General features: G+C 48.9%; 4 protein-coding genes across 10 annotated transcripts in view; 2 read left to right on the forward strand and 2 right to left on the reverse strand.

Moving 5' to 3' along the window:
* The window catches only part of STK11 (serine/threonine kinase 11), a 67,088-nt gene extending 27,768 nt beyond the window's left edge, over positions 1-39,320 (reverse strand). Inside the window, exons 1-7 of one of the 2 annotated variants that reach the window (XM_035118028.2) lie at positions 36,119-39,320; positions 18,925-19,008; positions 17,137-17,226; positions 15,111-15,243; positions 12,862-12,998; positions 7,137-7,264; positions 401-458 (exon numbers count right to left, since the gene is read on the reverse strand). In XM_035118028.2, coding sequence (XP_034973919.1) covers positions 401-458; positions 7,137-7,264; positions 12,862-12,998; positions 15,111-15,243; positions 17,137-17,226; positions 18,925-19,008; positions 36,119-36,402 — 914 coding nt within the window. In that variant the 5' untranslated portion in view covers positions 36,403-39,320. Of the gene's footprint in view, positions 1-400; positions 459-7,136; positions 7,265-12,861; positions 12,999-15,110; positions 15,244-17,136; positions 17,227-18,924; positions 19,009-34,701; positions 34,954-36,118 lie in introns of those variants that run through there. The other variant, XM_060275327.1, reaches the window with a different exon arrangement.
* A 7,735-nt stretch (positions 39,321-47,055) lies between these two features.
* On the forward strand, positions 47,056-156,732 carry SBNO2 (strawberry notch homolog 2). 6 transcript variants are annotated; one of them, XM_060275329.1, is made up of 32 exons: positions 47,056-47,149; positions 77,948-78,197; positions 80,680-80,765; positions 89,471-89,570; positions 106,508-106,666; positions 109,615-109,713; positions 111,838-111,934; positions 114,006-114,166; positions 115,110-115,243; positions 116,002-116,092; positions 116,605-116,748; positions 117,769-117,886; positions 119,154-119,259; positions 119,888-120,041; positions 120,532-120,708; positions 122,842-122,939; positions 124,359-124,441; positions 126,636-126,824; positions 127,698-127,873; positions 128,887-129,018; positions 130,174-130,309; positions 131,380-131,492; positions 131,844-131,915; positions 133,261-133,369; positions 141,537-141,611; positions 142,945-143,088; positions 144,366-144,460; positions 145,009-145,101; positions 146,918-147,049; positions 149,193-149,269; positions 150,766-150,956; positions 152,475-156,732. In XM_060275329.1, exons 2-32 carry the CDS (start codon positions 78,069-78,071, stop codon positions 153,062-153,064), a joined length of 4,260 nt encoding a protein of 1,419 aa, XP_060131312.1. In that variant the 5' UTR covers positions 47,056-47,149; positions 77,948-78,068; the 3' UTR covers positions 153,065-156,732. The 6 variants fall into 6 exon arrangements, with proteins under 6 accessions (XP_060131312.1, XP_060131311.1, XP_060131314.1 ...); XM_060275328.1 differs by lacking the exon at positions 47,056-47,149 and adding an exon at positions 51,634-51,845; XM_060275330.1 differs by lacking the exon at positions 47,056-47,149 and adding an exon at positions 55,837-57,105.
* Positions 156,733-157,097: 365 nt separating this feature from the next.
* On the reverse strand, positions 157,098-172,805 carry GPX4 (glutathione peroxidase 4). Its single transcript, XM_035120341.2, has 7 exons — positions 172,650-172,805; positions 164,379-164,473; positions 163,290-163,434; positions 163,000-163,151; positions 162,548-162,572; positions 160,809-160,868; positions 157,098-157,369 (listed from the first exon to the last, which is right to left on the reverse strand). Exons 1-7 carry the CDS (start codon positions 172,722-172,724, stop codon positions 157,337-157,339), a joined length of 585 nt encoding a protein of 194 aa, XP_034976232.1. The 5' UTR covers positions 172,725-172,805; the 3' UTR covers positions 157,098-157,336.
* A 3,480-nt stretch (positions 172,806-176,285) lies between these two features.
* POLRMT (RNA polymerase mitochondrial) lies at positions 176,286-225,372 on the forward strand. The gene is made up of 21 exons (XM_060275334.1): positions 176,286-176,390; positions 178,459-178,554; positions 179,993-180,717; positions 182,995-183,125; positions 183,957-184,143; positions 185,200-185,349; positions 187,217-187,378; positions 188,875-189,045; positions 190,095-190,334; positions 191,159-191,941; positions 194,974-195,096; positions 195,777-195,899; positions 196,810-196,989; positions 198,703-198,789; positions 199,689-199,802; positions 204,799-204,851; positions 207,065-207,163; positions 211,389-211,461; positions 213,786-213,877; positions 214,818-214,891; positions 222,454-225,372. The coding sequence occupies exons 1-21, from the start codon at positions 176,345-176,347 to the stop codon at positions 222,501-222,503; spliced, it is 3,759 nt and encodes a 1,252-aa protein (XP_060131317.1). The 5' UTR covers positions 176,286-176,344; the 3' UTR covers positions 222,504-225,372.
* Positions 225,373-238,356: the final 12,984 nt, after the last annotated feature.

Genomic DNA, 238,356 nt, shown 5'->3' on the forward strand with positions numbered 1-238,356 from the left:
GATCCACACTCAGAACATCGAGTTCTCTATTAGTACACAGGATACCACCCACCGACAGTTTTATTGGGGAATTCCATACCTGCTGTGGTTTTTACTAGGGCAACACAGCCTTTCCTCCGAAGCAACTGCATACTTTTTATCGATCTGCGAGCGAGCTTTGAAAGCTTCCCCGAAGGCTTTTTAAAGAACCAAATGGGATGCTTTTCTTTTTCTTTTCTTTTTTAAGGGTTGTAAATCACCCAGCGCTGCTCCCCTCTTGACTCTCTTTTATCCTTTCTTCCTGCTGCCTCCGAGCAAAGCAGCAAAAAAGTGCTTCATGCCCAACCACCACACACACAAAAATCCCATCACAATCAGATAGAAGGAAGCAGCAGCAGAAGAAGAAACCTCAAGCACTCACTTGTGGTGTCTTATCTGTTGTATTGAAAATCTCTTGGCTGGTTCGTATTCAAGCATTCCTGGAAAAGAAAGGGGAGGCAGAGAGAAACATTTAAGTTAGGGGTCAAATACAAGGGCAGCTGGTGAAAAAGGGGGTTCAGATTTGTTGTCCCCCACCCCCATTATTATTATTATTAATTAAATTTGTTTGCCACCCAAAACCCGTAGATCCCAGGGCGGTTCACAACATAAAACTATGGTATGAAAACACAAAACACATAATTCAGGGAGCATTTCCATGCTCTCTGCAGTGGCAAGAGAGAGGAAGGGCCCCTCCAGAGGCAGCCAACTGGACACTCTTTGGGGTGCTGCTGGATTCCAACTCCCATCTGCCCCAGCCTATGGTTAGGGACAGAGGAATCGGAAACAACTGCAGGGGCCCACGCTGGCTCCTTGCTCAGTCTGAAGTGCTCTGTAAAACTCGGAAGGGTTTTCTAGGAGACAGCGGGGCTTTGCTTCGCCGCTTTTCTAACACATATGCACCTCCATCTCCTAATAAACTGGCGCACAAAACAGAGCCATTTTTGTTTCGAGCATATTGGAGGGTGGGGAGAGAATCACAACACGGCCAGGTCTTGCCAATGTGGCGTCGGCACCTTCCCACAGGCCAATTTGGCCAGGGAGGAGCGCTTTTTGATCTTGCTCAGCCTCCACTCAACACACCTTGTAACGCTGTTGTTTGCACTGCCCAAGGGCCTTGGGGGGGGGGAGAGAGAGAGAGAGAGAGAGAGAGACGCTCTCTGTGGCTTCCTCTCTCTGGCTCCAGGCCCAAGCGATGGGAGGGCCCTGGACGGGACTGAGAGAAGCCGGCAAGGAGCCACCCCGGCACGAAATGTGGTGTCGTGTGGCGATGCCCTCCCGTTGTACAAAGCAAGCTCCTGAGACCCTGCCGGCTGCCTAAAAGTGTGTTGGGGTGCCTGAAGCGAATAAAAAAACACTCTTTTGACATCCTCCCTGCTCCGACAGGGAACCCTGCTGTCTCACTGATAATGACTGCAGGATCAGGCCAATCCTGTTCTCACTGTGGCCAGATGTCAGGGACTGGCTGGACGAGAAGAAATGGTAGAGGGGCTCCGAGCCAGGGGAGTGGTGGTGGGGGTACAGACGACAGGCCAGAGCAGTAGCATGTGGTGAAATTTCTTTGCAGAGGAACCGTCAGGGCCAGTGGGGGCGAGCTTGGGAGGGGGCAACATCACGCACATCAGCAGAACTTTCCCAGACTTTGAGATGGAGGACCAGGATGCTCTGGGAAAGTGGCAGGAGGGCTCCTGTACCTGTCAGAGCATCGTGCCTCCTTCCCTGAGCCGAGGAGAAGCTTCCTGGACTTTGGGAATGAGGCGCCAGGCTTTAATACTTTAACACCCTAATTTACAGGGAAGATTTAGGTAACTACCCTAGTGCCCTAATTCACTGACCACACACTACAGGGTCAGAGGGTGAAGGGGGGGCAGAATGGTCAGATGTCAAACAAGCAACAGGCTTGAGTGAGAGAGAGGAAGAAGAGACAGAAAGCGCTGCAGATGTGGGACAGGCTGGAGACTTTTGCATTTGGCAGAACAAAGAGCACAGGCAGCGCCACCAACAGAGTTTAAGACTGCAGGGAAAGGATGGGGAAGAGACTTAGGGGGACCCCCAGATCAGGGATCGGCAACCTAAGGCCCATGGGCCAAAAGCTGCCCCCGAACCAAGGTGCCCGCTCAGCGAGTCCCCACGTGCTGCGCCAAACCAGCGCAGCGCGAGGACTCGCTTCCGCGGTGCCAGAAATCTCGTCTGTGAATGCAGAGACCCCAGAAATTGCGTGTGCGATCTGGTCCACAGATGGATCTCCGTTGGAGTGAACCGGCCCAGGCGAGGTAACCCTGCCGATCCCTGGCCCAGATCGTCAGTTTTATCAACTGCTTTTACTGGGGGGTGTGTGTGTGTCAGTCTCGCCATAGGTTTCCCTGTTTGCATTCTGTTTCCTCGAATAAAGAATCAACTTCACTGCTTGTTCTTGGGTCTCCATGGGAAGTCTCCAAAACTGCGGGGGGGGGGGGACACCTGGCGGAAACGAATCACTGTGCTCACTAGGCCTGACACCCCTGTTTCTGCTCATAAAGAGTTGACACCAATTTGCCTGGCGGGGTTTTCTGCTTGTTCGCAGGGTCTCGCACAGAGCTGCGGCAGGAAGTCTCCTGAGTTTTTTTAACTGCCACATCGCACAGTGTCCTGGGAATTTAAAGGGTCCAAAGGGGGGGGGACGGAGTCTGTCAGGTTGAAACCCACACGCAGCTGCGAAACTCGCTGGGCGATCTTGGGCCAGTCGTTATCTCTCGGCCCTGACCCACCTCACAGGATTGTTTTGAGCATAAGGGGGGGGAGGGAACACTGAACATTTTCTTTAGCTCCTTTTTACTGCAACCATTAAAAAAAAAATCTCATAACTGCTTGTTCCACAATGCTCCATTTAGGAATGGTGATTATTATTATTAAACCAAGCAACAGAAGACAATTCTTGAGGAGGAATCGTGTGGTTCATGGCACCACCCAACGCAGAGAATTTGCAAGCTGGCCCACCCCCCAAATTGGTGGGAACTTGCTCCGGAGACACACCCAACGCTCGGGGAGCAAAGCCGTTCTTGTCTGGGCTGGCTTTTAATGGAGAGAAACCCAACTCGGTTTATGGGGCTCTTTTAAATCTATTTTGGCACGCATCATCCCGTCAGGAGCGTTGGGGGGGAGGCAGAGACACAGGCCCTTGCAAATGCATTGCGTGTGTTTCAACATGCCGTTGCAGCCCTTCAGACAAAGTCTGTAGCGGGAGAAACAGGACCAGCTGTTTGGAGAACAGTTCTGAGATGGGCCTTATGTAACGGCGCTCTGAAGAGATGCGGGAGCCTTATACCAGAGTGATAACCGTCGCAAAAAAAAAAGGAAAATCAAAATCAAAATAGCCATGCAGATGGCATTGGCTGCAACGGGGAGAGAGGTTAGTCAGGCACATGGGGAGGGGGAGAGGCAGGAGCAAAGAAAATGATTGCAAGTCTTATTTGAAGCAGGGAGATTTCTGAAACACAGAAAAATAACCCGTGCATGCAGCGCCACCTGCCGGAGCCTCTCAGAAACTGCAGCCTTCTGAAGCAGTGGTGGTGGGGAGAACCAACAGTGTATTTATAGAATCGTAGAGTCGGAAGGGACCACAAGGGTCATCTAGCCCAACCACCTGCAAAATGCAAGACTCTTTTGCCCAGTGTGGGGATCAAACCCACAACCCTGAGATTAAGAATCTTGAGCTCTGCTGGCGGAGCTGTCCCTCTGGCAGATAAATAAGAGGATGGCTAAGAGGATGCCAACCTAGCAGTTCGAAAGCATGTCAAAGTGTAAGTAGAAAAATAGGTACCGCTCCGGCGGGAAGGTAAACGGCGTTTCCGTTCACTGCTCTGGTTTGCCAGAAGCTGCTTAGTCATGCTGGCCACATGACCTGGAAGCTGTACGCCGGCTCCCTCACCCAGTAAAACGAGATGAGCGCCGCAACCCCAGAGGTGGTCACGACTGGACCTAACGGTCAGGGGTCCCTTTACCTTTCAGAGTGACGCACGAAGATTCCCTACTAGTTCCTCCTCCCCAATCAGGATGCGTGCCTATCTTTCACTTGCACTCTGAATTCTCCAATGAACAGAGCTGCTTTCCTCCTCTCTCTTTATTTAAAGCTGCCAAGCTTCTAGTGCTCGTCAAAGCTGTGAGAGAGGCCCAGGAGGCCCTTTTGCTTCTGCCAGAAGCTGATCCTCAGCCCTGCTGCCTTCCCCCCGCTCTTCTGTAAAATTTTAGAGCTGGAAAAGGATCCTGGAGGTCATCCAGGCTGACCCCGCAAGAGTCTTGCAAAGGCAGAGTCCTCAGCCACTGGTCAGCCCATGCTGGAAATCCCTCCAGTAAGAGGGTAGCTCCCCGACATCTCCTTCACTGGCCAGCTTGCGCCACCGCCGAGCCATTAGGAAGCTCAGCCAAGATCTGCTCCCCTGCTGTTTCCAGGCTTGGGGGCATAGCCCTGCTCTCAGGAGCAACAGAGAACAAAATTTTGCTTTGCATTCTGTGGGAGACCCCTTCCCCCTATATATATTTATATTTGGGGGGGGGAGAACTGTTTGGGGCAACAACTCACATAAGCAGACTGGAAAATATGTAACACCCCCCCCCCCCCCGGCAAAAAGCAGGTTCATTTCCCAAGAAGCACTGAAATACATTTCCCTTGCTAGAGAGAGTCTCTTTCGAAACCTGTTGGAAACGAATTCACTTAAAAGGCCCCCACCGTTAAATATTTACTGAGCTGTACCATAATGGCTGTTAGATAAGGAATCAAGTGTTTCAAGTGCTCTTGGAACGCTTTATCTTGCCGCAAACAAAAAGCAATAGAGCATCCTGGCTTTTTCGTTTGAAAAAAAAACCACAATAAAACAGAGGAGGCCCCCCACAGTCCCCTTGCTAACCTTGCCCGTGGATGTGGGGCAGAAAATGTTTCATTGGCTGCTTGGGTCTGCAAGAGCTGGGCTGGTTGACATTTGTTTTGCTTCTCCTGTAACTGATGTCTCGATTTTCCATTTCTATGGTTGTCCTATTAGGTTGCGAGGGAAGGGCAGAGGGGAAATTGGTGGACCGCAAGATGAGGTCCAAAGCCTAGAGTGTCAGACTACAAGGTCCCAGGAGAGTCCAGGGTTCAAATCTCCACTCAGCTGTGAAGCTCACTGGGCAACTTTGGGGGGCTAGCCAAGGCCTCTCTGCCCTAACCTACCTCGCAGGGTTGTAGTGTGGATTAAAGGAGGAAGGGGAGAACCATGCACGGCAGACAGAGCTGCTTGGGAGGATGCAAAATGCAATTAAATAAATGGGTTGCAGTACACCACACAGTCAGTTTACCTTCAGACTTTGCTAACTAGCAGCGAGGAAGCTACAGACTTAAGAGCACCTGAAAGTGACAACTATTGGGGAACATCTGGAACTGTTTAGGATTATAAGAATTTTAAGGTCTCAAATATAGAATATATATTCCATATCTGCACACATATCTAAATATATGAACCATGTGTCTGAAATAGTATGGGAGAGCAATCCTGAAGCCATTTTGACTCTCCCAATGACCTCAAATATTCCTCTGCAGTAAGGGAGGCAAATGGGGAAAGCCTTCCCATTGTCTATTTGCTTACAAATCCCGTCTTAAGGGCATATTTGTGTATGAGTAGGGTGAGGACAGATCGTGAAGCTGAGGCTCCAATACTTTGGCCACCTCATGAGAAGAGAAGACTCCCTGGAAAAGACCCTGATGTTGGGAAAGATTGAGGGCTCAAGGAGAAGGGGACAACAGAGGACGAGGTGGTTGGACAGTGTTCTCGAAGCTACGAACATGAGTTTGACCAAACTGCGGGAGGCAGTGCAAGACAGGAGTGCCTGGCGTGCTATGGTCCATGGGGTCACGAAGAGTCAGACACGACTAAACAACTAAACAACAACAACAAGGGTGAGCTTGTGACCTGGACTCGGGAATTAAAGTATTAACCATCACAAAAGAATGGCCAGGCTGCCCAGGCAATGCAACCAGTGACCATTATCAGGTATCCTGGCAGACAGAATTTCTGCTCTAGACTGCCTCCTTCTGTGATGTATAATAATAATAATAATAATAATAATAATAATAATAATAATAATAATTTATTATTTATACCCCGCCCATCTGGCTGGGTTTCCCCAGCCACTCTGGGCAGCTTACAACAGAAAAATGAAATAAAATAATTAAACATTAAAAGCCTCCCTAAACAGGGCTGCCTTCAGATGTCTTCTAAAAATCTGGTAGCTGTTTTTCTCTTTGACATCTGATGGGAGGGCGTTCCACAGGGCAGGCGCCACCACAGAGAAGGTCCTCTGCCTGGTTCCCTGCAACTTGGCTTCTCGCAATGAGGGAACCGTCAGAAGGCCCTCGGTACTGGACCTCAGTGTCTGGGCAGAACGATGGGGGTGGAGACGCTCCTTCAGGTATACTTCGCTGTCGCTACCGCCACTTGGTAGGCTCGACATTGAGCTCTAACCCGTGTCCGGTCAGCTTCAGAATGGGTTATCCGCCACCGGTGCTCTAGCTGTCTCAGCGATTGTTTCATTGCCCTCAGATCCATGGAAAACCACGGGGCTGTCCGGGCTCCATGCAATCGGAGAGGGCGCTTCGGAGCTGCTAATTTGCCCCCCCCCCCAACTGTAATTCAAGCCTTCCGTTTCCGACTGCGTATTCTAGGGTGTTATTTGGAGCTTATATTTGGTGCTTTTGTTTTTGCTATTTATTTTGCATTTTTTGTTTTGAGGCTTTTTCAGTTAATTTGTTTTTGTGACTGTGTGGATCCCAGTTCAGCTACTGATTGATTGTGTGACTGCGGAAAGGGATAAAAGCCCCACATCCAAACAATGACTATCATCAGTGTAGGTAAGAATTTTTTTAAAATTTTAATCATCTACAATACTGCTTTATTTATTTTATAGTACAGTACATTGATTATTGCTTCCATTTTATGGATCAATGATCTCGTTAGATAGTAAAATTCTTGTTAAATTGCTGTTTTAGGGGTTGCTCTGGAATGGATCAATCCGTTTTGCATTACTTTCTATGGGAAAGTGTGCTTTGGTTTTGGAAACAGATTAAGTTTGAGAACCAAGGTACCACTGCAATAATAATAGACACTCACCTCTAAGCAGATCTGAAAGCAAGGGGCCGCAATCCTCAGGAATGGTGTACTCCCCTTTCCCAATGTTTTCAAATAACTTATAAATATTATCGCCCTCGAAGGGATAAAGGCCGGTCGTAATGTTGTATCTGCAAACAGACAAAAGGCACAGGTGTGATCGGGGCGGGGGGGGGGAGGGAGGGTTGGATCTGCAAAGAGGAGGCTCAGCTTCCCGCTCTGGCTCCTTCGCACATCACAACCTTGCTTGAAGTGGCCGGGGGGGGGGTGTTGAGGAGAGGGGTAAGCCCCAACTCTCAGCTTCATCTCCTTGCCAACCCCACCAGCCCCCTTCATTTCGCTTATTCGTTTGTTGGCGGTACTTATATGTCAACCCTGTAACGCGAGAAGTTCCCTGGGTCACTTAACGATAAAAGAGGGATTTGGAAGGGAAAAAGAGAGAACAATTTAAATAAATTAAATAAAGCACAAATGCACGCGGCCGGACTCCTCCGTGTTGGGGTGCATCTCAGTCTGCAGAAGAGGGGTTTTGCAAATCAGACAATTCCTAGCAGGACTGACCATGCCTACCTTAACCGAGGAAGAACAGGAATTCATGGACAGCCCTATCACCCCAGAAGAAATAGACACAGTCCTCAAAAACCTGAAACCACACAAAGCCCCAGGTCCAGACGGCTTCACAACAGAATTCTATAAGAAATTCAAAGAACCCCTAATGCCGTACATGACACGCCTATTTAACGACATCATGAAAGGAAAATCCATCCCCCAAACCTGGACACACTCCAAAATAATCTCCATCCCAAAACCCCTGAAGGACAGCCTCAAAGCAGAATCATACCGCCCGATCTCACTAATAAACCAAGACTACAAGATATTCACATCAATCTTGGCCAACCGCCTAAAAACATTCCTATCCAAACTAATAGCCCCAGACCAGACTGGCTTCGTCCCCGGTCGCAACATTACAGACCCTATCAGGAAACTACTGAACCTGATTGAACATAGCAAGGCAACTAAACTCCCACTAACAATCATGTCACTAGACATCCTCAAAGCGTTCGACTGCTTAGAGTGGAAATACCTACTAGAAGTACTAAATAGCATGAGATTCGGCCCCAATTTCCTACAAACTCTAAAGCAAATATACTCCCAAGCCTCAGCAAAATGCAGAATCAATAACATGGACTCAAATACCATAGTAATCCAAAGAGGCACAAAGCAAGGATGCCCACTGTCACCTTTCCTCTTTATCCTGGCTCTGGAACCCCTAGCAATACGTATTCGAGCAGCCCCAGACATCAAGGGAATGGAAATAAAAGGCAGAACCTACAAACTAGGGCTATTCGCTGACGACCTAATGGTCACAACACCAGATCCCTTAAACACTGCAACTTCCCTAATCAGAGAACTCAACACTTTCGCAACAGTGTCGGGACTACGAGTAAACTTTACAAAATCAGAAGCCATGTGCTTCAACACCCCCCCACACATTCAAAGAAAACTCACCAACACCACCAAGATAAAACTCTGTCATACCAAATTTAGATATCTAGGGGTACAAATAACCAAAAACCTCAACAAATTATACCTACACAACTACAAACCCCTGTGGCAACAAATAAACAAAGACCTAAAGAGATGGAGCAGCATGAACTTCACCCTCTCAGACAAGATAGCCACGATCAAAATGATCACCCTCCCGAAACTAACCTACCTATTCCAAACCCTCCCAATCTGGATACCCCCAACCCAGCTTCAAAGATGGCAACGAAAACTACACTCCTTTATCTTCTCACACAAAAAACCAAGAGTAAGCACCAAATACCTGCACCTCCCCACCTCAGAAGGAGGTTGGGGGATCCCCAACATACAAGCATATTACAGTGCCAACCAAATACGACATATAATCCCATATATACTAGAAGATGAGACAAAACAATGGACACACCTTGAGAGGGAGACAATCGAAAATATCAGCACCACGGCATACCCACTCCTCCCAAACAAAATAAGGAAAATCCCCACAAAGCTTACCAGGTACACACAAACCATGTTCAGAGCATGGAAAACAGAAATAGGCAAACTGTGCCCAACCCCGTCCCCACTAATTCCCCTGACCTACCACCCAGTATTCCACCATGCAGCACAAAACCTCCAAATAAAAACCTGGCAAACCAAAGGCCTATATCGCCTAACCGACTTCTATAAAAACAACAAACCCCTGTCAGCACAAGAAATACAAACCAAACTAGAAGACACCCAAATACCCTGGTTGGCACAAAACCAAATCCATACACTCCTAAACAATCCAGCAATAAAATCAGCGGCAACCAGACCCCCTACAACATTTGAAAACCTCCTACTAACGACAAAGGGACACGGCAAAGGACTGGTATCCGCAATATACAAAATACTACTCAAAAGCCCCACGAACCCCCTAAACGCTATCAAACAACAATGGGAGGATGACATAGGATATGAAATAAACCCCACCCAGTGGACCAAAATGTGGTCTAAACCCCCCTTCAAATCCATATCAACAAAAAGAAAAGAACTCTCCATGAAACTAACCTACAGGTGGTACCTAACCCCAAGAAAACTAGCACTAATACACCCAGGAACCCCACCAAAATGCTGGAGAGGGTGCACCTCCACAGGAACATACCTCCACATGTGGTGGGAATGCCCCAAAATCCAATCATTCTGGACAATAACCATAAGAGAAATTTGTAAGATAACCAAGCAAGTACTAGAAATCACCCCAGAACTGGCCTTATTAAACATCTTTCAAGACAACAACGCCCACGCAGATTACAAAGAACTCATAACCCACCTATTGTCAGCAACCAGAAACATCATAACCAGACACTGGAAAGACCTGTCAGGAGCAAACATGGACCAATGGTATCAAGTAGTATGGGAAACGGCCCTACTAGAAAAACTAACCAGTAAGCTGAAACTAGCACGGGGACAAACAGAAGAAGACACATTCACCCCAGTATGGTTCCCCTTCATCACTTACACAGCCCAACAGGATAATGACAAAAATCCACCGTCAGCATTCAAATCAATATGGTTAAACTAACCAAAACACCCACCCAACCCACTCACACAAGAAACCAAAGACCACCACAGCCATCCAAAAATGAACAACCACACCCTACGCCAACCCCCATCCTCTCTCGGCAACAAAGGAGTACAAGCGAACAACAGAGAACCCGCACAAACAACGCTGACACTGAACGCCTACATATATCTAGGAAAACAGAAACATAGGCATCCCACCCCACCCACCTCTACCCCCTTCCTCCTAATGTCTCAACAAGCAAGATTGATGTATAACAATGGAAAAAAAAATATGAGACTGCATTACCTTTGTAAACCAAGAAAATCCTCAATAAAAACTTTTAAAAAAAAAAAAAAGAAGAGGGGTTTTGCACAGGGGCTAAGATAGTTAGGGACCTACAAATTCCCAGACCACTCCTGTACCTCCCTGTTACAAACACTGATAGGTCTGAGGTTGCAGCCTGTTTTACAATTTCCTTCTCCTATGCTAACTCGCTTTTGGACCTCAAGATGGAAGAAGCACGGCTGCCTTTCTCTTCTCTAGACTAGCCAGAGTAGAATGAGAAACTTTTCCGGCCATGTTATATATTCCCTACAATGCGCAACTTTAATATTTGCTTACCTGCAAGCACCCGTTGGGTTTGTGTGACTGCAAGCAAGGAAAGGCTTCACCAGCTGCTATCTCATCACCCACAAGCCCAATGTTTATCACAGAGAGAGATTTTAAAATGGCCCAGCCTACATGAGCTATTCAAGAACCGCCCTGGTGGTTATGGTCAGAGCAGGGTCTCCAAACAGGACCCTGAGGTCTGTGGAGGGGGCAAGCTGTGGTGAGTGGCAGTGTTGCATAGTGGTTAGTGTTGCACTAGGACCTGGCAGAGACCAGGGCTCAAATAATAATAATAATAATAATAATAATAATAATAATAATAACAACAACAACAATAATTATACAACTGTGTATACTTGCCCTCTCATCCGTAGATCTCAGGGCAGTTCACACCATAAAATTACAATATTAAAAAGGACAAAATACATAATAAGAATAACAGCAAACCAATAATCTGCTCCCCTCCCGTGACACATTTAAAAGGGCATTGAATGTCAATCAGCCGAAGGCCTGGTTAAAGAGGAACATTTTCGCCTGGCACCTAAAGGAATGGCAAGAGTAAATTGCTGGACTGTGCGAGATGGCAAGGATGACCTGGAAAAATAAGAAATCAGGAAGACCAAAACTTAAATGAAGATTGGGAGAAATTTACATTATATTTGAAAGACCCCTGTAAACATTTAAAACTCTTTAGCAGGTTTAAAACAACTCTTGAAAGGGAACAAAGACTTTGGATATAATGGATAACTGGAAAATCGGAGTGACGTATAGTATGAAGCAGAAAAGGTTAAACAAATAACCCTTGGAGGGGTGGAGGGATCCCTAAGGATTCGGAAGAATCTTTTTTATTTGATTTTTTTTATCTATGATTGTGACTAGAAACATTAATTTGTAAAATCCAAAAAGGAAGCAAGCAAGCAAGAAAGAAAGAAAGAAAATGAAGGCGCCAGGGGAACTGCTACAGAAAAGGCGCTGCCACCCTCTAGAGCAGGCATCCCCAAACTTCGGCCCTCCAGATGTTTTGGACTACAATTCCCATCTTCCCCAACCACTGGTCCTGTTAGCTAGGGATCATGGGAGTTGTAGGCCAAAACATCTGGAGGGCCACAGTTTGGGGATGCCTGCTCTAGAGGAAGCACACAAAGAAGGGCCTCCGGTGATGATTTGAGGGTCCAGGTCAGTTCATATGGGGAAGAGGCGGTCCTGGAGGTATTGCGGTCCTGAGCCATTTACAAAACATGGCAGTAATCTAACCTAAAAAAGGTAAAGGGACCCCTGACCATTAGGTCCAGTTGCGGACAACTCTGGGGTTGTGGCGCTCATCTCGCTTTACTGGCCGAGGGAGCCGGTGTACAGCTTCCGGGTCATGTGGCCAGCATGTCTAAACCGCTTCTGGCGAACCAGAGCAGCACACGGAAACGCCGTTTACCTTTCCGCTTGGAGCGGTACCTATTTATCTACTTGCACTTTGACGTGCTTCCGAACTGCTAGGTTGGCAGGAGCAGGGACCGAGCAACGGGAGCTCACCCCGTCACGGGGATTTGAACCGCCGACCTTCAGATCGGCAAGCCCTAGGCCCACAGCGCCACCTGCATCCCTAATCTAACCTTTTTGACTACCCCCACTTTTGACTACAAAACTCATCAGGCGGCCTTGGGGAGGGTCTCTCTCAGCCTAACCTACCTTAAAGGGGCGTTGTGGAGATTAACAGAGGACGGGGAGAACCCATAAACACAAGGAGGTGAGCTCCTTGAAGGAGAAAAGGGTGGGATAGGAATGCAACAAATAAATAAGATGGTACCCCTCGTCCCTTTCTGAATTCATGGGTGGGGAAGGCTGGCTTAGAAAGCTGGAGAAGGAGGGGGAAGCTGTGGCCGTGCATTCCCAATGAGTGCTGGGGCACAGTATGGAATTAAAAGCCCGGAGCTCATCTGAGAAAGAGGGTCCAAGGCAGTGGGGTGGGGGGCTCGGCAGCTGCCCAGGAATGCTGCCTGCAGAGGCCAAGGCTGCCCTGAATTTGTGAGTGTTGCTTGACGGTTTTGTGCTTACAGCGTGACGCCTGCCGACCAGATGTCCACTTTGAACCCGGAGAAGGTGTCCAGGCCGTTGGCGATTTCCGGGGGCTGAAAAGCCGGCGACCCCTGGCTCGTTCGGCACATGTCGTCCTCTGCAAATGGGTGCAACGCCTGCGGGAGGGAAATAAGCAAGAGAGGCGTGGGGGGAGAGGGAGAGGAAGGGGAGGCGACGGGTGAATCCCAGGTCGAAAGCACTTCAGATGGAAAACAAAGAATCCCACTTATCAGCTCGCACATTCTGAAGAAACAGAGGAACGCCCTCCAGTCTCCCATGGACCAAACCCAAGGTGGGTCCTGGGGTTTTGGAAGCAGGGCACTTCTGAGCATTGAAAATTAGTACCGGTAGGGGACGCAAGCAGCTGTTCCCGTGTTATTTAATGGGAGATCCTGAAGGCACAACAGCTCCTAGCACAGTCCCATCAATTGGCTGTGAGCCACACGTCACAATAGAGCGTGGAATAAATGAGAGATGGACTCCCATCGGACGACTTGAGAGCCGTGAGGAGGCGTCTCTGAAGGCTGCACCTATGATGCAAACCACATCTGGAATACCGTGCCACCTCCAGGATAACGTGGAGTTGGGAAAGTTTTCAGAAAGGGGCAACCAAACGGCGGTGGGGGGGAGGGCTCCCTTATTAGGAAAGGCTGCAGGGTTTGGAACTTTTCAGTTTAGAGAAAAGGCGAGGAGGTTACAGCATGATAAAGGTAAAGATAAAGGGACCCCTGACCATTAGGTCCAGTCCTGACCGACTCTGGGGTTGTGGCGCTCATCTCCCTTTATTGGACAAGGGAGCCAGTGTACAGCTTCCAGGTCATGTGGCCAGCATGACTAAGCCACTTCTGGCGAACCAGACCAGCACACGGAAACGCCGTTTACCTTCCCGTCGGAGCGGTACCTATTTATCTACTTGCACTTTGACGTGCTTACGAACTGCTAGGTTGGCAGGAGCAGGGACCGAGCAACAGGAGCTCACCCCGTCACAGGCATTCAAACCACAGACCTTCTGATCGGCAATCCCTAGGCCCTGTGGTTTAACCCATAGTGCCACCCGCGTCCCTGCGGCATGATAGAAGTGTTTAAAATTATGCCTGGGATTGAGAAACTGGGCAGAAACTAGGGTGGTGTTAGTGGTTTCCAGTAAAAAAAAATCCTGTTTTATGAGCTGCTTGGCAGTGGAACAAACTCCCACGAGAGGTGGTGGACTCTCCTCCCTTGGAGGTTTCTAGGCAGAGGTTGGGTGGCCATCTGTCATGGATGCTTTAGTTGAGATTCCTACATTGCAGGGGGTTGGATGGATGACCCTTGGGGTCCCTTCCAACTCTAAGATTCTGGTTTTTTCCCTGCCTTACACACGCCATAGGAATGTATTTTGCTTTGTGCCCAGCGACAGGTTCCCATCATTTGTTGTTTGGACTGTTCCATGTCATTCTTAATAAATGCTTTTGTTTAAAAAATGCTTTCAAGCTGATGCGAAGTGAAGCAAACAGGCTTCGCTCACGGCTGTGCCCCAACGAGTGGCATTTGTGGTGCCACTGAACAGGGAGGTGGCATGAAACTGCCATAACCTGCAGCTAACAAATGAGTTTGATCCAATCCCCTTTCAAAGGCTTGGATAGCTCAGTCGGACAGCTGGGATAGCTCATTTGGTAGAGGACAGGACTCTTAAGTCTCAGGGTTGTGGGTTCGAGTCCCACATTGGGCGAAAAGATTCCTGGGTTGGATTGGATGACCCTTGTGCTTCCTTCCAACTCTACAATTCTATTAACTTAGCAGCTGTCACCTCTACAGTCACAAACATGTATAGGGGCCCTTGAGAGATAGGCCTTACCTCTTATATACCCCAAAGCTCACTGTACTCTGTAGATTTTCTTCTTTAGGTTCTAAAAATACCAGAGGCCTGCTCCATAGTAACCAGGGAACAGGACCTTTTGAGTGTGGCTGCCCCTCTTCCGTGGGTCAACCACTATCCACACTTCTGGAAAAGCTTCATGAAACAATGACATCTTCATTCAGTTAACAAAGACATTGTTGTTTCAAGAAGCTCTTCCAGCCAGATGAGAAGTTCTATTGCCTCGGACATTCCTTCTGTATTGCTTCCAAAAAAATCTCTCTTTTGTTATTTGTGTTACTTTCTTTTTAGTGGTTTATGTCCTATGCTTGTAAACTGCCTTGGTGCATATCAAGAGGGATACATGCATAAGTATGGGAGCTCAAAAACGTACCTCTGCCACGCCCAGATCCGAAATCTTCAGCGTCCCATTGGTCGTGAGCAGGAGGTTTCCTGGTTTGATATCCTTGTGGACAATCCCTTGGCTGTGCAGGTATTCTAAGCCGTCGATAAGCTGGCAGAAGTACCTGCGTGTGAAGAGGGGAGGCGGAGAGGGAAAAACCTGGATTTAAAAAGGACGCAAAAACAAATTCATTGAGATTCAAGTAATCATACTGCTCTATTCTGCCTTGGTCAGGCAACACCTGGAGTCCTGCATCCAGTTCTGGGCACCACAATTTAAGAAAGATATGTGCAAGCTGGAAGGTGTGCAGAGGAGGGCAACCAAGATGATCAAGGGTCTGGAAATCAAGCCTGATGAGAAGCGGTTGAAGGAGCTAGGTTTATCCTGGAAAAGAGGAAATTTGATTGCCATCTTCAAATATCTCAAGGACTGTCACACGGAAGAGGGAACAGGCTTGTTTTCTCCTACTCCGGAGGGTATAACCCGAACCAATGGCTTCAAGTTACAAGAAAGAGGATTCTGACTAAACATCAGGAAGAACTTTCTGAGGATAAGAGCTGTTTGACAGTGGAACAGCCTCCCTCGGAAGGTGGCGGACTCTTTCTTCCTTGGAGGTTTTTAAGCAGAGGTTGGAATGTAGTTAAAGATTCCTTTAAACATGGACATCAAAGAGAAGGAATCTCATTAGCGGCTGGAAACTTGTCAAGAAACTTCTGAGTTATGACGCAGTTATAATTTAGATTCCGCCATATTGGAGACAAAGCCAGCTACGATATTAGTCAAAGGGGAAGAGAGCCATAAATAAGACATTAGATGTGTGTTTATAGTTCTGACCTTGCAAAATCTCCCCTGAAAAGGCTATATTGAGTAGCGATCTGGAGAAATCATCACAGAGGCTTAAAGATTTCATTTAGGGGGACTGCTTGAAGATGGCAGCTGCTGGCTGTAAGGATTTTTGGATTTCTGGACGAACTTGGCAAGATACCAGCGTGCGAAGAGACAGTGCTAATTTACAGAGGAATCATAGGCATAAATTCACACAGAAACATATACGGTTTGGTCAAACTTGCTTGCTCGAATAACTCAGTGGCTTGAAAGAAGATAGGATTTTAATATATTATTGGATAAGATCTGGACTATATTGATTAGAAATGCAGTGACTATAAGAGGACTAGGCTTTCTGAATCTGATGCATGGGAAGTCAAATTTAAATTTGTATAGTTTGGCAGAAGATTTGGATTAATTGTTTAATTGATATTTGTATAATTTGAAAATGGATTAGATATTTAAATTGGAAAATCTAATAAAAATGTTTATTTAAAAAAAGAAGGATGCCAACGCCTTCCTTGTGTGTATGGTGTGTGCACGTGTTTGGCGACAAAAGGCATCTGCGCTTGCTCCAAAACATCAGTAGCATAATGATTCTGTGGCAACAGGAGCCCCGGAGAAGGGGAGACAAAAGGTTTTCAGGAGTCAATGTAAACAGGAGTGAGGATGCCAAGGTGATCTTGCAATAATATCAGGAGGAGAGAGCAAGGGAAAACACAAACCCTTGGCCCAGTAGACATCTATTGACACCTTTGGTCTTAATAATAATAATAAATAAATTATTATTTATACCCCGCCCATCTGGCCAGTCCTCCCCAGCCACTCTGGGTGGCTTCCAACAGGATATTAAAAACATAGTAAAATATCAAACATTAAAAGCTTCCCCAAACAGGGCTGCCTTCAGATGTCTTCTAAATGTCAGGTAGTTGTTTATTTCCTTGACATCTGATCGGAAAGCATTCCAAAGGGCAGGCGCCACCACTGAGAAGGCCCTCTGAGTTGGCCTCAGTGTGCGGGCTGAACAATGGGGGTGGAGACGCCCCTTCAGGTCTACAAAATTATTATTATTATTATTATTATTATTATTATTATTATTATTATTATTATTATTCAGTTTCCACTAGCACCAAAGCCAGGACTGCTCAGACAGGGCAGGCACATGAAATGGCACCCGCCTTGCTTAACTTACCCATGCGCTTGAAAGACGGGAAACTTTTTGTCAGGGACGCTGTCCAACATCTCCTGCATCCCACACACGCAGTATTCCATCACCATATACGTGAGAGGATGAGTTAAGGAAGCAGCAGCCAGGCAGGGTTAGAAAAAAAAATCAGATATATAAGCTGATCGTCAAATGGCGCCTGAAACCTAGGTCGACGAAACACCTAGTCGCCATTCTCCCTCCCCCACCTCCCAGGAATGAAATTTATTATTGTTATTGTCAGGGGGCCTCCCTACAGGGAGCCTCCCCCCCCCCCATCATCCTGACCAGCACTTCGCCCAGTGAAAGTGGCAATAACGGGTCAGGGGGAGGAAATGAGGATGGGAGCGGAGTGGAGGAGGCACGGCTCAGCCATCTATCAGAGCCCCTGCACCACTCCAGCCAACAAGTAGGAGAGGGAGCACAGCCGCTTCCGGTGCCCAAATTGAGGCACGCGCCCAAACGCAAGGTTAGAGGGAGGCGTTTCGGGGTGCCCAAGCTTTTATGCTGGCCCCAGAGCAGAAGGGCGCCATTGCTGGATTCTGCGAGTGACTAGGCGGTCATGTTTTCTGCTATCTCTGCACTGTAAATAGTATGCACAATAAACCATTAAAGACAGAACGGACTGGAGCGTCTTTACTTGGGAGCAGCCGCAACAATCCCCTGAAGAAGTGTGCATGCACACGAAAGCTCATACCAAAATAAAAACTTAGTTGGTCTTTAAGGTGCTACTGAAGGAATTTTTTTATTTTAATCCCCTGACAGTTATTATTGTTCATTTCACTTCTATACCACTTCGTATTTTAAAAGGAGGGGGAATCTCAAAGTGGTTTATGACGCATTAAAACATTAAAAAAAATAATCCCGAACAATAGAAATTCAAACTTCAAAGAAAATATTTCAGATCCTTCTCTAACGGACATGTTGCTTCCCCCCCCTATTTATCTGCCTACATAATTTATAGATCTGCCCCATAGCAGACGTGCTCTAGGAAGCCAGTGGGGTACAGTGGTTAGAGTGTCAAACGAGGACCTGGGAGATCAGGGTTTGAATCCCCACTCTGTCATGAAGCTCATGGGCTGACCTTGGAGTCAATCACAGCCTCTTAAACAGTGATGGCCAAACTTGGCCCTCCAGTTTTTTGGAGATTACAACTCTCATCATCCCTAGCTAACAGGACCAGTGGTCAGGGATGATGGGAATTGTAGTCCCAAAACAGCTGGAGGGCCAAGTCTGGCCAGGCCTGCTCTTAACCTACCTCGCAGGTTCGTTGTAGGGAGCGTGAACCATGTACTCCTTGGAGAAAAAAGGTGGGAGATAAAGGCAAGGAATAAGCTCTTTTGCTTTCCTGCTTATGAAAGCTGGTGGGGCTAGCCAGACGGAGATGTCACTTGCCAACCTGGCACCCAGAAATCTCTACGTGGTCACAATTGGACCCATGCCAGCCGCAAAATGCGCCTGGTGAATTTCGAACAGTGTAGCCAGGCCAAGGATTTAACAGAGGGATCAGCAGGGGGGTAAGGCCAGGGCTATTGGTCTACCTTGCTCTGATGGGCAGGAGTTTTAGGTAGCGAAATGTGTCTCCCGTCAACTGCCACCTGATTCTTTTAACTGAAGATGACAAAGACTGAACCCGAGATCTTCTGCACACCATGAAACGGGCGAATTCACTCCTTGGGTACCAAGGAGCGAAGAGGCTTAGATTAATCCACGAGGCTCGCGAGAGAGGGGAAACAGACAAAGCCTGAAGCCGTACACGCCCCGGAGAAAGGATATATCTTCTGCTTCTCTTCGTTGTACAAGACGTCAACCAGCTGGATGACGTTCTTGTGCCGCAGCCGCCGTAGGAGCTGGATTTCCCTGGAAGGAAAGAGAAAGAGGAAAATCTATACATGCAGGTGACCAAAGCAACCTCCTCTTTGCAGAGGGAGTCAAGGGAGGACGCTCCCTTCACTCTAAGAATGAATTCTGTTCCTGTTGCTGCATGGGCAGAGAATGGAGGCTCAGAGGCTGTTCCTTGTTGCAGGCATTGCCGCAGGTTGCTCTCTGAACCCACCCACCTCTAAGAACATCAGAAGAGCCAGCATTCTGTTCTCACAGTGGCCAACCAGATGAGTGTATTATTCTATATCCCAACGGGAAACCTACAAGCAGGATTCGAGCACAAGGGCACTCTCCCCCCCTGTGATTTCCGGCAACTGGAATTCAGAAGCAGAGCACAGCCATCCTGCCTGGTAGTACGGTAGCCATTGATAGTCCTCTACTCCTCCACATAGCACTCAGCACTTGTGGGTCCATGCGTTTGGGGGATAAAGCACACATATGCAACCTAAGGACAGCAGAAGAGCCTGCCAGATCAGGCATGTACAACTCCTGAGAGACTGTGATCTACTCCCAATATAAAAAAAACTGGCAGTGATCTACTCATTGTCATTGGAGGGAGGAGGAGCGTGCGTGGGGTGGGTGGATTGCCCAGAGTTGCTGAGCTTTTATTTTTTGCAGAGGAGTGTCCAGAGTTGTTGAGCCCAGAGTTGTTGAGCTTTTTTGGGAGTAGGATTGCCCAGAGTTCTTCAGCTTTTATTTGTGTTAACTTTCGGTAAAATTTAATCCCACGATCTAATCCTGCATCCTGTTCTCACAGTGGTTAGCCAACGTAAGAGCAACACTCTCTCTTCCTGAGATTTCCAGCAACCAAAATTCGGGAGGATTGTTGCCTCCAACTGTGGAGACCAGAGAACAGCCATCCCAGCTAGTAGCCACCAATAGCTCTCTCCTCTTTTAAAGCCGTTCTGGTCAGCCCTCTCCCCTCAGGCCACCACCACCACCACCCCGAGCTGCTCAAGGCAGGGGAACTACCAAGAAGGCACCCTCTGCTGATCTTAACTCACAAGTGGATCTGTAGGGAAGGCTACCTGTCAGCTATTGGGGGACCGGGTCTTTGAAGGCTTTAAACACGAACGTGAGCACCTTGAATCAGGCCCGGAAATGAACCGGCAACCTAGATATGGTACCCTATGGCTAAGTGATGTGGGAAGAGAGCCCTGTAGCAGTTGGCGGCAGAGGGAGCTGGTGGCGTATTTGACTTCTTCCAGAGGATACAACCAGAGGCACCTTGGAATACGGACACTTCAGCAGCAGAGTGGGGGGGAAAGAGTATAAAGCACGGGTCGGCAAACTAAGGCCCACAGGCCAGATCATACCCAATTGTCTTCTAAATCCGGCCCATGGACAGTCTGGGAATCGTTGTGTGGGTCGCCAGCACATGCGTTCTTTCCCTCTCTCTCACATGATGATGATGGCGCCGGCGGCGCCTCCTCCCTCCCTCCTCCTGGCTTCTCCCTGCCCTGCCTAAAGGAGGAAGGGGGCTGGGCTTTGTCGGTGCCAGCCCCTCTCCGGAGCCCTTTCACGTGCCGCTCATTTTCCCTCTGCCGCTGCCCCCAGCCCCTGCCACTCACAAGACACAAGAGCCGCGGTTGGCTGAGCGCCCCTCTCGAGCAGCCGCCATTTAAAGCAGCCCCTCTCCAGAGCCCTTTCGCGTGCCGCTCAACATCCCTCATTCACACACCCCCAAAAAATATAGACCAGCCCCCCACAAGGTCTGAGGGACAGTGAACCGGCCCCCTGCTGAAAAAGTTTGAGGACCCCTGGTATAAGGCAAGGAACAGGACAACAGGTTTAAAAGCTCACTTGGGCAGGAGGTTCACTGGATGAGCTGCTGGCAGTCTTCAGTGTTTGAAACTCAGTAATGTAAGATTGAGCTGGGAAAGATAATCCCCTGCCTGACGGCCAGACAATACTGAGCTAGACAATACTGAGCTATACGGATGGGACCGTTGACTTGACTCGGTATGAAGCAGGTCCCTATGCCACAAGCTTTATTGCTTGCAAGTCCTTCTCCGCGGCCTCGAGCTTCCCCTTCTTTGCAGGAACGGCATGTTGGGAGAATCCTGGCTGGCACTGTCTTGTTGCGAGGGCTTGCGCAAAGTGTTTTGCAAAGCAGCTGCAAGGCTAAACTAGGGACGCAAAGGGGCGCTTTGATTTCTAGAGAAACCGCCCCCTCCCTCCCTCCCACCCTGCGCCTGGCCTTCCTCTGCGGTTCAGGCTGCCCGTTCTTGGCAACCTCTGTTGCTTCATTCTCACACCCAAAAGCTCGAAAACAGGAAGAGCGACTCAGCTCTGTGTCAAGCTTTGGGGAAAGGGAACAGCTGATTGGCAGCAGAAAGGGAGAGAGAGAAAGGCGGCTCGTGAGGAGGCCCCGTCTGCAAAGCAGAGGATGCCGCACTTGTACAAGGGGACAGACTGTTCCTTCCTGCAGTTTTGGGCCATGTCTGCCCACCCCCCACCCTTCGGAGCAAGGCCCTGTGCGCTTCCTGGCTCACTCCCAAGGTAGATGTTGTGGACAGCTGCAGTATTCTGACAGTGCAAAGTGCAGGACACCCTATAAAGGAAGCTGTAGCCGGTCACTGCTGCTATCTCTGTGTGGCTGCAGCTTGGACAGACACCTTGGGTTGAGCTGCTAGCCCAGGGGTAGGCAACCTAAGGCCTGCTGCAGGAGAAAAGCGCATCAAGGGTGCCCGGGACAAGGTAACTATTGCAAGCAAGCCAAGCCACACACACAAACACACCAGGAGAAAACACACACACAGAGTCTGGCCTGCATCCCTTTCGGGAAGGGCTGTAGCTCAGTGGCAAAGCATCTAGAAAGTCCCAAGAGTTCAACTTCCAGGTAGGAATGTGCTCCTGCCTGAAACCATGAAGAGCCGTTGCTGGACCAGTATTCTTCAACCTTGGGTCCCCCCCCGATGTGGATGGACTGCAGCTCCCATCATCCCTGACCATTGGGCTAAGCTGGCAGTGGATGATGGGCATGGTAGTCTACCCGCATCTGGGGATCCAAGGTTGGAGAACATCGGCGTAGACCAGGCTTCCTCAAACTCAGCCCTCCAGATGTTTTTGGCCTGCAACTCCCACAATCCCTAGCTGGCAGGACCAGTGGTCAGGGATGATGGGAACTGTAGTCTCAAAACATCTGGAGGGCCAAGTTTGAGGAATCCTGGTGTAGACAATATGGACCCCCAATGATCCGACTTGGTTGAAGGCAGCTTCCCATGTTCCTTCGCATGCAGCAGTCAAATTCCCACAAGTGAGTGAAAACTCACCTCTCAGTTCACCAAAATGTGCCCAAATCATTTCTGGGAGTGAGGAAGAGAGAAAAGACCAGTATCACGTACCGGGGATGTGGGGTGGGGGGGAGAGAAGCTTATGTTTGCAAGCCCCTCTACAATCTAAGGCACAGCTGAGGAAATTTTCTTGGCCCTGGGGGCCACAATTCTCTGCTGAGCCATCTCCAGGGGCCGCATTCCCGCAGGGCCAGAGGCAAAAATTGGACACAGTAACACATGTAAATGTTATCCATCTACAGTAGGCTACCTTTCTACTCGTGGCCCCTTTTTTGCATCCTCCATCCAGCCAAAAGAGGGGCATCCGAGTTCGAAGGCATGTGCCATCTGGACAAAAAAACCCCAAGGAGGTTGCAAAGCAGAGGCCAGTGAGGGGCGTGGCCTGGGGAGCGTTCCAAGGGCCAGACAGAAAGGCCTGGAGGGCCACAGTTTTTGCTCTTGGGCATACAAGTTCCCCCATACAGAGCCTAGAGGTTTCAGGGTACTTAGACTCATAGAGCAGAATCATAAAATTGCAGAGTTGGAAGGAACCCTGAGGGCCATCTAGCCCAACCCCCTGAGACTCAGGGATCTCAACGAAAGCATCCATGACAGATGGCAATCCGATACTTCCAGGCCGCAGAGGGGCAACATGTTGGGCAAAGGTTTCAAAGGATTTGGAACTCTCCCAGGTCCTACCACTATACCACCCTGCTTTCCCAGAGTAGAGTTGTACCTTGAAAGTCAAATGCCTCGCAAGACAAATGTTTTGGCTCCCAAACGCCACAAATCCGGAAGTAATTGTTTCAGTTTGCGATCGTTCTTTGCAACCCGAACATCCATTGCAGCTTCCGATTGTCTGCAGGAGCTTCCTGCAGCCAATCAGAAGCCATGCCTTGGTTCCCGAACGTTTTGGAAGTCGAATGGACTTCCGGAATGGATTCTGCTGAACTTCCAAGGTACGACTGTACTTCTTTGATGGGGCAGCTCTATAAATTAAGTAGGTAAATGAATAAATAGGCGGAAAGCCAATTGTCTGAAATATTTTCCTTGAAGCTTGAATTTGTTTTTTTCTGGATCGTTTTATTTGATGCTTGAATATGTTGCAAACCACTCTGAGATTCCCCTCCCCTTTAAAATAAAAAGTGGTATAGAAATAAAATTAACAACAACAATAATAATAATCTCATTCAAAGAAAGGCGCCTAAACATTCTGTTGTGACGACTGTAACCCAGGCTTGAGGGGCTATTTGGCAATTAGCCTTATATATATATTGGAGTTTCTAACACTGGCTTTGTAACCCAGGGAGAAGAATCCACTGCATTCAAAAATCACATCCCTGCTGAAACATCTGTAGAGCCCCAGGTGGGTTAAGGCTGGGCCGAGGCTTCCCCACAGACTGTCTACCTCCCAAACACTTTCCTTAGGACTTCTTCTCTGGGCCCGCCTTCAAAGCTCCGGCCAGCATTGCCCTAGCAACGAGTTCTTTAATAGGACAAGAAGTCCGCCACGCAGCCGACAGGTTCACGCAAGGATCTCCCTCTCTGTTTACCGTCACCATGACAAGGCAGGATGTCGGAATCTGGCCGGTAGCCAAAGGCAGCCAGATGGCCAAATCAGCAAGCGAAAACCAGCGGCAGTGGGAGAGAGAGGAGGGGAGAAGAGAAAAATAACTCTCCCCTGGCGTGATCGAGAAGCTTCTCCTAGAGAGCCAGAGAGGGACGTTTGTCCCCAGCCATTAATTCTGGTGCGCTGTTCTACAGTATTGCATGGCAGGGTACAGGAACTCAAAGCAGATAACTCTTTTCACTCTGAGAGCCACATTTCCTCCCAGAGGCCACAGACTGGCAGTGTGAGGGGCCAGGGGCAAAAGTGGGTGGAGCAATATGATGTTTTACCTTTGTACAATAGGTTAGTTGCTACACACATGCTGAAACAAGCAAGCAACATGATTGAAGTTCAAGGACTTATTTCTAGGCAAAACCACCTTAGGAGGGTGTGAAACAGGGCAGGGGGTGGCTCAGGCCCCCGGGGCCTTCCCTAACCTGACCTGGAGATGTCAGGGCTTGAATCTGGGACCATCAGAGGGTTGGATTAGATGACCCTTGGTGTCTATTCCAGCTCTACAATTCTATGATCTTATAGCCATTCCCACTATGGTACATCACTTAAAAAACAAAACCCTTGTGGACCAATTAAGGGCACCTATCCACCTATCTGTTGTTGTTCTTAAACCCAAAGCATCTTGATTAACCGACTAAAACCAATATGGTGGGCCGTCCAAATAAGCCCACAAAAATTTCCACACCCGTATGTTATCTCATTACTGATAGCCATCCTGCAAAATCACAGAATTGTAGAGTTGGAAAAGGACCACGAGCGTCATCTAGTTCAGCCTCCTGCAATGCAGGACACTTTTGCCCCATGTGGGGCTCGAACCCACAACCTTGAAATTAAGAGTCTTGTGCTCCAGGACTGAGCTATCCCAGGAATGATGGGGGTGGGTGGGAACCCTTTCCAGATTGCAAAAGTTTCCTTAACAGCTGCCTAGAGGAGATCTTGTTCACCATGGGAGAGCCATTAAGGCTGGGCCACTGCAAACACACACACACACACGCACACAGAGTAAAGTCATACATCCACATTCCCAAGAACTCCCTGGGAAGACGGACGGACTGCTAAACCACTCTGAAAATTGTAGCTCAGTGAGGTGGATAGGGGTCTGCTAACAACACTCAGTATCTTTAACAAACCACAGCTCCCAGGATTGTTTAAAGTGACAAGGCACTGTTTTAAACGTCCAGTGTAAAAGGGGGCCTAGGATAGACACAGAATACCATACAGCAATGACCCCCAAAACAGGAATTTTGCACTGCTGTGCTTTATGCTTTGGAACGTAACGGCTATTTGCACACAGCTTAAGACATACCAGTACACACACACACACACACACACACACACACACACACACACAGAGCCCTTTAGAAAAATGCTCAAACGTAAACAAACAAGCCGCTCCCCTCTCTTCGAATACTCTGGGACACCCAAGGAAGCTGGACAGACAAAAGTAACTCCTCCTTCACAGAGCACATGGTCAAATGATGACATTCCCATGAGAGGCCAACAACTCTGAAGACTCTAAATGGGGATTAGACCAATTCACTGAGAAAGAGGAGGCTAGGAGGAGGCTATCAATCTCTAGTGATGGAGGAAGCTGCTGTGAATTGCGCCCCCCCCCCCCCGACCTGATCCAGCAACCAGACCCTTTCAATGTTCTTAATTGCTAACATCCAATACTGAGATGAGGGGTGCGGGTGGCGCTGTGGTCTAAACCACAGAGCCTAGCACAGGGGTCCCCAAACTAAAGCCCGGGGCCCGGATGCGGCCCAATCGCCTTCTAAATCTGGCCCGCGGACAGTCCGGGAATCAGCATGTTTTTACATGAGTAGAATGTGTTATTTTATTTAAAATGCATCTCTGGGTTATTTGTGGGGCTGCCTGGTGTTTTTACATGAGTAGAATGTGTCCTTATATTTAAAATGCATCTCTGGGTTATTTGTGGGGCACAGGAATTCATTCATTTCCCCCCCCAAAATATAGTCCGCCCCCCCACAAGGTCTGAGGGACAGTGAACCGGCCCCCTGCTGAAAAAGTTTGCTGACCTCTGGCCTAGGACTTGCCGATCAGAAGGCAGGCGTTTTGAAGGACGGGGTGAGCTCCCGTTATTCAGTCCCAGCTCCTGAAGACAAACGCTGGCTCCCTCGGCCTATAGAGCGAGATGAGCGCCGCAACCCCAGAGTCCTCCACGACTGGACCTAATGGTCAGGGATCCCTTTACCTTTAATACCGAGATGAAGGTCTACCAGGCTTGTGTGTTGAGCACGCTGCTTTATGGAAGTGAGTCATGGGCAACCTACACCCACCATGAGAGATGCCTCGAAGCCTTCCACATGTGCTGCATCAGGAAGATTTGGGGTATCTTGTGCCAGGACAGAATTCTGCACAAAGATGTGTTCTCCTGAGCCACATTCCCAGCGCTTTCCCACTCCTGTCTCAGCGACGTCACGTCCACAGAATGGAAGACGACAGGATCCCCCAAGGACATGCTCTATGGGGAGCTGGCTTCCAGCCCCAGGCCTACCGGCACGTGGCATGAAAACTGGCAATGCCAACCCTGCTGTGGGGGAACCCCTTGCAAACGACCGCTGTGTCTGGAGACAGGAGTCAGGTTGTGCATCCACAGCAGTGACCAGAGGAGGAACAACCTCTTGGGGGAGCAAAAAGAGAAGAAACACCCTTGTGCATCTGCAGCAGCACAACCAGACGCCTTCATCTGCCCTGGCTGCAACAAAACATGTCTATCCTGCATTGGTCTCTAAAGCCGCAGCAACCTTCCAACAGCTTGGCGAACTCCCGAGACAGACGGATGCCAACAAATTCCAATGCTGCCTTCAAGCTGGTCTTGGCCAGGTTTGACTGGGGTTGACACGAGCAGGGGAAAGAGAAGGGGAATGGAAAGAATGAAATCCTGCCCTACGCTGAGCTGCAAAACCCGACCTCAGAGGAACTAGGCGCACCAAAGCTAAAAAGGAACTGGAAAGGCAGTGGATGTCCAGGAAGAGCTTCTCGCAACGTAGCAAAGGCCAACAGCTGTTGCTTACAGTGCCGCAAGATGGGCCGCAACAGATGCAGGGGCCTAAACTTAGCAAGGGACTCTCAATTCTTCCACCTTCACTGGGAACTCTTCATTATGCTCACAGGGGTAGAAAGCATGCTGCCCTCCAGGTGATCTCGGACTCCAACTCCCATCAGCCCCAGGAGCCAGCTGGGTTAAAGGTCAGGGGTGATGGGAGTTTTCGTTCAACAACCTTTGGAAGGCACAGCCACTCAGGCTTGTCTACACTTTCCTAAAGCTGTTTTGTTTTTGTTTTGCATTGAGAAGCTTTTCCAGCTGGATGAGAAGCACTCCCATTTCAGGTGTTGGAATCGCGGCATCTAGTCCAACCCCCTGCGATGTTCATGCTGTGTCACTTTTAAACCTATACCCAGTTGTCCTTGCAATGCCTGCAACTTTATTTCTCCTGTTTTTAAGGGTGTGCCTGCAAATCTCCCTGGGACGATATACGTGGAAGGTGATGTCACAAATTAATAAATAACAACAAGAAGAAGAAGCAGGGTCTTAAACAGAGGCACTGACTTCACGGGCAAAAGCCCGGAGGTAATTGCTGGGGTAGCTGCCTGCCAGGCTTAGTCATGTAAGCCCTGGTAAGGGAGCAGGCAGAATCACAAAACCACAGCATTGCAGAGTTGGAAGGGACCCTAAGGGTCGTCTAGTCCAAACCCCTGCATTGCAGGGATCTTCTGCCCAATGTGGGGCTCGAACCCATGACCCTGAAATTAAAGATTCTCATGCTCCACCAACTGAGCAAGGCAAAAAAAGAGAAGAGTTATGGAGGAGGGTACTTGAAAAGCACACAGCTCAGAAATAACACAACACGCAAATAAAATGAGGACTTTAACCTTGCAGGCGTTTCCATTCTCTGTTGTGAAACTTAACACATGCAACTTATACAATGGTACCTCAGTTACAGACCCTTCAGGTTACAGACTCTGCTAACCCAGAAATAGTACCTTAGGTTAAGAACTTTGTTTCAGGATGAGATCAGAAATTGCGCGGCGGCAGCGTGGCAGGCCCCATTAGCTAAAGTGGTACCTCAGGTTAAGAACAGTTTTAGATTAAGAACAGACCTCCAGAACAAATTAAGTTCTTAACACGAGGTACCACTGTACAGGGTGAGTCTTTTAAAAGAGGCCCGTGGAACATGTGTACTCTGTATCCACAGGGCCTCTTTTAAAGGACTCACCCTGTATTTCTAGGCCTTATAGCTTTGCCAAAGCTAGCTGTGGGCTCTAGAATTATCCAGAAGAGGATAAACGACCCTGGAGGTTAAGTCCAGTCAAAGGCGACTAAGGGGTTGCGACGCTCATCTTGCTTTCAGGCCGAGGAAGCCAGCGTTTGTCCACAGACAGCTTTTTGGGTCATGCGGCAAGCAGGACTAAACCATTTCTGACACAATGGGACACCGTGACGGAAACCAGAGCGCATGGAAATGCTGTTTACCTTCCCGCCAGAGCAGTACCTATTTATCTACCTGCACTGGTGTGCTTTTGAACTGCTACCGGTAGGTTGGCAGGAGCTGGGACAGAGCAACAGGAGCTCACACCGTCACACAGATTCGAACCACCGACCTTCCAATCGGCAAGCCCAAGTGGCTTAGTGGCTTAGGCCACAGCACCACTCGCGTCCCTAGAAGAGGATAATGCTCTACATGGAAACTTTCATTGTCAACAGCTAGGGTGAAGCTCTTCTGTATTTAAGCTGGTATATCCAGAACGCTGGAGGTAGTGGGGAGGGGGTGCAGGATCCACAAAAGGAGAACTATGCACAGTAATCCGACATCAGAAATAGCACATTATCCAGAAACCAGAACACGAACATTTCAGTCCACCAGGTCACTCTGTTCCTGATCTTATCTGAAGGCATCTGCCCCAGAACAAGAGAACTTTGGCATAAGGGTGCTGAGTCAAAACCTCTATTTCCCCCCATTTGTGTCAGAAAAAAAGACAATGGCTTTCTGCCTTGCTATGAGGGTTAATTTACTTAGCAATACTACTCGAGATGCATTATTACCTATGAATGCTGCTGCAAAGGGCCGTTTTGCCTCTATTTATGCTCTAACTGAACTGTCACAGAGTGTAACTTTTGCATTCCATTGCCAGCTAACTCCAACCTTTACATTAGTGTTAGAAACGCAGATATATGAGCTATTCTCTGCATGGTTTTTGAATAGAAATGAAGTTTGTTTCAATCTTTTTCTACTAGCCTAATGTCTATCACTTAAAATTTATGGTTGCCTTGGTTTAAGAACAGCTTAGTTTATGAACAACTTGGATTAAGAACGCTGCAAACCTGGAAGTAGGTGTTTTGGTTTGTAAACTTTGCCTTGGAAGCAGAACATGTTTTGCTTCCTGTTGAGTGTGTTCCATATGTAAACCGAGTCCCCCACTGCTATGGGAAAGCATGCCTTGGTTTAAGAGGGTGGGGTATAAATAATAAATTATTATTATTATTAAGAATGCTTTGGTTTAAGAACGGACTTCCAGAATGGATTAAGTTCGTAAACCAAGGTACCATTGTATATACCACCCTATACTAGGGTTGCCGTATTTCAAAAAGTGAAAATCTGTACACAATTCGTTTTGCCCAAATTTGTTGAGCTTTTTCTTTTGCAAAATCTCAAAAGAAATTGAAGCAATGACCGGGAGATTAGACGTATGGCAACCCTATCTCTGCATGTCACAGGGCAGGGTAAAATCAGAATATAAAACCACAAAATACATAATCAATATAAGAACAAAAACAACCCAATAACACCCCCCCCCACTTCCTGCCTATCTGGAATGTAAAGCATGTGTGAACACTTGCAAATCATCCCTAATGCTTTTGGCCTGTGGTTCATGCAAAGGAGAGAGATCCCTGGAACTAAACTGGCCTGGGAGGGAGATACACCCCCAGGATGTGAGGAAGTGGCAGCCTGTCTCTCCTTCCTTCTGATTAAATTGCATTTGCCAAAGAGGGACATTCTGAGTAAACAGCACTTGCAAAAGAGAGGTGAGAGAGAAGAGAAACAGAGAGGGGTGGAGATGGAGGACCACAGCATGCTTGGAGTTCAATTCCCATCATCGCAAAGGGGCTGATGAGAGCTTCAGCTGAAACATCAGGAAGGTGCCAGGGTGGCACAGAACCACCTTCTCAGCCTCCTGCACACATGAAACCTCAAAGGGCGATGCAGATATGCTGGATTTTTTTAGGGTAGTTTAAATCCCCCGCCCCCCAAATCTCATTTTTTCCAGAAGCGGAAAGGAAACCTGGTTCTGAAGGCCTGTCTGAAGAAGTAATAACAGAGTGAAGCTGATTCAAAGGCGGCAGTGCTTACAGCCTCCCCCCCCCCCCAAAGATGAGCCAGGCGCAAAAAGATGAACAGGGGAGGCGAACGTCTCCATCCAGGCGTTTATCCAAGATTGCCTAAAGAGGCAGAAAAACCCCACGGGGCTGATGCTCAGCAGATGCCGGAACAAGCTGGGTGGATGCTGGCTTTGAAAGAGGCATCCAGCTTGGTTGGGGGGGGGGGCAGGGGTTGGCACTGTGGCAGTATTTTCAGATACCAATACCTGGGTTGTTTTTCGGGGGGGGGGGTTGATATGGTGGACCCTCGTATTTCAAAGGCCTGGGAGAACTGCATAGGCACATGGAGGAAGGAAAATGAAGGCAGGCAGGTCAGGATGCACCAGCCCAGGGGGGCAAATACTAGCTGGATTAGACTCCCCCAGTAATATGCAAAACTGACACAGAAATGCAGGGACCTGTCTTATACCGAGTCAGACCCGTTGTTCCATCTAGTTCAGTGCTGGTCTCTACCTGCTTTTGTACTACAACTCCCATCATCCCTAGCTAGCAGGGCCAGCGATCATGGATGATGGGAACTGTAGTCCAAAAGCAGCCGGAGACCACGTTGGGGAAAGACATCAGCGGTGGGCCAACCGAGCCTACCGATGGTGAAATCAATTATTTTAACAAAGCCAGCATCAAAATTAAAACCATGAAGAGCTATAAAAAGGAGGGTAAACACACAGTCTCAGTCTCTAGCAGCCTCCCACAACCTGAGCCCCTCTACATGTTTTAAATCAGGCTGGTGGGAGTTGTGGCCCAAAATGTCGGCTAGCGCTCATGGAAGTTAAAGATGTAGAGCAGGGGTCGGCAACCTGCAGCCCACGGGGGTTGCTTAAACAGCCCATGAGCCGCTCCCGAACCGAGCCGCCTGCTCAGCGAGCCCCAGCGCGCTGAGCTAAACCAGCACAGGGTGGAGCAGGGACTTCTATGGCGCCAGAAATCGATCCAGCACACGGAGCGATCTCTGTGGACGTGAACCGGCCCAGGCAAGGTAAACCTTGCAGACCCCTGATCTAGAAGTTGGGGGAAGGCTGGTCTATGTAGAACAGCAGTTGGAATCGTGCTCGGTGTGCCTGCCTGTAAGCATGTCTCACTGGCCTCTAAAGAACCTTCCCCCACAAATGAGGATAGCGAGCAATAGGAATTTAGAATCGTAGAATTGTAGAGCTGGAAGGGACCTCTGAGGGTCATCTAGTCTAACCCCCTGCAATGTAGGAGTCACAGCCCAAAAAACTTCCCCAGCTCCCTCCACTGTTCCTCATAAGGCTTGGTTTCCAGACCCTTGGTAATCTTGGTCTATCTCCTCTGCCTGCCTTCCAGCTTGTTAAGAATGCTGTCCAGAACTGGGAAAGTGGGTCTGACCAATGCAGAATAGAGTAGTACCATCACTTCCCTTGATCTCTGGACACTAGATTACTGTTGATGCAGCCAAGAACTGCATTAGCTTTTTTTGCTGCTGCAACACACTGTTGAGTCAAAGATAGACAGACAGACAGACAGACAGACACACACACACACAGAGAGAGAGAGAGTGAGGCAGGGATGAAGACCCTCGGGTCCTCCAACTCACACCCAGTGCTCAAAACCCCTCAGAGGCCAGGCGTGTTTTGTGACTTGTGTGGGTCCAATTGCGTCCACATGGAGATCTCTGGGTGCCAGGCTGGTGACTGACATCTCCATCTGGCTGGCCCATCCAGCTTTCTTAAGCAGGTCAGCAGAAGAGCTTATTTACTGCATTTCTCTCCATCCTTTTTCTCCAAGGAGTACATGGTTTACGCCAGGCATCCCCAAACTGCGACCCTCCAGATGTTTTGGCCTACAACTCCCATGAACCTAGCTAACAGGACCAGTGGTCAGGAATGATGGGAACTGTAGTCCAAAACATCTGGAGGGCCGAAGTTTGGGGATGCCTGGTTTACGCCCCCCTCCGTTAATTCCTATGACGACCCCGTAAGGTAAGTTAAGAGGCTGTGACAGATTCCAAGGTCACACCGTGAGATTCCTGATGGGAGTGGGGATTCGAACCCTGATCTCCCAGGTCCTCGTCCAACACTCTATCCACTGTACCCCACTGGCTTCCTAGAGCACTTCTGCTATGGGGCAGCTCTATAAATTAAGTAGGCAAATAAACACAGTGGTACCTCTGGTTACGGACGGGATCCGTTCCAGAGCTCTGGTCGGATTCCAAGGTTTCCACAACCGGAGATTTCTGTTCTGCGCATGCGCGAGCAGCAAAACCTGGAAAAATACTTCCGGGATTGCTGCTTTCGCAACCAGAAGTTTATGTTACCCGAGGGTAATGTAAGCTGAGGTTCTACTGTATGGGAAAAGAAAAAATGTCACTTTCAGAAGTACAGTATCTGAAATATTTTCCTTGAAGCTTGCATTTGTTTTAGTCTGGATTTTTTTATTTAATGGTTTAACATGCTTGTGATGTTTTTCTTTAATATATAAAGTGTTATTGAAATGAAATGAATAATAAAAAAATAGATTCCACAGCAAGAAAGAAAAGAAATGTGCCTAGACATTCCATTGTGGCGACCGCAACCCAGGTTTAAGGTGCCATTTGGCAATTAGCTTACATACCTGAGTTTCTATCATTGCTAGCAACGTCTGAAGGGCCACAGGCGCCTGATAAGGAAACATGGGTTGCCTCTACTGGCTGCAAAGTTCTCGGCCCAGGCAAGTCTCAACAGCACTGCACTGTTTTCCTAGGCTGGCAAGGACGTGGCAAGGCTTGTTCGCCAGCAGGTCCCAGGACAAGTTACAACAATTAAAAAACCAGTATTAAACACAGGCAGATCAGACTGCAGGTACAAGCATAGGGTGCATCCTGGAAAAGGACACGCGACGTGTCAAAAGGCCAGGGTAAAGAGGTGCCCCATCGGTCTTTGCTGAAAGCTGTCCAGTGAAGGTGCCAGGTGCAGCTCTGTGGGGAAGGAGTTCCACACCTCAGCCTGCACAAGTGAGGTTATCTTGGTTAAGCAAAGCAGGAGGAGATGCCGCTGGAGTTTACACCTGCACAACCAATCCAGAGGGTTCATGCTGCCTGGCCAATTGCAGAGGCAGATATTGCACAAAGGGAGGGAGGGGGGCACTCTTTGGCCCTCCAGAAGCTGCTGGAATACAACTCCCATCATGTCCAACCACTGACTGGGGCAGATGGGAGTTGTAGTCCCAGAAACATCTGGAGGGCACCCAAGTTAATCACCCTTGTTCTTGAGCAGGGGGCAGCAAACCTTTTCAGCTGTGGGCCGGTCCACTGTCCCTCAAACCTTGTGGGGAGCCGGACTATTTTTTTGGGGGGGGGAGAGAATGAAAGAATTCCTATGCCCCACAAATAACCCAGAGATGCATTTTAAATAAAAGCACACATTCTACTCATGTAAAAACACAAGGCAGGCCCCGCGAATAACCCAGAGATACATTTTAAATAGAAGGACACATTCTACTCATGTAAAAACACACTGATTCCTGGACCGTCCGCAGGCCGGATTTAGAAGGCAATTGGGCCAGATCCGGCCCTTAGTTTGCCTACCCATGTTCTTGAGGATACCTGCCCAATACTACAGTCAAACCTCTACTTACCACTACCTCTTCTTACAGTTGTTCCAAGTTGCGACTGCGGCAAACCCGGAAGTAACCGGCGGGTTTGCTGCCGTTTGCGCATGCGCAATTGCCGTTCACACATGCGCAGAAGTGGACAATCACCGCCCGCGCCTGCCCACAACAGCACCTCTCCCAGCGACCCGTTTCGACCTCTGGACGAACCTCCGGAACAGATTATGGTAGCAAATAGAGGTTCCACTGTACTGGGGAGAAACTGCTGCCCAGGAGGCCACTTTGAACAACCCACGAGCACAACAATATCAAACCACGCAGGATGCCTCCAGCAGATGCCGTCGCATTTTCTATAACTTGCAAGCCAGTGGGTTTGTCTAGCTCCGATCTATATTCCAGCTCTCATTTATTTTTGCCAATTCTGGTTATTCCCTGGGAGGTGATTTGCTCAAGTGCACCCCACCACTGAAAAGTGCCAGAAAGTGAAGCTGGGAAGACACTGGCAGGGAGATGCCCCTCCACCATCACAGATCGAGACTTCCCTGGCACAGACAAGGCACAAAAAGAAACCTAGAGAGACTCACAAGTGAATAGGGTACAGGAGCAGGGGCCCCCTAACTGTTTCTGCCTGGGCTGTCGCCCAAAGCACCTTCTGACAGCCCTGAGAGGGAATCCATAACTGTTCCTCCTGCCTGAGGAAACAACTCCGACAGACAATTGGCACCAATCACCACCCAGCAAGTACACATCCGAACACGGGAGTTGAGCCAGCCAGTAGCAGACCATAGTACAGTATTTGCAAATCGCCCCAACCCCCTTACCTCCAACTGCTGTCCCGTGGGACCCCCATAGTCAATCCTGGAGCTCCAACTTTTACGACAGAAACGCCAGCAGGTGGCTGTTTTCTCTGCTTCACAATCACACATTTTTCGAAAGTACAAACCATTTTCCTTTCGAAGGCCACATAACCTTAGGGGAAGGGGGAAGGGGAATCCGCTGTAGGCCGGAGCCGAGCAGTGAGAGGGGGCTGGGCCGAATGCAGGCATGGCCAAATATGGCCCTCTAGCTGTTTTGGGACTACAACTCCCATCATCCCTAGCTAACAGGACCGGAGGTCAGGGATGATGGGAATTGTAGTCCCCAAACTACATGGAGGGCCATGTTTGGCCATGCCTGGCCTAATGTGTGCACCCATCCCTTCCTGCAACCACTTCTCCCACCTCTTTGCTATTAGGCAGAGGGCAGCATATATCCTCCTAGGCCAGAGGTTCCCAACACTTGCTGTAGGAAGAACATAACAGCCTGCCTGCTAGATCAGGCCAAAGGGGGGGGGGCATCGAGACCGGCATCCTCTTCTCACATTGGCCAAGCAGACGGCCCCATGGGAAGCCCATAAGCACGACCTGAGTGCAAGAGCAACTTTCCCCCCTTCTGAGTTCCAGCAATGGAAAATTCCCTCCAATGCAGGAGGCAAAACACAGCCACCGGACAAAACCCATCGATAGCATCCTCCTCCTCCTTCAATTTATCTAATCCTCTTTCAAAGACATCCAAGTTGGCAGCCATCACTACGTCTTGTGGGAATGAATTCTGCAGTAAAAGGTAAAGGACCCATGGAAAGTCAAAGGCAATTCTGGGGTTGCGGCACTCATCTCACTTTTCAAGCCGAGGGAGCTGGTGTTTGCCCGCAGACAGCTTTCCGGGTCCGTGTGGTCAGCAGCACTAAACCACTTCTAGTGCAACGGAACACCGTGACAGAAACCAGAGCAGCGCACGGAAACGCCCTTTACCTTCCTGCCACAGCGGCACCTATTTATCTACTTGCACTGGCATGCTTTCAAACTGCTAGGTTGGCAGGAGCTGGGAGATCACTCTGTTGTGGGGATTCGAACTGCCGACCTTCTGATCGGCAAGCCCAAGAGGCTCAGTGATTTAGACCACAGTGCCACCCGCGTCCCTGGCATTTCCGTGCGCTCTGGTTTCCATCATGGCATTCCACTGCGCCAGAAGTGGTTTAGTCTTGCTGGCCACATGACTTGGAAAGCTGTCTGCGGACCACCACCAGCTCCCTCAGACTGGAAGCGAGATGAGCGCCACAACCCCATAGCCGCCTTAACCGTCCAGGGGTCCTTTACCTTATTCTGCAGTGACGTGCTACGAAGACATACCTACTCATTTTTTGTAGGTATGGACCCACCCTCCCCCCCAAACCCTCCCCCCCCAAACCCCAACACTCACTTTTTAACATTGGCCTCCCCGTTGGGGATCCTCCGCAGCTTCTTCTTTTTCAGGATCTTGACTGCTCTCCTACAGAGGGTTTCGGAGTCCAGCATCTCCTTGACCTTGCCGTAGGATCCTTCCCCAAGCAGGTCCCCCATCAGGTACTTCCCTATGAGCTTTGCCCTTTTCCGGCGGGGCTGGTAGATCACTTCCGTAGAGTCTATGCGGTGGATGAAAGTATCCATGCCCACCGAGATCAGTTCGCTTTCGACAAACATCCCCAACTGCTGGGAATCCTCCATCGCGAATCAAAATGACCCAAGCCTGTTTGTGTTCTACGACGACGAAAACAAGTGTGCGTGTGTGCCAAAGTTTAAAAATCCACTTTCCTGGTGTATCGGATGCTCCCTTTTTACTCCCAGTTTTTTTGGGGTGGGGTGGGTGTGGAAGAAGGATGTTCAGCGAAGGTAAATAGGGATTCCCAAAAAGATTGTACAAACGTTTTAACTTCCAAATGAAAAATAAAAGCCTATGAGAACTTTTCTCTCGAGCCCAGGAGGGCCCTACAGAGATCCAGCACCTCGTTCCAATACTTATAGAGCTTCTCTTAAACAATATGTGGAGGATGGGGGAAAGCAACAAAGTTGATTTACAGTCAGCAAAAATCTTGTTTTTGCTCCTCCAAGTCTTTCACATCAGGTAATGTTCTCCTGAAGAAGTCCAAGGTGTTTCCCCCCTTCCTTGAGGACCTAAATCATCTTCAAGAATACTTCCTGCGTTCAGAAACAGAAAGCTAGTCTCTCGGAGGGTGTTCCATTGCTAGCAAGGCATGGCAGCTCCTGTTTCCAAACTGTGAGGTGAAGAATCAAGGTGCCCAAACCCACCCCTCGGCTTTGACCACTCTCACCACCCAGCTACAACCTCCGATGAGAGTCCTCTCAGCCGTTCGGAAGCTGGAACCAAGTCTTTTTAAAGGAATTTTCAATACTGATTTCAACTGCTTCTCTTCCACACTTGACAAAGGTTCGAGGCCTTCCGTGTCTAGTAGGTACTACCAGGGGCATCCTTCAACCACTTGGGGTCTACCTGACACATGATGTGTCACCCCACTGCTTCAGGTATTAAGGCAGGCAGGCAGGCAGCGCAAACCCTATTCAAGTCTCCCAGAACTAAGCACCCACAAAAAGAGAGAGAATGGGATGGTGCTTGAGCAAGCTCTCCTGAGGCAAGTTTAAGCTTACACAATTCATCTAGCTTAAGCAACTGTCTTGAAAAAAGAGGGGAAGCCTCTAAACATCCTGCTCTTGGGGAACCCCCTCTACCTTCAAGCTATACTGCAGCAACTCCAGGCTTTTGAAGGCATCACTCAGAACAGATTGATCCCATTAGTGCCAGACTCCTGACCGATCTTGCTGAGTAATTAAGTCCCTTTCTGAATGGACACGCACACAGTTCTGTTTATGTGGCCTTCCGATCTAAATAAGGAAATGCAATGTGATGTTCACAAGCCCAGAGAGTCAAGAGAAAGTTATCCTTGGCACATGAGTGGGGAAAAGAAAAAAGAAGGAATTGAGAGATTTTCCCTTGACAGGTAATTGTACCGTTCCCACAAGAGACCAAGATGCCTGTCAAACAGGTGGGGAGAATATTTACTTGGGGGGGGAGAGAAAGTTGGCTCTTTCCTCCCAAATCCCTAATGGGGCTCTTCTTTCTTTTGAAAAGCTTCAATAATCCCCAAGTATCTTCCTCTTGACAAGATTGGCACCCACAAAATTAGGGAATCCTTATGTGGAGCTTCCTCCCTCTACAGGAGGGGCGGAAGGGAAATCTGTAGTATGGGAGATGCCTCAGAGGGGAAAAAATGTTAAGGGACAGAAAGTACCTGGTCCCTTCTCAGCCAGAGAGAACTTAAGAGCTAAAAGGAAAACAAGTGCCAGTTGGGATTGGGGGTGGGAGGCAGCTATAACACTTCTCTCAAATGGTGGCAATTAATGAGGGCTACACAAGGGTGACAGCTCTCTGCAAAGGCAAGTGGGGTGAGGAAGAGAAAATCTGACCCTAATAGAAGGGGCAACAGAAGCGAAAAAATAACACCACCACAAGGGAAGAAGAGGTAAGGGTCTTCCCTTCTCAGAAGAATTTCTAAATTGGAAAAAGGGGAGGGGGAAGAGGGAAGTCGGTTAACGGAAACACCTCTGCTTAACGTAATACTCTTTGACTTAATTCCCCGTCACAATTTCTAACAGGAGGAATCACTAACCCGTCCACAAAAAAAGAGGCAAGTATCCTTTCAACTCAGGATCACTCCTCCCCAATGAAAAAGGGGGTTCAATTCCTCATGAGATTCAACTTAAAAAATAGGGTGGGGAGAAGGATCTTTCCTCAAGAAGGGTCACTGGCTGTCACCCAAGAGTTCCCTACAATTTCTTCCCCAATCTCCCCCTTTTACGAATGGGGTGGGAGAAAATAAATGTCACTAATTGGCACACACACACACACACCCAAAAAAAAGAAAGAAAAAGAAAGGGTTGGGAACTGGGATTAACTAATGGACTTTCACGAATAAAAATTGGGGAAGAAACTTTCCTCCGTAAGGGGAGGGAGGGGAAGAAGGGCCCTGAATTGCCAGAGCAGTCAATTAACAGAACTATCAGTAGATTTGCCTTCCCTAAAGGACAGGCTACCAATCTCCACCCCACAAAACCCCAACACCAAGTGTGTGTCAATATATATATATTTACACATACACACACACTTTTCTCTATTTAAATAAAAAATATAAATTATATAAAAATAGCTTATTCCACCACCCTCCCGTCCACAAACACACAGATCCTCTCCCCTCCGCCTCCCCCCTGCAAAGAGAGCCCCCCCCCAAACTTCCTTCTCACACACACACGGCTTAAAATGAATATGGGGAGTCTGCTGCTTATGAGGGGGAGCCTTCCCCACCCACCCCAGGAAAAAAAATAACTAGGCCCAAGCCCTGCGCTCAAGTAGCAGGGGGGGTGAGTGAGAGTCCTTTTGGGACCCCTCCCCCCTCGAGCCTGACGGGGAATAGGTGGGTGGGATGGGGGGGGCTCTGCCGCTCCCCAAGGGGCGGCTATGTGGGGGGCTGGCTGGCCGGCTGCTCCCCTCCCCTGACTACGTCAAAGCCGCCTCGCCCCTCTCCTTGCCTTCCTGCCGCCGCAGCTAACACGCCGCCGCCATTTTGTTTACCTCCCCCCTCCTCCGAGCATGCGCAATCCGCGCGCTCTAGTACTGGCTAGGGCCAAAAAAACCACAAAAATGATGCCCCGCCCCACCGCAGCGTCCTCTCGCTGTCATAGGTCATTTCCCCTCGTCGTTCTCGCCCGATTGGCTAAGCGGCCTCTGCCTCGCCTCGCGGGAGGTGGAGGAGGAGATTGGTGATTGGGTGATTGGGGGCGCGGGGCGGGGGGGAGCGGGGTTGCCATGGGGACGCGTAAGGGGAGGCCGGCTTGGGCCTGCTCGACGCCTAAGAGGTGAGTACGCGCGCTGGCGCCAGCCAATGGGGTTTGACCCGCCTGACGCTGCCGGACTACAACTCCCACAATCCCCGGCACGTCGCCTAGTCAGGCCGGGGCTGATGGGGGTTGTAGTTCGAGATGTCTGAAGGGAATAAAAGAGGAAGGAAAGGACACGGTTGAATATGAGCCAACTCCTAGGGGCTATGGCCCCCACAAAGTTAACGGCCATTCCCATTCAAATGACGTGTGTGCGATCAATAATGTGTGGCAAGACTTACTTGGGCTCCCCCCCCCCCGATATTATATTCAAGTTGGCACCCCTGAATGGTTGGCATCAGTCTGTCTCAAGAGGCAGCGCAGGAATGTGCCATTGGGAGTGAAGTCAAACTACTGTACTGGGGACTGGCAGCGGCCGATTATTGGTCCTTCCAAATTTCAGCAGTGCCTTGCGCGACAGCAAATTTCGGTGTCCTCTCTCACCACCTGTTCTCATTCACTACGTAGGAACCGCTACAGCGGGAAGGTAAACGGCGTTTCCATGTGCTGCTCTGGTTTGCCAGAAGTGGCTTTGTCATGCTGGCCACATGACCTGGAAGCTATACGCCGGCTCCCTCGGCCAATAATGCGAGATGAGCGCGCAACCCCAGAGTCGGTCACGACTGGACCTAATGGTCAGGGGTCCCTTTACCTTTACCTATGTACAGGTAGGTAGCCGTGTTGGTCTGAGTCGAAGCAAAATAAAAAAATTCCTTCAGTAGCACCTTAAAGACCAACTAAGTTTATATTTTGGTATGAGCTTTCGTGTGTGCATGCACACTTCTTCAGAGTTCTGAAGAACTCTGGTCTTAGTTGGTCTTTAAGGTGCTACTGAAGGAATTTTTTTTATTTTGCTACGTTATATGTAGTTTACAAATGCTCATTTACAAAGCTATTGCACTACCAAGTTTACTGTACACTTGTGAAACATGGGCTGCTTGTAAATACCATCTCCAACTCCTTGGAAGATTCCATCAACGGCGTCTCCGAAATAGCTTACACATCACTTGGGAAGAAAGGCGAACTAATGCCAGTGCATTGGAAGAAGCAAAGATCCCCAGTGTCGAAGCAATGATTCTGAAACATCAACTTCGTTGGACTGGTCATGTTGTTCGGATGCCTGATGATCGTCTTCCAAAGCAACTCCTCTATTCCGAACTTGAAAATGGAAAGCGTCATGCTGGTGGTCAACAAAAGAGGTTGAAAGATTCTCTCAAGGCAAACAAACAAACAAAAAAATGTAGTATAAACACCGGCAACTGGGAAACACTGGCCTGCGTGCGCTCCAGTTGGAGAACAGCCTTTGCCAAAGGTGTCGTGGGCTTTGAAGATACTCAAACTCAGGGCACAAGGGATAAACGTGCTAAGAGGAAGGCACACTTGGCAAATCCACACTGTGATCAACTCCTGCCCGGAAACCTATGTCCCCACTGTGGAAGGACGTGCGGATCCGGAATTGGCCTCCACAGTCACTTACAGACTCACTGTTAAGACCATGTTTATGGAAGACAATCTTACTCGGCTATGAGGGATTGCCAAATAAGAAGCAGCATTGTGGCACCTTGCAGCTCAGCGCCCAGTGCAGTGGAACTCTGCACTGTGGCTGGAGAGACTGATAGGGGAGAGACATATTTCGTTGCAGCCGGGGCAGGTGAAGGTGTCCAGCTGTGCTGCTGCAGATGCACCATGGCGTTTTTTTCCTCCTCCTCCTTCTCTGCGCTGCAACTAAGTGAGTTAGTCTCTATTTCCCAGGATCGGGTCCTTACTGGGGCAACCCAGCAAGATGTGTGGGATATAAATAGTAAAATTATCATTATGCAATGTGATGTCTCTGTTTTTATCGGATAAATGTTGGAGGGTATGATAAATGCAATGGCAAGAGTGCCTCTTGGCATGTGAAGGGGGCCTTGACACTAGCCTGGCATGTGTGAGCAGCATAGCTGCCAAGTTATCCCCTTTTTTAAGGGATTTTCCCTTATGCTGAATAGGCTTCCTCGCGAGAAAAGGGAAAACTTGGCAGCTATGGTGAGCAGAGATGGAAGCCAGAGACACAGAGACATGCTCGCCCCAAAGCTGTGATTTATGGAGAAGTGAGATCTTCCTGGGTGTTAATGTTGTGAGCCCCACCAATCTCTTCTCAGGTTGTAGATACGTGCAAATAAAATCATATGCTGCATCCTAATATCACCCAAAGGCTCCGCTGACCTTAATTCCACGGAAGCCGAACTCTGGGCATGCTCTGGAACCCCTGGCACCTGTCTAAACCCAGACAAGCTTCCTGGGTTCCTGTCGGTGAGCGCCACTCTGCAAAAGAATACGGCAGGCTGATTGAGTGTTGTGCATTTCAGGTAGTGGTTTCAAGCCGCTTGCCGGAGGAGTCAAAAGAAACTTGATCGGATTCCTGCTACCTTAGCAGCTGAGACTTTGGTGCTTGAGGCAGGACAGAGGTCAGCTCAGGTTGCGGTGGGTTCAGCCATTGGGGGCAAGACAAACTGGCATGCCTATGATTTAAGGGGGCAAACTTCTTTTCCAGATCTTTATTTAACTCCTTCCTTTTTGCCTATAAGTGTGCATAACTTCTTTTATCTTCATCATTAATATATTGATTTTCCTGTGTCCCAATTTCTTCCTCTAACTTTTTCACCTCTTCTTCTTGTTTTTTCCCCCAATTGACTGGATTCCCTAATACTAATTCCCCTCATCACTGCTTTAATTGTATTCCATATTATTGCTTGAGTACCGGTACTTTGCCCCTTCTAATTAATCTCCCATATTCTTTCCCTATCTTATTTACTGTTTGACTGTTATTGAAGATCCTCGTATCTAACCTTCAACTTCTGGCTTCCTAATAATGTTTCTTTATTTTTAATACCGTATTAACCAATGCATGGTCGGTTACCTTTATTATTCCACGGGGAGAACTTCTTAGGGCTTGGAAGAGCTGTTTGAAAAACCCACAGGCACCATGTTAAAGTGGAAGTCGGGAGCAATAGTTCACCAGGCGTCAAATAAGCTCTTTATTCAAAGAAATGGAACAGCTCAGGCCTAGTGAGCGCAGCGTTCCTGTCAAGGTAAAGCCATACCCTCCAACATTTTCCCGATGAAAATAGGGACATCCCATTCCATAATGATAATTTTACTATTTATACCCCACACATCTTACTGGATTGCCCCAGCCACTCTGGGCAGCTTCCAACACATATAACAACATAATAAAACTTTTTTTAAAAGAACTTCCCTATATGGCAGAGGATATCAACCTTTTTGAGTCCACGAATCCCTTGACCAACTACATTCTTTCTACGGCTCCCCTGTGGGGCTCAGGAGCCCAGTTATGCCACCCCTTGCCGGCAGAGCTTGCAGCCCCTCACCGTTTTTCGAACAGGCTCCCTTGTGGAGTGTCTCCTCAGCTTCCTCTCTTCTCCCTTCTTGGGGGTCCTCTGGTCAGTTGCAGGTGTTGCCCCTGGTATCTGAGTTCCCCCCACCCCCGCCCCAGAGAGAGGTGCCTCCTCACAAAGGCCCCATGGCCCCATGCAACAAACAGCTGTGCAAGCCTTTGGGAGGCAGAAACACCAGAGGGCATCAGAGGAGGGAGGGGGGGAAAGAGGGACAGAGGCCAGTATTGCCCACGGCACCCCTGTCCATCATTCAAGGCACCCCAGGGTGCCACGGCACACAGGTTGAAAACCACTATTCTACAGGATTGCTTTCAGGTGGCTTGGGGGTCGGATAACTCTATACCCTCCCAACATTTCTCCAATGAAAATGGGGAAGTCCTGAGGAAAAGCGGGACATTCCGGGGTCAAATCAGAAACTGGGGCGGCTTCTCTAAATCAGGGACGTCCCTGGAAAACAAGGACACTTGGAGGGTCTGAAATCTCCTCACTGCTGAAGAGGTCAATGTGACTTCCTTTCTGAGGGAAGCTTGCCCCCGCACCAGGCTGGACGGTTCTGCAAGCAGATCCCCTGTTTGTGCATTGTAGGATGCTTCGCGCCGGCTAAATTTAGTACCTTTGCTACAGATCAGGAAAGCCAGGCTTTGAGCAAGATAGAGAGGGGTTAGGTTATGCCTGGAAACTAAAAGAAAGCTGCTAGCAAGTCCATTCAGGGCGAAGGGTGGGGAATCTCAGGCCTTGGGGGCCCAAATGCAGACTTCCAAGCCGACCTGACCTTCCGAGTTCTTGCTGTAACACATTGTTTGTTGTTGTTTAGTCGTTTAGTCGTGTCCGACTCTTCATGACCCCATGGACCAGAGCATGCCAGGCACTCCTGTCTTGCACTGCCTCCCGCAGTTTGGTCAAACTCAGGTTCGTAGCCTCGAGAACACTGTCCAACCATCTCGTCCTCTGTCGTCCCCTTCTCCTAGTGCCCTCAATCTTTCCCAACATCAGGGTCTTTTCCAGGGAGTCTTCTCTTCTCATGAGGTGGTCAAAGTATTAGCGCCTCAGCTTCAGGATCTGTCCTTCCAGTGAGCACTCAGGGCTGATTTCCTTAAGAATGGATAGGTTTGATCTTCTTGCAGTCCATGGGACTCTCAAGAGTCTCCTCCAGCACCATAATTCACATACCACACCCCTTATCTGAAGCGACACCCCCTCAATCCAGGCCACACCCCTCACCAGCCCTGCTTTGCACATTCCTCAAGTGTTTTTGCCTGACCAAACTGTGTCCTGGCGCAGCTCTGATAACGCCTCTCGCCTGTTAGGATGGCAGATGGAGAAGGGTGATTATAAGAAAAATACAGGCCATATGTGGAGATATGAAAGCCATCTTCAAATCTCTAAAGCAGAGCTTTCCAAACATTGGCGCACTTTTTATACATGAATCATTTCGCGTCGCCGTAATTCAGTTTTACCGGCAAACCTTTCCAGCCCTGGGAGGAGCGCAGGGAGCGTTCGTGTGACTGCGGCTACACACTGCAGCCGACACACTAGCGTGTTGTATGTTTATGTTGTGAACGGCCCTGCTATCCTCGGATGAAAGGTGGTATAAAACATTAAATAATAATAACAACTCTGCATGCAAAGCAGAAGCTCTCACCTGCGGGTTGCAGTCTTTATCACTGCCACCATCATCCCTGTGGACTGACTCAGTTCCCTTTGGCAAATTGAGGAACCCTAGACTTGGCAGAGACCCTGAGGGCCATCTAGTCAAACCCTCTGCAGTGCAGGAATCTTTTCCCCCCAAAGTAGCCCACGGCCCTGAGTTTAAGAGATTCACGCTGTACCAACAAAGCTACCCTGCAGGCAATTTTCCCCTGCACGATCCCTGGAAGGAGGAACGGCTCCTCACCTTTCCTGCACATGTCTGGGTCGCTCCACTAGGAAGCAGTAGAGGCATGCAGAACCGGAGCTGCTAATGTAAATGACATATCTCAGCGTTTAGGAGAGGCAAAGGCAGGGGAGAAAGTGGTTGCGTTTAGAAAGACCTTTGTCCCATCTCCCTGGCGTTTCCTCAGCAGCTAACTTCCCTAAGAGCGAGCCTGTTGGATGAGGCCAACAACAACCCACCCAGCCCAGCATCCTGTTCTCACAGCGGCTGACCAATTCAACAGGACCTGAGCACCTCTCTGGCCGTTCCCAACAATTGATACTCGCCTCCCTATTATTGCTATTTTATCCTCACTACAACCCTGCAGGGCAGCTCAATCTGAGGGAGACTGGTCCCTCCACAAGCTTCTCTCGTGGCTGAGGATCCCAACCCTGCTCTCTTTCTTTCGGATCCCAAGCCGGCACCGGCTTGCTACTCTATGCACACCACCACTGACTCTCCCTCTCACTGCTTGTGAGTGGTGCAACCACCCATTTTATTTATTTATTTTTTTGCAGTGAATGTTGGCCTCCAGTTTGAGAATCCTGGAAAGGGCCCACACAGCTACTGGAAGGGGAAGCCGGTTCCCAGAAGGGGGTGGGGGAGGCTGGATCGATTGAGCAGGGCCTGCAGCGCAGGAGAAACCTGAGCGCTCAAGAGTCGGTGCTGGTGGTGAGAGCCTCTGCTGAGGCTGCTCCTGGGTTGGTTTGCATCTGCTGCAGCCAGCCAAATCTCCCTTTCCTCCTCTCAAGAGCCAGCCTGTCTGTCTCTCGCAAGAGGACGCCGTGTCCTGCAGAAAACATTTGACAGACAGCAGCTGCCCTGGCAGAACTGAAGGCTAGCAAGCTCAGAAGTAGCCTCCCCATATAGATTTTGGAGAACACTTTGAGAGAAGCAGTGACGTTCCTATCACCAAGAGGGCCATAGCTACCCAGGGCCGGGGGTGCCATGCGGCGTGCATGGCCCTGGCACTGAAATTTGTGGGTGCCCAGGCCCCAGGGAGTTGCGGATCCTCCAAGTGCCCCTATTTTCCAGGGGTGTCCCTGATTTAGAGAAGCCCTCCCGGTTTCCCATTTGATCCCGGAATGTCCGAGCGAAGTAAAGGTCCTTGGAAATCCAGCTTGCAGCTTCTGCTGTTCACGGAGGGAGAAGGAAGGACAGCAACCTGCTGGTTCGGATAATGCGGGGAATTTCCAAAGGCGTAGGGAGAAGGGGAAGAAAACAAAACAATCTGGGAAGTGGCTTCCCGTATGCCAATCCCTCATTCCACGACCTTAGGTCCAGTCTAATCAAACAGTGAACTGTGAAACAGACTGACTTGTACATTGCTTATGAGTATTCCAGAGTATTCCCCCTCCCTTGCTTATGAATATTCCAAACCCCTTGCCCTTTAATGTTCAGCTTCCATTAAAACCAGAGGAGCAAGTTTCTAGTCCCCATTACTTGCGGAGATGTAAGGACGGACCCTCCAAGTGTCCCTCTTTTCCTGTGACAAATTCTGGATTTACAGAAGCCGTCCCAGTTTCTGATTTTATCCCAGAATGTCCCGCTTTTCCTTAGGATGTCCCTATTTTCATCAGAGAAATGTTGGAGGGTCTGGAGTTATGTGACCCCCCCCTTCCCCCGAGCCAAGGAGATAAGTAACTATACAACCTTTAGAAGACATCTGAAGGTAGCCCAGTATAGGGAAGTAAAAAAAAAAGTTTAATGATTTATTATGTTGGAATAATAATAATTATTATGGAACAGGACGTCTCTATTTTCATTGGAAAAATGTTGGAGCATATGTAAGGAGAAGTGTGCCAGTAGGGTTCTGGCCCACACTCTCAACTGAGAGCGACAGCCTCAGAGAACCACACAGACAAAAGTCCCATGCATTATAGAATCACAGAATTGGAGAGTTGGAATGGGACCACGAGGGTCATCTCGTTCAACTCCCTGTAATGAAGAAATCTTTTGCCCAACATTTACAAAAGAGGGGATTCTAAATATTCAAATAAACAAAATAAAATAATGTCAACGATAATAAAAAAGACTATTGTTTCCTTTTGTAGGGTGAACGCTTCTGCCACTTCCTTCTGCAGCTTCAGGGCTGACAAAGGAGAAAGTGAAACTAGATATTCTGGTGAAGAAGTCTGACTTTGTGTGGAGAGTGAACGAATCCTTCTGGATCCTCAGTGCGGAAGGAGCAAGTCAGAGAAGCCCGGCTTCCCAGGTAAGGGCAGAGATCAGATTGGGGATGGTTTAAGACCCCCTAAGATGGGAAGTAGATGGGGATCTACTGAGAGGTCTCTGGAGGATCATAGTTCAGTGGCAGGACACCAGCCTGGAATGCAGAAGGATTCAGGCAGAAGGACCCGGGCATGCTTAATTTATGCAGACTCATTGTTTTTTAATATCTCTTTCAGTATGCACAACACTTTAACAACCTATTGTATAATGAAATAGATAAATAGCAGATTATAAATAATAATAAAATAGCAAATAAATAATCCATCAACAGGTTAATTTTATTTATTTCTATTCAATACTTATGGCCCACGCTTCAGTGGATGTTTTTAATCCCAGACTTGGGAAGTAATAAAAATAAATAGAGAAAAACAACAATGGTTACAAAATTTCACAAAACCACACAGACAGGTCCATTAACTGACAAATTAACCATTCTGTCCTAAGGAAAACTACAAGCATAAAAATTTAAATGTCCAATTAAACCTGGGTGAAAGACAAGCACAAGACAACGTTAAAATTCAAAAAGATTAAACAGCCAATGGCAACAATTTTAAACATATGGTTTTAAACTTATGGCAACAACATGCCTACTGCAGTTGTTATATGAATAATAATAATAATAATAATAATAATAATAATGTCAATTAATCAGTTGGAATGAATTAATCAGAATGAAATGATCAATGAACTAAGGTTTGTTTAACTATGTGGCAAGCCTGGGAAAAATTGGATGTTGATGTTGTTGTTGTTGCTGCTGTTGTAGTTTTTCTTCCTTTCTATACATTTTAAAGAACAGGCAAGCTGCGATAATCAAAACACAACTTTAATATTAAAACACAATTAAATTAAAAACAGGTTAAGGCAATTTAAAATTACAAAGTGTATTATCATTACTGACTGCTGTTGCTGTCTAGATCAAAACAATTAATAAAAAATCTCTGCACGTGTTCCTTAAGCTTCATTACGAGCTCTGTGGCCCCGCCCACTCCCCTCGACTCTGCCCCATTCAGCTTAGCTAGCTAGATAAGGGTAAGAATGATGAAACACGTCCGGATTCCATTCGACAGCCGCCACATCCCGGGTCGGGAGCTCCCTATTCTCTACGTCACTCTCCACAACAGTCGGTTATTCGTGAGACCCTGGCGTGAGACCCTGAATCGCAGGGTCGTGGGTTCGAGTCCCACGTTGGATAAAAAAAAAAGATTCCTGCTATTGGATTACTGTACAGTATTAGATTCCTGTTATTAGGTGATCTTTGGGATCTCTTTTGCAATTCTGTGACACCGCCTAAGCACCTCCCATCTGAAGCCCCGCCCCCAAGTCTATTGCCAAAGGGGCCTCTCCAACTATAGAGATGGTACGTGGTGGATCGCTGCCTAATTTTTGCGCGTCCCCGTCGGATACCGGAAGTCGTGCGTAGTCCACAGGGGGTCGTCGGGGCGGGAGGAAAAATGGCGGCCATCCTTAACTTCAGTTACCATAAGGCCTCGCAAACGGGCCTTCTGGCCGGGGCTGATGGGAGTTGGAGTTCAGCCTGCGGGCTTTTCCATGTACAGTATACAGTTGTTTGTTGTTTAGTCGTGTCCGACTCTTCGTGACCCCAAGGACTATAGCACGCTAGGCACTACTGTCTTCCACTGCCTCCCGCAGTTTGGTCAAACTAATGTTCGTAGCTTCGAGAACAGTATACAATACAGTACTTGAGTGTTATCATATAATCAGGCTTCCTCAAACTCGGCCCTCCAGATGGGTTTTTGGCCTACAACTCCCATGATCCCTAAGCTAGCAGGACCAGTGGTCAGGGATGATGGGAATTGTAGTCTCAAAAACATCTGGAGGGCTGAGTTTGAGGAAGACTGTATATAATAATGTAGAACATATTATGTCACCAGATGTCAAAGAAATAAAAAACTACTGTACAGTATCTGACTTTTAGAAGACATCTGAAGGCAGCCCTGTTTAGGGAAGCTTTTAATATTTGATGAATTATTGTATTTTAATATTTTGCTGGAGAGTGGCTAGGGAAACCCAGGCAGATGGGCAGGGTATACATAAAATATTAATATTACTACTATTATTATAGCACACGAATCTACAAAAGAGATAACACAGATATACATAACATACAAATGTAGATGAATTTTGTATCCTATCCTATATAATAATGTCCAAGATGTCCCTGCGTCCAGTTGTCCCGTGTGTCCCTGAGGTACTGCGCATGTACCCCAGATACACAGGGATTGGACAGCAGAGACTGCCCGCGCGCACTCTCCCCCCCCCTCTGCCTCCTCCAACCGCCGCTCCCGCCGGACAACGCCTCACTGCAGGGCACGTCAGGGAAGCGAGGGTGGAGGCCGGCGAAGGCCTCCTCACAACCCTCCCTGGCCCGTGAGGAGCGGCGGTTGGAGGAGGCGGGGGGGGAGAGTGCGCGCGTCCTTCCTGTCGGCGGCTGGGGGAGAGGAAGGAAGGAGAAAGCGCTCCTCCGTTCCTGTCCCCCTGCCGCCGACAGCAAGGACGGGTCCCAGGGTTCGGAGAAGCGCTGCGCACGTGCTTCTCCGAACCCTGGGAGGAGGTCTTGCTGTCGGCGGCTGCGGGAGAGGAACGGAGGAGGAGAAAGCAGCGCTTTCTCCTCCTCCGTTCCTGTCCCCCTGCCGCCGACAGCAATGACAGGTCCCAGGGTTCGGAGAAGCTCTGCGCAAGCGCTTCTCCGAACCCTGGGAGGAGGTCTTGCTGTCGGCGGCTGCGGGAGAGGAACGGAGGAGGAGAAAGCAGCTGTCCCCCTGCCGCCGACAGCAATGACAGGTCCCAGGGTTCGGAGAAGCTCTGCGCAAGCGCTTCTCCGAACCCTGGGAGGTCTCCTTGCTGTCGGCGGCTCCTTGCTGTCGGTGGTGGCAGGGGGACAGGAACAGAGGAGGAGAAAGCGCTGCTTTCTCCTCCTCCGTTCCTCTCCCCTTGCTGCCGACGCAAGCGCTTCTCCGAACCCTGGGATGTCTCCTTGCTGTCGGCGGCTGCGGGAGAGGAACGGAGGAGGAGAAAGCAGCGCTTTCTCCTCCTCTGTTCCTGTCCCCCTGCCACCGACAGCAAGGAGAGGTCCCAGGGTTCGGAGAAGCGCTGCTCAAGCGCTTCTCCGAACCCCAGGATTCTAGCGCCCGTTATTAAACGGGCTGAAAACCACTAGTATAATAATGTCCAAGATGTCCCTGCGTCCAGTTGTCCCGTGTGTCCCTGAGGTACTGCGCATGTACCCCAGATACACAGGGATTGGACAGCAGAGACTGCCCGCGCGCACTCTCCCCCCCCTCTGCCTCCTCCAACCGCCGCTCCCGCCGGACAACGCCTCACTGCAGGGCACGTCAGGGAAGCGAGGGTGGAGGCCGGCGAAGGCCTCCTCACAACCCTCCCTGGCCCGTGAGGAGCGGCGGTTGGAGGAGGCGGGGGGGGAGAGTGCGCGCGTCCTTCCTGTCGGCGGCTGGGGGAGAGGAAGGAAGGAGAAAGCGCTCCTCCGTTCCTGTCCCCCTGCCGCCGACAGCAAGGACGGGTCCCAGGGTTCGGAGAAGCGCTGCGCACGTGCTTCTCCGAACCCTGGGAGGAGGTCTTGCTGTCGGCGGCTGCGGGAGAGGAACGGAGGAGGAGAAAGCAGCGCTTTCTCCTCCTCCGTTCCTGTCCCCCTGCCGCCGACAGCAATGACAGGTCCCAGGGTTCGGAGAAGCTCTGCGCAAGCGCTTCTCCGAACCCTGGGAGGAGGTCTTGCTGTCGGCGGCTGCGGGAGAGGAACGGAGGAGGAGAAAGCAGCTGTCCCCCTGCCGCCGACAGCAATGACAGGTCCCAGGGTTCGGAGAAGCTCTGCGCAAGCGCTTCTCCGAACCCTGGGAGGTCTCCTTGCTGTCGGCGGCTCCTTGCTGTCGGTGGTGGCAGGGGGACAGGAACAGAGGAGGAGAAAGCGCTGCTTTCTCCTCCTCCGTTCCTCTCCCCTTGCTGCCGACGCAAGCGCTTCTCCGAACCCTGGGATGTCTCCTTGCTGTCGGCGGCTGCGGGAGAGGAACGGAGGAGGAGAAAGCAGCGCTTTCTCCTCCTCTGTTCCTGTCCCCCTGCCACCGACAGCAAGGAGAGGTCCCAGGGTTCGGAGAAGCGCTGCTCAAGCGCTTCTCCGAACCCCAGGATTCTAGCGCCCGTTATTAAACGGGCTGAAAACCACTAGTATATTATAAAAGGTAATAATGTAGATAAATGATATAATACAATATATATTGAAAGCGTATTGTAAAAATATCCCTGCGCGATTTTATCATTTCATATTTATTTATTTAAAAACAAAAAACAAAACAAAAAACCACAGCCCCTCCCGCCTCCTCCTAAGCAGGAGACGCAACAGCATGTCCTGAAAAGGGAGGGAGGAGTTGTTGACACGAAGCCGGAAGTGTCGTCACAGCTCGACGGCCGCTCCCTTCGCCCCATCCCTCCCGCTCCCTTTTCCGGAACGGAAGTCCGCGCCCGCCTCCTCCAAGATGGCGAACCCGGAAGTCGGCGAGAGCCCGAGCCAGCAAGCCGAGGGGAGCCGGGAACCCTGAGCTCGGGCTGAAGCGGCGGCTGCCGCCTGGCCTCGCTCCTCGCCTCCGTCCCTCCCTCCTCGCCCGCCGGACTTCACGCGTGTTAGTCGGGAGGAGGAGGGCGAAGTCAAGGTGAGAGCGACCCCCTCCCCTCCCCCTCGGCCCCTCCCCTCCAGTGACGTCAACAACGCCCCTCAACCCAGCCCCCCACCTTCCCGCTCCCTGCTCCCCTTCTATCTGCTCCCCTTTCCCTCCCTCCCAAGCCCCTCCCCTTCCTTGACGTCACTATACCCCCCTAGTTCAGCCTCCTCAACTCCCAACTTTTATCGGGTAGGGGGTGTCTGTCTTCCCCTACTTGGCCCCCCTTTCCCCAAACTCTGGTCCTCTTTGAGTGCCCATGGGGAGGCGGTTGATTGGCAGCTGGAAGGTAGCCCCCCTCTTCGTTTCCCTTCCCCCCCAAAAAACTCGTCTTATTTTGTGGGGGGAAGGTTATTCCAAGAAGTTCCAAGGAGGGAGCAATTTGGGGGTTGTGTTTTTTTGGGGGGTGGGTGGGGATATAGGGAAGCCCAAGGAGACTCCCTCTCCTCCCGCTCTTAAAGGTGGATTGGTTTTGGGTTGGTGGGGGCCTTCCTCCTAAGGCTTTCTGCTTTCTCCTAAGGCTTTCATCCTACAAAGGAGGGTGTGTGTGAGAGAGACACCCCCCCCTTTCCACTGTAACTTAATTGTCCAGGGGTCCTTTACCTTTTACCTGCCTCTTATAAAACAATCCATCCCACTTTAAACAGCCACTGCTTCCCTGCTTCCTCCCCCAAGAGAGTCGGGAACAGTAGTTTGATAAGGGTGCTGAGAGTTGTTAGACCCACTCCCCCCCCCGCGGTTCTACTTTTTCCAAAGGTCCCCGAGAAGAGGGGTGGATTGTTAAACCTTTGTAGTTTTGTGGGGGAGAGGGTCTCCTAATGGTCGTGAACTAGAGCTCCCAGAAGCTCCCTGTGGAGGAAGCTGGGACGGTTTACAGTGAAATGATACCGCTTCCATGGTTCTGGCCAGTAGATGGTGTTGTGGTGGCGGGAGGGTCAAGCAGGAGAAGTTTTATTCTGACTCTCCACAAATTTTCACTTGTTTCTGTTCACTAACCCAGTGCCCCCATGTGTTTCATTTGTGTGTGTGTTCCTTCCTGCTTCCCCTTGAGGTTCACTCCGTTTCCTCTTGCTTCTCCACAAATTGGGGGGGGGGGAGGAAGGAACAACGACTATTTGGTGATCGAGGGACCTCTGTGGAGGACTTGGGGGATAAAGCTGCTTCTTTGGAAACTGAATACCGTCGGTGCGCATTGTTACATCATATATATGTATTTTAAAAAAGCAAAGAACTCTGCTTCTACAGAGGGGTCGGGAAGCAAAAGCTTAACTAGTCTTAACTAGTCAACAACCCCTCCAGTAATTGGAATGGGAGGGGGCAACAGGCTTCCTTCAAAGAATCCTAGAATTGTAGAGTTGGAAGGGACCCCAGGGGTCATCTAATTCAACCCCCCTGGAATGCAGGAATCTGAACTTACTTCCTCCCCTCCACCCCATTTCTTTCTCCCTACTCATCCTCCAACCCCTCCTTAGACTTATTGGTCAGCGGCTGGACAGAGAGACCTTACGCACATCTTTTCTCTGAGCCCTTCCTGCCTGCGCCTCATTTTTCCCCTCCCCAGACTCCTTTATAGGGGGTCTCCTGCAGAAGGACAGAGCACCCTCTTCTCTAATGGTTCTGTCACCCTCTGCATCCTGACCTCCCTTGTCCATGCTGTGAACAAGGAGGGGGCAGATTCCCTTGGCTTCCCAGAGACTTATCGCTTCCTCTTGTTCCCAGATCGCAAGAAGTAGCCTGGGGATTTGCAGGAGAAGATAGACTTCTCTCTTCTCTTCCATGTGACTCATCCTCTTACAGTGTTCCTGTAAGCAGACCTCATAGGCCGTACTGACCCTGTCCTGGTTATCTCTGTCCTGAAGGAAGCAGTCTTGGTGCTTGGTTCCTCCTGCCCCCCCCCCATTGAGTGGTTTCTCAGCAGGGGTGTGTTCTTTATGAGGGTGGAGCAAATGCCCAAATGTCCCTTTTCCGTATGCTGGGACAGAGACCTCTCAAAATACAAGCCGTTCCTTTTTTAAATAAAAAAATCCTTGTTAAGCTTTCAATCCTCAGGCCAAAGGGTTGGAGGGGGCAGCACTTTTGCCTTTCGGGTCTTGAGGCCTGAACTGGTTAGAGATCTGAACAAGTCTCTCCCCCCCCCCCACTCCTCTGCTGAGCAGAGTTCTCACTGGGGCAGGTTCTCCTTAATGACGGCCAGCTTTCTTGGCCCCACAGAAATGGGTCTCACTGTTGGCCCGTACTTGGCCTGGCCCCGAGTTTTTGGAAGCCGGCTGGACAGGGGAAGGAGTTTGTGTTGCCCTCAAAGACTTCTGCACATGGGGCTGGCCTGCTGACTCCGAGCAGGGGAGTCCCCCTTCCGCCTGTCGCGAAGACACCACTTCTCCTTCCTTAAAGAAACACACGGCTCTTCTTTCTTGCAGCCATTCCTTCCCCTCGTCTACTTCCTTCTCCAAGAGAAGGCTGTAGCTCTCCAGCAGAGCACCTGCACTGCATGTAGAAGACAGGGCTGCCTGAAGCTGACTTAGCTCGGTGTCCTCTGCACTGATCAGCTGTGGCTTTCCAGGATTTCAGCTCAGGAGCCTTTCCCCGGCCCTCCCTGGAGATGCTGGGGATGCGAACCTGGGACCACCTTCGAGCAAAGCTCATGCTCTCCCACTCAACTGCACCTCTTGCCTCCACCTCGATAAGAGTTAGATTTTCCAGGAGGGTTTGCTCCCTGCTGTACATAGTTTTTCCTGTCATTTCTCCCCTGCCCCATGGCTCCTCATTTGAGATCCTTTTTTGTTTCTTCCCCCTTTTTTGAAAGGTGCGGTGATTAATTGGTTGGAAATCTCCAATGAATTAGCACCCCTGTAGTAAGCCCAGCTGTTTCATTTCCTGGAGCGCCTTCCTTAAAAGGAGCCCACAACACCCCCTCAGGGCCAAGGGTGTGGCCAAGCCCAGTTAGCAGCCTGGTGCCCTGAAGGCAGCTGGCTCGGGTGTGGCAGGTCAGCTCTTTCAAACACTGGTTTGCTGTGCCAGGGACACCAGGCGTGCCACAAACTCCTGACCTCTTCTCGGGCTGTTGCGACATGCTTTGGCATCTGCGTGGCCCAGATTTTGAAACGGGGGCCCACTGACATTCCTGTGTTGCAGGGGTCCCTTCCAATGCTTTGATTCTGTGACGCTGCCCCGGTTTTGCCTTCCAGCCTGGAAGGCTTAAGCTTGCTCTGCTCCCTTACAGCCAAGCCGTGCGGACAGCATTAGGAGGCACAGGAATATAGAAAGCTACAGATGAATTGTAAACAGGTTATAACGTTGGCAGGATTATTGTAATAACCTATGAATAAATGAACAAACTAAATTAATTTGGATATTAATTTGGATATTGGGTATTAAGTAAATTGTGGCAGTGAGTCCCTTAAGCTAATTATGTTTAGTCTGAAGATGTACTTTTGCCTCTTCTTGTTCACCGAGCCTCTTTCCTGGAACGTTTTCTTTCCTTCTGAGTTGCCTTGTATATATTGTTCTTCCTCTATTTTAGGGGGTTGGACTAGAATAGAATCATAGAATCATAGAGTTGGAAGAGACCACAAGGGCCATCCAGTCCAACCCCCTGCCAAGCAGGAAACACCTTCAAAGCATTCCTGACATATGGCCATCAAGCCTCTGCTTAAAGACCTCCAAAGAAGGAGACTCCACCACACTCCTTGGCAGCAAATTCCACTGCCAAACAGCTCTTACTGTCAGGAAGTTCTTCCTGATGTTTAGGTGGAATCTTCTTTCTTGTAGTTTGAATCCATTGCTCCTTGATGACCCTTGATACCCCTTTCCAGCTCTGCAATTCTATCATTCTGTGAGGTCAGGTTCTGTGAGGTGCATGGTTCTCCGTTTACAATCCATGCACGGGGGAGACACCAAAGGGGGCTGTCCCTTTGGAGGTGGAAGCCAGCCCACATTATAGTCTTAATGGGGATGGTGTTATAACGGGGGTGGAGTGGGTATTGTTTATTTGGGGTGGGGGTGTTTTAAATTGTTCTTAAGTGTTACTACAGTCATACCTTGGTTTTTGAACAACTTAGTTCTCGAAGGTTTTCGCTCCCAAATGCTGCAAACCTCCCAGAAGTGAGTGTTCCGGTTTGCGAACGTTCTTTGGAACCTGAATGTCCGGCGGGGCTTCCGCAGCTTCCGATTGGCTGCAGGATGTTCCTGCAGCCAATCAGAAGCCGTGCTTTGGTTTCCTAACGTTTTGGAAGTCGAGCGGACTTCCGGAATGGATTCCGTTCGACTTCCGAGGTACGACTGTATTTTGCATTTTTTTGGTTCTCTAAGACTATACTACTACATCCTACTACTACATATACTACATCCTTTTAAATGTGTTTGTGGGAGGGGGTTTGTTGTTGTTTTTCGTTTTGACCATTTGCTTGTGTTTCGAACCACTCAGAGGTCTTGTGATGAAGGGTAGTAAATAAATCTTAATAATATCCTCCAAACAACCCTGCGAGGTAGGTTAGGCCGAGCGTAGGAAGTTGACCAAGGATTGCCCAGTGAGCAGAGTGGGATTGGAACTTGGGACCTCTGGGGCTATCATAAATGCTGGTGGGTGTTTCTGAGCCTGCGCCCTTGCTTCGACATGAAGGAACTTGCAGTCAGCCTCCACGTAGCCAGGATTAGGCGCTGGGGTCCCTGTGGCTTCTCGTCAGGCTTGAACCCATCGTGCGTCGTCTTTAGAAAATCAAGTCATCACCTCTTATCTGACTCTTCTCCCTGCGAGGGTTTTACGTCACTGTCAGCAAAACCAGCAAATCTGGCTCTGTTCAGCCCTAGGGCAGGGCACGGAGAAACCCTGGATTTTTCAGCAAACGAGGCATGCCTTTTTTCTCTTGCCGGAGGGAGGCCTTCTCTGCACGACACGGGAACTGAGTTTACTTTAGGTTTCTTTTCTTCATGGCACAGGGAGCCGAGTGCCTAGCTGCTGACATCTCCCCCGGAAGGTTTTGTTGCAAAGGAATAATTGAGGCTCGGGAGGTGTGCGGAGGGGGACTACTTTGAAGGCGGGTCAGGTGTGTTGAATGTTGACTTTGGCAAGGAGGCCCCGATACGCTTGGGAGAAGCTCTGAGCTGCCTGTCCCAACAGAAAATCAGGTTCCAGGAGGAGCGGCACGCGGGAAGGGATCCCTTGCGCCGTCGGGGCTCGCGGATCTGGGCGGCTGCGGGGATGTTTGGGCTCGGCGCGGCTTTCGTGAAACGGCCGGAGCAACCTAGGAAACAGACGGTATGCAGTTTTCTTTCAGATCCTGGCATGGTTTAGGACTACCTGGTGGCAGGTTCTGGGTGTTCATCGCCAGCTTTCAGAATGTGGGGGACTCACCTGGGAACCTTTTCCGATGGGAACATAGGATGCCACTTGCTGTCAAGCCAGAGCCGTTTGGTCCATTTAGTTCAGTATTGCCTGCCCTGACTGGCAGCGGCTCGCCAGGGCTTTATGCAGCAGGTTCCCCCCCCCCCAGCCCTCCCGGGAAATTGAACCCTGGACTTTCTGCATTCAAAGCAGGTGGCCTGCCACAGAGCTATAGAACGAAGCCAGACTCCAGTCCTTGTGGCTTTGAATGAAATAAATAGGAATGTAGGAGACTGTCCTATCTCCCAAAGGAGAATCATAGAATTGTGGCGCTGGGAGGGGCCCCAGGGGTCATCCACTCCAACCCCCTGCAATGCAGGAATCTTTTGCTCAACATGGAGCTCGAACCCAGGGCCCTGGGATTAAGAATCTCATGTTCTTAATCTCATGGTACATCCAGCTCAGAAACATCTGTACTGACGGGATGCGACTCTCCATGGTTTCAGGCTAGGGACCTGCATTTATATATGTGTTACATCCTGTTGGCATCTGTCAGTCTCAAGAGACAATGGTGCACACCTCCGGGGGTGAAGTCAAACAGCTGTGCTAGCAGCAATGACATGACCTCCCTGTATTAATTGCACGCTGCCCACCTGACTCTGTCGTGGATACTTTAGTTGAGATTCCTGCATTGCAGGATGTTCGACCAGACGAACCTCGGGGTTCCCTTCCAACTCCACAATTCTATGGTTCTGTGATTCTCATTCTCTGGCTTCATCCTGCTCCGGTTGCTGCAGCGACAGTATTTGCAACCGGAGCTCGAACGATGGAAAAGTCGAGGAAGGGGTGGCGTGACAAAAGTCTGCAGAGTCATGTAGGGCAGAGCTCGCCGCCATCCAGTGAAGCTGAGTGTTGGGTGATTCAAGATGGGATATAAAAAGAAGTCTTCTTCATGCAGCACGGAATTAAATTCTGGAACGCTCTCCTGCGGGAGGCAGCTGATGACCACCAACCAGGATGGCTTTAAAAGAAGATTAGACAAAAAGAACGCCAAACCTGAGGGAGCATGGTCCTGATAGTCCTTTTTTTGGATTTCAGATATTGCATGATTTCTCCCCCACCCCATAATCACAATGAAGGTAAATGAAGGTACCAGCGTTCCAGTGTTAGAAACTCAGATATATAATGCAATTGCCAAATGACACCTTAAACCTGTGTTAAGGTCACACAACACAACAGAATGTCTAGGCACCGGGTTGGCTTTTTGTGTGTGTGTGTGCAATTAAGTTTGTTGCTGTTTATTTCCTTTCTATATGTTTCAAAGAACAAATTGCAATAAATCCAATCCAAGCATCAAGGAAAATACTTCAGATCAGGGATGTTTGGCTTCCCCCATTCACCAACCTGGAATCCAGAAATCTCCCATGTGGTCACAATTGGACCCGCCAGTCACAAAACATGCCTGGCGCCTGGCTGATTTCTAACAGTGCACTGGTCTGGTGTTGGTCCTCCTCTCTGATAATTTGAACCCGTGTTGAGGCATCCAGCCTTCCGTCTTGGGGGAAGCATCTTCACTCTGGAACTCCCTGCCTATCGACAAGTGCCATTCCTGTTTTGGGCACTTGCTAAACCCCAGACATGCAGAACGTCGATGGCGTTTTATAATCTTGGCTTGTCGTTGATTCTATCTTTTCATTGTCTTTTTTGCAAACCACTTTGAGGTTTTCTGGTTGTTGTTTTTTTAAAAAGCCATCAAGCAGCGTGTGAACTGTGTGAAATAAATTTGCTTGCACAGAAAGTGTTGACGTCCTGGGCATTGACCCTCGCAAACCCACCGCCTTCTGTAGCGATTCCATTGTGGGCCGAAGAAACCCAAAGTGTCTGTCTTATGCCTCTCCGGTCTGGTGCATGGGAAATGAGTTTTGTGTGGAGCTTGGCGTGAGAACTTAAGTGATAAAACTTAAGTGCCCTGTCTTTGGATGAAGCTCACCCCCCTGTGACTTTTAGCACCCGGTGTATTGATGTTTAAAAGTGCAGGGAGGCATCTTGGATTCACGCTGCAGCTAAAAGGCATGGAGTCTTGGGCTTGGGTGCTCTTCCCTGCAGATGGGAATCCTGACAAGGAAGCGATGCCTGTGGACTTGGTCTGCTTGTTACGTAGGAATCAGGGTGGATAAAAATCAATGTTGTTGTTTTTAAATAAAAAAATCGGATTTTTAAAATTTTAAATTGGATTTTTTTTATTTAAATCAGATATTTAAAAATTTAAATCTGATTTTTAAAATAAAATGCTTTTTGGAGAAAAATATTTCTAAAGATAGTTTTCTATTTAAGTTACATTAAACTCAAAAGGCTATTCATCAGGAAATAAGGATTTCAAAAAAGTTTCTCCATGTGTGCCAAAACTTAGCCTTAATGTTTGGTTTTTTAATTGCTTAACCACATCAGTTAACAAAACATGGATACATATGCTATAATGTTATTGTTTTAGTTAAATAAATTGTTTAAATTGTTATTAAGGAAATGATTATTTTTCTCCTTCCAATAAAGCACAGCAGAAATGTTGTCCAAATATAAACAGTTAACTTATTAAACCTCATAATAGTTTCATAATTATCTGTCTATGTGTTTTTAATAGTATATAACCAAATCAGTAATTTTTGATATAACTGTAAAAACTACTCTGAAAAATTATTTTTCCAAAAATGAAACCTTCATCTGGCCTGGCTGTAAATATTAAGATTATATACCAGCAAGAATGAGTCGTTCTGTTTAAAAAAATAAAAATTAAATCAGGTCTTACTGTAGTGATTTAAATCGTAATTTAAATCAGTTTGATTTAAATCAAATCCACCCTGGTAGGAATCCTCTAGGTGTGAACCTTGCATCGACTGCTAACTGATGTAGGGCATTTGTAGGGCGCAGGGAAGCAGCTTTTGCTCTGGGCGTTCTGCTTTGTGTTTGCGCAACCGAAACGGAGAGAAAGGACTAGATAAGCAAAGGTGATCGGGTGCTCAATGGGAAACACCAGATGGGGTGTGGTCCGGCAGGGACTGACTCACTGGAAATGAATTCTCCTCCCGCCATGGCATAATCCTGGAAAGTTGCAGGCACCTCTTGATGTGGTTGATTGGCAGCGAGATCAGGGCAGGCAGGAGGAAGTGTGCTTTTAAAATAACCAGCAATTAACAGACGGGGTTGGCTGCCAGGGCATGTTTGTGATTGTCGCTACCTTAGATGAGTTTTCTCAAATAGCGAGAGAGAAGAAGAAGAAGAAGAGTTTGGATTTGATATCCCGCTTTATCACTACCCGAAGGAGTCTCAAAGCGGCTAACAATCTCCTTTCCCTTCCTCCCCCACAACAGACACCCTGTGAGGTGGGTAGGGTTGAGAGACTTCAGAGAAGTGTGACTAGCCCAAGGCCACCCAGCAGCTGCATGTGGAGGAGTGGAGAAGCGAACCCGGTTCCCCAGATTACGAGTCTACTGCTCTTAACCACTACACCACACTGGCTCTCAAGCGAAAGGAGCAGGCTGATTCGTGGTGGTCTCCGGGCAGTTCGGTCTCCTCTGGTGCCATTGGCGGTTTTAGAAACTCAGGTATACGAGCTAGGTGCCAAATGGCTCCTTAAAACAGGGTTGCGGTCACCAAAATGGAATGTCTAGTTGCATCAAGTAAAACAAGGGTCTTGTTTTTCAAAGGATGGACTGACTGTGATCGATTCTCAGTTAAACATCCGGTTTAACTGCCTCCCAGCTCCTGCCAACCTAGCAGTTTGAAAGTATGCCAGTGCAAGTAGATAAAGAGTTACCGCTGTGGCAGGAAGGTAAACGGTGTTTCCATGTGCTCTGGTTTCCGTCACGATGTCCCGTTGCACCAGAAGCGGTTTCGTCATGCTGGCCACATGGGCCCAGAAAGCTGTCTGTGGACAAACACCGGCTCCCTCAGCCTGAAAGCGAGATGAGCGCTGCAACCCCATAGTCCCCTTTGACTGTACTTAACTATCCAGGGGATCTTTACCTTTAAACAAGCAAGGAGTATTGTTAGAGGTCAAGGACCACATTTCAGATACCCCCTTGGAAAGAGTTCTACAGGCCAGTTGGAGAAGCTGCCTTTGGTCCCTGAGCCATAGTTTACAGCAGTGGACAGAATCTGAGGGGATGCTCATCAAATCTGCAGGTGACACGAAACTGGGAGGGGAAGCTAATTCTGCAGAAGACAGAATCAGAATTCCAAATGACCTTAACAGATTGGAGAACTGGGAGCAAGCTAACAACATGAATTTCAATAGGGACAAATGTAAGGTGCTGCATTTAGGCAGGAAGAACCAGATGCACAAATATAGGATGGGGGGGGGGGCTTCTGGCTTACTAGCAGTGCATGTGAAAAGGATGGACCACAAACTTAACGTGAGTCAACAGGGTGATGCAGCAGCAAAAAAAGTTCATGCTTTTGCCTCAAAGAAGTCTAGTGTCCAGATTGAGGAAGGGAATAGTGCCACTCTCTTCTGCCTTGGTCAGACCACACCTGGAATCCTGTGTCCAGTTCTGGGCGCCACAATTTAAGGAGATTGACAAGCTGGATTGTGTGCAGAGGAGGGCGACCAAGATGATCAAGGGCCTGGAAACAGAGCCTGATGTGGAACGTTTGAAGGAGTTGGGTATATTTAGCCTGGAAAAGAGGAGACTGAGAAGAGATATGACAGCCACCTTCAAATATCTCAAGGGCTGCCGCATGGAAGAGGAGCCAGCTTGTTTTCTCCTGCTCTGGAGGGTAGGACTCGGAACCAATGGCTTCAAGTTACAAGTAAGGAGATTCCGGCTAAACCTTCAGAAAAACTTTCTGGCAGTAAGAGCTCTTAGGCAGTGGAATGGTCTCCCCTTCCTTGGAGGCTTTTCAGCAGAGGTTGGACAGCCATCTGCCATGGATGCTTTAGCTGAGATTCCTGCATTGCAGGGGGTTGGACTAGATGACCCTGGGGGTACCTTCTAACTATGATTCTGTGATCATCGGTCTTGCAGCTTCCTCTGTCTAATAACACTGAGTGGCTGGAGCTTCTGTTCAGGGGCAGCCTATGTCTGAATGTCAGTTCCTGGGCATCAGTAACAGGGAAGACCGGGTGTGTGTTAACTTTGTGCTCTTGAATTTCGCAGAGCAGACCTTCCCTGCTTTTGGACTACAACCCCCATCAGCCCCAGCATGGTCCCCTCGGTGTTTAGGAATTATGGGAGTCGGAGTCCAGACAGCTTCTGGGGACCCGAGGTGGGCCTCAGCTCGAAAAGGATGTTGTAGAGTTGGAAAAGGTCTGGGAAAGCAAAACGATCAAGGGGTTGGAGCGACCCTGCTAAGGTTGCAATATTTTGGGGCTAACGCAAGTAAGAGGCAACATGATAGACACTTACAAAAGGATGCACGGGTAGTGCAAAGGTTTTTATCCCTCTCCTGATGCTGGCACTCACAGGCAACTATCGATGTTTGGAAATCCAGGACAAAAGGGCGCCTTCATGCAGCACAGAGTTAAACTCTGGAACTCATTGCTGCAAGAGGCAGTTGGAGGCTGCCAGTTTGGATGTCTTTAAAAGAGATTTAGGCAAATTCAGGGAGGAGGAGAGGGCAGATGACCCCCCTGGGCCTCTGGTCTGATCCAGCACATTCTCTCTCCTTTCGAAACACTTTCTTCCCCCTTTATTTTTGCTTGTCAGCTGGTGGGAAGGGAGTAGCAAGTAGTGGGTTTACACAGTTGAGGAAGTGGTTTTTCATTCGGAGCAGCTGGGCGAGAGGGCAGATCTTTTGGCTTAGCGCTGCTCGCATGTTAAGAAGGAGTGTTTTCCTCTCCGCTTCCGGCGCACCTGCGTCTGTGGGAAGCGCCGCGGGTTCCCCGGGCTCCGCAAGACGGGCGAAGCCGGCCTCGGGGCGGTTCAGCACCATGGCGGTGCTTGGCCACCAGTGCCTGCTTCGAAAGCCAAGGGCCCTCTGATTCCATCTCAAGCTAAGCATGGAAAGGGGACAGATTTCTCTCTGCCTGAGGCCCTAGAGAGAGTTAAACTGCGGAACTCCCTCCCACAGGAGGCAATGGTGGCTGCCAACTTGGATGGCTTTAAAAGAAGATTGGGCAAATTCATGGAGGAGAAGAGGGCTATCGAGGGCTACTTGCCACTCTGACTGTGCTGTGTCTCTGCCCTCAAGAGTGGTTCTGGTTCCCAGTTGCCGGAAACCGCAGGAGAGGAGAGAGTCGCTCTCGTGCCCGGATCCTGCTTGTTGGTTTCCCCAAAATGACATCAAAGCTCGCCGAGTCCAGCTGTGCTGCCTGATGCAGGAAATCAGCTGGCGCAGTATTCTTGATCAGGAGCCATTCAGCTAGGGACTATTTTTAAAGAGAGCTGGGATTTCCAGGAAGTCAGATCTCATCGCCCAGCAACGCATTCTGCGGGTTTTCTGTCCTGACATGGAATCGGTAGTCACAGCCAGTCAGAGATGTGTGGCTACAACATCCCAGATAAGATCTGACTGCGGGCCGTAGTTATCAGCCAGTGGAAATCTTCCCGGAGGCTCTGTGTCATCCAAGCTGGGCTGTGAAGTTTGCAAGTGCCATTTTGCATCTTTGTGGGACCTCTGGTAGAAACTCATGAAAGAGCAAAAAGCTCACCGTTGAGCAGTCAGCCTGGAATTGAGCTGCGGCAAGCCAGCAAGCCTTGCCCTTTTCGGCTACTGGTAAAAAAAGAGTGCTCCTTCATTCCCATTTCGCTCCTCTGCAAATGGAGAAGTTGCCTTGAGGAAGCCAAAGGCTTGTCGTGTTTGAATGTTGCTTGCCTGCTTGACTTCTTGTTTGTCATCTTCTAGCATTTTTGGAGGTTCGAGAGGCATCCTCTGTGGTTTTTCCTCTGCAGTCAAATTTTGAGTGGAAATCTTGCTGCTGATCTCCTGGCTGGTTGGCTTAAAAACTATACAACTGGTCCTAGCGTCCAGATCAGGGGAAGCAATAGTACCACTTTATTCTGCCTTGGTCAGACACCCCCTTTCCCACCTGGAGTCAGCGCCGTCTTAATCGCCCCCGGAGCCGTGGTGCGCTGGATCCCTCTGGCGCCCTCCCGCCCCGTTTCCCAGCGCGGTGGGTGGGTGGGCGCCGCACGGGTGCAACAGGCGCTGCTGCGCGGCGGACTGGTCGGCCAGCGGGTGGGCGCAGCTCGCGGCGCCCTCCTGGCGGGCTGGCGCCATGGTGCCCTGTGCCACCCAGCCTGCACGTAGGGCCGGCTCTACCTGGAGTCCTGCATCCAGTTCTGGGTGCCACAGTTTAAGAAGGATACAGTGGTACCTTGATTCTCAAACATCTTTGTACTCAAACAACTTGGAACCCAAACACTGCAAACCCGGAAGTAAGTGTTCTGGTTTGCAAACATTTTTCGGAAGCCAAACATGCTCCGTTTTGAGTGTTACACTGAGGTCTGTCTGTTTTTGCTATTTATTTTGCGTTTTTGCTATTTATTTTGCGTTTTTGTTTTTGCAGCTCTTTTTTGTTTTGTTTTTGTGACTGTGTGGAACCCAGTTCAGCTACTGATGTATTGATTGTGTGACTGCAGTATGTACATTGTTTCTTGCTTTTCATTTTATGGATTAGTGGTCTCATTAGATCATTAGATCAGGGGTCAGCAAACTTTTTCAGCAGGGGGCCGATCCACTGTCCCTCAGAAGTGGTCAGAGCAGAGTCGGAAGCACTGTGGAGCCACAACACCTTGCTGAGCTATGCTAGAAACAGGCTGGATAAAAATCAATGATTAAAAAATATATTTAAAAAATCAAATTTTCTAAAATTTAAATTGGATTTTTTTTTAATTTAAATTGGATTTTAAAAACAAAATGCTTTTGGAGGAAAAAGCTTTCTAAAGATTGTTTTCTGTTTAAGTTACATCATAGTCCAAAGGCTATTCATCAGGAAATAAGGAAACTGAAATTGACCTATTCTATGAAGATTTACAACACCTTCTAGAACTGACACCGAAGAAGGATGTTCTTCTCATTATAAGGGATTGGAATGATAAAGTAGGGAATCAAGAGATAAAAGGAACAACTGGCAAGTTTGGCCTTGGAGTTCAAAACGAAGCAGGGCAAAGGCTAATAGAGTTCTGTCAAGAGAACAAGCTGGTCATCACAAACACTCTTTTCCAACAACACAAGAGACGACTATGCATGGATATTACCAGAAGGGCAGCATCTAAACTAGAGATGTAAAATTTCTGGAAATTTTGAAGCTTGGAAAACAATAGAATAGGGAAAACCAGAGATCTGTTCAAGAAAATTGGAGATATGAAAGGAACATTTCGTACAAAGATTACCATAAGAGTGGTAAGGACCTAACAGAAGCAGAAGACATCAAGAAGAGGTGGCAAGAATACGCAGAGGAATTATACTTCTGCTTCATTGACTATGCAAAAGCCTTTGACTGTGTCAACCACAGCAAACTATGGCAAGTTCTTAAAGAAATGGGAGTGCCTGATCACCTCATCTGTCTCCTGAGAAATCTCTATGTGGGACAAGAAGCTACAGTTAGAACTGGATAGGGAACAACTGATTGGTTCAAAATTGGGAAAGGAGTACGACAAGGCTGTATATTGTCTCCCTGCTTATTTAACTTATATGCAGAATTCATAATGTGAAAGGCTGGGCTGGATGAATCCCAAACCGGAATTAAGATTGCTGGAAAAAATATCAACAACCTCAGATATGCTGATGACACAACCTTGATGGCAGAAAGTGAGGAGGAATTAAAGAACCTTTTAATTAGGCTGAAAGAGGAAAGCGCAAAATATGGTTTGAAGCTCAACATCAAAAAAACTAAGATCATGACCACTGGTCCCATCACCTCCTGGCAAATAGTGTAGAAGGGGAAGAAATGGAGGCAGTGAGAGATTTTACCTTATTGGGCTACATGATCACTGCAGATGATGGTAGCAGTCACAAAATTAAAAGACTCCTGCTTCTTGGGAGAAAAGCAATGACAAACCTAGACAGCATTTTAAAAAGCAGAGACATCACCTTGCCGACAAAGGTCCATATAGTTAAAGCTATGGTTTTCCTAGTAGTGATGTATGGAAGTGAGAGCTGGACAATAAAGAAGGCTGATCACCAAATAATTGATGCTTTTGAATTATGGTGCTGGAGGAGATTCTTGAGAGTCCCATGGACTGCAAGAAGATCAAACCTCTCCATTCTGAAGGAAATCAGCCCTGAGTGCTCACTTGAAGGACAGATCCTGAAGCTGAGGCGCTAATACTTTGACCACCTCATGAGAAGAGAAGACTCCCTGGAAATGACCCTGATGTTGGGAAAGATGGAGGGCACAAGGAGAAGGGGACGACAGAGGATGAGATGGTTGGACAGTGTTCTCGAAGCCACCAACATGAGTCTGACCAAACTGTGGGAGGCAGTGGAAGACAGGAGTGCCTGGCGTGCTCTGGTCCATGGGGTCACAAAGAGTCGGACATGACTAAACGACTAAACAACAACAACAACAACAAAACAACAACAAACTCAGTTTTTTTAAAAAAAACACCCCACACCGTTTAACCATATAAGTTAACAAACATGAATACATATTCTATAATGTTACTGTTTTAGTTAAATAAATTGTTATTAAGGAAATGATTATTTTTCTCCTTCCAATAAAGCAGAAAGGTTGCCCAAATATAAACAGTTAACTTATTAAACCTCACAATGATTTCATAATTATCTGCCTATGTATTTCTAATAGTATAACCAAATCAGTAATTTTTTAAATATAACTGCAAAATCTACTCTGAAAATTTATTATTCCCAAAATGAAACCTTCATCTGGTTGTAAATATTAAGATTCTACCAGCAAGAATGAGTCTTTCTGTAAAAAAAAAGTGATTTAAATCAAGTCTTACTGACTAGTTATTTAAATCGATTTAATTTAAATCAAAGCCACCCTAGCTAGAAAGTCATCTCCGGGAACACGTGTATATTGAAGATTATTGGGTTGGGGGCGGGCGATTCTCCTAGGTTCCTCTGCCAACCGGGCCAGAGAGATGGAGGCCCAGAGACCTTTTTCTGAAGCTGATTTCTCAGCAAAACGAGCGACTGGTATGAGCTTGTAGCAGATGAGGACATCGTTGGCAGTGCTTGTAGGCTTGGGCACCGGTGGGTGACGTGTAAAAGCCACATTGCCAGCTGAGGTTGTTCCTCTGCCCTTTGTGCGGGATTTGGAAAAGGGGGCACCCTCCTCATAGAATCACGGGATCGTAGCATTGGAAGGGGGTCCCCGAGGGTCATCCAGTCCTACCCCCTGCAAGGCAGGGATCCCAGCAAAAGGACAGGCGGCCACGCAGCCTCTGCTTGCAATCCTTTGAGGGCATCCGTTCCGCCGCCGAGCAGCCTTTGCCACCTGAAAGTTCTTCTTATCGTTTATCCTTATATCCTGACCTATGAATTCTTAGCTTCCCCTCCCTGCAGATGCAATTCTTAGCTGCAACGTATTATGCTTTTATTGAGTCTGTTTCATGGTTTATTGATTGTTCCCCTCCCCTTTCTTAAAAGTGTATTTTTAGTTGATGCAACCGCCCTGAGACTTAAGGTTGCACCAGAAGTAAAACGATTTGGGTCTGCAAGACTTACCTCAGTGGAGACAGGAAGCTGCCTTCTCCCGGGTCAGATCAATGGCCCATCTAGCTCGATATTGTCTGCACCAACTGGCAGCAGCAGCTTCCAGGTTTGTGGGGGCGGGGTGTGTTTCACAGCCTTACCTGGGATTGAGCTACTGCGGATTGAACCCTGGGGCCTTCTGCATGCCAAGCAGATGTTCCGCCACTGAGCAACGCTCCTTTCCCTAAAAACAAAGCAAGACCCTAGTCCTCATTACTTGGAATAAAGCACTGCTTTAAATAGGTACACAGGAAGATGCCTTATATCAAGTCAGAACTGGAGATGCCAGGGGTTTTGAACCCGGGGCTTTCTGTGTACGAAGCAGTGCTCTGTCACTGAGCCACGGCCCCTTCTACGTAGCAGTGCATGTGTGAACGCTCCCCCCTTCTTCCCATGTCCCCTCAGTGGGCCTAACAAGCCTCTCCCAGATGGAAGCTAGAATAGTTCACTTGGGATTCCTACATGGTGGGGGTGGGGTGTTAGACTACATGACCCTCTTTGTTGGCTTGGATGGAGAGGGTTGTGTGTTTAGAAACTAGCCTTCTGTACAAAAGTGAGTAGTGCCTTCATTGCACTACTTGCCCCTCTGGCCCTGCCAGCCACTGGTATGTGCCCCCCCGGTGGGGAATGCAGCCCTCAGCCTGAGAAAAAGCCCCCCCCAACCCTTCTGTACGCCCTGGCCTACCTCACAGGGTTGTTGCGAGGAGGCAAGCAGGGGCAGGACTGTGTGTGACACCCCTTGTGGAGGAAGGTTGGGGTATAAAAGAAGAAGATATAAAGAGATGAGCCCACCTGTCTTGGATGCTTTAGTTGAGGTTCCTGCATTGGAAGGGGTGGGACTGGATGACCTTTGGGGGTCCCTGCCTGTGCCGCGTACTGCCGGCGAAGCACTAAAACTTCTGTTTCCCGCCAACCACGTTCTCTGAAACGGCACGGCCCTTGGGGGAACAGTTGTACCACGTGCATTTTCAGAACGTATAAATCACTACTCCTCACCCTGACCCTTCGGTTTGCAGCATGTTTTTTTTTTTTTACTGTTGCTCTGCCCGTGGTCCCATCTATCAGAGCCGGCTGAGAGCTTATCAGCTCGGATAATTAAACGCTGCCTCTTTGAAAGCTGCTGGGCACCCCTATAAATGCGCACTGGGCAATCGGATATTGCCCCGGAGGGATCATATTTCGGTGTGCTGGTTAGGGAACGCTGGCTCAGCAAGAGTCTCGCCGTTCGCACAGCTGGAGAAACATTTCAGGTGTCCAGGAAGTGTCCCTGCGATCGTTCAGGGTGGCTAAAGCAAAAAGAGATTGCAGAGAGCCTCTCCAAGCTGAGCAAAATGGCCAGAGGTTTTCAACCTTTTTGAGTCCACGGCTCCCTTGACCAAATACATTCTTTTTCTGCGGCACCCCTGTGCGCCTCAGGAGTCCAGTTATGTCCCCCCTTCTCTGCAGAGCTGGGAGCCCCTCACCCTTTTCCAAACACCCTCCCTTGTGGAGTGTTCCCTCAGCCTCCTCTCCCCTCTCCTTGGGAGTCCTCTGGGCAGCACTCAGTTCCCAGGCAGGCCTCACACACAGCAAGCACAAGAAATGCCAGCGTGGTGCCTGCCTGGCCTCCCACTTGTCTGCCCATTCCTAACAGCAAGGACTGGCGGGCTGGCTGGGCTCCCTCGCCCCCTTGCTTTCTTACTCCGAGGCCACTTCAGCCCCTGGCACCCAGCACCCCTTGGCCAGCCCCAGACACACCATTCGCCTGCGGAGCTTGCAGCCAGGGCTGCTGCAACAAACAGCCATGCAAGCCTTTGGGAGGCAGAGACACGAGAGGGCAGCAGTGGAGGGAGGGAAGGAAAGAGGGATGGAGGCCAGTGTTGCCCTCCGCACCCCTGACCTTCATTCTAGGCACTCCAGGGTGCCACGGCACAACGGTTGAAAGACACTGGCCTACACGGTTCAGAGTGATAGAATCATAGAATCATAGAGTTGGAAGAAACCACAAGGGCCATCCAGTCCAACCCCCTGCCAAGCAGGAAACACCATCAAAGCATTCTTAACATATGGCTGTCAAGCCTCTGCTTAAAGACCTCCAAAGAAGGAGATTCCACCACACTTCTTGGCAGCAAATTCCACTGTCGAACAGCTCTTACTGTCAGGAAGTTCTTCCTAATGTTGAGGTGGAATCTTCTTTCTTGTAGTTTGAATCCATTGCTCCGTGTCCGCTTCTCTGGAGCAGCAGCAGAAAACAACGTTTCTCCCTCCTCTATACGACATCCTTTTATATATTTGAACATGGCTATCATATCACCCCTTAACCTTCTCTTCTCCAGGCTAAACATACCCAGTTCCCTAAGCCATTCCTCATAAGGCATCGTTTCCAGGCCTTTGACCATTTTGGTTGCCCTTTTCTGGACACGTTCCAGCTTGTCAGTATCCTTCTTGAACTGTGGTGCCCAGAACTGGACACAGTACTCCAGGTGAGGTCTGACCAGAGCAGAATACAGTGGTACTATTACTTCCCTTGATCTAGACTCCTATTGATGCAGCCCAGAATTGCATTGGCTTTTTTAGCTGTGATGTTGGTTTCGTTTGTGTGTGTTTGTGTGTGTCTCTGTGTGTGTCTCTGCTAGTGGTGGCTGACCCAGGAGCCTTGGATTGATGAAGGTTTCCGCCCAGTGTGTGGCAGCTGCAAAAAAAAAAAAAAAGCAAATTCCACGCTAGAGATCGTTAGGAAAGGAACTGAAAGTAAAAGCGCTGATGTCATTAATGCCCTTATACAAGCTTGTGGCGCGCAACCGTGTTTGGAATGTTGCAGGCCGTTCTGGTCACCTCTCCTCAAAAGGGATATTGTAGAGTCGGAAAAGGTTGCGAAAAGGGCAACCGAGGTTGCAGCGTTTGGGGCTTTGTAGTTTTGCGGGAGGGCAAGGAAGACGTTTGTAAAATTATAAAGGGCATCGATTTATCGGGACAGAGTGCAGAGTTAAACTGTGGAACTCCCTCCTGCAGGAGGCAGCGGCGACTGTCAACCTGAATGGCTTTAAAAGAGAATTGGGCAAATTCGTGGGGGAGAGAATTATTCAAAATGCATTTGGAGCGCAGAAGGAAGTGATGGTTCTGTGCTTCTTCAACTCCCCTGTACCCCATCCTGTGAACGCCTGGAAGCTCCTGTGGCGAGCGAGACCTTTTCTAACACCACTGTGGTGGGGCTCATTTCTGGGGGGGGGGGGGATGAGTCCGCCTATCGGGACGAGGTGGAGTGGCTCTATGGTTGGTGTGGAGATAATAATCTGGCCAAGACCAAGGAACTGGCGGTGGACTACAGGAAGAAAAAGGCGGGCATTCAGCCCCTGTATACTGGCAGAGACCAGGTGGAGAGGGTGGCTGTATTTTAAGTTCCTGGGTGTTACTATCGAGCACAGTATGACCTGGAGGGCGAATACCACTGCTCTGGTGAAGAAGGCCCAGCAGAGAATATATTTCCTCAGACTTTTAAAAAAGAACAAGCTGAGTGAGAGACTGCTGGTGTCCTTCTATCTACCGAGGCTCCATAGAGAGCATTCTTGCATAGTGTATCTGTGCTTGGTTTTCCAGCTGCACAGTCATGGACAGGAAAGTGCTCCAGAAGGTCATAACCACAGCCCAAAAGATTATCAGTCATCCTCTCCCATCTCTGGAAGAACTATACAACTCCCGTTGCCTTAAAAAAGCAAGTAATATTTTACAGGATTCATCTCATCCTGGATATAGTCTTTTTGCACCGTTGCCTTTGGGCAAGAGATACAGAACAATTAAATCAAGAACGAATAGATTAAAAAACAGTTTCCATCCGAGAGCTATAACCATCTTAAATGCTGTAACTAAATAATACCGTATGATCCCGGGAGTTGTGATGGGTGTGTGTGTGGCTGTAATTGTGTTTTTATATTGTTTTTTATGGGATGGCATGCAATTTCGTTGTACTATGTACAATGGCAATAAAGTATCTATTCTATTCTATTCTATTCTCCAAGTGACCAGGCCTAGGGGATTAAGACAATGGGTTCTTTTCTTTTTATTCTCTTTCCCTTCTGCCCCGGCAGTGGGCAGTGGAATTTGCTACCAAGGAGTGTGGTGGAGTCTCCTTCTTTGGAGGCCTGCAAGCAGAGGCTTGACAGGCATATGTCAAGAATGCTTTGATGGTGTTTCCTGCTCGACAGGGGGTTGGACTGGATGGCCCTTGTGGTCTCTTCCAACTCTATGATTCTAGGAATGTTGACATGCTGCACACAGGAGCAAGCTAGCTAATGTCTCCTGTTGTCTTTAGCAAAGGTAGAATAAATTGCACGGATTTGCTTGGCTTGCTTAAGCTGTGCAGGTCAAAGCAAAATCCCAATGGCCTCAGCTTCAGAAACTTGGTCTACCATAAGATTCTGACATTTCCCCCTGGGTTTTGCTGATAATATACTTTCTCGGTTCCCTTTCCAGCTTGAGGGCTAGAAACTTGAAATGGAATTTTTATTTCCCGTCCGCACATCCCTGGCTGCTGTTTTGGAATTTCTCTGCTCCGCTCGCCTTCAGTATAACCAGGCAAACTTTCTCTTTCTCAACCGGAGCAAGTTTTCTCCGTTGAAGGAAGGTTCACCTGCCTAAATTGAAAATCTTAAGTGTTCCAGGAGCGGGTGGCAAAGCAGATAATACAGGGAGGTCTCTTTTTCCTCTCTCTCTCTCTCTCCCCTCCTCTGCGCTATTGATTTTATACTCTTCATAATAAGTTACCCTTCGTAAAACGTAAGTAAAGGAAGCCCGGCTGAAGCTGCTCTTACGGGAATCGCCGGCTGCAGATTTCCTATCAAAAGCTCTTGCAAAGTTGGGAAAAGGAGGGGGGAGGGGGAGGAGGAGCGAACCCGTATTAAAAAGTAGAAGTAGTGGCTAAAAAAAAAAAAAGACTCCGTTGCAGGTGTAGAAATAAAGAATTGCAAGGACGGGACCAAGAATCTGACTCGTTTCACTTTTCTGACCATCTCAAGCTGCTGAGAAATTCACAAATACAAAAAGTAACAGGCCTACCTTGTTCGCCTTTTGCACCTGCCCTTTTCAGGTACGCTGCCATGGAACACGGAAGCTCCATTGGATCGGCACGGTTCTGTGGCAGAACATCTGCTATGTGTGCAGAAGGCCCCAGCTTCAATCCTTGGCCTCTCCAGGCAGGGCTGGGAAAAACTCCCGGTCCTCAAGAGAAGAGAGTCCCTGCTGACCGTTTTCACAGTATTGGCCTCAATGGACATGGGTGGCGCTGTGCTCTAAACCACTGAACGTCTTGGGCTTGCCGATTGGAAGGTTGGCGGTTCGAATCCCCATGACGGAGTGAGCTCCCGTTGCTCTGTCCCAGCTCCTGCCAACCTAGCCGTTCAAAAGCACACTAGTGCTAGTAGATAAATAGGTACCACTGTGGCGGGAAGGTAAACACCGTTTCCGTGCGCTCTGGTTTCCATCACGGTGTCCTGTTGCGCCAGAAGCAGTTTAGTACTGCTGGCCACACGACCTGGAAAGCTTTCTGCAGACAAACGCTGCCTCCCTTGGCCTGAAAGCGAGATGAGCTCCGCAACCCCATTGTCGCCTTTGACTGGACTTAACCGTTCAGGAGTCCCTTACCCTTTACTGTTACCTTTTTACAATGGAGCAATAAGCCTGGTTCCTGCATTTATAGAGCTGCCCCCCCCCCCAGCAGAAGGAATCTAGGAAGCCAGGGGAGACTCATTTAGTGTTTTGGCCTGTCTGGAACGTGTTTTTGAACTCTTTGTGGGCTTGGATGAAGGATAGAGAAGTTTGTGTGTTTAGAAACAAGCCTACCGTACAAAAGTGAGTAGTGCCTTCATTGCACTACTTGCCCCTCTGGCCCTGCCAGCCACTGGTATGTGGTTCCCCCCCCCCCGGTGGGGAATGCCACCCTCAGCCTGAGAAAAAGCTCCCCAACCCTGCTGTACGCCCTGGCCTACCTCGCAGGGTTGTTGCGAGGAGGCAAGCAGGGGCAGGACCGTGTATGACACACCTTGTGGAGGAAGGTTGGGGTATAAAAGAAGAAGAGATGCTTGTCTTTACCTGTCTTGGGTGCTTCAGTTGAGGTTCCTGCATTGGAAAGGAAGTTGGACTGGATGACCTTTGGGGGTCCCTTCCAGCTTGACAGCTCTGTGATTCTATAAAAGACACCACCTTCTGGCCGCCTTTGAGAGCGGGGGAATCTACCGTAAGTCTGAGTTCACCTTTCTCGAACCCCTGTCTGTACAGAGAGAGATTTCTCTCTCCGCTTCTTCATCCTGCTTGAATTATGCAGAACGATTGCCTTTATACGGTGGTTTTGCATAATCTATTCAAAGGGTGGCTCTGCTCCTGGGAACCGGGAACGCCGTTTTCAAAATAAGAAAAGAGAAAAAAGAACGGGCCTCCTCTTTTGTGAGATTCCACGCCACAGGTATGTTGTCCCAGCTGCCTGAGGGCTAGAAACTTGAGCATTTAAAAAAAATGCTCAGATTTCCCCCCTCCCCCGCCCATCCAACAATGCCGAATTCTACCTTCATTCTACCTTCTACGCCTTAGCATCTCCAGATTTTTTTTAATCTTTAAAGGGGACTGCAGAGCAGTTGACAGGAAAGACCCCACGATTCTGGGAGAGCTGCTGCCAGTCAGAGCAGGTGACAATTGGGGAGGGACATTCTGCCGCCCTCCTCAAGGGCCTCTTTCCTTGCTGCCGCGGAAGGGAACACAGAGAATAGCATATGGACCCTTTCAGTTCTTATAAGGTGTCAATATCACTCAGTCTGCAGAGCATGAGGCTCTTGATCTCAGGGTCGTGGGTTCGAGTCCTACGCAGGGCGAAAGATTCCTGCATCGCAGGGGGTCAGAATAGAGGACCGTACAAGTTTCATGGTTCTAAAGTAATGAGAAAGGACATCAGCAGTCCCAGAGCTGGGAACACCTGGACGTCTTTCAAGAGCACAGACTGGCACCTTTTAAACAGCTAGTATTTTTTAGCTACGTTCTTTTAACGGCGTCGTAAAAAGGAGATGGCTTTGCTCGTAAAGGACAAGCCATGTGTCGCTTGCTTAGGAAGAAAGCCAAGCGAGAGATTTAAAGCTTCCCATTCCTTAAATTATTCGGCGTCCTCCTCCTCTTCCCCCCCCCCACCATATGCTTTCCCAGCTCCAATTCCAGTCTGGTAGAGCACGAGACACTCATTCTCGGGGTCGTGGGTTTGAGCCCCTTGTTAGGCAAAAGTTTGCGGCTTCTGCAAACTTCCTAGATTTTGTTTGCAGGGCGCCTCGAAGTGGGAAACGTTGAGCGTTGGCAAAGGACTCTGGGCACAGTGCTAAGCTGGGGGTGCCTGTGGTTCACAGCAGTGAGCGGGGGGGGGGGGGGCGGGACACGGGGCAGTGACTTCCAGGTGGCCTTCTTTAGTGTAGGAACCATGGCACAAGAGAAATAATCACTTTCCTACACAGGTGAGAGGAGTGGACTTGTAGAAAATCAGGCTAGCTGGCTCTCAGGAAGGCTTGTCTTGTTGAGCAAAGCTGGAAGGCGTATTCCCTCCTGGGGGCCACAACCTGTTAGCAGTGATCTGTCGGGGGCCGCATGCCATGGGGATGAAACCACTTAGTGGGGAAGAGGCCAAAGGTTGTGACATGAACCCCCTCTCTCTGTCTGTCTTTGACACCTCATCTTTTCAGTATTAGAAACTCAGATGTATAAGCTAATCACCAAATGGCGCCGTTTCTTTTTTACAATGAGATTTCTTATTACTATTCATTTCATTTCTATACCGCTTTATAGTTTAAAGAAAGCAGCTGACAACACATTAAGACACCAAATAAAACAATCCAGAATGAAACAAATTCAGGCTTCAATTAATTGTTTCAGATCCTTCTCTAAGTGACATTTTGCTTTCTTCCCTATTTATTTACCTACTTCAGTGATGGCGAACCTATGACACGCGTGTCAGATGTGACATGCAGAGCCCTCACTGCTGGCACACGCCCCATCGGCCCATTCACGCTGTTGTTGTTGTTTTTCCCCCCATTTGTTCTCCCACTCCTCCTATTGCTTGTCTCCGCTACAGCTTGTCTCCGCTGTTAAAACCTGGATCCTTTGTTGTTGTTGTTGCTGGTAGCCAGAGATTGGTTGTTTAACCCTTTCTGCTTTGGCAGACAATGATTATAACAGTGTTCATTTTTTAACCTGTTCTGTGCTGGGTTTTTTTGGTGCTTTGGCAGACTATGTCGGTGCTGCGTGTTAGTTCCAGCGAAGGTATTATTCGTCGTTTATTTCTGTTCTCTTTCCCCCCAAAAAAAGTGCAGCGGCATTGGGGCATCCCCCCCCAAAAGCAAAGCAACTTTTGCACTCCCCCAAAAAACCTCCATAACTTTGGTCAGCAGCTCCCCCCAAAAAGCTCAACAACTCTAGGCACTTTGTGATAAATAAGGGGTTTTTGGTTTGGTTTGGTTAAATAATTAGTTTTTGGTTTATTAAACACAGTTATATATTACAATTATACATTTTTGTTATTTAAACTATAAATATCGCGAAATTATGGTTTTTTTCTCGAAGTGACACACCACCCGAGTTATGCTCGGTTTTTTGGCGAATTTTGACACACCAAGTCAAAAAGGTTGCCCATCACTGACCTACTTTGTTTATAGAGCTGCCCCATAGCAGAAGGACTCTAGGAAGGCAGTGAGGTGTAGTGGTTAGAGGGTCAGACTAGGACCTGGGAGATGAGGGTTGAAATCTCCACTCCGTCAGGAAGCTCACGGGGTGCTCTTAGAGTCAGTTGCAACCTCTTGACCTACCTCGCAGGGTCGTTTTAGGGATTAACTGAGGGGGGGGGAGGGTGAACCATGGACTCCTTGGGGAAAAATGTGGGATATAAATGCAGTGAATATGCTCTTCTGCTGAGCTGCTTAAGAAAGCTGGAGGGGCCAGCCAGAAGGAGATTCTTCACAGGGATGCAATTGGACCTACGCCACTTGCAAAACGCGCCTGGGAGATTTCGAACACTGTAGTCCAATGACAGCTGGGGACCCAAGTTTGCGAAACACCCTCAGCAGCATCTCGTTGTCCACTGTGACGACCGGGTGCTTGACTTGGTCTCATGTCCTCTAGCTTGGCCTTTTTAAAGGTGAGCCGTTTGTCTGGAATGGAAGTTGTTAACGGTGAAAGTTCACAGCAGAGTTCCTGCAAATCTTTGGCTGCCCTCGCGCAGCTGATTTCTCCTTTCGTGTGTCACAGACAGAAGGGGAAACCCTGCTTGCGAAATCAGCCCCGACGTAGCTTTGTCGCTTTCCAAGGAATGCCAGGCATTTTAGACCTCAAGATAGAGGTGGCAGCGGCAGCCGATCTGCAAAACCGGCTGTCCCCCCAGGCCACAGACTTTTGCCTTGGAGCTCTGGTGCATCATGCGGAGTTGTTCCCAGGCCCTGTGGTGCAAGACCCTTATCTGAACATCAGGAGAGCCGGTAGCTCCGACCAGGGGCCTGTGACATGTTCGCGCAGCAGCCAAACTTTGGGGGGGGGGAACGGGCAGGAGGGGGACCTCACCGCCGTCGCAACAGGGCTCTCCCGACTGGGGATCCCCAGCGTTCAGCCTCCAGCGATGGAGGTTGAGGGTAGCCACTGTGGCTGTGGATTCTGCTTGTCCATTTGTGGGTTCTCCGCGAAATCGGAGGGATTGTGAAGTACGGGGAGGGGGTTGCCTTCGCACTCTCTGCTGGAGCGCCACTACAGTCTCCCTCGGGAGGCGGGGGACTCTCCTTCCTTGGATGTTTTTAAGCAGAGTTTGGATGCCCACCTGCCATGGATGCTGTGGCTGAGATTCCTGCAATGCAGGGGGTCAGACTGGTTGACCCTTGGGGTCCCTTCCCACTCCACGATTCTAACACACAGCCCAGGGTTGGGAGAACCTGCAAGCCCTTCAGGTGTCTCAACCCCAACACACATCAAATCAGCTTTCTCCACCCATACTGGCTGAATGGAATTGTAGAATGTAAGATCAGACGGTTTGCAAGACGGAGCTCAAATCTTACACCAGAGGACTCATGTTACGAGACAATAAAGCGTCTTTAATGCCTGCCTTTCTTCCTCCCTCCCCCTCTTTTCGCTCCTTTAGGGCATGTTGCAGCAAGGAGGGTGCCGGTGAAGCCTCTCGCTCTCCTTTCCTCCTCCACCGCACAGCAACCGGGACCCCTCGTTTCATCCCGGGCTTCCTCCATGAGGCGGCAAGAAGCCTGATGCCCTCTTCGGCCCTCACCATGGATGGCGGGAAGAGCTTCCACCCGCCTTGCACACACCAGCAGTCAGTCAACATGTTTTGTGGGGTGCCCACCCTGCCGGCCCAACTAAGCATGCCCACCCTAGAGGTGAGTAATAATAATAATAATAATAATAATAATAATAATAATAATAATAATATAAATTATTTATATCCTGCCCATCTGGTTGGGCTTCCCCAGCCACTCTGGGTGGCTCCCATCAGAAAATCATAAAACATCAAACATTTAAAACTTCCCTAAACAGGGCTGCCTTCAGATGTCTTCTAAAGGTCAGATAGTGTTTATTTCCTTGACATCTTATGGGAGGGCGTTCCACAGGGCAGGCGCCACCACCGAGAAGGCCCTCTGCCTGGTTCCCTGTAACCTCAGTTCTTGCAGGGAGGGAACTGCCAGAATGCCCACGGAGCTGGATCTCAGTGTCCGGGCTGGACGATGGTGGTGGAGACGCTTCTTCAGGTATACTGGACCGAGGCCGTTTAGGGCTTTAAACGTCAGCACCAACACTTTGAATTGCGCTCGGAAGCATACTGGGAGTCAATGTAGGTCTTTCAGGACCGGTGTTATGTGGTCTCGGCAACCACTCCGAGTGACGCCTAGTCCCTTTTGGGGCACCGCAGGAAAGGCCTCCCTAAGGTGGTGCATGTGAAATTGGGTTAGTTGGTTTGAGTCTGTGCATGTGTCTCTCTCTTCTTTTTGTAAAGTTTCTAAATCTCTTTTTAAAACAGCAGAGGAAAAATGAAAGATGGCAAACGGAACAGGCACATGGAACAAGTAAAGTTGCACACGGGTTAAGATGGCAAAGTCCAAGTAATAATACCAGTAACAACAGCAACAGCAACAGCAACAGCAACAGCAACAGCAACAACAACAACTTATTACTTATACCCCGCCCATCTGGCTGGGTTTCCCCAGCCACTCTGGTCAGCTCCCAATAGAATATTAAAAACACGATAAAACTTCCCTAAACAGGGCTGCCTTCAGATGTCTTCTAAAAGTCAGATAGTTGTTTATCTCCTTGACATCTGATGTCAAGTAAAGAACATCAGCATGAATCTTATTATCAGGTCTAGTCCCAGGTTTGCCTGGCTTGTTGTCTTGGAAAGGATGGCTCTGCTGCATATGTGTATAATAAAGGAATGCCAGCTCATCTAAAAAGAGTCTGGAGGTTGTAAGTCCCGGTTGAAATCTTGAAGTACGCCTGATTTTTCTCCATTGCAGTAAGCCCGCAACTTAACGTGCATTTGATTAGAGTGCATTCAGCTCTATATGCTTGGCGAATACTTTTTGAGATTTAGAGATTTAGAAATCCCGCCGGCCATTGCACCCAATGTGTTTTGACTATACAGTGGTACCTTGGTTTAAGAACAGCTTAGTTTATGAACAACTTGGATTAGGAACGCTGCAAACCTGGAAGGAGGTGTTTTGGTTTGTGAACTTTGCCTTGGAATAAGAACGTGTTTCGCTTCCTGATGAGTGTGTTCCATTTGTAAATCGAGTCCCCTGCTGCTATTGGAAAGCACGCCTTGGTTTAGGAATGCTTTGGGTTAAGAACTGACTTCTGGAATGGATTAAGTTCGTAAACCAAGGTACCACTGTAGCTTGAGGGTTTTACTGCTTTGCTCCAGAGTAATTGGTACCAGGAGCTGATGGCATCTTCTCTGTTTGTCACACAGGGGTCCCCCCAATTTCGCAGGGGTTGTGTTCCGGGCTCCCCACACGCATAGGTGAAATCGCATAAGGTGGGGAGCCCCCTCTAAGCACCCTTTAAACGCCCTCTCTTCCACCCTCTCTTCAATCCGTGCCAAAAATAATGTACCCCAAAATATCCACAGCTAGAATCAAAGCTCTGGGGCTTCCTATGTCCTCTCCGGGCTCTGGGAAGGGTCTCCTCATGAGCGATCAGGACTCTCTCCCGCTACATCTGGATTTCAATCCACAGTTGTACCTTGGATCCCGAATGCCTTGGAACTCAGACGTTTTGGCTCCTGAACGCCGCAAACCCGGAAGTGACTGTTCTGGTTTGCGAACCACCTTCTGTAACCCAAACGTCCGGCGGGGCTTCTGATTGGCTGCAGGCGCTTTCTGCAGCCAATCGGAAGCCACGATTTGGTTTCCAAACATTTTGGAAGTTGAGCAGACTTCCAGAACAGATACCGTCTGATTTCCGAGATACGACTGTATTTATTTTTTTGGGGGGGGGGCAGTGGCCGCCTGTATAAACATTGAGTGAGGGGTCGCCAGGGTTGGAGACCTCAGGCCTGGGTCCAAACACAACTCTCCATGCCTCTTATCAGGCTCTCTGAACTCTCACCCCAAAATGTGCACCTCGGTGGCCTTGCCTTCCACCCTCCTTGAGTGTTTTCGCATCTGCGTCAGGGCTGCATCCAACGGAGTTCTACTTGTGAGTAGGCCCACTAAAACGACAGGGGGGACCCGAGTTAGTCACGCCCATCAATTTCAACATCTCTGACATGGGTACAGCCCCCAGGGACTGCTGCTAACTACGCGTTATGTGTTATGAGTTGTCCTCGTCCTGAGTGACCCGTTACCGAATCTGCCTCATTTGTAGTTTCAGAATTCTGCTTCCAGTTGGTGGACTCAAGCGCCCTATTCGTCAGCTTCGTACTCGGCACCATCTTTCCTGAGCGACAACCAGTAAGTGCTACACTACGGGAGAGGTACTGGGTAACGCGATTTTATTGGAGACGTTTCGGTGCGCAGAATAAAACAGTTCAGCCGCAGGATCCGCCTAGATATCAGCTCTTTTAAACTGCATTTGTATTACGCTATAGAAAGTAGAAAAAGGCAGCAGTTCCTTCATTTGTCCTTGGCAAACTCTTTTAAAAAGGAAAAGGAACATAAATGGTTTAGCAAAACAGAATCAGAGCTGTAGCGTTGGAAGGGACCCCGATTTATTGAAGAACGGCTACTCGGGAAGAAATTCTTGTTGGCGAGAGCCGTTTGACGGTGGAATGGACCTCCTGGGAAGGTGGCACGTTTGCAGAAAGAGCTTGGGGGGCCCAGCTGCCTGAGGTTCCGGCATCGCATGGGGTTGGGCTGGATGACCTTTGGGGACCCCTTCTATTCCATTCTATTCCATTCCATTCTATTCCATTCTATTCTATTCTATTCTATTATTCCAGTCCTATAGCTCCATGATCTTGTATGTGTGTGTGTGCGTTCCCATCTCCCCGATACGTTTCTGCGATCACATGCAGGTTACACTGCCTTGCCAGGCAGAGAGTACATTTTTATGGAGCAGGGGTGAGCGACCCTGTCTGACCTCCACCTTCCTGCCTTGATATTTGCGAGCTGGCGGTTGCTTCCCTTTTAAATTCTCGACCTTGCTTAATGGAGTTCATGAAGCGCTGGCTGGGGCGGGCTGAGCCGGTGTATATCATTTGGATGTCATTTTCCCTGCGCTGTCCCCCCTCTTCTGCGGCACCAACATCACTGCCTGGTTCACCACATACAGAGGAAGCATCCTTACTCGTATCAGGATACACCTCCCCATTTAACTCACTAGAGTCTACTTGGGCAGTGGATCTCAAGGGTCTCAGGCATTCCCTTCCCTGGTGTATTCTAAGCAGACATTGGGAGGACCTTGCGGGGGCTTACAGCCCCGTTTACCTGCCTGCAGACTGTCTCACCAGAGTGGTGCATGCTGTGGTTATCTCCTGCTTGAACTACTGCAATGCGCTCGATGTGGGGCTGCCTTTGAAGGTGACCTGGAAACTACAACTAATCCAGAATGCGGCAGCTAGACGGGACTGGGAGCGGCTGCTGAGACCACATAACACCGGTCCCGAGAGACCTGCATTGGCTCCCAGTATGCTTCCGAGCGCAATTCAAAGTGTTGGTGCTGACCTTGAAAGCCTTAAACGGCCCAGTATACCCGAAGGATCGTCTCTACCCCCATCGTTCAGCCTGAACACTGAGATCCAGCTCCGAAGGCCTTCTCGGTGGTGGCCCCTGCCCTGTGGAACACCCTCCCATCAGATGTCAAGGAAATAAACAACTATCTGACTTTAGAAGACATCTGAAGGCAGCCCTGTTTAGGGAAGTTTTAAATGTTTGATGTTTTATTCTGTTTTTAATCTGTTTGGAGCCTTCCAGAGTGGCTGGGAAAACCCAGCCGGATGGGTGGGGTACGAATAAATAATAATAATAATAATAATAATAATAATAATAATTATAATTATAATTATAATTATTATTACAGTGGGACCTCGGCTTACAAATTTAATCCGTTCCGAATGCACACTCGTAGGTTGAAAACTTCGTAAGTCGAGTTTCCCATGGGAAAAGCGGTTTCCCATAGGAATGCATTGGAAGCGGAACAATTCGTAAGCCGAGGAAACCGCATCTAAAAATTCGTAAGTTGAGGAAACCGCATCTAGCCGCGAACGGGTTTTCCGTTCAGATGTCGACAAAATCGTAAGCGCGCAGCCACCTTTTCCGCTCGTAAGTCGAAAACGTCAGGTGTTGAGTAGCTCATAAGTCGAGGTCCCACTGTATTATTATTATTATTATTAATATTAATATTATTACTGTGCCGGTGCCTGGCATCCCTCCCGGCTGCACGCCAGGGTTTGAAACTCCCAGCTCTTAAAAACATAGAAGCACATAATTGTAGAGCTGGAAGGGACCCCCAAGAACCATCTAGTCCAGCCCCCCGCAATGTAGGAACCGCAGCTAAAGAATCTGTGGCAGAATGATGGTCTTCTTTAAAATGTCCAACGAGCCCACCACTTTCCGAAGGAGCTGTTTCTGCTGCCCAACAGCTCTAGCCCTCAGAAAGATCTTCCTCATGCTGAGTTGGGAGGCTTCTCTTGACATTTTAATCTGTCAGTTTGACACTCACCTTTTGGAATGGCAGAAAACAAGTTTGCTCCACCTTAGTCCTTCAGATGCTGGGTACGGCAATCATATCAAAATCCGGCCAGCAGAGCTGAAATGAAGACCTGGTCAAATTTTAACCTTTTAATACAGTGGTACATCGGAAGTCAAACGGAATCCGTTCCGGAAGTCTTTTCGGCTTTCAAAACGTTCGGAAACCAAGGCGCGGCTTCCGATTGGCTGCAGGAAGCTCCTGTAGCCAATTGGAACCCGCGGAACCCGAGTCGGATGTTCGGGTTCCAAAGAACATTCGCAAACCGGAACACTCACTTCCGGGTTTGCGGCGTTCAGGAGCCAAAACGTCCGAGTACCAAGGCATTCAGGATCCAAGGTACGACTGTAGGGAAAAACTGCAACAACCTGTATTTCTCCTTTTCTCTTTAATATGAAAACTACTGTCACTGGCACAAAATAGAACAAGTTTTTTTATTTATTAAAAAAAACACACAAGTGAGCAGCGAAGAAGTTGAAAGAGGAACGTTTAGCACAAGGCCAGCCATTGCAAGACCCCCCCCCCCCGGCCGCAATGTGTAATTAAAAGTATTGGGGATCCACCCAGAATATTTTCCCGATTTTGCTGCAAAGTGCCCAAGCAACTAGGTTCGCAATCCATACCTTTGACAAGCTATGTACCAGGGCATAACTCAGCCCCATAACCCTGGGCTTCAATCTACCACAGTGTTTTGGAAAGAGCCCCCCTTGTCTGCGGCAGCGATGCCAGGGCACTCGGGTAGGGGGGGGGAAGAAGAAGAAGAAGAAGAAGAAGAAGAAGAAGAAGAAGAAGAAGAAGAAGAAGAAGAAGAAGAGGAGGAGGAGGAGGAGGTGCCCAAGCTGGCACCCCTTTTTCAACAGCCGTTTGCGCTGCCAATTCTGCTGTGGACGACGCCCCTGCTTGGAAATGGGTGTGCTTTTTCTTTCATTCTCCTTTCGAGAGTATTCCTGTAAATTCTACTTTCTGAACCCTCCTGGGAGGTGTTAACAGAAGTTATTCTCCCCCCCCCCCCCCCGCTGCATATTGAATCGCAGGTTGTAGACGGTGATCGATTGCAGCCCTCCCCTTCTTCTCTCCCTGCGGCCGTTCTCACCCAGCTTTGCTCGAATCCGCATGACGGTGGACCCCCCCTTTCTTAAAAGTACTGTAAAAAGATAAGATAAGATACCTTTATTGTCATTGTCCCCTTGCTGGAACAACGAAATTACTCAGTTGCTACATCCACTCAGATAAAGCATTCTGCATAATCCAAAATTACAAGTAACAAATGAAATAAGATGACTTCAAAGTCCAGGCTTTCCATTTAAGGCCAAAATCGCTCTAGAGAAGAAACTGCTCCTGAGATGGCTCGTTCTTGCTGTTTGTTGAGTTTTCAGAAATAACCATATCCGAACGAAATAAACAGGGCAGATAAAAGAAAGCCCTTTTTCATGCAGTTCCTAGTATGAGAGGGCTCACATCCTGAATTCTGGCTGTCCACTGTTTAAAGAGGATGCAAGACTAGTTGGGCCATTGGCCTGATCTGGCAAGGCTCCCCTTAACATTCTCGAAGCTGAGATAGCTCAGTCAGCAGAGCGCAAGACTCTGAGTCTCAGGGTCGTGGGTTTGAGTCCCATGTTGGGCTCGTTCGACCCTCACGGTCCTACAGTTCTATACATCTGCGATCCTTCCGAGCGCCGCAAGCCTGCCAGATTAGTCGCCCGTCTTGGCTAGCGCTGCACGCTCTGGCTGGCAGCGTCTCCCCAGAACATCCTCGGAAGGGACGGGGCTTTCCTGGATCGGCCTCCCTTTCCTCCTAATCTGAAGGTGTCATCAGTGGGTGGAAGCTGGGGGCTGCCAAACAGTGTCCCTGCCAAGCAGATGTCAGTCGGCCGGGGATCCCCCATGCTTTTCCATAGGGGTGTTCTTTGCTGGTTCTCGAGAACTTAAAATATTAATATCTCTCTCTGGTCACTTTTCAAATCTACAGCTGCTTCTTACTGGAAGGATGGTGAAGCAACGGGGCTGGGGGGGGGGGAGAAAAGAGGTTGGGGAGGAGGGTTCTTCCCTGGGGTGGTAGTGCGGACTTTGCAATAGTAAAACCGAAACAGATGATGTGCTCAGAGCAGCAAGGGCGGCAGAGACGGGAGGCCGCTGTGGCTTATCATGATTTTTTTTTGACCTGCCGTTTCCAGAGGTCAGAGAGCTGGTATTTGCAGCCACCTGCACAGGGCCGGATTTAGGTTTGATGAGGCCCTAAGCTACTGAAGGTAATGAGGCCTGTAAGGGGGAGGGATTACAGAGAACCCCCCCCCCTCATCAGAAGCAGCCCGTCTCCAAGCAGTCATGAGAGCGAGGGGTCTGAAGGGGTGAGTCAGGAAACGGAGAGGGAGTGCCAGACCTCTGACAACATCCAAGAGCCCCTGCTCCACAGGCAGGAAGAGAGAGAGGCGGAAAGAGTGGACAGGAATAGGGCAGACCGCAGACCCTTCCCCTCCGACACCGGAATTGAGGAGGAGGAGAAAAGGGAGGAGATTCACTGTCCCGAGGCTTTTATGTTGGTCCAAATCGCGGAAGGGGGCAGTGCCGGATTCTGATTCGGAATGAGACATGAAACCAGTAGCTCGCTACACTGTCAATAATGTGCACTAATAAAGACTTCTGAAAGACAAGCATGTGGAAGGTCGTTACTCAGGTGTAGTCACAACAACCCTGACAAGGCCCTTTATATGTCCAGCTGTCCTTTGTCAACAACAAATTGTCGGTGGTTTTTTTGTGTGTGTCGAATATATGCTATATGGTAATTTATGGACCTAATAGGTATCTAAAGCCATTTGCACATCACAAAATATGTATTTTATTGTTGAACTGAAATACAATTAAGAAGAAGTATATTAACAGTGAAATACAATTAAGAATAAGTATATTAATAGTGAAATAATTATTAAGCTCTAACTTAAGATGATTTTTGATTCATAACAAACTTAATAATGCAAACACATTGGCATTTGGCAATAACAAAAGTTCCTTTAGAAACACAATTCACAAAGACTCATAATCTAGTCTCTAGAAACTTGCTCTAACATGAAATAATTAGAGGTGTAAATATATGATGCAAACTACTAATAATTATAAATAGCAGAATGTCGGCACCCTATATATAGAAAGGAGCAAACCAGTGATATTTTAGGGCGCAGGCTAGCAGACATATATCATAGGAGCCTACACAACACAAAACACTGTTGCTGTATTTAGGTTTTATTTTATTTGTTTTTTATTTTTTATTTTGGAAATGTACATCCATTTTTCCCCCCTTTAGATTTTTTGGGGGGACCTCCAAGAGAGTGGGGCCCTAAGCCACGGGTGTCAAACACAAGGCCCGGGGGCCTAATCCGGCCCGCCAGACCTCATCATGTGGCCCGCGTAGCCGCTGCCGACAGTAGCCGCTGACAGTAGTTCTGGAGCCTGCGATTGGCCGAGGGTCAAAACCGGGGGCGGGGCTGCAGGTGGAGGCCGGGGCCCTGGAGCCGCGCTGACGGCCTTGGCCAGGGAATTTCAATTTCGAATGAGGCTGAGGGAGGCGGTGGCACAGTGGCCAGACGGGGAAGTGAGATGCAGGAGGAGGAAGCCCGCCGAGGAGGTAGGAAAGCCCTACAGGCGCCGCCGGCAAAGTTGGTGCCGGGACAGAGCAGCGCTGGATTTTTTTTTTGGCGGGCTTTGCTGTTGTCTCTGAGAGCGAGTGAGGCGGCACTGGGGAGCCGCCGCCCGCCGCTTTCCTTCCTCTCCTCGGCTGCATCCGGGAGGTGGGCGAGCGAGCGGGCGAAAGGGACGCGGAGTGAGCCTGAGGGGGAAGTAGGCGAAGCGCAACAGCCGCTCTCTTGATGGAGCCGGGTTTCTCTTCCCTCTTCCTCCATTTTCTCCTCATAGACACTCAGGAGGGTGCCTGGCTTTTGCTCTGCCCCCCACCCCCGAGCCGCCCTTTGGCTTCTCAGTTCCGGCGGAGCTGCTCCCCGGGGGGCGGCCGGGAGGGAGGCGGCGACGACGGTACGGGTTCCTGCTCTTCCCGCTCTGCTGCCGCCTCCTCTCAGCCCCTCGTGATGTAGGGCTCCAGATGGAGTCGCCATGCAGTTTGAGTAGGTGGGAGGGGAATTTTTTTTTGGGGGGGGGAGGTTTTCAAGCCTCCTCTGCTTGCAGTCCCGGTAGGGAGAGGCGGCGGCAAAGACGACAACAGCGCAGGTGGGGGGAAGAGCAGCTCTGAGGTGAAGATGCACATCCGCTGGGGCTGCCGCCACCTTCCTCCTCGGGGAATCCGCTGCCCTCCCTCAGCGCGAGGGGAAGGGACTCTGGCGCTGAGGAGGGAGGATGCAAAAGCAAAGCATAGAGTTGGCGCTGCACCGCATGTTCCTGCCCCTCTCCAAAGCATGGGGTGGGTTGCAGCGTGTGGCATCCTGCCTAGCGGGGTTTGGGTGTGCGCAGGGCGGGAGAGGGAAGCCCTCTTTCCATCCGCAGGTTTTCAATCCCAGCAGTGGCTTTCTCCTTCCTGCCGAAGGTTTAGTTGAGCCCCCCCCCCCAAGCCGTCGATCCCCACCTTTTGTTCAAATTTCCCTCGTTTACATCCCCTCCCACACATGCGCCACGACGCAGGAATCCGCGTGGGGGTGGGAATGAGCTTACATTATTTCAAAAAACAGTAATAATTGAATGCAGTGACAATAATTTATGATAATAAAGAGTGGACACATAGTCCTACAGACGCAACCGGCCCTTTGAGGGTGACCAAACTGCTGATGCGGCCCCCGGTGAATTTGAGTTTGACACCCCTGAAGCTATAGCTTGTTTAGTTTATACATAAATCCAGTACAGCACGTTCAGCACACAGACTCACTCTCCGATCTGGTCTGATTGTTCGACTCGAGAGCTCAAGATGAGTTTGCCTGTTCAGACCAAATGTCTCACCTGGATAGCTCAGCTGGTTAGAGCGTGGTGCTGATAACGCCACAGTTGCAGGTTCGATTCCCCGTAAGGGTGCAGCTTCCTATTCCTGCATTGCTGGGGGTTGGACTAGAGGACACTCAGGGTCCCTTCCAACTTTGCAATTCCTTCTGGTGCAGAAACTCTCTGCTCCTAGTGAGCTGCCAGAGTTGAACCAGGTCTAAGTGACAGTGTTCAGCTGAAAAGCCCACATAATGCAAGATTTGGGGTGGACCCAAGGTTGGGGGGTGGTGGGAAAAGCCCCTGCTGTGCATGCAGGAGGTGCCGGGTTCGATTCCTGCAACCTCAACCAAGGTGTCTTGTGGTGCAGTGGTTACAGCAGTCCCTGTCCAACTTTTTCAGGCTACTTCACTGCTCCCCTGTGTTCATAAACACAGAGGCCTTGCCTGATGGAGAGACTCCATCAGGCAAGGCCTCTTTCCACCTGCCTTGCCTCGCCCCCTCCAGCCCTGGGACTCCTCATAAGGAAGCTGTGCCTGGAGGAAGAACTGTGAGGGGAGAGACTCCATCAGGCAAGGCCTCTTTCCACCTGCCTTGCCCCATCCCCTCCAGCCCTGGGACTCCTCATAAGGAAGCTGTGCCTGGAGGAAGAACTGTGAGGGGAGAGACTCCATCAGGCAAGGCCTCTTTCCACCTGCCTTGCCTCACCCTCCAGTCTCTATTTTTCAATTTGTATTGTATTGTTTTATGCACTGTGGCTTGCTGTTGTTTTATTGATTATTGTTTTGAAATTATTTATTGTAAATGTTAAGAGTGGGTTTCTGTTTAACTTTCATATGCTGATGTAATGATTGTTGAACGTTACATTATTTGATTGCTTATTTTAAAGCTATGTTTTATTATCATATTTTTGTATTGCATTAGATAGTTATAAGGTTGTTTTGTATTTCATGAGATTCTGTTTCTTCAGCTTGTAAACCGCTTTGAGTATTGTATGATAGAAAGGCGGTATACAAATTAAAAGTGATGATGATGATGATGATCCTCGCCGCCTCCCCTAATTTACAAAAAAGCAATATTCGGAATAGCAATTTGCACGACCCGCTATTCAGCATGTGATCAAAGCTCATTTAATCGATCAACAGAATTGATCAGCTTGTCAAAGTCGGGTAGCCGTTTGCGCCGCCAGCACCCCCTTGCAGCCCCATCGCCTTGTTTGGGAGCCGCTGGCTTTGGGCGTCCAGCTAGCACTCGGCAGACTTGGGTTCAAATCCTCGCTCAGCCATGAAATTCACCGGGTGACCTGCGGGTGGCGGGAGCTGCTCTTCTCTCAGCTCAGCCTACCTCACAGGGCTGTTGTGGAAATGGGAAGAGTCGAGCGGGGAGAAGCGCGTGCCTGATGCCCCTTGTAGGCAAAATATGCCAGTAATGAACCATTGAAAGAGCCATCTAGCTGGTCGGTTTCAGGGGAAATGGTACTGGGTTAGACGAGCCTCATCCAGCGAGACAGTCGTATCACAACCTTCCACAAATTCACCATTCCCTCTTTCCCTTCCAGGCAATATTTTGATTTCTACTCTGGCGGGCAGCCGTTCTCTGAAGCCAACTATGCAACTCCAGGCCTCGCCGATTTCTTGAAGAACGGCGACTTTCCTCAGGTAAGCCTCGGCACGCACCTGCTCCTTTGACCATCAGGTCTGTTTTCTCTGTTGGGATTAGGCCAGCAGAAAATAACAACCTCTGCTTTCTTGCTTTCATTCTGGACAAGTTCAGGAAAAGGGTTTATGGCGAAGGCAGATGGGCAACGACCACCTGCCGTGTGATTTGATTGCAGCAAGTTTGGAGGTGATTGAGTGTTGGGCTGTTGGCCTAATTCAGCAGGCCCTTATTACGCTCTTAGGTTGTTTTGTGTGTGTTTTGAAACTGGTAAAAGTCCCATTCAGAGATGGGATTTCCCCATAATCTTTCTTTCTCTCATTTCTTTGTTGTTGTTGTTGCTGCTGTTGTTGTTATATTCTATTTTATTTTATTTATATACTGCCCTTCGTTTAAAGATCTCAGGGCGATTTGCAGGACAAAAATACATCATAAAAGCACAATAAATAGCCAGCGTGAAAGCAAAAGAAAACAATGAAACAATTTTCGTCCAAAGAAGTCAGTCCTGCTTCTAAATGCTGCTGCTTTTTCAACATGAGCAAAGTATTGCAAGGCATTGCCTTTGAGTTTATTGGTATCGAGAAATCCGGTCAGCCTCTTTCATGGAGGCCTAAAAGTTGAAGCGTTAGGAGAAGCTGAAATTTGTCAGGAGAATTTGGAGAAAGGCAGCGTTCCTTTATCTCAGGGGTGTCCAGCAGGTCGATTGGGATCAACTGGTCGATCCCCGGGAGGCAGCAGTCAATCGCTGGCTCCTTTTCCTTTGCTTTTGTCCGGCCCCCCCTCCCCTCCCTGCATTTTATCCTGAAGAATGGAGTTTTTGCAGCGATATGTTGTTGAGGGCATAATCCCCTTGCCCCTGAATGTTAGGCGGCCTCCCCAAATGAAGTTTTTACCCTGCTTTTTACTCTCTAAAAAAGCTCAACAAGTTTGACCTGAACCCCAATAAAACGGGGGTAGATCACCTCCAGTTTATAACTCTGCAAGTAGATCGCAGTCTCCTGGAAGTTGGCTACCCCTACTTTATCGGATTCCCCTCTAACAAAGGAAAGCAACGTTATTCCACCGAAACTCGTGGTGATTTAGGGATGACTCTTATTGGCTGATGGTATTACTTTTGTTCCTTCCTTAAGATCAGCAGTTTCCTCTATGCAGTTTCCCTCTTTCTTGTCTTGATAATAGCACTGTATTGTGATACTCATTTCATTGTAACTTGCCTGTAATCTGGATTTGCTCTATTGTTGATGTTGCTGATATTTATTAAATTTGTATACCGTCCTACGCCCGCAGGTCTCAAGATGGTAATATATAATAATACTGTAATGATTATTACTGATTATATTTAGAGCCTTTGTACAGGCATCCCCAAACTTCGGCCCTCCAGATGTTTTAGACTACAATTCCCATCTTCCCCGACCACTGGTCCTGTTAGCTAGGGATCATGGGAGTTGTAGGCCAAAACATCTGGAGGGCCGCAGTTTGGGGATGCCTGCCTTTGTACAACGCTCTGCGAGCAAACAGGCTCCCTGAGAGGATGGCATACCATCCATTAACCTATGGTCAATTAAACAAGGCAGCCCCTGCCCCTACAGGCTTACAGTCTAAACACACACACACACACGACATGCTGGATAGCTCGGTTGGTTAGAGCACGGTGCTGAAGATGCCAAGGTTGCAGGTTCAAACCCCGTGAGGAACAGCTGCATATTCCTGCATTGCAGGGGGTTGGACTAGAGAACCCTCGGGGGTCCCTTCCAAGTCTACGATTCTACGCAACAGGAAAAGGAGAGGGAGGGAAGAGAAGAATCGGAACTCGAGCACTTATCTGGCACAGCTCAAACCAAAGATGACAGAGAGAGCTCTGCTTCCCCATCTCTCGCAGTGACATTACGTACGTTTGTTATAAAACCTTGCAAATGTAATTGAGAAGAATTGAAGCTTCTTCTTGTTGTTGTCAGCATCAGTGTGACTCGAGACACAATGGAGTGCACCTCCGAGGGTGAAATAAAACCGCTTTTAGCAGCACCGACGTGACCTCCTTTGGGGCACCAGCCTGGGCCGTGTGTCTGGAGGTCCTGGGCTGCCCAGACGACGTCAGGAAGTTATTCATGATGTTGAGTCAGAATCTCCCTTTCTTGTCACTTGAAGCTTCTCGGTCCAAGTCCTGCCTTCCAGAGTGGAAGAAAACAAGCCTGCTCCCTCTTCCACGTGAAAGCCCTTGAGATATTTGAAGATGGCTATCCTATCTCCTCTCAGTCTCCTCTTTTGCAGGCTAAACATAGCCAGTATAAAACCGTTCTTGGTTTCCAGACCCTTGATCATCTTGGTTGCCCTCCTCTGCAAACCTTCCAGCTTGCCAACATCCTTCTAAAATTGTGGTGCCCAGAACTGTGGTGTCCAGAAGGAAGAATAGTGGGACTATGACTTCCCTTGATCTGGACACTAGACTTCTGCTGATGAAGCCTAGAATAGCGTCTGCTTTTTTTGCTGCTGCATCACACTGTGGGCCTGTGTTCAGCTTGCGGTCCACTAAGACCCCTAGACCCTGTATAAGGCAATCAGATACAGGAGGTGCCGAGATCCCATGTCACCCGCGGTTTAATAGCCTAGGATGTGAAAAGGTGTTTTTATTTTATCGCTCCCCACCCTCCCTAGTTGCAAATGTAATCAGCTGACCCGACTGCACCTTGAGGCGGTTGAAGGCAAGCCTTACCTGCAAGGCACTTGTTTTCCTTGGAAGGGTGCCAAGCGCAGTAACTTTAAATTAAACCAGGCTTTAAATCACTACCAAGTAATTGGATGCACCCCATCAAATCCGCCCACATCTCGCCTGCCAGTTCCAGGACCAAAAGGAGGTGGAATAAAGCCAGATTCCATACGACACGATGCCGTGCCCTAAATCAAAATACCAGAACACGAGAGGTGCTTTTCATCTATTGATAGCTGCTCCTTAGCTTGCCGGAGGGGGGCTTGTCAGCAGCTGTTCACCTGGGGCGAGTTTAGAATGGGGTCTAGGTGAGTCTCCCTCCCACCATTGCCTTTTATCACAGAGGACCTAAAGTATTTAAGCGAGGCTATAAACAAACTTCTTGTTGTTGTTGTTGTTGTTGTTGTTGTTGTTGTTGTTGTTGTTGTAATAATTCGTTACCCGCCCTTCACCCTCCCAGGCTGGGTTGCAGCAATTAGAATGCAACGTTAATAATAAAGTGCAATATTGCACAATTAATATTATTTTTAAAAAAGAAAAATTTAATTAAAGCAACACATCCCCAAGGACACCTTGTGGAATCTTATCGGTGGTACAGTCATACCTCGGTTTAAGTACGCCTCGGTTTGAGTATTTTCAGTTTAAGTACTCCGCGGACCTGTCTGGAACGGATTAATCCACTTTCCATTACTTTCAATGGGAAAGTTTGCTTCAGGTTAAGTACGCTTCAGGTTAAGTACGGACTTCTGGAACCAATTACACTCATACCTCGGGTTAAGTACGCTTCAGGTTGAGTACTCCGCGGCCCCGCCTGGAACAGATTAATCCACTTTCCATTACTTTCAATGGGAAAGTTCGCTTCAGGTTAAGTAAGCTTCAGTTTAAGTACTCCACGGACCGTCTGGAACGGATTAATCCACTTTCCATTACTTTCAATGGGAAAGTTCGCTTCAGGTTAAGTACGCTTCAGTTAAGTACAGACTTCCGGAACCAATTGTGTTTGTAAACCGAGGTACCACTGTATTTCATCGACAATCGGAATGAATTTCAGGCACCAAAAAGTCATCCCTTTGGAGCCGTCTGGCCCCCAAATGATAGCTGTAACCTTGGTTTAAGGAGCAATTTGGCGTATGGTTTATATATCTTGAGTTTCTAACCCTGCTTCTGTAAAGGTTCAGTCAGCTGAAGTTTTAGTTGCCGGCTCAACTCCTGTTTGCAAGGAGAAAAGCCTGAGGAAATGAGTCTAACCTAATATAACGGTTATTCACAAACCCATAAGGAAAGCGACCTTATACTGAGTCAGATTGAACTGGCAGCAGCACTCCAGTCTTGCCTGGAAAGGTTTATTTCCCCCAGTTTTCTTAATTTTTTATTTAAAAGATTGTTAGTCTTTTAAAACAAAACCCCTGCGTTGACCCTGAGCTGCCATGTTCCCCTTTAGAAATGACAGCGCAAGATTTGTAAAGAAAGTTCTGTTTTTACAATAAACTTTTATGGAAAGTTTTTCTGAGTAAGATGCAATAAAAATCACACTGATCTAAGAAAGAAAAATAGGAAGAAAGAAAAGAAAGTGGAGGAAAGGAAGAGAATAAAGAAGAAAAGAAAAAAGAGGAAAAGAGGAAAAGGAAGTGACAAAGTCCTCTATCAAAATTAAGTTCTGATTTAAACAGGAGGTGGCCCTTATGCAGAGTCAAATCGTTTTTTCCATCTAGCCGGTTTGCAGTGGCTCTCCAGGATTTCAGCAGGGAATTCTTTGGTCGCCAACCTGGCACCCAGAGATCTCCACGTGGTCACAATTCAAAAAAGCGCACCTGGGGGATTTCTAGCACTGGTACCTGCAGATGCCGCCGGGGACGGAACCTGGCTCCTTCAGCATGCCAAGCATGTCCTCTGCCCCATAGGTGTAGCACCAGGAAGCTGGCACGCGGCAAGGAACATTCGGCGTTTAACTGGTGATGCTTTTTTCCCCTTAAATGCTGTTTTGTTTTATTTTTAAACCCGTGCCTCTTCTAATTGCAAGCCGAGGGCAACTTTTGACCTGTGCAAACAGCAGGCCCCGATCCTTCTCGTGACATCCCATTCTCTTGCAAGAGTACAAAAGCGTAGGTGTTCGTCATGCGTACAGTATTTTTTTAAAAAAACAATCAACCCACTATCCTTCCAGAAATTGCTTCTTGCATGTTCATGATTCATTCTGGCTTGCGTCCGTTCAAAATACCACTTCCACAGGCCGCGTGAACCAGTAGCGTGACACTTTTTTTCTTTCTTTCTAAGGACCTCATTTTCTGGTGCATATTGGGAAAGGTGCTTTTTGCAGGCTCTGTTATGGCTTTTTTTGGGGGGTGGGGGAACCGCAACAAGGATCAGTTCCTGTTAGGCTCTGCTTCCCAGAGGTCGGCATGGACAGCGTGGCGAGAGTTGTTATTCCTGTTGTTTAATATTATTATTATTAATAATAACAACAACAGGACGATGCCACCCTGATAGCAGCTGTTTGGGGCTGGAACGGAAGCTTCTAAAGTTCCCTTTTCAAGCCAGCCTTTGGCGGCAACACCCCAGGGGCCCGCCTTCTAAATTTAGCCTTTATTATTTGGTTTGCTCTTTTCCCAGGCGGTGGGGGGTGGTTGTCGGCAGGGAGGGGAAAACACAACTTTTAAAACTAACACGGGCCCGAGCGGGCTTGGGGATGGAGCGCTGGGGAGAGAAGCGAGTCTCGCTTTTGGGCCCCCGAACCCAGCCCGGCCCCAAACCCCGTTCTGTATCCTTTTGTTTACAGTGGCTCTGTGGTTTAAATTACACGACATACAGTAATTCTGCTGTCATTGCCAGTAATTTCACTGACTTACCAGGCAGCCTTCATTTCCTGAAAGTCAGCCGGGCTGGACTTAGAGGAAGACAGCACCCTCCTCTCCTTGACTAAGCCAATCCGATCGCAGTGGGGGTGGGAGGGTGGGGTGGGGTGGGGTGGGGGGAAGAGACCGGCTTTTTCTGCCAGGCTGTCTTCATCAGACAAGCCTCTTCTTCCTCCTCCTCTTCTTTTTTTTTTTGCACCCTCCCTTTCTGTAATTCCGTGCCAATTCTTTAAGACAATTTAAAAACAAAAAACCCCAACCTTCCAATGCTCCTCTCCTGACAAGCCGGCTGTCATGAGGCAAGACTCGTCGCCCTTGGGTGCCGAGAAAGTCCGCTTCTCCTCTTTGCCAGGGAGCAACTCGCCTCGCCCTGCCTTCCATGCTGGCTTAATATGTCCCAGATGCAGTTCTGGCTCAAGTTTGCGTCGCTCTTCAAGGTAACTTTTTGAAAAACATTTTTTTTAAAAAAAAACAAATAAATAAATTGTGTTGACATTTTTTACAAACATACACACCTTTTTCTGTTTGCAGTGGGAGCCACGCTTTGCATTCTTGCCATTTCAGAGTCGCGGGCACTTTGAATGTTGTGTTGTCTTAAATTTCAGGGGTTTCCCTCCCTCTCCAGGGTGCTTTGCTTGTTGTGTGGGGGGGGGGGCAGAAGAGAATCTGCCAAACAGCGGCAATTGATCAGATGGTTGCAAAGTCTGCGAAACTTTTTATGGAAAGATCGGTGGAAGTCTCTCTCTCTCTCTCTCTCTCTGTGTGTGTGTCTGTGTGTGTGTGTCTGTGTGTTTGTTCTGTGCCACGGGCAGTGTTCAAGGAAGCAAGAACGGGATATTTTATGGAGAAAACCATTTGTCAGGGTGAGGTCTGGAGAGACGGTCAGGAAGCGGGGGCTTCTGTAGCAAGCAAAAGTGCACAGGGGTGGGTCTGCGCAGCTTTGACAACCGGCTCTCCAAAGAGCCCGCGCTTTGAGAAAAAGTTTTTCAGCCCCCAGAGCGGAGAGGGGAGCAGCTGCCGGCCTCGATGTTTTTCACTCCTTCCCTGGCTTCCGACATCCAGCCGCCAACAGCCCTACTTGACTGCCACTGTGGTGTTCGTACAATTACAATGCACCCCCCCCCAATATCGCTTGCTTTCTCTCGACTTGCAAGACTTTAGAGCCTTAACTTTCAGGGGTCTTGACAATGGGTACAGCCGGGAAACAGGGGCAGGGTTAATACAAGGTTAGGGGGACCTGGAAAAGAAATACCTCTTGATTTGGGTGTTCAGTCATCTTCCAAGAGTCTGCAACCTGTCTTTTATCTGGATGGGGTGTGTGTGTGTGTGAGTGTGTGAGTGTGTGTTTTAAACTGGTCTCCAAACATTGCCTTCTGGCGCCTTACTGTAATTCATTTCTCAATTAAGTTTGCTTCCTGCTATTCCTCCCGTTTCTGGGAAGCGCCGTTTGTGAGGATTCCCCCCCCCCAGCCTATTATTATTATTATTATTATTATTATTATTATTATTATTATTAGTCTTGTGAGATTTGGTAGCCTTGCTGGTTGTACGTGTTTTGGGGGTTCCAGAGTCCTGCAAGCAGGATATGAAATGTAGAGAGCCCTGTTAAAACCTAACACAGCCTTTCTCAAACTCAGTTCCCTGGCTGTTGTTGGACTACAACTCCCATCCCACACAGCTACAAGGACCAGTCAGGGGTGATGGGAGTTGTAGTCTGACAGCATCTGGCGACCCAAGTTGGAGAGAGGCTGCTAATAGCTTGGATCCAGACCCTGGCGTGCTTAGAGGAGACCTTTTGTAACTAATGGGGCTCAGGTTACTCGTGAACTAACTAAGTCCTATTGATGTCACACTTTGAAAGTGCTAGACTAGGATAGTGGCAATGGTCAGGAGTCCAGGTTGGGCCATTGGCCTGATCCAGCAGGCTCTTCTGGTGGGTTCGAATCCTGGGCTCATTGCTTCCTCTTTGCCTGACTCAGAGGGCAGTTGCAAGGGTGAAGTGCTTTGTGTCCCTTAGGAGGACGCAGGAACGTTTGCGGTGAGGCTGAGAGTATTCCCGCCAGTGAGGTGCAACTCTCGACGAAATCAAGCAAAGAAGTCTGTTTCTATTAGTTATTACCAAACTTTTTTTTCCGTATCCTGTTAGGTGCCCAACACAGCTTGACTGGAAGTGAACAAAAAACTAATTGGGACAAACTATGGCTTAAAATGCAAATTAGACTCACTTCTGAGTGGGGGGTGCCAGTGATTCAGTTTTTGAAACTACACCAGTCTCTTCAGGCAGCAAACGAGGTGTTCTGTTTGACCTAGAGGCTGCCATAGCCCCCCACATCCCAGAATGGCAGCTTCTGCTTTTAGCGTTCCCCTATTTTGGCTTTCTCTATGCTGGTTGTGTGTGAAGTTCCTGGTCCCCCCCCCCCCACAACGTAGCGCAGTTATGGAAAGCTGAATTTTGAATGTGGACATGGGCACATTTTCATCCCAACACCCCTCAGAGCAGTTTTTGCGCTCGATCGACACCGACTAGTGTCCGGGACCGGGAGGAAATGCGCTTAATAAGCTTGCCTCTCATCTCCACGAAGTACCGTAATTCCACCCCGTTCCTTGGACAGATCGCAAATGCATTTCCTGGATGAAAGTCCACATTCATGCAGGGGATATCTAAACCATGGATCTTGCTTGCAAAAGATGCCAACTTGAAAAGCTTTAAAAGAGGATTAGGCAAATTCATGGAGGGGGGGGGGCTGTCAATAGCTACTAACCCTCACAGTTGTGCTCTCTGCCTAGGGGCAGATCCCCAGTTGCTAGAAACCACAGGAGGTGAGAGTTGAAAGTTGCTCCTGTGCTCGAATCATAGAATTGTAGAGTTGGAAGGGACCCCGTGGATCATCCAGTCCAACCCCCTGCAATGCAGGGGTGTCAGGTAAAGCATCCCTGACAGGTGGCCATCCAACCTCTGCTTAGAAACCTCCAGGGAAGGAGAGGCCACCACCTCTCTTTGGAGTCTGTTCCAGTGCCGAACAGCTCTGACTGCCAGAAAGTTTTTCTGGATGTTGAGCTGGAATCTCCTTCCTTGTAATTTGAAGCCATGGGTTTGAGTCCAACCCTCCAGAGCAGGAGAAAGCAAGATTGCTCCGTCTTCCATGTGACAACCCTTCAGATATTTGAAGACGGCTGACATGTCTCCTCTCAGTCTCCTCTTTTCCAGGCTAAACATACCCAGCGCCTTCAAATATTCCTCATCAGGCTTGGTTTCCAGACCCTTGATCGTCTCGGTCGCCCTCCTCTGCCCACCTTCCAGCTTGTCAACATCCTTCTTAAATTGTGGTGCCCAGAAATGGACCCAGTGTGGTCTGAGCAAGGCAGAATAAATTGGGACTGTGACTTCCCTTGATCTGGACACTAGACTTCTGTTGATGCAGCCTAGAATAGCATTACCTTTTTTTCTGATGCTGCATCATCACACCGTTGGCTCATGTTAAGCTTGTGGTCCACCAAGACCCCTATATCCTTTTTGCATGTACCACTTGCGGATTTCCTACGAGGAGCATCTGGCTGGTCACTGTGAGAACAGGATGCTGGACAGGGGGGGGGGCACACTGCCCCAATCCAGCAGGGTCTTATTCGGTTATGTTCTTCGGTTTGCTTTTGGTGGAGATGTGGCAGGAGAATTCGTTGGGCTGAAAACTGCTCGATCCCTGCCCCGTGCATCTTTTCCCCATCCTAATGGTCATCTTGAACTTTTGTCCACTGCGGCAAAGCCTCTCCTCTTTCGCCAGCCTTCTGCTTTTCCCGCAGTCTCTCTTGCTCAAGGTGCAGAATATCAGGGCATTTTTGCCTTGCGTGGAAAGCACACAGGAAAGGTTTTTTTAACAACTTCTGCTGCCCGACCCCGCCGCCTGAATCCTCTTCACAGGGTTAGGTTGCAGGTGTTGTTTGGGCTCTTGACGCCCAGCAGCCAGCAGGCCCAGTGGTCAAGGATGTTGGGAACTGGACTCCCAGGCTTTAGAAACTCAGATATATATGTTAATCACTCAAAGGCATTTTAAACCTAAGTTAAAGTTGCCACCATGGAATGTCTAGATGCCCCCCCTTCTCATTTTAATAAAATTTTCTGTTTTGCAATTTAGAATACTTATTTAAACATCCTTAAAATATTGATGACTTCCCTTCTTCCCTTTCCATGGTTCATTTTGCATATCATAAATCCCTGCATATTTTGCATAAACTAAACCATTCAGTATTCCATTATTGCATACGTCAAAACTTAATTTACACTGCTGAATTTATCTTAATGCCGCCAATGTTTTCAAGTGTACACAATTCTCCCCCCCCATACATTCAATAAACGTTTTCTAATCTTCTCTAAATGTATTTTCTTCTTGTTCTCTTATCCTATATGTTAAGTCTGCAAGCTGCGCATATTCCATCATCTTAAGTTGCCATCCTTTGGTTGGGACCTCTCTTGTTTTCCATTCTAGATGCCTTTTTTAAACCATGAAATTTATTATTATTGTTATTCATTTCATCTCTATACTGCTTTATATTTCAAAGAAGAAATCGCAGAGCCATTTGCAACACATTCAAAGATCAAATCAAACAATCCAGAATAAAACCGATTTCAAGCTTCACATGAATTATTTCAGATTCTTCTCTAAGGGACATTTTGCTTTCCCCCTATAATTATTTACCTCCTTAATTCATAGAGCTCCCCCATAGCAGAATGACTCTAGGGAGCCAGTGGGGTGTAGTGGTTAGAGTGTTGGATGAGGACCTGGGAGATCAGGGTTTGAATCCCCACTCCGTCAGGAATCTCATGGGGTGACCTTGGAATCAGTCACGGCCTCTTCACCTACCCCGCAGGGTCGTAAGGATTAACGGAGATGGGGGGAGAACCATGGAGTCCTTGGAGAATCCTGGGGGATTTCATACACTGGCTGTGAGCACTTAAATGGCTCAGGACCCCAATACCTCAAGGACCGCCTCTTCCCATATGAACCTACCCAGACCCCGAGATCACCTTCTGAGGCCCTCCTTCATGTGCCTCCTCCTCGAGAGGTCCGGAGGGTGGCAACACGAGAACAGGGCCTTCTCTGCAGTGGCTCTCTGTCTGTGGAATGCTCTCCCCAGGGAAGTTCGCCTGGCCTTTGCCTGACTTGATCTACGTCCTATAACCTGTCTAAAAATGCTGGCTCTTTGGGTTTTATTTTATTTTATTTGGTTTCTGGTTTTGTTTTGATTTTATGTGTTTTATATTTTATGTGAACCGCCCTGAGACCTTCAGGTATAGGGCGGTATAGGAATTAAATAAATAATAATAATTCCTTCTCCCCACCCCGGCCCAACTCCCTGCAGATCATTCTCGCCGCAGTTTGGTCCACCTGAGCCCAGAGTGGCTGTAGCAGAATGTCTGTCATCTGCAGGCAGAGCAGAGTAAGATCACAGAAAGCTCTCTGCCAGTCTGTGTAGACCAGCTTACTTTAACCTTGGGCGGGGGGGAGTCCCCAGATGCGGGCAAGACTACAAGTCCCATCACCCACAGCCAGCTTTGTCGAGGATGATGGGCTTCGTAGTCTGCCCGCTTCTGGAGACCCTTCAGTTTGAAGAACGCTGGTGAGCAGGACAGATCCAGGACAGGTCTGACTCGGTGTAAAGCGACTCGTGGTTCTTTTATGGCCCACGGGGCTAGAATATTGCTCTGTTTCTGGGCGAAGGCTGGATGCCCAGGATAGCTTGCCAGCTTCCTGTGTTTCATCTCCCACCTCCCACCTGTTAGGCTGCTCCTGAAACGTTCCTTCAAGCACTCAGTGAGGCTACTCGAGGGTAAGCAGGGTAGCTCCAACATCCCAGAACCAGGCCAGTTGGACAGGAATACCCGGTAAAATGGGTGTGTTCGGGAATGAGTGTTTTTTTATTGTTCCTCTTCTGATTTCCCACATTCCTGGGGTGGTTTTTTATCTTATGAAATGATGCCTTCTGATTCCTTTGTACCTGGGCAAAGTCCCCTTGTTTTTTAACCTGTTCCAGGGGACTTGCCCAGACAGTACAATGTGCTTGGTTTTGTGTGTGTGTGTGTGTGAGTGAGTGAGAGAGAACGATATCTAGCACAACACAACTAGGAGGGTTGCGATAACATGCCAAGCAATTTATATTTCTATCCTGCCTTTCAGGACTCTAGGCAGCTTGCAGAGATTAAAACGACGCAGGCAAAATACCCAAAGCTAAAAACGGACGGAAGGCAATGGTTAAAAAAAGCAAATGAAGCTCTTAACTAGAATTAAAGCAATTTAAACAAACCCAACTACATTAAAATGCAGATAATAAAAACACCACTATTGAAAGCCCTTTCCTGAAGAAGGAAAAAAGTAGTAGTCTTGTTGGAACAGAACTGGAAGGGGCAACAAGGAAGGACCCAGTTTTGCTTCTCTACGAAGGGAGTTCAGATAGGCAAATTCACTTGTCGGTCTTGTGGGGAAAGCCATTATCAAGCATGTCAACCTGCCGAAACCTCTTAAGTTTCCAATAAAGGCAGCAAGGGTTCTGTCCCACCTTACAAGGTGACGCTGTGGTCTGAGCCTCTTGGGCTTGCCGACCGGAAGGTTGGCGGTTCGAATCCCCGTGACGGAGTGCGCTCTCATTGCTCTGTCCCAGCTCCTGCCAATCTAGCAGTTCGAAAGCACGCTGCTGCAAATTGATAAATAGGTACCGCTGCAGCGGGAAGGTAAATGGCATTTCCATGCGCTCTGGTTTCCGTCACAGTGTCCCGTTGCGCCAGAAGCGGTTTAGTCCTGCTGCCCACACAACCTGGAAAGCTTTCTGCAGACAAACGCCGGCTCCCTTGGCCTGAAAGCGAGATGAGCAGCGCACCCCCATAGTCGCCTTTGACTGGACTTGAACCGTCCCGGGGTCCTTTACCTTGACCTTGCTGGGGAGCGTGTGTGTGTGTGTGTGTGTGTGTGTGTGTGTGTGTGTGTTTGCAGTCAGGGCTTTGCTCGCTCCGACAAAAAACACCGCTAAGCACTTTGCTGATTTAATCACTCCTGCGAATCGGTTAGCATTTGCTGATCTAGTTGGCTCCAGGACTTGATTTTTCTTTTGTTTTCTTTGTTGTTTCCTTCTGTTCTGTTGGATAAAAACAGTGGTGACCACCCCCCTTTTGTAATAGCATCTTAAAGGGGATGGCCAGGATTTACGCAGGTCTTCCATGAATTTTTTTTTTATTTTTTATTTTACCAAAACACTCTGGGTGGTCACAGCTATGGAATTCCTAGGGCTGTCATACATCTGGGTTTAATAATAATAATAATAATAATAATAATAATAATAATAATAATTTATACCCCGCCCATCTGGCTGGGTCTCCCCAGCCACTCTGGGCAGCCCCCAAAAGAATAAAAAAGCGCTAAAACATCAAACATTAAAAACTTCCCTAAACCAGGCTGCCTTTAGATATCTTTTAAAAGTCAGGTAGTTGTTTATTTCCTTTACATCTGATGGGAGGGTGTTCCACAGGGTGGGTATCACCACCGAGAAGGCCCTTGTCCGGGAATCGGGCAGGAAATGGCTCCTGGGCAGATTTTTGCCGAATCGGCAAAATGTATGGGAAAACTCAGGTGTATGTCAAGTAGGGTGATTAAAAAATAAAATAAAAAGCGCCCCCCCCCATTTTTTTGGTGGGTGAAAGAGACCCCCCAAAAGCTTAACTTTGATCTATTTATCACTTTTGGGAATACGGCAACTCGAGGAATTCCTGCGGCAATAAAAGCGATGGCACATTTTAGAAAGGTCAGCAGGGTCCGGGATGGTTTCTGATTGGACGGGGGACCTCATGTTGAGATTTCCTGCATTGCAGGGGGTTGGACTAGATGGCCCTCGGGGGGTCCCTCCCAAGTCCCAGAAAGAAGCAGGATGTGGCTGTGCTTCAGTGGTGGATCCTGTGCTTTGCAGGTTGAAGTCTGGCAGGTTCATTCACAAGCATCCACCGTCAAAGAAGTTCTCTGTTTTGGTGATGGGTTGTTTTTCTTTTAAAGATCGTCTCTGGATTAATATTTTGAAAGAGAGGGGTGTGCATGTGTAATTCTGGAAAGCTCCTCCTTTTCTCTCTGTGTGTGTGTGTATATATATATATATATATATATGTGTGTGTGTGTGTGTGTGTGTGTGTGTGTGTGTGTGTCTGTGTCTTGTGAGGGTTGCTGCTGCTGGCTTTTTGCATCTTCATTTCAGGTCTTGTGATTTATGTGGAAATCGTTCAGCTTGGTTGCGTGCTTTTCAGCGCTTCCTTTGTTGTTCATGGCTGATTTGGCCATGTTGCCGTTGTGCGCTTTTTCATGTTGTAAGCTGCCTTGAGCATGGTTTGAAACTCTGGAAAGGTGACATGCAAATGAAATGGTGTCTCTGTGTGTCTGTACAATCACACACCAGACTTCAGACTCGTGAATTCCCCCCTCTCCCCTTAAATTACTAAGGTCTTCCATCTGCAGCCAGGAGCAAACCAGGCAGTGTTTGAAATGCCCCCTGTTCTAGGCGCATTTTGCGACAGGGAATTCCATTAGCATGAGCAGTTCTGAGCTCTGGATGCAGTACCGCGCCTAAGATTTCAGATTAAAACTGCAGAGTTGGAAGGAAAGGAGAACCTTTTTTTTTGCCTCCCCACTTCCAGCTACTCTCTGAAGACTGGAGAAAAGACCCTCTCGAGAATATTAGGGGGGTGGGCAGGGGTAGGACTAGACCGTGTGAAAAACGAACATAATATTTTAGCTGCAGTTCCTTCATTTTCAGCTTTGTATTCTTGTTATAAAAAACGTGTGCCAGCCCTAGACATTCCATTGTTGTGCCCATACCCTAGGTTTAAGGTGTCATTTAGCTCCTAACACTGAAAACAGGTGTGTATGAGTTGTCCAATATCCATCAACTTAAGAGTCAGGTTGCCCCCGTGCAGCCGAGAACCAAGCCCTTTTTGCGCTGACGCACAACAGGGCCTTTTTTGGTGGTGGCTCCCCAAAGGTGGCATGCCCTCTCTAGCGAGATGTGCCTGCCTCCATCATTATTAACTCTCGGAGGTCCATTGAAAACTTTCCTGTTTAACCCATGCATTTCCTGGCAGCTCGGTGATCATTGCAAGGAAGAACACTTTCAGCTGAAAACCTGTGCTTTTGTTCTTCTGATTTTTTTGTTGTAAAAAATTGTGTATCGGTTTGCCTCCCTGTGCTCCTTGGGGAGAGGTGGAAATTTTATAAGCTAATGAATTTCCATACAATAAATCTGGGGTCCCCCCCCATTTCTAGGCCCCAAGGTCTTTGGAAAGGAGGAGGCCCTTCTCTCAGTCCCACGCTTGGTGGGGATGCGGGAAAGGGTCTTCTTGGTGGCTGCTCCTAGGCAACTTTGGAACTCCCTGCTTAGGGAAGCCAGATTGGCTGCCGCCTTGCATGTCCTCCTGCTAGCAGGGGAAGACGGACTGCTTTTAATAAAAGGGCTTTGAATGAAAGGGCGACCAAGTGAAGATGCCTGGGCGCCAGGATGGAATCCGTCGCAGGAGGGCCAGCTTGGCCCCGCGACCGTGGGTGCCATGCAACATGCATAGCCCTGGCACCAGAATTTGTGGGTCCCCATCTGCTTCGTGGGGAATTTTGTGGGTGCTCTGGCACCCAGGGCCCGCGCGGAGTTGGCACCTGTGGTCTGACATCTCCACCTCCTGGAGGTACATTCCTTAGATCTTGACTGTTTCCTCATTTTAGCAACACATCTTGTAGAATCTTATCAGTGGTATTTCATCTGCACAATCAGAATGAATTTCAGGAACCAAAGAGTCATCCCTTTGGAGCCGCCTGGCCCCCAAATGGCAGCTGTAACCTTGGTTTAAGGAGCAATTTGGCGCATGGTTTATATGTCTGAGTTTCTAACCCTGCTTCTGTAAAGGTTTGCAATGAGAAAAGCCTGAGGAAGAGAGTCTAACCTTATACCTTGGATCCCAAACGCCTTGCGAGTCTAATGTTTAGGCTCCCAAACGATCAAAACTCAGAAGTGAGTGTTCCGGTTTGCGAACATTCTTTGGAACTCAAACGTCCAACTGGGCTTCCGCGGCTTCCTGCAGCCAATCAGAAGCCGTGCTTTGGTTTCTAAATGTTTTGGAAGTCGAACGTACTTCTGGAACGGATTCTGTTTGACTTCCAAGGTACAACTGTATACAGGTTGTTCACAAACCCAAACCCATAAGTGAATACAGGAAATCTACCTTATACTGAGTCAGACTGAACTGGCAGTAGTTCTCCAGCCTTGTCTGGAAAGGTTTATTTCCCCCTGTTTTCTTAATTTTTTTTATTTAAAAGATAGATAGTCTTTTAAAACAAAAACCTCTGGATTGAACCTGAGCTGCTGTGTTCCCCTTTAGAGACGACAGTGCAAGATTCAAAACGAAAGTTCCTCTCTTTTTTTTACAATAAACTTTTATTGAAAGTTTTCCACGTGAGATACAGTAAAAACCACACTGATCTAAGAAAGGAAAACAGAAAGAAAGAGGAGGAAAGGAAGAGAATAAAGAAGAAGAAAAAGAAAGAAAAAAGAGGAGAAGGAAATGACAAAGGCCTCTATCAAAATTGAAGTTCTGATTTAAACAGGAGGTGGCCCTTATACAGAGTCAAATATTTGGTCCATCTCTAGCCTATGCCGGTTTGCAGTGGCTCTCCATGATTTCAGGCAGGGAATTGTTCGGATGCCACTGGGGATGGAACCTGGCTCATTCTGCATGCCAAGCAGGCCCTCTCTCCCATAGGTGTAGCACCAGGAAGCGGGCACGCGACGAGGAACAACCAGAATACCCGGCGTTTAACTGGTGACGCTTTTTTCTTTCTTAGTTGCGGTTTAGTTTTAGTTTTAAACCCGTGCCTCTTCTAATTGCAAGCCGAGGGCAGCTTTTGACTTGTGAAAACAGCAGGCCCCAATCTTTCTCATGACACCCCCTTCTCTTGCAAATATAGAGCCTCCGACACGCCCAGCGCCTCCCATTGAATTCTATCGGCTGGATGTTGCTGTTGCTGTTATTTATTAAATTTATATACTGCTCTCCATCTGTAGATTTCAGGGTGGTTCACAACATTTGGGGTGGGGGTGGGGAATCACGGAATAATTAGCAAGATGATCAGTAAAAGTATCTCTGAAAACACGATTAACAAACCAACAGTCCTTCTCGGGTGGTTTTTAAGCAGAGGTTGGGTGGCTGTCGAGGAGTCTTGAGTTGCGGTTCATGCATTGCTGGGGTTGGGCTAGATGAGCTCTGGCAACCCCTCTCAACACTTCAAGTAGTCTGTGATTCAGTGTTCTGGTGGGTTCCAGGGTGGCACAGCTGTATTTCACAATTCCCCCCCCCCCCGCTCTCTCCCTCCAGGATTCTACGTTCCCCACTGATCTCTCCAGCAACTCCCTCTTCTCCTCCCCGGCCGACTCCCTCTCGGACATCGCCGACGCTCAGGAATTCCTCCCCGCCGACAGCCTCAGCCGCGTGCCGACGATATGGGACATCACCCCACAGCAGAACCAAATAGAGGTCCGTCCCTGGCCTTCCCACCCTTTGCTCTGTCGCAATGCCTTCCCGTAAACTTCACACAACCTCCTGCAATCATTGGCAGCTGTGCTCCTAACTTCCTTTCCACTGCCCCGTCTGGTGAAACCAGGCACTTTCAGACTTGTCTGTACGAGCGGCACCGATCGGTGGGCCAATTAAATCAGCCTCCGCTGGCGACGATAGGAACAAAACCGGCAGCTACCTGCAGGCTTGACGCGGCTGGGCTTTGAAACACGCAAAACTTCCCCTACTTTTCTCTCCAACTTCCTGTTGGTAATTGTGACTCAGGCTTCCAGTAATGGAAGAGGCTTTAAAAAAGAAAGAAAGCAAGAAAGCAAGCAAGCAAGCAAGAAAGAAAACCACCCTTTTAAAAAAGGGAAATAATTACAGTGTGTTTGTGCCTGCCTGATCTTCCCATATATCACTTCTGCTTCAGGAATGCCTCGCAAACCTCTCTTGTCTCAAAGCCGTTTTATAGCCATTTGGCTTCCGTAAAGTCTAAGGAAGAGGCACTTCGGTCTGGAATATTTGTAGTTGTTATGGGTGTGTTTGTATGTCTAGGGAGGGCTTGGAATATGAAAATTCCCTGGGTGACTTTGATTACCCAAAGCCCAAGGGTGAAGGAGCGCAGTTAGGTTGGTCACATTCTTTCGGACTAGAAACCAGATACCGTGTTTCTCATATTTTAAGTCATCCCTACAAAATAAGCCATGGCAGGATTTTCCTGAGTTGAAGAAATATAAGACATACCCCAAAAATAAGCCGTAGTGGTGGGAGCAGGTCTGGATGGCGCCATGGAAGAGGAAGATGCCTGTAAGCGCCCGGAATCGGCTGCTGCTGCCCCTCCAAAATGTCCAGCAGCATGCACCGCGCCAAGCGCTGACCCGGCGGCGGGACGCAGCAAGAGCCGCAGCGCGTGCTGCTCCGAGCCCCGACCCGGCGGCGAGACCCGGCAAGAGCCTCAGCGCGCGCCGCGTGGAGCCCCGACCCGGCGGGACCCAGCAGCGTGCCCTGCTGAAGCGCCGACAACGCGCGCAGCAGCCGCCAGCTCCGGGCGCCGAGCCGCGACAGGAAGAGGAGGGACGCAGCGGGACGCAGCTACAACGACAAAAAACACCCGGCCGAGCCTTCATTGGCCGCCGCGGCTGCCACTCGCTGGTCCCTCCTCTTCCTGTCGCGCGCGCTGCAGGTCCCGCCGGTCCCGCTGCTGGGTTGGCGCTTGGCGCTGGCGCTGCTCCGAGCCGGGATCCGGCAAGAGCCTCAGCGCGCGCCGCGTGAAGCCCCGACCGGGCAGGACCCAGCAGCGTGCCCTGCTGAAGCGCCGACAACGCGCCCAGCAGCGCAGCAGCAGCCAGTTCCGGGCGCCGGACAGGGGAGGTACCATACTGTAATTTTTTAAAAAAATAATAAGACACCCCCGGAAAATAAGCCATAGGCTTATTTTCTTGAGAATAAAAGATTATAAGACATGACTTATAATATGAGAAACACGGTAGATGCACAATCTCTCTCTTTACGACGCAATTACAACTGGCCCAGAAATGTTGGGAGTCGTAAGGTGATGAGGAAGGAAGAATTGGGGTTTAAGAATAATCAGTCATCATTACAGTGGTACCTTGGTAGTCGAACGGCTTGGCTCTCAAACAAATCGGCTCCCAAACGCTGCAAACCTGGAAGTGAGTGTTCCGGTTGGCGAATGTTTTTTGGAAGCCGAACGTCCGACACGGCTTCCGATTGAGCGCAGGAAGCTCCTGCAGCCAATTGGAAGCCACGCCTTGGTTTTTGAACCGTTTCAGGAGTCGAACGGACTCCCAGAATGGATTAAGTTCGAGAACCAAGGTACCACTGTATTAGTAATAATAAATAATAATCGAAATAAATGCAATGGGAAAGGAAGAGAACTAGTGAAGTGTGGGGTTCATTATTTATAGCTTGATTTATTTTACACGATATCCTTATTTTATTGCTCGCCCTTCATCCTAAGTAAGGTTGAGGCAATTGCAAAATAATAAATAATAATAATAATAATAATTTATTTATACCCGCCCATCTGGCTGGGTTTCCCCAGCCACTCTAGGCAGCTCCCAGCAGACTATTAAAAACATCATAAAACATCAAACATTAAAACCTTCCCTTAACAGGGCTGCCTTCAGATGTCTTCTCAAAGTCAGATAGAAGAGTTTGGATTTGATATCCCGCTTTATCACTACCCTAAGGAGTCTCAAAGCGGCTAACATTCTCCTATCCCTTCCTCCCCCACAACAAACACTCTGTGAGGTGAGTGAGGCTGGGAGACTTCAAAGAAGTGTGACCAGTCCAAGGTCGCCCAGCAGCTGCATGTGGAGGAGCGGAGACGCGAACCCAGTTCACCAGATTACGAGTCTACTGCTCTTAACCACTACACCACACTGGCTAGTTGTTTATTTCCCTGACATCGGACAGGAGGGCGTTCCACAGGGTGGGCGCCACCACCGAGAAGGCCCTCTGCCTGGTTCCTTGTAACTTCGCTTCTCGCAGCGAGGGAACTGCCAGAAGGCCCTCAGAGCTGGACCTCAGCACACTCCTCTGTTGTTCCCTGAGACGGACGAATGCCGACCGGCATCTCCATCTGGCCGGCCCCTCCAGCTTCCTTAAGCAGGTCAGCGGAAGAGCTCATTTATTGCATTTATCTCCCACAGCAACAGCAAAAATCTTTCAATATAGGACAACGAGAAAACATCTGTTTTAAAGAAGCACTATCCCTATTGCATCTCCAACAGATCGGTACCTTAGATAGCCCTTTTTAAAGCAAACGTAATGGGGTCCAGTATATTCTAAATATTATTTTTTTGTTGTATGAGCCTCAGTTTAAGTCTGGGGACACCCTTGTAATAGCAGCTCAAACAGCCTCTGTCTTTATTCTTCTCCTGTCTTTCCCCTTTCCTCCTCAGCGATTGCCTCCAGATTTGGAAGGCTTAGAAGGGCTACAGGGCATGGACAGTCACCTTGCAGCCGCTCCTGAAGATACCTCTCTTCTTTCCACCGTTCAGGTGAGAGGGGCGGTTTTCTGCAGGGTCTCGGAGACTCATTTCAAGTCACGGTTGTCTTTTCTAGAACCATTGAATGCCATAATAGACTCTGTAGCCCGTTCTGATGCCACATTTTAGAACAGAACCTACACACAGCCATATATTCGTACCATTCCCATTACAGTGGTACCTCTACTTACAAATTTAATGCGTTCCGAACACGCATTTGTAAGTCGAAAAAAATTGTAAGTCGAATCCCATAGGAATGCATTGGGAGAAAAAATTCGTAAGTCGAAGCAACCCTATCTAAAAATTTGTAAGTAGAAAAAATCCTATCTAAACCGCATCCAAGATGGCGGACGGAGCTCCGTTCGTAAGTAGAAACATTCGTAAGTAGAGTTATTTGTAAGTAGAGGTACCACTGTACTTTGCTTTCCCATTCCTGGGGACTTTGGTAATACTTCCTTGAGCAGGAATCCGTTTAACTTTTTGCATTAATATAAAGAAATACAAAACCAACATACCAAAATGAAGATAATTTCTAGAGGCGGATAACAGGCAAGTCATATCTAATTCATGACCATCATTTTATACATACAAAAGATGCACAAAGCAGTAAAAAAACCTCCAAGCCTCTATCCAGTAAGGCAGTGTTTCCCAACCTTGAGTCTCCAGCTGTTCTCAGACTACAATTCCCATCATCCCTGACCACTGGTCCTGCTAGCTAGGGATTATGGGAGTTGTAGTCCAAAAACAGCTGGAGCCCCAAGGCTGGGAAACACTGCAGTAAGGAGACCTTACAGGGATTTATGAAATACTATCTAAAATAGAGGCAGTGACGCTTGAAGAGGCTGGCTGGCTGATGACTGTTTTAAAGGCTTCCTTTCGATTTGGGGACTACAAAGTGTTATGCAGAAGACTAAACATTCATATTGTTAGTGGTGAACAAGGCAGCAATCCTGCACACCTACCTGGGAGTAAGCCCGGTTTAACTTTGGGGCTTACTTCCCAGTAGACAGGCATATGATTGCAGTGTAAGTGACCCACGTGCTGAGAAGAGAGTTTCCAGCGTATCAAACAAAATAATTTAGGGCAGAGCATGTATACTAACAACCGCAGGTGAAGCAGGCCACCCCCCAAATTACTTTGATAAATGGGCTTGAAAATGGGAGAGGTTAACAGGCACACTAATACCCGGTCCTCTTGGAGGTTTGCATGGGTGCCTTTCATTATTTCCTCTTTGCAAACAATGCGAGGTTTTACTGAGCTTAAAAGTATTTTCACCCTGCGGAGATCGACAGCGAGACCGTCTCCGTACAAGAGATGGCACAAAAGGAAAAAGGGGTTGGGTTTGGAGGAGGAGGGGTGGGGAGCAAGCTCAGGTGCTTGTCTCTGATTTCAGAGTTGTCTTTTAACAACCATTGATGGATTTGGTCTGTTGTGTTTCTAGGCTGCTTTTCATTCAGATGAATCTCAAAAGCGGCTCACAAAAAATTAATAAGGATAACATAGTAAAACAGAATGGCTCAGTCGGTAGAGCGTGAGACTCTTGATCTCAGGGTCGTGAGTTTGAGCCCCACATTGGGCAAAAGATTCCTGCATTGCAGGGGGCTGGACCAGATAACCCTTCCAGCTCTACAGTTCTAGGATTCTATGAAATACCGAATAAATCACATGATATAATTAACGTCACCGATAAAACGATTACAATATACAAAAAGCTGTGAATGAAACAGGAACTAAGTAATAAATTACAGCGAAACCCCATGTTACATGACTGACAGATCAATACGGCATTTATATTCTGTGAAACGGTATAAACAACATGAACAAAACAGCAGTTAAGAAAAACTGAGCTAAGCACCGCTAGGTTGATCGGTGGCTGCTAGCCACAATGGAGGCACAGTCGGAGGCAGCGATGCTTCCGAATCCCAGTTGCTGGAAACTGCAAGAGGGGGAGAGTTGCTCTTGGGTTCGAATCCTGATCACGGGGGTTTCCCATCAGAGCATCTGGTCGGCTGCCGTGAGAGCTGGGTGCCAGGGTGAGATGGGCTCCTCTTAATGCTCCTCCTGGCTTGCATTCCTTGGAAGGTGCCTGCCTAACATGTTTGTGACTCTCCCATTTCCCCCCTCTTTCCGTTCCAGTCCCAAACTCAGGTAGAGGAGGAGGAAGAAGGGGACGACGAAGAAGCGGAGGAGCTGGGCCACGCGGAGACGTATGCCGACTACGTCCCTTCCAAATGTAAGAGGGGCGCGAGGCCCTTTCCTTGATAAATGGTTTTTTAATAAAATAATAATAATAATAATAATAATAATAATAATAATAATAATAATAATTTATTTATTTATTTATACTCCGCCCTCCCCGGCCAGGGCTGGGCTCAGGGTGGTTAACACCAAATATAAATTAAAATAAAACATAAAAGAAAAACAACAAAAACAAACAAACAGTTAATTAAAATACGGCTTAAAATACAGCTTAAAATGCAGCCTCATTTTAGTAGTAGCCCATAAATCAAGACCACAAAGGGAGGAAACATCAGATATTCACCCGAGCCAGCTATCCATGCTGGTCCTACATGGGCCAGCAAAAAAAGCCAAGGGAAAATTTCTATACCAAATCCCATATAAGGGGTCAGAGTGAGTCTAGCCGAAGGCCAGGCGGAACAGCTCCATCTTGCAGGCCCTGCGGAAATATGTCAAATCCCGCAGGGCCCTAGTCTCTTGTGACAGGGCTGAAAAGGCCATGGCCCTAGATGAAACCAATCTAACCTCCTTGAGGCTCAGGACCTCCAAAGTGTTGTTATTTATGGACCTTAAGGTCCTCTGCAGGGCATAGCAGGAGAGGCGGTCCCGTGGGTACGGTTTCTATTTCTTTATTCCAGCCAAACAGGTTCCCAGAAGTAGCTCATGTAATATCAGAGTTGTGGCACAGCTAGCACATTTTATTATTACTACTACTACTACTACTACTACTGTGGTACCTTGGTTCTCAAACTTAATCCGTTCCAGGAGTCCGTTCCAAAACCAAAGCACTTCCAAAGCCAAGGCGCATTTTCCCATAGAAAGTGATGCAAAACAGATTAATCCGTTCCAGACTTTTAAAAACAACCCCTAAAACATCAATTTAACATGAATTTTACTATCTAACGAGACCACTGATCCATAAAATGAAAGCAATAATCAATATACTGTACTGTACTATAAAATAAATAAGACCGTATTGTAAATGATAAAAAAAAAAATTAAAAATATTTCCTACCTGCACTGATGATAGTCCTTGTTTGGATGGGTTTTTTTTATCCATTTCCGCAGTCACACAATCAGTCAATTAATCAGCTGAACTGGGTTCCACACAGTCACAAAAACAAATGAACTGAAAAAGCCTCAAAAACAATAAATGCAAAAGAAATAGCAAAAACAAAAGCGCCAAACTTATTCCGTTCCGGAAGTCTATTTGACTTCTGAAATGTTCAGAAACCAAGGTGCTACTTCTGATTGGTGCAGGCACCCCAGAAACAATAGCCGACAGCCGCATTGGATGTTTGACTTCTGAAAAACATTCAAAAATCGGAACACTTACCGTATGTTCTGGCGTACAAGACGACTGGGCGTATAAGAAGACCCCCCAACATTCCCATTTAAATATAGAGTTTGAGATATACAGTGGTACCTCTACTTACGAATAACTCTACTTACGAATGGAGCTCCGCCCGCCATCTTGGATGCGGTTTAGATAGGAGTTTTTCTACTTACAAATTTTTAGATAGGGGTGCTTATACTTACGCATTTTTTCTCCCAATGCATTCCTATGGGATTCGACTTACAATTTTTTTCGACTTACAAATGTGTGTTCGGAACGCATTAAATTCGTAAGTAGAGGTACCACTGTATTCGCCGTATAAGACTACCCCTCTTCCTACCGCGGGCGTCCCGGACGCCTGCAGCTTGCTCTTCACCAGCTTGCCCTTCACCAAAATGTCCGCAGTGCCAGAAATCACTTCTGCGGCTGCTCAGGAGCGATTTCTGGTGCCGCTCGGCGAGCCCCACCGAATAAGACTACCCCCAACTTTTGAGAAGATTTTCCTGGGTTAAAAAGTTGTCTTGTATGCCGGAAAATAGGGTACTTGTGGGTTTTCACTGTTTGGGAATCAAGATGTTTGAGAACCACTGTATTATTATAGTATTATTATTATTAATCACCCTCCCTTATGCAAGTTGGAGAAGGCCGTGATTAATCGCAAAAACACTGCAGGGAGCAGGGGTGAGAAATGTCAAAACAGCTGATAATTCCCCCCCCTTCACCTTTCCAGCCAAGCTGGGGAAGCAGCACCCCGACCGCGTGGTGGAGACAAGCACCCTCTCCAGCGTCCCCCCTCCGGACGTCACCTACACCCTCTCCCTCCCCGGCTCAACCGCTGACAACGGATTACTCTCTGCACTACAGCTGGAAGCGATTACCTATGCCTGCCAGGTATGCGGGAAGTGATTATTTAGGCCTGCCAGGTATACAGGAGGCAGTTACTTAACGCCTGCCAGGTTTGCAGGAAGCCATACCAGAGCTGGCCAGCTCTGCACTGTCAAGTTCCAGTTAGGTTTGTAATAGCAACATAGGAAGCTGCGTTCACAGTTGTCTGTGGTGACCAACACTGCTTTAGCCTGTTTAGATTTTTTTTTTAAATCGGGCACCCTTAAGTGGTGATTTAATGTCAGACGCTTTGGGCCACTTTGCGAGAGGAAGCGAATGACAAATATAAATAAATGAACTGCAGCAGTATTCTATGCTTCGTGCAGGAGGTGGAAGAATTCATCTGTTTAGAAGAGGCATTCTCTCCTGAGAGCAAGGAATGCCTCACCTTCGATCAGGAGGATCAGGAACTTGTATCCCCCCAGATATAATTAGAGGAATTTAGGAGAGGCGTTTTCTCCTGAGACCGAGAAATGCCTCTCCTTCAATCAGGGATGGGGAAACTTGTATCCCCCCCAGATATAATTAGAGGAATTTAGGAGAGACATTCTCTCCTTAGAGCGAGAAAAGACTCTCTTTCGATCAGGGACGGGGAAACTTAACATCCTCCAGATATAATTAGAGGAATTTAGGAGAGACATTCTCTCCTTAGAGCGAGAAAAGACTCTCTTTCGATCAGGGACGGGGAAACTTAACATCCTCCAGATATAATTAGAGGAATTTAGGAGAGACATTCTCTCCTGAGAGCGAGGAATGCTGTTCCTTCAATCAGGGATGGGGAAACTTATAACCCCTCCCCCCAAGATAGAGGCATTTAGAAGAGGCATTCTCTCCTGAGCCACTGACTGCCTCTGGCTCCACAACTTCTACAAGGCTGTGCCCCCACCCCTGCAGTATGTCGCCACCCCTCCCCTCCTAAACCCCCCCTTTCCCTTTCCCGGATCTGCAGCAACACGAAGTCCTGCTCCCCAACGGACAGAGAGCTGGCTTCCTCATCGGGGACGGCGCTGGCGTTGGGAAAGGCCGGACGGTCGCAGGGATCATCTTCGAAAACTACCTGAAGGGGAGGAAAAAGTCCCTGTGGTGAGTGTGCAAGGCGTGTTTCGAAGGTTCGGGCATTCAACCAGGATCTCTCTCGGCGCTCTGGAGGGTCAATGAGGCCGTTGCGCCTGCAGGAATTGCATCGTGGTGTTTATCTTCTCAGCAGCCATTTTTGTGTGTGTGTTTTTTTGGGGAAGAACAGATGGTGGTGTCTTAATATGCCGCGAAGCGGGACAGTCCCTTTTCTCACCACCATATTATCCCTCCCAACAAGGCTCGCCGAGGCTTGCATTGTATTAAGCAGAGGGTGGGGAGACTGGGAACCTTTTATTTTATTTATTGCATTTCTGTACCACCTTTTCTATTCCCAAGTAGCTCAAGGTGGTGTACATGGTTCTGCTCCTCCACATTTCATCCTCACAACAACCCTGCGAGGGAGGGATTCGAACCCAGGTCTCCCCAGGACATAGTCTTAATACTATTACACCGCAGAGGCTCGCTCTCTGTGTGAAAACAAGTATATTATACAGTATAGGGGAAATTTATTGCAGTGTTCAGAGTGCTGGACTATCCCTGGGGAGAGACCAGGGTTCAAATTGGCCATGAAGCTCACTGAGTGACCTGGAGGGGACCGCCCCTGTCTCTCAGCCTAGCCTGCTTCGCAGGGTTGTTGTGAGGATAAAAAGGGAGAAGGGCTGTGTTTTCTTCCTGGCAGCCTCTCAGGAGGCAGGGCCAGAGACAAAAGCAAGCGGGTTTTTTTTTTACCTGAGTACTTCAAGTTCCCCGCTCTTGTTTGTCAGGTTCAGCGCCTCAAACGATCTCAAGTACGATGCCGAGAGGGACCTGAAGGATATCGACGCACCTGACATTCCTGTGCATGCTTTAAACAAGGTATGGAGCCATCTCTCTCTCTCTCTCTCTCTCTCTCTCTCGTTCTTATTAGATTTTACAAATTCCTTGACACTCAGCATCACAAGTAATAAAAGTCACACAAGGTTCTTCCGAATCTCAGGACTTCCCTCCTCCCCTCTGTGGGTCTTTTAGGTAACTTTTCCAACTGCGTATTATGAGTCGCATCTAATTTGCAATCCTCCGCTGTATCTAAAATCAATGTATCATTGCAAGAGTTAATTTAAAACGCTGCCAAAGAGTTCAAGTGTTTGCGGAAGCATTATCCCTATTGCATCTCCCAACAGTTACATACCTTTATAGATGCAATTATATGCAGGTTGTTCATATGTTGAGAGCTTGTATAAGTCTTCAGTCAGGTCGGAGAAGGGAGCTGCATTCTTATTTTTCCACCCCATTCTTGCCGAAATGCTGCCAAGCCAGAGATCCTATCATTTCCACACACCCCACCCCCAATTAATTTCTTCTCTCTCTTTCCCCCCTCCTGACCATAGATTAAATATGGTGACACAGCTACCTCGGAAGGAGTCTTATTTGCCACTTACTCTGCCCTCATCGGCGAAAGCCAAGCCGGTGGCCAGCACAGGACCCGCTTGAAGCAGATTCTGGATTGGTGCAAGGAAGATTTTGATGGTGTTGTATCCTAAGAGAAATAAATCGGGCTCTGTGCGTGTTGTTTGTGCATGTCTTTCTGATGGTGCAACACTCCAAGCCTCTCGTTTAGGGAAGCCCTGTTTAAGGAAGCTTTTAATCTTTAAGAAATTAGTGTATTTTAATATTTCTGTTGGAAATTATTATTATTTCGTTATAGCTCCGAAGGGCCTTCCATTGCATATTTCCCTGCAGGGCAGCTGGGGGGGGGGGAATAACTTTAAATATCTGCTGCTGTGTAATTTTATTTTTTATTTGAAATATTTTTATTGGTTTTGTAAAATAAATTGCACAATTAAATTTTGAAATAGAACAAGATTTTTCCGAATCTTAGAGGACTTCGCTCCCCTACTCTGTGGGTCCTTTTAAGCATCTTAATCGACTGCATATTATAGGTCATCTGGATTATAGTCCTCCAATGTTTCCAAAGCCTTTGTAACGTTGCAAGAGTTATTCAGAGCATGCCAACGAGTTCAAGTGTTTACAGTGTTCTTTCAAATAATGTATTGGCCGGAATATAAGCCGCACCTTTAAAATTGGAGATGGGGGAGGGGGAGGGAAAAAAAGTAAAAATAGCCGAATATAAGCCACTCCATTCCTCGCTGCTCCGGGAGGGGGGAGGGCTTTCCCCTTCCTCACTCTCCCTTCCCGGCCTTGGGAGAGAGGAAGGGGGACAGCGCAGAGAGCTAGCGCCGCTTTCCCGCAATCCTGGCGCTGTTTGGCCCGCAATCCTGGCTGCATACCGTAAGGTCATGAATATAAGCCACACTTTAACTTTCACAGTTGGAATTTGGGGGGGGGGGAGTGAGGCTTATATTCAGGCCAATATGGTACAATCGATATTTATCCCATTCTCTGTTGAAGTTTCGGTCTTCTCGATTCCTGATTTTCCCAGTCAATCTGGCCACCTCTGCACTGTCAAGTAGTTTCACTTGCCAGTCCAGCTACGTAATTTGACTAGCTTACTTGCATTCCCCCTTCTATCCTTAACGAATGCTCACTTCCAGATTGTGTTTGACGAATGCCACAAAGCCAAAAATGCCAGCTCTACCAAGATGGGCAAAGCAGTATTGGACCTGCAGAACAAGCTGCCTCTCGCAAGGGTGGTTTATGCCAGTGCCACAGGTGAGTTTGCGGCGGGCGGGCGGCTGCTTTGAGAACCTATAAGTGGGGGGGGGAGGGTATGCCCATCATGGGTTGCTATCATGAGAGCATACCGGTCAGTAATCACACAGCTCAAAGTCGGAGCTGACTCTCGTAGCAAAAACACAACCTGCACAGACTTGGCTGAATGTCACGCCTAATGAGCAGAGCGGCTCCTTCCTTTTGGCGGTTGCTCGATCCTCCCAGGTCAAACATGTCTGTCCTTCAAATAAGGGGGCAGCAAATAATAATAATATAATAATAACAATTTATTACTCATACCCTGTCCATCTGGCTGGGTTTCTCCAGCCACTCTGGGCGGCTCCCAGAATATTAAAAACATCATAAAACATCAAACATTAAAAACTTCCCTAAACAGGGCTGCCTTCAGATGTCTTTTAAAAATAGGATAGCTGCTTATTTCCTTGACATCTGATGGAAGGGCGTTCCACGGGGCGGGCGCCACTACCGAGAAGGCCCTCTGCCTGGTTCCCTGCAACCTCACTTCTCGCAGGGAGGGAACCGCCATGAGGCCCTCTGAGCTGGACCTCAGTGTCTGGGCTGAACAATGGGGGTGGAGACGCTTCTTCAGGTATACTGTGCCGAGGCCATTTAGGGCTTTCAAGGTCAGCACCAACACTATGAATTGCACTCGGAAACATACTGGGAGCCAATGAAGGTCTTTCAGGACCGATGTTATATGGTCCCGGTGGCCACTCCCAGTCCCCAGTCTAGCTGCCGCATTCTGGATTAGTTGTAGTTTCCGGGTCACCTTCAAAGGCTGCCCCACAGAGAGCGCATTGCAGTAGTCCAAGCGGGAGATAACCAGAGCATTCACCACTCTGGCGAGGCAGTCTGCGGGCAGGGGGGGTCTCCGCCTGCGTACCAGATGGACCTCGCAGACAGCTGCCCTGGATACAGAATCGACCTGTGCCTCCATGGACACCTGTGAGTCCAAAAAGACCCCCAGGCTGCGCACCTGGTCCTTCAGGGGCACAGTGACCCCATTCAGGACCAGGGAGTCCCCCACACCTGCCCGTCCCCCCAAAAACAGTACCTCTGTCTTGTCGGGATTCAACCTTAAAGTAAACATGAGTCACAAGATTGCATGGGAGGAGTCAGCAGTGATGTCAAACATGGAAGCAGGAGAAAACGGGTGAATTTGGTGGAGGGGTATTGGAGGTAGTGATTAGTATTAGAGGTTGCATCAAACTTTTCCTGACCTCTAAGCATCTTGTGCTCTTGACAGGTGCCTCCGAGCCAAAGAACATGATTTACATGAGCCGGCTGGGTATTTGGGGAGACGGGACGCCTTTCCGATCATTTGAAGACTTCCTATCGGCCATTGAGAAGCGGTATGTTTGGGGAAGCGGCGGTGATTTCCCGTCTCCTTCATTTCTTCCCCGTCACTATTAGAATTTTGAATTATACAAGTGAAGAGACTCACAATTTTAAAGCCCAACCTGAACTACAGACTTGACATATTCCCCCGCCTCCCTTACCAACAAAGTTATTTTGGTTTGTGGTTAGTTTGGCCGAGGACAAACTGTGCTTGGTTCACGTGAAAGTTTATGGAAGGAAGTTGAGATCAACCTGTGGTTTCTCTACCAAGGTAGTTGTTTCTATAAACCGTGGTTTGCGTAACCACGGTTTCTGGCTCGCACGTAGCAACAAGTTGCAGTTAGATGAAGCCAGGAAGCACGTAGGAAACTGCCTTCAAATTTTATTTTGCTTCAGGCTGTTTGGGGCTGCGGAGCGTTGTATCTTCCTTTTCCACTGCACAATTTTTTTCACATGAATTTTGCGAGCATTTTGAACACCCTCACATAGAAAAAGTGAGTTCCAAACTATCGGAAGCAAACCAACGTCGCCTTTTGAGCCGTGATGGTTTGATGGGCATTGAGAGAGGCGGGCGGGGGAGTCGTGTTCCGAAGTTCCGCCGTCTTTCTTCTTCCTCAACGACGGCTTTGGTCTCCCACGCAGGGGTGTTGGTGCAATGGAGATTGTTGCCATGGACATGAAAGTGAGCGGGATGTACATCGCTCGGCAGCTCAGCTTTTCGGGGGTCACCTTCAGGATAGAAGAAATCCCACTGGACCCAGAGTACAAGCTTGTTTACAACAAGGCAGCTCAGCTGGTAAGCAGGGAATTTAAAGGTAAAGGTACCCCTGACCATTAGGTCCAGTTGCGGACGACTCTGGGGTTGTGGTGCTCATCTCGCTCTATAGGCCGAGGGAGCCGCCGTTTGTCTGCAGACAGCTTCCAGGCCATGTGGCCAGCATGACTAAGCTGCTTCTGGCGAACCAGAGCAGCGCACGGAAACACCGTTTACCTTCTCGCCGGAGCATTACCTATTTATCTACTTGCACTTGACATGCTTTCGAACTGCTAGGTTGGCAGGAGCAGGGAGTGAGCAACGGGAGCTCACTATGTCACGGGGATTTGAACCGCCGACCTTCTGAGGGGCAAGCAAGCAGGGAGTTTACACGAGGGTTAAAATTTCTGGAGCATTCAATGCTTCCTGCAGCCAATCAGAAGCCGCGCCTTGGTACCACTGTACTTTAATTGGTAAAACAGAAAAATTAATATATATTTCTCTCTCTCTCTCGTTCTCGTTTTCTCTCTAGTGGGCAGAAGCCCTGGGGGTTTTCCAGAAAGCTGCCGACCTGATTGGTTTAGAGTCCCGGAAATCTTTGTGGGGTCAGTTCTGGTCCGCCCACCAGCGCTTCTTCAAGTACCTCTGCATTGCTGCAAAGGTCCGGCGTCTTGTCGAGTTGGCGAAGGAGGAACTGAACAAGGGCAAGGTGAGACAGAGAGAGAATTTCCCTAAAGGCTTTGATGAGGTGGATGTTTGCTGGAGGTTCTGAGAGACCACACGGGGGGTAGGAAATCCTTCTAAAGGAACTATTGTTTGTTGCCCCACGTTAACGCCGCTGGATATTTTTGACGATAACCAGTTTTGCCAAAAGAATAGTCTGGCTATATGATTCTGGAAGCTCAAATAGTAATTGCAACTCGGCCGAAAATTAGACCCTTTGTTGTTGTTGTTTAGTCGTTTAGTTGTGTCTAACTCTTCGTGACCCCATGGACCAGAGCACGCCAGGCACTCCTGTCTTCCACTGCCTCCCGCAGTTTGGTCAGACTCATGTTGGTAGCTTCGAGAACACTGTCCAACCATCTCGTCCTCTGTCGTCCCCTTCTCCTTGTGCCCTCCATCTTTTCCAACATCAGGGTCTTTTCCAGGGAGTCTTCTCTTCTCATGAGGTGGCCAAAGTATTGGAGCCTCAGCTTCAGGATCTGTCCTTCCTGAGGTTGGATCTTCTTGCAGTCCATGGGACTCTCAAGAGTCTCCTCCAGCACCATAATTCAAAAGCATCCATTCTTCGGCGATCAGCCTTCTTTATTAGTACCACTCATTCTGGAAGGTAGCTGTAATGGAAGAAAATGCTCATCATTTGAGATTTCGACCAGGGCTAGAACCTCCAGATTCTTATATGATTTGGCACTTCTTTGTTGCATATACAGCGGAGGCATCATTTTCAAGACGACCCACGCTAGGTAAATCTGGAACTAGACTTGACAATCAGATAATTCCCATATTCTATACTTGGGCTTTGTTATTTTGATCCACGTGCAACGGCATTGTTATTACTTTGCTGAATTTTTATACCACCTTTCATCCAAGGATCACAGCGTGGTTTACAGTATAAAGCCACAAAAATACCTAGCATAGTAGCTGTCAGGGAGTTGTTGCGGCTACTCCCGAGTAAAGACGCTCCAGTCCGTTGTGTCTTTAAAGGTTTTATTGTTCATACTATTTACAGTGCAGAGATAGCAGGAAACATGACCGCCTAGTCACTCTCAGAACCTGGCAATGGCGCCCGTCGGCTTCAGGGCCAGCATAATAGCCTAGGGACCCTGAAACACCGCCCCCTAGCCCTACATTTGGGCACGCACCTCAATTTGGGCGCCGGAAGGAGCAGTGCCCCTTCTTCCCCTCGCTGGCAGTGCCTGGGCTCCGATGCCTCCCTGAGCCGTCCCTCCTCCCCTAGATGGTCAGAGTGGTGCAGGGGCTCCGATACGTCACTGAGCCCTTCCTCCACCGTCTGTTCCCCAGAGTGTTGCCAGGGCTCTGATTCCTCGCTGAGCCTTCCCTCCTCCATACTGCTTCCCCGACCCGCTGCTAGCGCTGTCGCTGGGCGAAGTGCTGGTCAGGATGATGGGGGGAGGCCCTCTGTAGGGAGTCCCCCTGACAGTAACAAACAAAAGCAATACAGTCATACCTGGGTTCTTGAATGCCTTGGTACTCGTACGTTTCGGCTCCCAAACGCCGAAAACCTGGAAGTAAGTGTTCCGGTTTGCACATGTTTTTCGGAAGCCGCACCTTGGTTTTCAAACAGTTTTGGGAGTCGAACGGACTTGCAGAATGGATTAATTTTGAGAACCAAGGAACCACTGTACCCACAATTCTGTAGTTTCGCTTGTCATCTTTTAATTTTCATCTGTTGCTGTAACTGTTCTCTCTGTTATATGTGAAATGAAATTCAGGCAAAAACCTCCCCACCCCATTTATGTGGGGGTTGCATTCGGAGGCACCGTTCATTTACTTGAAATATGCGTATATTGGGGGGTGCCATTGACAAAGCCTGCAAACGCCTGCTAAACCTCTGGAAACCCTTGAAAACCCCTTTTAAAAAGCCCCCAACCCACCAAACTTCACCACAATAGCACCCTCCAAACCTCCTTGCTAAAACTCCCAACACTCAGTGCAAAGGCTCATGAAATTGCGCTCGCAAAGGATTCTGGGATTGCGCTAGCTGCTCTTTTTGCACCATTTTTTTTGGGGGGGGGGGCTGGTTTTGTGTGTGTGCTCCTGAGCCATAAGGAATCTTTACCAAATAAACCCTCTCTCTCTGTCCCCGTCCCCCCTTCCACAGTGTGTCGTGATCGGCCTGCAGTCGACAGGCGAGGCCCGAACCCGGGAGGTCCTGGACGAGAGCGAGGGGCAGCTGACTTGCTTCGTATCTGCTGCCGAGTGAGTTTATGCGCATCCGGGGAAGGAGGGCCTGTTTCTCGCCGTGGCCTCCCAAAACCCAGCATTTTGGAGGCTGGGTTTTGCCCCACCCCCGAGCTCTCTCAATTGGGCTGGGCTTTAGCCCCGTTCAAGGGAGCGGGGCCTTCTCAGTGGTGGTGCCCTCCAATCCGATGTCAAGGAAATGAGTAACTATACAACCTTTAGAAAACCTCTGAAGGCAGCCCTGCATAAGGGAAGCTTTTTAGGGTCAAGTGTTCTATTATGCTTTTATATATGTTGGAAGCTGCCCAGAGTGGCTGGGGGCAACCCAGTCAGATGGGTGGGGTACAAATATTATTATTATTATTATTATTATTATTATTATTATTATTATTATTATTATTATTATGCTGCCACTGTTTTCTAATATTTACTGGGGCCGCATGTGATATGCCTGCCCCGAGGTTCTCACTGTCGGTTCTACCCCTTTCCTCTTTCCTAACCCCCATCTCCCCTTTATAAATGGATGCTGGCTGGGTTTTGCCTCTACAAGATCAAAAACACTTTTTTTGGGGGGTGGGGGGTGGGATTTGTTCCCATCCAAGCTCATGCGCTCGCTATCTGTCTCGCTGACCAGCGTTTGTGTCCCAGGAGCGGGGCGGGGTAGCATTGGGTGAGATTGAGGCGAGGTGCGTACCCATAGAAGCCCCTGTTTTGCCCCCATTTGCATCAAGTGACACCCCCCCTCATTTGTCCATGCATCCTTCCTTACTTTTCCCATCTCCCCCTCCCTGGTTTTATTTTTTTACCCTACCTACGTGTCAAGTCTCTCGCCCTTTTGGGTATACTTGGTCACACAAACGCATCACCCCAAGTCAGACTTGTTTTAAAGGGCAGGTTAAAAAAAAATTAAATAAATCAGATTTTTATTTACAATATGGTGTGCGGAAATTTCATGGCCCCGGCTGCTTTCCATCAGCCATATTCACTGCCCCCCCCCAACCCTAATATCTCTACTCCCTCTCTGCTCCCCAAACCCAGTATGACTCCTAAGCTCCTTCCAACTACTGGGCACCCCCCCCCAGCCTTCCAAAGGCAGCTTTCTGATTTGCTCAGCAAACCTGCCGCAATCCCTCCGCTGACCGGCCTTCATTTTAGAACTCCGGAACATTCTGTGACGTCACACCAGCTTAGCCAATGGGCTGTCAGAAAGAAGCCAAACGGCAGGATGCTTGTAGCCGCACTTCCAATCCCGTACAGGTTGTTTTTTGGGGGGGTTGTTTGGGTGTTTCTGTTTTGCTTCCAAGTTTCATTTAGTCTCTGTGTCCTTTGCCCTTTGGTTTACCTCTTTCTTTTTTAAATAAATAAATGCAGCCAGCGACGGTTCGGCTCCTCCTCGCCGTTAAGAGTAAAATCTCTGCATCTCCCAACTTTTTTCAGAGGCGTCTTCCTCTCACTAATTAAGAAGCACTTTCCTTCAACCAAACGAAAAAGAGAGAGAGGAACTGGCATTAAGAGAAAACGTAAGACCCGATCCCCAGCACTCTCCCCTCCCCTCCCGAAACCTCATCCCCTCTTCCCCCCCACACCCTCCTTGCGATGCAGTCGCAACCTGTGCCCCCCCCCCGGTTTTCTCCCTTGCTTCCATCCCCACCCACCCCATCGCCAGCCTCCACTCGTGGTCTTTCGCCACCCCATCTCTCTTTTCTTTCTATTTATTTCTGTTTCTTTATTTCTACAGTGGTACCTTGGTTTTCAAACTTAATCCGTTCCAGGAGTCTGTTCCAAAACCAAGGCATGCATTCCCATAGAAAGTAATGCAAAACGGATTGATCTGTTCCAGACTTTTAAAAACAACCCCTAAAACAGCAATTTAACCCATAAAAGGAAAGCAATAAACAATGTACTGCACTATAACATAAATAAGACAGCATTGTAGATGATGAAATGATTCCCCCCCCCTTACCTGTACTGATGATAGTCATTGTTTGGATGGAGGGCTTTTATCTATTTCCGCAGTCACACATTCAATCAATCAATCAATCACTGGGTAGCTGAAGTGGGTTCCACACAGTCACAAAAGCAAATGAACCGAAAAAGCCTCAAAAACAAAAACACAAAATAAATAGCAATTACAAAGCACCAAACTTAATCTGTTCTGGAAGACCGTTTGACTTGCGAAATGTTCGAAAACCAAGGCACGACTCCTGATTGGTGCAGGCGCCTCGGAAACAAAAGCCGACAGCCGCATGGGACGTCTGGCTTCCAAAAAGCGTTTGAAAACCGGAACACTTACTTCCGGGTTTGGGGGGGTTTGAAAACCAAGGCGTTTGAGAACCAAGGTACCACTGTATTTATCTTTTCCACTCCCTTGCAACAGGGACTCCCAGGCATGTGCTTAATTGCCCTGGTGGTCGTGGACTTTGAATGCAGCCTCCTCCCTCCCTCCTCCTCCTCTTCCACCTCCTAAATGGATTTATTTTATTAATTTTTTTGGAATCAGTTTGGCTTCCATGTAGCGCGCGCGCACACACACACACACACAGGTCTTTGCCATAGGTGTTTCTAAACATGTGCAGAGGAGGGCAAACCAAAACGATCAAGGGTCTGGAAGCCAAGCCTGATGAGGAGTGGTTGAAGGAGCTGGGCACGTTTAGCCTGGGAAAGAGGAGGCTGAGAGGAGATAGGGTAGCCACCTTCAAATATCCGAAGGACTATCCCGTGGAAGTGGGGAGCAAGCTTGCTTTCTGCAGCTCACATGATGAGAAAGGAGATTCAGACTCAGCTTCAGAAAGAACTTTCTGGCAGTAAAAGCCCATTCAGCAGTACAACGGACTCCCTTGGAAGATGGCGGTCTCTGCTTGGTTGGAGGTTTTGAAAGAGAGTTCAGATGGTCTCCTGCCACAGATTCTTCTAGCTTTGATTCCTGCATTGCAGGGAGTTGGGCTACCTGCATAGTTTCAGAGCTGGAAGATACCCCAAGGGTCATCTCCCAGCCACCTGCAACGCAGGAATCTCAACGAAAGCATCCACGACAGATGGCCATCCAACCTCTGCTTAAAAACCTCCAAGGGAGGAGAGCCCACTACCTCCCGAGGGAGACCTTTCCTCTGGACTTTTTGGGGATCCCTTCCAACTCTTATGTTTCTAAACCTGTCCTCAGCTTTTCATTTTTAAAAAGCCCCTTTTAGCTTAATAAAGCACCACCTAGGCTGTGTTTTTATTGGGGCACTTGTAAGTATTTTCAAGGCGCATGACAGTCCGATAGCATTCGCTTCCCTAAAAGAAAGAAAAGAAATAATTCAAGGCCCAGGCGTGCTGGCGGTGCAGAACAAAAGCGGTTGACGTACAAATTTTTTCTCATTGTGATTTCTGGGATGCTGGCTTTCTTCCTTTCTCTTCCCTCCTGTTCTTCGCCTGTCCTTAGGGCCTCGTTTTCACCGAGGCAGTCGGCCTGTTGCTCATGTCGTTGAATGGCATTTCAGAATTCCCTGCGTGTAGAAAAGCAGGGTGAAAGGGCTACAGTCCTGACATGCTAGATGTTTTCATGCGGGGATTATTTTGCATGGAGCCATCCAGCTGTAGTGCGAACTGGGCCTTCCTTCCTCCTTTCCAATAGCCCCTTCCCTCCCTTCCGTCTGCCCGCCCCGAGGCTCCCCTCTCACTCAGTGGCCTCCCCCACTCACTTTCCCACCCTGCCCCCACCTTTTATTCTAGGGAAGCAGAAGGGCCGTGGGGCCAAGTTCCCCAAAAGTTGCGACCTCACCACCAGCGGCGTCATCAAGATCAGCTCTGACAGCAGCTCTGATTCTGAGGGAGGGATGGAGAGCGATTTCAACTCGTCCCCGGAGTCCCTGTTCGAAAACGACGATGTGATCTTCAACGGCTACGCTTGCGACGATCGGGGTGAGGGGTTGTTTGGGCTTTCTCATTGCCACTGTTAATTGCTATCATCTTTAATCGCACACAATGATAGCCCTGCTCAGAGCAGGCTCACGGACCAGAGTCGCCCACCGGGTGCAATCCACAACGGTTGCGTTGCAGTTTGGAAAAGATTAAAACGAATTTTCTTTTTTCTAATAAATATTTTTATTAAGTTTTTACATACATTCCATACATCATTTAACATTCCCTCACATCTTATACAATCTTTTTGGACTTCCCTTAGCCACGTCTAAAGTTTTCCAATCATCCTAACTTCTTCTTGTATTCTGTAATTCACTATTACTTTAAAAAACAATAACCAATTTTTTACTTTCTTAACTTTTCCCTATCGTATTTCATATAGTTCTCCTTACAAAACTTATTGTAAACCTCCAAGCGTGATTTTTTGTTTACAATTGTCTTTCAAATAGGTCTCAAATTTAGTCCAATCCTCTGGTCCCGTTGGTTTGGAATTCTCCCTGTCATCTTGTCCATTTCTGCGTAGTCCATTAACTTCGTCTGCCATTCTTCTATCATCAGTAATTCTTCTTGTTTCCATTTCTGTGCCGTCATCGCATACACAAACAATTTTTTAACATGTCTGCTAATATCCTCTCCTACAATGCCAAGTAGAAAAGCTTCTGATTTTTTTAAATGAATGTATATCTTAACATCTTTTTCATCTCATTATATATCATTTTCCAGAAGATTTCCACTTTCTTACACTCCCACCACATATGGTAAAACGTTCCTTCAAGATTAAAACGAGTTTCCAGAGAGGATAAGGCTTGGGCATCTGCACAAGTTCTACCGTTAGGAGAGAGGGAGAAACTAGCTTCTTATCTCTTTGCGCAGGCAACACCTCTCTGCAAAATTCCCAGAAGGAGCTGTACGGCACCGTCATGCTGGAGAACGTTGAGAAAATGAAACAGGACCTCCTGGCCAAGGCGGAGGCGCTGGGCAAAGAACTACCTCTCAATACCTTGGACGAACTGATCGATCACTTTGGGGGCCCAGAGCACGTGGCAGAGGTAGGTGGCAGCAGGCCCTGGACGACAATAATAATGATAAATGTTGGACCAGTGTCTTGCCCCGGTAATGGGCTGGATGAGAGTCAACAGACTGAAGCTCAATCCAGATTAGACTGAGGTTGTTAGTGGGTGGTTCCGTAGACCAGATGGCTGGCTCTTGGTGGGGTCACCTTCCCCTGAAGGAGCAGGTTCATAGCTTGGGGGTCCTCCTGGATCCTTTGCTGTCGCTCGAGGCTCTGGTGGCCTCATTGGCCTGGAGTGCCTTCCATCATCTTCGGCTGGTGGCCCAGCTACACCCCTATCTGGACAGGGATGGCCTAACTCCTGCTGTCTATGCTCTGGTAACCTCAAGGTTAGAATACTGCAATGCGTTCTACGTAGGGCTGCCTCTGAAGACGGTTCGGAAACTTCAGCCGGTGCAGAATTCAGCAGCCAGGTTGCTCACCGGAGCAAGACGGTTTGAGCATATTGCACCTATCCTGGTGTGACTGCACAGGCTACCGATTAGTTTCTGGGCCCAATTCAAATTGCTGGTTTTGACCTTTAAGCCTTAAATAGATCACAATTCCTCAAGGACCGCCTCTTTCCATATGAACCTACCCGGACCTCGAGATCATCTTCTGAGACCCTCCTTTGTGTGCCTCCTCCTTAAGAGGTCCAGCAGGTGGCAACACGAGAACGGGGCTTTCTCTGCAGTGGCTCCCCTTCTGTGGAATGCTCTCCCCAGGGAAGTTTGCCTGGTGCCTTCGTTATACACCTTTAGGCGCCAGGCAAAAACGTTCCTTTTTAACCAGGCCTTTGGTTGATCTGATTTACATCCTCTGCCCTTTTTAAATGTGTTTTTTTCGGGGGGTTTTATACCTTGATTCTGCGAACCGCCCTGAGACCCCTGGGTATGGAGGGTATATAAATTCAATAAATAATGATGATGATGATGATGATGATGATGATGATAATAATAATGGCTTCCCCACTATAACAGCTTTTTCATTTCCGTCCCCTCGCTCACGCAGATGACCGGCCGCAAAGGGCGCCTGGTGCGGCGGCCGGACGGCTCCGTCGTCTTCGAGTCACGAGCCGAGCAATGCCTTTCCATCGACCACGTGAACCTCAAGGAGAAGGAGCGTTTCATGAACGGAGACAAAGTGAGCGCCAGGCAGGGCTTGGAGGGTCAAGCAGGGTGCCGAGAGGGGGGAGCGAAGGCAGTGGAGAGATGAAAACCCAGGAGTGCAGAACCGATATGTCCTGCAGCTCTCATCCTCCCTCGCTGTTGGGCTGTGCTTGTTGGGACTGATGGGATTTGTAGTTGAGCTGAGTGTCAAGAATGCGGATCTTTGGAACTCCCTGCCTGTTGATAATCAGGCAGCTGCCTGATTTTTTTTGTTTTGACAATCTATTTTAGCATTTTAGTATTTATATATTTATATTTAGTTATTTATATATTTCTTGGTTTTATCATTTTGGTAAACTGCTTTGAGTTGTTGTTGTTGTTACAGCCAAGGGGGTGTATAAATTTCATGCCATAAATAAATACCCAGGCACTTAGAAAACTGATGCAGGTTTCAATCTGATTCTGGTCTGCTGCTGTTTTCACTTTAAAAAAAAAATCCTGTTCCCCATTTTTCTTATTGATAATTTTACTCTTTTATCTTTCTGATCATAATTTTTATTACCGGTAGTTTTCAATTACAGTCCAATAATAGCCTCGTTTTCCTGGCCCCGGAGCGCCACTGGGCAGTTGGCCAGGCTCGATTTGGGTCGCGGGTGTGTGTGTGTGTGTGTGTGGTTCAGCGGTTCCCCCAGTTGATGCGCCAGGTGTACCCGGTTCCCTCTTGGCAGTGGCGGCAGCAGCGGCAGTCTCAGCAGCCCGGAGCCAGCCTGGTAGCGCAGTTGGCTCTGGCAGGCTTCAGGAGCTGTTCGCTGCCATGGCGCCCGCCAATTTGCCTCGCCGGAAGTCCCCATATGATGTATCTTGTGCTGTTGAACCAATCAAGCAACATTCATTCCCTACTAATAAATGTACAACACTTAAAATATAATTCCGGGGACATTAAATGAAATCCGGGGACATTCTGGGGATGGGTTTTGTCCGGGGACAGATTTGTAAATCTGGGCACTGTCCCCAGGAAACGGGGACATCTGTTAAACATAATTTAGGGTGGGCGGAGGAAGCCAGGAACTCAGCTAGGTAGGAAATTATTTCTGAGTTTGCTGGAATAGCTGTTTTGCATGGCCATTTCCTGCCCTTTGCTTACTCACCCCCCTCCCATCCCCGGTCTCTCCCTCCCTCTGTTCCCCAGCTCGTAGCAATAATATCCGAGGCCTCCAGCTCAGGGATTTCTCTCCAAGCGGACAGACGGGTAAAGAATCAGAAGAGGCGCGTCCACATGACGTTAGAGCTGCCTTGGAGCGCCGATCGAGCCATCCAGCAGTTTGGTGAGCAGGAAGCGCAGCACAAATGCCCGAGAAAGCTTGTATCTCGTTTCATAGAATCATAGAAGAGTTGGAAGAGACCGCAAGGGCCATCCAGTCCAACCCCCTGCCAAGCAAGAAACACCATCAAAGCATTCTTGATGGTGCTTCAGTGCTTCTCCAATCTGAAACAACCACTGGTGGTGGTTTTGTGCCGCGCCAACGTGACCTCCCCTGGGCGTAAGCCTGGGCAGCGTGTTGGGGGCTCAGATGACAAAACCTCCCCCCCCCCCGCCTCTCTGATGGGGTCCAAAGGAAAGCAGAGCAAGACGTTTGGCAGCAGCAGTTGCCAGAAGGAGGTAGACAAGGCACCTTAGGGACTCCGCTCCAGATTTGTGCAGGGTTTACTCCTGAGCCTTTTCTGCTCGCGTAGATCTCCTGTAAGGCAGCGGGGGTTTAGGGTCAGAGCTTTCCTTCTCCTAGATGGGCTCCCTTCCCAGGTGGACGAGCCCCACCTGCCCCTCCCTCCTGCTGCTAAAACATGGGCAGAAAGGGTTTGGGTCATCTCTTAATCCTCTAACAGTGGAACAAAGGTGCCCTGCATTCAGCGGGGGGGGGGGGAAGGATTCTTCCTTCAAAAATCACTTGATTATGTGGGAAATACAGTGGTACCTTCGTTCTCAAATGGCTTGGCTCCCGAACAAATCGGCTCCTGAACGCCGCAAACCCGAAAGTGAGTGTTCCAGTTTGCAAACATTTTTCGGAAGCCGAACATCTTCCGCGGCTTCCGATTGAGTGCAGGAAGTTCCTGCAGCCAACCAGAAGCCACGCCTTGGTTTTCAAATGGTTTCAGGAGTCGAATGGACTCCCGGAACAGATTAAGTTTGAGAACCAAGGTACCACTCTAGTGGATAGAGCTCAGGTTCCCCGCTTGGCCAGGAAGCTCACTGTATGTTTTGGACCACAGCCTCTGCCTTCTCTGGCTGTGCCGCCAAACCAATTGGGTTGGCCCGGGTGTTACATCGCTGGCTGCCCCACCCCTCGCTGTAGGGGGCATTGAGAGGTAACCTTCCCTGTTTGGGGTTTCCTTCCAGGTCGGACGCACCGCTCCAACCAGGTTTCTGCTCCGGAATATATCTTCCTCATCTCCGAACTGGCCGGCGAGAGGCGATTCGCTTCCATCGTGGCCAAACGCCTGGAGAGCCTTGTAAGTCCTGGTTTGCCCCTTCCGTGGAAGGATTCCTGGGGCCGTCCACCCCCTCAGGCTCATGTGGTGTGGTGATATGTTGTGGAACAACCCTAGTGAAGAAGATACCAGGGGTGACCCAGATCTCGCGACTGGTTACGAAGGGACCCCATGACAGCTCTACCCCAAAAATGTAGGTCCACCACTGAGGCAGTGAGTTCCAAAGGTTATGGGGGGTAAGGAGACCTCGTAGGCAAGGCCAGGGTGGAACAGAAAGAGCCATGGAGGAGCACGAGCTGGGGTTCTCCTTGTCTGGATTTCTGGACAGTTTTGGGATCTCTTTCTTTTCTCTCTCTCCTCCCTTCTCAATAGGGTGCCTTAACTCACGGAGACAGGAGGGCGACCGAATCCAGAGACCTCAGCAAATACAACTTTGAGAATAAGGTGAGGGGCAAGCTGAGAAAGAAGTGAAATTTGGGGGGGGGGGGCACGCTGGTCCAAGAGACTCTCTCATGCCACCATAAAGCAGCCTTTGCCAACCCAGAAGCTCTCTCAGATGTTTTCACCAATGGCTGCCATCAGCTGCACTGCAGAGGGTTGGCCTAGATGACCACAGAGGGTCCCGTCCAACTTGACGATTCTGTGTTTTTTTGGTTCTACATGTGGAAGTCACCATATTTGCCAGCATGGTTCCCTTTAAAGACTAAGGGGGGAATTTTACATGGCACCGTTACGGGGGGAACGGACCTCCCCTGTCTTCGTCCCATACACTTAACCTAACCCAGATGCCTCGAAAGTTGAGCCAGCTTTAATCTGTTTTAGTATTTTAGCTCATGTGTGTTTTAAAGCACGGCTGTGTGGTTTCTCTCCATTTCATTGTTTTATCTTTTTCCTAAACCGCTTTGCGGTTTGTTTGTTTTTTTCAAATTTTACAAAATGAATGAAATAGTAAGTAACCCACCTCCTAGAAGTTATCATCAGGCAACAGCAGCCACACCCTGGGAAATGGCTTTTACTGGCTGGCTAAAATGAGTACTAAATAGAGCAATAATATATACGGTATATGAACAATTAAATAGCGCGCAATGGAATTACAGTTTTCTTTGGGACAGAATTTTGATTTGCTGGGCTGCAGAGCATTTTAGTTAGTTTGTTTTCTTTTTAAAAAACAAATTATTAAGTTTTTCAGTTTCACATTTTTGAACATTCATTTAAACAACCTTAAAATATCAACGACTTCCCTTCTTCTCTTTCCATGGTTCATTTCGCATACCATAAATCCCTGCATCTTTTGCATAAACTAAACCATTTAGTATTCCTGTATTACATCCACTGAAACTTATTTTCACTGTTGAATTTATCTTAACGCTGCCCACGTTTTCAAATATATACAATCCCCATTCAGTAAACATTTTCCAATCTTCTTTAAATGTATGTTCTCTTGATTCAATATGTTAAATCTGCAAGGGCTCATATTCCATCAGTTTAAGTTCCCATTCTTCTTTGGTTGGGACCTTGTTCGTTTTCCATTTGGGGGCTAACAAAACACGGGCCGCAGTAGTGGCATACATAAATAACCTTTTTTGGACGCCTGGGAATTTCAGCTTGACCTATCCCCAACAAGAAGTACTCTGTTGTTGTTGTTGTTTTAAAAGTACTTTTAAACATTTTTTTCCAATTCATTGTAAATTATCTTCATTTATTTATTTCAACGGGGCAGGGGGGTGGGGGTTTGCACCCCGACACCTGCACAGGGCCTGATCCTTTTCACCCTCCTTCCCCTCTCCAGTACGGGTCCCGAGCCCTCGTCAAAGTCCTGCACACCATCAACAACCAGACTGAGAACAAAGTCCCCGTGCCCAAGGGCTACCCGAGAGAAGACGCGGCTTTCTTCCATGGTAAGGAAGCTAGAGGCAAGAATGCAGGGCGGGTGGCGTTTGTTGGGGCATAAAGAGAAACGATTCAGCTGGTGTCACCGTGCAGTTAAGGGCGCGAGCCGCAAGCGGGGATGTTCTGCCTCTGCCTCTTCAAAACCCCTTCCTCCTGGGACATAGGAGCTGTCGTGGACTGGCTGGACGCAGAGGAATGCTGGGAGGAACCAGCTGGGGCACCCCTCTAGGGAAGAAGGCTCAGAGCCACTGGGGATTGGCACTGGGGCCATCATGAGTGATCAGAGGGAGAAGATCGGGAGGAGGAGTGTGGGAATGTTCAGGGTGGCAGAAGAGGATATATTGTTTATTAATATCCTTCCTAACGTGCACTAGCAAGTTCCTTTACTTAGCAAAGTTACATTCCCCTTTTTACATGCACAGCACATAGCTGGTTGCAGGCTCGTGTGAGCCTCTCACTATTATACAATTCAGTCTGTCTTAGATTGAATTGTACGTTCCTGGTAAGTTCCCTTGAATCCCTCTTGAAAGAATAAAGACACGGCAATCTTATTCAAAGTTAATTAAAAGAAGTTGACTCATGATCAGGCAGAGCACAGTGTGATCCCTGAAGGCAGGTTTTAGGTTTAAAGTTTCGAACATATACAGGTTTACCCCATGTGAGGGACAGGGGATATCGCGAAGTCCCTCCCCTCCTGAGTTCAAGCCCGTCCCCGAGCAAAGGGGAAAGCAGGGAGAGTTCCGATTCCAGTGGGGAAGCAGGAAGTCGTGTCCGAGGCTCAGGCAAGGTAGAGGAGCCAGGGTCCCAGGTGGGACAGGAAGGGGCAAGCAAGGGGGGAAGACCCATCCCTCCAACTCCAGAATTACGCAGGAAGAGGAGGGGCAAGAGGATGGGTCTGCCAAAGCTTTTGTGTTGGAGAAAGACGCGCCAAAAGCCATTAGGAGGTTCTGAAACCGACTGACAACATCGCTCCGTGTAAATAGCAATGACTTGAGCACTGTAAATACGCAGCACCAATAAAAGAATAAAATGCAGAGCTGCGTAGCGTCGTTACTCTGAAGTAGTCCACTCCGGCCACTGTGACAGCAACCTCCTAATCATTTTTGGGCTACTTCGGAGTTGCCGGGATGAGCGTGTCCGAGGCGGAGAAGTGGCGGCAGATCGCTGAGCAAGCCCAGCTAGAACTGCAACAGCTGTCGCTGCAGGCGCAGGGAGAATTGAAGGCAGCTAAAGAGGAGACTAAGAAGGTCCAGGACGACCGGCTACAACTTGCGGAACAGGTGAGAGAGCTCCAGGAAAAAGAGCAGCATTTAAGGGCGGTGGCGGTAGACCTCCAAAACAAGCTGGATGCAGAGAAAAACAAGGCGGGAGGGGCTCCCCAAGTCCAAGTGCTGCCAGGAAGGAGAGCAGGGACCCTTGTAAGCAAGTTCAATGGAGACCCGAAGGAGTTTCAGGGCTTTGAGACTGAGATCGTGTATGCTCTTGAGCTGCACCAGAATGAGTTCCCCGATGATGAGCACAGAGTAGCGTTTATTGTGGAACATCTCACCGGAGCAGCCAGGGAGTGGCTAAGACCATTAATCGCAACCAAGAATCCTTGCATGAAAAATGTCCAACAATTTCTAGAAGGTTTGAGGACGATGTATTCGTCCGATAGTCATTTGGACCAGACTAAGGAGGAACTGCATAATTTACGCCAAGGAAATATGACAGTTCGCGCATATTGGGCGAAATTCACCATGCTGGTGCACAGACTGGGGTGGGTTTTGGATTCGCCTCCCATGCAAGCTGCGTTTTACTTGGGTTTGAGCGAGGAGGTGAAGGATGAACTCTCGAGAGGTCCAAAGCCCAGTACTATGGATCAGCTGAGCAAAGCAGCTCTGGCGGTGGGGGTGAGGCAGGAATCCCGGTGGAACGACAAGCAAGCGACGCGCGCAAAGCGGGCTTGGTTCCCACGGTCGCAGGAGAAGCCACTCCCTCAACAACCCTTTCAGGCCACGCCTGGAGCCAGCCAGGACCAGGAGCCCATGCAGATTGATAGCGCGCGCGCGCGGGCTTTTCAAACCCCAGCGGCGCCAAGACGCAAGGAGGGAAGGGGCGGGAATTGCTTTCTCTGCAACTCACCCCAGCATCTCGTCAGAGACTGCCCACATCGCAGGGAGTGGCAAGGAAAGGCGGGAACGGTGGTGCCCTCCCCCACTGACGCAGCACCACAGCAGGGAAACGGGAAAGCCTGGCTGCAGGAGACAAGGGGCAGCAGCCAGGCACAGTCAGCAGACAACAGCCCCAGCCCGCCCACCCGCACAGAGAGGTGCAGAGCCAGCCCACCCCTCCCAGAGCAGGAGTGGTTCTAGAAGTGACGCTAACGCTCCCAAATGGCTATCCCCTGACGGTCCTCGCCTTAATTGACAGTGGGGCGTCCGCCAACTTCTTCTCGAGAAGCTTTGCAGAAGAGCACCAAATCCAGCTTTTGCAGTTGGATTTTCCTCTGCACGTAGCAACCATTGACGGCAGGGAGCTGCTGGGAGGGGCCATCACACATCAAACCCCCCCCATGAGAATGACGGTGGGAAGGCACTCAGAGACACTGGCGTTCAACGTCACCACCATCTCAGACCCCCCCATCGTCTTGGGCATGAGCTGGCTGGCGCGCCACGACCCCTCCATCAGTTGGCACCAGAGGTGCATCACGTTTGGGTCAGACTTTTGTCTGGAACATTGCATGCAGCACCAACCAGGGGAGGGGCCTCCGATAGCCACGGTGGCCACCATGCATATCAAAGGGGGTGAGGCAATACCCAAGCAGTACTGGGACCTGCAGGAGGTCTTCAGCGAAGCGGAGTCCGACCACCTACCCCCGCACAGGCCTTTTGACTGCCAGATCAACCTGGTGCCAGGGGCGACGATACCCCCAGCCAAGCTGTACGCCATGTCAGACCAGGAGCTGGAGGATCTGCGCGCTTTCATCGACAAGAACCTCAAGCGGGGGTTCATAAGGGAAAGCAAGGCAGCAGGGGGCAGCCCGGTCTTCTGGGTGGACAAGAAAGACACGCAACAGCGCCGTCTTGTGGTGGACTTTAGACGGCTGAATTCGGTGACAGAGCCCGTGGCTTTCCCCATGCCCAGAGTGGATGATCTCCTGACAGCGGCACGCAGGGGCAAGATTTTCACCAAGCTGGACCTAAGGGGGGCGTACAACTTGATCAGGATCCGGGAAGGAGATGAATGGAAAACCACGATGTTCACGCCTCTGGGCTCTTTTGAATATCTGGTGATGCCCTTCGGTTTGCAAGGGGGCTCAGCATGCTTCCAGGCCTTCATGCACCACGTCCTGGGGTCCCTCCTCTTCAGGAAATGCTTGGTCTTCCTAGATGACATCCTTATCTACTCGAATGACCCAGTGCAGCATGTGAAAGATGTCAGAGAGGTGTTGCAACGCCTGAAGGAGCACCACCTGTATGTGAAGCTGGAGAAGTGCAAGTTTCACACCAAAGAGGTGGACTTCCTGGGCTACAAGCTGTCAGACAAGGGGCTGGCGATGGACAAGGACAAGGTGCAGGCCATCCTGGACTGGCACAGCCCCAGGACGCGCAAAGATGCCCAACGCCTACTAGGCTTCGCTAACTTCTACAGGAAGTTCATCAAGAACTTCTCTCGCGTTACGGCTCCCATCACGGACTGCCTGAGAGGCAAGCAGAAGTTCAAGTGGACACCAGAGGCGCAAGCAGCGTTCGAAAGCCTCAAGAGAGTGTTCGCCTCAGACCAAAACCTGTTCCATGTGGTGCAGGACGCGCCCCTACGCATTGAAACAGATGCTTCTGAAAAAGCTGTGGGCGCAATTTTGTTGCAACTGGACGCCAACAGGGAGTGGAGACCCTGTGCCTTCTTCTCCAGGAAGCTGACACAGCCTGAACGCAACTACACAGTGTTTGATAGGGAACTTCTTGCGATCTACGCTGCGTTCCAGCACTGGCGACACTTCCTGGTGGGCGCGAAGCACCCCATCCAGGTGTGCACAGACCACAAGAACCTGGAGTTCTGGAGAACTGCCAGGGTGCTCAACCAGCGGCAGATACGGTGGGCAGAGTTCTTCTCGAACTTCAACTTCTCCATCCACTACATCCCGGGGGAGCAGAATGTCAGGGCGGATGCCCTCTCCCGCAAGCCAGAGTACATGGAGGAGGAGGCGCCACCAGCCCCAAGGCACATTTTCCCCCCGTCGGCATGGTCCTGCGGAGCAGCTGTGGTGAGCGAGGCAGAACTCACAGCACTGACGGCAGCGGATGAATTTGCCAACCGCATCTTCAGAGAACTGAGAGGGGGGAGGGAGCAGGCAAAAGACTTTGCAGAACGCAGAGGGCTGCTTTTCTACAAGGGTGCGCTGTACCTACCCACCACCCAGCTTCGACGTACGGTCCTCAAGCAGATGCACGACAACCCTACAGCGGGGCATTTTGGAAGGGACAAAACCGCTCACCTAGTCATGAGACACTTCTGGTGGCCAGGGGTGCGGGAAGATGTTCGAGACTATGTAAGGGGCTGTACCACCTGCCAGCGGGCGAAGGTGGTCAGAGCAGCGCCACCAGGGTTGCTGGAGCCCTTAGCCACACCACACAGGCCGTGGGAAGTGGTGTCCATGGACTTCATCACAGATCTGCCTTCGTCCAGGGGTAAGACTGCAGTGTTGGTGGTGGTGGACCTTATGTCCAAAATGTGTCACTTTATACCGTGTGCCAGGGCAGTCTCGGCAGAAGAGACAGCCAAACTGTTTGTTGATCACATTTTCAGACTGCATGGATTACCTTTAAGGGTTATTTCGGATCGTGGCCGCCAATTTGTTTCCAGGTTCTGGCGGCGGCTCATGAACCTCCTGCAGGTGGAGGTCAGCTTGTCGACGGCTAGACACCCGCAGACCAACGGACAAGCGGAGAGGGTCAACGCCATTCTGCAGCAGTACCTGAGATGCTACGTCAGCCAGCGGCAAACGGACTGGGTGGATCGCTTGCCACTAGCAGAATTTGCCTACAACAATGCAGTGCACGTCTCCACAGGGGTGTCGCCCTTTAAGGCCAATTACGGGCGCGACCTCAGATCTTTCCCAGAGAGGGAGAGGGAGGAGGAGGAGGAGGAGGGCCCACAGGCTGAGGATTGGGCAGAGGAACTGGAGACGGTGCACCAGCAGCTCAGAGAACACTTGGAGAGGGCCAAGGAAGCGTACAAAAAGGGGGCAGATCGCCACAGGCGACAAGGGGAGGTCATCAGGGTGGGGGACAAGGTGTGGTTGTCCTCGGAGGGCCTTCCCACCAGAGGGAGGTGCAAAAAGCTGGCACCCAAAAGGCTGGGCCCCTTCACGGTCACGCAACAGGTAAACCCGGTGGCATACAGGCTGGCACTGCCAGAGGACATGAGGGTGCATCCAGTGTTTCATAGATCGCTGCTGTCGCCGTACAGGGAAAGCAGCAGGCTCCGAGACAGCGAACAAACCCCCGAGGGAGGGGGGGAGAGGGAAGGCAGGGAGCAACTCAATGAGGCCACGGCCATCCTGGATTCAAGGTGGGGGGTGGGGGGACTGGAGTACCTCATGGCATGGGAGGATGCTCCACCGTCCCAGAATGAATGGGTCCCAGCCACTCAGATACAGGAGGAATTCTTGGTGGAAGAATTTCACGCCCTCTTTCCCCACAGACCCAAGCCCTGGCACATGGAAAGGGAGGGGGAGGAGGAGGAGGCACGGGAGAGCAGCTCACCATGGCGCTGGGAAGCGGAGTTTGAGGAACCAGAGGATGAGGTATGGGTGTCACCGAGATCCACCCAGTCAGAGGAAGGAGCAGATTGGCAGAACGTTTTTACCCCCACCAGCTCTGACGCCACGGACTTTTTGGGATTCCCGTCCGCCCAGGCGGAAGGGGGGGGCTCGCAGGACTGGGGGGAGGTATTCACACCAACGGGCTCGGAGAGCACTGAGTTCTTAGGCTTCCAGTCGTCACCGACACATGGGGGGGGCCTGGGGAGGGGTGAAGGAGAGCTTGGGAGGGGGGTGGATGTGAGGGACAGGGGATATCGCGAAGTCCCTCCCCTCCTGAGTTCAAGCCCGTCCCCGAGCAAAGGGGAAAGCAGGGAGAGTTCCGATTCCAGTGGGGAAGCAGGAAGTCGTGTCCGAGGCTCAGGCAAGGTAGAGGAGCCAGGGTCCCAGGTGGGACAGGAAGGGGCAAGCAAGGGGGGAAGACCCATCCCTCCAACTCCAGAATTACGCAGGAAGAGGAGGGGCAAGAGGATGGGTCTGCCAAAGCTTTTGTGTTGGAGAAAGACGCGCCAAAAGCCATTAGGAGGTTCTGAAACCGACTGACAACATCGCTCCGTGTAAATAGCAATGACTTGAGCACTGTAAATACGCAGCACCAATAAAAGAATAAAATGCAGAGCTGCGTAGCGTCGTTACTCTGAAGTAGTCCACTCCGGCCACTGTGACACCCCATAATGGAGATTTACCTAGAGCAGGCATCCCCAAACTTCTGCCCTCCAGATGTTTTGGACTACAACTCCCATCTTCCCCGACCACTGGTCCTGTTAGCTAGGGATCATGGGAGTTGTAGGCCAAAAATCTGGAGGGCCGCAGTTTGGGGATGCCTGACCTAGTGACTGCAGGCTAGCAGTCACGGCTGTTCACATGACAAAAGGAAGATGGGAAAGAGGAAAGAGAGAGGTGTGCTGCTTGACTCATCCTTTTGTTACCTGGACAGGTTAGGTCATGCCCACCTTCTGTCACATGCAAAAGACAGGATGCTCCAGCCAGGAGGAACAGGAAGTTTCGACTGGCTGGACCAGGGTAGGCAAACTAAGGCCTGTGGGCCGGATGTGGCCCAATCGTCTTCTCAATCCGGCCCACAGACGGTTCGGGAATCAGCGTGTTTTTACATGAGTAGAATGTGTCCTTTTATTTCAAATGCATCTCTGGGTTATTTGTGGGGCATAGGAATTCATTCATCCCCCCCCCCAAAAAAATAGTCCAGTCCACCACATGGTCTGAGGGACAGTGGTCCGGCCCATGGCTGAAAAAGGTTGCTGACCCCTGGGCTGGACCAAACATTCCCTCGCATGTCTTCTCTAGCATTATAAGGAATACTGTACTTGACTGCTCCCAGTGAATTACATCCCACAAGGAGGTGTCGGAAGCGGAAGAGGCAACAGTGCTTAGTGAGCGGGGAGAGGCGGTGGCAGAGAGAAGTCCAGAATCGGAGGCAGAAGCAAAGGCAGGAGAGGGGGGAGAGCAAGAGGCAGAGAGGAGCCAGGCTGGAGAAGAGTCCCGGGTTTATCAAGCTCCTCTGCGACGAGCTCCTCTCTGGTCTCCCAGAACACACAGAGGAATGAAGAGGGCAAAGCAGAGAGAGACAAGACAACGGAGTCTCAGGTTGCGGGGGAGGGACCCAGCAGGAGGAGTTTTTGAGAGCAGTGGGAAAGCAGGGGCCTTAAAGGTAAAGGGACCCCTGACTATTAGGTCCAGTCGCGGACGACTCTGGGGTTGTGGCGCTCATCTCGCTTTACTGGCCGAGGGAGCCGGCGTACAGCGGGTCATGTGGCCAGCACGACTAAGCCGCTTCTGGCGAACCAGAGCAGCGCACTGAAATGCCATTTACCTTCCCACCGGAGTGGTACCTATTTATCTACTTACACTTGACGTGCTTTCGAACTGCTAGGTTGGAAGGAGCAGGGACCGAGCAACGGGAGCTCACCCCGTTGCGGGGATTCGAACCGCTGACCTTCTGATCGGCAATCCCTAGGCCAGCCATCCCCAAACTGCGGCTCTCCAGATGTTTTGGCCTACAACTCCCATGATCCCTAGCTAAGAGGACCAGTGGTCAGGGATGATGGGAATTGTAGTCCAAAACATCTGGAGGGCTGAAGTTTGGGGGTGCCTGCCCTAGGGCTTTGTGATTTAACCCACAGCGCCACCTGCATCCTTGCAAATGCCTCGCTGGGGCAAGACCTACTGGGAAGGGTCGTTGCGACCGCCAGCACTGGGCTTTTTCATTTATGTGACTTAGAACCAGTGCGTTTTTTGTGGGTGCAGTCGAGCAAGTGGTCTGCATTTGGGGCTGATAGAGCCGATTTCAGATTTATTTCCTTTTGCTTGCAAGCCAATAAGAGGGTAATGCTCTCTCCTCCCCCCCCTCCAAGAAATGAAGCTGAGTCTCCTTTCGGTTGGGATCGGCTGCAAAGAGATGCGGTACGGCTACGTGGCAGTGGAAAAAGGTATGCTTCTGGCTGCGAGGGATTTCTCAGCTGTGGTTCCTGCGTTTGCAGGGGGTTAGACTAAATGACCCTTGGGGGTCCCTTCCTACTCTAGGGACTCAGCTATGATAGTAAAAAAACATTTTAAATGCATTATAAAATTGCAACACCAGCTGGCACTGAAGAGCGCAAAACTTTTTTTGTGATTTTACATAGTTTTCCCCCCTTTATGTGTTTATAGCGTGTGTTTTTCCTGTGTGTAGATTCAACCTAGGATTCTGTGATTCAGTGGATGCTTTTAAAGAATCTAGCTTATGACACACCTGACCTGTATTTAAAAACCTCCACTGAAGGAAACTTCTGAGGGAGACCATTCCACTGTCAGAAAGTTATTGCTAATGTTTAGTCAGAATCTCCCTTTCTTGCCATTTGAACTCATTGGTTTGGATCCTGCCCTCTGGAGCGGAAAAAAGCAAGCTTGCTCCCTTCTCCATGGGGGCAGCCTTTCAGATATTTGAAGATGGCTATCCTATCACCTCGAATTTAGGTTTGATGAGGCCCTAAGCTACTGAAGGTAATGGGGCCCTTTATATGTCCAGCTGTCCTTTGTCAACAACAAAATTGCTGCTGTTTCTTTGTGTTGAATATATGCTATATGATAATTTATGGACCTGATAGGTGTCTCAAGCCATTTGCACATCACAAAATATGTATTTTATCAATTGAGAAGACATATATTAACAATGAAATACAATTAAGAAGAAGTATATTAAAGGTAAAGGTAAAGGGGCCCCTGACCATCAGGTCCAGTCGTGTCCGACTCTGGGGTCGGCTCTATAGGCCGAGGGAGCTGGTGTTTGTCCGCAGACAGCTTCCGGGTCATGTGGCCAGCATGACAAAGCTGCTTCTGGCGAACCAGAGCAGCGCACGGAAACGCTGTTTACCTTCCTGCCGGAGCGGTACCTATTTATCTACTTGCACTTTGATGTGCTTTCGAACTGCTAGGTGGGCAGGAGCTGGGACCAAGCAACGGAAGCTCACCCCGTTGCAGGGATTCGAACCACCGACCTTCTGATCAGCAAGCCCTAGACTCTGTGGTTTAACCCACAGCGCCACCTGGGTCCCATACAATTAAGAAATACAATTAAGAAGAAGTATATTAATAGTTAAATAATTATTAAGCTCTAACTTAAAATGATAAGTATATTGGACCCCAGTAGGGAAGTGTGTTTTCCTTGGCCTTAGCCCCAGACCTGCCTGCTTTTTGCAAAGTGGGAGGAGGCAGCTCCACCAAGCCAGATCCCCAAAGTGTTGTGTATATGTGTGAGAGAAAGGAGGCTTTTCGTTTCCACAGATTGCTCCATCAGCAAGTTCCTGAACCGCATCCTGGGTTTGGAAGTCCACAAGCAGAACCTCCTTTTCCAGTATTTCAGCGACACTTTCGACTACCTGATCGAGAGGGACAAAAAGGACGGCAAATACGACATGGGGATTATGGGTACGTTCCCTCCAGTTGAGGACAATTCGAGCAGGCATGTCCAACAGGTAGATTGTGATCTACCGGTAGATCACTGGACGTCTGTGGTAGATCACTGGTAGATCATTGGCTCCCCACAAAGAAGCTGAACAACTATGGCTCCCCTAAAAAAACCTCAACATTTTACCTCCTCCCTGAAAGAAGCTCAACATCTTTGAACTGAACCCCCCAAAAGGGGGTAGATCACTGCCAGTTTTTAACTCTGTGAGTAGATCGCAGTCTCTGGGGAGTTGGCCAGCCCTGCATTAGAGGACTTGCTAGTCTTTCCTTAGAGAGCAAGATGATGTCACACCGAAACTCTCCTGAGATCCCAGATCCCCCCCCCCCAATGTAGGAGAGGACCCCTGCCGCTTCTCTGCATGATCCACAGTTAGGCCTATACCTTCCCCAGTTAAGCTTTGCTGGACCAAGTGAATGTCCTGTATCTAGGAAAGATGGCCGAGAGGGGAAACTTTGAAAGATTCCTTGCACACAGACAGCACCGGAGACCTGATAGCGGTCCTGTCTCCTTCCCGAAAGGTTGTAAGAATTAGCAGTATTGCAGCGACCTCTCGCTGCCGTGGATTAAATTTCCACAGCCTTCTCCCACCCAGCTCTAAAAGGTGGGATGAAGTGGCTCTGAGGTCAGGTAAAGCCATCTACCCGTGTCTTTTGATGGCTGAATAGTAGTAGTAATAGTAGTAGTAGTAATAGTAGTAGTAGTAGTAGTAGTAGTAGTTGTTGTTGTTGTTGTTAATACCCCACCCATCTGGCTGCGTTTCCCCAGCTACTCTGGGCGGCTTACAACATACGTAATAACACATAATAATATGGAGAAATGTTGAGTGTTATAAGGAAACTGGATGAGTGTGGAGGAGGAATTGTGGGTATACAGCTGCAAATAGAACGTTTTAAGTGCATTATACAAACCTGACACTAGGTGGCGCTCGTGAGCTAATGGCAAGCGCAATATATTTTTCAAAACCATTTTTTAAGAAAAAACATTTTCACAGCGTTGTTTTTTTTTTAAAAAAAGTGTAGATTCCACCTGTAATGACGAGAGGAGGGGCAGTGTGCTTTCCGCAAGGGGCGAGGGAGGGGTGTCTATCTCCGTTTCTACATAGCCATTTTCAGCTTCTGGCCGGGGCGGCAGGCAGCGTTAGACAGTAAACTCTTCCCCTGGAGAGTGACATGGCAGGGGAGCGGATTCTGTCCGGCGCAGGGCTTTCTAGATCTTCCCCTCTTTCTCTCCCTGCCAGACCTGGCCCCCGGCATCGATGAGATCTATGAAGAGAGTAAGGAGGTTTTCCTAACCCCAGGGCACCCGCAGGACGGGCAGGTGGTCTTCTACAAGGTAAGAATGAGGGGCAAAAAATGTCCATCTTCATAGACTGCCTCTTCTCTCTCTCCCCCCTCCCTGCCCCGCCTCTCCCATTTTTTTTGTCACAACAACCCTGCAAGGCAGGGTCATACCTGGTCCTCTCTGGACAGGAAAGGGGTTCTGCACAACAGGTTGCCTGCCTTGGTGGCAGCAGAAAAGCACACCGAGTGACTTCGGGTAGCAAAAGCAGGATCTGTACAGGAGAGTAAGGCCCAATGAACACAGCGACTCAAGCCCTTTTCCATTTATTTCCTGGAGGCTTCATATCCTGCCTTCTCACAGAACAGATACGGCTCCTAGCCCCATATTGGGCAAAAGATTACTGCGTTGCAGAGGGTTGAGCTAGATGACCCCGATGGTCCCTTTCCAGCTCTACAATTCTAATAAATCGGGACCGGCGCTCTCTTTGAGCCACTTAACTGAGCCTGGAGCTCGGGCGAAGGAGTCTTGCCCGCTGCACCGGCTACAAGACCCCCTCCCTCCTTGTGCCCTTGTAATTCTTAATTTCCTCCCCACCTTAGATCAGCGTCGACAGAGGCATGAAGTGGGAAGATGCCTACAAGAAATCCCTGCAACTCACGGGTCCTCAGGAAGGGTTCTACCTGTCTTATAAGGTGAGGCTGCTTAAGGGCGAGGATGGTGGAGATGTAACAGTAGGAGTGTTTCCATCCTCCCTTCCGGGGCGAGAGGAAGACCCAGGCGGGAGAACAAATCCCAGTCTCCCCTCTGGGCAGCAGGCTAGCTTCTCAGCACCCTCTCGCTCACACCACCGTTCAGGTGAGAGAGAGAGACTCTTCCAGAGTCTGGGGAAGCATTTCCAGGCAGGAGATCCAGGCAGGGCGAATGAGGAGTGCGGCATGGGGAGAGGAGGGCCAGGAGCCAAACCGAGAGGCTAAAGGAGGGCCACATTAGGTACTCTACTCTCTGTGGGGCTGCCTCTGAAGGTGACCTGGAAACTACAACTAATCCAGAATGCAGCAGCGAAACTGGTGACTGGGAGCGGCCACCGAGACCACATAACGCCGGTCCTGAAAGACCGACATTGGCTCCCAGGACGTTTCCGAGCACAATTCAAAGTGTTGGTGCTGACCTTGAAAGCCCTAAACGGCCTCAGCCCTGTATCCCTGAAGGAGCGTCTCCACCCACATCGTTCAGACACTGAGGTCCAGCGCCGAGGGCCTTCTGGCGGTTCCTTCCCCGCGAGAAGTGAGGTTTCAGGGAACCAGGCAGAGGGCCTTCTCGGTGGTGGTGCCCACTCTGTAGAATGCCTTCCTGTCAGAACCAGCACAAGCAGTCCTGCTTGCACTAAGAGGCTTTCCCTACCCACCCCAGTACCACCGCAAATCTCCTAAGGGGGGGGAGCATAGTGCTTGGGACAACCCTGTTCTGGGGGATGGGCAAGGAGATAATCCCACCAAGCTTGCTTCGCATTACACTCTGTAGAGAAAGAAACAAAAAGTTATTTATGTATGCCTGTTCTGCAGCCCTTGTTTTGTTAGCCCCGAAAGCGAAAACGAGCGAGGTCCCAACCAAAGAAGAATGGCAACTTAAACTGATGGAATATGTGCAGCTTGCAGACCTAACATATAGAACATGCGTCAGCAACCTTTTTCATCCCTCAGACCATGTGGTGGGCTGGACTATATTTTGAGGGGGGGAAATGAACGAATTCCTATGCCCCATAAATAACCCAGAGATGCATTTTAAATAAAAGGACACATTCTGCTCATGTAAAAACACGCTGATTCCCGAACCGTCCATGGGCCGGATTGAGAAGACGATTGGGCCACATCCGGCCCACGGGCCTTAGTTTGCCTAACCCCTGATATAGAATAAGAGAACAAGAAGAACATACGTTTAGAGAAGATTGGAAAACGTTTATTGAATTTATGGGGTGTGTGAATTGTGTACACTTGAAAACGCTGGTAGCATTAATATAAATTCAACAGTATAAATAAGTTTTGATGGATGTAATAATGGAATACTGAATGGTTTGTTTTATGTAAAATATGCAGGGATTTATGGTGTGCAAAATGAACTGGGGAAAGAGAAGAAGGGAAGTTGTTGATATTTTAAGGTTGTTTCAATGAGTATCCTAAAATGTCAAACAGAATTTTTAAAAATAAAAATCATTCATACACACACACACACACACACACACACACACACACACACACACACACAGTATATGAATATGAGTAAGCCCACAGACTTCCGACCTGATAGCCATGATACGAAAGGAAAGAGGGACCGAGGAGGGAGGAGGAAAGCGGAGGGGGTTGGGCGCTCACTCCCCGCAGCGATTTCTTCATTATGGATGTGTGTGTGTCCTGGAGAGTCCGAATCAGGCCGAAATACGGGGCGTGTCTATATAAGAAGCCCTGTCCAAACATTGACCCCCCCCCCAACTTTCCTGGCCGCCTTTTGCAGATCAGAGGCCAGCAATACACTTGCCTCCTGGCTGAGCAGAGCCGAGGAAGATACTTCACCCTCTACAAGCCGAACATGGTCAAGAACAGCCAGATGGAGGTCTTGGAGAGTCTCCTCAAGAAGTACCGACGGGTAAGTCTGGCCCGAAGTCGCTGCTGGGTGCTTCTCCTGGGTGGGGGGGGGAGAGAAACATCTGTCTTGATAACAGGACGTGGGGGGGGGGAAGGACCTGGTGGTCTTAGCACAGAGCAAGCTGAATTTGAGTCAATTGCCTGATGCAGCCAAGGCCAATCTAGGCTGCATCGACAGAAGTTTAGTGTCCCAGGGAAGGGATTGTCCCACTCTGTTCTGCCTTGGTCAGACCACACCTGGAATACTGTGTCCAGTTCTGGGCACCACAATTTAAGAAGGATGTCGAGAAGCTGGAGGGTGTGCAGAGGATGATCTGGAAGACAAGCCTGATGAGAAAAGGTTGGAGGAGCTGGGTATGTTTCTCCTGGAAAAGAGGGGACTGAGAGGAGATAGAATAGCCATTTTCAAATACAGCGGTATCTTGGTTCTCAAACACCTTGGTACTCAAATAACCTGGAACCCAAACACTGCAAACCCGGAAGTAAGTGTTCTAGTTTGCGAACTTTTTTCCAAAGCCGAACGTGCTCCGTTTTGAGTGTTATGCTTCCAATTTGAGTGCCAAGCTTCTGTTTTGAGTGTTACACTGAGGTCTGTCTGTTTACGTTATTTGTTTTGAGTTTCTCTTTTTGTGTCTTTTTTGTTTTGCATTTTTGTGACTTTGTGGAACCCAGTTCAGCTACTGATTGAGTGATTGTGTGACTGCAGTACACTGTTTATTGCTTTCATTTTATGGATTGATGGTCTCCTTAGATCAGGCTTCCTCAACCTCGGCCCTCCAGATGTTTTGAGACTACAACTCCCATCATCCCTGACCACTGGTCCTGTTAGCTAGGGATCATGGGAGTTGTAGGCCAAAAACACCTGGAGGGCCGAGTTTGAGGAAGCCTGCATTACCGTGTTTCTCCAAAAATAAGACACCATCTTATATTTATTTTTCCTCAAAAAACAAAACAAAACACGGTGGCTTATTTTCAGGGGATGTCTTATTTTTTTTAATTAAGTTTGGTGCAGTTTAACCTACAAGGTTAAACTGCCTATCACTATGGCTTATTTTCGGAGAAACACGGTAGATAGTAAAATTCATGTTCAATTGCTGTTTTAGGGGTTCTTTTCAAAAGTCTAGAACGGATTAATCCATTTTGCATTACTTTGTATGAGAAAGAGCGCCTTGGTTTTAGAACGCTTTGGTTTTGGAGCGGACTTTCAGAATGGATGAAGTGTGAGAACCAGGGTACCGCTGTATCTGAAAAGATGGAGCGAGCTCTTTTTCCTGTTGCTCCAGAGGGCAGGGCCTGAACCAGTGGATTCAAATGGCAAGAAAGGGGTCCCCGCCTTTATTATTATTTATTAAATTTGTTAGTTGCTTTATCTTGCCCAACGGGACGCGGGTGGCGCTGTGGGTTAAACCACAGAGCCTAGGGCAGGCATCCCCAAACTTCGGCCCTCCAGATGTTTTGGACTACAATTCCCATCTTCCCCGACCACTGGTCCTGTTAGCTAGGGATCATGGGAGTTGTAGGCCAAAACATCTGGAGGGCTGCAGTTTGGGGATGCCTGGCCTAGGGCTTGCTGATCAGAATGTTGGCAGTTCAAATCCCCACGACAGGGTGAGCTCCCGTTGCTCGGTCCCTGCTCCTGCCCACCTAGCAGTTCAAAAGCACGTCAAAATGCAAGTAGATAAATAGGTACCGCTCTGGCGGGAAGGTAAGCGGCATTTCCGTGCACTGCTCTGGTTCACCAGAAGCGGCTTAGTCATGCTGGCCACGCCGGCTCCCTCGGCCTATAGAGCAAGATGAGCGCCGCATCCCCAGAGTCGTCTGCGACTGGACCTAATGGTCAGGGGTCCCTTTACCTTTACCTTTTATCTTGCCCAGGGCAGCCCAAAGCAACTTAGAACCAGCTGAAACATTAGGAAGAACTTTCCGAGGGTGAGAGCTGTTCAATAGTGGAACGGCTGACCTTGGGAAGGTGGCGGCCTCTTCTTGGTGGCAGCTTTTCTGAGCAGAATTTGGACGTCCACCTGCCAGGGCTTCTCTAGCTGCGGACCCTGCATTGCACGGGGCTGGACTAGATGAACCTTGGGGTGCCTCCCATGCCTACGGCTCTGGGATTCACAGTCTCCCTCACTTCACTTTTTCCTCAGGTGTTGCCGGAAGAAGCCAAAGAGCACTGGGAGAGCAGCTACGCTTTTTCATTGGAGCACTGCAACCACGCCGTGTGGTAAGTCCCTTGGGGGGGAGGCCGGCCCTTCGGATCAAACGGGGCACAGCCCCACAAACCTCAGCCAAGCCCCCACCTGCCTCCCGCACTTGCTTAGCTGTGATTCCTGCATCTTAGGGGGTTAGAGCAGGCGTCCCTCCAAGTCTGTTATTCTAGAGAGTCCAGAGCGTGGTTTTGCTGACAGCTCCTTGGCCTCATCATCATCATCATCATCATCATCATCATCATATTTATTTTTTGTACCCCGCCCATCTGATCGGGTTTCCCCAGCCACTCTGAGTGGCTTCCAACAAAGATTAAAAATACATTTAAAACTTCCCTGAACAGGGCTGCCTTCAGATGTCTTCTAAATGTCAGTTAGTTATTTATCTCTTTGACACCTGATGGGAGGGCGATCCACAGGGCGGGTGCCACTACCGAGAAGGCCCTCTGTCTGGTTCCCTGTAATTCACTTCTTGCCATGAAGGAACCGCCAGAAGGCCCTCGGCACTGGACCTCAGTGTCCAGGCTGAACGATGGGGGTGGAGACGCTCCTTCAGGGATACTGGGCCGAGGCCATTTGTGCTCGAAAACATACTGGGAGCCAATGTAGGTCTTTCAGGACCAGTGTTATATGGTCGTGCTAAACATTATGTGTAGGGACGCAGGTGGCACTGTGAGTTAAACCACTGAGCCTAGGGCTTGCTGATCAGAAGGTCGGCAATTCGAATCCCTGCGACGGGGTGAGCTCTTGTTGCTTGGTCCCACCTCCTGCCAACCTAGCTGTTCGAAAGCACGTCAAAGTGCAAGTAGATAAATAGGTACCGTTCCAAGTGGGAAGGTAAACAGCGTTTCCGTGCGCTGCTCTGGTTCGCCAGAAGCGGCTTAGTCATGCTGGCCACATGACTCGGAAGCTGTACACTGGCTCCCTCGGCCAATAATGCAATCCCAGAGTTGGTCATCACTGGACCTAATGATCAGGGGTCCCTTTACCTTTACCTAAACATAATGCTAAACAAATGCATGGTTACAGCTGAGGCGCCTTGTGAACAATCCCTTAATAATAATCATCAAACATCACACATTGAAAACTTCCCTGTACAGGGCTGCCTTCAGATGTCTTCTAAAAGTCAGATACTGTAGTTGTTTATTTCCTTGACATCTGATGGGAGGGCATTCCACAGGGCAGGCGTCACCACCGAGAAGGCCCTCTGCCTGGTTCCCTGTAACCTGACTTCTCACAGGGAGGGAACCGCCAGAAAGCCCTCAGAGCTGGACGATGGGAGTGGATACGCTCTTTCAGGGGCACAGAGCCACTTAGGGCTTAAAAGGTCCACACCAGCACTTTGAATCGTGCTTGGAAACACTGCTTTATTATGATTGCAAGCAAATTCCTCTGCGTGTTCTCTCCCAGGCCGTAATCTGACACTCTTTGCCACTGGGAAGAGCTCCCCAGTTTCCCGTGAGGCTGACCCTCTTCTCTTCCTCCTCCCCTGTCTTAAAAAAAACCCCTCCAGGAATGGGAACTGCAAGATGGTTCAGGAAGGGAAAGAATGCTTTCAGGGGACGCGCCTGCGCCATTACTATATGCTGTGCGGGGCACTCCTGAGAGTCTGGAGCAGGATCGCCACCGTCATGGCCGATATCACGAACAAGAGCTACCTGCAGATCGTCCGCCTCAAGACCAAAGAAAAGAAGAAGCAAGTCGGTGAGGAGATGGTGGGGGTTTTGGCCTTTAGATCAGCGGTTTCCCCAACCTTTGCGGGGGTGGGTGCAGCCCCCTCAGTCCCATGAACTCGAACCCTGTCGCCCAGCAAGCCTGCCATATATATAAACACTTATTCAAAGTTGCATTTTGAACGACCCGGCAAGGAAGGCGATAACGCAGCGAGGCGCAATTGCGCGTTCATTCGGAGCACAGGGAAAACAATTTGTTTAGTTTGGTAAAACCGATGGACTTGGTCCAGGGATATCGGCTCTGCAAAGACCGATCGTCGTTTATACAGTCGTACCTCGGAAGGCAGACAGAATCCGTTCCAGAAGTCCGTTCGACTTCCAGAACATCCGGAAACCCAAACGCGGGTTCCGATTGGCTGCGGGAATGCTACCGCAGCCAGTGGGAAGCTGCACCGGACGTTCGCCTTCTGAGAATCGTTCGGAAACCGGAACACTTGCTTCCGGGTTTTGATCGTTCAGGAGCCGATTTGTTTGGGAGCAGATCCAAGGTATGACTGTACCCCTAGAAACCTCCCTCCCTTTCATCCCCTTGCCTCTTAGCACGCCCCTCCACCCCAGGGAAATATTCTCCATTCGGGGAACTGCTGGCTTGTAGCATCTTTTTGCCAACACAAGGAAGGTGTTTTCTTAGCAAAGAACGAGGGATTTGCAAAGTAGGGGGGGCGGGGAGCGCTTTGCTTTTGCTGACAAATGGAAAAGCCCTCCACCCAGTGGCCGAGAGTATTTTTGAGCACTCTGCCCTTCATGAGTGCACCTTTCCAGCCTTGAGGACTAGGCACTTGGTGGAGGCCTTTTGCTTTTTAGCAAAAGCTGAAGCCCTCTTGGGAGGCCGGGCATGCTCCGAGCTGTTGCCACCTCCACACCCAGCCACCCGCCACAGACGTTAAGCAGAGGAAGGTTTCCATAGGCAGGGCATCGGGAGCCTTGAGAGAGAGGCCTGCCCCTCCAGCTCAAGGGTGGGTGGACCTCAGGCCGAGAGCAGCCCCCCCCCTCTCTCTGACTCTTGAAACTCCACCCCAGGCACAGCTTCACACCCTCCTTGAGCCCTTTGGCTCGGTTAGGGGGAAAGAGAAGGGGGAAAGGTTGAAATTTGCATTTGGTGCCCTTGCCCAGTTTTGCCTGCCACCGCCATGCAGCCTCCTGGACAGGAACAAACTGAAACAGGCCCTCCGCTCAGCTGTGGCTGCGCCCGACAGGACCCACAGAGCTAGTGGTTTGTTTGTTTTTGTGTGTGTAGTTCTTTATCTCCTTGGCACCTGAAAGGGAAGGCGTCTGATAAAAACACAAAACTATTTTTATCAAAGCTTCTTTTGTGTAATGCACCGGGATGAAAAAAAAACTTTAAAAATCTAATCTAGAGAAGAAACAAAAAGGGGTGGGTAAGAGAGAGAAAACATGAGTTGGGCTAGACCAGTTAGTGGGGAAGGGGGGGTCCCGGATGCCCTGCCTCCTGGCCACTGACCCCCTCCCCTCTCCCCCCCCCCCGCAGGTATCAAGATCCCAGAAAACTGCGTTCAGCAGGTGCTGAAGGAGCTCAAGCAAATGGACACCAGCGTTAAGCAGAAGCAGAACCAGGCTTTGATGGCGGCGGCGGCCTCCGCGGGGCCCAGCCTGCCCTATGCGCTGCTCCCCCTCGACCACCCGCCCACGCCGGGCACCGGCTTCCTGCCCCAGGACGAAGTCTTGGACCTGACCTACAGCCCCGCCAGCGACGGGATCCCGGACTTCTGGACCGAGGTGGCTGTGCCGCCGCCACCACCGCAGCCCCCCGGCCCTCCTTTTCATTTCAACTTCCCCCTGCCCTTTGACGGGGCATCCCTGGTGGCAGGAGGCCTGCCCCTCGCCGGCTCCCCTTCCCAGCACGAACCCTCGCCGGCCTCCCAGGCTCATGCCGCCGCCGCCCCTCCGCCGGACAGCTTCCCCCTACCCGACCCGGACATCAACTACAAGGAGCTACTGGAAGAGATGCTGAGCTCGCTCAATGTGGGGCCCGAGGACAGCACCCAAGGGAGGCAGAGCGTCATTCAGTACCACCCAGGGCAGCCTTTCCCCACCTACTACGAGGACGACGGCAGCTGAGCGGCCGGCATGGAACGTCGGGCGTGGCGTGGCGCGGCAGGGACACCCCTATTCCCCACCCAGCCCGGGGGGGGGGGCGGAAAGGGGTGGGGAAGCCACCCTGTGGGGTTTAAGGTTTGGAACGGACCACTCCTCTGTCTTTTTTTCAAAACAGGGATGGTGGGGCAGAGAGTTCAGAGCGAAGCAAAAACAGAAAAAGTTTTATTTATATATAATTATACAGTCACCTCTGTACTGAATTTTTTTTATATCTCTCTCTAGATACATACAAGTGGAGTTTTTTGGGGGTGGGGCAGTGGGAGGTGTAGCGACGCCTAAACTGGGAGTGAGGAGGGGGGGCAAGAACAAGGTTGTATGTCTCTTCAAACCCCCCCCCCGGCTGTATTCCCCCCCCCTTTGCCCCTCTGCAAACTACTGAGTTTGGAAAAGTTGGGATCTTCTCTTCCCTCCCCACGTTCTACCCAGTTTCTCAAGAGGGGAGAGGCGCGCCATTCGAATCCACGACAACGAAAGCTTTCCGGGTGGTCCCAATGTGGGGTCCCCCCCCCCCGGTGGGTTGTTTTGCACAGGTACATGGTTCGAGTGATGCTGCACAGCCCTGCACGCTTCTGGTTCTGAGCCGAAAAGGGGCGGGGGAATTGCCTTGAAATTTCTAGCCCTTGTAGAGGTAGGGAAACGCTTGGTGGACGTGGGTGGCAGAATTTCTGTGGTCCTCCCTGTTTTTCTGTGCCTGAGGCTCAGCGCCTACTCCCAGCCTGCATCCATGGGACTACAGATCCCATCAGCACCTGGCATCTCACGGCCAGGTGCTGATGGGAATTGTAGTGCAAAACAGAGGGGTTAGTGGAGCAGCTAGGAAAGGCCCGTCCTAGCAAGAACATCTACATTTCTCTCTCTAGTCGCTGTCATTTTTATTCCGGTGGGCAAGGAAGAGGGGCTCGATCTGCCCAAAAGAAGTTCCCTTCAGGCCCAAGTGAGGGCAGAGATCACCCATCAGGATTTTTTATTTCGGACGTGAGGGTTATCTAGGTTAGCTCAGAATTTATATGCAAACCATGATTTTTCTGACACCCCACCCCCCAAGAACATTTATCTCCTCTTTCAGAGAGAAAACCACTTTTTCCGTATGGGGGTAGGGAAAAACGTGAGGAAGCTGGTTTCTCCAACCCCCCCCCCCAAAAAATATTCTGCAGGGAATCTTGAAGGTGTTATATATCCCATAATAACCCAGCTCAGTGCTCCAGATGATCTACGCAGGGATGGAGCCGTGTCGCTAGAGAAGAGCTCTTTCCCTTCCTGGTTTATTCGCATTTATGCAAGTGGTTTGGAACAGCCCACTCTTAAACAAAAACAGGGGGGGGGGAACCCTCACCTTCTCCCAAGGAGGCATATGTACCCACTGTCACTTTTTAAGTTTTTGAAAATGCATAGGCAAGGCTCTAGTCCTCCTGGAGGTTCCCTGGGTGCTGGCATGGGCCACGGGCTTCCTCCTTTGTGGTCGGAGGCATATAGTTTATTAGTTTTGTCTCTTCCTCCCTCCGTAGCACCTTTCCTTTACTACTGCTGCAATTGCCCCTCTGCTCCCCTCTCTTGGTGAGACGGCATCGCCCATGGGGTGGGTGAGTTTCTCTCAAAAAACCCCACCCAGATCCACAGCGTTCAGGATTGCCATGGTTTCAGAATGCCTGCTACTTCATGTATTCTGAGAATCTGTCCCCTCCCTCCCCGTCGTTTTCTAGTCCTCATGACTCTCGCAAGCTTGCAGGCAAGATGATGGGGATCTAGAATGAAGGAAGTGGTGGGTGGGTAAGTAAAAGAGACACAGGATTTGCAAGGCAGCTCCAGTTCCCCCGACTCCCCCCCCCACCAGCCAGAAGCGGTGGAATTGAAGCAATTATGCAAAGAGAGAAAGAAACTATGCAAATAAGCTGTTTTGCAGGCAGCAGGAGGGATTTGGTTTTTTGCCGGAATTTGTATTGCCCTCGAGGGCAGAGACCACATTCTCCTTTGGTTTGCCCCATCACAATTGTGCGTTGCCCTTTAAAGATTTTAGTAGCCATAAGTGAATCCCAGCAGCCAGCCTGCTTTTAGGATTCGTTTCCCAAAAGGAGTTGGGTTGGGTGGCTTAAAAACTCAGGAAAGAATTGGAGGTGCGCTCAACCGGGGCTGCTTCCCCCCACTTCCCCAAATGGAAATATCTCAGAATTGTTATGTGGTTATTTTATGGTGGTTTAATTATTTTTTCAAAAAAATCTGTATTTCCCAAGGCAGTGAGACTCCCTTTAAGGAGATACAACCCGCTGTACCCTCACCCTCCATCTTGTCAGGAAAACTTAATATGTAACAACTACTTTTTTAAACTAAATTATTATGCTGTTTTTTTGTTCTATTGATTGTATGTATTTTTAAAATGGAAAAAATCTCTTCTCCTTCCTGGTTGGCACTTTCTAACCAACTCAGCTCCCCCCCCCCATGGATATTTATAATTCAAAATTGTGTAAATATATATATGTAAAAAGGGGGGTGCCTGCGAAGAGTAAGGGGGAGAAGTCTTTACCCTTTTTTTTGTTGATGAGGAAATGTGCCTTTTAACTCGTGATTCTGGAATTTTCTACCGAAGGATTAAAACGTTGGCATTTCAGCTCAGTGAAGATGTCAAGTCTTGAAATTTGTATGCACATGAGAAAATGAAGGGGGCGTTCGTATGGTTTCGATTCACTAGATTTTCCAAAATCCCTTTCTGTAAAACACCCTGAAGTTGCGAAAGCATGAACCACAACTGCCATGGTCAATAGAGGTGGCTCCTGCCCTCAGCTCCCCCACACACTAGGACGTGGCCCCCAGCAGCTCTCCCCAAAGGGAATGTGGCCCTCAGCTTTGAAAGGGGCTTCCATACTTCCGCTTCTTTCAGTCTTCTCTTTGATTTTGGTTCTGTTGGGTAAAATGCCTTTTACTCCCGAAGAGCAGATTGAGAGCTTCCTCAGTCAATAGAGCATGAGTCTATCTCAGGGTCATGGGTTCAAGACGCGCATTGGGCAAAAGATTCCTGCATTGCAAGGGGGTTGAACTAGATCACCCATTCCAATTCTAGGATTCTCTGACCTCAAGCTCCTAACAGATGTGTGGAATGCTTTGCTAATTTTCCTTGAAATCGTAGTATAGTGGTATCTTGGTTCTCAAACTTAATCTGTTCCAAGACGCGCCTTCCCATAGAAAGCAATGCAAAACAGATTAATCCACTTTTAAAAACAACCCCTAAACCAGCAATTGAACACGAATTTTACTATCTAACGAGAACATAAAATGAAAACAACAAACAATGTACTGCAGTCACACAATCAGCAGCAAAACAAATAGCAAAAACAGACCTCAGTGTAACACTGAAAATGGAAGTGTGGCACTCAAATTGGAAGCGTAACACCCAAAATGGAGCACGTTTGGCTTCCGAAAAAAGTTCGCAAACCGGGACACACACTTCCGGGTTTGCAGTGTTTGGGTTCCAAGTTGTTTGAGTACCAAGGAGTTTGAGAACCAAGGTGCCACTAATGTAAAAGGAAACCAACCACCTTTTCTCTCAGGGCAAAAAAAGGAGACAGCAATTCCCTAGAACTGGAGAAAAGCAAGCAAGCATCTTAGTGGAGGCTCATGCAGGAGGGGATGCCTCTATTTTTTTTAAAAAAATCATAATTGTCAACTCGGAAGGGGACACCCAGGGTCATCTAGTCCAACCCCCTGCAATGCATATATCTCAACTAAAGAATCCACAACAGATGGGCCACCCAACCTCTTTTAAGAAACCTCCAGCGAAGAAGGGAGTCCACATTCTGTCATGCATCCCACTTCCAAACAGGTTCCAATTAGCTATTTAGCACATTAGTCATTTCTGAACTGCGGCTGTACCAAAACAAAGGCTGCAAGGCAAGGATGCTCAGGCCCTGCTCTGTAGCTGATGGAACAAGCCCATCTCCCCTGCCTCTTTCTCATCTTTAAAGTCTGAAGGTAGCGAGACAGAATTCCACAGACGCAAGTCATGTCAGGAGGAGAGATGAAAACACTTTTATTGCTATGGCATTGGCAGGCAATCTAGGCCCCAGAGTCTACCACCTCCCCGTCCCTGCAAGAGTTTGCAAATATATATCTTTTTCTCAGGCCTGCCCCACCAAATGGGCTTGGCTTCAAGGCAGGCCATCATCAAGGCAAACTTTGCAGGAAAGCAGGGGAGAGAGATGGGGCTGGAGAAATGCAGGATGATCCGGTGTGTTCAGCTAAGTCCTACAGGTAAGCGGGGAGGTCCTTCTCGATCACCTGCAGGCGGAAGAGAAAAGGTGATCAATGGTTGCAAAATAGCTTCCAGAAACACCTATGTGGCATCTTCGCCTTAAAACCCCTCCCTCCAAGTGGCCCAATGTTTCAGGGACAGCCCTGGAATTACAGAAGTCATCCCCGTTTCTGATTTGACCCCCAGATTGTCCCGATTGTCCCTTTTTGGACTCACAGCTGTCCATGGAGGCGCAGGTCAATTCTGTGTCCAGGGCAGCTGTCTCCCAGCTCCATCTGGTACGCAGATTGAGACCCCCCCCTGCCCGCAGACTGTCTTGCCAGAGTGGTGCATGCTCTGGTTGTCTCCCGCTTGGACTACTGCCATGCGCTCTCCGTGGGGCTGCCTTTGTAGGTGACCCGGAAACTACAACTAATCTAGAATGCGGCAGCTAGACTGTGGACTGGGAGCGGCTGCCAAGACCATATGACACCGGTCCTGAAAGACCTACATTGGCTCCCGGTACGTTTCCAAGCACAATTCATAGTGTTGGTGCTGACCTTGAAAGCCCTAAACAGCCTTGGCCCAGTAGGCCTGAAGGAGCGTCTCCACCCCATCGTCCAGCCTGGACACCGAGGTCCAGCTCCGAGGGCCTTCTGGCAGTTCCCTCTCTGCAAGAAGTGAGGTGGCAGGGAACCAGGCAGAGGGCCTTCTTCGTGGTGGCGCCCTCCCTGTGGAATGCCCTCCCACCAGATGTCAAGGAAATAAACAACTACCCGACTTTTAGAAGACATCTGAAGGCAGCCCTGTTTAGGGAAGTTTAATGACCGATGTTTTAATGTATTTTTAATCTTTTGTTGGAAGCTGGCCAGAGTGGCTGGACACATCCAGCCAGATGGGCAGGGTATAAATAATAAATTATTATTATTCCTCCGAGTCTCTGAGAACAATTAAAGGTTTGGTTGGTGTAGGTGCAAAAACAGTCCTGTTTATCGTGAAAGCAAAAGAACCCTGAGCGAAATGGAGATGAGGCTGGCATACGAAGCCCTTCCTATAATTTTGAAAGATGCCACAGATCCACTTTAAATTCTTTAATTGCAATGCTTCAGCAGCCGGCCATTTCTTAGAAAACATCCGGAGTGTTTTTATTCCTCTATTGTCAATGGGGCCTGGCAGTGTCTACACAGAACGAAGTCCCGCTGCATTCAATGGTGCTTACTCCGGTGGCGCAGCCTTACTTCTGAGTAAAAATGCATTGGATCGCAGGGTCAAGTCCCACTGAGTTCAACAGAATTCACTCTGTTATGTTCCTGATCATTCTCACCATTTCCATTATTAATAGTCCCCTAACAGGGACTAAAAGCAGCTCACAGCTAAAAAAATTACTAATTTTTAAAATTTATACTTTTCAGGTTTATACATTTCAGTGATTTTACAATCATTTTGACCTTTCCAAACCTGACTTCCTTCCCCCCTCTTTCTGCGCTTCCTTGATTTTTAATACCTTCTGCATATCCAAATTAACTTAATTTGCTCATTTATTCATCTGATGTGAATATATGCTCTTATGAAACTGCAGGTTATGACGATAATCCTGTCAATGTTCTTTTCTGTTTACAATTTACCTGTAAATATTCACCAAGCCAGGAATGTCCAACAGGTAGATTGTGATCTACTGGTAGATCTTAGGGTGTCCCTGGTAGATCTTTGCCCCCCCCAGTGATCTCCTCCCCCCTCCCCAAAAGTGGGGGGAAACCCACTGTGGCTTCCTTAAAAAAAAAAAAGCTCAACAACTTTGCCTTTCCCAAAATAGCTCAACAACTGTAGAAAAAAGCTCAACAACTTTGGACCATGTCAACGGGTAGATCGCAGCCAGTTTTTTTTAAAACTGAGAGTAGATCACAGTCTATTGGGAGTTGGACATCCCTGCACTAAACCATTTCCATTCTTTTATAAAAAGCTACAATTTTATTTCATTCCACTTATGTGGGAAAGGAGGTTGTACACAACCCTTTCCCTTTACAACAGGCGAGGTTGCCATTGGCTCAAAGCGACCCATGTTGGTGGTGTAAATGATGTCTATGCGTGTGGGAGAAGCTTCTTGATGTGGAACAGTGTGTCCCCGTTTTCAGAGAAATGCTGCGGGGTGTGCAGACCACAACAGCCCTGCCTGCTTGGCCTTGGGCAAAGGGTCTTCTCTTCCCTGCCGACACTGCCTTGAGAGGCCAGGGCTTTCTCCCCACAGAGCAGGTGCCTGACTGCTGAAGCACAGTGCCCTGGCCATTCCGTGGCATCTTCCTGGTGCCATTAGGGCTCCCGACTGCCCAAGAGTCCTAGCCGGCCTGCCCAGTGCTCAGAGACACTCTGTTCACTAGCACAAGGCAGAGTAGCTTCGGTAGAAAAAAATACTCTCTCCCAAGAGAGCTTGCAGTCCACGTTCCAACCATGGGTGGAGAAGAACAGCACCGCTTCATAAAATTTACATGCCACTTGGTTAAACCCTCAAAGCTTACCTTCCAAGTTCCGGACTGCAGAGTCCGGGACCGGCAGCCATTTGACACCGGAAGTTGCGTCAATGTAACTTCCGGTGTCGCCTTGCCCTTCTATGGGCACCAAAAATGGCCGCCGCCGGCTTCGAAAGTCGCTTGTACGCATGTCAGGAAGTGCGCCGACGCAACTTCCGGTGTCGCTCCGCCCATCTATGGGCACCAAAAATGGCCACCGCCAACACCGGAAGTCACGTCTATGCACTTCCGGACATGCGTAGATGCGACGTTTGAAGCCGCCGGCGGCCATTTTTGGTGCCCATAGAAGAGCAAATCGGAAAGAAAAAAAATGGCCGCCGGCAGGAGAAAATAACAGAGAAAAACGGGAGACGAAGTGATACGGGGGACCACCGGGAAAGGGTAAGTAAAAAAGGGGTTTTCACGGGGGAAACGGGAGACTTGGCAGCTAAGCCTCAAAGCAGTTCACACAAAAAAGAATATTTTGCTGTGCGTGCCACAGTTCCAATGCCACCATAAGGTAAAAAGGCAAAGGACCCCTGGACGGTTAAGTCCCGCCAAAAATGACTATGGGGTTGCGGCGCTCATCTCGCTTTCAGGCTGAGGGAGCCGGTGTTGGTCCACAGACAGCTTTCTGGGTCCATGTGGCCAGAAGGACTAAACCGCTTCTGGTGCAACGGGACACCGGGCCAGAAACCAGAGCCCACGGAAATGGTGTTTACCTTCCCGCCACAGTGGTACCTATTTATCTACTTGCGCTGGCATGCTTTTGAACATGCTTTTGAGGTTGGCAGGAGCTGAGACAGAGCAACGGGAGTTCGCTCCGTCGTGGGGATTCAAACCGCCGACCTTCCGATCGACAAGCCCAAGAGGCTCAGTGGTTTAGGCCACAGCAACACCGTATGCACCCAAGGGCAGAAGGGCACCCTTGATGCCATCTCCTGGCGCAAAGCCAAAACTGAAATTTCAGTGCGGTACTTACAAAGGGGTCGTCCATTGGGCTGTACCTCTTCACCACCTGGCCCTCCTTGTTGATGAGAAACTGGAGAGAGAGAGAGAGAGAGAAAGGAGGAGAGCTGGTGAACAAAGAGTGCCTTGAACAGGGGCAGGAAATCCAGGGTGCTTCGATATGGGAAGAAACCGTGGCATCTTTCAGCACAGCAGAAACCCTGGTTCTCCCGATATTGCCGGACTCACAACTCCCTCCCAGGGATCCCCGGAACCAAGAACAGGTTGATGCAGAGGTGGAGGGGCTGCAGCGATGGGCACCGTGCCGAGGGTCAGGCAGACGGCACCATTGCCTTACACTGCTCAGGACTTCTATACAGTGGTATCTTGGTTCTCAAACTTAATCTGTTCCGGAAGTCCGTTCCAAAACCAAGGCGCGCTTTCCCAAAGAAAGCAACGCAAAATGGATTGATCCATTACAAACTTTTAAAAACAACCCCTAAAACAGCAATTTAACATGAATTTTACTATCTAAAAAGACCACTGATCCATAAAATGAAAGCAACAAACAATGGACTGCGGTCACACAATCAATCCATCAGTAGCTGAACTGGGTTCCACACAGTCACAAAAACAAAAAAAGAGCTGCAAAAACAGAACCGCAAAATAAATAGCAAAAACACGACAGATCTCAGTGTAACACTCAAAACAGAAGTCTGGCACTCAAATCGGAAGCATAACGCTCAAAACGGAGCACGTTTGGCTTCGGAAAAAAGTTCGCAAACCGGAACACTTACTTCCGGGTTTGCAGTGTTTGGGTTCCAAGTTGTTTTGAGTACCAAGGCGTTTGAGAACCAAGTTGCCACTGTACCTGATGGTCTGCCTTCTCCCTATGCAAACTGACCCAGACCCTGCGCTTGTCGTCGGAGGCCCTTCTCTGGGTCGCTCCTCCCTGAGAGGTTCAGAGGCCTTTAGCCGTTAAATAACCTATGGCCTATAAAACTGGACGGAGGGGGCGGGACTGTTATTGTGATTTTATTATTATGCTGCCTGTGATGCTTTTTTTATTACTGATACTCCATAAAATGTGTTGTTAATGCACCTTGGGATCTTTTGCGATTATATACATTGAATAAGTAATAGTTAATTTAGTGTGTGTGTCCTCCGCCGCAGGCCTGAGGTTCCTCCCGCCCCTGGGCTTAATGCCTCCAAGTAGATTAAACAACTCCACGGAGGACAGTTCCTATCAATGGCTGGCGATCGAACCTCCATCTGCCAGGGCAGTCTACCCGCTGCCAGGGAGCGCTTTGGGGCTTGCAAACAGGAGGCCGGACTTAGAATCATAGAATCGTAGAGTTGAAAGAGACCACAAGGGCCATCCAGTCCAACCCCCTGCCAAGCAGGAAACACCATCAAAGCATTCTTGACATATGCCTGTCAAGCCTCTGCTTAAAGACCTCCAAAGAAGGAGACTCCACCACACTCCTTGGCAGCAAATTCCACTGCCGAACAGCTCTTACTGTGGACTTGATAGGCCCAGCGATACCCCCAAAAGGAGTTGAGATGCTGCTTCAGAAGTCCCCCCTCTAAAGCTGGGATGGGGAAGATCTGTTACTGGATTCCCCCCCCCTTCCCCGGCCAGGGATGCTGGGAGCTGGAGGGGCACAGATGTTGCCCAGATTGATCCAATCCAGGGAGGGCACCCAATGGGGAAAGGGCTGCAGTCCAGCTGGGATTCACTCACAAGCCAGGAGTCAAAAGCTGAAGGCTCACCTTGCTGAAGTTCCATTTGATGGCACTAGGGAGAGAGATAAAAACAACAACGCTTTAGTTTCGGAACAAGAAATCCGGAACAGGTCCGTCCATCAAACTGAAAGGCCACCGGGGTTGAGCTGTTCAGATCCCGCCCCCCCAACTCCCATCAGCTCTGAAAAGCTAGAATGGCTGGTTGTCAGGGGTGACGGAAGCTGCGGCGATATCTGGAGAAAACCACGCCGGCTGCCTGTAATCTAGAACTTAGGGCGAGGGTCAAGATATTGCTCGGGAATCACAAAAGTTGCAACTTGGTTCCTTATCAGAGTGGCTGGGGGAACCCAGCCAGATAGGCGGGATATAAATAATGAATTTATTATTATTATTATTATTATTATTATTATTATTATTATTATTATTATTATTATTATTACAGGCTGTTTACCAAAGCATATACTACAATTCCCACTCACTTGCCCAGCGTCCCCTTCCCTTTGGACTGGCTCTTCAACCACTTCCACAGGGGGTGGGCGCCGTCCCCGTTCACCTCGATCTTGCTGAACATGTCAAACGTCACACCGTAACCTGCGGCGAAGGCTTTGATGTCCCCGTTGCAGCCTGGCTCCTGCAGTTTGGGAAAGGAAGAGGAGAAACGGTCGCCGCCGGTGCCGTGCCTGCCCGCCCCTCCTCAAAAGAAAAAAAAAGGGGGGGGGACAAAAAACAACATCACACCACCCAGTGACCAGGCTTCCCAGCACCCTACCTGCTTGCCAAACTGGTTACAGGGGAACCCCAAGATGCGTAAACCTCTCTCAGCGTATCGGCCGTACAAGTCGACAAACTGAGTGTAGTTCACGGCCGTCTTGCCTCATTTCGACGCCACATTGGTGATGATGCAGACGTAGCCTCTGCGGAGACGGAAAGGAAACGTTTGTGAAGGAAGGCCCTGATCCGACCATCATATGAGTACATATATATATATTTGCAGTAGGCAAGTCAATGAGCAAGTCAGAGGAACTTGAATATGCAAAAGGGACTAAGAAATAAACTCAAGGAACCACAGAAAGAAGGAGAAGGGGTGTCAAAATTTGGAAATGTTAAATTGACTGTCAAACTAATGAAATGTATAAATTTGAAAAATAACCGACCTGACCATTCCTCCAAGTCAGTGGTGGCCAAACTCGGCCCTCCAGATGCTTTGAGACTACAACTCCCATCACCCCTGACCCCTGGTCCTGTTAGCTAGGGATCATACCACCACCAGCAGCAGCAGCAGCCTATTTTTATTATTATTATTTCTACCACCCATCTGGCTGGGTTGCCCAGCCATTCTGGGCAGCTCCAAACTAAACATTAAAAACAAGAGGGGTGCCACCACCAAGAAGGACCTGTCCCTGGTTCCCTGTAACCTCACTTCTTGCAAATCAGATCCACCCTGCAAAACACTCTACTGTACTCTTTACTGTTAAAACGCCTTAACGTATTGTCTTAACGTATTGTCTATCGTTAACAGAGGTACTTTGAGGCTTCAAAGCATATATGTTTCAGTAACCCTCGAGTGTCAGCCAGGCGCAGAAAAATGGCACGCAGACTTTGGGAGGCGCTTGCAAATGGAGATCCTTTAGGCGAAAAATGCGCCAGGCGCCCTGCTAATTTTGAACCCGGGGGGGGGGGGGGCGACATCCAGAAGCCTTGATTCAGGCATAGGCAAACTCGGCCCTCCAGATGCTTTGGGACTACAACTCCCATGATCCCTAGCTAACAGGACCATCTGGAGGGGCCGCGTTTGCCTATGCCTGCAAGGCAGGAAGGGTGGGCCCAGCCAAATATGCAGAGGGAAGGAAACAATTACCTGTACCGCTCGAGCGAGACGTCGACGCCATCAATGTCCGTGGCGTGGAACTCGTAGATGGATTTGGCAGACTGCCAGTCGGTTTCTTGAGCACACTGGAGGGGAGGTGGGGAGAAACAGGAAACAGGGATCAGGCAGAAGCATATCTCAAATGCAAAGTGCAGGTGGTACCTCGATTTTTGAACTGCTTGGTTCATGAACAGCTTGGAACCCAAACGCTGCAAAACCTGAAGGTGTCCCGGTTTTCAAACTTTCCTTCGGAAGCTGAATGCGCTCCGTTTTGTGCCCCCCCCCGTGCTTCCTGTTGCACTGCTAATTTGCCCCGCCCTGGCAGTGTAATTCAAGCCTTCTGTTTCCGATTGCAGTGTTCTCAGGTGATATTTGGAGCTTCTATTTGGTGCTTTCGTTTTTGCTATTTATTTTGCATTTTTTGTTTTGAGGCTTTTTCAGTTTGTTTTTGTGACTGCATGGATCCCAGTTCAGCCACTGATTGATTGTGTGACTAAGTAAATGGACAGTCAATAATGGTAACTGGGGGTTGAATTCAGAGAAAGAGTTTTAATCTCTATATAGAGAGACTCCTGGTGACAAGAGTAAAGAAACGCAAATTTGCAGAGTTTCTTATACACTTCTTGGGCTCCTTTCCCCCTCCTCTGTAAATGTGCGCACGCAAGGGGTCACAGGTTGCAAATCCATATAAGGAAGATCCGTATCCTGTCCTTCTCATAAACACAAGGGGGTCACAAGTACATATAAGGGAGATCCGTGTCCGGTCCTGTGCATAAACACATGCTGACTCAACAAAGCCTTGAGTGGGGGGCTTGAGTCCCTGACTGTTCTGTGCGTCAGACTGATAGCGTCAGACAAGGCCAGCCATCCATCCGGCCTTGATTGCAAGCTGGGCATCCTGTTCCTTTTGCTATTGCTTACATTCCACTTAGGCACACAGAGAGAGGCAAAGAAAAAGCATTTTAAGCAAGACATCCCAGGGATATTGGGGGGGGGGCTAAGCCACACAATCAGAATTATACAATGCAGGTAATGCAAACCATAGGATCAGATTTAGCTCAATAATACAATTGGCAAACCCCTCCCTTCACACTCAGGGCTGATTTCCTTCAGAATGGATAGGTTTGATCTTCTAGTGGTCCATGGGACTCTCAAGAGTCTCCTCCAGCACCATAATTCAAAAGCATCCATTCTTCGGTGCAACATCCAACTGCATCCCTGGGGAGATCTCTGGATGCCAGATTGGCAACGGATATCGCCATCTGCCTGGCCTCTCCAGCAGAAGAGCTTATTCCTTGCCAACTAGAGTCAGCCAAGCGTGCTGACCTCGCGGACCAACCGATGCCCAGCACCTTTAATAAATCTACGGCTCCCAGGATTCTCCTTGACCTGGGTCAAGAGGCGTAAAAGAGACTTCGGAGGAGTGTGTGTGTGTGTGTGGTGTGGATGTGAATTTAGCTGTTACAACACACAGGGACGGATCCAGGAGGCTAAACTGCAATTAAGGGGGCTTTCATCAATCAGGGATTTCAATGGAATTAACGTGTGATTAAATTAATCTGGATTCAAAGCCCCTTTCCATTTCCTCCGCTACCCAGGTTATCCTCTAAAGCGGGGTGGGGGTGGGGGGTGGAATCTGTCGGCCAGGCAGCATGGAGGTTGTAGTCTGGGAATCTCTGCAGGCCACAGATCTCCCCATTGCTGCTTTAAAACAGTTGACAGAGAAGATAATATGACAAACCAGTGGTCTACCTACTGCGATTTTCACATAGCGTGGGACTATGATCACAACCATGGAACGCGGGTGGCACTGTGATCTAAACCACAGAGCCTAGGGCTTGCCGATCAGAAGGTCGGCGGTTCGAATCCCCGCGATGGGGTGAGCTCCCGTTGCTCTGTCCCAGCTCCTGCCAACCTAGCAGTTTGAAAGCACGAAGTGCAAGTAGATAAATAGGTACCGCTCTGGCGGGAAGGTAAATGGTGTTTCCGTGCACTGCTCTGGTTCGCCAGAAGCGGCTTAGTCATGCTGGCCACATGACCCGGAAGCTGTATGCCGGCTCCCTTGGCCAATAAAGCAAGATGAGCGCTGCAACCCCAGAGTCGATGACCACCACTAGCTTGGGTGAGGAACCAAGAATCCCTGGACGCACATAGGAAAATAAGAACAGGCCAAAAGGGGGCCAACTAGTCCTGTTCTCACAGCAGCCAAGCATTTATTATAATTATTAATTCACTGTATATTATTTCTTACTCAACTTATACACTGCCCTACACCCGGAGGTCTCAGGGCGGTTCACAACAAGACCGCAACATATAAAATCAAACCAAAAGCAGTAACCCAATACACGCCCCCTCAAAAAAAATAGCCACATTCTAAAAGGGTGTTGGATGTCAGTAAGAACCACCAAAGGCCTAGTTCGAAAGGAACGTTTTTGCCTAGCGCCTAAAGGTGTGTAATGAAGGCACCAGGCGAACTTCCCCAGGGAGAGCATTCCACAGACGGGGAGCCACTGCAGAGAAGGCCCCGTTCTCGTCTGGCCACCCTCTGGATCTCTCGAGGAGGCGGCACATGAAGGAGGGCCTCAAAAGATGATCTCAGAGTCCAGGTAGGTTCATATAGGAAGAGGCGGTCCTTGGGGTCTTGCGGTCCTGATCCATTTAAGGCTTTATAGGTCAAAATCAGCACTTTGAACTGGGCCCAGAAACTAATTGGTAGCCAGTGCAGTCAGACCAGGATCAGTGTAATGTGCTCAAACCGTATTGCTCCGGTGAGCAACCTTGTTGCTGAATCCTGCACTGGCTGAAATTTCTGAACTGTCTTCAGAGGCAGCGCTACGTAGAACGCATTGCAGTAATCTAACCTTCAAGTTATATCCCGCCTTTGCTTCCCAAGGAGTGCAGGATGGCAAGACTCCCCCACAGGAAGGCAGCAAGCAGGACACAAACACGCAATTATGTGGTCCGTATCCCAAAACGCCAGCTAACCACACAGGTTCTAGCAATCCAATATGGATGAGGCCCCACCCCACTTGGGGAGGTTAGTGGGAAGAGAACCCACCAGGTCTCAGGTTCAATTGCAAAGTTAAGAAACCCTCTCCCCTGCCAGGAAACACTGGAAAACCGCTGCCAGCCAGAGCGGGCAACACTGAGCTGAGATGGATCTGGTATAAGACAACTTATTCCTCCTTTTTAGGAGAGGTGCTGGCAAAGCTCTGCATGGGGAGGGTCTTCCCATCAGATGTCGAAGAGAAACAACTTTCTGAAGACCTCAAGGCAGCCCTGTACCAGAATGCTTTTTTAATGTCTGATGTTTTGCTGTGTTTTTTATATTCTGTTGGAAGCTGCCCAGAGTAGCAACCCAGTCATATGGGGAAGGAGTAAGTATTATTAGTATTGGTGGCGCTGTGGTCCAAACCACTGAGCCTCTTGGGCATGGGCATGTTTTTACATGAGTAGAATGCGTCCTTTCATTTAAAATGCATCTCTGGGTTATTTGTGAGGATAGGAATTTGTTCTTTTTTTGCCTTCAAAATATATACCGTGTTTCCCCTTTTTAAATACGTAGTCAAAAAGTAAGGCATGGCAGGGTTTTTAATCGTTTGAGAAATGTAAGTCATACCCCGAAAATAAGCCATACTTCCACGACGTGCGGAGCAAGACCACTGAGCGCCCCAGCCAACTAGCGGGACCCAGCACGGCGGCTGCAACAGGAGGAGGAAGCCTGTCAGGTTGGGTCGGTGCCCGGAAGCGGCGGCGGCTGCTGCAGCGCCAATAAAGCGTGCAGCAGTGCCGCACGGAGCACGGAGGGCACAAACCAGCAGGACCCAGCTCCTGCAATGCCGGCCGTGGCAGGAGGAGGAAGCCTGCCAGGTCGGGTCGGCGCTCAGAAGCGGCGGCGGCTGCAGCGCTGACAAAGTGCAAAGCAGCACCGCTCTCTCTCTCTCTGTGGGTGTCAGTCTCTTTCTCTCTGTGCGCGCGCGCGTCTGTCTGTCTGTCTGTCTCTCCCTCTCCCCCCCCGTGCGTCTTTCTCTCTCCCCCCCCCTGTGTGCGCGTCCATCTCTCTCTGTTTGTGATCGCATCTCTCTCCCCCCCCCCCAACAGAGAAAAGGTGCCGCGCAGGTTCCTCTTCGGCTCGTCATTCAGCTGCCCCGGCCTCCTCGCCGAGAGCTGACACCGCTCCTCTCCCCCTCCTTCCCTTTCCCTCTTCCCTTCCTTCCGTCGGTCCGTCAGTTGGGGTTGCGCGCGCCAGAGGCGCAGGCCCTAGCCTCGTCCCCCTCGCGCTTCCCTCACTAGCGTCTTGGAGCGGGGCGGGTCCCGGCCTCCCTCCCATTCCCCGGCCAGCGTGAGAGAGCCCGGGGAGCAGCCTCTATACCTCCGCGCGCACACACACCTGGCTGCCGCTGCCTTTGAAGCCATGGCGGCGAGCGCCAAGCCGAGGCAGGAGGAGAAGCACCTAAAGCTGCTGAGGGAGATGGACAGCTTCGTGTATACCTCCTGCTCTGGCATCCTACGAGGTTTAAATCCACAGAGTGAAGCCCCCCCCTGTGCACGTCTGTCTCCTAGGCAGGTGGACATCCAGCCTCTGCTTAGAAGCCTCCAAGGAAGGAGAGCCCTTGACTCAGGATGGGGAGGAGGGGAAACGGAGAGAATAGAAGAGGCAGAAAATGCACACGGAAGAGAGCGCCAAGCGTCCTGAGCCAGTGGGACCCAGTTGTACCGGCACTTAAAAAAAAAAAAGACACCCCCTGAAAATAAGCCACCGTGTGTTTTTTTGAGGGGAAAAAGTTGTAAGACGGTGTCTTAAAAAAGGGGAAACACGGTAGTCCGGCTCACCACAAGGTCTGAGGGACAGTGGACCGGCCCCCTGCTCTTGGGATAATATGCCAAACCAGTGGTCTACCTACTGTGATTTTCACACAGCGTGGGACTATGAACACCACCATGGTACGCGGGTGGCACTGTGATCTAAACCACAGAGCCTAGGGCTTGCCGATCGGAAGGTTGGCGGTTCGAATCCCCGCGATGGGGTGAGCTCCTGCCAACCTAGCAGTTCGAAAGCATGCCAGTGCAAGTAGATAAAGAGTTACAGCTGCGGCGGGAAGGTAAACGGTGTTTCCGTGTGCTATGGTTTCCGTCACGGTGTCCCGTTGCGCCAGAAGTTGTTTAGTCCTGCTGGCCACATGACCCGGAAAGCTGTCTGGGCACAAACGCCGGCTCCCTCGGCCTGAAAGCTAGATGAGCGCCGCAACCCCAAAGTCGCCTTTGACTGGACTCAACCATCCAAGGTTCCTTTACCTTTTTTTTTACCTTATTATTAGTATTATTATTTCTGCGCAGGCTCAATCCCTGACATTTCAATTTAAAAGGGTAACGGGTAACAGAGGGTGGGGTAGACCAGGCATCCCCAAACTGCGGCCTTCCAGATGTTTTGGCCTACAGCTCCCATGATCCCTAGCTAACAGGACCAGTGGTCGGGGAAGATGGGAATTGTAGTCCAAAACACCTGGAGGGCCAAAGTTTGGGGATGCCTGGGGTAGACCCTTCTGAGACTACTCTGGGGAGCCACTGCTAAGTCAGTGCTGTGCAGAAAATATTGGGTGAAAAAATCATTGGAGCGGGTTCTGTTGTCCCCTGCATTTCAAGCACCTCCAGCTTACAACCAGGAGTCCCATAGCCTTTGGCCACCAAACAAACCAAGCATGTAGCAATGTGACCAGCTCTCTCGCCATCTCTTTGTTGACGCTGACCTTTAAAAATCCTTGTCTTTCAACATCCTTTCCTGACGCTCATGTGATCGAGGACAATGAGTGTGGGTGCTCCAAGGCCTTTGCCTTCCCCCCCCTCTCTCCCCTCCCGCCCCCAATCCCCATTACACAAAAGGCTGCATTAGGCAATAAGCTTACACAAAGAGGAAAGATCAGAAAGGATTGCAGAGCCGCCACTCTGGTTGCCTTTTATATGTAACCAGGCTTAATCAAGATCCCAAAGGAGCAGGCTCTGCAAATGAACAGCAGTAAAAAAACACACACAAAAACACCCTTCTGACTCATAATGAAGATGGCAGAGCTGATCTCAAAGGTGGAAGTTTCCACCAACTTCTCAATTCCCTACCACTGCATTGCAGCTGAAAGCAGCAGCTGCTGCCGCCGCCTCGAACTTTGCCTTTCAAGAGCACTTCAAGGCCCCCGGACGAGAACAGCCAAGTCAGGCAGAAACCAGGGAAGTCGGCTGGGTGCCAACACTGCCGTGCCCCCAGATTAAGGAATGTTTCACAACCCACAAACTGGGTTAATCACCAGCCCAACCAGTGCTGTTCGGGGATTAAAATGTGCTTGCTAGGAAGCAGCATCTTGGATAGTGGGGAGACAGGAACGGCATTTCCCCAGAATTATTCTAAATGGCATCCCTTCCCCTGCAAAAAGAAAAAAAGCATTTCTTCCACACAGGTAAAGTAAGTTGGCAGCGACTTCCAGACAGAAGGAAGCACTTTGCCCTATGTGCGGTTAACTTGTAGAAGCCATGGCTACAAAATAGGATCGCTTTCTAATTGCAATGGCTTTTAAGACTGGAAAGAATTCACGGACAATAGGTAATCTGAGCAGCTATTACAATCATGGTAAACCAAACCAAGGTTTTCAAAGGGACTTTCCGATGCCCGAGCTTCTACCTCTAAATCCCAAGTATGGAACAGGAGGTGAATACTGTACTGGGTGGGCTTTTTTCTTCCTCTTCTCCAAATAATAATAATAATAATAATAATAATTTATTATTATTTATACCCCGCCCATCTGGCTGGGTTTCCCCAGCCACTCTGAGCAGCTTCCAACAGAAAAAATGAAATAAAATAATCTATTAAACATTAAAAGCCTCCCTAAACAGGGCTGCCTTCAGGTGTCTTCTCTTTGACATCTCATGGGAGGGCATTGTTAGGAAAAAAACTCACTTAAAAATAAAATTATAACCCTGGCCAGAGATGTTCCCACTGCATTTTTTAAAAAAACATATTTATATGTTGCCCCAGGTGCAACAGAGAGCTACATTCAAGGTGGAGAAGCCTCAGGAGAAAGTTGCTTTGCTTTTGATTAATTTTGAGGCAGCAACTAATTGCAGTTAATTGCCTACAATTGCTCAGGGAAAAACTGGTGCAGAGAATTAGATGCTACACAGCTGTGAGAGACAGGAGGGAGTTTCTAGCTCAGACAAAGTTATGAAACGAGTTTATGTGTTTTTAGGCTCCAAAGCCCACCACAGCAAGGGAATAGGCACCGACCCCCAAGAGCAACAGGAAGAACTGGTTGCCCCACAGAATCAGGTAGGGGGGGGGGGAGAAGCAAACTCCAAGCAGACCCACCCGATATTAACTGACACTGCTAATTTAGTTCTACTAGTTTTCATGGGTCCACTTTTGAACAGAACGTACTGTACCTGGATTCCACCCACCGTGCTCTGGAAGCAGTTGGAAAATGGCAAGACATCGGGTCACATCAAAAAAAGGGAGCAGTGTGACCCAAAACGAAGCAGCCAACCCCACAAAGCCAGTGGTTAGCATTGAGGAGCTGGAAGGGCTTGAGTTCGAATCCTCCCACTCATGAAGCTCGCTGGTTGGTCAATGCCCCTTAGCCTAACTCGCCTCGCAGGGCTGTTGCGAGGATGAAACGGGGATGAAATGGGGAGCGGAGGCAATATCACATACAGCAGCACCTATAGCTAAATGCGTGGCAAAGATATTGCAAGTGTGTTGGGGAATATAATGATATAATAAGACCACAGTTGAAAATCTGGGAACTGGTAGCCATGCTCCACAGCTGCTGGGGAAAAAGCAGAATTAAAAGCTATGTATATAAACACACCAAAAACCCCTTCCCAATGCACCCCGAGAGACAAAAGGATATGCATGTGTGTGTGTGCGTGTATACACATACACACATATACTATCTGAAACTGCCCCAGAGAATTATGGGGATTATTGCAACACTAGCAAAAGAAGAAAAAAGTATTTAAGAAGCAAATCAGCTCAACACTCCATTTCATGGGGGAGATAGACCATGGATTCAAACGGATTATTTGGGGGGGGTGGGGGTGGGGGGCGGAATAAGAGCCAATAAAACAATGGCCAAAGGATTTGTTAGGTACGCCAAGAGGGAGACGCTCTAGCCCCCACGTCTATGATACAGCCACAGAGAACACAGGGGCGGCTAGAGCGGGCACGGCTGACAGGCCTAGCTGGTGCCCAGCGCGACCAAGCCCTTATTAGAAACTCACCATGGTCCTGGTCAGGCCCCGCGTTGCCAGCAGCCCGCACAGGATCGTCCTCTTCACTAAGCGCTCCAAACTCATCCCACTGCTGGCCGCTATCTCCGGACTCCGCCTTTAACCTTCCCCTCAGAAACGGCTCAATCCCCACGGCAGCCAATCAGCCGGCGGCTTCTCCGGACGCTCCTAGTTGAAAGCCGCGCCCCCTCTCTTTCGACCAATGGGCCAGCGGGAAGGGCGGGGCAAGGTTTAGCTACCGTCGGGTGGGACGCGAAGGCCCGCCCTTTCGTGACAACGCGGGGCGCTGATAGGGCCGCGAACGTTACGTGCAGGTGGCGCAGCGAATCGGGAAGATCTGCACCCTCCAGATGCGGTTATCTTGGAGATTAACATCTGGAGCATCCTTGGAAATGGTTCAGAAAGAGGGAAAGTAGCCAGGATGCAACGCTCCCCACCTTTATGCTCCGGGTGATTCTGGAATATACTTTTAGGTTGCAAAACCCTTGATTCAGCATAACTTTATTGATTTTGTAAAAAATTCATTTTTGTTTATCACACACACACACATTGTTACATATTATATTTTACTTAATTTATCAATCTAATTTTATTGAATGCACATTTGTATTCTTCCTGAAACATGAAGGGTGGAAATTGGAATCCATGCCTCCAGCCAAGGTCAATTCTACTCATCATCATTAAAACATAATTCCACCAGTTGTATTCCAGTATACACCAGTGCTGCAGCTAAATTGGCTGTCAAGTCAAAGTCAAGAAGGCAAAGTTCTCCTGCCTGTTATTGATTTTATGCTTATCTCTCTCTGCCTCTCAAGGGAGCCAGGTGTTCTGATTAGAGCCAGAGAAATTGCCGCCAGCTTTCTCAGTTGAGCCCTGTTTTTGGAGTGGACCTTTTTCCCTGAAGAGAGGCTCCCCTAGTGTTTTTTTTGTTTAGCACCAGGCAAACAATCTTTCTACTCCCCCGGGCTTAGATACTTTTTAATTATGTGTGGTGGTTGATGCTGGTTTCCCCCACTGCCTTGTTATCACGAAAATATTAGCAAGTGGTGGCACATTTAAGAAGAGTGCCATCAGATGTCAAGGAAATAAACCACTATCTGACTTTTAGAAGACATCTGAAGGCAGCCCTGTTTAGGGAAGTTTTTAACGTTCGATGTTTTATCGTGTTTTTAATATTTGGTTGGAAGCCGCCCGGAGTGGCTGGGGAAAGCCAGCCAGATGGGTGGGGTATAAATAAATTAATAATGATAATGATAATCTTAGAATTTTGAAGTGTCAGGCATAGCTCTAGTGGCTTTAGCCCAAACGTAGCAGAGTTTTCCTGCACAGCGCAGAAGCTAGTTAAGGTGGAAATGACTAGTTGGCTAGAAGCAGAATAACTATTTACAGGATTTATTAAAAGAAAATAAAAGCAGCAGAGTTTCTGCATACAAAGCAAAGCAAAATAAATCCTCTCTGTCTCTCTCTCTCTCCAACCATACGCAGCACTCCTAATCCTAACACCCAACAAGAAACAACTGTGCTAGCATTCCTAGATAACAGAGTTCAGTTCTGGTCGTTAACCAATCAGAGAGTAGTTTCCAGGCCAGGCAGACCTTGGCTTTCTGCCAAGAGTAAATTGACACTGCCTTGAGTTAATTGTGTGAAACAAGAATCTGTAAGTTTCCCATGAGAACCAATTAACAGAAAATGAACAAATAATAATGCAATAGTCATGTTTTCATATACAAGTGGGGGGATTTCCTTGGGGGGGCACTAAGAGACAGGCGGGCAGCAGTCATGGGGCACTGGAGGTGTAAATGACAGACTGAAAACCCATTATCGCTGTATCAAATTCATCAGTTTTGTCAAATTAATTAATTAATTAATAAAACACTGGACTACCTCACAGGGCTGTTGCGCTGTTCTCTCAGCCTTGGCCTGACTCTCCCTGCACCTTGAATTTTATCACTGGGCCTGCACTGCAGGGCTGTTGTAAGCCACTTTCAGCCCCTGCTTTACTCCCTGCAACCTGCAATAAAATGAGGACTGGGCTACACTGCAAGCCATGAGATCATAGCCACACTCTTGAATATTATTACTGCGCCGACCTCGGGATTTGCACATTTGGCCTTGTTATAAGGATTCTGCTGTGTCGTAAATAAAACGAGGTATGCTTCCTTCACTGCTTTATTTTCTGAAATTCTTTTAATTCTCTTAATGGGATATAAATAATAATAAAACAGGAGTTCGGTGGGACCCCCCCCCCAGTGGTCCCCTTGCCTGACCCCTTGCAATGCAGGAATCACAGCCAAATAATCTCTGACAGGCTGGCCGACCTCCGTCGAGCTAATCAATGGAAATATATTGACATCTGAAGGCAGCCCTGTTTGGGGAGGTTTTTAATGCTTGATGTTTTCATTATGTTTTTAGATATGCTGTCAGCGGATCAGAGTGAGTGGGGAAACCCAGCCAGAAGGGTGACGTATAAATAAAATAATAATAATAATAATAATAATAATAATAATAATGCAGTGGTACCTTGGCTTATGAACACAATTGGTTCCAGAAGTCTGTTCATAAACTGAAGCGTTCATAAACTGAAGCGAACTTTCCCATTGAAAGTAATGGAAAGTGAATTAATCCGTTCCAGATGGGTCTGCGGTGTTCGTAAACCGAATTCATAAACCGAGGTTCCACTGTAATAATAATGGAGAGTGAAGCCCCCTACCAATAATACTAATAATACTACTACTAATAATAATAACGGAGACTGAAGCCTGCTACCCATAATGATAATAATAATCTGTGTAATGCTTATGATATTTTACTCTTGTTAATTATGCTGTTTTAAATGTGCATTTTATATTTGACTTAACTTATCAATGTTTATTTATTTATTTATTTATTTATTGCTAACTTAGTTCGTGTTAAATATGTATTCTGTAGTTGACCTCCTTTTGCAATGTTTTATTTAGAAATAATAAATAACAAGATGAAAGATGAATTTTTTAAAAAAATAATAATTCCAGTGGCACCTTAAAGATTAAATAGCAGCTTTCAAGGCATGAGCTTTCGTGTGTAATACACACTTCGTCAGATACTCTGAAATTTTTGAAATCTTTAAGATAATATTTTAGTTTTATGTTAACTATATTGTTTTGACTGCATACTCTGTATTTGACTTCCTTCAGATTGTTTTATTGATGTTTTAATATTTCGTAAACCGCTTTGAGGTTTTTCTTAAAAAAAATATGAAGCGGTATAGAAATGAAATGAAATAATTAAATAATAATCAAAGGGAAATGAAAAGGAGAGCTAAACCCCAAAATCAAAATACCTCTTTATCTCTCAATATCTCTCTCTACGTATGTTCTAAAACGCGATCCCGGAAATCACCGACACACACATATCGCTAGACCCCTCTTCCTTTCCCCGCCCTTTTTAGCTCTGACGACCACGCTGCTCCCTGCGGCATGCGCCTCCCCCCGCAATGCCTCCTGGGAGTCATAGTTTTCCACCCGCGCGCGCAACCCTCTCCAGCTTACCCGGCTGCGCAAAGCGGGATGCCTATTGGCTGGCGGGGTGGTGGAGGAGGGGGAGGAGGAGAGGAGGAGGAGGAGGAGGAGCAACGCCGCGCCTGCGCAGTTGGGACCAGCCAATGTGGTCTTGGTGGGAGCTGAGATGAGCGGGACTTAGGAGGGGGCATGTCCATGTTGAAGCTGCAGGGGGCGCTGCTGCTGCGGGGCACAGGTAGGCAGTTCAACAGGTGGTGTGGGGAGGGGCAGGGGGGAATCAGGCAGCCCCTCCCCCTACAAACACCCCCCCAAAAAAATTGGGGAGGGGGCTGGGGCCCTATCCCCTCCTATAATATGGGAAGGGGTGGGGTCTTCAGTGGGAGGGCTGGATCTAATTCAGCCTTGACGCTCTTTCTTTCAGGGGCTCCCCCGAATGGAGAGAGTGAAGCCCCCCTACCCATAATTGCATATTGGAGGGGAGGGGGTTGGACCCTTCTTACCATATGGGGGCGGGGGGCGGGATAATAATAATAATAATAATAATAATAATAATAATATATTATTATTATTTATTATTTGTACCCCGCCCAACTTGCTGGGTTTCCCCAGCCACTCCGGGCGGCTTCCAACAAAGATTTAAAATACATTAAAATGTCACACATTAAAAACTTCCCTGAACAGGGCTGCCTTCAGGTGTCTTCTAAATGTCAGGTAGCTATTTATCTCTTTGACATCTGATGGGAGGGTGTTCCACAGGGCGGGCGCCACCACTGAGAAGGCCCTCTGCCTGGTTCCCTGTAACCCCGCTTCTCGCAGTGAGGGAACCGCCAGAAGGCCCTTGGAGGTGGATCTCCATCTCCAGGCTGAGTGATGGGGGTGGAGACGTTCCTTCAGGTATACTGGGCTGAGGCCACTTAGAGCTTTAAAGGTCAGCACCAACACTTTGAATTATGCTCGGAAACATCCTGGGAAAAGACCAATGTAGGTCTTTCAGGACCAGTGTTATATGGTCTCGGGGGTTGACCCCAGTCACCAGTCTAGCTGCCACATTCTGGATTAGTTGTCATTTCTGGGTCACCTTCAAAGATAGCCCCATGTAGAGCGCATGGCTGTAGTCCAAGCGGGAGATAACTAGAGCATGCACCACTCTGGTGAGACAGTCTGCGGGCAGCGAGGGTCTCATCCTCTGTACCAGATGGAGCTGATAAACGGCTGCCCTGGACACAGAATTGACCTGCGCCTCCATGGACAGCTGTGAGTCCAAAATGACTCCCAGGCTGCGCACCTGGTCCTTCAGGGGCACAGTCACCCCATTCAGGACCTCTACACCAGCTCACCCCCTGTCCCCCCAAAACAGTACTTCTGGCTTGTCAGGATTCAAGGATGAGTCTCAACCCAACTCAGTCCACCCTAAAGAATGGGGGAATTGAAATGTGGGGTGGAGGTCCTTTAGGAGGGGGCCGAAATCCCATCCACACTGCCCCCCCCCCCGACTGAGGGAGATTTATGGCATTATGTAGGCTTGCCACCTTTGTTCGGGCAAAATACAGAGCAGGGGGTGGTTGAGGTGTGTGTTGCGATTGATCCCCCCCCCCGCCAAATCAGGTGCTGAAGTGACTTCAAAGCAATCCATTTGCAATCTGTTACAGCCCAACAGGGCGGTCCCTCTGGAATCCGTCGCACACAAATGCACACATGGATTTGTAAATCCGTCTCTGCCTAAATGTGTGGCCTTTCGCACACATGTATTTGCAGAGGATCCCTAACTTGGCCTACAGAGAGAGAGAAGTAAGAAAAAAAGAGAGAAGATCCAAAACACATCTGTGAACTGCCCTGAGACGCCTGGGTATAGGGCGGTATATAAATTCAAATAATAATAATAATGCACAAAACTGTATCAACACAGGATGCGTTGCATTTTATACTGAAATACAGGACATTTCTGTATTGTACCGGACAGGTGCCAACCCTATACGTGTGTGTGAAGCCTTCTCTGTCTTGTAATTTGCAGAGGATGATGAAACCCTTTCCCCCTTTACAGTTGCTTCATTGCCCCTTAACCACGGGACTGAATCCATCCCTTTTCCTTCATTTTGTTTGGGCCTTTGTATTTCTTAACAGGAGGTCTCACTCTTATCCGCCACCCCGTAGCCCCCAAAACAAGGGTGGGAATTAAACTTTGTAGTTTGCGGTATGGTGGGAAGCGGACTCATTCTCTCCTCTTTCTGGTTTGGGGGCCCCCTCCCACTTTTTTCCTTCAAGATTCTCCCCCGTTAATGCTCACCCTTTCTGTTGTGTTTCAGAGAGCCTTTGGACCAGAGTGAGGAATTATTCCTCGGCCAGGGCGAAGGAAGAAGCCAGAAAAAGATGGGTGTGTGAGCAAGTAGAGTTGTTGGAAGGTAAGCATATTATTATTACTATTACTATTATTAAACCCTCCCTATTTAACCAGTTCTATTGAGGAAGCTTAAATTATTATTATTATACATTTATTCATACCCCAACTTTTTCCCCAGACAAGGTCTCAAGGCGGCTTACAGAGAACAACTAAAGAAAATCCTTAACATTTGTGTGGCTAAGCAAACACTCTTAGAAGATGCCCCTCTGATCTCTCTCTCTCTCTGGTGAAAGCATTGGGTTCCTTTGCTTAGCAAATGAGCAACACACTAAGCACTGAATTTTCTAAAATGAAAATTGGCTCTCCAGAGTTTCCCGATCCTAACTGGAACATTGGAAACGGCAATATCCCAATTGCTTATTTGAAAAAGGGCTGGCATGCTTTTATAATGGCGTGGTCTTCATCAAAAAATATTTTACAACATCGCCTTAGGGCAGTAGTTCTCAAAGGGTGTAGCATAGGCATGTCCAAAGTCCGTTTCAGGGGCCTAATCCGGCCTGCTGGTCGGTTTAATCTGGCCCCTGTGGCACTTTATCTCCCGGGGTAAAATCCTAAAAAGGTCAACAACTCACGGCCCTTCACTTCATCAAATCTGGCCCTCTTTGAAAAAAGTTTGGACACTACTGGTGTAGCAGGAAAGGAAGTGTGGTGGCAAAATTCAAGTACAATCTGTATTATATTTTGGGAATGATTCATGTTCTTATATAGACGCATTGCTTTATACTTTCTGGGTGTCCCATGATAATATTATAAAGTTGTCGTGTTTTGTGTTACAGATCAAGCACTGCTGGGAGTTGTTCTTGTCGTTCTCCAATTTATTTCTTAACAATAAAAAATAATAATGGTGTGGCAACTCGCAAATTTGTATTCTGAAATTGTGGCCCAGAGAATAAAGTTTGAGAACCGCTGACTTAGGGCAACGTACAACCCGTTGTTTGGCAATACAGCGGTACCTCGGTTTTTGAACATAATCCGTTCCGGAAGACCGTTTGAGTTCTGAAATGTCCGAAAACCGAAAACTCAGTACGGAAGTCTTAATACGGGAAAACTCAATACGGAAGTCGTGTGTCATGTTCGACTTCCGAGGCGAGTTCGGAAACGGAAGCATTTACTTCCTGGTTTATGGTGTTCAAAGAACAAAATGTTCGAAAATGGAGACTTTCGAAAACCGAGGTGTACCTGTTTGACTATAAACCTAATTCCAAAACTTTTTGACTAGAACACAGTCTCCCACCATCAGCAAAAATATGCACTCAATTGATTACAACCCCGCCATCAAAGTGATGCGTTTTCATCCCAGATGTTATTTGTCTGGGGGTTGTAGTGCGGACACACTCATTTTCCGCAACTTATTCCGTAGTATTTAGAGATGTTTTCTTTAACTCGGCGTGCCGCGTTACCCGACGATTTAGCTCTTCCTTTCCTTTACTCCCCTGCAGTGCTGGAGGCGAGAGTGCAGCAGCTGAAGGCCGAAAATGTATCAGAGGCGGCGATCAGCGAGGTCCAACGTCCTCGCCTGCGCAAGTTCGGCTCCCTCCCTCCCGCCCCACGGAAAACGGCCGCTGCCAGCTCGGCCCGGAACGAGAGTGCCCTGAAACGCGAGGAAAAGACCCAGCCTAGCCGCTGGATCGAGAAGTTGAAGAAGGAGAAGTCGATGAAGCACAAACGTCTTCTGAAACTGGAGGCCAAACTCTCAGCTGCCGTCCCGGGTGACGTGGCCCGGCCCGGCATGGAATGGATTGGGCGTGGCGCAAAAGACGAGGCTTTCTCCCTGAGGTCTCCCGCTAAAGAAACCCGGGCGAAGCTCAAGGGGCGAGCGTCTAATGCGCAGCAGTCCAGCATGGCCAACGACGGCCAGCCGAACAGGATGGCTAAAGTCTCGGTTGGGACGCAGTCTCGAGATCCTTCCGGGAGCTGCGAGGAATCGGGGGAGCCCTTTCGGGTCTGGGACACCGCCGAGGGGACACCGCCCCTGGACGATGAAGACGAGAACCGGCACATGAACGTCAAGCTGAGCATTTTGTCCTATCTGGACGCCTGCCTCTTTCTCGGTCAGCCTGAGAGGGCCCACAAGTGCCTGATGTTCTATCACCGCTCCCATGCCCGGAGGAAGCGGCTTGACATCCGAATGTACAATCTCGTTATGCAAGGGTACGCTAAGAAGGTAAGGAGATTTGCATCCCTTCTTGCAGAGGTCGTGCCAGTGTGGATAAAAAACAATTATTATTTTTTAAAAATAAAAATAAAATCGGATCTTTTTGATTTAAATCGGATTTTTTTGGTTTGAATCAGATTTTTAAAATAAAATGCTTTTTTGGGGAAAAATCTTTGTAAAGATTTTCTCTTTAAGTTACATTATAGTCCAAAGGCTATTCATCAGGAAATAAGGCTTTGTTTTAAGTTTTTCATGTGTGCTAAAACTCAGTCTAAGTTGTGTGGTTTTAAAAAAAAGTTTGACCACATCAGTTAACAAACATGATTACATATGCTATAATGTTATTCCTTTAGTCAAATAAATTGTTTAAACTGTTATTAAGGAAATGATTATTTTTCTCCTTCCAATAAAGTACAGCAGAAAAGTTGTCCAAATATAAACAGTTAACTTGTTAAACCTCACAATGATTGCATAATCATTCTGCCCATCGTTCTGCCCGGACACTGAGGTCCAGCGCTGAGGACCTTCTGGCGGTTCCCTCGCTACGAGAAGCTAAGTTACAGGGAACCAGGCAGAGGGCCTTCTCGGTAGTGGCACCCACCCTGTGGAATGCCCTCCCACCAGAGGTCAAAGAGAACAACAATTACCAGACCTTTAGAAGGCATCTTAAGGCAGCCCTGTTTAGGGAAGCTTTTAATGTTTGATGGATTTCTGTATTTTGGTGTTTTGTTGAAAGCCGCCCAGAGTGGCTGGGGGAACCCGGCCAGATGGGCGGGGTATAAATAATAAATTATTGTTGTTGTTATTATTATTATTATTATCTGTCTATGTATTTCTAATAGTACAGTGGTGCCTCGACTTACAAAGGCGATCCGTTTCGCGGTGTTCTTTGTAAGTCGAAACCTTTGGATGTCGAAGCGTCCATTTTGCGCATGCGCGAACCACGATTTTGCGCTTTGCACATGTGCAGACCCCGCACGCCGCTTCTGCACAGGCGCAGAACGCGCGCGGGGCAAAAAGACTTCCGAATTTGCCCACTTTGTAAGTCGAAACCTTCGGAAGTCGAGGTACCACTGTATAAGCAAATGAGTAATTTTTGATAGAACTGTAAAAACTAATCTGAAAATTTATGATTCCAAAAATGAAGCCTTCCTCTGCTTGTAAATATTAAGATTATACCAGCAAGAATGAGTCATTCTGTTAAAAAAAGAGAGATTTAAATCAAGCCTTACTGACTAGTAATTTAAATCAAGTCTTACTGACTAGTGATTTAAATCGATTTGATTTAAATCAAATCCACCCTGGGTAGTGCAGATCGCTCCGGAGTTTGGCCTTGCAAAGTAGCTGATCAAGAGATTATTTTATACATTGGTACCTTTGGCTTTCGAACGTAATCCGTTCTGGAAGACCGTTCGATTTCCGAAACGTTCAAAAACCAAAGCACAAAGGGCAGTCTGCAAATTCAATTGAGAAAAAGCACTCAGCAGAAGCCATTCGACTTCCGAAATGTGTTTGAAAACGGAAGCGTTTACTTCTGGGTGTTCTGCGTTCGAGTTCTGAAACGTTCGTCAATGGACACGTTCGAGAACTGAGGTACCACTCTATACTGTTTGGGCCAATGCAGAACATTACAGAAATATTTCACATTTCATGACTCATTCGTGGATTTTAAATTTTAATGCAATGGTGGTTTTTATAAAACTTTGCTTAAATCAGAAAACCATCGTGCCGTCTCGACTGTTTTCAGACGGAAAATAAGAAACACACAATTTTGTAAAATTAATGAGCAATTAGCAAGACAATGGACCGGTTCTAACACAATGCTAAAATCATATAGCATGGGTAGGCAAACTAAGGCCCGGGGGCTGGATCCGGCCCAATCGCCTTCTCAATCGGCCCACGGACGGTCCGGGAACCAGTGTGTTTTTACATGAGTAGAATGTGTCCTTTTATTTAAAATGCATCTCTGGGTTATTTGTGGGGCATAGGAATTCGTTCATTTCCGCCGCCCCCCAAAAAATATAGTTTGGCCCTCCCACAAGGTCTGAGGGACAGTGGACCGGCCCCCTGCTGAAAAAGTTTGCTGACCCCTGCCATATAGCTTAGTGCTACGCAAATGATCTCAGACAAGTCACAGGCTCACACTCCTCATGCAAGGAGTTGGTTGGAAGAATTCACTCGAAGTGAAGGGCTTTGTAGCTCAGCAGAAAACATCTGCCTCGAATGCAGATAAGCAACAAGTCCTGGTCCTGGTTTGAGTCACCTGTCCTTTCTTTCTCCCCTTAGGGCCTCCTGACACAGGTTGGCAAACTCTTCCACCTCCTCGAGGAAGTTGGCTTGAGGCCCAACGCGGACTCTTACGCCATTGCGCTCGCTTGCATGGGGCAGCACGGGGCGTCTCACAACATCATCTCCAGGTGTTACTCTTCTCATTGGTCCCTTCTTACTCAGCGACAGCGGTGGTGCAGTGGTTAGAGCGTTGGGCTGTGGCCTGGGTTCGAATCCCCACTCTGCCATGAAGCTCACTGGGTGACCTTGGGCCAGTCGACACTCTCAACCTAACCCACCTACCGGATTAAATGAGGACTAGGACTCGGGAGACCAGGGTTTGACTCCCCCACTATGGCCATGAAGCTTTCAGGGATGGGGGGGGGGCATTGGGGGGCCGGTCACCGCCTCTCCACCTAACCTACCTGACAGGTGTGCAGTTGACTGAAGGGGGCCACGTACACCATCTTGAGCTCCTTGAGAGAAAACGTGATATACAGATATCTTTCTATAGACATAGAAATGCAGGGTGTCGTCATGCTGCGCAAGCCAATGGGATTAGCAAGCTTCTCTGTCATCCCTACTCCTGTAGAAGGAGGAGGGGGGTTAGTGCTTGTGCCAGGAGATACATGGGGGACTTGAATAATAACATTCACTTCTCCATTTCCCATAAACCAACTCCACCCCCCACCCCCCCAGTCTTCAAACCCTGTTACCACAAGTTCATTTTCCTTACTGTGCATAAAGTCCAGAAGGGGTTTCCAATCATTCATAAATTGCCAGCGGTGATTTCTCTCTTAGTTATAAGCATGTCAACAGCCAAAGCTATTTAATTTTGATAGCCGTTGTTTGGCCGTCGGTAATGACGGGTCTCCGCAAGGGGAATGGGAGGGGGCCGCTGTCTTCGGACCCTGCTGACCCCCAAGTCTCTTTCTCTGCCGTTCCTTCCGCTCCCGGCACCACCACCCCGACCTCCGCAGATGCCTTCAGCAGTTTAAGGAAGACGGCTTTCAAGTGGAGGACCTCTTCCGGGACTCTGGGTTCGAGGAAGACTGGAGGAAGATGGTGTTGAAAGCCGTCCAGATGGTTGTGGAAGACTTCCAGCCCCCGCCTCCTTGCCCTCCCGAAATCTGCACGGTTCCCCTACTCCAGGACTTCTACATGAAGGTAATAATAATAATAATAAATTCCCAATTTGCTTTTGAAGCTGAGAAGATGTCCCCCCCCCTTCCAGGCCTAAATAACTACTACTACTACTACTACTACTACTACTACTACTACTTGCTTATACCCCACTGGTTTCCCCAGACACTCTGGGCGGCTTCCAACAGAATATTAAAAACACGATAAAACATCCAACATTAAAAACTTCCCTAAACAGGACTGCCTTCAGATGTCTTCTAAAAGTCAGATTTATTTCCTTGACATCTGAAGGGAGTGCATTCCACAGGGCAGGCGCCACCACCGAGAAGGCCCTGTGCCTGGTTCCCTGTAACCTCACTTCTCGCAGGGAGGGAACCGCCAGAAGGCCCTTGGGAGCTGGAGCTCGGTGTCCAGGGTGCAGACGCTCCTTCAGGAATACAGGGCCGAGGCCGTTTAGGCCTTTCAAGGTCAGCACCAACACTTTGAATTGTGCTCGGAAATGTCCTGGGAGCCAATGTAAGTCTTTCAAGACCTGTGTTCTATGGTCCCGGTGGCCGCTCCCAGTCCCCAGTCCAGCTGCCACATTCTGGATTAGTTGTAGTTTCTGGGTCACCTTCAAAGGAAGCCCCACGTAGAGCACATTGCAGTAGTCCAAGCGAGAGACAGCCAGAGCATGTACCACTCTGGTGAGACAGTTTACGGGCAGGGAGGATCTCATCCTGTGTACCAGATGGTGCTGGCAGACAGCTGCCCTGGACACAGAATTGACCTGCGCCTCCATGGACAGCTGTGAGTCCAAAATTACTCCCAGGCTGCACACCTGGTCCTTCGGGGGTACGGTTACAACATTCAGGACCAGGGAGTCCTCCACACCTGCCTGTCCCCCCAAACAGTGGATCCTCCAGCCCCAAGAACAGTCTAGCTGAGGTTAGTAAACGAAGGGGATAAGGAACACAGACAGGAGAGGACTCTGCTGCCTCAATGCCCCTCGACTGCTGAGCGGCACCCGCCTGTGCCGAACACCTCCGGGCCCCCCTTGGAGCCCTGCCCAACCCCGCCTCCTTTTCTTTTTTGCCCCAGGGGAAGCCCGTCTCCTATCCCAAGCTCGATTTCACGGCGCAAGAGTTTAGGGACCAGTTCAGGAAGCAGCTGGAGATGGAGGCGTCAGACATGGTCACCATCGACTCTGTGGAGGCAGCCAAGCCCTTGACGGAGGAGGCCAGTAATGCGGTAAAAGACGACGAGACAGGGGAATGAATTTGAACCGTTAAAACGGAAGGGGGGGGTCAAACAGTGTTGGAATTTTGTAAGGTTGGATAGTTACCATGGAATGGTCTCGGTGGTGGGGTACACATTTTTATTCTTATATATTTAGGGTTTTTGTTGTTTAGTTGTGTCCAACTCTTTGTGACCCTATGGACCAGAGCACGCCAGGCACTCCCACTGCCTCCCGCAGTTTGGTCAGACTTGCGTTCGTAGCTTCGAGAACACTGTCCAACCATCTCGTCCTCCGTCGTCCCCTTCTCCTTGTGCCCTCAATCTTTCCCAACATCAGGGTCTTTTCCAGGGAGTCTTCTCTTCTCATGAGGTGGCCCAAGTCTTGGAGCCTCAGCTTCACGATCTGTCCTTCCAGTGAGCACTCAGGGCTGATTCAGAATGGAGAGGTTTGATCTTCTTGCAGTCCATGGGACTCTCAAGTCTCCTCCAGCACCACAATTCAAAAGCATCCATTCTTCGGCGATCAGTCTTCTTTATGGTCCAGCTCTCACTTCCATACATCACTACTGGGAAAACCATAGCTTTAACTATATGGACCTTTGTTGACAAGGTGATGTCTCTGCTTTGTCAAAATAAAATAATAAGAATAAAACAAATATAAAAAAAGAATGAAAGAGAGGGAAATTAAAACTGAGAACATTTTGGCAAGGGGGGCAGGTTGAAACTGGGGAGGCCCCTCAGTCCTCTTCTGACTAAACCAGGGTATCCTAAGGAAGAAAAAGGCCCGGGCTTGTTCTGGTAGGCCATGTTGCAAGCTACCAGCAGAGCTTAGCCCGGGGGGGGGGGGGAGGAGAACCACGAGATCTAGCACCTTGTTGTGCCAAATGGTCGGGTGATCTGGAGCAGGAGTGTGGAAGCCTGGGTGGATAAAAATCAATTATTTATATTTATTCATATTTTAAATAATATTTATTTAAAAATGGATTTTTTTATTTAAATTGGATTTTTTTTTCCATTTACATTTTTGGAGGAAAATTCTTTCTAAAGATTTTTTCGTTAAGTTACATTATAGTCCAAAGGCTAATCATCAGAAAATAAGGATTTGTTTTAAGTTTTTCTTGTGTGCTAAAACTCAGTCTAAGTTGTTTATTATTATTATTATTATTATTATTATTATTATTATTACCACATCAGTTAACAAACATGGATACATATGCTGTAATGTTATTCCTTTAGTTAAATGAATTGTTTAAATTGTTATTAAGGAAATAATCATCTTTCCCCTTTCAATAAAGAACAGCAGAAAAGTTGCCTGAATCTAAACAGTTAACTTACTAAACCTCACAGTGATTTCATAATTAGCTGTCTGTGTATTTCTAATTGGATAACCAAATCAGTAATTTTTTGCTGCAACTGTAAAAACTACTCTGAAGGTTTATTATTCCAAAAACAAAAACCTTCATCTGGTTGTAAATATTAAGATGATACCAGCAAGAATGAGTCTTTCTGTAAAAACACACATGATTTAAACCAAGTCTTACTGACTAGTGATTTAAATTGTGATTTAAATCGATTTGATTTAAATCGATAATCCACTCTGCCATGATGCCAGCTACTGGCGGAGATTAGCCGGGAGGGAGAAACCTTGAGATCTAGCACCTTGTTGTGCCAAAGCCCATTCCTTCCTGCTCTCCGTCTTTAAACATTTATCTCAGGCAGGGGCTGATGGGAGTTTGCGGCCGGCTTGCTGCTACGGTGCCCCAAAGCGCCAGGCCGCCTACCCTCCTCTCTCCGCAGCCCTGGGAATATGCCGCTAAATGCCACATGGTTGTGACGCTGACGATGATGTAGCTTTCTTTACGGTTTTGCTCATGCGCAGCGGAGCCTGCTGTCCGTCCTCCGCAGCCACTGGCACGCATCTCTCCTCCAGAGCCTGCAAGAGTCCAAGTTGCACATGGCACAACGGAAATCGGGGAAACTAAACCTCTACCCCTTCCTCTGCGTGCTGAAAGACGAAGAATACGTGGACATCCTCATGCGGGTAAGAGGGTGTATCCCCCCCCCCATAATTTTTATTCAATTTCCTGCCTTGTTAGAATATTCTTTTCAACAACCTTAAAATATCAATGACTTCCCTTCTACTCTTTCCACGGTTCATTTTTCGTAACGTAAATCCCTGCGTATTTTACATCAACTGCTAAGCCATTCGGTATTCCGTTGTTTCTATTGAGATAATAGTCCGTAATTGGCTAATTATCGATAACGCAGCTTTGTGAGACAGAAAGATAGCAGAGAAATCTATCTGCCTACGAACAATTTTAGCTGTGTAGCAGACATTGCAAAAATACTCGCCCAGTACGCTCCGTCACAAATGTCGAGCCTCTGTTTCAAAAACCCAGAAACTTTTCCTCCCAAGTTCAGATCACATTCCGTAGCAGCGAAAGCTTCATCCGACTTTCTGTGCCTGTGAAATAAGTCACTCCTTGGTTCGTTAAAACAAAGAAGATTTATTTATTGCTTAGGGCAGCTCAGCCTGGTGAGTTCATCTCCATCTCGGCTGGAAGCTGTGACACGAACAGAATACAATAAACATATACAGCGTTCTCATATAACAGAAAAAATACAATAGCACACACAGGTACTTCCTGTTTACATGGGCACATCACAGGACCCCGTGATCCAGGGCGATTTGCTGAGCTATTAACCCTCTCAGCTCACAGTTCCATCCATCAAAACTTAATTTACACTTAATTTTCTCCTGGACCCTCTGCTGTCGCTCGAGGCTCAGGTGGCCTCATTGGCCCAGAGTGCCTTCCATCATCTTCGGCTGGTGGCCCAGCTACACCCCTATCTGGACAGGGGTGGCCTAACTACTGTTGTCTATGCTCTGGTAACCTCAAGGTTACATTACTGCAATGTGTTAGACGTAGGGCTGCCTCTGAAGACGGTTCGGAAACTTCAGCCTGTGCAGAATTCAGCGGCCAGGTTGCTCACCGTTTGAACATGTTACAGTTTGAACACATTACCCCAATCCTGGTCCGACTGCACTGGCTGCCAATTAATTTCCAGGCCCAATTCAAAGTGCTGGTTTTGGCCTATAAAACCTTAAACAACTCAGGACCGCAACACCTCAAGGACCGCCTCTTTCCATATGAACCTACCCGGACCCTGAGATCACCTTCTGAGGCCCTCCTTCGTGTGCCTCCTCCTTGAGAGGTCTGGAGAGTGGGAACACGAGAACGGGGCCTTCTCTGCAGTGGCTCCCTGTCTCTGGAATGCTCTCTCCAGGGAAGTTCGCTTGGCGCCTTCATTACACACCTTTAGGCGCCAGGCAAAAAATGTTCCTTTTTAACCAGGCCTTTGGTTGATCTGATTTACACCCTCTGCCCTTTTAAAATGTGTTTTTTTGGGGGGGGGGGTTATTGGGTTGTCGATTTTATTTTTATTATGCATTTTGTGGTTTTATATCTGGGGTTTTATTCTGTGAACCGGTATGTAAATTCAATAAATAAAGCAATAACCTCCTTTCTCCTCCAGAGCCTCAACAACATGTCGCCGCAAGGGGAGTCTCTCCTGGTCCTAGCGAAGGAACTGGGCTCCAAAGTCTACAGCAAGTTCATCCTGAAGAAGAAATCCAGGAGCAACTTGGTGGAGAAGATCCAGAGGCTATACGACAAATATGTGCAGCTGCTCGCAAAGGACACTCAGGTAAGCGCCGGCGCCTACACGCCGCCGGTCTTGCTCAACCAAGTCTTCCAAATTCCTTCCTTCCTTTCCGTGACATTTATATCCCACCTCCCCTCCCAAGACACATGGTTCTCCTCTTTCCCTTTTTGCCCTCACGACAACCCTGGAAGGTAGGTTGGGCTGAGAGTGAGTGACTGGCCAAAGGTCGCCTGGTGAAAGCTTCACGGCCGAGCGGGGATTCGAACCCGAGTCTCTCCCAGTCATAATCCAGCCTAAGAAAATATCCAGCCCTGTAACATTGACTCTCAGTGTTCATCTTACAGTTTTGTTTTGTAGTGTTACGGCTTACATTTAATGGAATGTTTTCGTCTGCTGGAATAATTTCCAACAACAACAACAACAATTTATTATTTACACCCCGCCCATCTGGCTGGGCTTCCCCAGCCACTCTGGGCGTCTCCCAACAGAATATTTAAAACACCATAAAACACCAAACATTAAAAAACTTCCATGAACTTCCTTCAGATGTATTCTAAAAGTCAGTTGTTTATTTCCTTGACATCTGATGGGAGGGCGTTCCACAGGGTGGGTGCCACTACCAAGAAGGCCCTCGGCCTGGTTCCCTGTTACTTCACTTCTCGCAGGCAGGGAACCGCCAGAAGGCCCTCCCTCGGAGCTGGACCTCAGTGTCCGGGCTGGACGATGGGGATCGAAACGCTCCTTCAGGTATACTGGGCCAAGGCCATTTAGGGCTTTCAAGGTCAGCACCAACACTTTGAATTGTGCTTGGAAATGTCCTGATAGCCACTGTAGGTCTTTCAGGACCGGTATTATATGGTCTCGGCGGCCGCTTCCAGTTCCCAGTCTAGCGGCCGCATTCTGGATTAATTGCAGGTTCCAAGTCACCTTCCAAGGTAGCCCCACGGAGAGCGCATGGAAGGAGTCGAAGCGGGAGATAACCAGAGCATGCACCGCCGATAAACATCGGCCGCACACACGCAATAACAAACAAACAAATATAACCTGGGACAGCAGTCGCCTCTAACTTTGAGCCCTTCCTTTCCCCGCAGCCGGACGGTTACCTGCCTCGCGAGTACTGGGAGAAGCTGGCGGCCGAGCACGGCTGCAGCCCCGCGCTGGTGTGCAAGGAGCACCCCTGGCCCCACGCGCTTCTCGTGCAGCTGGGCTTGCACCTGGTGGAGCTGCTGGTGCAGGTGCTGAAGATGGAGAGCAACCTCTTGAACCCGGGACTGGAGCAGAAGCTCATCCCTGTCCTCTACCACGTCTACTCCTTCCGCAGCGGCCGCCAGGTAGGGGGACAGGGATGGGGCAAGGACCATAGCTGCCAAGTAACCCGTTTTCGCCGGGAAACCCCCTTTTTTCCTACCGTTTCCCGGCGGTCTCCCGTATAGGTTTTTATCCTGTTATTCTCCCTTAAATCTGCTTCTGCCGGGCACCAGAAAATGCCGGCGCCGGAAGTCGCTTTTACGCGTTTCCGGTCATGTGTAGAAGCGACTTCCGGCACCGGCACCGCCATTTCCTGGTGCCCATAGAAGGGCAAAGCGCCACCGGAAGTTGCGTCTAAGCAACGTCCGGTGTCGCGGGCTGCCGGTCCTGGATTTTTCCGCCCAGGACTTGGCAGGTATGGCAAGGACCCGCCAGTTGCAAATTAGCAGCGGCCAGGATGGAACCTTTGCTTGCAATGGACTGGAAACTGGGGTCAGGGGGTGGGACCTCCTGGGGCCCGCGTGGTAATGGTGGGCAGGAGCAAAAGTGGGTGGGGCAACAAAGGTGACCTTTGGACAGGAGGCTGCATTGTACCAGTGATGTAAAATTTCCGGAAATTTTGAAGCTCAGAAAAAACTCGGGTTTCCCCGCAGAAAACAGAATTTTTGGGGGGAAACAGAATTTTTCGGAAAAAAATGAAAAAAATGTTACATTAGGACTTCTTTTTTCTTTTCCAGATTGAAAGTCATTCTGTTACTTTAGAAACATAAGATATATCTATGGACAAAATACTTTTTTTTTTAAGGCTCCAAAGAATAGGGCTCGTCTTATACATTTTTTTGGGGGGGGGTGTGTCTTATTACACGGGAAAAATAATGTAAGCGGTAATTTCTCCCTCCTCCTGCAGGTAGGCTTCGTCAGGCCACACCCCCTGTTCACCCGCCTACTCATGGAGGCCACCGAGACCACCCTGACGTTCGACTCCTTCGTCATCCCCATGCTCTGCCCGCCCATCCCCTGGGTGGCCACGCACTTTGGTGCCTACGTCTTCGCCCCGACCAAGCTCATGCGCTACGTGGAAGGGGCGACGCAGCACCAGCTTTTGCTGGACCGCTCCCCGCGCAGCTGCCTCTACCCCATCATGGATGCCCTGAACCAGCTGGGCAATTGCCCCTGGAAGGTCAACCAAGCCGTCTTGGACGTGATCATCTCCATCTTCAACGACAAGGGCAACGAGAAGCTGGATGTCCCTCCGCCTCCCTCGGAAGCCCCCCAGCCCGCCGTGCACTCCCCCGACGGGGCCGCACTGAGCAAGGTGGTGCTCCGGCGGGAGGCGGCTCGGTGCCGCAAGAAGGCCACCGAAATGTACAGCCTTCGGATGGACGCCCTCTACAAGCTCTCCATCGCCAAGCACATGAGCGGCCGGGTCTTCTGGTTCCCGCACAACGTGGACTTCCGGGGGAGGACCTATCCTTGCCCTCCCCACTTCAACCACCTCGGCAGTGACCTCACGAGAGCCATTCTGCTCTTCGCCGAGGGGCGGCCCCTGGGCCCGCACGGCCTTGACTGGCTGAAGGTCCACCTCGTCAACCTCACGGGGCTGAAGAAGAAGGAGAGCCTGCGGGGCAGGCTGGCCTACGCCAACGAAATCATGGAGGACGTCTTAGATTCGGCGGACCGTCCCCTGACGGTGGGTCAGCGGAGGGGAGGGGGCGAGTGCCGGGTCCATTGCGGGCAGGAATTGGTCCGATCCCCTAAAACGAGATCTTGAAAGGCAGGGGGAGGCAGCTTAAGGTCCGGGGGCTGGATGCGGCCCAATTGCCTTCTCAATCTGGCCCGCGGACGGTCCGGGGATCAAGGTGTTTTTACATGAGTAGAATGTGTCCTTTTATTTAAAATGCATCTCTAGGTTATTTGTGGGGCATTGGAATTCGTTCATTCCCCCCCCTTTCAAAATATAGTCTGGCCCCCCACATGGTCTGAGGGACGGTGGACCGGCCCCCTGCTGAAAAAGGTTGTTGACCCCTGTTGAAAGGGGTGTGTGTGTGTTTGCTTGGGGTGGGAAATACAGAATTCTCCCCAGATGTTGGGAGGTTTGAAGTAAAGTTGTACCTGAATGCCTTGGTACTGTACTCAGATGTTTTTGCTCCCGAACGACGCAAACCCGGAAGGGAGCGTTCCGGCTTGTGAACTTTATTCAGAAGCTGAATGTCCGACGGGGCTTCCGATTGGCTGCAGGAGCTTCCTGCAGCCAATCGGAAGCCGTGCCTTGGTTTCCGAACGTTTTGGAAGTCGAACGGGCTTCCGGAACGGATTCCGTTCAACTTCTGAAGTACCACTGTACAGCGTTGGCAAATTATTTTAAGATAGATAGAAGGTCTCGATGAGAAGCTCGGAGCTACTTTTCGCGAGGTCGGCGCTGATTATAAGCCGCACCCCTAGAATGAAATCTCCTTCAAAGGGATGTTTCTTTTATTTATGTATTGCATTCCTGTACCATGTTTATCTTCCGAGGCGCGTACATGGTTCTTCCACTCCCCTTTTCATCCTCACAACAACCCTGAGAGGTAGGTTAGGCTGTGAGAGATTGTGACCGACCCAAGGTCACCCAGCGAGCTTCAGGGCCAAGTGGGAATTCGAACCCTGCCCCTACCAGGTCCTAGTCTTAACACTCTAACTATTACACCACACTGGCTCTCAATGCTTACTGGGGGGGGGAATACAGAATTGCCCCCAGATATTAGGATGTTTATAGTGCAGTTCCAGCAAATTTGTTTAGTAGGTGAGAAACTTGGAGCGCTTTTCCTTTCCCAATCTTCAGTGAGACTTTGCTTGAAGGCTTTAAAAAGTTACACGTATACTTCTGTCTTCCTGGTTTGCGCCATTCAGTCTCCCAGAATTGTTTCCCACAAGATGTCTTGTTCTCCCTTAATGAAATTATCTGCATTGCCCTGAGTTATGATCAGTCTGATTGCTTGATAGCTTGGGTGTAATAGCAAGTACTATTGAACCTTTATTGATTATATATATACCGTGTTTCTCATATTTTAAGTCATCCCTACAAAATAAGCCAGGGCAGGATTTTCCTGAGTTGAAGAAATATAAGACATACCCCAAAAATAAGGCGTAGTGGTGGGAGCAGGTCTGGATGGCACCATGGAAGAGGAAGATGCCTGTCAGCGCCCGGAACCGGCTGCTGCTGCCCCTCCAAAATGCCCAGCAGCATGCACCACGCCAAGCGCTGACCCGGCGGCAGGACTGGCAAGAGCCACAGCGCCCGCTGCTCCGAGCCCTGACCCGGCGGCGGGACCCGGCAAGAGCCGCAGCGTGGAGCCCCGACCCGGCGGGACCCAGCAGCATGCCCTGCTGAAGCTCCGACAACGCGCCCAGCAGCGCAGCAGCAGCCAGTTCCGGGCGCCGAGCCGCGACAGGAAGAGGAGGGACGCAGCAGGACGCAGCAACAACAACAAAAAACACCCGGCCGAGCCTTCATTGGCCGCCGCGGCTGCCACTCGCTGGTCCCTCCCGGAGCTCCTTTGCGAAGAGGCTGCCCCACTGGAGCCTTGAACTGCTGCGCGCGGAGGCAGCAGCGGCGGTGAGTCTCGCTGGGAGCTCGGCGCCAAGCAGGAGCGAGTGAAAAAAGCCCTGAGCTTGAGCGCGCTGCGGCTCTTGCTGCGTCCCGCCGCCGCGTCAGGGCTTGGAGCAGCGCGCGCTGCAGGTCTTGCCGGTCCCGCTGCCGGGTTGGCGCTTGGCGCTGGCGCTGCTCCAAGCCCCGACCCGGCGGCGGGACGCAGCAAGAGCCGCAACGCGCGCTGCTCCGAGCCCCGACCCGGCAAGAGCCGCAGCGTGCGCCGCGTGAAGCCCCGACCAGGCGGGACCCAGCAGCGTGTCCTGCTGAAGCGCCGACAACGTGCCCAGCAGCGCAGCAGCAGCCAGTTCCGGGCGCCGAGCCGCGACAGGAAGAGGAGGTACCATACTGTAATTTTTTTAAAAAAATAAGGCACCCCCCCAAAAATAAGCCATAGGCTTATTTTCTTGAGTAAAAAAAATTATAAGACGTGTCTTATAATATGAGAAACACGGTGTATGTATGTATGTGTGTATATATATATATATATATATATATATATATATATATATATATATATATATATATGTATGTATGTTCTGGGTGGTTTTGTTGGAAAATGCAGATTTATTTACCTCCTTTTGCAATACCCCCCCCCCAAAACAACAACAACAACACACCGATAGTTACAGAAATCACATGCACAAATAGACTTGATATGAACGTTTTTAGGGTCTTTAGGGTAAAGGGCAGGTAATAAATGAAGATGATTGGGATGTTTGGTGATAGAGCAATAAGGATTGCCTCTTTCTGTGGAGGGAAAATGGCCAGTAGCCATTGATAGACTTCTCCTCCTCCATCAGTTTGCCCAGCCCTCTTTAAAAGTCGGTGCACATCGCTGCCTCTTGTGGAAGGGAGTTCCATAGTTCAACTGTTTTCTTCTTTAGGCGTCCACAGGTCCGAGCTTTACGGGAGAGGGAGAATTGACTTTTCTCCATCTCCTTTCTCCACGCCGTCGTACAGAATTTCCTTAAGTTTCTAGTCCTGCGTTAATCTCCTAGTTGGTTTAACCCTTTCCTTGCCTGGCTGGGGAGGGCGGGGTATGAATAAATAAAATTTATTATTATTATTATTATTATTATTACTCTTGCCAGGGCCGGAAGTGGTGGATGAGCACGGACGAGCCATGGCAGGCTTTGGCCTGTTGCATGGAGATCGCCAAGGCCACCAGAGCCCCGAACCCTGCCGAGTACGTCTCCCATTTCCCTGTCCATCAGGTACGTATTTGGAGAGGGGGCCGCCTCTCCCCTCAAAATGCTCTTTATCCCATTCTGTTCATGGGTTGGAAGTAAAGTCGTACATTGGATCCCGAATGCCTTGCAAGTCAAACGTTTTGGCTCCCGAACGCCGCAAGCCTGGAAGTGAGTGTTCCGGTTTGCAAACGTTCTTTGGAACCCGGACGTCCAACAAGGGTTTCGCGGGTTCCGATTGGCTGCAGGAGCTTCCTGCAGCCAATCGGAAGCCGTGCCTTGGTTTCTGAATGTTTCCGGAAGTCGAGTGGCCTTCCGGAACGGATTCTGTTTGACTTCCGAGGTACGACTGTATCTCAATGTGACACATGCTGTAACCCAAAACAATGCAAGCTCAAAGAATATTCATGCAGTCTCAAATCAATCTTGGAGAGAGAGATATCTAGCAGGGCTCCTCTTGTTGACGTATGTTTTATGAGAGAAAAGTGGAACCTCCAGAGTCAGGGGCAGTCTACCTGCAATTCCTAAACGCTGAGGACCAGGAACATGCAAAGTGGGGGAGCTGTTGCCTGAAGTCTGAGTTTCCCACACATGAATCAATTTGATCCAGCAGGGTTCCTTTCCATCCATCCATATATGTATATTTTTAAAAAATTATGACCGCCACCACAATCTGATTCCCTTTGCGCCTTTTCCCTCCTCCCCAGGACGGCTCCTGCAACGGGCTGCAGCACTATGCGGCGCTCGGGCGGGACATCATGGGTGCCACCTCGGTGAACCTTTCCCCTTGCGACGTTCCGCAAGATGTCTACAGCGGGGTGGCTCAGAAGGTAAGCACTTGGCTCCCGGGCGCTCCCACTGCGGAAAAGCCTTTCGAGTTGTCCGAATGCATGCCCTGAACTTGGATCCTTGAGGAAACAATGCCTTATGAGGAACAGCTTAGGGAGCTGGGTATGTTTAGCCTGGAGAAGAAAAGGTTAAGGGGTGATATGATAGCCATGTTCAAATACCCTGTTTCTCATATTTTAAGACATACCCATAAAATAAGCCATAGCAGGATTTTTAAGCATTCAAGGAATATAAGCCATACCCCGAAAATAAGACATAGTGATAGGCACAGCAGCAATACCGGCCATGGAAGGAGGAGGAAAAATATAAGACATCCCCTGAAAATAAGCCATAGTGTTTTTTTTTTTGAGGAAAAAATAAATATAAGACATGTCTTATAATATGAGAAACACGGTATATAAAAGGATGTCATATAGAGGATGGTGAAAGGTTGTTTTCTGCTGCTCCAGAGAAGCAGACACAGAGCAACGGATTCAAACTACAAGAAAGAAGATTCCACCTAAACATTAGGAAGAACTTCCTGACAGTAAGAGCTGTTCGGCAGTGGAATTTGCTGCCAAGGAGTGTGGTGGAGTCTCCTTCTTTGGAGGTCTTTAAGCAGAGGCTTGACAGGCATATGTCAAGAATGCTTTGATGGTGTTTCCTGCTTGGCAGGGGGTTGGACTGGATGGCCCTTGTGGTCTCTTCCAACTCTACGATTCTATGGGGTCCCTTCCACCTCTTAAGATTCTATGATTCAGCAGAGCAGAAGCTAGGCTTTGGTTGCAAGTTGTTGCCATGTCGTTTTCAACACCGTGTGGCTGTGCCGCAGCTCGCCCTGGGAAGGTTTGATCAGTGATTAAATATACTAAAATGCACTTGTCTTTTACCCCTTCCCCTCCTTGCTTGCAGGTGGAGGGGTACCGGAAGCGGGATGCCGAGCAGGGCGTCAAGATCGCCCAGGTCCTGGACGGCTTCATCGGCCGCAAGGTGGTGAAACAGACGGTGATGACGGTCGTGTACGGCGTTACCCGCTATGGCGGGCGTCTCCAAATCGAGAAGCGCCTCAAGGAGATCGACGAGTTCCCCCAGGTCCTCTCTCTTTCTCTTTCTCTTTCTCTCTCTCCGTCTTCTGTCTAGCCCCAAAGGCTACGTCAGGAGAGGATGGCAGATGCAGTGGGAAGACTTGAGGGCAATCAATGCTATATTATATTATTATTCTACAAGGTGTGAATGGTCAGCGAATGGTCACAGAAACTGGACAGCGAGAAATCTTTGAACATGCGTGCCTTCCAAGTAGGCCCCCTCTGATGCAACGCACCGTTGACGACGTTAATAGAACTGTTGGGAACTTTTGGAGAAGTCCTCTTTCCTTACTGCTTTCAGTTCCTTTGTCACGGTGGCTTCGACGTGTGAAATGTTGGGAAAATCTGTGCCCTTTCAGTGCAGATTTCAGTTTTGGAAAAAAGAAAGAAATCCGGTGGGGCCAGATTAGGAAAATACAGTGGTACCTCTACTTACGAATTTAATGCGTTCCAAATGCACATTTGTAAGTAGAAAAAAAATGTAAGTCGAATCCCATAGGAATGCATTGGGAGAAAAAATTCGTAAGTAGAATAAATCCTATCTAAACCTCATCCAAGATGGCGGACGGAGCTCCATTCGTAAGTAGAAACATTCGTAAGTAGAGTTATTCGTAAGTAGAGGTACCACTGTATGGAGGGTTTTCAGTAACCTCAGGAACGATTTCACACGAAATATGCAATTCTTCCACCATCATTCGGACAGACAAACGCTGATCCCGCATCAATAACTCGCGGACTCTGTCGACATTTGCTGCCGTTCTGCTCACCAACAGTCTGCCAGACGGAGGGTCATCTTCGATCGTTTGCTGCCTGTAAGGGGGAGGGCTTATAGGGAACAGCCCCCCCCCCCCAATCAGGAGCAGCCCATCTCCCAGCAGTAATGAAAGCGAAGGGTCGGAAGGGGAAAGTCAGGAGACGGAAAGGGAGTGCCAGAGCTCTGGCAACATCCAAGGGCCACTGCTCCTCAGGCAGGAAGAGAGGGAGGGGGAAAGAGAAGATGGGACTTTCCCCCTGACACCGGAATTAAGGAGGAGGCGAAAGGGGAGGAGGTTCTGAGTCCCGCGGCTCTTATGTTGGTCCCGGTCACGAAAGGGGGCAGTGCCGGATTCTGATTCGGACTGATGAGACATGAAACCAGCAGCTCACTTCACTGTAAATAATGTGCACCAATAAAAGTTTCTGAAAGACAAGCATGTGGAGGGTCGTTACTCAAGAGTAGTCGCAGTAACCCTGACACCACCCTTCACAGAAACGCTTAAACCGCTCCTACGCTGTCTTTCGAGTTACGGCTTCATATCTCTGCAGAATCGTGAGCCTTTCGTGGGTTTCTGAGGCCGATTATATGTTCTGATATTTCTCGCTGTCCGATCTCTGTGACCATTCACAGAACGGCCCGGTCACATATCAATATTTCTATTTTGGGATTGATTCATGTTCTCACGCCGCTGCATCATTTCATGGCTTCTGCACGTCCACGCGGTCTTGTGATAAAGCCACTGCGTTCTGTGTTACAAACCGAGCACAGCTGGGAGTTGATTCTTTTTGTTTTCCAATCTTTCTATTTTTTAAAAAAAATCGGAGGATTGTTTTTTTTTTCATTCCGAAAGTGCGGCGCAGAGAAGGACGTTTGTCCTAGCAAAAGGGGTGAGGGGCGAAAGGGTCGTGAGGTTCCCCCATTTCTGCCTCTCAACTCTACCCATTTTGCGTTCCCTCCACCCAGGAATACGTTTGGGAAGCATCTCATTACCTAGTGCAGCAGGTCTTCAACAGCCTCAAGGAGATGTTCTCGGGAACTCGAGAAATCCAGGTAACCCCTATGCCTCATTTAGAATCGTAGAATCGTAGAGTTGGAAGGGACCACAAGGGCCATCCAGTCGAACCCCCTGCCGAGCAGGAAACACCATCAAAGCATTCTTGACATATGCCTGTCAAGCCTCTGCTTAAAGACCTCCAAAGAAGGAGACTCCACCACACTCCTTGGTAGCAAATTCCACTGCCGAACAGCTCTTACTGTCAGGAAGTTCTTCCTAATGTTTAGGTGGAATCTTCTTTCTTGTAGTTTGAATCCATTGCTCCATGTCCGCTTCTCTGGAGCAGCAGAAAACAACCTTTCTCCCTCCTCTATATGACATCCTTTTATATATTTGAACATGGCTATCATATCACCCCTTAACCTTCTCTTCTCCAGGCTAAACATACCCAGCTCCCTAAGCCATTCCTCATAAGGCATTATTTCCAGGCCTTTGACCATTTTGGTTGCCCTCTTCTGGACAGGTTCCAGCTTGTCAGTATCCTTCTTGAACTGTGGTCTATTTATTTGGAAACGCTTCAGGGAATGTTTTAAATGTTCTGTTGGGAGCTGCCCAGAGTGGCTGGGGAAACCCAGCCTGGTGGGCGGGGTAGAAATAATAAATTATTATTATTATTATTTGCGCTGTGTCGATTGCGCATATATGCGGGGAGCCTTATGTCTTAGGGTTGCGCAATGAAGGGTGCAAGGAGGTTTCAGGAGTAAGAGAAGGGAGGGGAAATGTGTTTCCTCCAAGAAGGGGATGGGCAGCGAGGTAAACAGAGCACAGAGATGCTCCCAGGCTGGGGTTGTGGTGGGCGGGAACCAGAGGCCTTCCAGCTTGCCCGTATCTTTCTGGAACTGGGGTGCCCACCGAGCGGGAACCGCATTGCTCACTGCCTTTCTCCCCCCCGCAGGGCTGGCTGACTGAAAGCGCCCGGTGTATTGCCAAGTCTGGCCGGACGGTGGAGTGGCTGACTCCGCTGGGGCTGCCCATCATCCAGCCGTACCATCGCTCAAAGACCACGATGGTAAGCCAAGCTGTAAACATCCAGGCGCATGGGACATGGGTGGCGCTGTGGTCTGAGCCTCTTGGGCCTGCCAATCAAAGGTCGGCGGTTCAAATCCCTGTGACGGAGTGAGCTTCTGTGGCTCTGTCCCAGCTCCTGCCAACCTAGCAGTTCGAAAGCACGCCAGTGCGGGTAGACAAATAGGTATCGCTGCGGCGGGAAGGTAAGCGGCGTTTCCGTGCGCTCTGGTTTCCGTCACGGTGTCCCGTTGCGTCAGAAGCGGTTTAGTCCTGCTGGCCGCATGACCTGGAAAGCTGTCTGTGGACAAATGCCGGCTCCCTCGGCCTGAAAGTGAGATGAGCGCCGCAACCCCATAGTCGCCTTTGGCTGGACTTAACCATTCAGGGGTCCTTTACCTTTTTTACCTAAACATCTGAGCCCTTGAAAGCATCCTTGAGAGCTAAGCAGTCCCTCCATGCCATTCACAAATGTACAAACCAGCCTTTACTCGACCACAACCAACAAGTCACCTGTTAACAATTTTAGCTAGCCGCCACGACTCTCTCAAGTTTCCTTTCCCTTTCCCACACTCGTTCCCAGAAGGGAACCGGTTTCAGAGCTTTGCCATTTGAAGAAAAGCCCAATTTTTCCTCTCTTCCTCACCCCCTCCGAAAAAAAAAGCCAACTGAAATTCATCAATGGCCAATTTTGGGGTGTTAAATTCCTGCACCTGGCAAGCTCTGGGGTCACGATGGAGGCTCCTTGCAAAACCCCCCCGGGGCTGGCGATTAATTTTCTGTTCTCTCCCCACTCCCCAAACCTCCCCCTACCGCTGATCTATCAGGACTAATGATCCTCAGAGCCTCTTTCCAGATTCCCCACGATTTCTCCCCTGCGTCTCCAGAACCTGCTTCCGGGCTTTAGTCGACTGATTTCCCTGGGTCTTCCACGCTGGTCCCCAGCTGCGAGTTCCATCCCCAAAATAATAATAATAATAATAATAATAATAATAATAATAATAATAATAATATATTTATTTATTTGTTCCCCACCCATCTGGCTGGGTCTCCCCAGCCACTCTGAGCGGCTTACAACAAAGATTTAAAATACATTAAAATGTCACACATTAACAACTTCCCTGAACAGGGCTGCCTTCAGATGTCTTCTAAATGCCAGGTAGTTATTTATCTCTAAGACATCTGATGGGAGGGCATTCCACAGGGTGGGAGCCAACACCAAGAAGGCCCTCTGCCTGGTTCCCTGTAGCTTTGCTTCTCGCAGGGAGGGAAACGCCAGAAGGCCCTCGGCGCTGGACCTCAGTGTCCGGGCTGAACAATGGGGGTGGAGACACTCCTTCAGGTACAGTATACTGGGCCATTTAGGGCTTTCAAGGTCAACACCAACACTTTGAATTGTGCTCGGAAACGTACTGGGAGTCAATGTAGGTCTTTCAGGACTGGTGTTATGTGGTCTCAGTGGCCGCTCCCAGTCACCAGTCTAGCTGCCACATTCTGGATTAGTTGTAGTTTCCGGGTCACCTTCAAAGGTAGCCCTACGTAGAGCGCATTGCAGTATTCCAAGCGGGAAACACGCAAATGGACATGCAAGCACACATGTGCCCAAAGCAGACACGCACTCTGTTGCTCCTTCTTCTCCCCCCCCCAAATAATAATAATGGAAGTGTAGATTAGGAGAGGACCTCCACCCAATTTGAAACCATACCAGACCCTGCTTAGCTTTGCAAATATGCTAGTGTGTCTTTCTCACACACAAACAGATGTTTTTGTGTGCACACAAAAAATAGACACACTCACACAAAGAGTGTGTTTGTGTATTTGTGTCTGGGGGAAGGAAAACATCTCTCCCATGAAAACAGCCTCTCTCAGCCTCTGTCACACACTAACTAACCCTTGATGCCCGACACAAACAGATACACACATGGACTTGTAAAAGGGTAAAAGAGTATTGGGAAATAATCCATAATGAATTGGAAAAAAATGTTTAAAAGTACTCCACCCCCCAAAGCAGAGTCCTTTCTGTTGGGGTTAATTCAGATGGAAATTCCCAGGTGTCAAAAAAGGTTATTTCTCTATGCCACTACTGTGGCCCGTGTTTTGTTAGCCCAAAAATGGAAAATGAGCGAGGTCCCAGCTAAAGAAGAATGGCAACTTAAGCTGATGGAATATGCACAGCTTGCAGACCTAACATTTAGAATAAGAGAACAAGAGGAACATACGTTTAGAGAAGATTGGAAAACGTCTATTGGATATATGGGAAATAACTGTGTACAGCTGAAAATGCTGGTAGCATTAAGACAAATTCAAACAGTGCAATTGAGTTTTGACAGCTGAAATAATTGAATACTGAATGGTATAGTTTTAGTAAAATGTGCAGGGATTTATGATATGTAAAAGGAACCATGGGAAGAGAATAAGGGAAGTCATGGATATCTTAAGGATGTATAAATGAGCATTTTAAATTGCAAAACAGAAGATTTAATTACACACACACACACACACACACAGATACACATGTAGATACACACACACTCACGCACAAATACACCCCCTTCTCACACGCAAATAGACACTTTGTCTTGCTGTGTGTTAGAGAGAGTTTGTGTCTACTTGTGTGTTTTTCAGGAAGCTTTTCCTGCCAAACGGACGCACGAGGTCTCTCACACACAGATAATTGCGTGTGTGCCTTTGTGCATTCACCTGCAAATGGACACTGACACACACACACACACACACACACACACACACACACACAAAATAGTTGTCTGCATGTGTACTTGCGTGTTTGAGCGAAAGAAGCAGAATGCCTCCCACTTTCAAACAGACGCTCTTCCCTATGCACAAACACATGCTCTCTTACACACATAAGCAAGCGCTGCCTGCCTCGCCCAAGTACGCTGCACTGTTTTTCTCTCACGAATGCAAATAAAAACACGCTAAGATGCATGCTTCCTCCCTCTGTCCCTCCCAGAAAAGGGAAGCGTGCTTGTGGGTGTTCTTAAAGCTTGTGGGGTAGGATTTGAATTGTGCGATTGGGGAGGGGAAGAGAGACGGTGCTGGGGGTGATGGAGCCTTGCCCATGTACAGAAGCAGAATTATTATTTTTGTTGTTATTGTTATTAATTTATTGAATTTATATGCCACCCTATGCCCAGAGGTCTCAGGGCAGTACACAGAATAAAATCAAAATATAAAACCACCAAAACACCTAATCCGAATAAAAAACAACAACCCAATAACACAAACACACACACACAGAAAAAACCCCAACATTTTAAAAGGACTGCTCTGCAAATCAAGTCGCCTGAGGACAGGCAGGGCAGTGACTCAGCTTTTTGCAGTGGCAAAGGATGAGTCAACAGGCAGAGGGGAGTGAGTCAGCAGAAAGGGGGGTGGAAGAGGCAAGGTGACATTTGCCAGGAATAACGAGCCGATCCTCGCCCTCACCGATGGGTCTGCCTGGGGAAGGCAGAGCGCACCGAACTCCCCTTTTCCCTCTTGTCCCCCGCACCGGAAAAATATATAAATAAATATAAATGGTTTTAATGATTCCTCCTCTGAGGAGTAAAATATCTGCTGCTAATTTTAAGAAGCCCTCTAAGCCCTACTCAGAGCCGCCTGCGTGTCGTGTCTAAGCAGCTTCAGTGGTTCTACTCCTGAGTAGGACTTGGCACCAGACACAGAAACTTTTCATTTGTAATATAATAATAATACTACAGTAATAATAATACAGTAATAGTAATCAAAAAAGTTTCATTCATTAGTTGCAGCCCTGCCTGCCTGACCTGCAGGGTTGTTGTTGTGGTTTAGTCGTTTAGTCGTGTCCAACTCTTCGTGACCCCATAGACCATGGCACGCCAGGCACTCCTGTCTTGCACTGCCTCCCGCAGTTTGGTCAAACTCTTGTTCGTAGCTTCAAGAACACTGTCCAACCATCTCGTCCTCTGTCGTCCCCTTCTCCTTGTGCCCTCCATCTTCCCCAACACCAGGGTCTTTTCCAGGGAATCTTCTCTTCTCATGAGGTGGCCAAAGTCTTGGAGCCTCAGCTTCAGGATCTGTCCTTCCAGTGAGCACTCAGGGCTGATTTCCTTCAGAATGGATAGGTTTGATCTTCTTGCAGTCCATGGGACTCTCAAGAGTCTCCTCCAGCACCAGAATTCAAAAGCATCAATTCTTCGGCGATCAGCCTTCTTTATGGTGTTTATGGCCCCTGCAGGGTAGGCTAGTCCAAAGGAATGAATAATAATAGTAATAATAAATTATTACTTATACCCCACCCATCTCACCGGGATTCCCCAGCCACTCTGGGCAGCTCCTAACAGAATATTAAAAACAGAATAAAACATGAAACATTAAAACCTTCCCTAAACAGGGCTGCCTTCAGATGTCTTCTAAAAGTAAAGATAGATGTGTATTTCCTTGACATCTGATGGGAGGGCGTTCCGCAGGGCGGGCGCCACCACCGAGAAGGCCCTCTGCCTGGTTCCCTGTAACCTCCCTTCTCGCAGGGAGGGAACCGCCATAAAGCCCTCAGAGCTGGACCTCAGTGTCCGGGCAGAACGATGGGGGTGGAGACGCTCCTTCAGTTATACAGGGCCATTTACCAAGACCAGTGTTATGTGGTCTCTGCGGCCGCTCTCAGTCACCAGTCTAGCTGCCGCATTCGGGATTAGAAGAGAGAGTGGTGGCCCCAGATTTGCCCAGGGGACTTCACAGTAAGGTTACCAGATTTTTTTCAATGAATCCGGGCATACTTCTCAACTTCTGTTGATGTGGGTGGATTTTGTCAGGGGGCTGGTTTGTGAATCCGGGGACTGTCCCTGGGAAACGGGGATGTCTGGTAACCGTACTTCATAGGGTTTTGAACTACTCCGAACCCCCGCTGTCTTTCCAAATGTGAGATGATGCTCCAAGGATGCTCCAATTTCCTTCCTTCCTTCCTTCCTCCGTCGAACGTCAACCTGTGCTTATTTCTCCTTCCCCCCCTTCCTTTCCCCAAGGTTAAAAGCACCATGCAAGGCGTTCATCTCAGGTCGCGACACGACACCACCCAGTGAGTATCTCATCGTGGTGGTTGCGGGGGGGGGGGGCTCCAGGTTTTACCTGCCTGGCTCAAAGAGAGCTTTGCTGATCTGGTGAAACAGGTCCAAACCGATGGAAGAGCCAGGCTAAAACTTTGCCGGTGGCTGGAGCAGGAATTTTGAAGGGGAAAGCGCATCGTTTCTGTGCAGGTCAATTCTGTGTCCAGGGCAGTGTTGGTGCTTACCTTGGAAGCCCTAAATGGCCTTGGTCCAGTATACCTGAAGGAGCGCTTCCACCCCCATCGTTCTACCCGGACACTGAGGTCCAGCGCCGAGGGCCTTCACTGTGAGAAGCCAAGCTACAGGGAACCAGGCAGAGGGCCTTCTCAGTAGTGGCATCCGCCCTGTGGAACGTCCTCCCACCAGATATAATAATAATAATAATAATAATAATAATAATAATAATAATAATAATTTATTATTTATAACCCACCCACCCATCTGGCTGGGTTTTCCCAGCCACTCTGGGTGGCTTCCAACAGAAATATTAAAATGCACTAATTTCTAAAAGATTAAAAACTTCCCTAAACGGGGCTGCCTTCAGATGTCCTCTCAAAGTCTGGTAGTTATTTTTCTTTTTGACCTCTGGTGGGAGGGCGTTCCACAGGGCGGGTGCCACTACCAAGAAGGCCCTCTGCCTGGTTCCCTGTAACTGTACTGTACCAGACTTTTAGTAGACATCTGAAGGCAGCCCTGTTTAGGGAAGCTTTAAATGTTTAATAGATTATAGTATTTTAATATCCTGTTGGAAGCCACCCAGACTGCCTGGGGAAACCCAGCCAGATGGGTGGGGTACAAATAATAAATAAATTATTATTATTATTATTATTATTATTATTATTATTATTAATTCCTTATTAGGATGCTGCCCTCTTGCAAGAAGCTCCCGCCCCCTTGTGGGTGTGAGAGTGAGCAGAGAATGCCCGTTCTGGGATGGCTCCTCCCGGTGTTGCGGGATGTGATATGCTTGTGTCCGAGCAAGCAACATCTCGGAAGGGGATCCCTCTACTCGGGAAGGGAACCCAGGGGTCATCCAGCACAACCCCCTGCAAGGCAGGAATCTTGGGAGCCAGGAATGGAATACTTCCTCTTCTAGAGAGGGTGCTTGCTAGGATGCACACATGAATCATCAATATCAGTCTTTTTTCTGGGGGGGGATACACAGGGGTACGCATACCCCTAAACATTTCGTGAATCTAGGTTTGGCCTCACTGAGAGGCAGTATTTCAATATGAGTAGGAAAATGAGAACACCCCTATTTATTTTTTAAGCACTGATGGTGATGTTATTTATTTATTTATTTATTTGTTTATTTATATACATACCCTGCCCATCTTTCAGTTGTAGAAACTATTTTGGAAACAACGCAGGCTGGGATAAAGATCCTCCCTTGAAAGGCACGTTATAATAATTATTATAATTATAATTATCATTATATTTATTTATACCCCGCCCATCTGGCTGGGTTTCCCCAGCCACTCTGCCTGGCTCCCAACAGAATATTAATAATAATTTTAAAAAGCGACAAAACATAAAACATTAAAAACTTCCCTAAGCAGGGCTGCCTTCTAAAAGTAAAGGTAGTTGTTTATATCCTTGACATCTGATGGGAGGGTGTTCCACAGGGCAGGTGCCAGCACTGAGAAGGCCCTCTGCCTGGTTCCCTGTAACCTCACTTCTCACAGGGAGGGAACCGCCAGAAGGCCCCCGGAGGTGGACCCAGGTGACCGGGCTGAACGATGGGGGTGGAGACGCTCCTTCAGAGATACTGGGCCATTTAGGGCTTTCAAGGTCAACACCAACACTTTGAACTGTGCTTGGAAACGTACCGGGAGCCAATGTAGATCTTTCAAGACTGGTGTTATGTGGTCTCGGTGGCCGGTCCCAGTCCCCAGTCTAGCTGCCACATTCTGGATTAGTTGTAGTTTCCGGGTCACCTTCTAAGGTAGCCCCACGTAGAGCGCATTGCAGTAGTCCAAGCGGGAGATAACCAGAGCATGCACCACTCTGGCGAGACAGTCTGCGGGCAGGGAGGGTCTCATCCTGCGTACCAGATGGAGCTGGTGGGCAGCTGAACATCATGCAGCGCTGGAAATTGCCCACAGTGTCTGCAGGAAGCTCGTAAACACGAGAATAACTCTGCCCTCCTCCTAAAACACCCTCTCTTGCCTCGACTTCCCCGCAGGAAGCCCGACACGGTGAAGCAGAAGAACGCTTTCCCTCCGAACTTCATCCATTCCTTGGACTCCACACACATGATGCTGACCGCTTTGCACTGTCACAGGTACCGGGTTCTTTTTTTGTTTGTTCTGAGACGCTTTGGGGGCGCCCCTTCCCACAGGCAGCTAAAAACGGGGCGCAGGGCTCCCTTTCCTCGAATGGCATCAACGGGGATAGTTGCCAACGGGACGACAGCAACATTCCTCAACGCCAAAGTTGTATTAGTTATTCTGACGAATTCGTTGGCATAGTTTGCTTTGCATGCTACAAGCATCTCCCAATTTATTACTTATTTAGTCATTTTTATTTGATTTTAGAGAATATAAAGATATATACAAAGTCAATTATAAATCCATACGAAGAGATTGCTCTGTATCTCAAGACTTTCCCCCTCCATGGGTCAATATTATATCAGTCTGTTATTCACGTTTTTTATCCACCCAAGCTGTCCATAGTTTTTGCTACAAGTGTGGTTAAAATCCTGCTAATGTTTTCACCTGCTTACAGTAGTCTCCTAAATAAATTATAAAATTTCCCCCATTTTTTTTAAAGTTCTTGTCCTCTTGGTTCCTTGAGCTTCCCAGTTAATTTTGCCCTTTCAGCATAGTCTATCAACTTATTCTGGATCCACACGTCCTTCCACAGTGGGGACATAGGTTTCCGGACGGGAGTTGATCCCAGTGAGGGTTTGCCAAGTGTGCCTTCCTCTTAGCATGTTTCTCCCTTGCATCCTGAGTTTGAGCGTCTTCAAAGCCCATGACACCTTTGGGAAAGGCTGTTCTCCAACTGGAGCGCTTGCAGGCCAGTGTTTCCCAGTTGTCCGTGTTTATAGTGCATTTTTAAAGATTTGCCTCGAGAGAGAGTCTTTGAACCTCTTTTGTTGACCACCAGCATTACGCTTTCCGTTTCTAAGTTTGGAATAGAGTAGTTGCTTTGGAAGACGATCATCAGGCATCCGCACAACATGACCAGTCCAACGAAATTGATGTTGAAGAATCATCGCTTCGACACTGGGGATCTTTGCTGCAGGGGGGTGGACTAAGATGAACTTCAGGGTCCCTTCTAGCTATGATTCTGTGATGTTTAGTTAGAATCATCCTTAGAATCATAGAAAATTTAGTTTGGAAGGGACCCAAGTGTTATCTATCCCAGCCCCTTGCGATGCAGGAATCTTTTGCCCAGGGTAGGACTCAAACCCACAACCCCGAGGTTGAGCTGTTCCCTACTGAGCTATCCCTTGTTTCCTGCTGCTCTGGAGGGCAGGATCTGAGCTGACAGATTCGAAGCATGAGAAAGGCCAGTGGCCCTGATCAGCCCAGGGGGGTGGGTTTGGGGGGCAGTGTCCCCTGAGCCATAAATTAAATCATCCAACTTGTGAATCCCGTCGGCATACCCTGGGCACGGCTTTTAGGGAAGTAACTAGCTCAGAGCCGCTCCTTTTCTTGCTCTTTGCTCTAATGCCACTGGGTGGTGCTCCCAGCCAGATTAGATCTGAGCAGAGCCCTTGACCACAGGGAGGGGCCTGTCCTCCTTTGCCCCCCCCTCCCAATCAGTTTGTATTTTGGAGAACGGTTTCCGGGTGCACAGCCTGGGAGTCATTTTGGATCACAGCTGTCCGTGGAGGCGCAGGTCAATTCTGCGTCCAGGGCAGCTGTCTGCCAGCTCCCATCTGGTACGCAGGATGAGACCCTCCCTGCCCGCAGACTGTCTTGCCAGAGTGGTGCATGCTCTGGTTATCTCCCACTTGGACTACTGCAATGTGCTCTCCGTGGGGCTACCTTTGAAGGTGACCTGGAAACTACAACTAATCCAGAATGCAGCAGCTAGACTGGGGACTGGGAGCGGCCGCCGAGACCATATAACACCGGTCCTGAAAGATCTTCATTGGCTCCCAGTATGCTTCTGAGCACAATTCAAAGTGTTGGTGCTGACCTTGAAAGCCCTAAACAGCCCAGTATCCCTGAAGGAGCTTCCCCACCCCCATCGTCCAGCCCGGACACGGAGGTCCAGCTCCGAGGGCCTTCTGGCGGTTCCCTCACTGTGAGAAGTGAGGTTGCAGGGAACCAGGCAGAGGGCCTTCTTGGTGGTGGCACCCGCCCTGTGGAACGCCCTCCCAGCAGATGTCAAGGAAATAAACAACAATTTTACTTTTAAAAGACAACTGAAGGCGGCCCTGTTTAGAGAAGTCTTTAATGTTTGATGCTGCATTGGTTTTAATATTCGGTTGGGAGCCGCCCAGAGTGGCTGGGGAAACCCAGCCAGATGGGCGGGGTATAAATAATAAATTGTTGTTGTTGTTATTTCCTTTTACGAGGCTGGAGAGGCAGGAAGGGATGGCAGCCCCTGGTTACATAGAATAGAGTCATAGAATCATAGAATCATATAGTTGGAAGAGACCACAAGGGCCATCCAGTCCAACCCCCTGCCGAGCAGGAAACACCATCAAAGCATTCCTGACAGATGGCTGTCAAGCCTCCGCTTAAAGACCTCCAAAGAAGGAGACTCCACCACACTCCTTGGCAGCAAGTTCCACTGTCGAACAGCTCTTACTGTCAGGAAGTTCTTCCTAATGTTTAGGTGGAATCTTCTTTCTTGTAGCTTGAATCCATTGCTCCGTTACAATCGGAGGAGGTCGGAAGCTGCCTTATGCAGTGTTAAGCCACCGCTCCCATCTAGACCAGCACTGCCTGCACTGGTTGGCAGCGTCTCTCCAGGCAGGGAGTCTCTCCTAACCTGGAGATTCTAGGGGTTCTGGGAGACCGTGGTGCAGGAAACGGTTGGGGAGCAGACGGATTTTCACTTGCCCAACTGCCGCCTCTTCTTCTTTTTTCTTTCTTTTTTCCTTTTTTAAAAATGATTTGTATTTAAATAATTAAATAATCCGGGGGCAGCTGTATTGTCTCATCCTAAACTACGACTTAACATTCATTGCTCCGTCTATTTTGGCCTCTGGCCCTGCCCCACCAGTATTATGTGGCCCCCGGAAACTTGCCCCAAAGTGAATGCAGCCCTCGGGTAGGGAAAGGCTCTCCCCGAGCCTTTATTTATTTTGTATAATTTATAAGGGCGGCGCGCCCGGCCCGGAAGTGACCCGAAAGCATCACAGAAAGGGGGGCAAGGTTGTGTTCAGGCTTTAGCGATGGTGCTTCAAATATATACGTGGTTTCGCTTAAACATGGGGTGCCTCTGAAACGTAAACCGCCTTGGTAAATTGGGATTCCACAAAACCCCAAGAACTTCAAAGCGGATTACAAAAAGATAACTCCCTAGAATCGGGGGGTGGGGGCGAATTTACAAGACGTTAAAGCATACAAGAAGTTGAAATACTAAGACAGATTAAAATTCACTTTTATTTATATACGCCACTACTGCGGCCCGTGTTTTGTTAGCCCCCAAATGGAAAACGAGCGAGGTGCCAACCAAAGAAGGATGGCAACTCGAGTTGGCAGAATATGCGAAGCTTGCAGTCTTAAAATATAGAATAAGAGAACAAGAAGAACATACGTTTAGAGAGGATTGGAAAACGTTTATTGAGTATATGGGAAACAACTGTGAAGCTGAAAACGCAGGCAGCCTTAAGATAAATTCAACAGTGTAAACAAGTTTTGATGGATGCAATAATGGAAAACTGAATGGTATAGTTTTTGTAAAAACATGCAGGGATTCACGATATGTAAAATGAACCATGGAAAGAGAAGAAGGGAAGTTGTTGATATCTTAAGGATGTAAAACTGAGTATTTTAAATTGTAAAACAGAAAATTGAATAAAAATTATACAGTGGTACCTTGTTTCTCAAACTTAATCCGTTCCGGAAGTCCGTTCCAAAACCAAGGCACGCTTTCCTATAGAAAGTAATGCAAAACAGATTAATCCGTTCCAGACTTTTAAAAACAACCCCTAAAACAGCAATTTAAGATGATTTTTTACTATCGAACGAGACCACTGATCCATAAAATGAAAGCAATAATCAATGTACTGCAGTCACACAATCAATCAATCAGGTTCCACAAAAATGCAAAATAGCAAAAAACAGACAGACCTCAACGTAACACTCAAAACGGAGCACGTTCGGCTTCTGGAAAAAAAGTTCGCAAACCCGGAACACTGCAGTGTTTGGGTTGCAAGCTGTTTGAGTACCAAGGCGTTTGAGAACCAAGGTACCACATTGCTATATCTCAGGACCTGTGTGGGCTTGTCTGAACAGGGAAGTTTTTAGCCTTGACCTCAGCCGTTGTGCATCGTGGGTTAGTAGAAGGGATGAAGAGCTTGACTTTTTTATGTCCCCTAGGGAGGGGCTGACCTTTGTCTCCGTGCACGATTGCTACTGGACTCACGCGCTCACAGTCGACATCATGAATCGGGTAAGCTGGTCTCCCCCCCCCCCACTGCCACACCAGATCCTCAGCCCTGACCTATGGCGAAACCTGTCCAGAGTTTTGGGGCGGCTTCTCTGAAGAGCCCCCTTCTCCAGGAAAGACATGACGTTTACCCTGGCAAGTACAGGTGCAACTCGGAAAATTAGAATATCGTCGAAAAGTGCTTTTATTTCAGTAATGCAACTTGAAAGGTGAAACCAATATATGAGATAGATGCATGACATGCAAAGCAAGATATGTCAAGCCTTTTTGTTGTAATTGTAATTATTTGTCCTTAGGTCAATTATAAATGGAATGTAATTAATGAAATGTAATAGCGATGTTTATTTTTGTATTATTGTAACGATTTGTTTTATTGCTGTGGAATTTCTAAAAGAAAGCATTTGTAAAAATTAAAAGAAAAATAAATAATAATAAGTTGCATTACCATAGCTGCCAAGTTTTCCCCTTTTCTCGCGAGGAAGCCTATTCAGCATAAGGGAAAATCCCTTTTAAAAAGGGATAACTTGGCAGCTATGTGCATTACTGAAATAAATGCACTTTTTGACGATATTCTAATTTTCCGAGTTTCACCTGTAACAATGAGGATAGGAGTGTAAGAAGAGCTCCAGCTGGATCAGGCAAGTGGGAGCCCACCTAGTCACAGAATCGTAGAATGCTGGCGTCGGAAGGGGGACACCCCAGGGTCATCTAGTCCAACCCCCTGCATTGCAGGAATCTCAGCTAGAGCATCCAGATCTGAAGGCAGCTGTGTTTAGGGAGGCTTTTTAATGTTTAATAGATTATTTTATTTTATTTTTCTGTTGGGAGCTGGGCAGAGGGGCTGGGGAAACCCAGCCGGATGGGCGGGGTATAAATAATTTATTATTATTCTAAGGGGGGGGGAAGTACAGAGAACCGCCCCCTTGCATCAGAAGTAGCTCCTCCCCAAGTAGAGAGGGAAGCGAGGGCTTGGAGGAAGTTAGTGAGGGAATGGAGGGAGGGCCAGGGCTCCAGCAACATGAGAGAGCACCGGTCACACAGGAGTGAGGAAAGGGAGGGGGAGAAGGGAGAAAGCGAAAGCCTGGAGCGTAGACCTCTTCCTCCGGTTCCGGAATTACGCAGAAGAAAGAGAGGGAGGAGATTCACTGTCCCGAGACTACTATGTTGGAGAAGGTCACGTGGGGGGGCAGTGCCGGATTCTGCATTGGACTGAGCAGACATGTTGTACATACCCAGCTCACTGTAAATAGCCTGCACTAAATAAAAACTGCTGAAAGACAAGCATGCAGAGCGTCGTTACTCTAGAGTAGTCACAAGAACCTCTGACTATTATTATTGTTATTATTATATAATGGCGGGTGGCCAGCAAACTAGGCTGCTGGCTCCCTCGGTCAGAGCGTGGCACTGATAATCCCACGGTAGTGGGTTTGATCCAGCTGCTTATTCCTGCATTGTAGGGATTTGGCCTCCAGCTCTTAGGAAACTTCTGTTCAAAAACCTCCAAGGAAGGAGAGTCTAACCCTCCCCGAGGGAATCTCCCAACAGCTCTCACCATCAGAAAATTCTCCCCCATGTTGAGTCGGAATCTCCTGTCTTGTAACTCGAAGCCAGCAGCCTCCTGTTTTTTTTGGGGGGGGCACCCACATTTCCACCCCCCCACCCCAATGGGAAACCCACAAGCTGTAACTGAGCACAAGAGCCCTCCCTCCCTCCTCCCATGGATGGTTTCCAGCAACTGGTATTCACAAACAATACAGTGGTGCCTTGGTTCTCAAACACCTTCGTACTCCAACAACTTGGAACCTAAACACTCCAAACCCGGAGGTAAGGGTTCCGGTTTGCGGACGTTTTTCAGAAGCCGAACGTGCTCCGTTTTGAGCGTTAACGCTTCCAATTTGAGTGTTACTGCTGAGGTCTGCCTGTTTTTGCTACTGTCTGGAACGGATTAATCCGTTTTGCACTACTTTCTATGGGAAAGCTCGCCCTGGTTTTGGAACGCTTTGGTTTTGGGAACGGACTTCCGGAACGGATTAAATTTGAGAACCAAGGTGGTTTTGGAACGGACTTCTGGAACGGATTAGGTTTGAGAACCAAGGTACCACTGTACTTCTACCATGGAGGCAGAGTGTAGCCACAAATTTGTCATCTTTTAACGCCATCCAAGCGGGCGGTTATCTCGGCCTCCTGCAGGAGTGAGCTCCACAGTTTAACAAGAGAGCCCTTCTTTTAACCTGCCCCATATCTTTCGAAGTGGCTTCGCCGGACGCCCTCGAGTGCTAGCATTTTGGACAATGGCGGTGATTTTCCCCCTCCCTCTTGTGTTTCAGGTGTGCCGCGAACAATTTGTGCAGCTCCACAAGCACCCCATCTTAGAGGAACTCTCCCAGTTCATGCTGCAGAAATACTGTTCCCACGTTCCGTAAGTGTGTGTCGCTTTCTTATTTATTATTTGTACCCTGCCCATCTGGCCAAGCCTCCCCAGCCACTCTGGGCAGCCCCCAACAGACTATTAAAAACACGATAAAACATCAAACATTAAAAAAAACTTCCTTAAACAGGGCTGCTTTCAGATGTCTTCTAAAAGTCAGGTAGTTGTTTATTTCCTTGACATCTGTTGGGAGGGCATTCCACAGGGAGGGCGCCACCACCGAGAAGGCCCTCTGCCTGGTTCCCTGTAACCTCACTTCTTGCAGGGAGGGAACCGCCAGAAGGCCCTCGGAGCTGGACCTCACTGTCCAGGGTTGAACGATGGGGGTGGAGATGCTTCTTCAGGTATACTGGGCCGAGGCCATTGAGGGCTTTAAAGGTCAGCACCAAGACTTTGAATTGTGCTCAGAAACGTACTGGGAGCCAGTGTAGGTCTTTCAGGACTGGTGTTATATGGTCTCGGTGGCTGCTCCCAATCACCAGTCTAGCTGCTGCATTCTGGATTAGTTGCAGTTTCTGGGTCACCTTCAAAGGTAGAGCCCACATAGAGCGCATTGCAGTGGTCCAAGCGGGAGATAACTAGAGCATGCACCACTCTGGCCAGACAGTCTGCAGGCAGGGTGAGTCTCAGCCTGCGTACCAGATGGAGCTGGTAGGCAGAATTGACCTGCCCCTCCATGAGGACAGAGGATGCTGAAAAGAAAATACAGATAGCGCCTGCCTGGTTTGCAGTGTCAGGTAGTTCCCAAGGTGCATACACTATTGGAGACAACCTCCTGGAGGCATGTAGGATTGTGTTCTTAAGCCTTAAGACAGGGATGGCTCGAGGGGAAAGAAAGAAGGTTTCCTTGTTGTTGTTTTTTCCTGCAAAGATGTTTAATTATTATTTGGGTGGCACCTTTATTACAGAAAACAATATTTTCCTTCTCCAGGGTTGAGATGAAGGACAAGAAGGCAAATGAGTACCAGAGGCTGATTCAGCTTCTGTCTAGCATCCCTAAGAAAGGTAGGAGCACATAGCATCTTTATTTTGGGGGCTGGGGCCGGGAGAGCCTATCGTCAGCAGACAATCCACGCCAGGGCCGATCCCACCGTATATTCCTTAGATTTTTTTCCCCTGGACCTGCCTCTGAAGGAACGCAGACTCTACATATACCTATAAATACTAATACCACTGAAATTTCTTTTGAAAACCAACTCAGTCATTTAGCATGGCACAGCCTCTGGAACTCCCTGCTGGTTGAGATCAAGAGAGGCGCCTTCAGCATACACTTTTTGGCGCCTGCGAAAAACATTTGTTTAGGCAAGATCTATTGGCTCCCCTCGCCTGGTTTAGCAGGCCAGCCAAAGCTGTTCCCGGGATTGTGGCCTCTGTCGCCAGCTGACAGCTTCCTAGGAGCCACAGGTGAGAGCTGAGGACAGGAACCAAAGTTGGGCAAAGTACTCCCAGAAAGAGCACGACATATTCCCCAATAGTGGTACTTGTTTGTTGTTTAGTCGTTTAGTCGTGTCCGACTCTTGGTGACCCCATGGACCATAGCACGCCAGGCACTCCTGTCTTGCACTGCCTCCCGCAGTTTGGTCAAACTCATGTTGGTAGCTTCAAGAACACTGTCCAACCATCTCATCCTCTGTCGTCCCCTTCTCCTTGAGCCCTCCATCTTTCCCAACATCAGGGTCTTTTCCAGGGAGTCTTCTCTTCTCATGAGGTGGCCAAAGTCTTGGAGCCTCAGCTTCAGGATCTGTCCTTCCAGTGAGCACTCAGGGCTGATTTCCTTCAGAATGGAGAGGTTTGATCTTCTTGCAGTCCATGGGACTCTCAAGAGTCTCCTCCAGCACCATACGTAATTCAAATGCATCAATCCTTCGGCGATCGGTGATCAGCCTTCTTTATGGTCCAGCTTTCACTTCCATACATCACCACTGGGAAAAACCATAGCTTTAACTATACGGACCTTTGTCGGCAAGGTGATGTCTCTGCTTTTTAAGATGCTGCCTAGGTTTGGTACAGTGGTACTACCCCTCCTGAAATTTTTTTTTTTTTTTTGGCTTTGAGGTTTGTTTGTTTTTGTTTTTGCAAAATCTCTCTTGGGCTGTTCTTAACCCACCAAAATCTACACTTCCAACATGGGTTGCCAAATACATCCAGATTTTCCAGGCTATTTCGGCCAATTTGTCACGGCCAGATCCCGGCTACGTCCCATCAAATTTCCGGAAGTATGGCCAACCTTAATTTAAGGTAATATTGTGCTCCTTTCAACGGCCATCAGTTTCCCCAAAAGCATCCTTGGGGAGAGGGCTAAGAGTTGTTAGGAGAAACACACCCACACCCACACCCCTCAGAGATCATCAATTCCCAGAGTTCCCTGGGGATTGACCATCAAACCACTTTAGGAACCGTGCGACTTTGCTGGACACAGCCTTAAGTGTATTTAAAACCAAAACTGCAGATCTTAAAAGCATTTCAAGTTACACGATTCCTGACAGGGTACGATATAAAAGGGCCGAGACGCTCTTTAAGGAAAGCTCTCTTCGGCCACATTTACACCATCCATTTCAAGCACGATGGTGCTGCCTTAAATAACCGTGGCTCCCCCCCCCCCAAAAAAAAAGAAAAAAAGAAAAAAGGATTCTTGGAGCTGCGGTTTGCTAAGGGCACCGAGAGTTGTTCGGAGAGCCTTATTTCTCCTCCCAGAGCTACAGTTCCCAGAGTTCCCAGTAAAGAGTGGTTGATTGTAAAACTGCTCTGGGAATTGTAGCCCTGTGAGAGGGTGGGCAATAGGGGGCTCTCTCCCTTTTTAAATAAATAATAATAATTTATTGGTTTTTCCATGTATACATCCTCTAACAATATTTCTCTAACAATTTTCCATATTTCCCCCCTCCTCCCCTGGACTTCCCTCATACTCCCATTTTGTTTTATTTCCATATTACTCACCCTGCGTGTTGTTTCCCAAAATTTTCCCAGTAGTCTTACTTTTTATTATAAACAATTGTGTTTGTTTATTCAAACCCTGCCGGTGAGTCCAATTCTTTAGGTTGCCTCTTCATATATGTTGTATATAGTTCCCATTCTCTTTTAAAGTCTTTGTTATCCCTTTCATGTAATTTATCTGTTAATTTTGCCAGTTCTGCATATTCCATAAGTTTCCCTTGCCATTGTTCTTTCATTGGCATTTCTTCTGTCTTCCAAGCTTGTGCTGATATAATTCTTGCCACTGTTGTTGCTTGCATAAATAATTTCCAATTTTCTTTTTCCAAATTTCCAAATTTCTAAAACTCCCAGGAGGAATGCTTCTGGTTTCTTAACAAAAGTATTTCCCCCCCAATTCATTATATATCATTTCCCAATAATTTCTAACCCTTTTGCATTCCCACCACATATGATAAAATGTACCTTCTTTTTCTTTACATTTCCAACAGGTTTTAGGTGGGAATAGGGGGCTCTTTCCTAACCCCGAACAAACTACAGCTCCCGGAATTATTTTTTTTGGGGGGGGGGAGCCTGTTTAAAGGTGGCGTCGCGGTTTGGTGTGGAAGTAGCTATCAGAAAAACAATTTTCAGGGGGAGCAAAAAGGCCAAGTGCACCAAGAAGCTGATTTTCGTAGCACCCGGTTCCTGGCTGATGTGAATCGTGGCCCCGGGGCGTACGGGTCTCTGAACAGCACCCCATTTTGGGGGGTGCAGCAATTGGGCAGTGGGTGGAAAACATTTTCAGAAACACTTCCCCGTACTTTGCCTAATTCTCCCCCCCCCCCTCTCCCTCATTGCCTCCCTTCCCAACCATGCTGAGCTGTTCCTAATCTTATCTTTTAAACCTCTTCATTTCGGCTGCTGGATGACTCTCTGTTTGGCTCATCTGTTTGTTGGTAACAAGAGAAAGAGAGAGAATCACGTCTGCTGTGCAGTTGCCAGGATCCAGGCAAGGCCCAATTGGTGTAAAAAAACCAAAACACTGTGGCATTCTGCCACGCATGCCAAACTCTTAAATGGATCGCAGTGCCAAATGGTAGCCGCCCTTGGCGTTTTATGGGGCAGTTTGTAACATTTCACTTGCCTTGGGTTCATCCGTGCCACATCCCACTTTCGCAGGCGCACCCTGATTTCGCAGCTCGGGCCGAGATTCGAATGGGGGACGCCTGGTCTTTCTTACCACCCGCGTGGGCTTCCACCTGGAATTGGCCTTTTCACTCTGAACTGCAGGGGACCGGCAATTAGCTTGAAACGGAGCCAGGTTCCTAGTCCTTGTGGTTGTAGCATCATCGTGAGTTGTGTGTCTCCCACCCAACGAGGAAAGGTTGCTGTGTTTGGGACTTTCAGGTTTAGACAAAAGGCAAGTGAGGGGCCACGGCACAGAAGTTTGTTAAAAAGTTACGTGTGGCATCCTAACACTGAATCCGAGCTGGGACGTTGGAAAATCCAGGACAGATCTGTTTAGCGGCAGAACTCCTTGCCACATGAGGCCCTGACGGCCACCAACCTTGTTGTTGTTTAGTCGTTTAGTCGTGTCTGACTCTTTGTGACCCCATGGACCAGAGCACGCCAGGCCCTCCTGTCTTGCACTGCCTCCTGCAGTTTGGTCAGACTCATGTTGGTAGCTTCGAGAACACTGTCCAACCATCTTGTCCTCTGTTGTCCCCTTCTCCTAGTGCCCTCAATCTTTCCCAACATCGGGGTCTTTTCCAGGGATTCTTCTCTTCTCATGAGGTGGCCAAAGTACTGGAGCCTCAGCTTCACGACCTGTCCTTCCAGTGAGCACTCAGGGCTGATTTCCTTCAGAATGGAGAGGTTTGATCTTCTTGCAGTCCATGGGACTCTCAAGAGTCTCCTCCAGCACCAGAATTCAAAAGCATCAATTCTTCGGCGATCAGCCTTCTTTATGGTCCAGCTCTCACTTCCATACATCACTACTGGGAAAACCATAGCTTTAACTATACGGACCTTTGTCGGCAAGGTGATGTCTCTGCTTTTTAAGATGCTGTCTTGGTTTGTCTAGGCCACCAACCTACTATTAGTTGGCTTTAAAAGAAGATTAGGCATGTCCCTGGAGGAGGAGAGGGCTCTTCCTCCTCAAACACCATTTGCAGGGAACCGCAGGAGGGTGCGGAGGGCCGCTCTCGTGCTCGGATCCTGCTCGGAAGGTTTCCCTTTGGGGGTACCCGGTCGGCCACTGTGAGAACAGGATGCCAGGACTAAATGGCCCCGATCCCGCAGGGCTCTTCTGATGTTCTCACAGAGGCATCTCCAGGGACCTTCCTTCGCTCGAGGTATAAAATCCACAGGTTTACTCCCCATGCAGCCCTGGTTTAGACCAAGCGTTCTGGTCCTGCCTTGTTTTTGTTTTGTTTTTTTGCAGAAGGGGCATAAGCATCTGTACCCCCCCCCCCACAAAAGAAACCTCACCTGAATCCTAGCCAAGGACTCCCCCCCCCCCAATCACCACCTTCCGATCTGGAAGTGGGAAGCCACTGTCTAAAGCTTCATTTCAAAGGCAGTTTCCACCTCCTTCCATCCTCCTCCCTGGTGTGTTCTGTTGCTGCTCTCAGTTAATCTCTGTAGTCGTACACAAACCCTCTTCAGGGGATCTGTGGCTGGATGCCCATTTTCTACAGAGTCTTGTCTCTTCTCTTCTCTTCTCTTCTCTTCTCTTCTCTTCTCTTCTCTTCTCATCATCTTCTCTTCTCTTCTCTTCTCTTCTCTTCTCTCTGCTCCCATCCCCAAACACCCCATTTGCTTTTGAAGCTCAGAAGATGCTTCCCCCCCCCTTCCAGGCCTAAACAACAACAACTATTATTATTATTATTATTATCATCATCATCATCATCATTATTATTTATTGTGGCGCTGTGGGCTAAACCACTGAGCCTAGGGCTTGCTGATCAGAAGGTCGGCGGTTCGAATCCCTGTGACGGGGTGAGCTCCCGTTGCTTGGTCCCAGCTCCTGCCAACCTAGCAGTTCAAAAGCACATCAAAATGCAAGTAGATAAATAGGAACCGCTATAGCGGGAAGGTAAACGGCGTTTCCATGTGCTGCTCTGGTTTGCCAGAAGCGGCTTTGTCATGCTGGCCACATGACCTGGAAGCTATACGCCGGCTCCCTCGGCCAATAATGCGAGATGAGCGCGCAACCCCAGAGTCGGTCACGGGGTCTCTTTACTTTTACCTTTACCCTGCCCATCTGGCCAAGTCTCCCCAGCCAGTCTGAGCAGCTCCCAACAGAATCTTAAAAGCACAATAAAACATCAAATATTAAGAGCTTCCCTGAACAGGGCTGCCTTCAGATGTCTTCTAAAAGTCAGATAGTGGTTTATTTCCTTGACATCTGATGGGAGGGTGTTCCACAGGGCAGGCGCCACCACCAAGAAGGCCCTCTGCCTGGTTCCCTGTAACCTCACTTATTGCAGTGAGGGAACCGCCAGAAAGCCCTGGACCTCCATGTCCGGGCTGGACGATAGGGGTGGAGAGACTCCTTCAGGGATACTGGGCTGTTTAGGGCTTTCAGGGTCAGCACCAACACTTTGAATTGTGCTCGGAAACGTACTGGGAGCCAATGTAAGGTCTTTCAAGTGTTACGTGGTCTCGTCAGCCACTCCCAGTCACCAGTCTAGCTGCCGCATTCTGGATTAGTTGCAGTTTCCGGGTCACCTCCAAAGGGAGCCCCATGGAGAGCGCATTGCAGTAGTCCAAGCGAGAGATAACCAGAGCATGCACCACTCTGGCGAGACAGTCCGCGGGCAGGTAGGGTCTCATCCTGCGTACCAGATGGAGCTGGTAGACAGCTGCCCTGGACACAGAATTGACTTGCGCCTCCATGGACAGCTGTGAGTCCAAAACGACTCCCAGGCTGCGCACCTGGTCCTTCAGGGGCACAGTGACCCCATTCAGGACCAGGGAGTCCCCCACACCTGCCTGCCCCCTGTCCCCCGTGTGTGCTCCATGTTTCCTTAAAACAAAGAAACAAAAACAGGGTGCAGAAAGCTATTAAAGAAAATAAAAAGATACCAGCTGATGGATCAGGCCCTTGGAGTCATAGAGTTGGAAGGGACTGCCCCCCCCCGGGGGTCATGTAGCCCAACCCCCGTGCAGTGCAGAAATTGCAACCAACCTCTGTTTAAAAACCTCCTGTGAAGGAGAACCCACCGCCTTCTGAGGGAGTTTCGTTCTTGCCAGCAGAGAGTTCTTCTAGTGTTTATTTGGAATCTCTCCTTTTTTGGAGCAAGAGAAACTCCGCTTGCTCCACTATCCTTTTTCTCAGTGGCCACACACACAAAAACAGACTTTACATTTCTTTGGGCTTTACACACCCCTGACTTTGCATCTTTTTGGGCTCTCTGGTTCCTCTCTTTTCCTCCCACTCAGGGAGCCCAACAAGACCTTGGGGGGTCGTGGCAGAAAATTTGGGGGTGGCCTCGACCCCGCTGTGAGAAAAAAAAGGCAGGTCACAAAAGGAACTGAAAAGGAAACAGCTGATAACGTTAACGCCGCCGCACAAATCTGCTGTTCGGGATACTGGGTGCAGTTCCGGTTGCCTCACCCTGAAACGGGTGCTGCAGAGATGGGAAACGTTCAGAGAAGGCCCGCTAAATTGATCTGGGGGGTGGCGGTGGGGAGAAACACAGTTGGAGGCGGCCACGCTTCTGGTTGCCGCAAGAGGGCTCTTGTGCTCAGGTCGGTTTCCCACGGGCAGCTGGTCGTCCGCCGTGGGAGGGCAGGATCAGGGCTGGATTTCAGTTTGATGAGGCCCTGAGCCCCTGAAGGTAATGGGGCCCTTGATATGTCCAGCTGTCGTTTGTCAACAACAAATTGCCGCTGTTTTTTGTGTGTTGAATATATGCTATATGGTCATTGGTGGACCTCATAGGGATCTCAAGCCATTTGCACGTGTTGCCCTGCAACCAGTCCATGCAGAATGTAGACACCCTATATATAGAAAGGAGCAAACCAGGGATATTTTAGGAAGCAGGCTAGCAGGCAGGGCCCATGACTTACATCATAGGAGCCTACACAACACAAAACTCTGTTGCTGTATGTAGGTTTTATTTTATTTTTCTTTTATATTTTGGAAATGTACATCCAGGTTTTTTCCCCTTTAATTCCCCCCCCCCCAAGAGAGTGGGGCCCTAAGCTAAAGCTTGTTTAGCTTATACATATATCTGGTACTGGGCAGGATGTTCTAACCCCAGGGAGGGCGCACCCTCTCCTTGCATTCTGAACGTTACACACTCGCTTTCCCTTCCAGGTGACTGGAAGGGAAATGAACAAAGACATTGGATTCTTATCTCATTATGCATGATCAAGCTTTCTTTAGCACCTCAGCCCTTGCTTTTCCCCCGCAGGACCAATTGCAGTCATCAGCAGTCGTTAACAGCCATCTACAGGTTTACCACTCCCACCAGCCCATCACCCATTCCCACCCACCACCCACCCTCTGTATATACATAAGGGTCTGACACTTCTGTTTCAAGTGTATCTGACGAAGTGTGCATGCACACGAAAGCTCATACCAAAATATAAACTTAGTTGGCCTTTAAGGTGCTACTGAAGGAATTTTTTTATTTTCCTTCCAGGTGACTTCGACCTGGAGAAGGTGAAAGAATCCACCTACTTCTTCAGCTGACCCCGGGAGGCGTGTCAGAAGCTGTTCCTGGGGACCCTGCCTCCGCCGCCCCGTAATCCAGCTCGGAACGGGCTCTGCTACCTCCAGAGTGAAAAACAGTGGGGAATAAGTTCTTGCACCGTGCAAAACTGAAGCCTATTTGGTCCCTCTGCCCTGAGCCTCCATCAGGTGTCCTTTTCCCTCCCTTCCATCCCAGAACTCTGAGCGGCACCTTTTGCCTCCATGCACACACTGCTTCTGTTTGTTTCTTAAATGCCCAAATGGTGAAGAATCGAAGGGTGGAAGCCGTCCTCCCAGCTTGGTGCTGCTTTAGTGCCAACCCCCCCCCCAGGGCACTTGGCTTGCCACCCCGAACCTCCGCCAGCCCTCTGGAGGGGGGCACCTTTGCCTCCAGAGCTTAAGCAGGACAGTTTTGTGGAGGCAGGAGATGGTAGCTTTGACCCACAGGATTCCTCCCCTCCCTTCTCAGGGCGGCCCAAGTTGGAGACGACTCTGAAGGCTGGCATCGCCATCGTGTTGGGCTCCCGCTCCTGTTAGGCCCCCCGAACCTTTGGGGGCTGGTTGGAGCAGGATTCGTGCTTGCTGGCAACTGCAGAGCGTAGGAACCACGTGGGAAGAGAAATGGGGGTGAAATTCCCCTACCTGCCGCTGCCTGCCTTGGTTCTTCCCGCATCATCCCGCTTGCCGCTTTTGGGGAACCATGGCTGCCCCCTCGAACCACTGCCTGTGGGGTGCAGAATCGAGTCCCTCTCCGTCGGGGAATGGTTAAGTTTGTTCCAGCAGAGTAGCCTGGGGTGGGCCGTTTCGATGCCCCAAGGGAGCTGTTTCCTCCCCCTCGGCCAATGCCTGTAAATTAAAAGCCTAAAAAGAAACCTCTGCCTCGCCTCTGGAATTTCTGATCTGAACAATGCCGGTGAACGAATTCAGCAAATGCTCTTGCCTTGAGAAGCGAGGAGGCTGCCCGCAGTGTCTCTGCAACGAGTCTCTGCTTGTGGGGCTTCTTTCAAGCTCTGCAATTCAGCAACACCGAGAGGAATACCTGCTTGCAGTTCTGGTCGCCTCAGCTCAGAACGGATATGTTGGAGTTGGGAAAGGTTCAGAAAAGGGAAAGCGCAAACCATCAAGGGGGGTGGGACAACTCCCCTTTGGGGAAAGCTTGCGGCGTTTTTTAGTTTTTCGTTTAGAGAAGAGGCGGGTAAGAGCAGACAGGACGGGAATTGTATAAGGTTATGGAGAAAGTGGATGGAGAGAGGAAAACGTTAGCCCTTCTAATACTAGAGCGCTTGAGAAACTCAGTGAAGCTGAGCGTTGAAAGATGTGAGACAGGCAGAAGGCACCATGTGACCTGTGGAACTCAGTGCCACCAGAGGCAGGGGGCCGACTTTGTTAATAAGGCGCCCTGAGCACAAAATTTTCAGCTGGAGAACACCCCTGCGCTGGGAACACGCACCCCCCCCCCCAGTGGAAGAAGGCTCAGAGCCTGGGGATTGGTGGTGGGGCAACGATGGGTGGTCAGAGGGAGAAGACTAGGAAGAGGAGGTGTCAGAAGCAGAAGAGGCAACAGGGTTTAGTGAGCGGGAAGAGGCCGTGGCAGAGAGCAGTCCAGAATCGGAGGCAGGAGAGGAAGTGGGGACAGGAGACAAGAGATGAGGTCAGCTGGGGTGTGTCTCCCCGTCCTGCCACAACATGCTCCAGGGAGTCTCCTCCTCCTGGTGCAACCAGTTCCCCTCTGCCCCCTGGTCTCCCAGAACCAGCAGAGGTATGAAGAGCGTGTAGCAAAGAGAGACAAGACGATGGAGTCTTAGGCTGCTGGAGAAGGAACCGGTGGAGGAGCCTTAGAGAGCGGTGGGAAGGCAAGGACTCTCAGTCCTCGCAGCTGTTCCATTGGGGCAAGACCTACTGGAAAGGGCTGCTGCAACCACTAGGCCTGAGGGAAGGGCTGCTGTGACCACTAGGCCTGTTTTGTTTCTTTGAAGAGTCGCCTTTACCGACACTGGTGCTTTATCGACTCCCGCTCCTGAACAGCTTGCTCTAAAGGGGGATTGGAGCAACTTTTCATTTTTATAAAAAAAAAATTTATTAGTTTTACAAAAAGTTACACACCATTAACATAACATTTTTGCACGTTAAAAAAGGAAAAGGGTTCTTTTGAACCTTGAGACCTCCTTCCTTGAGACCTCCATGGGTTCCAGTTTTAAATTTTATTCCTGCATCTTTTACTGTAACCTATATCTGTTAAACAATCATTGTATCCAAAATCCATGTTACATTGCAAGTGTCATTCCTGCAACTATTTCAACTGTTTACAGTAGTCTCTCAAATATGTTAGAAAGTTATTCCACTCTTTTTAAAAATGCTTGGTTCTTCCTGGTTTCAGATCTTTCCCGTCAGTCTCTTTTCAAAAAAAAACCAAACAAACTTTTTATTCAATTTTACAAAATACATTTGAATTCAAACATTAGTCATAACCATCAACATTTAGGATTCCCTTCAACCTTAGACTCCCCTCCAACCCTCCATGGTTTCCATTATCAAACTTTTTCTGCTGCATATCATATATTTTCTCTGTCTTTCTTGAAGTAATCCATTTTCACCTTAGTTTCTAATAAATTACAAGCGTTACTCAAATCCTGCCAAGGTTTTTTGGCTGTTTACAACGTTCTCTTAAGTAAATTGTAAATTTCCCCCATTCCTTATTAAAGCTTCTATCTTCCTGGTTTCTGGTTTTCCCGGTCATTTTCGCCATTTCGGCATAGTCCATCCTCTTTGTCAGCCATTCGTCTCTGGTTGGGACTTTTATCTCCTTTCCATCTCTGGGCCAGTCGCATCCGCGCTGCTGTCGTCACGTACGTAAACAATTGTTTCTGCTCCTTTGGTATATCTGCATCTAAAATTCCTAATAAAAAGCTTGCTTCCCCCCACAAAAGTTTTTTTCAACTCGTTATACAGTGACCTTGGTTCTCAAACTTAATCCGTTCCGGAAGTCCGTTCCAAAACCAAAGCATGCTTTCCCATAGAAAGCAATGCAAAATGGATTAATCCGTTCCAGACTTTTATAAACAACCCCTAAAACAGCAACTTAACATGAATTTTGCTACCGTATCTAATGAGACCACTGATCCATAAAATGAAAGCGATAAACAACGTAGTGGTACCTCGGTTTATGAACACAATTGGTTCCGGAAGTCTGTTCATAAACTGAAGCGTTCATAAACTGAAGCGAACTTTCCCATTGAAAGTAATGGGAAGTGGATTAATCCGTTCCAGACGGGTCCGCGGAGTACTCAACCTGAAGCGTACTTAACCCGAAGCATGGGTGTAATTGGTTCCAGAAGTCTGTTCATAAACTGAAGCGTTCATAAACTAAAGCGAACTTTCCCATTGAAAGTAATGGAAAGTGGATTAATCCGTTCCAGACGGGTCCGCGGAGTACTCAACCTGAAGCGTACTTAACCCGAAGCATGGGTGTAATTGGTTCCAGAAGTCTGTTCATAAACTGAAGCGTTCATAAACTGAAGCGAACTTTCCCATTGAAAGTAATGGAAAGTGAATTAATCCGTTCCAGATGGCTCCGCGGCGTTCGTAAACCGAAAATTCATAAACCAAGGTGTTCGTAAACCGAGGTTCCACTGTACTGCAGTCACACAATCAACTGGGTTCCACACAGTCACAAAAACAAAACAAAAAATAGCCACAAAAACGCGAAATAAATAGCAAAAACAGACAGACCACAGCGTAACACTCAAATCGGAAGAATAACACTCAGAATGGAGCACGTTTGGCTTCCAAAAAAAGTTCGCAAACCAGAATACTTACTTCCAGGTTTGCAGTGTTTGGGTTCCAAGTTGTTTGAGAATCAAGGCGTTTGAGAAGCAAGGTACCACTGTATATCATTTTCCAGAGTGCTTTTGTTGTCTTGCACGGCCACCACATGTGGTAGAAAGTGCCTTCCTTCTCCTTAAACTTCCAACATAGGTTGGAAGCAGTTCTATACATCTTTGCTAATTAATGTAGGTATTTGGTGCTGGTTCTCAAGGTGGGGAGGCTGTTTGGGTCCTGCTTGTAGGATTTGCATGGGGGCAGCTGGCTGGCCAATGTGAGGACAGGATGATGGGCTAGATTCGAAGCCAGGCCCCCCTCCTGCGTCCTTGCGTCATTCCCAGAACACAAGACATTTCCCCTACCTGTTCTGAGATAAGGATGCTTCACTCGCAAGAGGCTGTGGCGTCTTAACGCTTCAGTTGTGGCTAAAATTAGAAACACCGCCTGCCTATTAGTTGTCTGGAATGTTACCAAGGGAGTGTGTTGTTTGTGCTATAATTAGTAGGTTTTTAATACAATTTTTTGCCTTGTTTCTTATTGCGGCTGCAGACTTCCGAATCTCTCTCTTTTTCAACAAGGGCCTAAAGCCCGCCGGTAAGTTTCAGCTGGATGTTGCGATTCGATTTGGCTCCCTAATATCTACATTGTTGGCCCGAGTCCGTTGCTTAAATTCGGTTGCAGGGCAACAGGACCAAGAAGCAGAAAACTGGGCAGGTTTTGTGTTTTTTTTTAAAAAAAACCTATTTATGCATTAATTTTCCTGCCTGTAAAGGGAAACCCTCGAAGGAAGCTGGCAGACATCGTAATAACTAATAAGCTGGCCAGCTTTAAAGTGGAAATCAAAGTGCAGTATCAATGAGGTCCAGCTCCAAGGGCCTTCTGGCGGTTCCCTCCCTGCGAGAAGTGAGGTTACAGGGAACCAGGCAGAGGGCCTTCTCGGTGGTGGCGCCCGCCCTGTGGAACGCCCTCCCACCAGATGTCAAGGAAATAAACAACGATCTGACTTTTAGAAGACACCTGAAGGCAGCCCTGTTTAGGGAAGTTTGTAATGTTTGATGTTATATTGTGCTTTTAATATTCTGTTGTGAGCTGCCCAGAGTGGCTGGAAAAACCCAGACAGATGGGTGGGGTATAAATAATAATAATAATAAATAATTATTGCTGGATTTGGTGCTGCTGGGATAGCTCAGTTGATAAAAGCATAGGACTCTTAATCTCAGGGTCATGAGTTCGAGCCCCACGTTTGGCAAAAGATCCTCAGGGTCCGTCCCAAACTCCACAATTCTGTGAAAAGCCTGAAGAGCACTGGGAATGGAGGAAGCTGATTAATACTGAGTCAGACCATTGGCCTGTGATGCAGCTCTTCCACTGAGCTGTGTTCTTTTCCTCTAAAGGCAAAGTAAGGTGCTAGTCCTCATGGTTCTGAATTTAAAAAATGGAATTAAGTAGGAAAGGCGGAAGCTCCTTTATACTGAGCTATACCTTTGGCCCACCCAACCCAGTGACCGGCAGCAGCTCTTTAGGCTTTCAGGCAGGACTCCGTGAGCAGCCCTGTCTGGAGATCGATCCCCTAGGTCAGTTTCCCCCAAACGGTGCATTAATCCCCGGTGCAGCAAGAGACGCTGGCACATGTGGCGGGAAGATTCAAGGGCAATCGAAATATTTAAACATTTCGGTGCGGCCTGGATTTGCAGCCAGAAACAGTACAGCCTTACCTCGGATCCTGAACACCTTGCCACTCGAACGTTTTGGCTCCCGAACGCCACAAACCCGGAAGTGAGCGTTCCGGTTTGCAAATGTTCTTTTGGAACCCGGACGTTCCGCGGGTTCCGATTCGCTGCAGGAAGCTCCTGCAGCCCATCAGAAGCTGCGCCTTGGTTTTCGAATGTTTCCGGAAGTCGAACGGACTTCTGGAACGGATTCCATTCGAGGACAAAAGGGCGACTGTACTCCAAGAGCACTGGCTATTCTTCCAGAGTTCTCCGTGGTGTGTTGTTGTGAGCAGGGATTCTCGACTCCCAACAAAGCTCAGAAAAGCGAAAGGCTTCTTTGAGTGGGCGAGGAGATGAGAGTGGGCTTGTCTCAAATTTAACCCACCTGTGAGTGGAACGGTCTCCCTCGGGAGGTGGTGGACTCTCCTTCCTTGGAGGTTTTTAAGCAGAGGTTGGATGGCCATCAGTCAGGGATACCTTGGCTGAGATTCCTGCAATGCAGAGGGTCGGACCAATCTATGATTCTGCGGTTCTGTGATTGAGTTCGTATACGTACTTAAGGTTCCTCCATAAGGTTCCTATGCTCCCAAAAATGTCCCACAAGGCAGCAGAGGTTTAGGACCAGAGTTTTCCTTCTTTCAGGCGGGCTCCTCCTCAGGGGGACAAGCCCCACCTGCCCCTCACTTCCCCTGCAGAACATGCAGAAACCACCTTCTTGACCGCTGAACCCATTCTTGGTTTTTTCCCCTGCTCCATCTGCCAGATCCTGTCTTCACCTAATTCACCGAGGGTCTCAAAACAATTTCTTCTTCTTTGGTGATCGCTCGTAGCCGAGTAAGATTGTCTTCCATGAACACATTCTTAACAGTGAGTCCGTAAGTGACTTTGGAGGCCAATTCTGGATCCACACGTCCTTCCACAGTGGTTTCCGGATGGGAGTTGATCATGGTCAGGGTTTGCCAAGCATGCCTTCCTCTTGGCGTGTTTCTCCCTTTTGCCCTGAGTCTGAGTGTCTTTAAAGTCCACAACACCTTTGGTAAAGGCTGTTCTTCAATAGGAGCGCTCACAGGCCAGTGTTTCCCAATTATCTGTGCTTATACTGCATTTTTAAAAGATTTGCCTTGTGTCTTTAAACCTCTTTTGTAGTCCACCGGCATTCCGCTTTCCATTCTTAAGTTGGGAATAGAGGAGTTGCTTGGGAAGATGATGATCAAACCATAATTTACCATCAGAGAAATAATCTGGCTCCCAAAACACAAACATCGCAAGTGCCCAAAGAGGCCCGTCTTCAGCATTTGGCAAAAGCTGTACATTGGAGGCACCAGCCGCACCTCTGTGGGGAAGTAGTTCTACTGCTTAGGGGCTGCCCCACAGAACTCCTTCCCCTGGGCTGCCACCCCATGAGCGATTGAGGGCAGAGGAACTACCAAGAGGGCCTAACCCCCTACCGATCTCGGCGCCCAATGCCTATTGACGCTAGCGAGCCTTAGAAGTTGCATTGGCACGGCTTAGGGAGCTGGGTATGTTTAGCCTGGAGAAGAGAAGGTTAAGGGGTGATATGATAGCCATGTTCAAATATATAAAAGGATGTCATATATAGGAGGGAGAAAGGTTGCTTTCTGCTGCCCCAGAGAAGCAGACACGAACCAATGGATTCAAACTACAAGAAAGAAGATTCCACCTAAACATTAGGAAGAACTTCCTGACAGTAAGAGCTGTTCGGCAGTGGAATTTGCTGCCAAGGAGTGTGGTGGAGTCTCCTTCTTTGGAGGTCTTTAAGCAGAGGCTTGACAGGCATATGTCAAGAATGTTTTGGTGGTGTTTCCTGCTTGGCATGGGGTTGGACTGGGCATGGGGTTGGACTGGATGGCCCTTGTGGTCTCTTCCAACTACGATTCTATGATTCTACCAGCGCCTCCGAGCAGCTATTCCCGAGAGGTATACTGCTCTGTTGAGCAAACTTTGCTAAGCGCCGCACAGTTGAAACCGGGAGCAAGAGTTAGGACATTGGATGCATTTGGGTTAAAGAGACGAACGAACGAACCCGAAAGGAGGCATCTCTTACATTTTAAAATGACAAATTTGCTTCTCTCCCTGTGGCTGAGATCGGAACGATTTAGCGTCGGGTCCAGCTGGTCCACAGGATTAGCTGCCTCCTTCAGGACCGGCACTTCTGCAGGAGAAGTGGGAATGTTTTTTTAAACAGAGGCTCCTTTGGCCTCTCCTTTCGGCTTCCTTGACTCTTTGCGTTTGAGGATTATCGGAATGAGTGTGGCCCGCAACCAAATTCTGCATCATGGATGGTGAGCCATAAGTGGCCTAGATAGCAAGTCTTTCCTGCAGGATACTGTTAATTTTTGGGTTTCTTAAATATTTATGTTTTATTAAAAGTTTTACAGTGAATTAAAATGTTGAATTAAAATGAAGGCTGATCACCGAAGAATTGATGCTTTTGAATTATGGTGCTGGAGGAGACTCTTGAGAGTCCCATGGACTGCAAGAAGATCAAACCTATCCATTCTTAAGGAAATCAGCCCTGAGTGCTCACTGGAAGGACAAATCGTGAAGCTGAGGCTCCAATACTTTGGCCACCTCATGAGAAGAGAAGAATCCTTGGAAAAGACCCTGATGTTGGGAAAGATTGAGGGCACTAGGAGAAGGGGACGACAGAGGACGAGATGGTTGGACAGTGTTCTCGAAGCTACGAACATGAGTTTGACCAAACTGCGGGAGGCAGTGCAAGACAGGAGTGCCTGGTGTGCTATGGTCCATGGGGTCACGAAGAGTCGGACACGACTAAACGACTAAACAACAACAACAACAACAACAAATGAAGGGGAAAGAAAAGGAATCCATAGAAACAAAAAACAAACAGAGGAAAACAAGAACATCAAAATGACAATAAAATGTAATCAAGGTTATAAAATTATGTCGCATAAATGTAAGCTTCTTGTTTGCCTCAAGTATAAATAAGTTCTTGAGTCATTTACAGGATACTATTAAGTTGTAAGGAGGCCCCTTGTTTCCCAGTCTTAATTTTCAAAGTGATGAACATATATATTATTACGGTATATCCTTATCGTTATTTTATTATTATTTCTTACCCTTAGAAAAGGATGCTGTGATTACTAAGACCCAGCATGGGTTCCTCAAAAATAAGTCATGGCAGGCCAATCTCCTTTCTTTTTTTTGTTTCTTTAAATGGAATTACAAACTTGGTGGATCAGGGGAATGCTGTGGACATACAGTAGTGTATCTTGATTTCAGGAAGGCTGTTGACAAAGTGCCCCATGGTATTCTCGCGAGGAAGCTGGTAAAATGCGGGTTGAACGAGGTAACGGTTAGGTGGATTTGGAGCTGGTTGACTGACCGAACCCAAATAGTACTCATTCATGGTTCCTCGTCATCCTGGGGAAAAGTGACAAGTGGGGTGCCGCAGGGCTCTGTCCTGGGCCTGCTGTTGTTCAATGTCTTTATAAATGACTTGGATGAAGGAATTGAGGAGATGCTCATCAAATTTTCAGATGACACCAAACTGGGAGGGGTAGTTAATGTTGCAGAAGACAGACAATCAGTATTCAAAATGACCTTAACAGATTGGAGAACTGGGCGCAAGCTAACCAAAAGAACGTCAATAGGGACAAATGTCAGGTTCTGCACTTAGGCAGGAAGAACCAAATGCACAAATATAGGATGGGGGACACCTGGCTTAATAGCAGGAGACGTGAAAAGGATCTAGGGGTCTTGGTGGACCACAAGCTGAACTTGAGCTCACAGGGTGATGCAGAAGCAAAAAAGGCTAATGCTATTCTGGGCTGCATCCAACAGAAATCTAGTGTCCAGATCAAGGGAAGTAATAGGACAACTGTATTCTGCCTTGGTCAAAGCACACCTGGAATACTATGTCCAATTCTGGGCACTTCAAGTTAAGACAGACATGAACAAGCTGGAAGGTGGGCGACCAAGATGATCCAGTGTCTGGAAACCAAGCCTTACGAGGAGCACTTGAAGGAGCTAGGTATGTTTAGCTTGGAAAAGAGGATTTTCCATTGCCATCTTCAATTATCTCAAGGGCTGTCTGTCACACAGAAGAGGGGACAAGCTTGTTTTCTCCTGCTCTGGAGGGTAGGACTCGAACCCATGGCTTCAAGTTGCAAGAAAGGAGATTCCGACTCAGCATTCTGACAGTAAGAGCAGTTCAGCAGTGGAACAGACTCCCACGAGAGGTGGTGGACTCTCCTTCCTTGGAGGTTTTTAAGCAGAGGTTGGATGGCCATCTGCCATGGATACTTCACTCGAGATTCCTGCATTGCAGGGGGTTGGACTAGATGACCCTTGGGGTCCCTTCCAACTGGTTTTGGGACTTGGATTCCGTGGTGATGAACTGCGGCCCTTCCCAAATCTTAATGTTTGTTTACTGCCCACTCGCCGCAATGGCTCTGCTTCAGGTTTCGGTTGTCTAAGGCAGTAAATGCCTCTGGAGACCGGCAGCTAGGAATCGCAGGTGGGAAGGGCCGCGTCGAACCCACGTCCTGCTAGCGAGCTTCCCTTTGGCCCAATCCGGCACCGTTTTCTTCCAGCTCAGCAGCAAAGTGCCAGCAAAAGAGACGGGTGTTTCGTGGTGGAAGGTGCCGGCATCAGAGTATTCTTAAGTGAGTCCCCTGTGCAGCTTCTCGCGGGTGTCTTGCTGCTAAGCAAGAGCAGCAGATCTCCAAGAGAACCGGTTCTTTTATTAAACCAGGAATAAACAGGGCTGCCCTCTGAGGCCACGTTGCTGAAACCAGAAATACAAGCATCAGTCCAACCTCTAATTCACAGTAGGAGCAACGGGGGGGGGGGGACTGACAATCTCCTTTAACCCTCTCTGTGGGCGTTTCTGAGCAGGAGCTGCTTCTGAGTTGTCTTGAAGCTCAGAATGTCTTAACCGCAAGAGAGTCGTGAGCCTAGCTGGGTCAAACCAAAGGGGGCCCATCTAGTCAATAATAATAATAATAATAATAATAATAATAATAATAATAATAATATATCTATACCCCGCCCATCTGGCTGGGTTTCCCCAGCCACTCTGGGCGGCTCCCAACAAAATATTATTATTAATAATAATATTAAAAGCACAATAAAAGATCAAACGTAAAAAATCTCCCTAAACAGGGCTGACTTCACATGTCTTCTAAAAGTCAGATAGCTGTTTATTTCCTCAACATCTGATGGGAGGGCGTTCCACAGGGAGGGCACCACCACCGAGAAGGCCCTCTGCCTGCTTCTTTGTAACCTCACTTATTGCTGCGAGGGAATCGCCAGAAGACCCTCGGAGCTGGACCTCCATGGCCGGGCTGGACGATAGGGGTGGAGACACTCCTTCAGGGATACTGGGCTGTTTAGGGCTTTCAAGGTCAGCACCAACACTTTGAATTGTTCTCGGAAGCATACTGGGAGCCAATTGAGGTCTTTCAGGACCAGTGTTATGTGGTCTCGGTGGCCACTCCCGGTCCCCAGTCAAGCTGCTGCATTCTGGATTAATTGCAGTTTCCCAGTCACCTTCAAAGGTAGCCCCATGGAGAGTGTACTGCAGTAGTCCAAGTGGGAGATAATCAGAGCATGCAGCACTCTGGCGAGACAGTCTCTGGGCAGGGTGGGTCTCATCCTGTGTACCAGATGGAGCTGGTAGACAGTTGCCCTGGACACAGAACTAACCTGCACCTCCATGGACAGCTATGAGCCCAAAATGACTCCCAGACTGCACACCTGGTCCTTCAGGGGCACAGTTACCCCATTCAGGACCAGGGAGTCCTCCTGTCCTCACAGTGGCCAACCAGATCGGAGAGCAGCAGCCCTTCTCCCCATTTGGGATCCCCAGAAAACTGGCATCCTGCCTCTGGAGGCGGAAGAGGAACATCAACTTCTCATTTGTCTGGAAGTTCCCAAGTTCCCATGTAGGGCTGGGAGAGACTCCCTTTCTGGAAACCCTAAAAAGTCTCTGCCAGTCAAATGGGCCAATAGCCTGATTCAGTAGAAAGCAGCTTCCTTTAACAACAACAACAACAACAACAACAACAACAACAACAACAACATGATTTTGACCTTTTCAACAACAACAACAACAATGTGAATTTGACTTTTTCTTTTTTTGCAATGAGTGTTGATCTTGTATTGCCTTTTGTTGATCGTTGCATATTTGTTTTGTTTTGAAAACCAATAAACCCATTAAGAAAAGAGAAAGCTAAAAACAACAACAACAACCACTTAATTTCCCCCTCCCAAAAAAAAACCCCAATGAGGACTGGAATCTTACTTGATATTCAGGAGAAGGACCTCAGCTCAAGGACAGAACATCTATATTCAATCCCTGATGTTTTCTGATTAGGGCCAGGACAGACTCATCCTCCATGAATTGGTCTAATCCTGTTTTAAAGCCATCCAGTCACTCACTGTATCTTGTGACACCCATACTGAGTCAACACTTGTCATCCCCCCCCCCCTCCTAGTCAGAAGGCATGCAAAAACTGTGTTTGGCATGGATGCAGTTTTTACGCATGGCCACAAATGCGCGCGCGCGCGCACACACACACACACACACACACACAGCTCCCCTGCTGGCATCGAGAGTGGGAGCAGATAACTGTCTGCCTGCCTGTCTGCCGGTTGCGCTCTCTCTCTCTCTCTCTCTCTCTCTCTCTCTCTCTCTCTCTCTCTCTCTCTCTCTCACACACACACACACACACACACACACACACATAAACACACCTTCCAAAATGTCAGCGCTGCCCTGCCTGCGCCTGTCGGCTCATTGCCATACAGGACTCAGCCAAACAGCCACTCCCAGGGGCCAGACAGCCCCAGTAAAAACACAGACAAGAGGACGTGCAGGGAAGGCCAAATAGGTGCAAGCTCTCGAATGCTTTGCAGAACGATGCGTCGTGTTTTGAAATAATCCCACCCAGCAGAAAAGTGAGGAGGGAATGGTGAAAGTCGTTCAGAGGCAGGAGCAAAGACAGAAGACGAGCCCTCCTGGATCAGGCCAATGGCCCATCTGGTCCAACGTCCTGTTCTTAAAGTGGCCAGCCCGCAAGCAGGATTCAAGCACAAGGGCACATTCTCCTTCTGTGGTTCCCAGAAGCACCGCTGCTGTGGAGGCAGAGCAATGCTATCGTGGCCACCAGCGGCCCGTGAATTTGTACATTGGCAGTCGGCATCTGTCTGCCTCGAGAGACAATGGAGTGTGCCTCCAGGGGTGAAGTCAAACCTCTGCATTAGCTGCACCCAAGCGACCTCCCCGGGGCACAATGCTGGGCAGCGCGTCTGGAGGTCCTGGGCTGCCCAGACGACAGGACCCCCCCTTTTGGCCTCAAAGATGGGGGTCCGAAGGAAAGCAGAGTGAGACGTTTGGCACCTGCGGGGCTGCAGGAGTTGCTGGAAGGAGATTGTGTAGGGTTTATACTCCTGAGCCCTTTCTCCTCCCGAAAATATCCCTCAAGGCAGCGGTGGTTTAGGGTTCGAGTCTTCCTTCTATATGAGCTTTCTTCCCAGGTGGATGAGCCCCATCTGCCCCACCCTTCCCTCTCTACGTCATGGGTCATTGGACCCACACTTCGTCTTGTCTGCTCAACCCACCAGAGCCTGTGTTCCCTAACTCCCCGAGGGTTTGAGACCCATCGGCTGCCCTCACCTGGTTTAGCTGGCCAGTCGAAGCCGTTTCCCGGGATTGTGGCCAGTGTTAATCCTGACAGCCTCTAGGAGCCCCAGGTGAGAGCTGACTGCAAGGTGGGGACCAAAGGTGTTCAAACTACCCCCACAACATGTCCTTTACCAGAGGTGCCACCCCTCCCCTAACACCCCCAAAATTCTATAATCCAAGCCATCTAGTTTAGTAGCTGTCCCTGCCTCCTGCAGGAGTGAGTTCCGTAGTTTAGCAAATGCACTGCATGAAGTTCTACATTATTATTTTTCTCCCTTCCGCACACTTAAAGAGAATGGCATGGTTGTGGCCACCCCGCCACATCATTTAAGCACCACAATAACCCTGCAAGGTAGGTCAGGCTGAGAGGATGTGAGCAGCTAGCCTAGTGCTTCACTCCAGATGTTTTCAGACAGCAGCTGCCACCACCCCCAGTTTGAACTCAAAACATCCGGTTCAGTCAGGGAAGGTGGATCTAACCACTACACCTCCCCGATTTCAGAACGCAAACTCCCGCTTGGTCAAGAATGTAAACTGGGGAGAAAAGTCAACATTGCCCCTCTGGCACAGATTCACAAGCCACTTCTCCTCAGTTATGCTGCCTGGAAAATGGGGATCGAAGCCCGAGAATAGCCTGCTTTAAGGGCCAATGCAGGGTCAAAATGCTCTTTGCGTCTAAAGGGAAATATATACAACTGATTCCCTGATTCCCTCCCAGCCACCGCTTCCCCTTAATTTTTTATTTTTTAAAAAGAGCCTTCATGCATTTGCATATGAAATTAGGCTGCTCTGTATCCCGGGACCTGAGTATTATGGGCTGTGACACTAATACTATTTTGCCCTCTTTCTTGAGGATGGGCAGCCTAAATTAGAAGCCTCTCCGGCGGCAAAATGTGGCCCTGGGGAGGCGGGTGGGTCAGCATGGAAATTCTGGGTTGCATCCGGCCGCAGTCTTATCCCACAACAGGCAGCCCAAGCGTTTTGGCAGAAGGCTCCTCCATAATCCTCAAAGAATATCAGAAGAGGCCTGCAGCTCCAAGAGGCCGAATGTCCATCTTAGTCTAGCACCCTGTTCTCATAGCGGCCGAACAGTTGCCCTAACTGGCACCTTAAACCTGGGTTACGGTTGCCATAATGGAAAGTCGAGGCACCATTTCTTTTAAAGCACCATTTTCCCACCCACCCCCTGCACTTTTGACCTTCATTCCCACCTCCCCTGGCCTTCTCCTTTCTTCCCATTTACTCTTCCTTTCTCTCCTTCCTTCTGCTTGACCTTCTTCCCTCCCTCTTTCCTTCCCTCCTGTTACTCCTTGCTCTCTTCTTCCCCTCCCTCTCCCCTGACCTTCTTCCCCAGTTCTTTTCCTTCTCCCCCTTAGCCATGGCTCTTCCTCTTTGACCTTCCTTCCTTCCTTCCTTCCTTCCTTCCTTCCTTCCTTCCTTCCTTCCTTCCTTCCTTCCTTCCTTCCTTCCTTCCTTCCTTCCTTCCTTCCTTTGACCTTCTTCCCCATCTCCCTTCTCCCCTTTGCCTTCTCTCTGAACCTCCCTCCCTTTCTTCCTCCCTCCTCCTCTCTTGACCTTCCTCCCCATCATTCCTACCATTACCCTCTCCTTGTTTCCCCCTCTCTGTTTGACCTCCCTCCCCTTCCTCTCTCTTGACCCTACCCCTTCTTCTCTCTCCCCCATCCTTTGCCCTTGTCCCCCCTCTCTCTTGACCTTCCCTCCCTCTCCATCCTCTCCATCCTTTGCCCTTCTCTCCCCCCTCTCTGTCTGACCTTCCTCTTCCTCCCTCTTGACCTTCCTCTCCCTCCCCATCCTTTGCCCTTGTCCCCCCTCTTTCTGACTGACCTTCCTCTTCCTCCCTCCCCCTCTCTCTTGACCTTCCCCTCCCTCCCCTTCCTCTCTCTTGACCCTACCCCTCCTTCTCTCCCCCCTCCTTTGCCCTTGTCCCCCTCCCTCTTGACCTTCCCTCCCTCTCCATCCTCTCCATCCTTTGCCCTTCTCTCCCCCCTCTCTGTCTGACCTCCCTCCCCCTCTCTCTTGACCTTCCCCTCCCTCCCCATCCTTTGCCCTTCTCTCCCTCTCTCTCTGTCTGACCTTCCTCTTCCTCCCCCTCCTTCTTGACCTTCCCTCCCTCTCCATCCTCTCCATCCTTTGCCCTTCTCTCCCCCCTCTCTGTCTGACCTTCCTCTTCCTCCTCCTCCCCCTCTCTCTTGACCTTCCCCTCCCTCCCCTCCCTCTCCATCCTTTGCCCTTGTCGCCCCTCTCTCTGTTTGACCTTCCCCTTCCTCTTCCCCCTTCCTCTTCCTCCCCTCCCTCCCTCCCCTGCCAGCCCCTCCCCCGGGCCTCGGGGCTCCTCCCCCTCCTCCGCCCCGTCGCTGCCTCTGCCGCTCCTCCTCGGTCTTCGCCGCCGCCGCCGCCGCCGCTGCTCTGCTGCAGCCGAGAGGGGCTGGTGGTGCTCGCTTGCGCGGCGAGTCCAGCATGCGGACGGGCGGCGGCGGCGGCGGTAGCGGGGCGCCCACTGCAGCGGCAGCAGCAGCAGCCTCGGGGTGCCCCTCTCCTGCCGCGTCTCCGGCCGCGTCCTCCCCGGCGGCGTCGCCGGCCTCGAAGGGGCGGCTGCTGTCCCCGCGCGGAGGAGGCATGGGCA

The sequence above is a fragment of the Zootoca vivipara genome, chromosome 6 (genome assembly GCF_963506605.1).
Source record: "Zootoca vivipara chromosome 6, rZooViv1.1, whole genome shotgun sequence".
Classification (NCBI taxonomy): Eukaryota; Metazoa; Chordata; class Lepidosauria; order Squamata; family Lacertidae; genus Zootoca; species Zootoca vivipara.

What these genes read in the sequence shown, in the direction of transcription:
- POLRMT (XM_060275334.1), top strand. Translation starts at nt 176,345, where the DNA reads ATGTCCATGTTGAAGCTGCAGGGGGCGCTGCTGCTGCGGGGCACAG. An exon ending in TGCAAGGGTACGCTAAGAAG is followed by an intron (nt 180,718 to 182,994) that starts GTAAGGAGATTT and finishes TTCTCCCCTTAG; the next exon opens with GGCCTCCTGACACAGGTTGG. An exon ending in CCCATTTCCCTGTCCATCAG is followed by an intron (nt 195,097 to 195,776) that starts GTACGTATTTGG and finishes CCTCCTCCCCAG; the next exon opens with GACGGCTCCTGCAACGGGCT.
- SBNO2 (XM_060275329.1), top strand. Translation starts at nt 78,069, where the DNA reads ATGCCCTCTTCGGCCCTCACCATGGATGGCGGGAAGAGCTTCCACCCG. An exon ending in CGACTACGTCCCTTCCAAAT is followed by an intron (nt 111,935 to 114,005) that starts GTAAGAGGGGCG and finishes TCACCTTTCCAG; the next exon opens with CCAAGCTGGGGAAGCAGCAC. An exon ending in CTATCGGCCATTGAGAAGCG is followed by an intron (nt 119,260 to 119,887) that starts GTATGTTTGGGG and finishes TCTCCCACGCAG; the next exon opens with GGGTGTTGGTGCAATGGAGA.